General features: G+C 40.2%; 3 protein-coding genes and 1 non-coding gene across 8 annotated transcripts; all 4 read right to left on the reverse strand.

The window, feature by feature from the left end:
- Nucleotides 1-3,184: 3,184 nt before the first annotated feature.
- EPB41L2 (erythrocyte membrane protein band 4.1 like 2) lies at nt 3,185-241,962 on the reverse strand. Of its 5 annotated transcripts, XM_062186755.1 has the most exons (22): nt 241,870-241,962; nt 128,951-129,435; nt 119,719-119,931; nt 88,208-88,312; nt 75,080-75,122; nt 70,219-70,294; nt 66,466-66,684; nt 63,472-63,559; nt 59,209-59,361; nt 58,250-58,347; nt 54,551-54,723; nt 50,576-50,748; nt 46,034-46,096; nt 43,999-44,145; nt 42,588-42,689; nt 37,103-37,156; nt 36,338-36,898; nt 34,255-34,377; nt 31,999-32,097; nt 29,857-29,937; nt 25,781-25,889; nt 3,186-4,431 (listed from the first exon to the last, which is right to left on the reverse strand). In XM_062186755.1, exons 2-21 carry the CDS (start codon nt 129,419-129,421, stop codon nt 25,782-25,784), a joined length of 3,150 nt encoding a protein of 1,049 aa, XP_062042739.1. In that variant the 5' UTR covers nt 129,422-129,435; nt 241,870-241,962; the 3' UTR covers nt 3,186-4,431; nt 25,781. The 5 variants fall into 5 exon arrangements, with proteins under 5 accessions (XP_062042741.1, XP_062042739.1, XP_062042740.1 ...); XM_062186757.1 differs by lacking the exon at nt 25,781-25,889 and having other exon boundaries at nt 3,185-4,431; XM_062186756.1 differs by lacking the exon at nt 37,103-37,156.
- Nucleotides 46,103-50,566, reverse strand: LOC133756188 (band 4.1-like protein 3). Its single transcript, XM_062186760.1, has one exon. The coding sequence runs from the start codon at nt 48,890-48,892 to the stop codon at nt 48,305-48,307; it is 588 nt and encodes a 195-aa protein (XP_062042744.1). The 5' UTR covers nt 48,893-50,566; the 3' UTR covers nt 46,103-48,304.
- Nucleotides 78,269-87,709, reverse strand: LOC133756369 (NADH dehydrogenase [ubiquinone] 1 alpha subcomplex subunit 11-like). The gene is made up of 3 exons (XM_062187080.1): nt 87,605-87,709; nt 82,473-82,482; nt 78,269-78,857 (listed from the first exon to the last, which is right to left on the reverse strand). The coding sequence occupies exons 1-3, from the start codon at nt 87,707-87,709 to the stop codon at nt 78,310-78,312; spliced, it is 663 nt and encodes a 220-aa protein (XP_062043064.1). The 3' UTR covers nt 78,269-78,309.
- LOC133757194 (U2 spliceosomal RNA) lies at nt 81,247-81,441 on the reverse strand. Its single transcript, XR_009865574.1, has one exon. It is a non-coding gene; the product is annotated as a U2 spliceosomal RNA (small nuclear RNA).
- Nucleotides 241,963-288,358: the final 46,396 nt, after the last annotated feature.

Raw genomic sequence — 288,358 nt, forward strand, 5'->3', positions numbered from 1 at the left:
CTTCCTCCAGAAGCAGGCACTTTGGAAGCCAGGTTCTTGGCTCTGAGGGATGTCAGCCCACCATCTCAGCTACTGTCCTGAACAGAAGAGCTCTAAACGTGTTTTCCATAATAAGCACAACCAAGGGGTTTAAAACAAGACCCGTTTCTATCTTTGCAAATGAGAGCAAGGAATCTGCAATGAAATTATGGCTCGATTCATGAATGTCTCTCATATGTAGAGAACATGTGTTCCCATGGAACAAGTCCCAGGGATTTCTTATCATCTGTTTGAAGGCAATGTAACAAGTTTGCCAAATCCTTTACAGAGGACTTGGAGTAAAGCACAGCCAAGCAGCTGCCTTTGCTCTGTGCTCACAGGTCCAGCTGAGACCTCATTCTGGCCCGGCTGCTTTGGTCCTCACTGCTACTGCCAAAACAAGCTGTCTCCACCTGACCGGGCTGGCAGTCTCCTCGCGTCATCCTACATCTGGTTCAATCCTGTGATCCACACACAAGCCTTTCACCATGAGCCACAAATGCTGTCCCAACCCCAGTCTCACCCCAATACTTCCTACTCTTATTTCTACTGTTCTAGTATCTGAAACTATTCCCCAAGAGGAACAGTCTCTCTCCAACTTGAGACCCTCCATGAAATACTTCAATGGGTGTCTCAATTCTGTCAGGTTGCCATATCGTTCAATGGAAACTTACCAAGGAAAACATTTTTTTGACAAAGCTAACTTAAAGATTTATTTTTTTACAAGCTTTATTTTTTTAAAGATTTATTTATTTGAAAGTCAGAGTTACACAGAGAGAAGGAGAGGCAGAAAGAGAGAGAGGGGTCTTCTATCCACTAGTTCACTCCCCAACAGACCTCAACAGCCGGAGCTGCATCTGAAGCCAGGAGCTTCTTACAGGTCTCCCACGAGGGTGCAGGGGCCCAAGGACTTGGGCCATCTTTCCGCTGCTTTTCCAGGCCATAGCAGAGAGCTGGATCGGAAGTGGAACAGCCGGGACTAGAACTGGGACCCACATGGGATGCTGGCATTGCAGGTGGTGGCTTTACCCACTGCACCACAGCGCTGGCCCGTAACCTAAAGCTTTTACTGTCATCTTTGCACCTGTCTTGTTGACCATGCTGCAAATTTGGAAGCTTGGCGCTGGGGAACTGCAACTCCAGGATGGTGCCACACCCTGACCCTATGCAACTGATGACAAAACTAGGCAAGGAACAACCCACATTCTGTTCTCTGAAATATTATTTGAAATCCCTTAAAAAAAAAATTATAGTTAATCTGGCCAGGTAACAGCTTCCAGAATTCTCTAGCAGCAATTGGAAAATCAACTGCAAACACTCCTAAGGCACAAAGAACAGCTCTTCCTTGAAAACTTACATTGATTGGCAAAACTCAATCTTGGAAGTCAGAGTTCATGTTTCTGACAACCCTCAGAATCCATAAAGCCCAACACATTTTGGAAACCAATTGTCAAATTTCTGATTTATAAAAATAATTTTCAAAGCCTGCTCATGAGATTCTTGCTTTCTAACTTTATAACTGATAGTTAATCAGAAGAGATCTTTGAGTTTATCAGGATTTAGGCAAAGGTATATATTTTAGCACAGGAGTGACAAACATGTACTTAAAATTTTTAATCTATAATTACCATCATACAGATTAGGAATTAAAAAATATTCTTCCACTTTAATTTCTCAAATTCATCTTTCGAAATCTGGCTATTGATTTACTTCTCCATTTATTGTATCATTTGAAGTTGTTTTTTTTTTTTTTTTTTTTTTTTTTTAAAGACTTGTTTATTTGAAAGGCAGAATTACAGAGAGGCAGAGGCAGAGAGAAGTCTTCCATCCACTGGTTCACTCTCCAAATGGCTGCAACGGCTGGAGATGCACAAATCAAAGCCAGGAGCCAGAAGCCTCCTCCAGGTCTCCCACAGGGGCACAGGGGACCGGACACAGGGGCCCATGCACTTGAGCCATCCTCCACTGCCTTCCCAGCCCACAGCAGAGAGCTGGATTGCTAGTGGAGCAGCTGGGCCTCCAAAGGCTCCCATATGGGAATGCCAGCACTGCAGGTGGTGGCTTGACCTGCTATGCCACAATGGTGGCCCCTATTTGAAGTTTTGACAGCCCAGTTTACCAGGTGAGTTGATAAAATCCTGAAACTATTTTGTAACTTCAAAATATGGCCTTCTTGTTGCGATTTCACATGGGACTAATTATCACCACTGTTCTGAGCAGTTCTTGGGGTACTGAGTTCCCACAGAGGCCCTTGATGTCTCCAGGACCTGTCCTGAGCCCTAACCAAACGCTGCATTTGCTGCTCCAAGGGAGCTGTGAAGACAAACTTTCTATCACTGCCATAGCATTTGAAGTATGGAAGGATATGGTTCTCAAACACCCTCAGGGGATCCACCCACGATTCTTGTCGTACACCGAAGCTTTCTGAAGAGTCATCTATCCACAGAAGGACACTTGGCTCCATAACATTTCTCTGGCTTTGCTTGCCGAGACAGGCTTCTCCAGGAAGTTGTTGTTTTTGTTCTAAGTTTAAAAGAAAGTGAGAAAGGCCTTTCACAAGCTGAGAGGTAATTTAGTTGGAGTAGATCTCAAAGACAACAGTGTAGCCAATTGTATTTTAATGCACTCACTTTATATGACTAGAGAAATTCTACAGAACATTTTTAAATGAATAAACTCTGTGGGCCATTTGATGTACAGCACTGAAAAGAAAATGAAGCAAGTTGTGTGCCTCAGAGAAAGCTGCAACAGTGAGCCACCTCAGTTAAGTGCACAGCCCCAGAAGAGTCTGCCCTGCCTGTTACATGAAGGGACGGCAGGCGGGAAGTGAACTAGGACTCGAAGCAGAGGAGTGGGATCCCAGGTGGCTTGGCTAAGACATTTCCAGAAAACAAAGCAAAAAGTACACAAAGAAATCTAGCACAAATATCCTTGGAGAATGTGTAAATGCTGGGGTGGGTTATTTAACTAGGCAGAAGAAATCTGGTCACTAAACCTTAGATCTACCAACTTGCAACACTGCTTTTACCATTTCAAATCAGTGATGCTGGCAGCTCCACTGGATTATAGAGCTGAAACAGATTTTCAAACTGCAGCATTCCAAACAACAGTAGGGCTTCTGATGGAAAATAACACTTGAGTTTATTTTTTAACTTTTATAAAAAGAGAAGCAACAAGTTTGGAGAATAAACAAACTTTATTTTATAACAGTATTACAGAAAGCAAAATATCATTTAATACAACTTGAAGCTGCTATAAATCTAATCTGGCTTTGTAACTATACATAGAGTCAAAAGCAAAGGAGAAAATGTTCAATGCAGTTAATAAGTCCCTATCAGGTCTCTGGTGTCAGCTTTAAATGGTATAGCTTTCTTGTCACCAACAAAAAACCACCACAGCTCCCCCTACCCTCTCCCAGCGTCCTCATCCTCAAACCGGTGTGAATCATCAAACTATCTGAAAGAGATATACCTGCTCAGTAACAAAGGTCAGTTTTACATGTACACAAACAGGTTTAATACAAAGCAAGTGTCCTACCCAATGGGAAGTGTTGAAATATGGATACGTTAGGAAAGAAAGCACTAAGGTTTTAAGCTGCCTGAATTTTTTAGTAGAAGGGAGGAAACAGCTTTGTCTTGCTCCTCCCTCCTGCTCTGGAATGCTGTCGAAGAGCAAGTGTCTGAGAAGCACTGGCACTGTGGCGGGATAGGGTCTCTAAACACAGTGCATGGTCAGCGAACTTCTTTATAATTCTCCAGTCTGGAGATTCTCCGACTCTCCACTAAAAGTAAAAAATCACCGGACTGGAAAGTCAAAAGGGTTCAATACAAAAAACATCCCCAGTGAAATTCTCAAGCATTAGAAAATTTTCAAGATGTAAGAAACGTTTTTAATCTGTATTAATATTTTCTTATACAGTATATTTACTGCAATCTGAAAACTGTAAATATTTACTGTAAGAATTCAATGGAAAAAAACCTGGAAGAAGGAAAACCGCTATCTAAATTAGTCACAGAGTTTCCTTTCCGCACAACAGCACCTGTTCAAGTGAACAGCACCCTACCAGCTTGGGCTGGCTTTGTTCACTGTCATTTGATCAAATGAGTCATAAAAAGCAGGTAGTTGCACACAAAGTAAACAGGAAACAAAACAAAAAAAATGCTTCAATTAAAAAAAAAGAACCAAGAATATTTAGAAGTGGTTATAAAACAAAATAATATATTAAAATGCATGGGAACAGTGTGGACCAGAGCTGTTAAGGTAAAGTTTGGTGTTGGCATTTTAATTCTTCAGGCTTCTGGTCATTGTTACCAGTTGTAGCACAAATTTGCTGGAGTAGTGGTGTGGCATTAAGACTGAATGGTCAAAATTCTTCAGGTTCACAAAGATGAATGTTGTTTAAAAAATGACTTCCTAGGAGAGAAAAAGAGACAAAGCTTAAATATTCCAAAAACAGAGACCTGGAAAAGCTTTTAAATAACATTCATCACATTTCCAATCATGTAATCAACAGCTATCTGCTTAGTTTCATGGTAAATAATGTTGGCTAGAAGTCAAGCATGAGAGGATATTCTAAACTCAAAGCCTTAAAATCTCTATAGAGGATGGACAAGTACAATGGAAATAACAGGCAAGTGAGAGTATATGGCAAAAGAATTAACAACACAGAAATGATTCATATTATACACTAAAAAATTCTCCCTTATGTGAGGTTTTAATTTCAGTCCACTGCTGTTAACTATGGCCCAAATGTTGTTAAGTGGGAAATTCTAGAAATCAACAATTCTTAAATTTTAAATTATGGGCTCTTCTGAGATGCGAGATAAAATCTTGTGCAGTCCCACCCAGCCCAGCCCCATCTCATTGGTGAGTCATGCCTCTGCCCAGCATACCCACATATGCCACCTACCAGTTAATCATTCAGCAGCCAAGTCAGTTATAGAGGCGACAGTCATAACATCATGTTGCTCACGTTCAAGTAGCCACTATTTTACTTAATAATGGCCCCAAAGCACAGGAGTAGTGATGCTGGTGCTTGAGTATGCCAGAGCAGCTATCAAAGGAAAAACTCCACTGGAGTTCAGTACTAGCCATGGTTTCAGGCACCCACCGGGGTAATGGAATATATCCCCCAATAACATAAAGGAAAACTGCTGTGAATCTAAAACAGAAATCAACAGAGATTACAAAGCTGCACATAAGGAGCAGGGAAGCCAAAGTCCACTATGACTTCACTGAAAAGAACCCAGGATCCTTCAGATGGTGAGAACAGAATAAAGAGGCATAAAAGTGAAAAAGCACATGGCATTATAATAGTAAAATGGAAGTCAAGCTGTTTGTGGAAAGGAGGACGGAGAAATACATAGGAATAGGACAGTGAAAAATTGGGTATTGTTAAAATTAAGTATTGGGATAGTAGGTAATGAACGATAAGGTAAGAAATTGTAGGTCTATTCTTTAACACTAGCCTAAGAAAGAACTTCATCTAATAGATTTTAGAAAAAGTCAGCTGAAAGAGCATGGAGATGGCCAGGTCAGGCAGGGTAACAGTGCAGGAAGGAGGTCAGGATGGTTCCTCCTTGGTTTTAAGGAAGAGTTTGGCATGGTCTGATTTATGCTTTAAAGACACCACTACGGCTTCCCTGTGATGAGCAGGCGGAAGGCAGATGGTGGTACATGCAGAACACCAGGTGGAGGGCCACTGGAGGAGGAAGATGACAAATGTCAAGTATTATTGTGAGACGGCATGGACCCAAACACGAGTGGTGGCTAAAGAAATCAGGTGAAAAAGATGAATTTTGAGAGGCACAACTGAAGAAGAATCAGAGTGTAGTAACTGAGGAGGAGGTATCAGAGAGGACTGTAAGGTTTGGAGTCTGGCACCTCAAAAAGGGACAGAGGATGACTGTCTTAGAACCTGGGTGAGGCCTTAGGATGAAGGATGTGAACTGGGGAGCTGGCAGCCAAGGGACAGTGAAAACAAAAGATGGAACTAAGTCTCACCTGAGTGTAGGGAAAATGAAAGACACAGCCTTGAAGAAGCCCACAATCAAATGTAGGCAGACAGGAAACAGGACTGAGAAAAGATGATGATGATGATGCACTGTCTCACGAAGAGAAAAGAGTTGTTTCATTTTCTATTTCAGCTCGGTTGGAAGGTTTGGCAAATGGTAGGTAATTACAGGGGGCAGCGGAGAATGGTAATTAATTTACTTTTCAAGAGATACTGGTCCCAAAGTCAATTAGGATGTACACTTCTAGTTAGATAAAATTAAGTCTTGTGTTAATGGAAAAAACTCCTCACCATTTAGATTTCTCACAGATAATATTGTAGCCTCTTGATTATTAAGGACAGATTGATTAATCAACTACATGGTTTTCCACTCTGTTGTCTGCCTTAGGCTATTTCATTATTCATTAGCACTTCTGCTTGATTCTAGGCAAGAAAAAAAAATCAATGGAAAAAACAGTTTTTGTTTTTCTTTAGGGTAGTAATTACAAAAAGACATGTGGGTCAGTGAATGGAAAGGAATAAAACTATCAATCAAATTGGATTTGTGAGTAATACAAGGCCTTCAATCATAAAAGCTACTCTAGCTATTCTTGTTCTGTGAAAGCTGATATCTCTATGTGCTTTGCTTAGTGAATACACATTTATTGTTGTTGTTGTTGAACAACAACAGATGCTATTTTGCCTAGTTTATGTTCTAGAAAACAAACCCTTGATGTGACCAGTGTCTCAAAACCTACAAAAAGAAGGTTTGGAATTCTACTCTCCAATTTTTTCTAGGCTTCAGGTCACCATTTCTTTGACTTGATTTTCAACAAAAATAAAAATTATAATAAATCATAAATTTTTAAAGCAAAGCTAAAATTTAAATTGCTTCAGTTGTACAGGAAATTGGGTATATATATACATATATATATATAAATTGAAGGTAATAGATCTTGAGCTCAAAAATCTTCAACATTTACTGAATATGTAGAAAAAGACAGATACACCCATATGAACTCAAATACTATTTCCATTAATTCACAAACAGTAGAAAGTACATTAAACTATCTTTCTGACAGCAAATACAAATGATATTGATGTGTTCTCATGTTTCTAAGCAGTTTTCAGAAAGAAAATTAAATTTATTGCAATTTCAATGCTCAATGCATTTTTTTTTTCATTCTTTAAAAAGCAATAATCAAGGGTAACTCTGAGGTCAGAACTTGCTGTATGAAGTGTTTAATTTACACATCTACATATCTTTTTTGACTGCTTTGGTACAGAAATGTGCTCCTAAATACTAAACACACATTTAGCTTTTCAGCTGAGAAGAAGAGAAAATAACGATGGGATCACTAATGCCTTAGGTACATGGCATCAGCACTTTAAAAGGTCCAGTCATTTAGCCCGAAAAAAACTTACAGACTGGACTAAAAAATTGTGACATATCTCAACCAAATGGCAAACTAGGCACTAGCTCTTCACGTAACAGGTATAAAGTTTTTAAGAATTCTTTATTTTCTTACACTTTAAAAAAAAAGTTTGAATTTTACTCATTCACAAAATTTGGACATCTTTACTTTGTCTTTATATACCAATAGCCAGTAACGATTATTTTCACCTTTATAATATCATAAGGTTCACCTTGAGTTTGGGTAAGATTATATAGCTAACTAAGTATATGGATTACACTTTACGTATTAGAATTGTGGTCAGGTACACAGAAACACCCAAATCAGTGCTTCATTTCCATGTTTCAGTTTCCTGGCCCTAGACCATTCAATGTTAGTAAACACTGCTAACTACTTCAGCCACACTGCCTAGCCCATGTCCCCATCTTTGGGCTGACATGAGAACAGGTCAATGTAGCTAAATTTCATCTAATGAACCTCTAGTTCTGTGTCCAAATTCTTCCAGGAGACATGTCAGTTGCATTCCGTGCTTTAAGCCGCCATCACAACAGATTCAGAGAGTCTTACTCAGCTTTCCCAGGGCGCCTACTGAACAGTAAGGAAAACAATGAAGTCCTACGATCTCATTTGAAAAGCATAATTTCGGTTTCCAGAGACAAGGGGCTCACATATGAGAGTGAGCGTTCAACTCCAGTAACTGATTGTGTAAGCTCACTTTAAAAAGCATTTTGACATCAACCATTAGAAACGCTGTCTTTAAGTGGTCTCAATAAAAACATGAAAATAATACAGGAAAACCAAGTAAATAACAAAGAAAAGTTCTTCAGATTAAATATGATAGAGCAGTAATCAAATATTTTTATAAAAAGGGGATTTGTTCATTTATTTATTTGAAAGGCAGAGTGACAGAGAGTGGTTCACTCCCCAAATGGCTGCCGCAGCCACAGCTGGGCCAGGCTGAAGCCAGGAGCCTAGAATACCATCCAGGACTCCCACGTGGGCACAAGCACTTTGGGGTATTCTGCTTCTTTTCTAGGCACATTAAGCAAGGAGCTGGTTCAGAAATGGAGCAGCCAGACTTGAACTGGCACTTCTAATATGAGATGACAGAGTTGTAAATGGTAGACCTGCCGAGCCACAAAACCAGCCCCTAATTAGATATTTGAAATTAGATATACTGAAAACAGTAATAAAACATTTAGAGGAGATATTGCAATTATTTGCAATTATCTAAAGAAAAATGAGGTCCCAGCACTTGGATGTAAATTTCAATCTTAAATATGTTATGGATTTGAATTGTTTCTAATGCCAACTTTCATTTTATTCTTCTTTGGGTCTCAATTTGCACGTTTGATTTCAAAATTTTAAGCAGAATTTTCCATCAATTCTAAGAATCCTGGAGCAAAAACCTGTAAGTATGTTAAATTCCATCAGGTTAGTCCAGGAAACAGTCAACTGCTAAACTGTTTGTACTGGCACTATAATATAGATGAAGCATGGGCTCCACACATGGGGTTGCCGAGACTCTTTTGTGGGTACAGAGTTAAAGTATTTGCATAAGCTCACTTAGATCTGCCCTGGAAGACTGTTCACATTCTCACCACGGGGCAACAACAATGCTGAGGAAACCAAGAGGCGGCTTAGCATAGGTCAAAACAGTAGCAAACTGTACTGGAAATCACTTGCAGGAGGGAGAAAGGGAGGGGGAGAGAAAGAGAACGCTAGCTGTCATCCACTGGGTTTCACTCCCCAAAAGTCCACAAAGGGTGTGCCTAGGCCGGGCCAAAGCTGCAGAGAGGGAATGCAATCCAATCTCCTAGGTGAGTGGGAAGGACCCAACTACTTGATCCATCAGCACTACTTCCCAGGGTGTGCATTAGGAGGAAGCCGGATCGGGAGTAGAGCAGAGCAGAGCGTGGCTATCAAACCCGGGCACTCGTATGTCTTAAGCACGAGGCTAAACAGCTGTTCCCAATCACTGCACTCCTGACCAGCATGCTCTCAGGGCAACAGGAAGAAAGTCATCTTCGCCAAGAATGTCCTTGACGACAGAGAATTTTCTGACATCTCAACCCTTGAGTGCATGTCCTTTTAATAAGCTGTGGGGTGAAACAAAGCATGCATGCAACACCTCCACTGCATGGAGACCCACAACAGAGCCTACAGGAAAAGCATTCGTATGAATGTCTGAATTGAAGAAGCTGCTGTTTTCCTAAAAACACCTGTTTTACTTGAGAGGATTATTGACAAACTGTTATTCAATTTGGGTATCTGGCAGACATTTTCTTAAAATCAAAAGCCTGTCACACTTCAAGGAAAACAACTGACAGGACTTGTTGGCAGTAATAAAATTCAGGCGCTCAGGTAGAAGTGAGAGCCTTGAGAAACAACGTTTATGCCATGAGCAGCTTGAGAGCGTCCCGATATTAAAGGCTCTTCTGATGAGATCAGTGGCCACCGCTGACCCTTTTAATGTCTCAATCACTTTGCCTTTTCCAGGATGTCATATAGTTGGAACCACACAGTATTACACAGCCTGTTCAGACATGCCTCTTTCACTAAGAGATTATTTTTAACTTGAATATTTAAGATTTCTCTATTTTGACTTATAATGTGGCCAATTTAAATAGATAGAATTCATAGAAACAAAAGCTATTTGGGTTCTTCAATAGTTTATAGGCATGTGGAAGTAGTCCTGATGTCAATAAGCTTCAGAAATCCTTATAGGGAATCTGCTCGTTCTACCCTGTTTGTACTGCTGTCTTCTCTCGCAAATCTACATTCACACACGCTGAATAGAGAAGGGAAAATTAAATCTAGTGTGTTTTCCTTCTCAGTCCAGTGAAGTTTAGCAGCACCCATTCTGCAAATACATCATCAAAATGTTTCTGCTTCTCCTGGGTTTCTGGAAAACATTAGCACTAGTAGGAGCCCGTCTGCCCACCTGGCTGACCTGTGGTGCCTTGTGAGGCCAGGTCTCATGTTTAGGCTTTTCAGGACTGGGCTAGCCTGAGCCCTGGGTTCTCAGAATGAATGCTGTCTGTTATGCTCATTGGCATATATGGAAACACAATTTCACCTCAAGGACAAAAGTTCAGCTAAAAGTTTGTTTGAATCACAATTAAAGCATGGTGGGGCCAGCGCTGTGGCATAATGGGTTAAGCCACTGCCTGCAGTGTCAGCATCCCATATGGGCGCCGGTTCAAGACCCGGCTGCTCCACTTCCGATCCAGCTCTTTGCTATGGCCTGGGAAAGCAGTACAAGATGGCCCAGGTCCTTGGGCCCGTACACCCACATGGGAGACCCGGAAGAAGCTCCTGGCTCCTGGCTTCAGATAGGCACAGCTCCCGCTGTTGCGGCCAGTTGGGGAGTGAACCAGCAGATGGAAGCTCGCTCTCTCGTGCTCTTTCTCTCTCTCTCTCTCTCTGCCTCTCCTTCTCTCTGTGTGTAACTCTTTAAAATAAACAAACGAATCTTTAAAAAAAAAAAATTAAAAACGGTTGCTCTCAGAAGAGTCAGTTTTGGGAATGCTTTCCCAAAATATTTTTGTTGGTGTTGTTCTGTTTGTGTTTAAAGACATGCCTACCTTTTACACAGCTGCATCTGTCTCCCCTTGGAGATTTCCAGAAACAGTATCTCCTACTCTGTTCTCTCTAGCTCTCTGAGTCAGTTATACTCCTTTGCTTTTGAGGAGTGAGCTGTCAGCGATCTCATCAGCCCAATCACATGGATTTTCTTTAAAGCTAAGTTTTATATTATAAATTTACACTAGACATTCAAGTCACTCAAACAACTAGTATTGCCATGCTTTTTCAAAATGTTCTCTCAAATGAAACATCATCAGTTATACCTCAAGAGCACAAGTTACAGTTAAAGGATGAGGCAACTTAGAATTTCTCAGTTATTCACTCAAATTTAAATTCATCACTTTACTTTCTCTACTTCTATATTTTCTGGCATGTAAGAAAGGCACCAACAATACTTCATTTTTTTCCAACATAATTATTTTATAAAATATAGTTCTTCTTCACTTAGCTTTATATCAAGGTTGCAACTTCAAAGGCTTTTGTAAAAATAAATTTTTCTAAAGTGAATTGTATTTCACATACACCAATAGGAGTTTATTATTTGAGAGATCCCCATGATGAATCCTCCGCAAAGCAGTGTGCAGCAGACTGGGACTGACTGAGGGGTGCTCTGGCTCTGTCACTCACCACTGTGGGCAAAGAGCTGAATCTTTTCAGGCATGAACGTCACAGATGATTCTGGGAACTAACTGGGAACAAATGGCAAACCTCTGAATGCAAAGCCCAGCACAGAATAGGCACCCCATAAATATTTGTTATTATTTTAATAGATTTTCAGATATGATATTTCAGTCCTGAGTTTTGCTTTCAAATTAAACTTAATTCCACTCTCAAAGATAGGGGTGTCCGGTTCAGTATCCCTATTAATAATTACCTGTAGCAGTGTAACCAAGAACTTTATCTAATGCAGCACCTCATTGGTCAATCCTACACATAACTGATAAACTGGCATTGCTGAAAATGCTACTCCCATATTCAGATATCCTGTGGGATGCAGTGTGAAGTCTAACGTGGACTGACATGGAACTTAAGACCCTTTGTAATTTGCCTTCAACGCATGTTTCCAGCTTTGCTGGGAAATGGACAGTGGGCCAGCGTAGATCTGTTCTTCCTGAGAGCCAATCTACTGTTTTTCTTATCCCTTTCTGCCCAATCTCCTGTATCCAAATCCTCGCCAGTGCTCCACACAGGAGAGCTCTCCTGTTACCTTCTTGGGGGAAGATTTTCCTGGTTTGCCAATAAGAATTTCTCATTTCAATGTTCACAGCCTTTTATCTAGCCTTCTCTTCAAACACTTTTTTACTCTATATGTTGTCTGCATGCATTTTCCTATGCCTCTCTCATATAGAACTCTCATAGTCCCTTAAACTTGGTAGGCCCACAAGGTATACAAGCGGTCTTCAAAAAGTTCATGGAACATGCATATTATGAAAAAAATAATTAACAGATTTCAAAAATGTTTGCACCAAAATAAACAACTTTTAATGCTACTTTTCCCAAGAACTTTCTGAAGTGCTCTCATGTTCATGAATCCATGACTGAAAGTAACAGGTACTAACTTGCAATGTAAGGCTGAAGAACAGTGGCTTTTGGATGGAAACAAACAAAAAACTTGCCTTTCCATCTCTATGAACAGAGCCCTAATCCCCATTTTCACCATTACTTTCATCTGTTGATCTTGCTTAAGTGCTAAAAGGTTGAGTTCATTTTTCTGTTCTCTTTGTTTGACTAACTGTATCTATGATATCCAGGAGGTCTCATTTCTTTCAAAAACTAGTTTTCCCAAATTTCTAAAGCTACAACCAAGATTTCTGTAACTGGTTAGATTTTTGCCCTAAAGCTAGTAAGGTTTTCTGGTTCACTCTGCTAGGTCAAATCTTGTGGGAATTCAATATAAAAGCATTCTACAGAAGTGTCAAAACTTCTTTTAAACAACCAATGGACTACAGCAAGGTTAAACTCAGTACATTTTATTCCAGCTAAGCTTTTGTCAATCTTAAGTTCATAAACTAGGTAGGTAGTGATATGAAAACATTTTTTCTGTAACATCTGAGCTTAAAAAGAAACTTGGTATTAAACCTTTATCTTTTAGGAGAAGAAACATCTTTGAATCATGGTTGAGCAGAACTTGAGTTTATGCTTTGCTTTTTTCTTAATAGAAAGGTTAGTAGGCAGCAAAAGAATTAATCTCTAGACACATCTTTTCCACTTACCAACTTTTCCTCTTAAAGTTCAAGAAGGATAATATCTTATTTATTTATTTATTTTAATTTGACAGGTAGAGTCATAGACGGTGAGAGAGAGAGAGAGAGAAAGAGACAGAGAGAAAGGTCTTCCTTCTGTTGGTTCACCCCCCAAATGGCTGCTATGGGCGGCGCACCGCGCTGATTCGAAGCCAGGAGCCAGGTGCTTCCTCCTGGTCTTCCATGCGGGTGCAGGGCCCAAGGACCTGGGCCTCCACTGCCCTCCCGGGCCACAGCAGAGGACCAACCAAGTGAGCCATGGCACCGGCCCCAGGAAGGATAATATCTTAAACAAAACCCTACTCCCCTGCCTAACACACACACACTCTCATAAACATACATACATAATCTTAAATTTATACTGCACCACATTAATTTTCTTTCCCAGAGAAAAACAATGTGGAACCAGGAATGTGAGCCATTTAAGTATTTCAAATTTTTTATAAGTCACAACTTAAAACATAAAAACAAACATGTATATTTAATTTTAATATCATTTACTTAACCCATTATGTTCCAAGTTATTATTTTAATAAGAAATGAATGAAAAAATTAGAGCATTTATTTTTTTCTTAGATCTTTGAAATCCAGTATGTATTTTATACTTCAATACATCCCAACTTTGACTATCCATATGTCAAATGCTTAAGAGCCTCATATGGGTATTGGCTACCACACTGGACAGAATGGGCCTATATGGTCTGTTGCTCTAATGTTAAACACAACTATTTTGATTATGAGAGGGTGAAGAGGCCCTTGGCATTTACTCTCTAAGAGGACAGGAGGATCTTAAGGACAACCTGCACTCCACTACCCCCAGCACACATACAAACACATATACCACTACAGCAACATTCCCTCCTGATGCCATCCACAACGTTCACAAGTCTCAGAAATCACCACTGGGAGGTCTAACAGAAAAGTTCTCGAGAGAAATGAATCTATAGTTAACTCTGCATATGAGGGGTATTTTATGATTCCAGCATGAAAGTGATCTTTGGGAAGTTAATTTAATCTCTGGGAACCTACTTCCTCATAAAAAGGTTGGGGAGGGGAGACAAAGATGCTCTACATATAGTTTAGCATTAAATATTTTCAAAATTGCCACACTCTTAAACACGTCCTCGAATAAGGTAACAAAGTCATACCATTCCCACCAAGCCCCTCAGAGGCCAGGTGGGCGTGGGCAACATACACAAGCAAAGAGACTGGGCACCAAGGGCCTCAGTGTGAGGACAAGAGGCAAGAGGCCCCAGTGCACTGTGGGGATGAAGAGAGCTCTTCTCTAGGCTAAGGGTGGCTCCCACTTAGCTTTAGCACTGGGCCCTTGAGGGAAAACATGCTCAATGCTGTCAGAACGTCTGATTTTCCTGAAATTGTTGGAGAGCTTCCAATTTTAAGCACTTATAGTTCATTCAAATATTAAAATATACTGTTTGAGAAGAAAAGGAAAAAAAAATTCTGGACATGGACTGCATGTCTCCAATTTGTCAGTTTTGTCTGGCTCCCTGCCTGCTTTGTGGTGCCATTTTTAATAGTAAAAGATTGGGGGAGGAGGGTAGAAATGCAGCATTTGTGACTAAGTGGTTAAGAATGGTAATAAATCCATAAGACAAAAAAGTTAATAAAAACCCGAATAGAAAAATGGTTTAAGGACAGAAACTGGTAGTTGAAAGGAATCTAAGTCAGAATGTATATCCCAACCTTGCTAGCTACACAAAATACAACGTAAAAAACTATCTTCAAACTTTGAAGAAAAGGGGAGAGGGTAGATCAAATGCTCTTTCCTAATTGTACTGGCAAAGATGTTCTAAAATGTCTTACAACAGTTAGTAACCACAGAATGTGGGGACACAGACGTGCTCATACATTGCTGGTACCAGGATAAATATGCAGAATTTTGAAGGAGAGCCATTTGGCAACATGTCAAAAACTCTGGGTAGCATATCAACTGTAATTTTTAAGACTAACACACAAAAATGTACACAGGGCCGGCGTTGTGGCTCACTTGGCTAATCCTCCGCTTGCGGTGCCGGCACCCCGGGTTCTAGTCCCAGTTGCTCCTCTTCCAGTCCAGCTCTCTGCTGTGGCCCGGGAAGGCGGTGGAGGATAGCCCAAGTGCTTGGGCCCTGCACCCGCATAGGAGACCAGGAGGAAGCACCTGGCTCCTGACTTCGGATCGGCGCAGGCGCCAGCTGTAGTGGCCATTTGGGGGGTGAACCAACAAAAAGGAAGACCTTTCTCTCTGTCTGTCTCTCTAACTCTGCCTGTCCAAAAAAAAAAAAAAAAAAATGTACACAGAAGTATAATCTTGGCAGCTATGTGTGTGACTGTGAAAACTGGGAAATATTTAATTAGGGGTCATTTATGTAAACCACCAGGCAGCCACTCAATGGCTTCTGAAAAATCATGAAGTAATGACAAGATGATATTTACAATGTACTTTCAGATGGACAGAAAAAAAAAAAAAAAACAGGATATGCAACAGAATCCCCAAACCAGCCTTTGTAAACAGATGTGTGTGAGTGTATACACGTAAGCACTGGGAAAGGAGGTGTGTGAGTATATACACACACAAGCACTGAGAGGGGAGGCATATAAGCGTGTATGCACACATATGCACTGAGACAGGAGGAGGAGGTTTCAGTGAATACACACACACACTGGGAGGGAAGACATGTGAGTGTATACACACACATATGCACTGGGAGAGGCAGTTCGAATGTATATACACACACGCACTGGGAGAGAAGACATGTGAGTGTACACGCATATGTACTAGGAGAGGAGGCGTGTGAGCATGTACACACATATGCATTGAAATAGGCAATTATTTACTTCTGGGAACAGAGGACTTACAGGTCACTTAATTTTCTTTTTTTTAAACAAGATTTTATTTATTTATTTATTTATTTGAGAGGTAGCATTACAGACAGTGAGAGGGAGAGACACAGAGAAAGGTCTTCCTTCCATTGGTTTACTCCCCAAATGGCCACAACGGCTGGAGCTTCACTGATCCAAAGCTAGGAGCCTGGAGCCAGGAGCTTCTTCCAGGTCTTCCCACATGGGTGCAGAAGCCCAAGGACTTGGGCCATCTTCTCCTGCTTTCCCAGGCCACAGCAGAGAGCTGGATTGGAAGAGAAGCAGCCAAGACTAGAACCGGCGCCCATATAGGATGCAGGTGCCATGGGCGGAGGATTAACCTAGTGTGCCACGGTGCCGGCCTCCAGGTCACTTAATTTTCTAGTCTTCCCCTTTTTAAAAATTCTACCCTCCTGGAAGCAAGTGTTTGCTACAGCAGTTAAGATGCCACTTGGGATGCTTGCATCCCATTTCAGAGTGCCTGATTCAAATCCTGGCCCTGCTCTGGTTCCAGCTTCCTGCTAATATGCCCCGAGAGAAAGCAGCAATGATGGCTCAAATGGTTGGGCCCCGTTACTCCCATGGGAGGCCTCGATTGAGTTCCTGGACCCCAGGCACCTGAGGAGTGGACCAGGGCATGGGAGCTGTGTCTGTATTTCTCTCCTCCCAAACAAAAACAATTTTTTTAAAGTTAGAACCTCTCTTTTATGACTCCCTCCCAATACTGTTTCATTTGCACTCTAGTACCCGTATGCCAGAGAAAACCCAGGGGATGAATCACTAACTGTGCTAATGAATGCACAGCAGCAGCAGCAGCAGCAGCATCCAGTACCTCTTTAGTGGAGTAGTTCAAATATATTGAAGCTGACTCACTGATAACACCTGTCAGATTCATAAAAGTTAAATTAGAACAATCATAGCATTTCAGAATTCAAACTGGCTGTGCCTAAAGCTCACTAAACCCCAACTGACTTTTTATTCCTATGTAGAAATCATCTTCATTTCAGGTATGATTAACCTGTGTTGAAAACTAAGCTGTAATAAGGTGTTCATCTTAGGCTTGTGACTAATACAACTAGGCAAATGCAATACTTTTGGTATGCCTGAAGAATTGCCTCCTGCCCTGAAAACAGTTTTCTGGATATCAATAGGATTTGCTTCTGTTCAAAGGACAGAGTGATGCCTGACAGCATCACATGTTAATGGGTAGCTCATGATTAGCTTGCGCTCAGTTCAGCCCATGTCAAGCCAGCTAGATAATGCTAATTCCCTGCTTGGCATATGAGTTCAATGGTTTGAAACCTCAGATATCACCCTGACTCTGAAACACTGGCCTGAACATGTTATTATCTTGTTTAGAAACTAATGTTTGTGTCCACACAATAGTACCAAAAGCAACGCTACAAATTTATTGTTGTGGATTGGGGCTGGGACTCAGGATATACCCAAGAGCTTCAAGGGAATGGCAACAGGTTTTTAGTAATTGCAGCACTAGCAATTAGAATTTTAAAAAGAACCCCATCAGGCCAGAATTGTGGCAAAGCAGGTAAAAGGTACCGCCTGCAATGCCAGAATGACATACGGGTGTTGGTTTGATTGCTAGCTGTTCCACTTCTGATCCAGCTCCCTGCTAATGGTCTGGAAAAGCAGCAGAAGATGGCCCAACTGCTTGGGCCCTGTTTCCCTTGTGGGAGACCTGGAAGAAGCGCTAGCTCCTGGCTTTGGCCTGATCTGGCTCCGGCTGGTATAGCCATCTGGAGAGTGAACCAGCAGATGGAATCTCTCTCTTGTCTCTCCCTGTGTCTGTAATTCTAATTTTCAAAAAACTAAATAAATCTTTAAAAAAAAAGACTCCTTATATGTATGGATTTTAAAGTGTTGGCACCAAAATCAACTTTTAATTCCATTTCCGTGAATTTTCTGAAGTGCCATTGCATAGCATTCAGTAGTATCCAGCTTCAGACATCAGCCAGGAGTCCTTGAACAGCCCCCCTGTTCCAAGACAGGGGAGGGGACAGGGGAGGGACCACTATAGCATAGCACAGGACTCTATTACAGGTGCCACCATCAACTCCTTTGTCCAAGACAGATGAAGCCCAAGCGAAACATGTGATTGTCCTATGCTACCTTCCTACCTATGCTACCTAGTCTACCTTCTCAAGGCACTAACTTCCTCATGCCAACCATCACTAAGTTACAAAACTTTACCTGCTGACCATCTCTCATAAACAGCCAAGGGGTACCCCACGGCTTTCAGGAATAGCTCAGTGTCTTTTGCTTGGCTTAGAAGACTTTAGGATCCAGTCTCTGTCCTCTCCCCACCTTCATTCCTCTCCATCCCTCTCCTTCAGAACCCTGCAATTCAGCTATACCCAATTTTGCACTGTACCTACAGCGTCAGGTTCAAGACTCCCAGTCCTTCCTAAAATGGCCCCCACCACTCCTTACTTCATAGTTAAGCTCTACTCACCATGAAGCTTAAGTGAAAAGCCATCTCTGATGCCCCTTCCCGACTTTTAGATCTCTCCTTTTTATTCTCACATTACAAACTAGAAACTCCCTCCTCTGCTACCACTGATTTATTGCATTTGATATTTTTAAAATAAAACAATAAATTACACCCTACTATTTGTACACATACAATACTATTTGTATAAAGAACACTAAAATGAGTGACTAGATGAGGAGTTGCTCCTCCTCATTTCATCCTTAGGCTGCTCACTGCTCCCATTTTTACTACACTAGGAGTCCGTGAGGCTCACTGAAGTATGGGTCTGAGAGCTTGTGGTGCCCTGGGCTTCCTCTCCCATGCCTCATTCTTTCTGAGACCACATGGACCACAACACCATGCCTGGATCCCTTCTCCCTCCTGACACCATCCAGTGTGACAAGATCAGTAATACTTTGCATCCATTTGAGGACCTATAAATGTGCATTTGGGATTAATTGGCAGGAGGGAATAGTCCTTGGAAAGACATAATGAAGTTACAAAGAGATAGTGAAGTGCTGCCCTGACGTGTTAGCAGAGTTTGCCTTTAGCTCCTCTCTGCCTCGCAGCTGGCCAGCACCGCTGGAAAAGGCAGACTTGGGAAGTTCCTTTGCTACAGGCTGTTCTTTGACTATCTGTCTGCTTACTCCCTCCTCCCCACTCGCCAAGGGTTGATCAAAAGCTCAGAGCTACTCCCCAGAGCAAGGTTGGGTCAGGGGAGCAGCTTTATGTGCCTGAGAAAGGGAGATGGGGCAGACACATTGCAAAGAGCTCTTTTCCAGGATTCAGACATTGTCCTAGTCCTGCTGGCTACCTCGGCCCACCTGCTGCCTCTGTGGGATCCTGACAGGGCAGCCAGAGGGAGCTGAGAGAGCGGAAACACACTCCTCCCTGCTCTAACAGTCACCGGCAAAGGCTATCTTTCAAGGGCAAGCTGCAACCAGTAGGGGGTGGAGATGCTGAAGTGACTGAGACCTGGAGGTGACTCCTATTCATTCTTCAGCTTTTAAACTCCAGCCTCATTTCTCAAGTAATAGGTAACACTTAAGGTCCCTATTTTCTTTGTTCTTGCACAGCAGTCTATTTCTTTGGGAGCACTGATCACATTTGCAATTGCTTGTTAATATTCCTACCACTCTTCCTGGCACGTCCTCTCTGAGGAACCAGGCTAATTTGTTTTATCAACTTCTGAATCCACAATGCCAAGCCCTACCCTAGCACATCCAGAGAGAGCTCATTGGAATATATTTGAATGGTTAAAGGAATGTTTACAAATTTGTCTAAATTGCTCACCTTACATGTAAGTTAACACTTTAAACTCCTAAATCCCTTTAAAAGGCTGCTTATAGTTTCCGACATGCATAAACCTCAAAAGTTTTGTGTATGTGAACAGACATTATAAAAATGAACATAAGATTCCAGGAATTACATAAAAACCTATCGGTGCAGGAGTTTAGCCTAGTGGTTAAAATGCAGGTTAGCGTGCCCCTTAATGGAGTACCTGGGCTTGACACCTAGCTCCGGCTCCTGACTCCATTCTCCTGCCATCCAGATCCTGGCAGGCAAGAGGTATACCTCGGGTAATTGGGTTCCTGCCACCCACACAGGGGGCCTGGATTACATTACAGGCTAAAATCTTAGGACCAGTCCAATCCTGGACAATGTGGGCATTAGAGAAGTGAACCAGTGGATGGGAGCTTTCTGCTCCCACTCTACTTCTTAGAAAAACAGGGGCTGGCATTGTGGCATAGCAGGTAAAGCTGCCACCTACAATGCCAGCAGCCTAAATGGGCACTGGTTCGTGTCTGGCTGCTTCACTTCCAATCCAGCTCCCTGCTAACAGCCTGGGAAAAGCAGCAGAAAATGGCCGAAGAGCTTGGGCCCCTGCCACCCACATGGGAGGCCTTGAAGAAGCCACACCTGGCTCCGGCCAACTGGGGAGTGAACCAGTGGATGGAAGATGCCTGTGTGTCTCTTCCTCTCTAACTCTGACTTTCAATAAATAAATAATTTTTTATTTTAACTTTTATTTAATGAATATAAATTTCCAAAGTACAGCTTATGGATTACAATGGCTCCCCCCCCCCCCATAACTTCCCTCCCACCCGCAAACCTCCCCTCTCCCACTCCTTCTCCCCTTCCTTTCACATCAAAATTCATTTTCAATTATCTTTATATACATAAGATCAATTTAGTATATATTAAGTAAAACTTTTAACAGCTTGCACCCACACAGAAACACAAAGTGTAAAATACTATTTGAGTACTAGTAACAGCATTAAATCACAATGTACAGCACATTAAGGACAAAGATCCTACATGAGAAGTAAGTGCACAGTGACTCCTGTTGTTGACTTAACAATTGACACTCTTGTTTATGGCATCAGTAATCACCCTAGGCCCTTGTAATGAGTTGCCAAGGCTATGGAGGCCTTTTGAGTTTGCCGACTCTGATCATATTTAGACAAGGCCATAGTCAAAGTGGAAGTTCTCTCTTCCCTTCAGAGAAAGGTACCTCTTTCTTTGATGACCTGTTTTTTCCACTGGGATCTCGCAGAGATCTTTCATTTAGGTCATTTTTATTTTTTTTTGCCAGAGTGTCTTGGCTTTCCATGCCTGAAATACTCTCTTCAGCCAGATCCCAATACCTTAAGGGCTGATTCTGAGGCCAGAGTGCTGTTTAGGATATCTGCCATTCTATGAGTCTGCTGTGTATCCCGCTTCCCATGTTGGATCATTCTCTCCCTTTTTTATTCTATCAGTTAATATTTCAATCCCATCAAGGTGGCATGTACCAATGCCATCTCACTAGTCCAAGTGATCAATTTCTGTTCACAATTGATCATAATGATAGGACTAAGAGTCAAAGGGATCACATAAACAAGACTAGTGTCTGCAAATATTAACTGACAGAATAAAAATTTTTAAAACACAACAACAACAAAAAAAGAACTTACGAAAATGCCACAAGTGAAGATGGTACTGGTAATGCTGAGTGGTCAGTAATTTTTATCTCATATTCCTGATTAAGAAGTCACTGATTTATAAAGTGTGGAGGGAAAAAAACCTGGTATCATCAGCTTGAATGTGTATAAAACTCAATCTTCTCATTCATTATTTCACTACAATCTTACAATAAGGATATAATTATGAGTTAAGAAAGGTACACTGCACTATCCTACTGCCTGGTGTCATCTAGTTTGATTATCAGGAAAAATTAAAACACACCACTCTGGAGCCAGTGCTGGGGCACAGCAGGTTAAAGCCCCAGCATCCCATATGGGTGCCAGTTCAAGTCCCAGCTACTCCTCTTCCGATCCAGCTCTCTGTTAAGGCCTGGGAAAGCAGCAGAAGATGGCCCAAGTCTTTGGGGCCCTGCACCAGCATGGAAGACCCAGAAGAAGCTCCTGGCTTCAGGTCAGCTCAGCTCTGGTCACTGCAGTCATTTGGGGAGTGAACCAATGGAATGGAAGACCTCTCTCTCTGGTTCTACCTCTCTCTGTAACTTCTTCAAAAAGAAAAAAACTTAAGTAAAAAACAAAACAAAACACATCACTCCATCTTCTAAAGCCTACATAAGAACATTTTTAGCCTTCCATATATCAAACCATCAAGGAATACATCTCAAAAACTAAAAAGATCACCCTGACACATAACACAGCACATTTATTCAGGCAACAGGATATTTTGTTCTTGATAAAATTTTAAATCATTTTTGCTTGCAGGCCCATTATACAATCTTGAAAGCAGTATCTAAAGCATAAACAATAAAGTGACCAGATACAAGATCAGTATGGATGGTCAGTTGTATCTATTCTAGTAACAGCTAAAAAAGATTAGTACCTCATTTGGTAAAAAATTATATAATTTTTTGAAAGATGTTAAGGAAGACATGCAGAAATGAGATATGCTCATTGAAAGCAAGATTTAATATCAAAGATGTTATTTTTCTCATATTAAATTACAGAGTAGATGCAATTCCCATTAAAACACCATAGGGTTTAATCTTAGAACCCAGTAATCTGACTTTGAAATTTACCTAGAACCAGAAATTCCAAAAATGAAGAAAAAGAACACAACTGGTAGATGAGTAGGTGGGAAGAACTAGGAGGATAAGAGAACCCAAGTATCAGGACTCATCATAAAGCTGTAGTAATTAAAAGTGTACGGCACTGGAGCTTGGATAGACACTGGGATCAATGTAAATAGAATGCCAGAAATACAACCACACATAGTAGAAACTTGATATATGACATTGTAGGTTACTTGATATATGTGCTCTTCAATAAACAGTACTGAAATATTGGCTACTTACAGAACAAACACAGATCACATGGGAAAGTGGAATAAAAAGATACTTTATTTTGGTTCAGAAAAGTTTTGCAACTAATACAGTTTTTCCATAACACATATTTTTCTGAACTTTTTAAATAGCCCTCAAATGTATAGATTTCAAATTTTTTGTACCAAAATAAACTTATATTTTAATTTCAATTTTAATAAACTTTGGAAGTACATATCTGAAAAGCAATGTTAAAATTCCTACATGGAAAATATCTTTTAAACCTCAGAAAAAGCCAAAATCATAAAGAAAAAGCTTGGTCAGTTCAATCACATGAACTACATTCAACTCTATCAGGGAGGAAGACATAAAACTGACAAATGATTAGTATCTAGAATCTATCAACAATTAATAAGAATGAAAGAACAAGAGAAAGAGAAAGCAAGTAAGAGAGGTGAATAAGCATTTCACAGAAATGTTTGAACTTTTCTGGCCATTTGTATTTTTATAGAAGGGGAAAATAAGAATGGCCAATAAAGGCAGAACTGCTTGGGTATTTTTTGAGATATGTTTTTGCCAAACTGTCTTCCAGCAAATATTATCAATTTATACAGTAGTAAATAAGTATACTTTCGGCACATGCTCACTCGGACTCACCCTAATGGTAGAGTTAGAAACGTGCCGGGGATTCCAATTCAATCCCCTCAAGGTGGCATGTACCAATGCCATCTCACTAGTCCAAGTGATCAGTTTCACTTCATAATTGATCATAATGATAGGATTAAGTGTCAAAGGGATCACATAAACCAGACTAGTGTCTGTTAATACTAACTGAGAGAATTAAAAAGGAGAGAACAATCCAACATGGGAAGTGGGATACACAGCAGACTCATAGAATGGCAGATGTCCTAAACAGCACTCTGGCCTCAGAATCAGCCCTTAAGGCATTCAGATCTGGCTAAAAAGCTCATGAGAGGCTGGCGCCGCGGCTTAACAGGCTAATCCTCTGCCTTGCAGCGCTGGCACACCGGGTTCTAGTCCCGGTTGGGGCACCGGATTCTATCCCGGTTGCCCCTCTTCCAGGCCAGCTCTCTGCTATGGCCCGGGAAGGCCGTGGAGGATGGCCTAAGTGCTTGGGCCCTGCACCCGCATGGGAGACCAGGAGAAGCACCTGGCTCCTGGCTTCGGATCAGCGAGATGCGCTGGCCGCAGTGGCCATTGGAGGGTGAACCAACAGCAAAAAGGAAGACCTTCTTCTCTGTCTCTCTCTCTCACTATCCACTCTGCCTGTCCAAAAAAAAAACCATTTAAAAAAAAAAAAAGAAAAAAAAAAAAGCTCATGAGAGTTTTTCAGGCATGGAAAGCCAAGACACTCTGGCAAAAAAAAAAAAAAAAAAAAAAAAAAAAAAAAAAAAAAAAAAAAAAAAAAAACAAAAACCCTAAATGAAAGATCTCTGTGAGATCCCAGCAGAAAGAACAGGCCATCAAAGAAAGAGGTACCTTTCTCTGAAGGGAGGAGAGAATTTCCACTTTGACTATGGCCTTGTCTAAATAAGATCAGAGTTGGTGAGCTCAAGAGGCTTCCACAGCCTTGGCAGCTCATGACAAGAGCCTCTGGTGATTACTGACGCCATAAACAAGAGTGTCAATTGGTAAATCAACAACAGGAGTCACTGTACACTTACTCCCCATGTAGGATCTCTGTCCTTGATGTGTTATACTATGTGAATTAATGGTATAACTAGTATTCAAACAGTACTTTATATTCTGTGTTTCTGTGTGGATGCAAACTGTTGAAATCTTTACTTAGTATATACTAAATTGATCTTCTGTATATAAAGATCAAATGAATCTTGATGAAGAATGGGATGGTTGAGGGTGGGAGGGTGGTTATGGGGGAAAAAGTCTCTATAATCCAAAAATTGTACTTTGGAAATTTATATTTATTAAATAAAAGTTAAAAAAATAAGTATACTTTCCTCCCACAACCTGCCCAACACTGTTCAAAAACATAAAATTTGCCAAATCTGTAGATGAAAACTTGTTCAGTGGATTTTTAATTTGTACTGATTTAAGCAATTGTGAAACTAAACATTTTTTATTTATTGCTAACTTAAGTTCCATGTGGTTTTCTTAATCCTCTGTCCATGTTTGTTTCTACTACAGAGTTTAAATTTTCTTAATCACACATTAGATTTCTTAATATAAATCTGAATATTAATTCTTTCTTTACCAAGCATATAAAACTATCATTTACCCTTTAGTTTTGTTTTTATTGATTTGATTAAACTTTTCTAGTCTCACATAGTCAACACAGTCTTTTTTCTTTAGAGGTCATTCTCTGACATAAAAACTCAATGTCTACATTCAAAGGATTTCACTCGTATTCCTACTATATTTTATTCAAAAAAAATTCATCTAAATGAGAGCAATAGCATGTTCCTCAGTCACTATAAACATTGAAGCATACCAATGTACTTAATAAGGAGTAAACCAACAGACAAATGTCCATTGTTAGTAGCCCCTCAATAAATCACAGTGAATGATACTACATACCTGCCAGCCCATAGTTTATGATATACAATATGACATACCATAATAATTTGAACCCAAGTAGATAGATTTGCTGATAGTAACAGTCTGAAAAAACAGATGTAAAAAGGATCTTCAAAAAGTTCATGGAAATGTGTATTAGGAGAAAACTATGCACGGATTTCAATTTTTATTGCACCCAAAAAAAAAAAAAAATCCTTGTCTTTTAATTCCATTGTTCTAAGAATATTTTCATGGACACTCACATGGTAGGATGAGACTGGATACAAAATTAGGTGATAGGGAAAAAGATACAAATTATGTTTCACATTCCTCCACAGATGACACAGGCTCTCTTACCTTAATCCTCCCCTTCATCCGCCAGCTCTGTCTCTTTGTGCACAACCACTCTTGTGACTGCCATGTCAGGGTGCTGCTCTCTGGCTTCCCTGATGGCCTGAGCCAGCGCCTGCCAGGGCAGGAAAGAACAGCCGTGAGCTGAGGAGCAGGCCTCACTCAGGACAGACACACATGCCCACCTGTCAGCTGGGCCTCAGTCTTATGCCAGTATGGTCTTACGTCTTTATGTGAGGAAGCAAGAAGATCTGAAATGGGTTCAGTGTTCATTTTAGAAAACGCTTTTCATTTTTCCAAGTTTCTCATTTCTCCAGTTCACTTTCAAATAATGACACCCACTTCCAGAAACTCCAAGGGATGGGACCAGGCCTTGCTCATCTCGCTCTCTTTGGCTCTCAGTAACTGCTAAAACCAGAATGGCTGTTGAACTGAAATGTTGCAGAAAAAAGATCTATGAACCTCTAAGGCCCTGGAACATTAGGACACTCATAAAAATTTTGGTTTTTGTCCACAGTTCTTGGCTCCTAACTCTTTTCCCTAAGATGGGTCAGAGACGCCCCACTCTTTCCCATCTTTTTCTAACTCACCTTGCCTTTCAGATCCTCATTTCCTTCTCATACTGGAGGGGCACTGGAAGAAGAAATGCTGCACAAAGAGGCCAACAAAACATCTACATGGACAGGACTGGCTGAGTTTACCTACCCAGCCCACCGGCAATAATGCATAGGTAATGAAATAACTGAATCCTTGGGGCAGGGTTCCGGGACCTTCCAGACAGATGAACACATGGAGATGCCTAGAGAGGGTGTGGATGCGCTGAGTCCCTTCTCCCATACCTCACCCTGCAGCTTCATGATTAGCTCACCTGCATGTTTGTAATCTTATCTAACAAACTAGCAAAGTGTTTCCCTGAGTTCTGTGAGCCACTCAAGCAAAGTAAACACACCTGCACAGGGATGGTCAGAAGCTTAGGTAAAGTACCTGGAGTGGAGGAGGGGCTGAGCCCCCAACCTGTGGGATCTAGGCTAACTCCCAATAGATGGTGTCAGAACGGGGGTGGGTTACAGCACGCCTGCTGATGTCTGTGACAAACTGACTGCCTGTTTGGTGTGTGTGACAGAACCCCACATACATTTGTTACCAGAAGTGATCTGTGCTGTGAGTGGATACTTGGAGAAACTGAGTCCGAGTTGTTTTTTAGTTCCAGACACAGAACTCAAAGAGTAGCAACGGTAATATGGCAGACTCATCTTTAGATCATAAAGTGCAGGTCCCTCCAGCTGAAACACCTGAAGGGCCAGCAGTTACTGGGGCTTTCTCAAGGCCATGCAGCCAGAGCACACAGGGCAGGAGGCAGACCCAGGGGCTAACTTGAGTGGGTCTTGGTCTCTCCCATGCACCAAGTGGGGAGAAGGCAGAGTTGCTCTGTGTTTCATCCAAAAGTAAACCGTAAGGAAGTGTTGTGACAAACAGAAAACATCCTATTTTTCAGAGGGGAAATATGCTTTTCTTAACTGTTCATTTTACTTAAGATGTTTTGGGGAAAAAAGCAATAAATAATAAATAAATAAACAAAACACCACAGCACAACACTCAAAGTCTAGGAAAGAATTCTAAAACAAAAAAGAAACTCTACTAGAATAGGGAACACCATTATCTCATACAGAAACTATGCATTTGAAACTTAGGAGTGCAATTTTTCTTCGGCTCTATCTCCTAAGGAGCCAACCAAACTTTTCCTTGCATTCTATTGTCTGTCAGCTGTGAGGTTACTGAACAGAACCTTGAGCCTCAGTGACAATAAGCAAATCTAACAAAAAATTAGGGAAAATTAAAACTTCCAGAATCATCTTCAAACATCTGAAATTGTCATAATCCCTTTCATCTCATAAGATCAACACATGAATAAGTACTGTATCATGTTAATTTAATATGGCAAAAATAAGGATTGTGAGAAAATACATTTTACACACAAACTGAAAAAATTGTTTTATTAGAAAGAAATAACATTTTGAACAGCATCTGCAGTGTAATTTATCCATTCCTGCAATGGAGCTTGAGAGTCATGGCCAGCACGGAGTTATTCTGCAAAGAAGGTGTCTATAAACCAAGCCTCTTTGATTTGCCAGCACCAAAGAGCCTGTTTTCTATCTTGCCCTGATGAAGGTGTCTTATCAGCAATATTCCTTTTAATGCAAGCAAGGCAGTGAAAAAGGTGTCAATGATTTTAAGGTAGCTACATGATCAATATCAGTTTTTGACAAGGAAGTGATTTCCTCATTTAATTTCAAATAGCTCCAACATCTCCCTATAGGATTTAAGAACAGAGAGAACCCATCATGAGCTCCTGGTGACAAGCACACCAAAACATATTCAAAAAAGTTCGTGCTATCTCATAATTAAACACATAACAGTGAAATCTTACTAACTTCATCCGCATATCTGACAAAGGTTTTGCAAAACGCTGAGGCAAGACAGCACACAAAAGAGATGTGCATCTTCACAGGAATAGCTAAGGCTGCAGCAGCATTACAATTTCTTTTTTTAAGAATTAGGAATACGTGTATCTTGGTACTTACATCTGGGGTTGTGTTTTTAATATCTGCCCTTTAGAAGCAGTACTGCCAAGAGTTGAGTTTTCAGTTACAACAGGCCAAAAGGCAAAACAATACACATGAAACCTGAGAGCACTCCTGCTGAAAAAGGGACATTTTAAAGCCTGAAAGGGCCTAGGTTCAGCGGGGAGAGAGCAGAAAGTCACAGCTGGTAGCACACTGTGATTTGTGCTTTCCACCGTGCCAAAAACTGTGGCCCCTGCCTAGTGTGGTGTAGAAATTCAACAAAGCTTGTTGAGCAAGAGTCCCAGAGAGAAAGAATAGGAACTAGGTTTGCTCTAACTTCAGGCCAGGTGAATCCATGGTTGTCCCAGGGCAAAGCTGTAGAATAAATTCTTTCTGTGAGAAGCCAGAGGTGTGGTTTCCACACAGGTAATTCATTTTTCAAGGTAAGCAACAAGTAGTCATCCACCAGGACAGTCAAAATTCAGTCTAGGCAGTTCTTGCATCTCTAATTTCTTCCAATGAATTAAAAAATGCATTAACAAATATGTAAGTAAAATCATACTTATAAAAGTAAAAAAAAGGGGGGGGGAGTGATTCTCTTTTTAAGCATGAAGAAAATTTGCTTCCCTCTGGTCACACAGAGGGAGCCTTTCTCAAGCAAGACATTTTGTTCTACAAAATTCTCTTTACTGAGCTCAGTATTGTGTTCAAAGCTGTGTAACTATCATTTGCTCCTACTGCCCAGCTGAGATGGCCAATTGAACATTTCTTTTCTTTCTTTCATGTTGTTGTAAGAAGGAAACAGTCTCCTTTAAAGCTGAGTTAAAATCACTAAGAAAAAAGAATTCTCATCATTACTGGGGACTGCAGTCTAAAATTAAGGCTGCTCTCCAAGTCCCCAATGGTTCCATTTACCACCTGCTTAAAGCTTGCCTTCTACCAAACCTAACATCAGATGGAAGCATGATTTTTTTAAAACACTGCAGAAAACCAATATAAATCTTCCCTTTGTAAGAGACCTTAGTTTACCCACTTACCTTCACATCCCTAAAGATAGTAATAGGGAAAATCACCTAGTAGTATAGCTCAACTTTCTAATGCTATAAAAAAAATACTTGAAAAGTTCTTAAAAGGAGGCATAAATCAAACTTATTGTTTTTGGTTTTCGGAAGCCAGAGTCATTAGCTTGCCCTTTATTTTAAAATATTTGAAGACTTGTCTTTAAAGCAGGCCCATGTGAATATCCAATGGTTGCCAGACACTTTCCAGATGATTTGACTCAAAAGTACAGGCAAAGCCAGTGGAAATAAACAGCAGTCTGTTTGACACTGATTCCGAGTTAGGAAAGCTGAAAGCACTGCACCCAGGCCGTGAGTACCTTTACACTGTGATTAGGAGCTGGACTGCATCCAGGAGGTTCTGAGGAAGGGTTTGCCCAGGAATATGACATGACAATGATGGTGGGAAACTCAGAAAACAAGCACCATCATTTTCCCAACTAGAACCCAGGATCTTTACCTGGTCATGATCAATATCTGCATCTCCTGTGATCACGATGCGTTTCTCAATTCTGGTTTCTGATATTCCACCTTTTACAGTCTAAAGGTCATAAAAGAAGAAAAAAAAAAAAGCATCAATCACTAAAACATGTTTCCGTAGTCAGAGAAAACACAGCTGGAGCTCACCTAGGTCTTCTGATCATCATAAGATCATGCCACCAAGTAGTGGAAGACTGATGACACATAAACTGTGCTTTCCTTTTAAACTCAGCAGAGAATCCTATAGTTAAATATAGAGTTGTAGCATTCGCAGGTATTCTTCAACTGAAAGTGTCTCTAAAACTAACGTATCAACATTCAGGTGACATTAAGATTGGAAAAATGTCATTTAGTGCAAGTGGTCCCATAGGACATTGTTACAATTTCCTGAATTTCTTCATTCTCAGCCACACATGGAAAAAGAGAATAGAAAGAAACAGTCATGTTGTATTTGTAGAATTATAAGGGATTCTAACAATTTGGGTTTAGAATTTAGGTTTAGGAAATTGAGTTTGGTACAGTTGAACCTGCTAGATCCTGGTCATATAATTTCATTTGGTGATTTTGCTCATTTGATCTGGTGCAACAATTTTTTCAAAAGGACTTGGATTTGGTTTAATATATGGAAGACAGATGAGATTTTTCATTAAACATTTGAGTTGGTTACAGCTTTAGCATGTAGTTGTGCATGTAGACATGGAGGTTGGCAGCTAAAGGTTGTGTGAACAGAGCCCCTGCACAAAGCACCTCACAGCATTATCTGCTGGTCCAAGCTGAGCAAGCCGGAGGACCTCATCTAACTGTGACCTTCTAAAGAGACAATGAGTAAAGCAAGTGGTCCCGAGAAAGCACACATCCAACTTTTACAAACTTTTACAACTCTGAGAAATGTACATAGTACTTCACAAGTGATAACATTTTACTCTTAGAAACAAGGCTTATGGGGACTTCCTTGAGGTGTAATGGATTAACCCACCCCCTGCAATGCTGGCATCTTATAAAGGCACAAGTTCAAGTCTGGCTGCTCCACTTCCAATTCAGCTCCCTGCTAATGCACCTGGGAAAGCAGCAGAGGTTGGCCCAAGTGCTTGGACCCCTGAACCCATGTGGGAGACCCAGAAGCAGCTCCTGGCTTTGGCCATGGCTGTTGTGGTCATTTGGGGAGTGACCCAGCAGATGGAAGATCTCTCTCTTTCTCCCCATCTCCCTGTAATTTTGCCTTTCAAACAAGTAAACCTTTATTTTAAAAAAAGACATATTGTAGCTTTAATGATTGGACATACTTCAAATGAGCACCAACAGCACATGCAGCATTCATGGGGCATTTTTAAAAATTTACAATGTATTTTGATTTTTGGAAATTATTTTTGAAACATGGAATAGGGATGTATACATTTAAGGTATTGCAAGGATACATTTAAGGCCTTTAAGCACTAATCAGACATGAAAAGTCAAAGCAAAAGGAAATATTGGAAAATACAGTTAGCATTAGAAATTTGATGATGCTAGCACACACTAGAATCACTTGGAAGCCACTTAAACCACTGCTGGGGTTTCCACAGGTCTTGAGTGAAGACACAGCATTTACCCTTCTAATAAGTCCCTAAGTGAGGCTACTGCTGCTGAGCCAGGGACCACAACAGTTACATGGTGTTAAACATGTAGAGAATCTGGGAAAATTATTCAAATCAAGATAACAATAGCTAAAATAAATGAGGGAACTGTTGCATTATTTGAACAATCTGCTGAAAAGTCTGAATGATACTCTTCATCCAGGGGAGCTGCTTTTACAGAAGAAGCAGTATCAATTTCTAAATTTTCCAAAATTTGGTTTTTACAAATTATACATTTTATAATTTCATTATCTGTGGCCTGGTAGCTGCCTTCAATAGGGCTATCCATAACATATTTACCCCCTTGTACTCAACAAAATCTCAATTTGGTTTGAATACATTTGTCAGTAGAGATGGTTTTCTTGGATACTTTGGATCAGGGTATTTTTATTCCACTGGTACTGTCTGTGTGTTGCTTGGAAATATGAACAGGAACAAAGACAAAAGTCAGAAAAGATCCCCTTTGCCATGCACCACCTCCTCCCTAGCATTCCCGGGGACTGCTTTACCTTGGTAATGTGTGTGGTCGTCGTCGTCGACACGGACTCAGACGTGATGGTCTGTGCAGTCAGTAACGTGCCCGAATCACCACCAGCCCCGCCGTCAATCTTTGGACAGTTGAAGGGAAAACACAAGGTAACGCTTAACTTCCGCAGTGTTGTCAGAAGACCCCACCCCACTCAACATGCATCTTTAAAAATCTACGTGGTTGGCAGACGATGCTATCTGCCTACCCTCTGCGTGTTTGCAGTGGTAATTTACTGTCCAGGAGAGTGGCTGGCATTTGTAACAGAGCAGAGGCCAAAGGCTAAATGCACATGGAGAAGCAAAGTCTGTGGGAAGAGAAAAAAGAGGAACAATGGAGGTGGAAAATGGGATTGAAGGCTGACCGGGAGTCAGGAGAGAACTTGTCTGAAGGACAGCTGCAGAGGCTAGAAAAGAGAAAACCAGAAAACCAGGCAGAGGAGTTTCCACAGTAACTAGGAGTGCCGAGTTTGTGGTTGTTCAGGCATAGGTGGGTAAAAATAGATAAACATTTTCTCAGATTACTAAGCAACAGAACTTGACTAGGATAAACCAAACTGGCATGATTTATTTGCTTATGTCCAGTAATTTTTTAAAAAAATAACAGTGTTTCTATAAGAGTTTGTGTGCTGTAAGCATATATATGTATGTAAATATTTCAATATTATATGTACATATGTTCTCACTACATATCATAAATAAATCCCACACATGTATTAAAATAGATTTAACTTGTTTGCTCTGCCAGTGGAAGAGGCAGAAGGTTCTAGAGTTTTGAAGGGCAAATAATGAAGTAAAATAATAGTCTAACCATTTATGTTAAGATCACTGAACATCGGGCCGGCGCCGCGGCTCACTAGGCTAATCCTCCGCCTTGCGGCGCCAGCACACCGGGTTCTAGTCCCGGTCGGGGCACCGATCCTGTCCCGGTTGCCCCTCTTCCAGGCCAGCTCTCTGCTGTGGCTAGGGAGTGCAGTGGAGGATGGCCCAAATCCTTGGGCCCTGCATCCCATGGGAGACCAGGAGAAGCACCTGGCTCCTGCCATCGGAACAGCGCGGTGCGCCGGCCGCAGCGCGCTACCGCGGCGGCCATTGGAGGGTGAACCAACGGCAAAAGGAAGACCTTTCTCTCTGTCTCTCTCTCTCTCACTGTCCACTCTACCTGTCAAAAAAAAAAAAAAAAAAGAAGATCACTGAACATATCTGCCTTCTGTTTCCGGATGCTGACACAATGAAATAACTGCAAGGTCCAGAGCCATTCTAACTGTAAGAGCAAATCTCTCTCAAACTTGGGTCAGGTACTTGTACTACTTTATGAAAGCACATTCCACAAAAGAGACACACTGCCCCACTGCCCCCACACCATTCGTAAGAAACCTGTTTGTGCTCATGAGGGAATCTATACACACACATAGATAGCATGCCTAAAGTAACATCAAGAAACAGGTCACACATTGCATGCATTAAATCTTTTAAAAAGTACTTTGAGAGGGCAATCTTCTATCATAGTACAACCCCACCCACTCCCCTACCCCACCCCGCAAGGCTGCATGTGAAGACAGGATTTGTTCTGCACACTTGTCAACAGGTCCATTTTGGAACGATGAATACTTCTTTTTGTTCATCTTAAGGTTACTCATTTTAACACTTATTTCCAATCATTATAGAACCATGAATGAAGACCTAAAGTCAGACACATAAATCTGATAATTATTTATGCACATAGTATCACAGTTTACATACAGATGACACATGTGTCTTCAGAAAACAATCCCATGTGAAGGAGAAGCACAGATGTATGTGCTCATCTAGTGTGTTACCTGCAAGGAAGTGTGAGTGACTGAGTCTGTTTTCATGGATTTAGAGGGGGAGAAACTATGGACTACTAACCCACAAATTCTATCAGATCCAATAAACTTTGCATGATGATCTGTTTTGCAAGTGAACATAAACATTCTTGGAAACATCAACCAGAATGTCTTCAATATTATGAATAAGATGGATACTCTCTGCCCTAAATAATCATATGGATGGTCCCACTGTAATTACAGGGTCAGCAATTTGACCATATTTCTGTTTTAACCTAAGAGAGCAACATCACAAGCTATATTGTTGTTGAGACATAGGAGATATAAAAAGCTATGTCAGAATCAGAAACGAGTAGAAGACAGAATGTAAACAGAAGCAGACATACTGAGCTAAAAAGGAATTCAAATAGTCCAAGTCTTGAGCTTTTATACCTGTGGAGCCTCATATGTGATGGTTTTGGTCTCAGTTTGGACAATAGGGACTTCCTTGGTGGAGATTTCTGTCCTTTGTGAGGCATCAGAAATTGTTACCATCTCTGTTTTTACCACTGGTGGCTGAGGTGGAAAAGGAAGGGAAAAATAAATTCTAGAGGTAATAAAGTAAAAGCACATAAAGGAACCTTCAAAAATAAGTGTAAGAAACATATTCAACCACACACTCAAGCACAAAAAAATAAAAGCAAATAACCAAAAACAAATATATGGAAGAAAAAATTTTCCTTCAAATACATCATATATATACACATGCATATGCATAATATATGTGTACACAGACATATACATATGTCTGTATATATGTGTGTATATATGAAAAGTAAGCTAACGTAATGGCTCCATAGATTATTTTACTCTTCAAGTTATGATGGTGTCCAAGCTACTTAAATGTCCATCCAAGTGTACAATGAGATTTTATATAAATGTATGTGTGTAGTTTAGCTTTGGGCATGTAATGATAAAACTGAAAAGAAAATAGAATGAGCTATGTGAAATAATCTCTTTTGATTGCAGCTTAAAGAGCCCCACGGTTTGTGTGAAGGCTCACCGCCTTTCATCGGCATGCCAGGTGGGTAGGCTAAGATTTGCTCTTCTCCCCAGAACGTCTTTTCTGCATTATTGACAACAAATACCCCATTTTCAGAAGGACATTTTCAAGTATGATTATTTTTGGTTATACTTGTCTAAAACTTAGTGTTTCTTTGGCATTTCCTAAGTTAATCTACAATTACTCCATCAATTTAGCATTAATACTCTGAACAATTTGAAACATTAAGGGAGAGGTTTGACGGCCTGTTAACATTGTAGTCTGCTGAGGATGTCTGTTTAACGCAACACCAGACTATATAACTACCAAAATATGACAGTACTTGTTTTGAGAGAAAATTCCCAACAGGTATAATTATTTAAAGAGGAACAATCTTTTATTAACTGCAGAAAATGCTAGTTCAAAGTGTTCAAAGATTCCTAGAACATCCTCTCTAAAGCAAAACAAGAAGTTTAAAAGAAACATTGTAAAAATCCACTTAAATATTTTAAGGCAAGGTCACTTCAAGATTTTCTACCCCTTTAAAGAAAGCAAGTATGGATAAATCTCTTTATTAAGGCCATTAAGTTTGGAATCAAGAACCATTCCTGTGGAAGTAAACCCTTATTTAGCCTAACCCACTTCCAGGAAGATACATACTGCATCTAGTGGCCAAGACTTCACCTAAAAGGAACATGTGAAGTTCTCTATCTCGGAGAGAAAAGGAGAAAATTCACATCCAATGTAGGTAATCACAAAACATACAATCAACTTGCAAATAATCCAGAATGGACGTTAGGACACAATGAGAAGAGAAGGGTATCCTCCTATTAAATAAACAGTTTAGCCTCTGGCTGCCTAGAAGGAAAAGAGAAGTCTCTTAACCAAACCATACATTCCCTAGATTCTAAAAACAGAAGTCATGGTGGCATTCCAGAAATAATGTTCTCATCACTGCTGGATGCTGCATTTAGAGATCCACAGTAATCAAAGGCTGCTGTTATTTCGAAAAATCTTAAGTTGAAGAGTGAAGAGAAGGAGCCAAAAAGTCAACTCCAATCATGACAACAAGAGCACAGACATTGATACTGACCGTTCTTTCAACATTACATACACACTTTTCTAATAACCCCCCCCCCCAAAAAAAGGCATTTAGTGAGAGGAAGCAGTGCAACAAAAGACAAAACAATTGGAAGCATCCAGAACATGCAAAGAAAAATTTAAGTGTGAAAAAGGGAGGAAAAAATGATGCAGTGGTTGTAGGAAAGTTTACCCTACACGTGATCCAGTTGCAGTAAAGAGGCTAGAAATGGTGGACTGAGCTGGTAGAAAATATACAAAGCAGAGCCTTCCCCCTTCCTCCCAGGAGAGGGAAAAATCAGATTCGTGCTGAAACAGCTGAAGAACTGGGAGGATAGGTGAAGAAGAAAGGCAGGTGTTCCCCACCTGAGAAAGAGCTCTATAGATTAGCTCCCACTTGGGACTCTCATTTACCTCTGAACAACAAATAATTTGTGGCAAAACATCAATGTCAACATGGGACACCTCTCCGTTAACTCTATGTTGCTCTTCCTCTGTTTCTTCTCTCATGTCTTGCTTAAGAGCGCCTTCGTTGACACTCTTCTCTCCAGAGAGCTCCTGGGCAACTACATTTTCCTGGGCCACTGTTTCTACTGTGGTTACACTGGCACCTGCTTGTCTGTCTGGGCTGGCTTCTGGCACTGCTTCCTCCCTCTCTACTACCTTGGCTGCTCCACCGGGTTCTTCCTCCATCTCTTCTTCATATTCCTCCTGTTCTTCCCTGATGGTGCCCTCGGTCACACGGTGGTGGGGCCGGTATTCTCCCACATCTTCCTCCTCACTCTCGCTGCTGCTGCTCTCAGAAGACAGGGAGGTGGAGTCTTTTTGTGCCACAGGCTCCACCTTACGAATCTCCCCAGGACCACTCCCAGGTGATAGCTCTTTACCATTCATTTCTTCTGTGATTACTCTTTGGTCTTTCCCAACCTCTGCCCGCTGCTTCTCCTCCACTACATTCAGAGTCTCATGTGAACTCTGCACAAAAAAAAAAAATGGATGAGGGAAAACAAAAAATATATGAATAAACAAAAACAACGGAAATCCAAATTAACTGATGGCAGAGTCACGTCATGGAGAAAAACACAGATGGTTATGATGGCTGACTGAAAGGGAAGAGGGGCAAACGTGAGGGGAATGAGAACATTAGGCAATGGTGTTAACATGGAAAAAGGGGAGAACCTTAACAGCATCCCTGGCTCCAGTGCAAGGCCCTTCTGACTCAGGAGCACGTGTCTGCGGAACAAAAAGCAACCGAGGACATAAAATCAATAAAGTTTTACCTCAACAACCACTGGAAAAAAAAAAAAAACTGACACTGCAAAGATAGAACAGCAAGAATCAACATCTACAAACATCTCTGCTCAAGGTCACACAAAGGACACTTGGGACAAATGCCAAAAGCTTATAAAAACACAAAAGCAACCAGCGTCCTCCAAAGAAATAAAACGTTTTTAATATAGTTATACTTGAAAGCTCTACTTAAGTACTTTAAAAAAGTTTTTTTAAAAATTGAATCATACTAAGGCTTACTGATTGTTTTCAAGAGCAAATTTTAAAACTTTTAAAACCTGTTTGACCATTTTGGTTTTAATCAAACTATAAAGGCTAGCCTAGAATGCTAATTTGTAAATGAATAAAGCATTAAGGAGATGGCACTTTTATTTATTGCTGATTCTGTTTTTTTAAAAGTTTTAATTGGAAAAACTATAGTTAGCCTCAGATAGCTAGTAACATGAAAACATTCATTTCAGAAATGGTTATTAACATCTCAGTTTGTACTGTACATCAGCAAAGGGATATTACACATTAGGGTGTGGAAGGTAATGATGGCTCCAAGTGCTTTTCCTCTTAGAATTTGGCTCCTCCTCTGGCATCTTTGAAATCTGAGATGAACCAAGCTCATTACTTGAGATGCTCATATCTATCCCCTACTTCTTCAGAATAAATTTATTCTAGTTGAGTTACATAGCACCTAAATGCTCAATACCTGATGCATGCATGTATAATCCATGTATGTGTTAATAATTAAATTATTATGCTATGATGTTATGAATTAGTTTACAAACTTCCTTCTAGAGGCGTTTGCTTTGAAAGTTTTACATTGATAAAATACAGCCAACTTTTTGGTATTCAAGGGGCACTACTCTGACCTAACTTTAAAATAGTTCAGCCAGCAACAGCAACCCTATTCATTCAAGAAGGTATCTATCTTCACACTGAATGGAGAAGGGTGCTGTGCCTCTGAACCACCTGGCCACTAAATGTTGTGAAGTTGTCTAGACACTAACTGGACTGGAGCAGTTACCTAGAAGGGACAGCAGGATTTTGAATTCATCTGCCCCAGTGACATGGACAACCATGAGCTAAAGGCTATAAAATGAAAACTCCACAGCTCCTAACAACGTACATTCAAAGACACTCTTTGGTCTCACCTGCTACTCTTAAGTGCCTGGTAAGGGTATGTTTTAGGTTGCTCAAAATTATTTCCACATAAATTATGTTAGCAACCAAAAAAGAAGAGTCATCCTTCCAGATACTAAATTAAGTCTATTTTGACAAACAGGTAGCATTTAACTATATCTATAAACTTCTTTATAAACATGCCCATTGATCAGAATCATTCTAAGACATACATTTCTAAGATTACAGGTCAATGAATTCTTACTTAACTTCTAATGGCCAGGTGGGTTCTGCCCAAGTTCAGGGAATCCCCTTAGAGTTCAAGACAATTACTTCACCTTAAATCTTTCCATATGAACAGAATTATTAAAATAACAAGCCATCAGAAGATGCCTGAAATTTGGGTTTTGAAAGCTTTGAACTCTGCAAAGCATATTTAGCATACAGAGCACATTCTGTTTCTGCTTGGTTGAAGGTTTCCTTCTGCTTAACAGCTCAGGCCCTGGGCCTTAAGGGTTTAAATGATTCTCTGAATTTAGGCAGTTTTTTTTTCTTCATCAAAAGAAGCAGGAGAAACATCCAATTTGTATCTTTGCCCTCAAATCCAAATTCAGTCATTGTTTCTTGAATGCTTCTCCCAGGAAGAGTTAATTTCACCAGTGAAAGCACTGGAGGGCAGGGAATCTGAATATCCAGAAATTAAAATCATTCTATGTGGCTTTTAGTAACAGGGGAAACAAAGTAAAATGCACCTCAGGCAAGTGTGAGAAGGGCGAGGAAGAAAGCAGCTCAGAAGGTGCATTAGAGTTCACAATAGCGCCCTCTGCTGTCCAAGTGGTGGCTGAAGTGAAGGTGGCTTTCATGCTATCAGAAAAGCCCTTTTCACTAAATAAAATTGATGTTATCTCCTCTTCTAGGCTCTAGAGAGGTCAGAAAAGGAAGAGCAAAGAATTAACATTAAGAACAGACAGTGGTGACCTATTGAAATGCAGTGAAGGTTATCCAAGAAAGAATACAGAACAGCACAAAATGGAAGAAAGCTGAGAATTCTCCCATTCTGCAGCCAGCTTACAGTGAGGTTTGCCTGAACACCAGCGTTTCCAACATGCTTTAGCATCTTTGACAGCTGTAACCTATAGGAACCAACTAGAACTCCCTGGCTTGTCCCTGAAGCTTTATTTATTTATTCTTCAGGAAGCTTCTTGGCCACTGCAGAGAATAGCTGTTTGTTCCTGTGTTACGGCTTGGGTTTCTGTGATCCACCTCTCCTGCCTCCAATATCTTCCCATAAGCACTCTGGGACTTCGATTTTTCAGTCTGAGGCCCACATAATATTTATTTTTTGCTTAAGGCCTTCCTTAACTACTCTAGCTCCTACAATCTTGTCCCTTTTTCACACTACTTTCTACAACAAACATTTAGACAGAAATCTACAGCAGTTCCTTCAGACATGCTAAATATGCCATAGATTAACAAACTATTCTCCCTTTTTGGTGCAAAAATAGGTAAACAAAAAAATATTCAAAACAGAACTTAGTGAGCAATGTAAAAAATCATGTATCTCTGAGAAGCTGGTAAGGCAAATTTAACTTTCACATTTCTGGCCTTTAAACACTGGTCTCTCACTTGCCTGACAGGACTCTATGGCAGCTTGGTTCTGTTCTCAGAAACTTGGAACGGCAAGAATAAAAAGGCCCCATGAAGCTTCCCCTCATGTCAGAAGTGTGCAATAATTTCAAATAAAGCCCACTCTTCAGAGAGCTTAATGAAAAATAAATACAAGATAGTGAGTGGTGCGATACCTCTTCAGATAGGGAGCTAAGAAGGGTGAGTAGCAGGGACAATGAGGAGGGCAAGGTAGTAAGTATTTGCAATATTAAAGAGGGAAAAAAAAACCCTCCTGGGCCAATTCAGCTTAATTGCACTCCCAAAAGTTAATACCAACCCTAGGGTAGGGTGGATGGAAAGGGAGTCATTCCTGGGAAGAGATCATTGGGAAGTTTATACAAATGCTTTAATAAAATGCCTGCAACACCACCTTAAAACTACAGTCTATGTCATCTCCACCAGACTCATCAGAGAATATTTGATTGAAGTGTAAGTACTCATAATTCTCATAATACACAAGAGGATACACAACTGTGTTATTTACCCATTAAAAGCTAAGTGACTTGGTTTCCAATTTTCTGTTCTGTTCTCAAAAGCACTCACATTAAACTGAAGATATTTTGAAAGATCAATGTATTAACTCTTTGGACAAGAAACTATTGCTGATTTTTAAAAATCGATAAAAAACTTATTATGGGAATTTGGAAAATTCAAGTTATATACTTATACATTAATGATTAAAATTCTATGATAACAAGAAATCCTGCAAAATCAGCAGGAAAGTGAAGATACAACAAAGACAGAAAATGAAAAGGTATACTGTTAAAAGTCAAAACACTCCAATATATTCAACTGCTCACACACCTTCAACCATGCAATTTGAAGGGAAAAAATGATACAGTATAGGTGGGTCAATGAATATTTGCTGGGTGAATGGATGAATGAACAACTATATAGTTAGAACAATCCATATGTATAGATTTCCCGCATGTGCTGGAGAGAAAAACAGAAAAAGCAGTAACTCTTTGAGATTGAAATTTCACATCACTTCACTTCAACATAACCTCTACAACAAAGTGTTCTATATTGTACTTTCACATTCCTAAAACATGAGACACAGAAAACAGTAATTCTAAACATCTTAACCCAAATTCTAAAGCATTCTACAGCAAAAAAAGTCCAAGGACGTTACTAAATTTTATCGAATGCTGCTTATTCAACTTCTTCTGGTGGACAGATTTTCAAAAACAAGAGTACTTTAAAGTATGTGACACTGAAGTCTTCACTATACACCTAGAGTCAAACTGGCTTTGGGTTTCAGGATCACCTTTACTGTGCACCAATGTGCCACCTGGTTTACCCTTATGACATGATCTTTTTCATTTGCAGTGTTCTCGAAATACTTGATCTCAATTAGATGTAAAATTTCTTTAAGGAATTTCCATTAATTTTGCCTCCTCTTCCACCACACTGTGTGTTTTGATGAATAATTTCTGCTGATTAATAAAATCTACTTTGTGGAAGGAAAACACTTTTTCCTTATTACTGATCTCTGCTCTTGTTCACACTCCCTATAATCTATTCCTCATCCAGTACCAGAGGGATTTCTGTCTCACACATAGGGGATTATTTCACCACTCACCTTAAAACTCTCCATTGGCTTTCCCATCACTCCCACAATGCAATTCCAAACTGTTAATATGGTCAATAGGACCACAACGTAAGTCTTCAATTTTTCCTTCTTCCAAGTTCCTCTTTGCTCACTAAGCTTCTGTCATTTGGTTTTTCAGTTCCTTAAGCTTCTTGCCTTGGGGCTATTGTATTTGCTCTCCTCACATAAGGAAAAATCTTCATGTGTCTACTTCCTTGCCATCATTAGGGTCTCATCCCAAACATCAGCACCTCCTAACCACAATGGTAAAGCAGTCTCTCCCTCCCCTTCTAACCCAACACTGTACCTCCTAACACTTAGTACCCGAGATTCTCTTCCCATTCTGTAATCCAACTTTTACATATCTGCAGTCTACCTCCTCCACCAGAGTAAACTCTTCAGTCCTGTAAATAATGGGCTGACCAGCTAGCTAAGCAAAGTCAGTAGAAGCAAAAGAATGAAATGTAAAAGCAACGGAAAGCTAACTTCCTTGATAAGGTTAGGTATCTCATATACATAGGAGCACAGAGAGAGAGATCAGAGGAGCTGCTATGGTGCATCAGAATCTATTTCATGATTAAAATATCTTAAAAATTAACAATCAGAAGGTTTCCATAATGCAATTAGTAAACTGGTAACTAAAAGCGCATATATTTTAAAATTCCACAGTGTGCTTCAGTGTTGTGCAGTGCATTTTCATGTGAAATCAGTTTCCCAACTGTCAAGCCACATGTCAAATTAGGGATCACTTAGCACCTACACTGGTTGTCATTTTTGCATTTTCAAATTTTTAATTTTCAAATAAAGTGCTCTGTAATACAGTGTTTCTCATTCAATGACCCTATGCTTCTATACATGGGGCTTTAACTTTTTAAATGTTAAAAAAAAATTGTTTAAAAAATTTGGGTTGACATATTTAAAAATAAGGGACATCTTATGGCTGTAAACAGAAATAAAAGGAAATGGGAAAAAGCAAGAATAGATCCAAGGATGCAAGGTGAACACCTTGTCTGCCTCCTGAGTTTTTTCTTCAACTGTCCGCGTTGCCGACATCTGGTACATCCCCTTCATGGACAAAATATCCTTGAAAAGATGGTCTCCTTTTCTCTATTGTTTTAAACAGACATAATCAACAAATAAGACACATACATTACACCTACAGCAACACAAACATAAAACAACTGTGTGGGTCAGTGGAACAAACTAGATGAAGCAGACACAAAGGAGGGCCAGATCCTTAGCACATCAGACAGGCTTTCTCCAAAACACAACATGCTGGAGTAGGTTGCAGAAGCTGACATTACCATCGGAAATTTGAAAACAAAAACTTTTTCCTCTGACCCTTCCAATGTTTTGTTTTAAACATTACTATTTTCAAAAATTCTGTTTTTCAGTTCAACAATTATGGTGACTCATCTGTTCTCAAAGAGCTCTATTTTCCCTTCAATGTTATAAACTTAGAAATGTGAAACAACTAACAGGTTTGCTTTTTAAGGAAAAGTAAATAAAAATAGCAATAGACTATCTAAAACAAATTCTACCATTTGGCAATATTCAAGCTACACAAGACACTGAAAAGAGGAACGATGAAATTGTAGGGTAACATGTTCATACAATTTTTTAAATTCTAGATGGAACACAATATGATCACTGTCTCCTTAAGTATGAAAAATGAGCCCATTGAAGTTCTTGGTCAACAACAGAAGGGGCTTGGGAGTACTGGAGAAGAACAAATATTAACGGGAACAAATGGAGAAGTATTCTGAGAATACATTTTAAAAGCAATACTTCTACTAGTGGTGGGAAGAAGTAATCCATGTGAGGAGAAAGAGAACAAGTACAGAGAGCTGTTATGGTTGAAATGCTCCGAATAAAACATTACTCTACATTCCACTGCTGGAAGCTTCAGTATTTTCTTGCATTATATATAACATTTTGCAAGTTTTCAACAGGGTTCATTAGTCATAACAGCCAAGTTTTAACTCATTATCCTCACGGTCATTATCTGAAACCATTCTAAATGTCAACTGCATCCCTTTAATTATTTTTTATTTATTAAGTAAACTTTCTTATTTCAGAAATCAGTAACTAAAAAGCTTATTAAATATAATGTTAGTTTCTGAGTTGTCCTGTGTTAACAATTCATTACTATTAATTTACCAGAGTAACATAGAGGAATTGCTCTGAAATTATTTAAAAAATATTCTGAAACTCATACAATTGACCTAGGAACTAGGCCAATAAGTATTACATTGTTAATAAATATTTAGTATTTTAAAAATTATTAGCAATTACACAAAAACATTACATGGGAATATTTTGTAACTTCCCAAGAATCAATACAGGATACTAACAACCTGAGTTTTATTGAACAGCTGGAGTAAGACATACAGCCAACAAACAGCTAGTAACATACCCCTTGTGTCTGTAGGGACAGAGGTGTGATACGTCGTTTTTCCCATTCATTAGGGCGCGGCTCGGGTGTGGATTCCATAAAATTGCGCTTGAGTTCACTAATGCTAGCCTGATGTTTCAGTATGTCCTCCTGGGCCTTATCCAGGTCCTAGCAATGTGTAACGTAAGGGAGGGACAAAATCCAAAAGGAAAAAAAAAAAAAAAAAAACCCAGTAGGACAAAAATAAAAAATAAGACAAAGCAAACTTATGATTAAAAAAAAAACATAGTAAAGCAAGAAAAATGCCAAGTCTCAAAAGCCATTATTATCACCTATAGGAAGCATTAGTGAGTTCTAATGAAATTTGAAAATAAAGTCAATATGTATTTTTTAACATATATTAAAGGGTTCTAATTTCTTCTTGTTTAGAACTTTTAAAGCAATAATTATTTACATTATTAGAAGGCAGCTGTGGAACTGTTTCAAGAAGCTAATAATCCTTCTTTCTAATACTTGGATTTGAAATGCAGCCTATGATTTTGTTCCAGCAAATTTACCTCATTAGCATTACTATTAAAATTGCATTCTGTGAGCACAGCAGATCAAATATAAAATAAAGAAAGGTGGACCAGAAGCAGACTGGGCCTGAAGGGAAAGCCAGTCCAGGACCATCCAAACCAAGAAAGGAAAAAAATCAAAGGTTAACTTTTTTTCAGGAAATTCTAATGGTGACTTTTAATCCTTAAGGAGTAAAAATAACTGCTTCCAGGGGCTGTGTCCATTTGGCCTCTCTATAGGATAAAGGAACCACATACTGGTCTCACGTACTTGCCAGGCACAAAGGTGGGGCCCAGCCACGCTATGTACCAAATGAGCTCTACAGAGACAAAGATACAAGACAATTGCCAGGAAGCGTTTCTTTGGAGTAGGCCCTGATAAAATGTATTTATAGGATTTTTTTATAGTGGTTGTCATAAATAGTAATGTGTGGGAGTGAAAGGTAATTAGTTGCCAGGATGTGATTTTAACTGGATTTTAAAATATTTTCTTAACATTTCAAACATCAGAGGGCCACCTGTAGATTTAGCTTTCATCCCACTCCCAAAGGAACAGGTCATGCATCCAATAAAATTAGATATTCCATATTCATGCACAAGCATAGTAGCTCATCTATGAGCTTCTATAGCCATCTGCAAAAACTCAAAAATCTAAACATCTTTGCATGGCATGGAAAATGACTGTGGCTTGAGATCAGGCACGTTTCTTGCATTTGTTCAAAGCAATGTTATTTATTAAACTTTACTGCATTTTAGTAAGTTAAGCAAAAATACATTTCCAACAGTTATCAAAGCTGCCAAAAGCAACCAAACAGATTAGTCAGATTACTGAGAGCGGCATTTCTCCACTGAATACATCGCCACCCGCTACCCTACAATAAGGAAAATAATGTTCTCGCGTGACACGGGGAACACATTTTTACATTCCTAATTAGGTGACCAGGCTTTCTTTCCTTTTCTCTTTTCTTTTTCTCTCTTTCGCTTGTTCTAATCAAAACAATTCCATTAATTAGCAAACTCTCCAACAGAATACTTTTAAGTGGACCACATTCCTAATCCCATGGATTTGAGGAGGGGAAAAAAAAAAAAGCAGGCATAGACGCTAAGTCAAATTGTTTCGTGCCAGATCAGCAACTATCTGTTCTGGTTAATGTATATTAATGGTGGGATCGTGTTGCTGCTGACTCTATGCCCTAGAGATAACCCAGGAGGAGACAAGAGGCTTACTGAACAACTTTAAGATCAACAGTTAAAAACGGTATTCATTTGACAAACAGTTTTTTTCCCAGTTGTCACTTTGAGAACTTCAGATATAGTCCTACCTAAGCCACTTGGAAAGAACAAAATAGGACAGGTAACATGCACTCCCGAGGACAATCTCCCCCATGCACCTCATGCACCGTGCTTGAAGAAAACTGCCAGCCAGCCTGTGCGTGACCTCCCGTCCACAGCAGCCTGGCAGCCATCAGGACAGAGATGTGTTCTTAGATTATACAAACCTCCAACATTAAATTGCTATGTCTGACATAAATATTATCCCCTTCTACTCTCAGGGAATTTTTCTGCGAAATTAAATCACACACAAGGGGGAAAAGGCAAATAAACATAAGTGTATCAATCAGCAGGCATCAGAAACGACCCAGAGTTTGACATTAAAATAAGAGGAATAAAAAATCTTAAGGCTAAAAGCTACAGCAAATGAAAGTCACAAATAAACTCTGAAAGAGCATTCCCCTCTCCCACCCCAACAATAACAAGGGCAGGCAGCAGCCACACTATTTAACTTCAGGGAAAAAACAGCCACCTCATCCAGGTGTACTTCCTCTTCTTCCATCTTCACCTGAGAAGTCACACAGCAAACAGCCAGAAAGAAGGGGAGCGTTAGTGGAAACTCTATTACCAGTGCAAAGAAGCTGTATTTGAACTTAACGGTGAACTAGCATTACCAACCTTTCTTGTCTGGCCCTCAGCAGATGCAGAGTATTAAGCCACTTGATCTTTCTTCACCTATAGTGTTGTACGAATGATGGAAATGACCCTTGGCAAAGGTGGAATGGAAGATGGAAGCTTCACTCTTTCTCAGTCCCTAGACTATGCTCTCTGCTTTTGAAATTATTTTTTGTTAGGAAAGAAAATATGAGAGTGCAAAAATGGCATAATTCAATCTGTTCTACTTCCAAGGTACGATTGTGCAAAAAAGTCCTGAGCTTCACATTGGGAACAACAGTTAGTTGATAAATGTGGATCTCTTTCCTAGAGAGATGAGGATTGGTTTATTTAGCTACTTTCATACTGAAATGATGGGTATTTAAAAAGCAATCTTTTAAATACAGGCACTTTTCTTTATAAAATTCTTTAAATAAGAATACTTTTTCATAGCTGGACATTTCTCAGTATCTATAGTGGCCCAAAAAGAATGACTTTAGGAGTTAAAACTAACATAAACACTGGTTGAACTTTGACACCAGGAAAAGAATGGCAAGAAGGAAAAATATTGATTTTGATATCAAAGGAATATAGTTTAATGTTCACAGGGGTATTTCCTATCCTACATTCTTTTCTTTCTTTGCTGGGATGATAGTATCAAATCTGAAAGTTCAAAATGCTCACCTTTAAAATAAACAATCAAAAAATCATTCCTGGTATTTCTGACCAGTAAAGAGGGAACTCCTCCAAATATTTTATTAGAAGTAAAAAATGAGACAGTCACTTAAAATCTGTTAAGAACCATCTTCCAACTCCTTGGTCAACACTTAACTCTTTAAAATGTTGATCTTTGGTATTCTTCAGGTAAACTGAGAATTGTGCTGTCTCCTATTGTATACTCTTGGATTATCTTCACATTGTTCTTTAGGTTTGGTCTAAATTTTGCAATTTACTCTGTATATTCACAGTACCCACAGAATATGAGATACGGTATCACCCGAACACTCAGCAAAATAACTAAAAACATACTGCACTTGTCAACACTGACTTAGCAGTGCAGGGGTACTATAACTGAAATCAAGCTCTTTCTTATGAAATCCTCAAACCAGACACCTAATTTAGAGGACTGAGAGACCCAAACTTAGTGTTACATAGACTAAATTTTCAAAAGGCCATGTTTCACTTTCTACACACATTTGTTAAAAATAAGGATGTTGGCTCTTTCACATAATTACATGACTTCAGTTTGGGGAAAAAAAATACACCAGCTAAAATACATTTAGCCCCCAAATGGTATAATTACAGGGAGACAAGGAGTTTCTGAGATTAAACTTACAAATGTCAGGAGTAAAGGTCACAGATACATTCTCATAAATGCAAGAACAAGCTTGGAATTTTGAACGAGTAATAATTCTAAGCAGGTCTATTACATGTCCATTACAGTCAAGTCCACTGCACACTAAGTTCTGTATCAAAACAAAAAGTCTCATCCTAAAGGAAGAGCACTGACATTTTTCTGAAAAAAGGAGAGACCCAATATGGACTGTTACAGACAACACAGGATCTCCTGTCTCCTGCTTCTTTTGTTAAGAATCTAATATGTCCTAGATATTAATGAAATAGTCCTGTAATTTTCCACTCAGCTTAGAATGTGTGGACTTGTTCAAAGTATATCACTGGAGAAGTGCCTACATTTAGTTCTCATGCACTAAGATGTTTGATAGCATACAGATAATGCCATTTTGAGGGGAGGCAGTGGTGAGATTTATGCACACGTTTACACTCTGTATTCGGAAGGGGATAAGATGAAGAAGTACAGGCTTGTTGACTCCACAAAGTGGAGCTTAGGAAAAAGTGCCAGTAACTGCTTCCTCTTCCTCTGTTTTATCATTCACATCACAGTCCCAAGAAACATTAAAGGTGTTTGCTTTAGCCTCCAGATAGCAGAGGGCTAGAGCCAGAGGAAGAGAAAAGGTGAGAGAAAAAGGAACTGACTGAGAAGCTGAGAGAAGTAGCCCAAAGATGAGGATGAGGGAAGGAATGAACGACGGGGAGGTGATTGGGATGTAGTGCTGAACATCAGGGGGCAGGAAGGAGACCCAGACCTTGGGGAGGCTGGGGAAAGCGAGATACCCATCTTCGTCAAGAAGGGAAGGGAAGCCAGAGGGAAAACATTTGTAGAAACTGAACGAGAAGTAACCAAACTCCGAATCACTGCGGTCAGCCATTTTAAGAGCCTTCTCCGGAAGGGCAGCAGGACAGTCAGGCTGAGGAGGGGCAACAGCAGGATCTAACACGGAATCCAGAGTGGCAGCTTGAGGCGCTCCCTGCTCTGATGTTTCACCTGTGGGAAGGAGTGCTAAGCTGTCTACTCTGATCTGGTCGGCCTCCCCAAAGGGGTCTTCCTCTGAAATGTCTGAGAGCAAATCCATTTCAGGGACTGGCAACAGGTTTGGGGAAAAGGATGAGGCATAACGGATGAGTGGTGATGGTGGGCAAATGGAAACAGTCTGTTTTCAAGAGCAAACCCATGGTTGAATATGAAATTACACAACAGATATAGTCAAAGGAAAAACGAATGCAAGAAGAAAGAAGAGAAAAGAAATGGGTAGTTAGTGAAGATTTTACTCAGAAGTAGGGATCATACTAACACATTATAGTTAGAAAATGACTTAAATAATCCATTTTAAACTGGACTACTTTTAGTACATCAGATTCATAGGCACCAACTGATTTAATCATTGTTTTCAAACTGGTTGCAAATAAATCCTCTAAAAGCCAAATAGCAGTATTTACTCTTAAACCTGGTTGCTGACATATATTCAAAGCATTAGTTTAAAAAAAAAAAAAAAAAGCTAGTATATCCACTTGTCTGCTGAAGAAGAGCAGGATTTCCTGTAGAATTTAAAAGTCAAGACCATTTTTTCATTTTTAAAATAAATAACTAGTGTGTCAAATTAACTAAGCAACAAAGAACAGAGACTTTCTGAAATGCTGAGCTCCTCTGTTTCAGATGTAAATAGTCACTCTCCTGGGTGTCTCATTAAGCAAATTAAAAAAAATGATTCTGACAACCTCTCAGCAGTTGAAGGATACCTCGTTGGACACAATTTCTGTTCCGTTTTACTAATTTCCAACCACATAATTTTTCAATATGACAGTCACAAAGCCTTTAACAATGGGATGCAAATGACTGAACGTCACTGCTATACAAGGCAGACACCTGTCCTTGAGGCATCAGACAAGGCCCACGTGCTCCCTGAGAGGCTGGCAGCCCTGACAGTCACTTCAGCTAGCAGGTTCTTTACACATGCAAAGCTAAAAGTCAGAAAACATTCTAATCAAGGGAATGATTTGTTTTTGTGTGCCTGCTTTCAAACATCATATATTTAAAAAAAAAAAAATGTTGCTTTTTGCACACAGAATAGAGAAGATCTGAAGATTGCAAAGGCTCTTCACATCAAAAAAAATCAAAGCAACTTTACTGCCCAAGGTAATAAAAGACAACAGTGACAAATTTAAGAACACAATATAGGTTACTTCTCCATTCACCATGGTGTGCACACAAAACAAAGCCAAAATCAAAATCAACACACCGTCAGCTCACACACTACTCACAAACCAATTGCCCTATGAAGAATTTCTTCCCACTTATAGACTACTAATGAAAACTAAATATTTTAATAAAAATCACCTTTGTTCATGTCAAAAATTTCACATCAACATAATTAAACAAGACACAGGCTACACTATAAACTTTACTTGTGAAAAATGTGTAAGTTTCAAATCACCCATAGCTTTCATAATTTGGAGATTTAATTAGTTAGATATGATGATTATGCAGATAGTCCAAAAGGCTAATACATTACTTACTTGCATTAATATAAATTAAGTTGAAATATTTTGCTTTGAATAACAATCAAGAAAAAAAAAAGGTTAGAGACCACAGTCCAAACTAGGAAGAGCCTACATGCATTTGAAAATTGGGAAATAATATCAACAGAGAAGGTGCAATGTCTAGCTTTAAATATCTGATTTCTGAAACAGAAAATACAACAGAGAGCCCCTAGACTAAGGAGAACTTTAAGATCACAGACCGTCTTAATTTACCATACCTTTCCTTCAATGAGTGGCAAATGGGGGGCTTTATTTGGGCTTCTGACTTCCTTCCTGCCGTCTCCATCTTGCACCATGGCAGTGCTGACAACTCCAGGGCCATAGGGTGAAACCTCCCCAGCAGGGCCAGGAAACTCCTTCATAAGACTTTGGTCCACAACACCAATTGGGGCTAGCCAAGAAAGAGAATTGCAAATTACAGGCCGAGTGAATGGGAAAACTTTACAGGAATTTTACCTCCTAAACAGATCATCAGGCAGCATATGAACAATGAACAGAAAACAGAACTTGCTTGAGTTTTGAAATTACCAACATACAAAATAAACTCATTTTTAAAACTTTCACTGAGCCCTAGAAGTACTCTGAATTTTAACCAACTGAATGAATTTCACCAGGACCTGGAATCACAGATTCTTGAAGGATATACGCTGCTCATGGAATTGGCCAGTAGGAGGAGCTCGATGACCAGCTTAAATGCCAGAATCAGGGCAAAATGTCAGAACTACAAAGTACGTTAGATTTTAATTCTCTAGGGTCTCTTTGATCTCACTTGGATTTGTTTCTGAATCTAACTAATGGAACAAATAATTATCTAATTATGAAAGTGATTTGTTTCAATGAGTTAAGAATTCCTCCATAAAGGAACCTTGATTGAAACACCATGAGACAAGATAATAAAGGTAGGCTCTAGGGATTTAATTTTTATGTTTGTTTAAATTTTTTTCATTTTTCTAACCCCTACCCTGCTGCATGCCTCCAGCTAACCTACGGTAAATCTGAAACACAGACATCCCTCCATCGGTCCCCGAGTGAATCTAGTTGCTGTGCACTCCTTTCTTCTCTCCTACAAATGGGGAATGCAAGGTACCCTCAAACTTCAACAAGGCAAAATGAATAGCAGCTGGCAAACCTTTTCCATCTGAAGTGACTACCCAAACAAAAGAACTAACTACCGGAAGATCACTTCACCATATACAGAGTGCTTTACTGACACTGCATGGTTTGCTCTGGGTTCCACATCCCTGGAGGAAGCCTAGTAAACACAAGAGCCTTTGGGCTGAAAGTGCACCGAGGGTAGGAATTGTGTGTGGTCTACCACACAGAACCTGGAAGGCATCAAGTAATTTTAATCCATGGATCACAAAGTACTCCTCACCCACTCTGTCCAAAACTTGCTTCTTTTCTAGTCTTGCCTTCTTCACACACATTACTCATACTTGTACCAAAATGCTCGAGCCAAGTCTTCCAGGACTCTTTCTTGACCCTCTCAATAGCAAATCCAGAGAAATCCTTCTATATATTTGTAAATGTGGCCAATTCTTTCCATCTCTGTTACTAATATCTCACCAGGAGCTGACACCAAATCATATTTAAACATTAAAATGAACTCACATCTTATATTAAATATAATTTTTAAACTTTTGATAAAATTATACTAATTATCCCTCAGAAGGGGTAAAACTATGCTAAGTATATGACTTATGATTGATGATTTATAAGCATACATTATACATACTGAGGAACTGTTGTAAAATGAAAAAATGTGACTAAGAAATGGTTTCAGATTATGATACTGAAATTTAAATATGTATCAAATTTAGAGGTATAAAACTACTGACTTTGCACACTTGTAAACATTTAGTAATTCCAGTTTGCAGTTTTCTTTTCATATTTTGGAACTAATAAATTTTTACAGGTCTCAAAACCCTTTGTGGAACCCTACAGGCTCAGGCACTGTATCTGCAACACCAAATGGTTAACTGACCTACTAGAACCCGAGATCAGATGACCACCATCTTTACCTGGACTATACCTACCAGTCAGCCTGCTTCTTTCTCAAGCTCCCCAACCATTCTCTTATACAACAGGATTTTTTACAAGATAATACCAGGCTCTGACGTGCACACACACCGACACATATACATACTCACCCTTCATTAGTTTCCTATAGCACTCAGGACAGAAAACCACATTCTTTACTATGGTCTGTGAGCCTGCAGGACCCCAGACTATTCTCCCATCACTTACAAATTCTCTCCCATCTTCTATCCTTCATCTCTGCCGTTTCTCCTACCTGGAATGCTTTATTATCTCTTGCTCTTTTCATGGCTTCCTCCTTCCAGTCTTAATGACAGATACTCCTTTCCCTGAGGATCCTAGCTAAGTGATCTCCCTGCTTCTTAGTACTTCCACTCTTGGAAGATCATTGGCTTCCCCATCCCAAATGCATCCTGATTATTAGTTCTCTCAAAAGACCAATCTGCTTCCCTTTTAGGTCAATGTTCTAATCCTGAAGAAGTCATACTGCTGCTCTAAAACAACTGCTTTAAGATTGATTTTTATTTTGATATTTGGTTGTTGGATATCCCACTGACTTTTACTTTCTAAGAAATTACTAGAGAATTTATTTTAATTTGCCAAACTCTAAAGAAAAAATTATTTATTTTATCTAAATGATTCTAGCCTCGCTTAAAAAGCAAACAGGAAAAATAAAATACAAAACATGGCAAAAACAACAAAGAAAAGTGTATTGATGGAGAGTGGAGAAAATAAAGCTCAGATCCAGGTTACCAAGTAGCCTTGCTTTGGAAAAAAAGACCAGCCTTGCTTTGGAAAAAAAAGAACTAAGTCCTAACCAAAGAGTTCTCTGCCTGTCTGGTCATGTATTGGCATGAAAAGCCTCCTATTTTTCACAATAACACAATAATCCTTTTGATGACTTGCCCATCTGATGAATTACAGTGTCCAAAACACAAAGGGAAAAATAATGGATTATTGTGCCATGTTTGCTGCTTTTACTTGTAAAAATCATTGTTTTCAGAAAGATACGGACTCCCACCACCCTCTGTACTAACTGCCTATACAAGATGGTGGATTTCCTTGAGCATGGTTTATATACTTCAAAGAAAATACACTGGTTTATAGCTCTTTAAATCTCTAAAATTTGCAATATAAGAGTTATAGAGCCTCATATTTTAAAACAAAGTCTGAAAACAATGTTCCAGGAAAAGAAAAGACTTTTCTCAGGGCACTAAACAACGATTTTATTTATTCAGTACTTATATAAATTCTCTGGGGAAATTAGGTGAGGCTTATGAAATATTTATATAGGTTGGCACAATATTTTAGATATCCTTGGGAAAGTGTCCAGTTGTTAATCAGCTATATAGTCCATCAATAATTCTCTGAGGCAGGTTCATCGTCTCCTATGCATACCTTCATCACCTTCATAAAGTTATATGGAAGAGTCTCTATAATCAAGATAGAATAACTATAAATAACACCAAAACCCTACCAACAAATCCTGGAAATTATATTTTGGGGGCCAGTATTGTAGCATAGCGGGTAAAGCTGCTGTCTGGGATGCCAGACCCCATAGAGACACTGGTTTGACTCCCAGCTGCTCCACTTCCAATCCAGCTCCCTAATGGCCTGGGAAAAGCAGAGGAACATGGCTCAAGTGTTTGGGCCCCTGCAACCCATGTAGGAGTCCCGGATGAAGCTCCTGGCTTCCACCTTTCTCAGCACTGGCCATCGCGGCCATCTGGGGATGGAAATATCCTCTCCCTCTCTATCTCTCCCCCACACCCCATCTATCTATACCTCTGATTTTCAAATATGTAAATAAATCTTTAAAGAAAAACTAATTTTATAATTAACAGGTTGAAGAAATTAAGCCATATACATTAAAATCAAGTCAAACCTGTACACCTGTTTGTCCAACATCTCATGAGAAAGAACTATTAATGAACATTTTTGAGCACTGAAATACAAAGAAAACATGCTCAGAATGACAGTTTCAAAACACAAGATTATTTCCCATAAGTAACAGTTCTTTATTTTCCTAGAGAAAAAAAAAAAAAAAAGATGGCAATCCCTCTAGCTTCAGTTTAGTGACCTTATTAACTAGACCATCTTTTTCTTCTGGATTAGAGGGAGATGAAAGGAATCCACACGATCATAAGCATATTTACCTCCATCTAGACTCCTGGAGACCCGTTTACTGGAGGTGCGCTCAAAGTGTGGAGCTGGCCTGTCTATGAGGGTGCTTGCCTGGCGGGTCTGTGCTTGGGTGCGGCCGCTGTAGCGGAATTTGGACCCCAAAGTCAGGAACTTGGCCTTTGGTGGCTGCTCTGGAGACACAAGCCTACAGGGGAAAAACCAAGAACAAAATTAGACTTGATAGACTTTCTTCTAAAAATGTTAGAACTATGTGTTTTTCAATCTCTTAAGTATGACTAATCAACAGCAATGCTAAAATGTTCTAATTTTAAAAAGATTATTATTTATAAACCCTCCTACGTACATAGCTTTATGATGGTGATGAATAAATCCAAATTCATGTATTTGTGAATGTTTTGTTAAACCTGAGGAAAAAGCAGCTGTTCTCAGTGTGTATCAAGGGTTATTTATTTGTGTTAGCCTAAATCATTTCTATAAACACATATGTTGGAATTCTTGCTCTTAGCTATAAGTGCCAAGTAGCAAGCCATTGCCATTAGTAATTCTTAATATTTATGCCTGTTTCTCCTGGGAAAAAAACATCTAACTTGAGAATCTGTTCCATCAAATGAATCTTTCCCAAGAAGAACACAACACACAGTGGATCTGCAAATGACTCACAGCCTTGCTTGCCAGCACAATTCTACTGCGTCAGCCCTGGGTTCATAATGAATGAAGTCAAACTTGCTTGTTGTCAAATATTTCCAGACTTAAACTAAAGCATGTTTTTTAGCAAATGAGCCAATCCTTTTTGGAATACAATGGAAACTGTCTCACTTTCACTGTTTGATCACGAGCTGACAAAATGTCTTAAAAAGAAAAAAGATAACCTTGGAGCTCTTGAAGAACTTATAAATAAGGAAACTTTAGTTAATGATTCAAGAATATCGAGGACTCCATGTTTCCTATCATTTCCTAAAGAAGAGTGATTTCCTAATGAATCTCTATCATTTTAGCTATTTCTACACATTCTGTACAATTTTTTTTTAAAAGTAACTCTTCTTTGTGTTCAATCAACAGCGAAAAGATCCAAGTTGAGGTAAAGCTAGACATGGTAAAAACCAGAGGCAATCCTCCATGATTCCCGACAGTGACTGCTCAGAGAAACAGCATGCTGGAATTCAACTGATAAAAGATGGGCTTTCTTGACGTTCACCTAAGTGAGCAGAGGTGCTTCTTGAAAACTTCCATTTTCTGCCAACAGATTTCCAAAGGAAACACAGATGATGATTCTGAGAAACACAATCTGACGGTGGACAGTGCCTGAAATTATACTTTGGAAAGAGCTTTGTATTCTTAAATGAGAGTGTTGGAAGAATAGAACTTAGACCCGAAGAGCACCCTTGGCCTGCTATGAATCGTCTTTTTCTCTAACAGTTGAGGAATGAGGCACGGAGGTTAAAAACCCCAGCAGACTGATTATGAGGAACAGGCAGGAGGAATGTGGTCATTCACGGTGCAACGCTTCTTGGTAAGTTGAATACGGCAAAATTTCTCTAGCTAGAAATCCAGACAAATATGATCTTAAGCATGCTCTGTAGAAAAGCAGTGATCTATAGAAAGGATTGGCGGCAAGCTCATCAGTGCAGCAACTGACTGAGAAACACTCATTCTGTTTAAAAGCTGATTAGCCAGGGCCGGCGCCATGGCTCACTTGGTTACTCCTCCGCCTGTGGTGCCGGGTTCTAATCCCGGTTGCTCCTCTTCCAGTCCAGCTCTCTGCTGTGGCCTGGGGAGGGCAGTGGAAATGGCCCAAGTGCTTGGGCCCCTGTACCTGCATGGGAGACCAGGAAGAAGCTCCTGACTTCTGGCTTCGGACTGGCACAGCGCCGGCTGTTGCAGCCATTTGGGGAGTGAACTAATGGGAGGAAGACCTTTCTCTCTGTCTCTCTCACTGTCTATAACTCTACCTGTCAAAAAAAATTTTATTTTTATTGCGTTTTCCATGAAGTTTTTGAAGCACACTCATCTAAGGGCGAGGGCAGCAGAGGTGAGGAATGTGGAACTCAGAATCAGAGAGGTGAGTCCGTACCTCCGCTCAGGTACGTGGCTCACTGTGCTTCTGAACAGGCACCACTTCTGATTATCTTCCATCTTGGGAGTGAGGTGCAGATGAGCTACTGTGTAACAAAGCAATTGACTCTGTGTCTGACAACAATAAATGCTCAATGAATGTGAGCACCTGTCATTTCTAAAACGATTATTGCTTTTATCATCACTATTCAGCAGACAGACCTGCTGCTTATCCAGCCTAGTCCTGCATCGTAAATGTAACACCCTAGCTGGCTCGTGTTGTCTTTAGGAGAGATTTGTTATGGCTACCAAGAGGAATTATAAACTTTTCAAGGATTTATATGATCAGTGAAACTGAGTCAGATGGATTCACGTATACTTTATGAGTTACATTTCTCCTTTAAAGTGAGTATATTAATCTTGAAAATAGTCAATTTAACGTCACAAAGAAGTCATTTGTACCAGTTGATCAGTCACTTTAAAAACAGCACACTGGGACCAGCACTGTGGCGTAAAGCCTCCGCCTGCAGTGCCGGCATCCCATATGGGTGCCAGTTGGAGTCCCAGCTGCTCCACTTCCAATCCAGCTCTCTGCTATGGCCTGGGAAAACAGTACAAGATGGCCAAAGTGTTTGGGCCCCTGTACCCACATGGGAGACCTGGAAGAAGCTTCTGGTTCCTGGCTTCAGATCAGTGCAGCTTCAGCTGTTGCGGCCATCTTGGAGTGAACCAGCAGATGGAAGACCTTTCTTTCTCTCTTTCTCTCTCTCTCTCTCTCTACCTCTCTCTGTAACTCTGTCTTTCAAATAAGTAAAATGAATCTTAAAAAATAAAAGCACACTGAAAAAGCAAGAAACTGAGAATAATGATGACAGTGATGAAGATAAATATTATTAGCTACTTGAAATCACTCTAAGTTTGTTTCACATGTATTATGTCATTTAATTTCTGAAACAATCCTATAAGGTAAATACAATTATTATTAGCATTACATATGCATGATGAAAAGGGAAACACAGAAGAGCTGAGTAACTGACCATAATCACACAGCTGTATATGGTGTAATGCCATTGGACTCCAGGTCCAGAGGAAAAATCTTAGATGAAGGGTCTGGATACACAGCTATATAAACTAAAGATAGGCTAGCATTTAACCCCACAGGTACAAAAGTGGTAAGGGCAGGATGCAGGGCTCAGCCAGGCCCAGCCAATTGGAAAGGCTGATATTCAAAGAGGAGAGGGATCTGAAGGGGTTAAGAAGACTTCTGACAAAGCAACCAAAGGGACAAACCACAAGGTGTGGGCTGTGTAGGAAAGAAGTTAAGCCAGGAGGGATATGACCAGTGCAGTGACACATCAGGTGCATTGCAGTGGGAAGAATGGCAGCAGGGACTGGGCAGTGCGGGCTTGGGGTGGGAAAAAAGGTGGTTACAGTCAGAGAGTAGAGTCCGAACACCTGCAGACAGACGAGATCTGAGTGATGACAGGGCATGCCTTGGGCCTTAGCAAAGGACACAGGAAGGGAATGCAGGCAAAGAGGAGGCAGCATGGAGGAGAGCAGAGAACCCTGGGCTTGACGCCTGAGCAGCCTGTTACATCTGCCACCTCCTAACCAGGACAGGCTCCCAGCAACACCACCAGGTGGTTTTCTGAAATTACCTGTAGAAAGTATGATGCTCCACGCACACTTTCCATAGCCTTTTCGCTGCCCGATGATTCGGCAGTTTGAATCCAATGGTGCTCTCAAACTGTTCCAGCTGGAATAAACCCATAAAATAGATCAGTGTATTTCCAAAGGTGCTGATGAGGAGCTACGGAAAAACAGGGACTCACAGGTTCCTATATAAAGGAAGTAATTCTTCTAAATAAAGGTAAATATAAATATAAGTGATCATATAAAATGAATTTTTCTAGAACTGCAACATTAGTTTCAATGTAAAGCAAGTATCAACCACTCAAATAAATCAACTATTTGTCAATGTCCACTAAACTCATTTGATTTCCTTGGTATTGACCTTCACAAGCTAACTGATTCAACAACAGAAAATGAGCCATCTTGTATGCCAGGAACATGTTACTTCTATTCTGAGGAAGACATGGTTAGCTGCTTTTTAGAAACAGGAATGTGAATATGCAGGTTTATTATCAAGAACTGTCGAGTTTTGGGGCCAGCAACATGGTGCAGCAGGGTAAGCTACAACCAACATCCTATACGAGTTACGCCAGCATCCTATACGAGTACCAGTTCAAGTCCCAGCTCTTCCACTTCCAATCCAGCCTCCTCCGATGTATCTGAGAAGGCAGTAGAAGACAGCCCAAGTACTTGGGACCCTGCCACTACTAGAATGTAGTTCTAGGCTCCTGGCTTCTGCCTGGCCCAGTCTCGACTGTTGCAGCCAGTTGGAGAGTGAACCAGTAGATGGAAAACCAATTTCTCACTATACCTTTCAAATAAGTAAATCTTAAAAAATCATTTAAAAACTTTGATTTTTTTCACCATGAAAAAAAAAAAAGTTCAATCTCTTAAAATTGTAGTAGAAAAAAACTAATTTAGCAGGTGGCTGAAAAGAACACTGACAACTGATTAGTTATGCTAAGGGCCACATGACATTGCTTACCTCTGCTGGCCTAACTTTAATGTAGAAGTTACTGCGCTTATAGGAAATTTTCAAGATTTTCGGCCAAGCAAAACGATTGATTCTCAGTCTGTCTTTGTAAATGAGAAGTCCGTTAGCACACACGCCCAGCTTGATGTCCACGCCTTCCGAGTCCTGCCAAGCATAACCATGTGACCACAGTTGGAGGTATGAAAATTGTACAGATCAGTAGGCTAAACAGCTGTCTCAAACCAGGACAAGCAGAAATGCCAATTTAACAGGTTCGTGTTTAAATTTTAGTGATAATACACACATTAATGGAAATAGTAGGACAAACACATATCTTAAATATTTACAGATCAGATCTGATTTGCCAAAGAGCTAAGGAAACCAGATTATAGGACATTATAGGACATCTTTAAATTGTGTAATCCATGTGTTCTCACACTGTACTGTAAGAGCTAACAGCAAAGAAAGGACACAGAGTTAGATATCCTGAAGATATGAGGAATAAAATGTCCTCCTGGAGGCCATCCCAGCCCTTAGGGACAATCTGCCAGCCCTATAAAGGGCATTCAGCCATTTTCCTTTAGGCAAATTTATCTCAGATGCATTACCTTAGCTAACAGCTGTTAAAATAATGCCTAGATTTTGCAATACACCAGTGACTTGCATGGAAATTTCTCCTCTTGGCTGACAGTGTTGAAAACTCTGAATTCTTTCAAGTAACTTTTTAGTAACTTAGAATGTTGTCATCCAGTTCCCATTAGGCATTCCTTTGGCTGGCACATTTCAAACCACTCAGGGGAGTTAATAATAGTTTTCTTTCCCCAGAGCTTTAATTTGGAATAATTGACAACCTAATCACAAAATTGAAAGAATTTTTAAAACCAAATAAATTTTATGGAGTTATTAAAAAAAAAAAACAAAAAACTGTCTTCTGGCATTTCAAGCAGTGCCAAAGATCTAAGATGGACAACATTAAAAAATCTACAAATTCTAGTTTATCATTAAGGGTAGATCTCATTCAAGTTTGTAAAATTGAAGAATACTATTCAGAAATTTTTCACATCTTCAGAAATCATTCATAACACGTAGTAAATTCTCACCAAAAGGGCTGGCACAAACATGACATTTAGTGTAAGTTCCAACTCAACAAAATCATACCACTATAATTTAACACTACTTATATCAGTTTAAAAAAAAAAAGTGCAGTACTAGATAACAGATGTCAATTGCTTTCTCTGCAGTGATAACGGAATAATTCAAATATACAAACAAATTACATTGGACCAACTTGCGCAGCTTAAAAAAAATCTAATCCTTAGGGTGCCTGACTCACCCGTCTCTTGGCAGCCACAATTCTCTCGAGGAACAGAGTAAAAAGCTAGTGTGAAGCATACACAGGTGCCCCAAGCAACTTGGCACCCGACACAAATGGTGTGTCTGCCAAAGACATCACTGCCCACAGCCATACAGAGCCAGGTGGAAGAGTAGCTGAGACGGCAGGCACTTCCTTATAACAGAAGAGGCCATCTTCATTTCAAACGCTGAGCAGAGCTATCTCTAGTCTGGTACCATCTTTGGATGGGTCAATCTGACTTAAAAATAAACACCACCCGGAGTCAAGTAATACATAACTACTTTATAATTATCCAAATTTGTATGAACAGAAATTATAGAAAAAGAAAGGGGATAAACAAAGATTGTTCTGTTTTTTAATTATGCCACTCAGCAACAAAGTCAGAAATATGACAAAGACAGACTCTCCATGAAGTTCTCTCCTAGATCTGGCAATCACTGTCTGCCCCTCCCCCTCTAGTCCCGGAAAGGCCACTTTCACCAACCTGGGCAAGGTACTGGCCTTGTGCTTTCCCTGCACCTTCATTAAAACTCTGACTTCGCACGCTTCAACATGTCCTAACTCTAGTGTGCCATTAAGAACTCTTCTCATTAAAAAAATAAGGAAAAAAAAAAAAAAAGAAAAAACACCTAATCTCAAGGCAATGAAAATAAAGGCACAAAACTTTAACAACATGAAAAGTCCTTTTATTCTGCTACAGATATTTTTAAATGAGTCACACATATATTGCTTGCCAAATATTCTCTAATAAGTTTATCAAATGTTAAATGGAATGAAAAAGTAAATGCTACCCTGCATTTTTTAAGTGCTCTGCCCCTAACTAAACAGAAAGAATTGACATTGTTATACTTAAAAAAGAACTTGAAACTTTCCATTTTTCTAAGATACCCTATTAAAAATCAAGAATGCTAAAACCATACACTATTGCCACCTGAGAATGGGTTTCTTATGGTCAAAGTAGGAAGAAGTAAGGTTTATAACAGTGAAAGCGACCGTGTTAGAAAAAGTTACAGGCTTGGGAAGTCTTTAGGAGCCCAAACCTTTCTTGCCTCCCACCCTCATGTCTCTTTCTTGGCTAACTCAGCCTCCTCTTCCCTCCCATATAGAAAATGAGATGAAAACCATGTAAAGTATTAGGAAAATCTTAGTTGTATTAGAAGATATCAAGCAGACGGGACTGCTTAGTAAGACGTGACTATAGGATGAAACTTTATTTTCTGCACTGTTTTATGGAGTTGTAAATGTAAAAAATCAAATTTTAAATGAGTTGATACAAGTGACAGGACTTCCAAAAATTAAGGGCACAGAGCATGTGGTGATTAAACATCATGGTACCAGAGGCTGTTTACTGAGATTAGAAAATGTATATAAAAGCAAGTCGAGGCCTGCACCGTGGCTCACTTGGCTAATCCTCCACCTGCGGCACCAGCACACCAGGTTCTAGTCCCGGTTGGGGCGCCAGTTCTGTCCTGGTTGCTCCTCTTCCAGTCCAGCTCTCTGCTGTGGCCCAGGAGGGCAGTGGAGGATGGCCCAGGTCCTTGGGCCCTGCACCCGCATGGGAGACCAGGAGGAAGCACCTGGCTCCTGGCTTCGGATCTACACAGCGCTGGCCGTAGCGGTCACTTGGGGGGTGAACCAATAGAAAAAGGAAGACCTTTCTCTCTGTCTCTCTCTCACTGTCTAACTCTGCCTGTCAAAAAAAATAAATAATAATAATAATAATAATAAAGCAAGTTGAAACAAATCTAACAAAAAATGATATTCATAGTAAGATCTCATCTTAAAAAGGTGTGAGAATTCAACTGCTCAGAGGTTTTAAGAAAAAAAATACTAAAATATTAGCAGTGCTTATTTCTGTATAGAGTGTTAAATGATTTTTATTTTATTCTGTTTGCCTTTAGTTTCTAAGATGAACATGTATTACTTTCATGTTTAAGATATGAAGGAAACCACTGAGGGGAAAAGTACACTTTGAAAATATGGAGTACAGTTAATAACACAAAGGCAAAAACAAAAAAATCAATCTGAAGTCCAGGAGGGAAAATATCTCCGAGTGGAGGCCTTTCTTAGTGATTGCTCAAATCATATAATCTGGGATTCCTATGCTACACCTAAGGATTGGCAGGGTCTATTAAAAGGAGGTTCCCTCCAGATATTGAATTGACTCCAGACACACTTTGCCAAAGCCAACCGGTCTTTTACCTTTCCTCTCATTCGCCTCCATTGTCTGCACTAAGTGATTATCTGAACAGAATCATGACATAGCAGATGTTTGTTACTGTCATCCTCCCAAGCCAACTCACCCTCTCCGACCACAGATCTTCATTACTCCACTCTTGTACTACCTCTCAAATTCAACTGCAGGTGCTTCAGCACCTGGAGTCTGGGGCAGCCTACCAAGTCTTTCACAAAAGCACAAGATCGACCTATCAGGAAAAGCCCTACTAAGACTCCTCTCCCTCACAACCCAGAAGTTTTCTGAAAGGTGGTCATATCTGTGTCAAAGTGGCCTTTTTATCCTCGCTAAGATCTGTTCTCTTCTCTCAGGACACAGGTAAACGAAAGAGCTGCGACACAAGGCAGCACGTGGCCTAGCCAAAGTCGGGATACAGAATAAACCAGGATGGGGATGAAAAACACTGACGACATGAATTTTTCAATAAATACCCATGAAATGATACTAATTTAAAAGGCTAAAAAGAAAGCAACAGGTGGAGAATAAATGATCCCTTCCACAACCATAAACCCCATAATTAGTCAAAAAAAAAAAAAAAAAAAAAAAAAAGCGACAGAGACCCTCAGGTAAAGATGAATAGCCTTTCCCCACCAAGTTCTAGAACTGGGCTGTTCTGAAACCAAAGCCCTCTCAAAACATCAGTCAACAGAACAGAATGGTGCCATTTCCTGTTAACTTACAGTACCTTGGCATGATGTAGGTCCACACCATACATGGAAAGCCTCTTTGCATTTTCTAAGAACTGAGAATCAGCTTGTGCTGGAGACAAGCCCCTGAAAATCAAAACAAACAGCATTTTTTTTTTTGCATTTTTTTTTAACTTTTATTTAATGAATATAAATTTCCAGTGTACAGCTTATGGATTACAATGGCTTCCCCCTCCCATAACTTCCCTCCCACCCGCAACCCTCCCCTCTCCCGCTCCCTCTCCCCTTCCATTCACATCAAGATTCATTTTCAATTCTCTTTATATACAGAAGATCAATTTAGTATAAAGATTTCAACAGTTTGCACCCACATAGAAACACAAAGTGAAACATACTGTTGGAGTACTAGTTATAGCATTAAATCACAATGTACAGCACATTAAGGACAGAGATCCCACATGAGGAGCAACTGCACAGTGGCTCCTGTTGTTGACCCAACAAATTGACACTCTAGTTTATGGTGCCAGTAACCACCCTAGGCTGTCGTCATGAGTTGCCAAGGCTATGGAAGCCTTCCAAGTTTTCCGACTCTGATCATATTTAGACAAGGTCATAAAAGACAGAGTGAGGATAGCAACCAATGATCCTAAGAGTGGCATTTACCAGGTTTGAACAATTATACAGCATTAAGTGGGGAAGAGGACCATCAGTACACACAGGTTGGGAGTAGAGCCATTGGTGGTAGAGGTTATGATTACAAAGGAATGAGGCCCAAGTACGCTAGACAGGGTCTAGAACAAAGGACAGAGTCATTATTAGAGGAGCTAAGAAAGGTGCTGTCTAAGCTACAAGTAAGTTTTCTGATTGAGAGGCAAATAGAACCTGATAGAAGGGGCTTGATAATAATCTGTTGGGCTTTAGGCCTTGTAAGTGAAGAGGCCCAGACCTATCTATCTCTTCACATGGGGTATATCCTAAGGGAGGTGTGAAACAGACAGCATTATTTTATTAGTAGATGGAAAGGAGATGTAGTCAAGATGGAGAAAGGGTGTGTGAGCTTGGAGAGTCTGAGGTAGTCCAAGTAACTCAGCTAAGTTTGCAGGAAAGTAGGAAACAGGTAAGAAACTCAACTCTCAATCTCTAGCATTTTTCTCTTAAAACTGTCTAATCTAAACTGCTATTTCACAAGGAGATATACCATTACCCCCACACTTTTTATCTTAAAATGTTTTCTAATTATTTCCACTGGAGAAAAAAAGCTCTGAGGACAATGGGAACAACGTAACTAAGTATAAAAAAGATTGATTTCACCTTTCTGAGAAAACGCATTCTTACTTCTTAATTTTACTTTGCTACGATTAACCATAACTAAAATCCAAATTACTTGTACTTGATCTTACACCTTTTCACTCTTCTGTCCATACTAAAATTATTTTGATTTCCTATTTGTGTCTCCAAATATACAAATTTTAAGCTCTGAGAGAGTAGGACCATGTCCCATTCATCATATACCCATAGCATTTCAGCACCACACATTCCAGCAATTATACAATAAGTGGTAAGTAGGATTTAAATAAAGTTAATAAAATATTTACATTCAAATGCCTTCATTTATAGTTTTTAAAGAAAAGTCTATGAATGTTATCTATTTAAAACCTTTTAATCTAGGGGCTGGCACTAGGACATAATGGGTAAAACTGCCACCTGTATCACTGGCATTTCACTTGGGCACCAGTTCAAGTTCCAGCTGCTCCACTTCTGACCCAGGCCCCTATTGGTATGCCTGGGAAAGGAGCTTCATCCAGGTCTCTCATGTGGGTAGCAGGGGCCTGAGCACTTGAGCCATCTTCCACTGCTTTCCCAGACTCTCAACAGGAAGATGGATTGGAAGTGGAGCAGCTGGAACTCGAGCCGACACCCATATAGGATGCCAGGTCACAAGCAGAGGCTTAACCTGCTATACCACAACACTGGCCCCACTAGTCAATATTTTATAAAATTATAATACTACAGATATAAGATATAATTTTACATCAAGAGTTATAAAAGTCTGAATAAAAAATCCATATTCAGACAGGTATCACAGTTCACAAGGTGTAACACGGTATTAAATCCCTCAGAGAAACCAAAGGACCAACTTCTGTGGTTTCACTAAACCTTCTGTGCAGCTCAGCTATCACTCCTACATCCATCACCATACATGTCTTTTTAAAAATTTATTTATTTATCTGGCATGCAGACTGACAGAAAGAGACAGGGAGAGAGAAAGAGAATCTTCCATCTGCTAGTACTCTCTCCAAATGGCCACAACAGGCATGGCTGATCCAGGCCAAAGCCAGGAGCTCCATCTGGGTCTCCAATGAGGGTGGAAGGGGCCCAAGCACTTGCACCATCATCTACTGCTTTACTAGGGGCATGAGCAGGAAGCTAGATCAGAGTAAAGCACCTGGGACTAAAATGGGCACTCTGATATGGGATGTCAGCATTGTCCCTGCTGCAATGCTGGGAACTACCACCCAGATTTCTAACTCAAATCCTGATGCTTCATTATCTCCCAGGCCTTCTTATCAAATATATTAATGTAAACAATTAAAAAGGAGACAAAATAAGTAAAATGCCAAACAAATATGTGGGTATGTTTGTTCCATGCATACATGTATCTGTGTGTGTTTAACAGGTAAGGGATGGGACTAGAGGCAGTGAGATGTCGTCACAGTGCAAAGGACACTCTTCCAATAAATTAGATAGTCCCATGAGCACAGCTCCTCATATTATAAGCCATAAAAACAACGAAAAGCTATCCCAAAGCATGCAGATAGTTTTGACAGTCATGAGCATAGCTCCTCACATCACTGTCATAAAGATAAGGCTATCAGTGCTAGGTGAAGCTCCAGAAGTGAACATCTGAATAATCCCATAACCTGTCCTCAAATATCTAGCAAGTATTCCAAGAGGTGATATTGAAATTTACTACAGCCATCCTCTCCTCTCCTCTCCCCACACCCCCCCCCCCCGAGCAAATCAACACAGACCTGTGGGTTTTATGCAGCTCAGCCACCTTCTCTTCCAGCTCCTTAGTCTGTGTGGGTGCAAACTGGAAGTCACTAAGGTCAATATTGCCATGCTCTTCAGGGTCATGGTCCCCAAGTTCAGCCTGCAGTGTGTAAGATCCCAGGAGGGCATGAGTCACAAAAGAACAGGGCAGGCGGCCAGAGGCAATGTCCTGCCGAAGCTGAAGGCACAAGAAGTATCTGTGAGGAGCAGAGGGAGAAAAGGGTTGGAGGAGAACAATTAGTTACGTTTGAAGGGCTTCTGGTCCTTAAATTTTAGTATTCTTTTGAAAACAAATATACAAGGGAGATACTTCATATCCATAGCAAAAACCATCTCCTCTGATAGGATGTCTCACCAGATACTTGGACTCCTAAACTTGTGGCCTATTTAAGGACAGGAAGTCCAGAAGACTGCTTCCTAGAATGGAAATCCTGAACTCTTCTTCTGGCAATAGTTGAACCATGATTAATATTACAACAAAGACTTTTGTGACTAAAGTAAAAAAAAAAAAAAAAAAGTTCAACCATTTAAACTGTCTCCTTAGACTTAAAACTGTAATAAAAATTAGCACACCCCTCAATAGCTGTAAAAATGAAATTTTAAAAATAATTGCAGTCTTAGTCATGTGCAAGAAAAGCTAATGTCACCCACTTTTTATCAGCTCTATACTCTTTACGCTAATTTCTTCTCTTCCTGAAAAACCTTTAATAATAATCATTAAGTAAATCTCCACTTTGAAGCTTTTGCCCCTCCTACACCTACCCCATCTGAAAAGGTAACTTGCTTGGTTTTTAGGAAAGACATGGACTTTGCAGCCTGGAAGACATGATGCTATGTGACTTCCAGCAATAAGATTTATTAATATAAAACCAATGTCCTCCCTGTAGGATGGGACTTTACCTCCCTGATACTACAAATAAAATATCTGACATTATATCTGGCAATCAATAACTGGCAATGATTATAATTACTAGCCATGGCAATGACAGTTATTCTCAATGTTCCATGTGGCTTACTACAAACTGAAAAAGAATTTTTGTTTTCAACTAAATAGCATGCAGAAACATGTGCTTTATATTCTCTGGGAAAGTTTTCTTTTCAGCCTCACTATCAATTCCTTTTGGTGACATTTTAAACATTTCCACTCTTAAATTTCATCACAGACCCCTCTGAAGTAAATGGCTGTGCCCTCATTCTTGAAGATCTCTCAGAGATCGCGATTCCCACGGGCAACTGGTCACCTTCCTGTGGATATTTTTGCCCAGACTGAGTTTTAGGGCCCAATTCTCTTCCTGCTCTCCCTACTCCCAACACGTTTCAAATGGAAGTGCTGGCCTCTGGTCCAGGCTTCCTTGTTGATTGAGTCAGATGACACATCCCATCACACCATGGCAGGGTAGTCCATCACCTGAATCTATCACGGGCAGGGTAGGGACTCTGCTTATCATTATCATCATCATCATCATCATCATCATATCATCATCATCATCTCACAGTGGGAAAAGTACTTTCCATAAGGCAAGTACACAATGATTTTCTGAGAGAATAAAAGTCTTCTATTACTACAGTCTGGGTATTTTTATGCATTGCAAGAATTCTTTTTAAGGAGAATTATATTTCCTTTACCCCCTCTGTGCCAGGAGAACCTAAGTGTAACTGCATTCACTTTAAGAATTACTTATTTATTTGAAAGGTAGAACGACATAGAGAAGTAAGAGAGGCAGGGGAAGAGTGAGGGAGAGACAGAGAGCGAGAATTCTTCCAACTGCTGGTTCACTCTCCAAATGGCTACAAGAGTTGAGAGTAAGTGAGGCAAAAGCCAGGAGCCAGGAGCTGCATCCAGGTCTCCCACAGGGTTGGTAAAGGGCCAAGCACCCCTTTCTTCCCAAGCACAACAGCAGGGAGTGAAATCAGAAGCAGAGAGCTGGGGTCCAGCTGGCACTACTATGGAATGTCCGTGTTGCAAGCAGGGCCTTAATGTGCTGTGCCACAACACCATCGTTGGCACTTACTTTAGAAAACTAAAATTTAAAGTATAATTCCAGGTTATCTTCAATTCCTAGTTTTCCATAGTTTATAGCACTTTTAGAAACTAACCACAAAGATTCCATCTTACTGCTTCTTCAAATATTATTGTCTCTACCTTTCAGATTGGTTCTTTCCTCAGTTTTCAAAGACTAAGTCTAAGCCCCCAGTACTCCAGATAAAAACTGGCAAGAGCTTCCTAAATTTACCAATGCCATCTTCTTTGCAAAGCACAAGAAAGCATTTTTCAACACTATTCTGAATAATGCTCTTGCCCTCCTCAAAGCCTACCTTGCCTTCTAAATGTTCACTTCAGTTATGGGAACGATATCCATCACAGCATTCAGGCTACCAGACCATAAATACAGGCAAGTGACTGGTCCCAGGCTGCAGCACTGACGCCTTCAGCTAGATCAGTAGACTTTATAGTTCCTTTCACCACCATGAGGGGGACTGTTTCAAGCCCTATTTCTATGAAAAAGCAAAGCACTTACCAATGCTATATAGTGCAATCATCAAAGGATTATCATCCCCCAAACAAATTACTGTAAGGAATGTACCTACAGAGAGGGCACTGGGTCACAATTATTGACATGGTGCAAATTCACTCTTGCAGTGACATGCTCCATCCCACACCCAAACCCTGTCAGGTTTAATGCTCTAGGCAGCTCACTGAGTGGCTACAAAAGCTAGAATTGATTATTTATTAGCTGACGCTAATTCACTCAGAGCTTAATCAGTACATCAGAAGTAATTAATTAATACCTTAGTGCATTTCTATTCAGCAAGCAATAGTAAAGGAAGAAAAGTTTAAAAGGATTGCCATGTATCATTATGCACTTTTTAAAGCATCTGCACAACTTGATGTCCAACAACAAAACTGGCCTAGCAGAAAGCATCAAAAGCACAGGAATCAGAGAGACAGAGCCTTTTGCTAAGATCCACCAGTTATCTCCAAGTACCTACACTGCAGTTGTCCTGGGCCATGTACGTAACCTTTCAAAATATGTATAAAATCACACTTTATACTTAATCTTACCAAAGCAAGAAATCCTATAAATGGTATTCAGTCAATGAGGCCTAAGATATCAAGGTGATGTTAAGTCATAATATCCTTGGTTACCATTCAAATACTCAACCACTCTCAGAACCAAGTGCTCTCTTACTCCTAAACTGAATCCTTTATTTGCAATTTAATCATCTATTTCTATAGCCTACATAATTTCAGAGGAGATGTAAATAAAACAGGTATTGACTCTCCATAAGAAAGTCTACCAAGTTAGTTGAGAGGACAAAAAATGATCACTTCAATTAACTTAAATTTCATTTATTTACCATTACATCATCTTTGCAATATGAAACTGTGTATACACAGGCCCACATGAGCTATACAATTAAACCCAATCTTCATATTGAATCTTCATATTAAACGCCAGTGATTTTTTAAAGCAAACAAAGTTTTCAGCAATATATATTTTTATAATATTCCATCCCTCAAGTATAAATGGATACAATAAAAGCAAATAAAATTTTTGAAACTGGCAACATTTCAAGCTATTTGGGAGTAATCATTTCTAAGAAAACTTCTAAAACTTAATTCATACAATATTATTTTGGTTTTCAATACTGAAATTACCACTCTGTTCTCTATTGGGCAGAAACGAGAGCTAAGTAAAGGTTCATCTTAAAATGTAACGATAAAGTACCTGGTGATATCTTCTGTCAGTTGAGATGGATCAGGAGGATAAAACTTCACATTAAAAGTGAACAGCCAAGGAAGAGCTGAAATTATTAAATATCAAAGTTATTCACCCACACAGATGACTACTTATTTTGATACAGTACAGAGTAATCTAACTAAAAAGTCAGTTTGCAGAATTTTGTTTCTTAATTACTATCAGTATCACAAAGGGAAAACTAAATGACAAATAAAATACACACCCATTTCACAAATAACCCACCACCAAAGAATTCACTGTTTTTACAAACATTTATTACTACTTCAACAAATGCTTTGTGTGGTGATTCATTATGCAAAAACTTTAATATAATCTCCTTACAATAGTTCTGAGATAGGACTTCTCAGGTTTCAGAGAGGAGATGTAAGTATACTCGTACATAGCATATACTTCACTGTACTGTGCCATCAAGAATGAAAACATCAAAAACTGTGTCATAAATGACTTTTGAAAAAGTTAAAACATTGCTATCTATTTGTTACCATTTCACTAATGTTTTGCTGTATCCTGTTCTGGATGGTTTAGAACAAGAAATAATACCTGTTGGAAGACAACAGGTATTATTTTCTTAAAGAGGCTCAAATAATTACACTAGCCTGAATTTATATTTCTTCTCAAAGGGTATAGTATTTTTTAAATAAAAACAAAAATATGTGTGTGTATGTGTGTGTGTTTCTAAGTTATTCTATTTTATTCTATATATATTTGAAGGCCTCACAAGAGCTTTAACTTATGGACTTGACAAAGTTTCTTGAATCCTATTCTCTTATTCAGTGCATCACTTTGTCTTTTTCTCAAATATTTACTAAATGGCTATAGCAAACACATGCATTTTAGCTGGATTTTGGCTCATACATCACTATTCCACTAACAAAGTTAATCCTGCTGAACTCAAGAAACAGATGTCAGTTATGTTCTACCTATTTAAAACATACTAGAAGAATATAAGATTTTCCTGAATATCAAGAGATATTATGATGTTTCTTAGCCTATGGTACCACATTGGCTGTGTCAAATATCCATGCAATGTGTATACATTTACACTTCTCTGAGGTGACTGCTAATCCACAATCAAGCAAAGTCATCATGGGATTATTATTTCTTAAAAGCTTATTTGTTTTCTCAGCATTAACACTAGCATATGCTTGCCTAGATATGAGTATAGGCACACATTTCTATGAGAACATCTATATTTTAGGATATATAACCAAATCTAAAAGTTGTTGAAATGCACCAATAATGCTATCTTTTAACTGATGAAACATATATATTTGTGGTATAAAGTATGTTTTGAAATATAAATATATTGTAGAATAGCTAAGTCAAGCTAATTAATATATGCATTACCTCCCAAAGTTACCATTTTGGGGGCATGGAAACACTTAAGACCTACTAAGTAATTTCCAAATTAAACTTTTGATTATATAGTTATCCTAATTGTACCTAGACATATACAAACAGTACAGCTGGCTATGGATTGTTTATGCATATTTATGACATGTAAGCCTTAGCTTTACAATTTTATTTGTGTGCGTTCCAGAAAACAGATTTGGCCCTTGCCTTCAGTAACTCAAAAAAGATTAACATGTACTTTTGCTAATTGTCTATTAACTAAAAAGTAACAATAAAATCTCAGCAGAGACTGGGCTGGAATAGAACACACAGTTCTTTCCTCCATTTTAAAACAAGCAAAAAGAAAGAGGAAAGAGGTAAAACATCACTTCCTAAGCCCACTTTTGCGTTAGGAGACAGTACAGGAGGCCATTTAAAACTGGACCCAATAGTTTTAAAAAGTCTAATCCTGTTGCTGATTTAACAATTTGACACTCCTGTTCATGGCGTCAGTAATCTCCCTAGGCTCTAGTCATGAGTTGCCAGGGCTATGGAAGCCTTTAGAGTTCGCTGACTTTGATCTTATTCCGATAGGGTCATAGTCAAAGTGGAGGTTCGGAGAAGGGTACCTCCTTCTTTGATGGCCCCGTTCTTTCCACTGGGATCTCACTCACAGAGATCATTCATTTAGGTCTTTTTTTTTTTTTTTCCATGATATCTTGGCTTTCCATGCCTGCTATACTCTCATGGGCTCTTCAGCCAGATCTGAATGCCTTGAGGGCTGATTCTGAGGCCAGAGTGTTGTTTAGGACATCTGCCATCCTATGAGTCTGCTGTGTATCCCACTTCCCATGTTGGATCTTTCTCTCCCTTTTTGATTCTATCAGTTAGTATTAGCAGATACTTGTCTTGTTTGTGTGATCTCTTTGAGTCTTAGACCTATCAGAGCTATCAATTGTGAGCACTGTGTACTTACACCCCATGTGGGATCTGTCCCTAATGTGTCGTCTAAAGCCAAGTGATGCTATGACTGGTACTGAAACGGTATTTTTATACTTTGCGTTTCTGTGTGGGCGCAGACTGATGAGGTCTTTGCTAATTATATGCTGAAGTGATCTTCTGTATATAAAGAGAATTGGAAATGAAAAAAAAAAAAAAACAACCTGGTGTTAAAATGGAAATGGCATAGAAAATTAATTAATTTGAAAAAAAAAATTCTGTAGGATCTCTGTCTTTAATGTGCTGTACATTGCTATTTAATGCTATAATTAGTAATCCAATGGTAGTTTTTTCACTTGATGTTGCTATATGGGCAAAAAGTTGAAATCTTTACCTAATATATACTAAACTGATCTTCTGTATACAAAGAGAATTGAAAATGAATCTTTACATGAATGGAAGGGGAAAGGGAGCGGGAAAGGGGAGGGTAGTGGGCGGGAGGGAAGTTATGGGAGGGGGGAAGCCATTGTAACCCATAAACTATACTTTGGAAATTTATATTCATTAAATAAAAGTTTAATTAAAAAAAAAAAAAGTCTAATCCTATTTGTCACTGGTATTCCTCTTGCCAAACCATGAGGGCAAGTGTCCTGAAATAATTCTTTAAAAACTTCACAAATAATCAGAACATAAGAATGTGATCCATAATCAGCAATTCTTGCCTTTCATGTTATCCTAACACATTTTTTTAAAGTTTTCTTCCAAAAGCTTTGAAACTTTTTAAAATGTTTTATCTCCAAAAGGAGGTTTCTGAAAGTAAATATCCATGACTCTGAAATGAGTGGAACACACATAAACAGTAGCCAAAACAAAACCATAGGAAACAACTCAACAGAACATCAATCACTTTTCAGAAGTTGTCCTTTTCTAGATTTGGGTCACTTGGCAGGACTGATTGTAGAGGAAGTCTAAGAACCAAGCATCCTTACACCTTTGTGAAGTCATGCCCTTTGCAGAGTGTAACAACTGCAGAAGGGACAAAAGGAGGATTCCAAAGCTTTCTCGTGCAGTTTCTTCCACAGTATCAACATATATAACTCTGTCTACTTAGTCCTTTTCTTTTCCCCTTTTTGACCATGAAGCAAATGTAAATGAATGAAACGCCAAGATAATATATGCAAAAGAAGAAAAGGCAGGGAGAAAACGAGAGGTGGAAAGTCAGGAACAATACTCAAAAGACAGAGTGACCAACCATGCCAGACTGCCTGCGACTGTCCCATTTCCTGAAAAACCCCTCAGGTCCTGAGAAAATCTGAAAGGGTGGTCACCTTGATCAAGGACATTTTTAAAAGGAAAAAAATACATGCCTGGAATTAAAAAGAGTAGAAAAAGAAAGAAAGGATAGGAAGATGACCAAAAAGATTAGTAATTCAAGACAGAAAAAAAAAGAAAAATAAAAAGAAAATAATGTGGAGAACCTAAAATGGGAGACAGAAAGCAGATAGAAGAAGCACAGCTTTGTTCCAGTGTTTTAACATTAAGAATAACAAGTAGGGAAATGAAATCAATAGTATAGGGAATTCTGCGGGTTGTTTCTCAAGGAAATGGCTTCTCCCTGGACAATTCAGTCTAGATGAACGGTTAGGAATTTACCAGTCTTCAAATTCTGCTCTCCAGTCTAAAACTTCCAGCTGTTCATGTCTCCCTACTTCTTCCTCCTCGGTCACTGACAGACCCTAAAGTAAATGAAGTATCAGATCCTATACTTGAGATTTCTCTGGGGTAATAATGTTTCCTGGCACAGATATGTCAGAGCCAGCCACAGACAAGGCAACCTGCAGAGGCAGAATTTAGGAAGGGAAATGAAGGTGCTTAGAGTGGGACACTAGACACCATTTTGGAATTCTACAGCAAGAACAAACTGGCAAATGGGAAGAACAAGACAAGCTGGACTAACTACAACGCTAGGCTCCAAGAACATGTACAACAACCAGAGACTGGGCAGCGAAGGCAGTGACCTGGGAGAAGTGAAAACACGGTTCTGTCGGCTCTGCAGCCTCAGAAGCCAGCTCTAGTACATCTGTAACAGTCAGCTGTATACCTTTGGGGACTGAGAGCTGCTTAGCAAGGAGACAAACTGCACACTTTAAAATGAAATGGACAAAGCAATAGTATTGGGCCTACCAAAAGTAAAATTTATATTAAAAAAATGAAACTTGTTTTAAAAAAGCAGATTTTCATTCTTTCCCAGAAGAAAAGCTCAGATGTCACGTAACAGTGGCAGACAGTGTAAGGGAATATTTAGGAATGAGTCTAAAAGAATCTCCTGAAAGGTAGGAGTCTCTAAGCCACACAGAAAATAAACAGCTGTGATTCCACAAATATATTATCGCCATTACTAACTTCTCAGGCAGTATAAATAAAACTAGAACTGACCATTCCTTCATATCATGTTAGCTATTCTGGTCTATAGTCCTATAAATTTCAGTAAAGACAGTAAGACATAGATGTAAACATTAACTTAAAATTTTTAAAGTATGATTATTTAAATACTCACTTCGCAGTTGTCTCTTTATTTCTTTTGCAGGATCTAGCCAGTTCTGCATGGGGAGGGAAAAAGTTTAATTTCCATAAGAAATACTTTAAAGCTCAAAATGGAACACAGTTTCAATTCACTTTTTTTTTAAGTGTAAACATATTTTAATATAGTCCTGTTCAAAGCAGCTTTCACCTATTAGCATTCTATCTGGCTACAATTGATTTGCTTTTGAGTGTATATGTTGTATATGTGTGTATGTGTATGTGTTAAAAACAAAATACGCAAATACTTTTAAAGTGGGTCCTGAGGATTGCATTCTCTTGGGTCTGCAAACAGTATGAAACACAATGTACCTACACACAGTGTTTATAGAATTGCCAGCAAACAGCCTCTAAGGACACTGAATTGACAGTTCTTTCATGACTGGTCCAGTCCATACTCAAGAAGAATTAAATTGTGAATAGGAAACTATTGGCTAAAAATCTATTCACCCCAATTGAACACAATTATCTTAAATTCTAAAGCCAACTCTTCCTTTTCCCTTAGCCTCCGTTTTTTTTGGTAACTGTATGATGCTAAGGAGGAGTACTGTCACATCAGATAATATTTTCCTTCTTGAACTTAATATAGTACCTTCTTTCTTTTTAACCTAATTCCAAGCTCAAAATCACAATCATAAGGAACTCCTTTTCACTCCCCCACCATTTCAACCCATTGAGAAAACCAACATAAAAACATGCTGGAAAACCACTGTAACACTTTTAAACAAACAAATTTAGACCACTAGATAAGAAACCATCTATGGGCATTGAATATTTGTCTTTCAAGGCTATAAGCAAAAGAGCCACACAAAAAAATTTAATATTTTTGTTTGCATTTTTATACTTCTCCCATTCTATATTCATCATTACTAAAGTTTACCTTTATCTTCACTAACAAGTAGTTTTTGAGATAAATAAGTCAACCCAATGACTTTACAATAAATAAGTTTTATTCACTCTATTCGGTATTCTAAATAGTACATTAAACATCTGTGCTGAAATAAAATTTCATTCAGATATATAAATAGCAAACAAAATGTTTACTGTCACACAGAAAATAACCATCACCTACTGTCTTAACAATATATTGACATGGTACAACAGAACACGATCTTACACTATTAAAAAGTACTAACAACATGATGCTTTGAAAGCAGAGTTGCATGGACTCCTTCAGATTTTGCCACGCTGTTCATGGCCCGCACTCAAGGCAGCAAGGATCTAAGGTGCGCATGGTTCTGTTCTAACACTGGTTATATTCAGACCACTCAATAAAGAGCTGCCAGAGCCTGCTCTAGTTTCACATTACTGGTGTCCCAGCTGCATAAGCCACTGATGTGAAAGGCCAGTGGGACCCTGTAATGGTACCTCCAGTGCTATGTTAGGGAACAGCTCTAATTCTCCCCTCAGAAAAGAGCTTGGCATTCAGCCTCCATGCCCTGCAGCTGCTGTCCCACACAACAGCTGGCTCACAAATGGCCAGCTATGAGTGCACAAGAATGAGAAAAACAGATCATTCAGTTTCTAGCCCAGACTGGACAAGCTGGAGAAGAGGTGAAGAAGGGTCAAATGGGTGGCATTTCCACCCAAGGAAGTTAACTACCACAGCAAGAGAAACTGAATCAAAGACAACTGGTGTCAAACTGAAAAGAAAACAAAAATAAACCCCCTGACCATGAACGAGGAGAAAGAAAAGAATAGCAGGAAAACTGCTGGTGTCAAAGGCAGGTTTCCTAAATCCCCAGTTTCAGTGACAACTGATAAAGCTGCCTGCTACAGAAGAACCGTAAACAACCCAGCTGTTCCAGAAGATGGTAGAAGCAGCCTCATCTGTGCTCCCTGCCATCTGGTGCCTTCCACTCTCACCTAGAGCACCAACTCCTATTACCAGAGAGTTGCTGCAGAGCAGGAGAAGGGTCAAGAAAGCTCTCCAGATCCAGAAATAGGCGTGACAAGTCTGCCAGGCAAATTCAGATTCAGTTTCATTCTTGGGCCACTTTCTACCACCTTGTCAGCCAGAACACTGAAGGCTAACGTGGCTTCTTTTCTTATATCAGACCCTCATGAGAAAGACTAAGTAGGCAGAATTTACCCAATGCGATCAAGCAGCAGCCACAGAGGTGACTCCTTCCAACTGCCAACATGACTTTGTGCTCTGAACTACACTACTTCCATGTGTGCAAGCTCCATTCCTGCCAAGAAGTGTGGTGGTCTTCCCCTTTTCTAGGACTACAACTTTGCAAGAGCTGTATAGACCACATTTTCCACATCATCCAGGATACTTGGAAGTTTGGGGCCATTGGTAATCCCCTAATTAGTGCCTGTTACCAAAAAGAGCTACACTCGCTTACTTCTTCTCTATGCTGTGGTCATCTTAAAACATCACAAGTTATATGATTTTTATTAGATTTTTGTTTTCTTTGAATAAAACATTCATTTGAATAGTTATCTCTAATGAAAACTTAAGATCACATAAACTCAGATAATATCCACCTTTTCTACAAAGCTGCCCTACTATAGTGAATTGTTCTTGGAAACAGAGACAAGACACAAATAAGAAAATGTTCTCATGAAAATAATGAGAAGTGGGGCCAGCACTGTGGTGTAATAAGTTAAGCCTCTATCTGTAGCGCCAGCATCCCACATGGGCACTGGTTCATGTCCCATCTGCCCCTCTTTGGATTCCGCTCTCTGCATATGGCCTGAGAAGGCAGTAGAGGATGGCCCAAGTGCTTCGCCCCTGTAACCATGTGGGAGACCTGGAAGAAGCTCCTGGCTTCAGATCAGCCCAGCTCCGGCTGTTCCAATGATTTGGGGAGTGAACCAGCAAATTGGAAGACCTCTCTTTATACCTCTTTCTATCTGTAACTCTGCCTCTCAAATAAATAAACAGATCTTTAAGAGAGAGAGAGAGAGAGAGAGGTAAAGATGTGGCTGCTACAGTCACATGTACAGACTTTGGGATCATAAACACATGGAGTTAACATTGTCTTTCTATCAACTCTCTGGATTTGGGCAGGTTTGGGAACATTCTTTGGCTCCTTTAACCCTTCATTTCCTCAAATGCAAGGAGGAATCACAATATCTAGGGTAGTTCTTTTCAACCAGTAGTTTATTCAAATGCTTCCTGAAGAGTAAATATTTTAGGCACTTTTTTTTTCTCACGTACACGCAGGTTTATTTCTAGAAGCGCCGCAGGCGGAGGGTTCACACCCTGGGTCTTGTGAACAGCTCCCGGCCCTCCAGCTGGCCCATCTTGACCAAGGCGGCCATGGTGCCCAGGTACACGCAGCCAGCGGCGCCAACCCCATAGCTGTGAGTGCGTGCTCCCAGGGTCAGGCCTCCCGCACAGCCTCCGACTAAGTAGTCCAGGGGGTCGTCGGGCTTCTCACGGACCTGGGCGCTGACGCAGGAGGCGAAGCTGAACACGGCTCCGATGGCCACTGCAGTGAACGTGTGCTGTCCGGCCCTCGCCACTCCCTCGAGGATGGAGCCTGGGGGCTTGAGCGGGAGGCTATAGGCGGAGGTCAGGCCCGCAGCGCCGCCGATGGTGCTGGCGTAGGCCTTGCGGTGGCAGTCGGTGCCATCGGGGATGTCCGTGTACTGACTCAGGAGCCTCCGCGCCAAAGCCCCGCGCACCGCCGGCCCCGCACAGCGGACTCCGAGGGCTCCACGCACGACCGAGGACAGCAGCCGCTGGCTCTCGCGAGACTTCCTGGGCGGCGCACACAGCCCTCTGGGAGCTATTCTAGGCACTTTATGATAGTATCTTTAACATCTTTTTTGTAGCTAAATAATTTTATCACCTTTAGATATTTCTTCACATAACAATGTTCTCAAAGGTGATGTGCCAAATAAAGAATTTGATGTACCCTAAGAAAGATAAGTCAGGTATCAGGTTCACAAAATGTAGTTGTTACCCATGGGTCAGATCAAATAAAAATCACACCCCTTTTCCTTAGAGAAAACTGGCAGATAATGGCTGCCTTTTTTATAAAGCTGTCCTAGTAGAGTGAAGATTCTTCCTGGAAATGGAGACAAGACACAAGTGACAAGATTCCTTCTCACTAAGACACTGAGCAGGATGGCAGGCCTAAGTGTTCTGCTGTGCATGTAAAGTACATCTAGCTAAGTGTTTCTAAGTTTTGTCTGACGAGGAGGATCTACCTGGCATACGTGTTAACAGAGATGCATCCATGGCCCAGATGGCACTTTCTCAAACACTCTCCAGGGAAGGGGCCTAAGAACATCAATGTTAGGGTCCTTTCCAGTCAATTCTTAATGAGGCAAACAGGGTTTTTCTCAGTGTTTCCCAAACTTCAAAGTATAAGCAACAAAGCAAAAGCAAAACTCAGCTGAAACCCATGTTAGATCTCAATTTTTAAAAAGTTTAAAGATTTATTTATTTATTTATTTGAAATTCAGAGTTACAGAGAAAGAGGGAGATCAGAGAGACTGATCTTCTGTCTACTGGTTTACTCTCAGATGGCCGTAAAGGCCAGGGCTGGGCCAGGCTGAAGCCAGGAGCTTCATTCGGGTCTCCCATGTGGGTTCAAGGGCCCAAGTGTTTGGGCCACCTTCCACTGCTTTCCCAGGTTCATTAGTGGGGAGCTGGAACAGAAGTGAAGCAGCTGGGACTCAAACTGGCATCCATATGGCATGCTGGTGTCGCAGACAGCAGCTTAACTGGCTGTGCCACAATGCCAGCCCCAGATTTCAATAAAATTTATCTTGGCTTATTAAAGAAATTAAAATGTATTTCTTGAGCAACTTAAGACAGGGATATTCACTGATTCAATCTGCTATATTTTTTTCACATCTTTCTCTGTGTACACCTCTCCACATCCAAAGCATCAACTCAGTACATATTTATCTTCTAAATGAGTATCAGGTAAATAAGAAATTAATAAGCTCATAACAGGCTTCCAAAAGAAGTTAACTAAAATGAAGTTGTGGTCCTAGAGTGTCAGAGGGCAATAAATTCAAATCAGGGGGAAAAAATGTTCCATTTTTTATTTTCACTGAACTTCTAACTGAAATTTAGCCTTATTTATTGGCTTTCTCTATAGCCCCACTTAAAATGCTGTGCTGAGAAGCAGCCTACAGAATTCACCACTGCCATGACAAGTTTCTACGGTGGAGGCAGAGCTTTTGGGCAATGCTTAGGACATGGTCTTCAAGGTGGAGCCCCATGATGGAAGACTGGTAGCTTTATAGGGACATGAACCTGCCCTGCCCTGTGATCTCTCCCTCTCACATGCACTCCTGCTGTGATCCCATCCACCAGGATAGCAGGCAGCAAAGGGGGTCCTCACCAGGGCTGGAGCCATGTTTGGACTTCCCAGCCTCTAGAACCATAAACCAAATAAAACTCTTTTCTTTATAGCTTATCCCACATGTGCTATCATGCTATTAGCAACAGAAAACAGATTCATACAAGTACAGAATCCATGGCACCTCTGCCAAAAACAAACAGAAACAAAAAACAGATTTAAAAAAATTTCTTCCATTAGGTTACAGAAACATATTAGCTAAGCTGCACACTTATGTATTATTATACTGATGTACTTGATGCCTATTCTACTCTGTACTGTATCTCTGAGAGTGAAATAGTATTGGCTAATCTAACATCTCCCTACAATATTTTCAGAGTAGTAAAGATGATTCAAATTATCCTTGAACAACAGAAACATCTACAAAAAAACATTAAAGCTTCATTATGAATCATGCTGCTGTGGGAAAGGAAACAACTATGGAGAATATATGGTTCAAACGTCCATGCAGAATACTCAAGGTCCACTCTTGCCTGAGTGGCTATGAATACTTGAACACTCCTGGGACCATGAATCACATGGAGGACTTCCTACTCACTTGGCGTTCATGACATTTCAAACTCCTATGATCCTCGTTGCTATAATTCTCCCCAAAAGAACATTTTACAATGCAGATGGGGCTTCTCACATTTTATGGAGGTGGGGGCGGGGAAGGGGGACCTTTTTTTCTGCCAAAGGCCATTTGGTTATTTGTAACATCATCTGCAGGCCACACAAAATTACCAACTTAAAAATTACCCTGCTAAAGACTTACTGAATTTTGAGCCGTGCCTGTTGTCTTGGCAGGGCCACACCAAATGACTCTCCCAGCCTTATATGGCCCATGGGCCAGAAGTTCCTCACCCCCGCTTCACAAGTATACATGAAAGGGAATATATGAATCACCAGAGGATCTCAACAAAACGCAGATTCTAACTCAGCAGGTCTGGGACAAGGGCCTGGAAGTTTTCATTTCTGGTAAGAACAGATACTACACTCAATCCTAGCCAAAAGGCTGAGAGACAATATAATTTTTCACTTCTAACAAGCTTCTAGATGATGCCAACACAGCTGTTCCTTGGACTACTACCCTTTGACATTATGGGCCTAGATTTCTTTTTGCATATAAATTCCTGTCTCTTCTGACAGCCAAATGCAGAAAGATATTTTTCGGGGCTGGTGCTGTGCCGCAGCAGGTAAAGCTGCTGCCTACAGTGCCAGCATCCCATATGGGCACCAGTTTGAGGCTCAGCTGCTCCAATTCTTTTTTTTTTTTTTAACAGGCAGAGTGGACAGTGAGAGAGAGAGATAGAGAGAAAGGTCTTCCTTTTGCCGTTGGTTCACCCTCCAATGGCCGCCGCGGCTGGCGCGCTGCGGCCAGCGCACCGCGCTGATCCGATGGCAGGAGCCAGGTGCTTCTCCTGGTCTCCCATGGGGTGCAGGACCCAAGGACTTGGGCCACCCTCCACTGCACTCCCTGGCCACAGCAGAGAGCTGGCCTGGAAGAGGGGCAACCGGGACAGAATCCAGTGCTCCGACCGGGACTAGAACCCGGTGTGCCGGCGCCGTCAGCTGCTCCAATTCTGATCCAGCTCTCTGCTATGGCCTGAGAAAACAGTGGAAGATGGCCCAAGTCCTTTGGCACCTGCACCCACGTGGGAGACCCAGAGGAAGCTCCTGGCTCCCGATCAGCCCAGCTCAGGCTCTGGTGGCCATTTGGGCAGTGAACCATTGGATGGAAAATATCTCTCCTCTCTCCTTTCTCTCTCTCTCTCTCTCTCTCTCTGCCTCTGCCTCTCTGTAACTCTGCCTTTCAAATAAATAAATAAATCTTAAAAAAAAAAAAAAAGATATTTTTCAAGTTCCTTAACTGACTTGGGTAGACAACAAGCCCTTACTAAGTAAGCATTCCACTTGTTGACAGCTTCCAGCAGAAGGCCTAGCAAGGTAGCTTCCACATTCCCATATTCTGTGTTTCTTTGAACTCTTCCCCCATCTCACTAAGAAGCTATATCAAAGAATGCCAGACCCACTGGTTTTTTATTGCACTTTGCTAACCTGCTTTCACCTAACAGAGATAAGTAACCACAGTCAGCAAATCAGTTACATCCTAACAGTCTGAGCATGCAGGAGCAAACAGCAGGGCCCTGAAGACCCCAGACCTGGATGACAACTCCAAATCCCTCTTCTGATAGAGCCTCTCCTTCACCAAATTTTGGTCTGGCTCCTCTAAATCCTCATCTCATCAGGTCTCAGCTTTTGGACTGCTGTGTCCAACTATGCACTGTCCAATTCTGGTATGAACCGTGATCAGGAAGTTGCTTTAGTCTGAATCTCCTAGTCTTAGTATCTTACCCCTCTTGGTATTTGATAGGTTCCTCAGTACTCCTGCCATCCCTCACCCTCATCTGCCTTCAGCAAGAATTCCATGAAGGGGGTTTGGCCAAGCCCCATTAAGAACGCTAGGGTATTTCCTCTTTGAAATTTCCCACGGGCTAATGCACTTCCCCTTCCCTGACTATAAAATTCCACTTTTCCTAGTATTGTATAGAGTTGAGCCCAATCCCTCTAAACTTTCTGAAAACCTCACTGCAGCGTCTGTAGACCTATCACAACATTCCTAAATAAAATCTGCCAATTTTTTAAAAAAGCTTTATTTATTTATTTATCTATCTATTTATTTATTTGAAAGGCAGAGTGACTGAGAGAGACAGGGACAGATTTTCCATATGCTGATTCACTCCCCAAATAGTCACACTGGCTGTGGCTGAAGCAGGAACTCCACCAGGGTCTCCCACATGGGTGGCAGGCTCTCAAGTACTTGAGCCATGATCTGCTACTTCCCAGGCACATTAGCCATTTTAACAAGTGTTAGAATAGGTTTCTAGGAGCTGGCACTGTGGCCCAGCAGGCTAAGCCACAGTTTGTGAGGCCAAATCCCTTAATGAGCACTGGAGTCCAGTTATTCTGCTTCTGACCCAGCTCCCTGCTAATGTGCCTGAGAAAGCAGAACATGGCCCAAGTGCTTGGGCTCCTGGCACCCAACTGAGAGCCCAGGATGGAGTTCTAGGATCCTGGCATTGGCCTGGTACAGCCCTGGCTTCCATTGCCATTTGGGATGTAAACCAGTGGATATAAGATATCTCTCTCTCCAATTCTTTCAAATAAATAAAACAAATCTATTTTTAAAAGTAAAAGAATATTTTTTCTTTAACAGTTCCTTTTCCAAAAACAAAGAAAAACAAACCAAAACATACACATATATCACACACACACACCCCTCTCACCTCCAATTCCCCTTTAGGCTGGATCCTAAGATCTAAAGTTAAAAATTTTTTCAAATGCCTAGCCATGCTTTCCTCGCTCACTTTTGTGATCTCCAACTTTTGTGATCTCAAGTGAAAGAAATTAACACATTCAACTTCACCCTGTATTAACTAATGTTAAAAGTATAAAAGTAGTTTTGTCTAAATCTACATTCTCCCATAGGAATTCATACCACTGAAGCAGATCCCTTTAATTACATTTGCCTAAATTAGGTCTAACAGAAACTCTAATGTTGGTGTTAGTAGAAAAGTTACAGGTTTTCTATACCACAGTGAAACCTTCACTATGCATGTGGGAGGACATGGGATTATAAAGTTTAACAGGGTTGAATACAGAATTTTATTGAAGAATGTATCACGCATATAAACTGTTTAATATTTGAGGTTTTTAGTTCTAGTTTCAAGGACACAGTCTGGCTATGAAACAAGCATTTTAACAGATTTCCATAAAGTTACAAATACAAGCACCTCTTTGACATTATAATGCCTGGGCCAAATGCCAAACTCTATTAACAGCAAAAATTTCAAGACAGTATTTTTCCCTTTAAAGAAAGTCCAAAACCCTTAATGATGGTTCCATGTAGACACAGATATAAGAACTGTATGGACTTGGAACTATGTATATAACAGAATAACATGTTGCTTGAATCTGCATATTTTAACATTTTCCAGATTAAATTTCACATAAGCATTCTCAACAGACACTAAAAAGGTCTAACAATGATAGACATTCAAACTCAGAATGAACTAAATTGCTTCCAATTCAATGTCTGACCATGGGATACAGTACTATGCTAAAATGAAAAGAAAGCTTAGATTGCCTCTTCATGGAAAATATCCACACAAATACTTGTGGCTTTGCCTTACTTTCACTATACAAGAGGCTAAAATAAGTCTCTGAAATTTCCATAAATACAGATAATATTCAGCATGAAAAACAAAAATGCTTGTATCTCTGCATCACACTGTTGAAATTGCATGGGTTTCAAACAAAGCAAGACTGGTTGAGTTAGTATACTAGCAATTTTCTGGGGGAAAAAAGCAAGTCACCATACAAATCTGTGTCAGAAATACATTATTTTGCCTAGTGATTTTGCAGACTAGATTTTGTCTCTGTAGGAATAAAAATTACACAACACAAACATTACAAAAGCAGATTACATACGAACAATTAAATATATTACTAACTATACCCAAACACTCATTTCCTAAAAAATGAATGTCTCAGAAAAGACATACTACTATTCTCCCAAAATTTTTGAGTTAAATATAACCTAGGTTCAAAATACGCATCTAGTTTTATAGACATTTTCATTGTACATTTCATAAGTGAAACTACAAAGTGAGATAAGGAATTATGAATCTTATTCAGGATTAAAACCTTTTTGGCAATGAGGAAGCCACAGTAAACCCACCCAAACCTATCCTTATCTTATTCTCTGCCTTGACTTTGGCCAACCCCTTTCAGGTAAAACTTTGGGTCTTGACATCACATAGATCTCCAGCTCAGTAGATTACATCATGCCACTCTTAAATGCTATCACAGAGTAATGAGGAGAGAGATTTCCACAAATAAGGTTCATTCTTAAACTTGTGGATGACACAAGAAAGGAAAAATCAACTCCCCTTGAATTGGGAATGGTAAGGGTAGTAGTAAAAGGCAGTGCAAAAAAAATCTCAAGAGTAGGAAATTTAAGTTGGATCTGAAGGAATGGTAGACATTCAGATAGAGAAGAAATGGGAAGGATATTCTCAAATGTAAGGAACAGTATGTGCAAACGGACATAATGTGGATTAGCAAGACTCATTTCTAGAGAAAAATTTATATGTATTCAATATGGACTGTGGGCCCGGTGCTGTGGTACAGTGGGTTAACACCCTGGCCTGCAGTGCCCACATCCCATATGGGCACCAGCTTGAGGCTCAGCTGCTCCAATTCTGATCCAGCTCTCTGCTATGGCCTGGGAAAGCAGTAGAAGATGGCCCAAGTCCTTTGGCCCCTGCACTCACATGGGAGACCCAGAAGAAGCTCCCGGCTCCTGGCTTCAGATGGGCACAGCACTGGCCATTGCAGCCAATTAGGGAGTAAACCATCAGATGGAAGACCACTCACTCACTCTGTGTGTGTGTGTGTGTGTGTAACTCTTTCAAATAAATAAATAAATCTTAAAAAGAAAAAAAAAGAAGTTTACCAAGAAACAAAGCTAAAGTAGACTGAGGTCTTGTGACCAAGAGCTTTGCAGACCACAATATGGGGAGTAAGACTATACATTTTAAGAGTTTTAAGTCAAGGAGCAACAAAATCAAATAATCATAGGAATCTGGAACTGGGCAGTTAGTCCAGGTAGAAGGCTGATGAAAGTCAAAACAAGAGACAGACACCTAAAGCAAAGCAAGATCTGTGGATAAAGAACAGGTGAGATATGTAAGCAGCAGCAAAGAGAACTTGCTGACTTATTAGCAGTAGAAAGAGCCAGACAGTGGGAAGGAATCTAGAACCCTTCGTCAGAAGACAGATGGAGTTGAACAGGAAGATGACCAGTTTGCTTTTAGACAATTGAGTGTAAGACAGTTACATATATGAGTCTGAGATTCAGGTGAAGATATGAACCAGACACATATACCGGGAATTATCAAAATAAAAAATAAGGACTTCGACTATTTAAATACCACTCTTTTCGTACACAAAACTGGTATTCCAGAAATGCCAGATTTCTCATTGCAGAATAGCCTATTCCTACTAACAGAGGATGTTATTCTTCAGCATAATGAACTTTCTCCTGTTTTATGGAGATTAAATGCTCTTAGGGGTCTACCAATATGCAAGCTCAAACACAAGTAAATAATGACAGTCAGATTCTCACTTCTCTTTTTCAGCATTGAGGTCCATCACAAGAGCACGTGGCTGGAAGGCTTATCATATAATTAATTGTCTTTAAAAAGCACCCAGTTTATTTAGTCAAATGTGTTAGTACTTATGAGAAGAGCATTCTAAACAGAGTTCTAATGAGAACACTCACATACTATTCAGCAGACAGGTATGCAATTTAACTGTCTTTAGTTAAAATGTGGAATTAAAACCACAAATTACTTATCAAGGCTTTGAAATTAAGCAAGTTGAGAAAATTTAATTTATGTATAATTATCACTTTCAGTATCCTATATTTCATTGCTGAGACATGTAAACAGAAACAATGGTGGTGTGTAGGCAAATTAAAAAATTCACACTTACATTCCTCTACTAACAATTTTGTTCGATTCACTGTGACTTGAATGTTAGACATTGGAAAGGAATCCCTTCACTGTGGCCCAGTGCTCTGGGGGTCCTCAGAATGGGCACAGTGAATCAATCAACAGTCACAACAAAAGAGACTAAAACGGCTTCATCAGTAGGATCCAAACTTTCATTCTTCATACCTATACGCATATCTTCTCCTCCCAAGGGATTCCCCAGACTCAGAAAGTAGAAACAGAGAAAAAGCCCTTCTCTTACCAGGAAGGAAGGCTACCCATTAATTCTTGTTTTGCCAGAACAGTTTAATATTTCTCTTTACTTATGAAATGAAGAAGCCCTGCAATATGCTGGAATTAGCATTAAGTATCAGATGATTCTGATGCTCTTGCTTAGTGTTTGGGAACTTTCTACAGAAACTATCTCAACCCACACCTGATGTCAGGCAGAGCTCCCCAGGCACACTGGCTGGCCAAATCTATCCCCCTGATTCAGTGAGTCCCTACCTCCTTTGTTGTCCCCAACAGCCCAGCACCATGCTAAAGAGTCACCTTACACAGCCTCTATGGTCTGTTCAGCAAAGCCAGCACTTCTTCCTGAACTCCACAGGTCCACATAGGAACTCTTCTTACCCCTGATATTCCTTTTAACGTGGCTTCTTCCCTTACTTTTCCAGAAGGCTCAATACCTGGCATGCAGGCGACCTCACGGAATAGGCTGACTTCACCAGCTGCCATACTTAGTACCAAAAGCTATCAGTATGATGTGACCTACATGACACTATGTTTTAAAGGTCTGTGTTGTCATTATGCCACAGTACCAATTTTTCCCATATTGAAAATCTTTTACTCCAATGTATGTATTTTTAAAGTGCTTCTTTTCCCCCACAAATTCATTATACAAATTGGCTCCACTATGAATTCAAGAACTAAAAATTAAACATAATTTTAAAATCAGTTCTCTTAGTCTCAAACAACCAACACAGGATAAAACAGTCTATTCTATCAGCTCATGTTATATGCAGAAAGCACACACCCACACATGCACACAAATTGTCAAAATGTGACAGGTGGCTGTCTCTGCAAAAGACAATTTTTCAGTATTTACCTATGTCTATCAATGAATAAGTCATAATAAACACACAGGCTAGCTTAAAGATAAATGTTCATACTGAAATAAACTGGTTAAGAAAAAATACACTATTTTCCAAAAAAAGTAAACTTGAAATTACTTACTTTCTGCTCAGGATTTTCCTGAAACAAAAGTCCAAAGTAGTCCTTCTCCAAGAGATTAAGATGTTCACATACTTTGTCAAATAACACTTGTCCCTTCACACGTTTCTGGAGAGAAAGAAATGGTATCTTTATCTTTCGAGTTTATGATTCCACAAGTATTTAAAAAAAGAGCATTGTATCAGATACCTGTTTTTCTATAAATTAACATGAAGTTTTCTAACCTTCTAACAGTATGTAAGAGTGATGGGGAACTTCTTCCATTTCAGCCTTCTCGCTCTATATAAATACAAAGCATAAAGCCTAATATGAAGCAGGATCAATGGCCTTTATTTACTGCTATTCTAAGCTAAACATAGACTATAAAAAAACAGAACATTAGGTTCAGTGCTCATTTACTTATTTTAAAACAGTATAAAATTATGTTCAAACTGTTTTCCTCAATTGTTCACGATGGCTCATGATATATCTACAAGGTACACTCTCCAGGAAAAACATTTGGCCCTAACATTATTTAGCATCCTAACATAATTTATCCCATCATCATTTAGGTTTGACTTTTTAATTTTTGTTTCATGGTATCTGTAAAAGAGGATTTTTTAAAAACCATTCATTTATCTGAAAGGTAGAGTGACAGAGAGGGCATGCAAGAGAGATGGTCAGGGGAATCCCCTATTCACTCCAAATGCTCAACACAGCAGGGGGTAGGCCAGGCCAAGCCAGGAGCCAGGAGCTACATTCTGGTCTCTCATTGTGGGTGACAGAGACCCAAGTATTTTGGCCACCTGCTTCCTCCCCAAGTGCATTAGCAAGAAGAAAAGTAGCCAAGATTCCAGGCACTCCAATACAGGAAGTAAGAGACCTAGACAGTGGTTTAACCTGCTGAAGCACAATACCTTGCCCCTGAAATATTTTTTCAATACCAGCTATACTGTATTGACAGTTTTCTAGAGAAATAAATGGTGATTATCCTTTAGGATTTTTAAGATACAAAATAATAAAACTATAACAATAAATCAACTGCCTCTAAGCATTGAATATATCTTTGTCTTGAATAACCTTTTTTATTTTAATTTAAGAAGGTGCTGTCAACAGAGACATTAAAGCCCTTAATTGTCACAGAAGAAAAGCTCATTGTCTAAGGCAAAACATAATCAAAGTGGTGACTCATGCCCAATTAAGATGCATACTCCTGGAACAGTCCAACTGTGAGGTCAGGCCAAACACGCCCCCCCATTGCCCAACATACATTGGTAGAAGCCACCACTGGGCTGACAGCGGAAAAAACAAACCCCAGACTTTCTGATCCTCTGAATGAATACTCTCTCTAGCATACTGGTATACTTCTTGGTTTATCCAGTTCCTCACAGACATATCCAGTATTTCTATTATTAAACCTTTTAAAACATTTAATAACATTTCTGGAAAAAAGTTACAATAAATAGTAAAAGGAAGGAGAAAGCCACACAGATTTCATTATTTCAACATAGCAAGCAGAGTGCCGCAAGTATCACTACAGAATGGCATTCAGTCTGTAATGTCCAGTTTAATTCCTAAGTCCATTTAAGACAGATATGTGCCTGTTTGTCTATATAGTTAAAGTATATAATTACAAGGGTACTTCAAAAAAGACTGTGGAAAACAGAGTTCAAAGATCAGTTTATTCTGGTGATTAAAAAAAAAAAAACCAGAAATCCACGCATAAGCATTGTGTTCAAAAAGTTTGCGGAAAACTACATATTATGAAAAACTGAGTATGCATAATTTTCAAATTTTCTTTGTACCAAAATAAATTTATTTTTAATTACATTTTGCCAAAAACTTTTTGATGTGCCCCTATAGCACAGACAATAAGAGCATTGAGCTGTGTGTGTCAAACACAAAAGTTCTAAATATATTTCCATTACTTACAAGCTATTTGGCCTACAGCAAGACAATCAACTTCTGTGCGGGTAAGTCTGAATATTTGTGAGATGGGAGTAACAGAATCTACCACATGAGGTATAAGGAGTACAAAACAAGTAATAAATAAAAATTGGCTATGATGGTGTATGAAATCAGGGTAAATCAAACATCTTAAGAGAACTGATGTCTATCAATACATATCTCAGTTCAAAAAGAGAAAAAGCATTCCAACATTTGCTTAGAATCAATTATTAGTAATAAATCATACTTTCTCACTGGTTTTTATTTCAAAAATGGATTCATGCTCTCATGGACAAAATTTCTCCAAATGATTAACAGGAAATCATCCATGGAGCTCAACACCGTAATTTGCTAGTATGTAGAGCCTTTATTCTGGAAACCAGTATGGGGGCTGGAGTAAGACCCAATTACTCTATCATTCAAATTGTGTAAGCCCTTGTTATTACTAGACAAGTGTGACAATGGGAAAACAACTTAGTCTCCTTATCTGTAAAAATAAGTGTAACAGCTACTTGAATCTCTCACTGTGAGATTCAAACTAACCTGAAGATAGGATATGTCAAAATGCCAAAGTGCTTCTATCAATCATTGCAGAATTCTGTCCCTAGGTGTTCTTTCTCTAGCCTATGTCTAATAAACAACAAAAATTAAAAAGAGGCCGGCGCCATGGCTCAACAGGCTAATCCTCCGCCTTGCGGCGCCGGCACACCGGGTTCGAGTCCCGGTTGGGGCACCGATCCTGTCCCGGTTGCCCCTCTTCCAGGCCAGCTCTCTGCTGTGGCCCGGGAGTGCAGTGGAGGATGGCCCAAGTGTTTGGGCTCTGCACCCCATGGGAGACCAGGATAAGCACCTGGCTCCTGCCATCGGAACAGCGCGGTGCGAGAGGGTGAACCAACGGCAAAAGGAAGACCTTTCTCTCTGTCTCTCTCTCTCACTGTCCACTCTGCCTGTCAAAAAAAAAAAAAAAAAATTAAAAAGAATTAAATAGGAAAACTAACATAATTCAGATGGATAGGATAGGACACAAATGGAGAGAAAAATCAGCAAATTGGAAGATAGATTCGAAAATGCCACCCAGAATGCAGCATGAAAGACAAGAGAAAATATGAAAGCACTTCACAGACACAAAGAACAGAAAGAAGACCACATATACCTCAGAGTCCTAGAGATGGAGACAACAGAATAAGGGAAAAATGTTAGAAGACAGAATGGCTGACAAATGCTACAAGTCTTCAAATTAAGGAAATCTGATGGAACCCTAGAAAGATAAATAAAATCCATCAGTCCATATCATTTATTTCACAAATTTATTTATACTCACTTGCATTCAGAAGGTTTTGACATGCATTATTTAAATATAGTATAATAAGGGCTGGTGTTGTGGACTGGCAGGTTAAGTGCAATATAAGCATCCCTGTTCCACCTCTGATCCAGCTCCCTGCTAATGCACCTGGGAAAGCAGCAGGAGATGGTCCAAGTCCTTGGGCCCCTGCACCCATGTGGGAGAACTTAAAGAAGCTCCTGGCTCCTGGCTGCAGATCGGCCCAGCTCCAGCCATTGTGGTCATTTGGGGAGTGAATGATCAGATAGAAACTTGCTCTCTTTCTCACTCTCCATCACTCTCTCTCCCTCTCTGGCTTTCTGTCTCTCTCTGTAACTCTGGCTTTAAAATAAATAAATCTTTAAAATAATAATAATAATAATACAAAGGCAACAAGGAAAGAAACATGAGCTAAGGAATAAATAGAAAGAAGAAAATTGTAAGAGAAAATCCAGAGAGGTTACTTCCAAGAAATCAAAAGCTGATGTTTTTTAGAAGTTAACCCAAAAAACCAACCAACCAAACAAACAAGATAACTAGTTTATATTTCTTCTTGTCTTAAAAAGAATAAAGAAATTTGCAAAAATTAAGAGTGAGAATGGGAGAGGGAGAAGGAGGAAAGGCTGTAGCGTGGGAGGGTAGGGGGTGAAGTATTACTATGTTCTTAAACCTGTATATACAAAATACATGAAACTTGTCTAACTTAAATGAAGTTTTAAAAGAATGTAAGAGATTATCAGAGATACATATTAAATGCCATATATTAATGTCCCAAGTTATAGAATAGTACAGTACTGATCTGTAATCAAACGTGTGTGTGTGTTCTGACATCAACACCATTTAGTCATGCAAAATTTCTTTCTTTGGCTTCAAACTGTTTCACAACACATGCCACAAGCAATAATTCTCACTCAGGAGACTGGAACCAATGCACAACTCATAATGGTAGCACATAAAAATGCACAGGGCCGTGCAGGTCAAAATCGTTCCTTTTCAACCCTCCCAGATTCTCAACATGGAAGAAAAGTGCTGTAAGTTCTCTACATGTCCTGGTTTGACCATCAGCCCTACCCTCTTAACAGATGTATAACCATAGGCAAGTTATTAAATTATTCTAAGCCTCAGTTTCTTCTCTTTAAAATAAAAATACCCACCTTATAAAGGTGATGAGAGAATTAAATAAGGTTTATGTAGAGTGTTTAATAAAATGTTTCACATAATACACTGATTCATTAAAGGACAGCTGAAATTACAGGACCTTTTTGAGTTTCTCTAAATATCATTAAAAAGGTTTCACAGTTATTTAATCTAGCTTCTTTATTTCACAAATGAGAAAACTAAGGTTGCAGAATGTTCACCTGATCTAATTTATAGGTTGATTTTCTGAATTTCTTTTAAAAAATTACACCCTTGTTTGTGATAGCCATAAGCATTAATCGTTTATACTTCTACTCCAGAAGGCAATTTTCTCCTACTGTTATTGTTTGGAACCTTTTTAATAAACAGCTTCAATCCTGTTACATGAAAAATTACAAAAACATGTTTGCTAATCAAGAAAATACACAGATATTTTGCTTCACAATCTATACCTAAAATCTCAGTACACAATGCTGGTTCATTAGTTATCATGACAGAGGGTACTGCCCCTGATAAACAGAACTGCCTACATCCCATATTGAAATGCCTGATTTGAGCCACAGCTACTCTGTTTCTGATTACATTTTCCAAACAATGTGCACCCTAAAAAAGCAGCAGGTGATGACTCAAGTTCTTGGGTTCCTGCCACCCACATGGGGACCTGGATGGAGATCCTGGCTCCTGGCTTCAGCATGGCCTAGGACTGACTGTTCAAGTATTTGGGGAGTAAACCAGTGCATGTAAGTTCTTTCTCTCTCCCTCTCTCTCCCTTCCTCCCTCCCTTTTTGTTGCTCTCCCTTTCAAATAAAATTTTTTTAAATGGAACTTTAAAAAATTCATTTTACATGTATGGCACTTACTCTTACGGTCTTCTCCCTTTGATATAGACTGAGTTCTTTAGGAAAAACTGTCTTAGCAGCTCCTACAACAGCACAGCATGGAGCTGAAAGATATTTGTTGGATGCAATAGCTCACTGCCATAATGCCAGCCAAAAACTTGAGAGTTGAGTCTAGAATTCAGGCCTGCTGACTCTCAGTCTTTCACAATCTCCTGGATGTACCTCACGGACTACCAATCCATACCAACACACACTGCCAACTAGAATCTTGGGGAAGTCCAGCCACAGGTCTACATTTTCTCAACTCCACATTGTATTCCACAGTGCACTTCAACTCTTCTTTGATAAATCAGAACACTTCCAAATATCCTTTGGGTATTAGAAGAATGACACAGCAGCAGAGAAGCCACAGTCTATCCCCTTCTCTTAGGAACAGGCCATCCTCGCTTTACAGAGGGGACAGTCCCTTCAGTGACACCAGATTGATTGTTATTTTTTCCTGTTAGCTGAGGTATGCTTTTGCTTTGTACAAACTGTGTCAATCTGTATTCTGATAATAATGCAGCATCAAGTTCAATGAACAATAAAAACTAAACAGCTCTTAATAAAACTTGTCATGTACACTTCATAAAAAAATTCTTATTTTCTGTATTAAATGCCAACAAGCTTGGGGGCCGGCACCATGGCTCACTTGGTTAATCCTCCGCCTGCGGCGCCAGCATCCCATAAGGGCGCAGGGTTCTAGTCCCAGTTGCTCCTCTTCCAGTCCAGCTCTCTGCTGTGGCCCAGGAGGGCAGTGGAGGATGGCCCAAGTGCTTGGGCCCTGCACCCGCATGGGAGACCGGGAGAGAGCACCTGGCTCCTGGCTTCGGATCAGCGCAGCGCCAGCTGTGGCGGCCATTTGGGGGGTGAACCAACGGAAGGAAGACCTCTCTCTCTCTCTCTCTCTCTCTCCAACTCTGTCAAATAAATAAATTTTTTAAAAATGCCAACAAGCTCAGCAATCTAATTTTCCTGTCTGTTTCTCCATAACCCTAACCCTACTGACACCACTGACCAACAATATAAAATCAACTGGCTACAAAGCAAAGAATTCTTTGATCTCCTTTTCAGGCATCAATTATATATTTAAAAAAAAAAAAAAAGACTGTATAACAACATTAAGGTCATCAAAAGGAGACAGACAAAACCAGATGACTGAGACTAGTTTAAAATAAATGATCCAAGGACTTGAAGATCAGCTTTTAGCAATTTTCTCTTAAAAAACAAACCAAAAAAAAAAAAAAAAAGACAAAGAAATCCACAGCACATATCCACTCGAGGAAAGGCAGGCTGGAATCTGAGACAGTGAGCAAAGTCCCCAGTGCCTGCGCTGTTATTTGTGGCATTCACTGCTGAGGCCAAAACATGACATTTCTGGAGGCCTTTCAACTTGGGAGGAATTTGTGCAACTGCTTACCAACGCAGATTGCAGTCACCGCCACACACCACTGGCGTTTTTAGAAAACACCATCACTGTCTCTGTGTAGGTCCCTCCACACTGCAGTTATTGTGTGCCGAGAAGCTGGTGATGGGAAGTGCACAATGCAATCCATACATTACAGTCCCAGAGCTATGCATTTTACACTAGTTCTAAATTACACCATGCAAATATAAAAGGCCAAGGAAAGAAAGGTATGCCCAGAGCAAATATAACAACCAGTACATTGTTATAGGGGTGGGATAGGGAAATCAAATAAAACCATACAGAAGAGGAAAGAGTATCTCAAATAGTCTAACACCCAAATTCATCAGATAATCCTTTTTCTACCAATCTGGGGGAGCTGTCAACTCACTCTATCCCAAAGCTGACTCAAACCTCAGGAAAAAAGGAATCCTCCCCCTTGATTTTGTGGCATGTTTTAAAAATAACTCCAGAACTTAATAAATCATTTATAAGAAAGGAAAATTTTTAAGTTTCCCTGATCATTATAAAAATTAAGTTTGAAAAGCTTTAAACACAATTAAAAGATAGGTAGATATGTTTGCTATACTATACAAAACACATACAAATGGGTTCCAAAAATTTTATGGAAAAATACAATTACAAGAAAATGCAGGGGCAATCATTTGGATTAGTGCTTAAATACACTTAGTTGGGATACCCATATCCCATACTGGCAGGCCTGGGTTCAAGTCCTAGCTCCACTAATGGTTCCAGCTTCTTGCTGATGTGACCCTAGAAAGTAACAAGTGATGGCTCAAGTGGTGGAGGCCATTTCTTGTTATCAATATGGAAGACTCCAATAAACTTCTGGACTCCTGGCTTTGGCCTGATCCAATGTCAGCTCTTGCAGGCATTTTGACAGTAAACCAGCACATTCTAGGAGATCTCTTTGTCTACTGCTCTGCCTCTCTGACAAATTAATATTTTTTAAAGATTTTATTTATTTATTTGAGAGAGAGAGTTAGAGATAGTGAGCAGGAGAGACAGAGAGAAAGGTATTCAATCTGCTGGTTCACTCCCCAAATGGCTGTAAAGGCCAGAGCTGCGCCAATCCAAAGCCACAAGCCAGGAGCTTCTTCCCAGCCTCCCACGCCAGTGCAGAAGCCCAAGCATCTAGGCCATCTTTCACTGCTTTCCCAGGCCATAGCAGATAGCTGGATCAGAAAAAGAGCAGCCGGGACTAGAACCAGTGCCCATATGGGATGCTGGAGGCTAAGGCGGAAGATTAACCTACTGAGCCACAGCACTGGCCCCAAATTAATTAATATTTTAAAAGACAATTCACACTTCCATGAACTTTCTGAAAACCCTTCATATATAGAGAGATGTAAAAACACATATTATGGGTGTATATGTATACGAATGACATACGTACAATACATGCATCTTTTTCTGAATAGTTGAAAAGTTTTTCCAATCTATTTTGATTAATCAGGAAAATTTATATATATGAGTATACATCAAAAGTTCCTGAAAAATGGAATTAAAAGATAAGCTTGCTTTGGTGCAGAAAAAAAGGTTTGAAATACATGCACAGAAGGGATCTCTGAAAAGTTCATAGAAAATTCTCACTATGAAAAATTATGCTCTGGGGGCTGCCGTTGTGGCACAACAAGTTACACTACCACCTGCAATGCTGGCATCCCATATTTGAGTGCCAGTTTGAATCAGAGAACTCCCCTTCCAATCCAGCTCCCTGCTAATGCACCGAGGGAAGCAGAAGATGATGGCCCAAGTACTTGGGCCTCCATCCCCCAAGTGGGAGACACAGATGGAGTGCCTGGCTCCTGGCTTTTGGCTGGACCAGTCACAGCTATCCAGCCTTTGCAAGCATTTGGGGGAGTGAACCAGTTAATCCCTTCATCTCTTCCCCCACCCTTTGTCACCCTTCCCTTCAAATCAATAAATCTTCAAAAAAGAATAAGGCTTTGATTTCAATGTTTTTTTGCAAGGAAATAAATGTTATATTTCAATTCCATTTTTCCATGAACTTTCTGAAGTGCCTTCATATGTACACATGTTTACAGACAGTCATCACATTTAGGTAAACATGTGGGGTTTTACAAATCACTCCTTACCAGAAAGAAAGCAAATTTTCTTGTAAGTATGGTTTTTCAGAGACTAAGCTATAAAAAAGAAGGAAGGGAGAAGAAAAAGAAATCTCTCACAGATCATTAAAGATCCCTATTTCATTTCCATTCCTCAGAATTCCAGGAATTCTGACAAAATACTGGGGAAATTGGGCAGTGTTACTGATACAACACGAATCACTATTCAGTACAGTTTTAGGTGCTACAAAAACAGCCGCGCGTTAGAACAGACTTCAACGATGCCCTCTAGAACTTGTACCCAACAGTAATTTTAAAAAATTAAACAGGCTCATCTTTAATAGCCTTACATCCATACATTAGCTCCTCAAGGAAAGAGGTATTCCCCTTTCTTCTGCTTTGCAAATTAAGACCCCGTTTAATGAGCGCCATGCTTCCAATCCCATCCAAGTCTAAATGCAATATTCAGATTGAATATTTTTCCACCTCAGTTTGCTGGACTTTGAGATATTTCAGAATTCTTATTAGGGCACACAATTCATCTCATAAGCAACTAGGTAAGGTTAAATAAAATAGAAAAATGTATTTCATCTTTATGCTCTGTGGAAAATGGTACCATGCCATGCCCCACCACCAAAAAAATACCACTGAAATGCTGCTGCTCACATTACTAACAATTAAAAACGCATTAAACACACTGTTGATCACAAGCTGAAGTCTGACATGGCCCTCTTTTTCTTTCTTACACCAAAAATATAAATGCTAATTTTTAAAGGATAAAACATGAACCTTTTAATTTTTCATATGTAACTATGCCCTATATTTCTAAGGCATAGTTAGGTTTTTATTTCCTGCAACACAGAAGTTTTCAAAATGCAAGGATCAGCTCCGGAGACCAGAGGGCACCCATCTGGAGGTCTTTCTATCTCCACAAAGCCAGACACGTAGGCAGGAGGTGCCTCCAGGAAACAATTCTCACTCCTCTCATCTATATGCTGGCTCCATGACAAACCCAAAACCAAGCTCCAAAATGAAACTGCAAAAAAGCTCAGAAGCCACAGAGCACTGGATCTTGATGCTTGTTAAGGAAACCATATTTGCTGATTTTTACACAAGAAATTATTTTTTTGCTTAAACAAAATAATTAGGAATAGTAAACACTGCTGTTAGTTCTAACACATGGCAGTTGCTCAGCATTCATAAACAGTCATGGAGACACCCCTAAGGTGTCTTCCTTTAGTAATAAAAGTTTAATGGAGTCACATTCTAGTGTATGAGGAAGAACCATCCAAAGCTTCATTTGCTCTAAGTGAATACCTGCTTAATAGCCTACAATTTCTCAAGTGAGAATCCAGCTGAACTTCTACTTCCAGGGTTCATTTCAGTGGTGAAGTAAATTAAATAAATTCATCTTTGACATTTAATTTTTTGGGAACCAAATAGTTATGGCAATGTCTTCTTTTCTCTCACTCCCCCAACAAGAAGTACTTGGATAACAAGGATTGATTTATTCAAAATTTCAAGATAAAGTGTATTATTTTTCAATTTTATGGGATTTTTACTTATTTGTAAAAGTACTAAATAAACTTTAATTTTTCAACACAGGCAACTTTTAAAATGACAAAGTCATTATAAACATTTAAGTGGTATATGTTTACAGTAGGGAATTCCCAAATCACAAAGTTATTGATAAAATATGAGAACAATATTGTGAATTTATCTAAAGCATAGGATTTCAGTTTTTTCATCAAAAATTCAAAACAAAACAAAAAAAGCCTGGTGAAATCTTGAGAAAAATAAAATCAAGGTCCTAAAATATGATGATAATAATTACAGTTACTATTTATCAAGCTTTTACTGTATGCTAGGCATTGATCAAACATCATAACTAGGCAATTTCAGCTGCCAATTAGAATCACAAAACAGCTGACAACTGAGTGAACCCAACGTCACTTAATAAGACCCCCTACTGCCTTAATCTAGGGTATCTACTCCACTCACTCCCTATTAGGAGGCAAAAACTTCCCACCAGTCATATTAATATTTCAACAAGACACTGATGGGCTCACCCTTGACCTGGGGAGCAGATGCTCTGCCTTGGGAGAGACTATGTTCCAGCCTCTCAAAGCAGTACTAAGCTCTAAGAGCACACACATTCCAATTCAGCATCCAATCCACTGAACAAGAAGCTTCAAAGCTGAGATCTGGACCTCTGATTTTTTAAAGTTTATTAGACTATTTCTTAGACCAGTTCTAAGTTCATAGCAAAATTAAGCACAAAGGAGAGATTTCCTTTATGGCCCCTGCCACAACACACGCATAGCCTTCCCCACTATGAACATCCCCCAATAGAGTTGTTACAGTGAATGAGCCTACGCTGACATATGATCATACAATATCCATGTATATATTTCAGTTTAGTTTTGATGTTGTACATTCTATGAGTTAGAATAAATATACAGTGAAATTGATCCACTATTACAGAATCAGAGAACAGCTTTACAACCTAAAAATCCTCTGTGCACCTGCATTTTTACAAAGCTTAACCAAGGACTCTGACCATTAGATAAGGCAGATACCGAGGTCAGCAAACAGAATCCCTGTTCCAGAGTTACACTACCAGCCTTCAGACTCCAAGTCTATCTGCTTTTAGTTTTCAACCTGGCTAGGTGATATTCAATGTACTTTTCACTTCTTTCAAAGACTTAGATACAAGAGCCAGGATAATGGGATAAAATATCAATTGTTCAACTTTTCATTTAAACTCATCTGCCAATCCTCAGCGACAACTGTATGTGAGAGAAATGAAGAAAACAAAAATCATCAGAGAGAAAAACACAACATTTCTAGATCTTACCACAACATAGACCAGACCAGACCTGATCTACATCTGTAGAATTATGTATAAATCTTAGCACAAACTAGACCCAAGGTAACTATTCCTACACCTCTATGGCCATTTTATCAAAGCAGAAGTCAAGCTGCAATGTAAAATCACCTCGACCACTTAAACATTTACTTTATTATGGCTGTAAATCCGAGGGGGACAGGATCTGACAGATAACTGATGAGTTACTTAGCAACAGCTACTTTTTGTTCTAGAATTCAAGGACAAGCAACTTCTGCTCAATATGAGAAGAAAAAAAAAAAACATTTCATTTTGCCATAATTCAGGTTTTAAACATGATCTATCTGATGCATCAGTGTTTCCATTCACTTTGACATTCTTTTCATTCCTGGTAGATGACAAAGTCACATAAAAAACAAGAGTAAATGATGACAAGGTCTTTGTTCACTATTGGCAGGTGAATCTTTAAGGGCTTATTGTCTTAAAACATACATACCCACAAATTCACATGAGGATACTCCAAAAGTATTTTGTGGAAAAACAGAATGAAAAATGTTTATTTTAGTGCAAGAAATGTGAAATCCATACACGGTTTTTTCATGCTGCACATTTTCCACCAACTTTTTGGAGACCACCACTCCTTCATACACTGTAGTATAAGGGGAAACCTGTGAGGTGTCAGAGGGAAACATCAGGATGGAGCAGCTTTTGTATGAACATGGCTCTGAGGTATGCTCCCAAAAAGACTACCTTATCAGTGGAGTGTCCACCTGACCCAAAGGTGCCAAAAATCCAGCCCTTTGTTCACTGCCCAAATGCCTTAACCTTTTTACTTCTCTTCTAGTGAAATTCTACCATTTATGACTCTGTAGAACAGGCATCTTTTTTTAAAGGGCAAACATCTCTTACAAGGCAGAATAGGCATCATTCACACATTAAAGTTATTCACTCAAACTGCCAATCCTCTCATTACTTTGTTTATCTGTAGATTTGAAAAACCAGGAATTCCGGTTCGAGAGGGAGAAGAAGTATGCAGGAAGCACATTTTTTGTTTGAAAATACTACAAGGGGCTTATTAGATATCATCACGGATCTGGGAACAAGTCTAAGGGGGAAATGCATCAAGAAACAGGAATATAAAGGAGTTTGAAATCCAACCACCAACATAGGAATGCATCCTTTCCCCTTTGCTTCACAGGCTCCAGCTTGTGAAGCTCAGAGCTTGGTCCAGAAATGTCTAATGTCTGACAAACAAAGCCACAAACTATAAACAAAAAATAATGAGGCCAACCAAGTGGTTGAAAACCCTTTGCAGTCAATCCTCAGTGTTTGTGTTCCACATCCATGGATTCCACCAACCTCATTTAGAAAATACTTGGGAGGGGCCAGCATTGCGGCATAGCAGATTAAGCAGTAGTCTGCAACACTGGCATCCTGGCTGCTACACTTCTGATTCAGCTCCCTGCAGACTGAATCAGTCTGGGAGGGCAGAAGATGGCCCAAGTGTCTGGGTCCCTGTATGCACGTGGAAGCTACTGGCTTTGGCCTGCGCAGCCCTGGCCATTGTAGCCACTTAGCAGATGAAAGATCGATCGCACTCTCTCGCTGTAATTCTGCCTCTCTGTAATTCTGCCCGTTAAATAAATCAATCAATCTTGGGGGGAAAAAGGAAAATACCTGAAAAAAAAGGTCTTTACTGAAACTAAACACTCTTTTCCTTGTCATTATTCTCAACAAAATAGTACAGGAACAGTTAACATACCATTACATTGTATTAGGTATTTAAGTAACGCAGAAGTGATTTAAAGCATATAGGAGGATGGGCATAGGTTATATGTAAAAAATACACCTTTTACATAAGGAGCTTGAGCAAATAGATTTTTAATTTTTTTTTTTTTTTTGACAGACAGAGTGGACAGTGAGAGAGAGAGACAGAGAGAAAGGTCTTCCTTTTTGCCGTTGGTTCACCCTCCAATGGCCGCCGCGGTTGGCGCACCGCGCTGATCCGATGGCAGGAGCCAGGTGCTTCTCCTGGTCTCCCATGGGGTGCAGGGCCCAAGCACTTGGGCCATCCTCCACTGCACTCCCTGGCCACAGCAGAGAGTTGGCCTGGAAGAGGGGCAACCGGGACAGGATTGGTGCCCCGACCGGGACTAGAACCCGGTGTGCCGGCGCCGCAAGGCGGAGGATTAGCCTAGTGAGCCGCGGCGCCGGCCAGCAAATAGATTTTAATACCTGTAGGGAATCCCAGAATCAATCCCTCTCAAATACCAAGGCATAACTGTATTAGCAACAAACAAAACAACATATTTGAAGTAGAACAGCATTTCTATCCTTTCATTTCCTATTACCCACCTGTACTCTGCCCAACTAAGCACATCTGCCCCATAAAATAGATTATCGAGACACTTGCAAGAAATAATGAAGGAAATGAGAACTTGAGAAAAGCATATGCAAAAAAAGAAAAAAAAAGAAAATTGTCAAAACCATGGCTACTAAGCTACCACAACCAATTAAAAGGCTTTACAAGGTATCAAGAAAGCATCCTGGTAACTGATATGTGCTAGAATCAGGGAGATTATTCACCTTACTTTAACCTAGTGATAAAACATGCTTACTCAAATTTTCCTAAGTAAAGTAAGAAGTGGGCTTCCAATTCAAGATGGTAGATGGAACAAACACATTCAGCTCTGCTCCCAGTAGAAGCTATTCTAAAATGATGCTAAGTGTGCCTGTTTCTGAGTGTGCACATGCACACTGCATAGCTGTATTCTTCCCTTAACACAAGAGAAAGAGAATGGAATGAGCATCAGTAAATATATGGAAAGCACACCGAAAACAGGTAAGAGGTAGAGTCAGTACATTTATATTTTATGCTCTCTTTGCAACCTCCACACCTCTCCTGTGTGATGGAAGCCTACTTCTCCATATGCCTTAGCAGACTGAATAACTTAATTTATCTGAACCCTAACCATACACTGTTTTTGCAAGATGGAAGGATTCCTAGTTAAATCCAACCCAAGAAAAGCCTGGGTCAAAAAGTGGCCTGGTCATTTGTCACCCTTGACACATATGAATATATGAAAACCTCTTCTTGTAATCCCAAATTTCTTCTAGGACTTTACTATTCAACTACTTTAAATTGAAAATGCCATAGGCCAGGTATTGCTGGGTTTTCCTAAATACAGCACTCGTCCAAGTCCAGGAGCTCCTTTCTTCTCAATCAACACTTACTCACCAACTCCAGCCTAGAATACCTTAGCACGTCTGCCCATTCATAAGCCATAAATAATACTTTGTCAATGTTATTCATGTGTGTATGTGTGTGTGTGTCTGTTTTATATGTAAAGCTCATCTCTGAAAGTATAATTCTTAAACAGCTAAGAAGCAAAATGATATCTCATGACCAGTACAGGTAGGAACCAAATCAGTATGTGGGGATAAAAATTATTTTTGAAAACGTAAGATATATTTAAATCAATACCATTTTGAAGTCAAATTTATGAAGTATTCTGAAAACATGACTTTCTTAGTTCCATTTTTCTTTAAAATTATATGCTATCACTAGGGAGATCAGCAAACCAGTCATTAAAACAATTTTTAAGAAATTAAAAACCAAATTCTTTTTGCCCCATTTTTTTTCTATTATCTACTTTGAACAGCAAGAGTTGGTGCTGGTAAAGAAGCATAAAACTCTTAAAAGAGGAGCAACTGGGGCTGGTGACACGGTGCAGGTTAATCCTCCGCCTGCAGCACCAGCATCCTATATAGGTGCCAGCTCTAGTCTCAGCTGCTCCTCTTCCAATCCAGCTCTCTGCTGTGGCCCAGGAAGGCAGTGGAGGATGGCCTAAGTTGTTGGCCCCCTGCACCCGCATGGGAGACCCAGAGGAAGTTCCTGGCTCCTGGCTTTGGATCAGCGCAGCTCCAGCTGTTGTGGCCATCTGGGGAGTGAACCAACGGAAGGAAGACCTTTGTCTCTGTCTCTCCCTCTCACTATCTGTAACCCTACCTCTCAAATAAATAAATAAAATGTTAAAAAAAAAAAAAGAGGTTGGTGAGCCCAACTGCAGAGGGCAGGGGCAAACAACTCTGCTCATGGCTGCCTGCCTCCTAAAAAAAAAAATTAAAAAGAGGAGTGACTATAACTATTAGATAACAAGGAGTATGGTTTCAAACTCGTAGCCAAAAAAGTATATCAAGAGGCTGGCACTGTGACGTAGTAGGCTAAGCCTCTGTCTGCGGTGTAGTAATCTCATGGGTGCCAGCTCATGTCCCAGCTGCTCCTGTTCTGATCAGCTCTCTGCTTATGGCCTGGGAAAGCAGTGGAAGAGGGCCCAAGTGCTTGGGCCTCTGCAGCTATGTAGGAGATCAAGAAGCTCCTAGCTCCTAGTCTCAGCTCCAGCCATTGTAGCCATTTGGGGAGTGAACTAGAGGATGGGAGACTTTTCTTTCTCTCCCTCCCTCCCTCCCTCCCTCCTTCCCTCCTTCCCTCCCTCCTTCCCTTCCCCCCCCCTCTCTCTCCCCCTCTCCCTCTATGTCTGTAGCTTTTTCCTTTCAAATAAACAAATATTTTAAAAATATATCAAAAATTTTAAAGTATTTTAAAAGTTACTAAACACCATTTACATTTAAACTTATTTCATGAACTCACTGTATCAAAAAGATAACTGTTCCACCATGTTTATAGCAGCACTGTTTATAACAGCCAAAACACACGGAAGCAACCATTGTGTTCATCATTATATGAATGGATAATGAAAATATGGTATGTAGGGCCGGTGCCATGGCTCACTTGGTTAATCCTCCGCCTGCGGCGCCGGCATCCCATATGGGTGCCGGGTTCTAGTCCCGGTTGCTCCTCTTCCAGTCCATCTCTCTGCTGTGGCCCAGGAAGGCAATGGAGGATGGCCCAAGTGCTTGGGCCCCTGCACCCACATGGGAGACTGGGAGGAAGCACCTGGCTCCTGGCTTCGGATCAGCGCAGCATGCTGGCCATGGCAGCCATCTGGGGAGTAACCAACGGAAGGAAGACCTTTCTCTGTGTGTCTCTCTCTCTCACTGTCTAACTCTATCAAATAAAAAAAAAAAAAAAAAGAAAATATGGTATGTATATACACACACACAGAGGACTATTACTCAGTTATAAAAAAATTATATCATTTACAGCAAAATGACTAGAACTAGAGAACACTATGTTGAGTGAAACAAGCCAGACAAATATCACACACTCTCCCTTATATGTGGGAGCTAAAATAAACAACAACAAAAATGCCCATATGTATCAGTTTTGCTATAAATAAAATGTTTTGTCAAACAAACTGATAAAAATTATATACTACTATATCTTTAATGAAATTATGGCCATTTAAAAATTTACATGAGTGTAGCTGAACATCTTTTCATTTCATGACTGTCTATACCCCTCACCTATTTTCCTGCCAGATTATGATCTTTTTACTTTTTATTTGCTGGACTCTGCATTTAGTAGAGCCATTAAGCCTTTGAATATACAATAAACTAAAATTGTTATCTCAAAAAATATTAAGCTGCAAACAATTCATTTCAAAACCTTAAGCAGCAAAGTTCTGGAGGTTAGCACATTCTCTATAAACTATTTGTCTAGAATGAATTTTGACATTTGATTCAGACAGGCTTTCTGTGATACACAATAGCTGATTAATGCATTCCAATTTCATTCACTTTGAATTGCTTCTGACACACATACAGAATGAGCTTTCAATGAACGAAACATATAAATCACAACACCACTCAGGTTGGCTTTTCTCTCCTTGTGAATAACTAGACTGATGCACAAAATCAGGCTCAACTTAATTAATCAAGCACATAGCTATGAGATGCAGTTTGGTTAATATACAGAATGAAGATTTTGTCTTGAGATAGCTCTTAAGAATTTAAGAGCCCTCCCAACACCAACCCCCCCCTCAAAAAAAAGCTTAAACATAATACTCCTAATCAATTTTTCTAACATAATTTAGAGCTGGCATTAAACTCTGGTACAGAGCATAATTAAACAAATATTAAAGCAGGAATCTGACAGATCGTTTATCAGTGCTTTAATCATTTAGCCGCCCTGCATGAAGAAACTCTTTTCCTGATTGACCTAGTGCTTTTTATAGACTCTAGTTTATGACATTATACCATTCAATCCTTACAAGCTCCAAGGGTTAGCATATTCCGTGACAGTGCTGTAAATTCTAATGATAAATCCTGTCAATGTTGTACTGGACTATAGTGTGTGCATCCTAGAGAAGGTCTGGACATGAAAGAATGGCCCCAGCTCCAACCTTTGTGAGATAAACACCACTCGCCAGCAGCAGCAGGTCTCTCAAATCCCTTTCCCCCCATCGTGCCCAGAGGATGGGACGAAATGGTGGCTGGGGGAGAGGCTTTAGAAGAGGTAGAACCAGGGAGGAAAGGAACTGGCAACACCTCCTCAGAGGTAGCAAATAAAATGTCAGTAACATCATCTCCCGATTGTTTGGAAGAAGTAAAGAACTTTAAAGGGGGGAAAAAAAGAGAACTGAAATAAAACAGTAGTGACTACAAAGTGATGCTGAACAGAGCAGATATAACCAACGATATTTTATGTTTGTTGGATGAGAGGTAGTAACATTATACCTTTTCATTTTATGAACCTGATGAATATTTTAAAATTGTTAGTGCCTACATAGAAGATGAGAAAACCATGTCTAAACAGATCTTAAAGTACAAATTTTATTCTGAAAATGACCTTTCCCATCACTTCTAACCCTTCTCAACCTGGAAATAATTTTCATTCCAAAATAGAAAAATAACTCAAAGATCTGGTTCCTGTTCTGCTACCATTCTCTGGTTAGAATAAAAATGTTTTAAGTGAAACTGCCAAGGAGTTGGCATGCCTGGCAATATGTATGAGAAGAGCCACTAAGAAACGAATATTATCTTCAAAATTAAGTCCAGACAGTTACAAGTTTACGTCAAGGTTAACGCTTTCAAAATATCCTGAAGGAACAAAAAAAGACAACTTCCAGATTCTGAAACCAAAAGCAGAGAAGACAGAGAGCAGAAAGTATGTGGCATAAGTCCTTGACTCTTTAGTTTGCTCAAGAGGAGATATCAATAAAGAAAAGAGGCAAAGGTACTAATTATATTCTTCTCTTCCAGTCTAGCCTGCACCCAGTCAGCAAGCGATCCAGCCTGAGAGAAGTTCTAGTTTAAGTGAAAAGAACTCTGAGCTGCTCGATTCTGCATTTATTCCCCTTTAGGCTGTGGACTCCTAAGGGGCCAATTCATATTGTATCATATCATTTCTGGGTTGCTCTCATGCCTACATTGTAAAAATGTAATAAATTGGCCAACACCATGGCTCACTAGACTAACCCTCCGTCTGCGGCGCCAGCACCCTGGGTTCTAGTTCGGTCCAGGCGCCGGATTCTGTCCTGGTTGCCCCTCTTCCAGTCCAACTCTCTCCTGTGGCCCGGGAAGGCTATGGAGGATGGCCCAAGTGCTTGGGCCCTGCACCTGCATGGGAGAACAGGAGGAAGCACCTGACTCCTGGCTTCGGATCGGTGCGTGTGCCGGCCATAGTGGCCGATTTAGGGGTGAACCAATGGAAGGAAGACCTCTGTCTCTCTCTCATTGTCTAACTCTGGCTGTCAAAAAAGAATGTAATAAGTTGTCATCATCTATTTACACTTTCAAAGTATTTCTATAAGAAGCTGGCCTGCTGGGGGCCAGCACTGTGGCATAGCGGGTAAAAACACCACTTGCAATGCCAGCATGAGCGCCGGTTTGAGTCCCAGCTGCTCCACTTCTGATCCAGCTCTCTGCTGTGGCCTGGGAAAGCAGTGGAGGACGGCCCAAGTGCTTGGGCCCCTGCACCCACATGGGAGACCCAGAAGAAGCTCCTGGCTCCTGGCTTCGGATCAGCTCAGCTCTGGCCACTGCAACCATTTGAGGAGTGAACCAGCAGATGGAAGACCTCTCTCTTTCTGGCTCTACATCTCTTTGTACTCTGTTTTTCAAATAAGTAATAAAATAAATCTTAAAAAAAAAAAAAGAAGAAGAAGAAGCTGGCTTGCTGTTTCTAAGTATCTAAAAAGTAGGACAAGGTGGTCAGAAGTAGTAATCATGAAGGTGGATGGATTATATACACACACACACACACACCAAAATCTTTTCTAATTCGAAAGAATACAGAGACAATGTAGGAATACAACTAAACAAAGGCTATTATTTTTCTAAGAGAAGAAGGGTTAACATTTTATAAATATACAAGTACGGAGAATAAATTGGAATAAATTGAAAATTGTTTTCTAAGAGAAGTACTTTAGGGAATGTCCTTCATTAATGCTCTGTGGAGAGGGAGTTCTTTTTCCTAAAGGAACTAAAAAGAATCCAGGTAAAGAAATAATACAAACATGCGAAAAATCAAACAATATTACAGGAGCTCAGCAGTTGTTCAACACAACACAAAGAGACTTTTTTCACAAAGCAGTGCATGATTCGATTATCAAACTAGCGGCACAAGTAAGTTCACAAGAAGGAAAAAACATGGAGAGCTGGATGTGAGTTGGACATTAAAAACCAGGGAGGACTCAGTGGATGCAAAAAGCAAAACGTGGAGATGGTATCTTCAGAAACCTCATGGAAGGATGGTGACTCACATGTGCCCGATGACAAAGCCAGTTTGGCAAGGGAAGGCTCAGAAACTCCAGTGATAACAGAGATCAAAAGACAGCCTTAGTTCACACCTAACAGTTCTGAGAGCTTGTCGAAGGAGTGACTTGATTAAAAGGCCACACTCTTGGGGCTGTCCGCCCTCCGCGTTCTTCAAGCTGGTCCAAAATATTCTCTAACTCGCATGGCAGCCTTTTCCCATATAGTTAATAAAAATTAAGTCACTGGATAGAATTACCACTTAATTCTTTTTCTCAGCTAAACAGATAGATGGACTAACAGTTGGACAGAGACATTCCATCTGGATCTATGTAACTGGAATTTTAAATGGCATATAATTTATGACAGTTGAATTACCCAAAGTTCCTAAATCATATATAAATCTATCATTTTACGTGATTTTATGGTGTGTCACAATTTCCAAAGCCTTTACAAGTATGTAGACGGTTAATATTTAACTAGTAAACCTACTAAAGGCCAGTACTCTAGCTCTGAAAGATCTTGGAGGATGAGAGTAGAGAGAAACAAACACATTCCAAAGCAACAGTATCAAATTGGATTTCTTAGGCCAGAACTTAACACAGGAAGGCAAGAAAACCTTGACACATTCCGCTTTCTGATAAATACTTTTATTATCATAACACTGATGAAGAGAGTCTACATTCTGATAGCTTTATTCATAACTAAGAAAAAAAAATGGCACTGACATTCCTGTGTGGGCAGAAACAATACTCTCAATTCTCAGACAAAATCAACACGTGGGAACGACTTGCAGATGCCAGAGGAAAATGTGAGCATTTTTAACTCAGAATGCACATTCACTAATGCTTCCAAAGTCCTACAGAACTTTCACACGTATTTTCAGACTTTAAAATATATACACAGACTTATCAGCTGTAGTAAAACCCGCTCAATCCTAGAGATAGAGGAAGCAAATATTTTCATTCTTACTTTGCAATCTGAGACTAGAAGAAAAAAGAGGAAGTGACTTCCCCTAGACATACAAAGAGTCAAAAGAAAAGTAAACACAGATCTCGTGACTTTATACCCATGGCTCCAGCTAAACTTCACTGCACTTTTCCTTAGAGGAAAGCGCCCACTGTTTTAATAAGCCAAGTGTGCAAGTGACTTTAGCAGCAATACCGATAGAGTCCTAGAGCCAAACCTCTGCAGTAAACATGAGGCTCCAGAAGACTTCCTAAAAGTCTGCATATTTAAACTCGAGGCAAAGAAGCCTGTTACAAACCATTCAAATATCTCAATGAGGTAAAAACTCACATGTCAAAAAGCAAAAATACAAGTTTCTTCATCAAAACATCATAATGCTCACAGTTTTCTTGAAAGCTATTTGAGATCTCAGTTTATTAACAGATGAAAAATAGGCATAAAATGTAAATTATAATTTTTATTGCAAAAACAAAAAAACACTTAGCACAAAGATTTGGAACAGACTAGACCTGGGGTCAAAATTAAAGCATGACTTAGCAATAAACCTATTGTTATGTAGGTAAAGAACAACACTAAAGTCAAGTCATTTTTATATTTTTATCTTAACTACAGTCATTCAATTATTGCAGCTATATTGCTCTTTACCATGCTGCAGAATCTAAATAGCATTCTTGACCTTGTCAGATTTTGTACACAATGACTCTACAGTGTTTGGCTTATGATTCCCCATCTCCTTTTTTCTCTAGGAATTCCCTAGAACCACACCCTATTCTGTAAGACCCCTGTAAACTAGCCCACTCCATCTCTTCACAGTATCCTGCACAGGCTATGCTTCTAGTGGCATCTCTCTACTGCTGCAGGTGCCCAAAGTGAAGATTAGATCCTCTTCAGTGGACATGCTATATAATATAAATGCCTTACTGAAAATTATTCCCATGTACATATACAATGTAAAGAAATAGTAACTATAGTTATCTTCAAAGCTATGACAATCTTTATTGACAATAAAGAGATGGAAATCAATGAAAGTATTTATTTCCCACACTGTATTTGCCTTGAGTGCTCACAAATTCACTAATAGCTACAGATTCCCACAGCATACTTCCTCAGACTTCAGACACCAATTTCCGGTATAGAGTTTCAGCAAGACAGATACGCAGCATCAGCATATCACCCAAACTAAGGTCAGAGCTGGAACCAGGAATCACAAGGACACTCAATCATGTGACGACTGTCCTCTAAGCTCCACAAGGAGGTCCCAAATGAATATTAACTCAGCAACCGAAGACTCAAAACAGGGAGAAAAAATAGATAAAAGGGAAAAACAGGGAATTTAGCTTAGAACTTCTACAGTGTTGTAACAGTTATTATGATATCAATGAATTATGATGACATAATTCATAATTAGATACAAGGTTACCATTTAGAATTCAAGTGAACTGTTGGTACATAAGATCTGTGAAGGAACAGCATCACTGCAGTGTACTTCACTTTGCTTATACTCAACACAAATGCTTTAAACTTATTTACATGAAATACTTAATAGTTCATTCACATAACAGCACAGCAGATAATCATCTATTAAAGGAAAAGGTTCTCTGTAAATTAATGCAGTCATAAAAATAAAGACTCCCATGCTTCCCCAACTAATTTAATTCCTGGTAAATTAAAAGACTAAGCTGCTGCTTTCAACTTCGGATACTATCTCAACTTTGCTTCAGGCAACATATAAGTTGATTCCCTAACAGAAGAAACATGAAAGAGGGAGCAGCTACACAGATAGGAAATTGCTTTACTTTATATTGCAAAGTAATATCTGATATCAATAAAGGCATGCTAAACAAGATAGGGAAAGTGATGGATAGGCATAGTGATTAATATGAGATGTCACTGAGTCAAGTCTTAAGTCTACAAAATATTTAATGATTTCTAAACAGCAGAAACAGGAGAAAAGGAAATTTAAGTAAACAAACAAACAAAAACACAGATAATCCAAAAACAGATGGCAGAATAGTCACACAGCTCAGTAATTATTTGAAATAATGGCCTAAATTCACCAGCTAAAAGAATTCTCCAATGTAATTAAAAAACAACAACAACAAATATCAAAGACTTAGAGTACAATGCATAAAAGCAAAGAAAATGACAAAAGATAGTCCAGACAAATCCTAAGAAAATAGAGCTAGTATCATAAACAGATAAACAAAATGTTGTTACTATATAATCACAAAAATTAAAAAATCCATAAAAGAATATGTAATTTTTCATTTGCAACAAAATGGAGGAATCTGGAAAACATCATGCTGAGTGAATTACGCAAGTTCCAAAGGGACAAATATCATATGTTCTCCCTGATCAGTGACAACTAACCGATCACCAAAAAGGAAACCTGAAGTGAAAGGGACACTATGAGAAACAGTGACTTGAACAGCCCTTCTCCCAACTGTTGATGTACAATTTAATACTTTATCCCTTTCAGTATTTTTTTTTTTGTTCTACTTAATACTATTGGTTGAACTCTGTAATTAACACACAATTATTCTTAGGTGTTTAATGTTAACTGAAAAGTGATCTCTGTTAAATATAATAAGAGTGAGAATAAGAGAAGGAGGAGATGTACAATTTGGGACATGCTCAATTGGACTTGCCCCAAATGGTGGAGTTAGAAACGTGCCAGGGGATTCCAATATAATCTCATCAAGGTGGCACGTACCAATGCCATCTCACTAGTCCAAGTGATCTATTTCAGGTCACAATAGATCATAATGATAGGTCTAAGAGTCAAAGGGATCACACAAACAAGACTAGTGTCTGAAAATATTAACTGATAGAATTAAAAAGGGAGAGAACGATCCATCATGGGAATCGGGATACACAGAAGACTCATAGAATGGCAGATGTCCTAAACAGCACTCTGGCCTCAGAATCAGCCTTTAAGGCATTTGGATCTGGCTGAAGAGCCCATGAGAGTATTGTAGGCATGGAAAGCCAAGACACTCTGGAAAAGAAAAAAAAAAAGAGGACCTAAATGAAAGATCTCTGCGAGTGAGATCCCAGTAGAAAGAACGGGCCATCAAAGAAGGAGATACCTTTCTCTGAAGGGAAGAGAGAACTTCCACTTTGACTATGACCTTGTCTAAATAAGATCGAAGTTGGCAAACTCAAAAGGGTTCCATAGCCTTGGTAATTCATGACTAGAGCCTAGGGAGATTACTGACGCCTTAAACAAGAGTGTCAAATTGTTAAGTCAACAACAGGAGTCACTGTGCACTTACTCCTCATGTAGGATCACTGTCCTTAATGTGTTGTTCAATGTGAATTAATGCTATAACTAGTACTCAAACAGTATTTTACACTTTATGTTCTGTGTGGTGCAAACTGTTGAAATCTTTACTTAATATATACTAAATTGATCTTCTGTATATAAAGAGAATTGAAAATGAATCGATGTGAATGGAAGCGGAGAGGGAGCAGGAGATGGGAGGGTTGCGGGTGGCAGGGAAGCCATTGTAATCCATAAGCTGTACTTTTTTTTTTTTTTTTTTTTTTTTTGGACAGGCAGAGTGGACAGTGAGAGAGAGACAGGGAGAAAGGTCTTCCTTTTACTGTTGGTTCACCCTCCAATGGCTGCTGTGGCCGGTGCACTACACTAATCTGAAGCCAGGAGCCAGGCAGAGGATTAGCCTATTGAGCCGCGGCGCCAGCCCACAAACTGTACTTTGGAAATTTATATTTACTAAATAAAAGTTTAAAAAAAAAAATACGTAATTTTGTACAAATAAAAATTTTATAATCTAGTACCAAATTTTTATAGCATAAATTTATGGGAATACAAAGAGAAACTATACTTAGTACAGAAATTTTAATGTAAGTCTTATTAACTGACAATTAACAGTTAAACAATTAATAAAGACATAGAACATGACCCATATTGATCCACAGGATATGGAAACCTTTATCAACAATGACAGCATACAATGCTTTTCCAAACTCAAAAGAACTACTACAAAATTTGATTATGTGTATGCTTCAAAACAAATTTTAAAAACAATAAAATTTTTCTGTTTAGACCATATTCTGTCCGTCACTTAATAAAAAAGTGAAAATACAAAAAATCAAAATCCTTTCTCCCATGTAAACAATTCATACACTCAAATGCAAATGCACACACTTTGAAAAATTTAAATCAAGGTCCAGAGCTGAGGCATAGAAGATAAAGCTACCACCTGCAGTGCTGACATCCCATATGGGCACCAGTTCAAGTACGTGCTGCTCCACTTCCGATCCAGCTGTCACGGCCTGGAAAAGCAGTAGAAGACGGCCCAAGTGTTTGGGTCCCTGCACCCACGTGGGAGATGCAAAAGAAGCTCCTGATTCCTGGCTTCAGATTGGCCCAGCTCTGGGCACTGAGGCCATTTGGGGAATGAATCAGTGGACAGAAGACCTCCCTCTCTCTCTCTCTGCCTCTGTAACTCCACCTTTCAAATAAAAAATCTTATAAAAAAAATTTTAAATCATACCTTAAAAAAATCCAGCAGTCAAAACCCATAATAAGATGAGAAAATATTAAGAAATGAAAGCACTTAATTTCAAACTGTGGTATCAACAAAAGGTACTTGATGAGAGAATTAGAACCATGAAAGCAATTTTGTATCACAAGGCCCCCAAACTCATGTGGACAATGAAACCCCAAAGTCATAAGTTAATGGCAAGCACATTGATGGTTTAGGAGGTAGGCCTAGTAAGACCACCCTAGGCCATCGGGCGATGTGCTCTCAGAAGGCAATTCTCAAAGAGTAGGTTATAAAAGCCCAAGCTGGGCCAGTGTTCTCTGTTTCCCAGCTTGCCATGTGTCCTTCTTTCATACCCTTCCTGTCACTTGTTATGTCCATGTGTGTTGCCATCTTGGAAATCTTCCAGGACACCATCACAGGGTCCTCCTGATCTTGGATTTGAACCTCAAAAACTGAGCCATGATAAACATATTTCCTTCACAAAATTAGCCTGCCTCAGGCATTCTGTTATAGTGAATAAAAACTGACTAAAATACCCAGCATCACCAGAGTATCATACCACACAACTCTCACTCAGGAAAAAGTCAAAATTCAAAGTCTGAAGGACAATTTCTACTGAATGTATATGCTCTTCCTTTACTTGTGTAACTGGAAGTTTCTGATCTATATCCTTCTTTCTTTCTTAAGAACTTCTGTTAACATTCCTTGCAAGGCAGGTCTGCTGGTGACAAATTCCTTCAATTTTTGTTTTTCCGAGAATGCCTGTATTTTTCTTTCCTTCATTTAGAATAATAATTTCAATGCATACAGACTTTTAGGCTGGTGTCTTTCAACATTCTGAATATTTCATTCTGCTCTTTTCTTGCTTGGATAATTTTGGAAAAAAGTCAGACTTAATTCCACTGGGCAAGGTGGGGTTTTCTCCTGTGGTTTCTTTCAACATCTTTTCTTTATCTCAGCTTCCTGGATCTATGGCTTGGGCTTGGTGTTGGTCACCAATTTTTGACAATTCTCAGCCATTATCACTTAAAATATTTCTTCAGTTTCTTTTACTCTGATTCTTCTAGTAGTCTAAAAGTGAATATTCACACCTTTTAGAATTGCTCTAATACTCATGGATATGAAAGGGAGGGACAGGCATGATTAATTTTCTTGTTTTTCTTCTCTTTTCATCTTGGGAAGTTTTTCATACATAGGACTTGGGCTATTTCTTTTTCTGTGCTCAGTAACAACTTAATTCTCTTTTCCTTAAAGTGTCACAGTAGACTTCCTGAAGTCCACAGGGGAGGTGGAACCTTGCCGGCCATGCGAGAAACAGTGATAGGGACATCCAGTGGGGCCTGGGGAGGCTGAGGACAGAGCCCACTGAATGCATTTTTTTCAAAGTATTAAGCTCAAGAAATTGGAAAAAGAACCTAGTAATCCCACAGAAAACAATACAAAAGGGAACAAAATGATACAAAGTAGAAAAGACACAATACAAACAATGACAAAACAAAGTTTCTTCTTGAAAAAAAAATTCAAATAGCAGATATATGGCAAGAATAATCAAGAAAAAAGGAAAGGCAAATAATAGTAGAAATGGGAAGGAATCAAAATGAAGACACTGATAAACTTATGCCAATAACCTGTCAAATTATATGAAATGGACATTTTCCACCAAAAACATGAATTACTTAAACTGACTCAAGAAAAATCAGAAACAGATCAATAAATAATGATTACAAACAACTGTGCTCCACACCTAGTCTTTCCCTCAAAAGGCCACCAAGCCAAGATGGTATTAAAGACAAATTCTACCAGATCTCCAATCTGGAAAATGGTAAACTTTTTAGGGACAACATATAATCCAAATTACAAAATCTGCTTAATGCCTTGACAAAAGAAAATTAAAGGCAATATACACAAGAATTCTAAATAAAAGTAATGTAAATGAACACAGAATCATCATGACCAAGTAGTATTTACATTAGGAATTCAGATAGCTTAACATTAGAAAAAAAAAAATAACAAAAACAACAGGAAAATAAGTGATCTCAGTTGATGCAGAAAATACAACAGGCAAAATTCACCACCATTCATAAGACTTAGAAACTAGGAAAGCAATATCCTTAATCTGAGAAACAATATCTAACTTTCAGCAACCTAAACAAAATTAATAAAATGATGCCCAGCCTCATCTTTGGTAAACTGTACTACTGTTTTCGTGTTTTCATCACCCTTTTCCTGCCAGAGGATCATACTTTTCCATTTGTTATCTGTCTTCGCGACACAAATTGCTTGCCCAATACAATGTAAAGTTGAAGTGATTTATATCACTTCGAAGCAGAAGATTCAAGGACTAGAGTTTGTTTCTCCCATGCCCCCGCCCCTATTATGAGACCAGCATGTTGAACTACAAGATCACCCTTCAATCTCAGTCCAAAAATGACGACAGCAATGCAACACAGCCACTCAAGCCAGCAAGCACAGGTAACAAGAAATATTGGGGGGGGGGGGGGGGGGGGAGGGTTGGAACAGTTCTGTGATGTAGCAGGTTAAAGCTTTGGCCTGCAGCGCCAGCATCCCATATAGGTGCCAGTTTGAGTCCTGGCTGCTCCACTTCTGATCCAGCTCCCTGCTAATGTGCCTGGGAAAGCAGTGGACGATGGCCCAAGTGCTTGGGCCCCTACACCCACATGGGAGACCCAGAAGAAGCTCCTGGCTCCTGGCTTCGGATCAGCTCAGCTCTGGCCTTTGCAGCCATTTGGGGAGTGAACCAGCGGATGGAAGACCTCCCTTTCTACTTCTCTCTGTAACTGTCTTCCAAACAAAAATGAATGAATAAATAAATCTTAGGGAAAAAAAAGAAATAACAGTTGTTATAAATCAAGGCAATTTGGAAGTTGGTTGGTACTCCCCATGACCTAGTGGAAGTTGATTGACAGAGATCAAATAAATGCAAATGAAAATCACACACTATGTGACATACACAAAATCAGTCAGCACTTGTGAGACTGGAGACAAGGTGGCAAAATCTAACCAGAATATAAACTGGTATGGTCATTTGGGCAGTATCTGGGAAACATGATGAAGTAAATTTGCAACCTATCATCTTAGCAATTCCACTACTAGGCATCTACCTTAAAGAAACTTCAGGGGTGCACAATGTGGTGTAGCGGATTAAACCACCACCTATTGCACCAGTTCAAGGTCCAGCTACTCCAATTCCAATCCAGATCCCTGCTGATGTGCCTGGGAAAGCAGCAAAGGATGGCCCAAGTCCCTGGGCCCCAGAACCCCCATGGAAGATACAGATGAAGCTCCTGGCTCCTGGCTTTGGACTGTCCCATCCCTGGCCTTTGAGCCATTTGGGGATGGAAGATCTTTCTGTCTCTGTCTCACCCTCTCTCTTTGTAACGTTGCCTTTCAAATAAATAAAACTAAATCTTAAAAAAAAAAAACCTTCAACAAGGAAACATGTACTATAATGTTCACTATAGAGCTACTTATTTTACATAATGGAACTGTACAGAACAGATAAACTGATTTAGTAAAAGAAACACAACAGTTAAATGAAGAAGAAAAAAGAGCAAGAAGGAGAGGGCCGGTGCCGTGGCTCACTTGGCTAATCCTCCACCTATGGTGCCGGTATCCCATATGGGCACTGGTTTCTAGACCCGGCTGCCCTTCTTTCAGTCCAGTCTCTGCTGTGGCCTGGGGGGGTAGTAGAGGATGGCCCAAGTGCTTGGGCACCTGCACCCGCATGGTAGACCAGGAAGAGGCACCGGCTCCTGGCTTTGGATCGGCACAGCACCAGCCATGGTGGCCATTTGGGGAGTGAACCAATGGAAGGAAGACCTATCTCTCTCTCTTTCTCACTGTCTATAACACTACTTGTCAAATAAATTTAAAAAAAAAAAAGAAAGAGCAAGAAGGTAAAAATAGTAAAGAGAAAATGAGATAGGAATGGCAAAATGGTAATATCTGATTAAAGATTTTTAAAAACTGTCCCTTCAAATATTTCTATATTTTTATACTTTTGAAATATTTCAAGGCTCTTACAAAAAGGGAACAAATATAGATTTAAACCAGAAAGTACACTGAGCAATCTAGTGGTTTCATAATACAAAATACTCAAGGGAAGAAAGAGGCATTCTATATCACGTAGGTCATCCTGTGTGTATTCATTCTATAGATGAAGAAACTGAGGCCCAGAGAGGTTGAGTAAGTGACTCAAAGTCACAGAATGAGCAACCATCAAGTTTGTTTTCAAAAATCTGAACTCCCTAAGCTTCTAGAATCAACAGGAAAGACAAGAGACATCTGGTCAAATACAGTGCAATTGAGACAAATTCAGAAAACAAATTCTATTATTTTCCAAAATGACTCCTACTCCTGCCCTTGAAGCACACAGTCTCTCTCTCCCTTTCTCTAAACCCCATACTCTCCCTCCCTAAGAACAGAAAGGGAATCTTGAAAAAGAATGGGCAAAGAGGAAAAGAAAGGTATGAAGACCGCTATGGTCTAAACGTCCCTCTCCAAAATTCATGTTGAAACCTAATCCCTATCATGGTGCTATTAAGCAATGTGGTCCTTAGGAGGTGATTAAAGATTAGTGCCCTTATAAAAGTGGTGCCTGGGAGCAGCCCTATCCATTCTACTATGTGAGAACTGCGCTTTCACTCCTATCATGGTAGCATGAAGCTGCCATCTTGGAAATCAACAGTGGTTCCTCAGTAGACCCAGAATCTGCTGGCACCATGATCCTGAAGTTCCCTATCTACAGAACTGTGAGCGATAAATTTCCAGTGTTTATAAATTACACCGTCTATGGTATTTTGTTATAGCACCAATTCTATTTTGCCACTGATTTCCTTGAAACAATAGAAGTATCAGAACAATTATAACTGAAATGAGTAAAATAAACTACTGGATCATATTTTAAATGACCAAAACAGGTCCCACATGTGGGATACAACATGAGCTCTAGAGCCAAACTCTGGAGGCTGGAGTCCTGGCTTCACCACTAAGTAGCTGTGAAGCCTTATGCAAGTTATTGCCTTGCATTCCTCACTGTAACACTGGGAATACCAACATTATAATCTGTACCACAGAAAAGATTCTAGTAGCATTAAATGAGATGATCCATTCAAAACAGTTCATTAAAGATTAGTTGTTAATTTATGGCATGTAAATAGATTGACATATAATTAGAAGGTACTGTAAAATTTAAAAGATTCACCCCCCAAATGGCAGCTACGGCCAGCGGAATGTGCCGATCTGAAGCCAAGAGCCAGGTGCTTCCTCCTGGTCTCCCATGCAGGTACAGGGGCCCAAGGACTTGGGCCATCCTCCACTGCCTTCCTAGGCCACAGCAGAGAGCTGGACTGGAAGAGGAGCAACTGGGACTAGAACCCGGCACCCATATGGGATTCAGGCAGTGCAGGCAGAGGATTAACCAAGTGAGCCACGGCACCAGCCCCCAATAAATAAATAAAAGGGGCGGGAGAGGGTTGTGGGTGGGAGGGAAGTTATGGGAGGGGGAAGCCATTGTAATCCCTAAGCTGTACACTGGAAATTTATATTCATTAAATAAAAGTTAAAAAAAGGAAAAGAAATAAAAATAGACATAATGGACATCTTTTAATGCAAAATTGCAACCAAATGAATAACAGTAACTTTTCAAAGCACAGAAAGATAACTGTTATGCCATACCACAAAGGAAAAGTTATTCTTTACTTTCATTCCACACACTAAAAAGCTCCCCGTTCAGTTCCCTGACTCACCTCCAGGTCACAGCTGTACTCAGTACCATCTAGGAGGGTCACTTTACACTGGACAGTTTTGGTCTTCTTTATGGCTTTTTGAGAGGTCTTTTCTGACTTTAACTCATTGGTCTGCACTTCCTTTGTTTCCCTCTTTGCTGCTTCTTCAGATTTGTCTTCTTGTATTTCCTTTAACTTCTCCTCTTCTCTCTCCTTACTTATTTCTTCTGCAGGCTGTTGAGGGAAAAAAAAAATAGGTGCACAATAAAGTTAACAAATTTCCAGAAGACAGCTTATTGAAATAAAAACCTTTAATAGAAATTGTGATTGTGGTGGACATCTGGTCTAGCACTACTTGAGATGCCAGCTAGGATGCCCACATCACACATCAGAATGACTGACGACCTGACAGTTCCAAGATGGCAGTAGGTAGGGAGCATACTGCTCTAGCCCAAGAGAAGATAGTTTTTAAAAAAAGTAGAAATAGTGTATTCTCAGGGAAGAGTTAGGGAGAAAACAGCAGAGGAAACTCTACCAAAATTAGAGGGAGGTCGTGGGCACACATGGCTCAGGACTAAATCAGCCTAGAGCCTAGGCACCAGCACTGGAAAGTGAGGTGAGACCAGACAGGAGCAGCACAAGCTACTGGCGAAAAAGTGTCAGGAAGAACCTAGAGGGAACCTGGCTTGAGCCCTGTGGGGGAAAGTATACCAGCCAAATTACAGGAGGAAAAAAAAAAAAAAAAAAAAGATGTGACAGACACATTTCTCTCTCTCCCCAATCACTTTACAATGGTGTCCTATAACAAGCCGATAGAGAGAGTACCATTTTGGACATACATAACAGTTGAGCCAGCTCATGTCTGTGCCTGGCAATTAGCCGAGTGGAGACTCCTGACTCTAGTGGAGAGAACTAACAGAGCACAAGGAGCTTGTGACTGTGTGAAGCTTCTGTATCGGGATTGTGAAAAAACTGAAGCTACGTGGGAGGACTCACGGTGTGGCTGGGACTTTGAGCAGTCTCAGTGGGAGACTCCGCAAGCTCAGGAATTCCTGGTTACTGGGTGAGAGATACTGGTGAGGAATCTGAACTTACACTGACGACTACACAGATCCTTTGTGTGGTCCTTGGGACAGAGCAGACAAATATTACACCCACTGGAGCCAGCGCTCAGGCATTGGTCTCCATTGAGGAGAGGAGCTCAGCTGAGCATAATAAACCACCCTTCTAATTTAGAAAAAGAGAGAAGAAGAAGAAGTTTACCATGCCAAACCTGGGTGTGTCACCTCAGACACGTCCTTAACCCTGGAGAACTGAACAGAGCTCTCTGGCCACACCCACTACAAACCTCTAGAGATTCACTGAAAGCAGACATTCCACTTAACATGACACTCCCAAAAGAATACAACACTTCAATACTAGATTATGAAGATGATGATATAGAAGAAATGCAAGAAATGGAACTTAAAAAATTGATCATAAGATTGTAATCAAATGCAGACGTATTTGATTACATAGAAGTAATCAAATGCAAATGCATGAGCTACTGAAATCTATGCAGGACATGAAAGAACATCTCTCTCATGAAATTGAAAACTTGAGGAATCAAAATGAAATGAAGAATTCAATAGAACAAATAAAAACTGCAGTGGAGAGCCTTAAAAACAAAATCAGTGAATCAGAAGAAAGAATATCATATTTAGAAGACAAAGGACAGGAAAGTATACAGTCAAATCAAATATAAGAAGTGAAAATTAGGAAACTAAAAAACACTGTTGGGAATCTACAGGATACTATTAAAAAAAAAAAAAAAAATACGGGTTGTACGAGTTCCTGAAGGCATGGAGAGAGAGAGAGGATTAGAAGGCCTTTTTAGTGAAATAATAGCAGAAAACTTCCCTGGTTTGGAGAAAGAAAGGACATCCAAGTATAGGAAGCACACAAAACTCCAAATAGACATGTCCAGCAAAGATCCTCACCACGACACATCACAAGTCACCACAGTGAAACATAAAGAGAAGATCCTAAAATGTACATGAGAGAAACACCAGATTACTTTCAGAGGATCTCCAATTAGACTCAGAGGACTTTTCATCAGAAACCCTACAGGCTAGGAGAGAATGGTGAGATATAGTTCAATTCTTTCTTTTTTTTTTTTTTTTTTTTTTTTTTGACAGGCAGAGTGGACAGTGAGAGAGAGACAGAGAGAAAGGTCTTCCTTTTTGCAGTTGGTTCACCCCCCAATGGCCGCTGTGGCCAGTGCGCTGCGGCCAGCACACCGCACTGATCCGAAGCCAGGAGCCAGGTGCTTCTCCTGGTCTCCCATGCGGGTGCAGGGCCCAAGCACTTGGGCCATCCTCCACTGCACTCCCGGGCCACAGCAGAGAGCTGGACTGGAAGAGGGGCAACCGGGACAGAATCTGGCGCCCCAACCAGGACTAGAACCCGGGGTGCCGGCGCCACAGGCGGAGCATTAGTCTACTGAGCCGTGGCACCGGCCTACAGTCCAATTCTTAAGAGAAAAATACGTCATCCCATCATATTATACCCTGCAAAGCTGCCATTTGTGAACAAAGCTGAAATAAAGACCTTAGACCTTCCATAACAAACAGAAATTGAAAGAATTTGTCACCACCTGTCCAGCCCTACAAAAGATACTTAAGGATGTGCTGCACACAGAAACACAGAAACATGGTCATCAATATGAAAGAAGGTAAAGGAAGAAAATATCTCAGTTAAAGATCAAAGGAAGTTCAAAGTATGAATTAGGACTATTTTTGGAAAAATGGCAGGGCAAACTCATTACTTATTAATAATCACCTTGATTGCAAATGGTCTCAACTCCCAGTTAAAAGACACAGACTGGCTGAATGGATTAAAAAGCAAAACCCATCTATTTGCTGCCTACAAGAAACACATCTCACCAACAAAGATGGATGCAGACTAAAAGTGAAATGATGGAAAAAGATAATCCATGCCAACAGAAACCAAAATAGAGCTGGTGTAGCCATCTTAATAACAGACAAAATAGACATTAACACAAAAACTGTTAAAAGTAACAAAGAAGGGCACTATATAATGATTAAGAAATCAACAGGAAGATGTAAACTATTATAAACGTATATGCACCTAATTACAGGGCACCTGACTATTTAAAAAAAAAAAAAAGTTAAGGGATTTAAAGGGAGACTTAATAAAATAGCATTGGGAGACTTCAATAATCCACGTTCAGCAATGGACAGATCTACCAGAAAGAAAATCAACAAGGAAACTACAGAGTTAATCAACTCTATAGACCAAATGGACCTAACAGATAACTACAGAGCCTTTCACCCTACAGCCACAGAATATGCATTTTTCTCACCAGTGCATGGAACTTTCTCTAGGACTGACCATATGCTAGGCCATAAAGCAAGTCTCAGCAAATTCGAAAAAATCAAAATCATACCATGCATCTTCTCAGACCACAATGGAATAAAGCTGGAAATCCGCAACTCAGGAATCTCTAGAGCATATGCGAATACATGGAGACTGAACAACATGCTCCTGAATGAACAGTGCGTCATAGAATAAATAAAAAGAGAAATAAGAAAATTCTAGAAACAAATGAAGATGAAAACATAGCATATCAAAACTTATGGGATACAGCAAAAGCACTGATAAGAGGAAAGTTTATAGTAATAGGTGCCTACATCAAGAAATTAGAAAAGAACCAAATAAATGAGCAATCAATGCATTTCAAGGATCTAGAAAACAACAGCAAACCAAACCCAAAACTAGTAGGAAAAAAGAAATAATTAAAATAAGAGAATAAACAAAATATCATCAAAAAATAATACAAAAGATCAGCCAAACGAGGAGCTGGTTTTTTGAAAAAATAAACAAAACTGACACATCGGCCGGCGCCGTGGCTTAACAGGCTAATCCTCCACCTTGCGGCGCTGGCACACCGGGTTCTAGTCCGGATTCTATCCCAGTTGCCCCTCTTCCAGGCCAGCTCTCTGCTATGGCCCGGGAAGGCAGTAGAGGATGGCCCAAGTCCTTGGGCCCTGCACCCACATGGGAGACCAGGATAAGCACCTGGCTCCTGGCTTCGGATCAGCAAGATGCGCCGGCCGCAGTGGCCATTGGAGGGTGAACCAACGGCAAAAAGGAAGACCTTTCTCTCTATCTCGCTCTCTCACTATCCACTCTGCCTGTCAAAAAAAAAAAAAAAAAAATTTAAAAAAAAAAAACTGACACATCATTGGCCCAACTAACCCAAAAAAGAAGACCCAAATCAATAAAATTTGAGATGAAAAAGGAAATGTAACAGACACCACAGAAATAAAAAGATTCTTCAGAAATTACCGCAAAGAGCTATATGCCAACACACTCAGAAACCTAGAAGAAATGGATAGATTCCTGGACACATACAATCTACTGAAATCGAGCCATGAAGACATAGAAAACCAACAGACCCATAACTAAGACAGAAATTAAGTCAGTAATGAAGGCCCTCCCAACAACAACAAAAGAAGCCCAAGATGGATGGCTTCACTGCTGAATTCTACCACACATTTAATGAAGAACTAACTCCAATTCTTCTCAAATTATTCAAAAGAATTGAAAGAGTGGGAATCCTCCCAAATTCTTTCTACAAAGTCAGCATCATGTTAATTCCTAAGTCAGAAAAGGATGCAACAGAGAAAGAGAATTACAGACCAATTTCTCTGATGAACACAGAAGCAAAAATCCTCAACAAAATTCTAGCCAATAGAATCTAATGCATCAGAAAGGTCATCCACACATAACAACTGAGATTTATCCATGTGATGAAAGGTTCAAGATTCGCAAATCAATGTGATACATCACATTAACAAACTGCTAAACAAAAACCATATGATTATCTCAATAGATGCAGAGAAAGCATTTGAAAAATACATCACTCTTTCATGATGAAAACTCTAAGCAAATTGTGTATAGAAGGAACATTAATCAACACAATCAAGGCAATTTATGACAAACCCATGGCCAGCATCATACTGAATGGGAGAAAGTTGGAAGCATTCCCACTGAGATCTGGAATCAAACAGGGATGGCCACTCTCATCACTGCTATTCAATATAGTACTGGAAGTTTTAGCCAGAGCCATTAGGCAAGAAAAAGAAATCAAAGGGATACAAACTGGAAAGCAGGAAGTCAAACTATTCCTATTTTAGGTGACATGATTCTTTATATAGGGGATCCAAAGAACTCCACTAAGAGACTACTGGAACTCATAGAAGAGTTTGGTAAAGTAGCAGGATATAAAATCAATACACAAAAGTCAACAGCCTGCATATACATAGACAATGTCACGGCTGACAAAGAACTTCTAAAAACAATCTCATTCACAATAGCTACAAAAAAAAATCAAATAAAACTTAACCAAGGACGTCAAAGATCTCTACGATGAGAATTATAAAACTTTAAAGAAAGAAATAGAAGATAGAAAAAGTGGAAAAATCGTCCATGTTCATGGATTGGAAGAATCTATATCATCAAATTTTTCATTCTTCCAAAAGCAATTTACAGATTCAATGCAATACCAATCAAGATACCGAAGACATTCTTCTCACATCTGGAAAAAATGATGCTGAAATTTGTATGGAGGCACAAGAGACCTCAAATAGCTAAAGCAAACTTATACAACAAAAACAAAGCCAAAAGCATCATAATACCAGATTTCAAGATATATTACAGGGCAATTATAATCAAAACAGCCTGGTACTGGTACAAAAACAGGTTGATAGGAAATGGAACAAAATTCAAACACCAGAAATCAATCCAAACATCTACAACCAACTTATATTTGATCAAGGAGCTAAAACCAATCCCTGGAGCAAGAACAATCTCTTCAACAAATGGTACTGGAAAAACTGGATTTCCACATGAAGAAGTACTAAGCAAGACCCCTATCTTACACCTTTTAAAAAAACCCATTCAATATGGATTAAACATTTAAATCTACAACCCACACCAACAAATTATTAGAACATCGAGAAACCCTGCAAGATACTGGCACAGGCAAAGACTTCTTGGAAAAGTCCCCAAAGACACAGATAGTCAAAGCCAAAATTAACACCTGGGATTACATCAAATTGAGAAGTTTCTGTATAGCAAAAGAATCAGTCAGGAAAGTGAAGAGGCAACTGACAAAATGGGAGAAATAATCTGCAAACTATGCAACTGATAAAGGATTAATAACCAGAATCTACAAAGCAATCAAGAAACTCCACAACAACAAAACAAACAACCCACTTAAGAGATGGGCCAAGCACCTCAATAGACATTTTTCAAAAGAGGAAATCCAAATGGCCAACAGACATATGAAAAAATGTTCAGGATCACTAGCCATCAGGGAAATGCAAATCAAAACCACAAGGAGGTTTCACCTCACCTGTTAGAATGGCTTTCATATAGAAATCAATGAATTGCAGCAAATGGTGGTGAGGATGGGGTAAAAGGTACCCTAATCCACCATTGGTGGGAATGCAAACTGGTAAAGCCACTATGGAAAACAGTCTGGAGATACCTCAGAAATCTGATTATAGTCCTACTATACATCCCAGCCATTCAATCCTTGGAATTTACCCAAAGGAAATGAAATCAGCAAATAAAAGAGTTATCTGCACCTCCATGTTTATTGCCTGTCAATGGAAGACTGAATAAATTATGGGAGATGTACTCTATGGAATACTAGACAGCAGTTAATAAAAATGAAATCCAGTCATTTGCAACAAAATGCAGGAATCTGGAAAACATTATACTTAGTGCAACAGGCCAGTCCTAAAGGGACAAATATCATATGTTCTCCCTGATCTGTGACAACCGAGCAACTAAAAGGAAACCTGTAGAAGTGAAATGGACTCTCTGAGAAGCAATGATTTGATCAGCCCTTGTCCTGATTGTCAAGGAACAGCTTATTATCTTGTTCTTTTTACTATTTTCTTTTTCTACTTAATACCATTGTTTGAACTCTTTACTTAACACAGAATTATTCTTAGGTGTTTAAATATAATTGAAAATTGATCCCTATAGAAAATGAGTGGGAATAAGAGAGAGAAGATATGTACAGTTTGGCACATGTTCCCAAGGACTTACCCCTAACGGTAAAGCTGAAACTTGCCATGGACTCCAAATCCCATTAAGTTGGTGGTACTAATGCCATCTTACTAAAGTGATCATTTTAAGTGTATAACTGATCATATAGATAGGAATAAGTGTCAAAAGAATCACATAAATAAGACCAAGTGTCTGCTAATAACAATAGATAGAATTAAAAAGGAGAGAATGATCCATGAGAAGCAGGCCACACACAGACTCATAGAATGACAAATATCCTAAACAGCACTCTGGCCTCAGAATCAGCCCTTAAGGCATTCAGATCTGGCTAAAAACCCATGAGAGCATTTCAGGCAAGGAAAGCCAAGACACTGTGGCAAAAAATAGCCTACATGAAAGATCTTTGTGAGTGGGATCCCAGTGGAAAGAAGGGGCCATCAAAGAAGGAGCTACCTTTCTCTGAAGGGAAGAGAGAACTTCCACTTTGCTTATTGCCATGTCTAAATACTGGCATGACTGATGGAGTTTGTGGACTCAAAAGGATTCCATAGCTTTGGCAGCTCAGGACAAGAGCCTCAGGTGATCACTGACATCATAAATAAGAGTGTCAATTGTTAAATCAACAACAGGAGTCACTGTGCACTTGCTCCCCATGTAGGACCTCTGTCCTTAATGAGCTGTACTATGAGAATTAACAGTAAAATTTGTCTTTAAACAGTACTTTATACTTGGGGGGGGGGTGCAAACTGTTGAAATCTTGACTTAGTACAGAGTTGATCTTCTGTATATAAAGTTAATTAAAAATGAATCTTGGCCGGCGCCGTGGCTTAACAGGCTAATCCTCCACCTTGCGGCGCCGGCACACTGGATTCTAGTCCCAGTTGGGGCACCAGATTCTATCCCGGTTGCCCCTCTTCCAGGCCAGCTCTCTGCTAAGGCCCAGGAAGGCAGTGGAGGATGGCCCAGGTCTTTGGGCCCTGCACCCGCATGGGAGACCAGGAGAAGCACCTGGCTCCTGGCTTCGGATCAGCGTGATGAGCCGGCCGCAGCGGCCATTGGAGGGTGAACCAACAGCAAAAAGGAAGACCTTTCTCTGTCTCTCTCTCTCACTGTCCACTCTGCCTGTCAAAAAAAAAAAAAAAAAAGGAAAGAAAAGAAAGTAAAAAAGCAATACAAAGGATCAACAAATAAAAATTTAATTGAAAAAAAAATGAATTTTAATGAAGAATGGGATGGGAGAGTGTGTAGGAGGTAGGATAGGAGTGGGGGTGGGAGAACAGGTATGGGGGGAAGAACTGTTATATTCTGAAAGCTGTACATATGAAATTTATATTTATTAAATAAAAGCTTTCAAAAAACAAGAAAGCATGCCTGACTCCTGATTCAATGCACTGTGCTCCTAATGCAGACCCTAAGCGGCAGCAGTGATGACTTAAGTGGATGGGTTCCTGAGGATCGGGCCCCTAGCCATTGCCTGCATTTGAAGAATGGGTCCGTATACAGGATTAGTGCACTGGGCCATTCGTTCACTCTTTTCTCTCTCTGTTCTTCCTGCTTCTCATTAAAAAAAGATTTGTCATTATTATAACCATAATATATAAGAGATTTGGGGATTCTGCTAGAAAGGATATTTGCCTTCACCCTCCTTCCAGAACCAACTTTCTCATTTTTTCCCAAGTTGATTTTTTTGAATGAGAAGAAACTACAACCCAGCAATAAAACTTAAATAGCAATTCAGGTAATAAAATTTGTAATTACATTCTTTACCCCGGCAAAACCTGGGCTTCATTTGGTAACCAAAATGCACACACACAAATCTCTTTCTTACTACTACCCATTGAATAAATAAATAAAATCCAAGATGCATAAAGGGGCATCTTGTTTAAAAGGAGAGGTGGCAGGAGTCTGAGAGCAAGTACTTAACAGAACAAGATAAGAACTTTTTAAATAATTTGCATATATAGATTGGTCTGCTTTATTTTATTTTGGAGCTATTTTTAAAAAGAATAAAAAGATTGACGTAGATCAATACCAGACCAAATATTCCAAAGACACTCTCAAATTAGTATTGCAATTCAAGAAACCTGGAAATGATCCAAAACCAATCCTTTTTGTTACACGGTTACACTCTCAAGTCTTCATTTCGGACACCCACTCCCAAAGGTACCTGAATCTCAGCGCCGCTCACTGAAGGCTTTTCCTCCTTGACTTCAACTTTTGCCTCCTGTTGCTTCCTCTGAGCCGCTTCTTCTGCATCAGCCTTGGCCTGTCTCTCTTCTTCGAGAAGGGAATCTTCCTTGTCTAAGATCTGTTCTTCCACCACAGCTTGGGTTGGCTCTTTTTTGTCCCCTCCATCTTTGGCCGCTACTAAGGTATAAGACTTTTGCTTCTTAAGCCATGGGGGGATGAATCGAGAAATACCCCTGCTCTCAGACGGGTCCTTCTCTCTCTTCTGGCGGCGTAGACTACTTTGGCTTTCAGCTGCGGGAGATGGCTGGGAACCCTTCTCCTCCTCCGTGTTAGAGGACTGATTCTGCTGATTTTCTGCTATTTCTTTAGGTTTCTCCTTGGTTGCCTCTGCTCCTAACTGGTCTGCATCCTTCTTCACTTCTGACGCAGCGCCTACTTCAGTAGTCATGATCACAACTTATGCTGCAAACAAAACAAAAATCACAAATGTTATTTCACAAACTCTCTCAATTTTGGTTGGTGGCAAGGGTCAGGGTAAGGAAAGGTGAGGAGGGGGATGGCAGAGAGATGACTGGGAGAAGGCACACATAGAGAGTTGATAAGCACAAAAGAAAATGGAGAGGCTGCCACTCTGACTTTCAGAATTTTCCATCAGAATCATAGAATCCAAAGAGCATCACAATAGAGTAACTCTGGTTGGGCAGAGCTAGAGCTTAAAATTACCAAGAACTCCAAAATAGATAGATAAATAAAAAAATAAAAGCTACTTTTGTCTGTTTTCAAGTAGTTATAAACAATAATTGACCCCAAAATAAATCCCATTTTAAAAAAAAATATTACTTTTCCCTGTACTCGGTATCCTTTATTCTGTAACAGGAAAATATTACCAACAATGTTAGAAAGAACTGAGACACACTTCACAGCAATTTCACACATTTAAAAACCACATCTACAAAGATGTTACTTTTTATTCCAATATCAAATCCTGTAATTTACAATCATTATTCCTATGCAAAAGTTATTTTCTGGGAAAGATACTCAAAGTATAATCAAAACTCTAAACCTCCATCTTACATAATCACAAACATTTTTCATTTGTTTATTTTACTTACTTGAGAAGCATAAAGAGAAAAGAGAGAGAGAGAGAGAGAGAGAGAGAAAACTTCCATCCACTAATTCACTCCCCAAATGCCCACAATGGCCTTGTGTTGGTGTGGCCAAATTTGGGAACCAAGGACTCAGTCCATGTGTCCCATATGAGCCAACTACTTGAGCAGGCACTACTGCCTCCCAGGGTACACATTAGTAGGAAGCTGAAATAGGGGGAATAGCCAGGACTCAAACCCAAGCACTCAGATTTGTTACATGAGTGTTCCAAGCAACATCTTAACCACCATGCCAAAAGTGTACTACAAATACATTTTTATTTGCAGATATGAATATTTTAGAAATATTTAAAGATTCTAAAACAAATGAAGACACTATGCGGTGGGAAAATGCATCTAATAAATGATCTTATCACAACTAAGGTAAAAAATTTAAATTAAATATGAAAACACCGGTTTTCAATTTTATACAAGCAAAGAGGGTGTTCTAAAGTACAGCAGCACACTGACAGAAGACAACAGGTAGAGCCTCTGAAAGGCCAGTAGACGACAGTCATGCTTCTCATCTTTTGCTAATAACAAAAGTGTTCCAAGTCCTGTCACCCTGGCCAATGGATAACGCTACAGCTGTCTTACAAAAGTGGTACAAACATAAATAGGTTAAGAGAAACACTGAAGTACGCTTGGGTTAAAGTTTTTTGAGATATAATTCACCTTTTAGTAGTCTCTATTTCCCCTTCACCTCAGCAACCAAATCTATTTTCAGTTTGCATGGATTTACCTACTCTGGATATTCCAAATAAATGGATTCATACAGCATATGACACTATCACTTAACAAAATGTTTTCACAGGTCATCCATATTGTAGCATATGTCAACACTATACTCGTACTTGTTTCATAAAATATGATTTACATCTTCTGAAAATCATGTATCTAACAAGGGTCTCATACTTGATATATATAAAAATAATTCTTATAAGCTCAGCAACAGTACGACATTAAACCCAGTTTCAAGATGGGTAAAGGTTGCAAGCATACATTTCTCCCAAGAAGATATACATGTTCAATAAACATATGACAAGATGGTCAGCATCATCAGTCATTAGACAAATCAAAAATCACTACAGGATTCCACATCCGCCAGAGTGGCTACAATAAAAAAAATTTTAAAACCAGACAGCAACACATACTGATTAGGATGTGGAAATTTTGGAATTTTCAACATCCCTGATGAGAATGTATAATGGTGTAGCCACTTTGAAAAACAGTTTGGTAGTTTCTCAAAAAATTAAACACAGAATTATCATATGATCTAGCAATTCTACCAATAGGCATATACCCAAGGAAAATAAAAAAAATAATAATTTGATTACACAAAAAGTTGTACATGTTTCAAATAGCATTATTGACAACAACCACAAAAAAACTGGACACAATACAAATGCCTACCAAGTGATGAATAAAACGTGATGTCTGTAAAACAGAATATTATTCTGTCATAAAAAGGAGTGAAGTACTGACAGATGCTACCACATGGACAAGCCTTGCAAACATAATGGCAAGTAAAAACACAAAAGTTACATGATTCCATTAACATGAAATTTCAAGAATAGGCAAACTCATTCAAACTGTAAATAGAATATTGCTTTCCAGAGTGATGGGAAAAAGGAGAATGGAGAAAGACTACCAATAAATACAGGAGGTTTATTTATTTTTTTTAGAGTTATGAAAACATTATAGTGATAGATGAACAACCCTATGAATAAATTTAAAACCAAAACAATAATTTAGAAGAATGAATTTTATGACGAGTGAATTTCTCTCAATAATTAAAAATGTTGGCCGGCGCCGCGGTTCACTTGGTTAATCATCCGCCTGCGGCGCCGGCACCCCGAGTTCTAGTCCCGGTTGGGGCGCTGGATTCTGTCCTGGTTGCTCCTCTTCCAGTCCAGCTCTCTGCTGTGGCCCGGGAAGGCAATGGAGGATGGCCCAGGTCCTTGGGCCCTGCACCCGCATGGGAGACCAGGAGAAGCACCTGGCTCCTGGCTTTGGATCAGCACAGTGTGCCGGCCGTAGCGGCCATTTGGGGGATGAACCAACAGAAGGAAGACCTTTCTCTCTGTCTCTCTAACTCTGCCTGTCAAAAAAAAAAAAAAAAAGCTATTCACATCTAATATATAAACACAAAAATAGTTTGTATTTAATGGCCACTACAATAGTGTAAGTACTGGGCAATAGATAAAGACTATTTAAGGAGAAGAGGGAGTAGGGAATAACAGTTTTAAAAAGAAAAAAAAGAGCATGTTACTTAAAAAGCACAGAACTGATACTTAATCCACATTAGTAAATGAAGGTTTTCTATAGAAACTGAAGTCTTAATTCCTACTAAAAGATTGAGTACTGGTTATTTAGGCAAAGTAGTCTGAATGGGAGCTTCAAATTAAGCATCTCTAATCCAAAAATCCAAAATCCAAAAGGCTCCAAAATCCAAAACTTTTGAATACCAATATTGCCGTAAGTGGAAAACTCCACATCTGATTTCATGTGACAGGTCACAGTCAAACTACAAGCACTCAAAAATTACTCTAAAACTGGCATCAGGCTATGTATACAAGATATATATGAAACATAAATGGATGTTTTATTTAGTCTTGGGTCTCATCTCTAAGATATCTCACTAGGTATATGCAAATGTTCCAAAATCTGAAAAAAATTCAAACTCATGAAACATTTGTAGTCCCAAGCATTTCAAGTAAGGGCTGCTCAACATGTATGTGTCAGTAATAAGAATGTGTGTGGGAACCTGGGAACATCCCTCACCCAGAAAACCATTGGCACTGTTCAATAACACACTGTACAAGTGAAATGGGGGCTTGAGAGCAGAGATTGGAGGGAAGAAGCATGATTAATTGGCAGTCATAGAGGAAAAGAAAACAGAAGCTTGAATATAAAAGATTTTGCATGTCTTACTTAAGAGGGGTCTAAAGAGGTTACATCAAAGGCAATCAGAAGCCACACAAGTACTTTCAGTAGGAGAGTAATTTACTGGGATTTCTATTTCAGATAGCTCAGTCTGGCTGTAAAAGCATAGAATGAGAGAAAACCCTAAAAAAAACACACATTCAGGACTTTGTTGCAATAATCCAGACATGAGAAGATGATGGTCTCTACAATGGCAGAAGCAGTGGGGTAAAGAATAAAAAATGAAACTAATGGTAACGAGGTAGACTGGACGTGACTTGGTGTCTAACTTGAATAAGTCACAGAGAAGAAAAAGTCAAAGAAAAGTCCCAGGTCATGGGAAACAGGGCGATGGTACAAACAACTATGAGAATAAAGAACAACAGGAAGGGCTGGTGCTACGGCCCAGCGGGTTAAAGCCCTGGCCTGAAGCGCCGGCATCCCATACAGGCACCAGTTCTCATCCCAGCTGCTCCTCCTCCCATCCAGCTCTCTGCTATGGCCTGGGATGGCAGTAAAAGATGGCCCAAGTCCTTGGGCCCCTGCACTCATGTGGGAGACCGGAAGAAGCTCCTGGCTCCTGGCTTCAGATCGGCACAGCTCCGACCATTGTGGCCCTCTGGGGAGTGAACCATTGGATGCAAGACCTCTCTCTCTGTCTCTACCTCTCTCTGTACCTCTTGCAAATAAATAAATCTTAAAAAAAAAAAATGGGAAAGTGGATCTGGCTGAGATATTAAAATATTTTTCATTCATTGTAATTGGGAAGTCTGTAGAAATGTCTAGTTGGCCTCTAGACACACAGGTTTTGAACAAAGACTGGAGATGCACTGGGGACACAAATTGGGAGCTGTCATAATATGGGTAGATAGCTAAAAACATAGGTGATGCTGACATCAGCTACAGAAAACTGAGCTTTGAGGATTCTGAAAAGAACCTTTATTGTCATCAACATGTAAAGATCAGGCAGAGGAAAAGGTCTGAGGGTCAGTGGAAATATATAATAGGACAGGGAGATCAGGGGACAGCAATGTCCGTGAGAGTAATGCTACAAAAGAGGGACTAGATTAGCTATCACACATACATGCCCATATTATTTCTCATTTTTAGGTGCTTAAGATTCAAAATCATGTCTTCCAGCAGGCCTCAGGCTACTTATACTGACTCTGTGCATATTGCACAGAAAACCATTTTTCCTTCTTTAAAGTAGCATTTTCTAAGTACCATTTAAATAGAGAATATTATTTATATTAATAATGAAATGACTGTAGGTAAGTTCTAGAACATACTCTCCCGATTATATTTTTCAAGAGTCAACCAAGTGTTCTGGTAAAATTAAAACAAAAATGTCCCACACCTGTCTAAGCTAACCAAAATAAATTGGCAGCTCTTTGATTACTTTGGCTATGAGAAAAAATCTGGGAATCAATCAACCAAAGCTGATTTTTGGCCAAAATATTTTAGGAGCAAGGAAATATAACGTGAAAGTTTCCACTACTATGTTAAAAATATTAGCAGGTGTTTACATTTTAATCATAAGAGCTATCAACCACTGCTTACTGTGTCACATACCAAGCACTAATTTTTTATTTTCAAATATGTATTTTCAAATTTCAAATATGTATTTTCAAAGGGTATCGTGCCTATTTTGCAATCAGTGGAAGACAAGTAACTTGTCCAAGGCCACTAAAATGAGGGCCACACAGCTGCAAATACCTCTCCTCAAATTTACTTCAAAATCCAACCATCTCTATCATTCATTGACCTGATCAACCACAGAGCCACTGGCCTATTCCTCAAAGATTTAAGTTTATAAAAATGACCATAGAATGATATAAAAATACTCTGTAACTTATCATAATTAGTCCTATCCCCTCAAATAAAAATTTAGATGGATTATCACAAAGAAGATCATTTTTGAAAGGTATTAATTGGCCATGTAATCACAACTGCCCTTATGGACAAGTGCTAAAAGAGAGAAAGAGCACTGATAACCAGACAGGTAAACCTTTCAAAGTAATCCTCACCAATCACCACTGGATTCGCAACCCTTGTTAAGTTTTAGAAACCTCACAGCTGATCAGTATTGACCAAATGGAAGTTACCAGACAGAAAACAATGGAAACGGCTAATTGGATTGAGAATATTCCAACAATAAGGGTGGTTGTAATTATATGTAAACAAGTATGCTCTTAAAACTTTTTAAGAGCTTAACAGAATTCAAAACCAAGCACTCTTTATTGATAAAATGATTTCTTGAACAAATCACCACCATCAAGATAACATACCTACAGACTTCCATTCACTGTAATCGTGCATCCCTTGAAGTTTTAGACACGGATAAGCCTTTAAACTCCAGTGCTCATGAAAGTGGAAATGCTGACCATGGAATGCAAGCATTCTGACTAAAATGAAAGCTCATGAGGGCTGGGATCTTTCTTTTATTAATTATATTAATTATAATATTCCAAGCATCTAGACTGGCATATTAAGAAATACCCAATAACTATGTACTCAAAGAGTACTGCTAAAATACCTACTCAGATATCCTCATTTTATTTTATCAACAAAGAAACTGAGGCTTAGAAAAACTGGGAGCTCTGCCTGAGATAAAAAAGTGTGCAAAGCTAAAAGCAGAAATAAGGTTTCTCAATCTCTAGCAATGCTCAATGCATTAATCTTTAGTTATAATTACTTACAATCCATCATTGGTATACTTACATAACATAGTAAGTAAAGACCTTTCTACTTACCATCAACCAAAAAGAACACTGCTGTGAACAGGCAGCCCATTAGACAAGCATGTGCTTTAACACAATTACTATGTTGGCATGCTCCATCTGGGTTGATAAAAATGTTCGTTATTGTAACAGCTCCATGAGAAAAGGCATGCGTCATTTAACATGCAACCAAGCAGAAAACCATCATCAACAGAGGATCAGCAGTGGTTAGGTAAGGACCTGTATTACATAAAACTGTTGGTTTTTTTCTTACATCTAAAAAGGACATAAATTCCAAGGTACTGTCTATGCAGCTGTAAAATACCTACCAAACAGCATTGTGGTACTTAAAACAGCCTTTAACCAGAAGGATTACTAAAGCAAGCAAAACAAACAGAAAACATACTCATACAACTCCCAGCAAAAAAGTTCATGTTAATTCTTGGTCCTGATGTTTCCTTAAAACCTTGAGGGAACCTTGACTTCTCTACAGGCCATTCTGTTAACAAAAACCTCTGCACAGTGAACAATGTGCAGGCTTCTACCAGCTGAGTGGCTCCCATCCTCTATCGAGATTGTCAGAAGTAAGAGGTCTTTGATTTTTACCAACACGGCTCAATCTGTCATTTAAGGGTCCAAGACTTACAAAATGAGAAAGGACACAATTCTAAAGAAAAATGGTACTAAGGGGATGGAGGCTTCACTCAAACCTTGAAAGAGACAAAAACTGTTCAACAAATAACATTAGCCATGAACTTAAAAAAGGATTGACAATAAGAGGACAGTTCTAATTCAGCCATTTTCTAGACCTGAGGAAAGTAGTTTTCGTCTGCTATTGTCATGATGGGTAGATGACACGTAGAGTGTCTTGCTATTATCCACAATTACTTGCTTATTTTCCTCTCCCCAGATAGACTAAAGCCTAAGGCAAGGACTTTTAATAGCTCACTATCTCCCATTAAAGCATCAAACGTAAGAAAAACAAATACAGCAACACAAATACAGGAAAAACTGAGCCGCTACCTAATTCCACTTGGGAACTACTGACGTGAAGCCCCTCAAATGTATTCACCACTTAAAAGGAGAGGAGAAGAGAACAGTAGGAGGAGGAAGAAGGGGAAAAACAAGAAAAAGTACTTGGAGAGAGAGAAATAAAAACAGGTGGAGCAGACTTCAAGTAAATCCTTTCCCTTGCAGGCTTATTTTTCTTAACTGTCAGAAGTTCTAGAAAATACTATACCTCCTATTCTTTTAAGTACAAATACATTCCAAGAGAACTATTTGTCCATTTCTATTATCAACATGGTGAGGATAAACAAGAGTTATTTTTTAAATAATCCAAGGCTGTTCATCCTAGTTACCTTTATGACACACTGTAACACTGTACTTTCATTTTTTAAAAGATAAAGGACCTATAAGAGAGACAGAACTATTTCTATAGGATTAAAGTAGCATCTGGTTTAAATTAAATCCATACAAACAAAAGATATGAACTGCAATCTTTGCTAGTTCATGTCTGGGCAGGCTCGGGTTACACTCAGAATGCTTTCTCCACCTTTCTCCTTTATAACAGAACCCAAATTCTGTTCACAGCACCCCTCCCTTTTCCTTCACAAGTACTCTGGCTGGCTCCAGGATAGGCTACAGGGTAAGTTCTATTGGTCTAGAACAATCACAGCAGGCTCCCTTCTCCAGCCAAGAAGACGTACAGAAAGTGCTGGTGAACTTCTGCAGAAGGGTGAATCCAAGAAGATTCATCCTCTGAATCCCTGCCTCAAAATACTGTATATGTAATTTCTGGAAATGCTGCTGCCATCTTGATTCCACTGAGGGGAGAAAGCCTGAGAACACACTAGCTAGCTCCCCAGAGAGAGCATTGGAAAGAGGATCGGAGAAGAGGCCCACCGCCTGACCATGTCACCCGCGGCCAGATCATATATCAGAGCGTCTATTCATGTGAGATAACAGACCTCCTAAGGGTAGGCATTATGGCACAGTGAGTTAAGACATGGCCTCCAACATTGGCATCCCATTTTGGAGTGCTGGTTCTAGTCACAGCTGCTCCACTTCTAATTCAGCACCCTGCTAAGGCACCTGGGAAAGCAGCAATGATAGCCCAACTACTTGAACTCCGGCCACCACATGGGAGATCCAGATAGAGTTCTGGGTTCCTAACTGTGGCCTGAATCAGCCCCAGGCCTTGTGGCCATTTGGGAAGTAAACCAGAGGACGGAAAACCTCTCACACAAGGCTGGTACTGTGGCACTGTGGGCTAAGCCTCTGCCTGTGGCAGCAGCATCCCATATAGGTGCCAGTTCAAGTCTCGTCTGCTCCACTTCCAATCCAGTTCTCTGCTAGGGCCTGGGAAAGCAGAAGATGACCCAAGTGCTTGGGCCCCTGCACCTATGTGAGGAGACTCCGAAGATGCTCCTGGCTTTGGATCAGCTCAGCTTTAGCCATTGTGGCCATTTGGAGAGTGAACCAGAGGATGGAAGAATTAATTCTTTTTCTTTTCTTTCTCTCTCTCTCTCTCTCTCTCTCTTTCCCTCTCTCTGCAGCTCTGCCTCTCAAATACATAAATAAATATTTTTAAAAAGATGCTCTCTCTCACTCTCTCTGTTGCTCTTTTCAAATAAACAAATAAATCTTAAAAAAAAAAAAAAAAAAAAAGATTATTGGCCGGCGCCGTGCCTCAACAGGCTAATCCTCCGCTAGCGGCGCCGGCACACCGGGTTCTAGTCCCAGTCAGGGCGCCGGATTCTGTCCCGGTTGCCCCTCTTCCAGTCCAGCTCTCTGCTGTGGCCAGGGAGTGCAGTGGAGGATGGCCCAAGTACTTGGGCCCTGCACCCCATGGGAGACCAGGAGAAGCACCTGGCTCCTGCCATCGGATCAGCGCGGTGCGCCGGCCGCAGCGCGCCTACCGCGGCGGCCATTGGAGGGTGAACCAACAGCAAAAGGAAGACCTTTCTCTCTGTCTCTCTCTCTCTCACTGTCCACTCTGCCTGTCAAAAAAAATAAAAATAAAAATAAAAAAAGATTATGACTTTCTATGGTTGAAAGTATTGTATCAAAGTTTTATACTTCTTGCAGCCCAAATCATGTCAATATCTGTATATACTGTGAAGAGTACTAGAAAATAAACCTTAAAAACCAAGAGCCAGAGAGAACCATCTCAGGTAACTGTCACTCCCCAGAGGGCTTTGAGGCCTCATACCTAAGATCCATGGACTTCAAAAATCACTTCCAGATGCTCAAGTTTTTAAGACTTAATATCTGAGTCTATATTAGTAAGATAAATCATTAATTCTTTTTTCCAACAACTATAAAGGGTGAAACACTCAAAAAGGCCGGCGCCATGGCTCAACAGGCTAATCCTCTGCCTAGCGGCGCCGGCACACCAGGTTCTAGTCCCGGTCGGGGCGCTGGATTCTGTCCTGGTTGCCCCTCTTCAGGCCAGCTCTCTGCTGTGGCCAGGGAGTGCAGTGGAGAATGGCCCAAGTCCTTGGGCTCTGCACCCCATGGGAGACCAGGATAAGCAACTGGCTCCTGCCTTCGGAACAGCGCGGTGCGCCGGCCGCAGCGCACCAGCCGCGGCAGCCATTGGAGGGTGAACCAACGGCAAAAGGAAGACCTTTCTCTCTGTCTCTCTTTTCTTACTGTCCACTCTGCCTGTCAAAAAGTTAAAAAAAAAAAAAAAACACTCAAAAAAAATCTCAGAATTCAACAACATATAAGATTAACCTTCTTCATATATTGGAGAGGGAAATATTAAAATTAGAACATAATTTTCAATAATATCCAATAAAAATCAAGATAACTGCTAACAATCTTATTTGTTGACAAGTCCGTTCTGTATTCATTAAGGATGAGGTTAAGAGACATGTGCCAGGTAACAAAGGCCAAAATATTTTTTCCCTGAACTGAGAACTAGACAATCAGAGGCCATGCATATAATTATTAAAGAACCAAAAACGGATATCATTTTCTCATGATCATAATGCACACAAACCTTATAAGTGTGGACAATCCAACAACATGCACTATAGAGGAAACAGAAACATCAATTAAGAAATATGGTCAGAAATACTGTTGGGGACTAGCGCTGTGGCATAGAGGGTAAAGTCGCCGCCTGCAGTGCCAGAATCCCATATGGGAACCAGTTCAAATCCTGGATGCTTTCTATGAGAAGTGACCTAACGTTTGGATAAAACAGTACAGGGGTTTGGAGATCAAGACTGGGAATCTAATAGAAGATTAGAACTCTAGCTCTGTCTCTTATGAGCCATATAACAATGGAGAAGTTCTTAAGCAGTACTGAGTTTAAGTTTCCTCTTAAGTGAAAAAGCAATGATACATACTCACTGGGTGGCTCAGAGGACTAAATTAGAGGCTATACACAAAGTGCCTGGCATATAATAAATTAATAATAGGGACCGGCATTGTGGCACAGAGGATTACATATGGGTGCTGGTTCAAGACTCAGCTGCTTCACTTCCTCTTTTTTTAAAATTTTATTTAAGCTATACAAGTTTATATATACAGATTTAGGAACATAGTGACACTTCTCTCCTTACCCTGCCTCCCGCCCACATTTCAACCCATCCTCCTCCTCCCTCTCACATTCCCACTCTTAATTTTTACCAAGATCTCTTTTCAGTTTACTTAATGATCATACAGTTAACCTTACACTAAGTAAAAGATTTCAACAAATAATATGAAGAAAAAAAAAAAAAAACTGGCTGCTCCAATTCTGATCCAGCTCCCTGCTAATGCTCCTGGGAAAGCAGCAAAAGATGAACCAAGTGCTTGGGCCCCTACACCCACATGGGAGCTCCTGGCTCCTGGCTTAGGCCTGGTGCAGCCCCAGCTGTTGCAGCCCTCCCCCTGTTCTTCTCCCTTTCTCTTTCTCTGTAACTCTGGCTTTCAAATAAATAAAAAATAAATATTTAAATTAAAAGGGGGGATGAAAAGACACTGTCATAAAATGACAGATTGAGTAAAAAAAAGGGACTATGTTATTTGTTCACTTAAAAATAGCAGAAATAGTAGGAATAACAATAATCACAACAGAAACAATTACTATATTAGCTATTTGTTGAACACTACTCTAGAATCTTTCAACAAAACAATTCCTTTAATATTCATAATACTTTGAGGTGAGAAATAAAATTTATTGTATATTATAGATGAAATAGATTAAAATGGGGGTTAAAATAGCTTGCACAAAGCCACACAGGCAATAAATAGGACAGCAAGGATTTGAGTGCAAGCTGTTTAGATTCAGAGACTTTATACAGTATAGCAATCAATACCAAAATGACTTCACTATTTTATAGCCAGCACCTACCACAATGCCCATCAGTTGTTTGTTGAAAAGTGAAAACTAGCATTTAGAGCTTCCCAATCACTAGCAACATGCTTGAATTGAGCTCTCTCATACCTCTCTCATACCTTTCCCAAATGTCAGTATATGGGTTAGGTAAGTATCTTACCCACTTCTCTCAGAACAAATGTTGGCCCAGTACTTTCTAGTATATTTACCAGACACCAGTATTACACATGGAAGAATTCTGCTCTCAGTCTAGTGGGAGACAGAGGTGGCAAGACTAACATTAATATGTAGTTAACTTGTCATTGATTCATGAATTTTATTCATTTAAACTCAGAAATTACTACTAATTTGAAACATAGCCACAATTTTATTAAAACTTCAACTGTCAACTCTTTAGGAAATGACATGATCCTTCAGACTTAAGCACTCATGGAATACAAATCAGCATCAAATTTAAAGAGTATTTATTCCCAGCTGTATCTGTTCTCTAGCTGAATTCAAGCAACTAGAATAAAAAGCCAAACAAAACAATAGTGCTTATAAATTGTCTCAACTTCAAAAATCTAAAGCAAATTTCATTTTTAAACCGTTTGGTCTGATTTAAAACAACCCATCAGAGGAAAAAGTCGCTAGAGGATGAGTTTAAAGTGAACAGAAAAATACAAATCACATATAAACAGATGGAAAGATGCTCTTGTAAAAGAAATGACACTGAAATTCAGAATGGAGGAATTCAGATGAATCATGTAGTCAATGAGCAAGACTATAGGGCCAGGGGCATTCATACACCATTGCTGGTATAACGCCAGCTGGTACAGATCCAAAGGAAGTCAATTTGCCAACAGTTAGCAAAATTCAAAATGTGTATATTAGTAAGCCCACCTGCGGTACATCTGCACATAGGTAAAATAGGTAAATAGGTAGTTATGTACAAGGTAATTCACAGCAACACAGTAACAGCAAAGGATTAATGTCTATCAATAAGTAACATTATACGACATCCACACTCCAGAATATTAGAGAGAAATCAAGAAAAGTAGGAGAAAGATTTACATTCCAATTACAGAAATAACTCCAAGGTACACTATTAAATACAAAAAGCAGGAGTCAAAGAGTATATTTGCTATCTTATTCAAAAGAAAAGATTTATTTATTTACATAAAAAGCTGAGTTATGGGGCAGGAGGGGAGAGACGGACAGAAAGAGATCTTCCATCCGCTGGTTCATTCCCCAAACAGCCACAACGGCTGGGGCTGGGCCAACCAGGAGCCAGGAGCTTCATTTGGGTCTCCCACATAGATGAAGGGGCCCAAGCACTGGGGCTGCCTTTTGCTGTTTTCCCACATGCATTAGTGGAAGCTGGATCTAACAGGAGCAGCCAGGACTTACATGGGATGCCAGAGGCATAGGTGGCAGCTTAACCCCCTGAGTCACAACGCCATCCCAATATTTGCTATCTTACAGTTGCAATTGCAGTGGATAGGAGGCACCGAGATGCGGCTACGCACACAGGTCTGCCCTTACTCCAGCAAGTTGGGAAGGATACAGAAGAGTAAAATAAGGGTGAGAACAGGGAGTGGTGAATGGCACTGGGCAAACGAAGTGCAGACCAGGGGACAAAGCTTTCATTGAGCAGTTTTCATAAAGTGATGTTTATAAGTGCCTGATAAAGATAGCAATATTTACGCATTAAGTGAACTCAGAACAGTTGGCTGCTTCCTTGGAGACAATCCAAGTACCACAAGTGACAACCACTAGCAATGATGCCACTGTGCCTGATCATCTAACTGTAACCACACAGTTTAAGTTCAGAAACCCTCCAGTCTATTTCAGCTCAGCAGTTGGATTAAGCTACCCTAAAATAAAACAGATATTCTGTAAAATGAAGCTTAAAACCATCTCCAGATTTTCAAAGAAACCGATTTCTGATAGCCTCCAACTCAGCACTCCTACGGGGTGCAGACTCAATACCTAAGCTTTTACAGCAACATCAATTCTAAAGAAGTCTATCAGTTATTCTTCTAGGGAAAAAAAGAGTTCCTGAGAAAATCATTTTGTTTTTTATCCTTTTTTTCCTTAGTGTGGAGATGAAACAAGAAGGTACCTTTTGCTAACAATAACACTGGCGTGTACTGCAGACAAGCCAAAAAGATTATTCCTATTTTCTGATAGAAGAGTAGAAATAGAATTTTCTGAAAACTGAGGAAATTTTTAAAAAGAGCAGGTAAAACAGAATGGGAAGATTCTTGTTAGATCGCTAAGCTGGTCACACACAAACATGGCCAATCTCTCTCAGCAGCTTCCTTCTCATTTATGAGGAAAGTCAGGGACATAACTGACCTGACAGGCAGAAGGATGTCATCATGTTTCCTGTCCACACCTCTTCCCTGCCCCACATCTGCTACTATGATCACACAAAGAGGGCAAAAGTTTTTTTTCACATTAATAACTACATGCTCCTAATACAATGCTATGCATCTGGTAGCCTTTTGATAAACACCTTTTGTGATGTTCCTAGTATTTGGGGAACATTTTTCTGAACCACCATGATGCAACGCTCTATAGAAAAGAAAAATGCACTAATGAGCAATCTCTTCCAGTGACATCATAACCAGGCTCAAAGAAAATAGTGCCAACACCAACAATCTCCCATAATCATAACAGATAGTTGGGAACTCATCCGACAATTACCTTATGCATAAGATCCCTATCCAGACCACCATGAAACTCATGCCTACTTGGTATCAAGTGGCAATCTATAGCCTAGTATATTCTCTGTGTGAAACAATTTTTTTATTTTCATTTTAAACAAGTTTATTTAAACAAAAAGAAATTTGACTTGAAGGGAAAACTATCCAGGATTCTTTTTTTTTTTTTTTTTAAGTAATTTTAGGAGTAAATATCCCTACTTAAAGACAGATTGCCTTACAAGTGAAAAAATTTCTAATTTTTGTAACTACAAAATCACAGCAGTAGTTCAAGAGGCTCTTCAAATAAGCTAACGACAAATCCACCAAGGTTAACTGCACAGGATAAATGCACAGGCTGCAGACGCTGCATTTTAATAGGTCATAAGACAAAAGCTTGTCAAAGTCAATCAAGTCCTCATACTATGACAAGTCCACCAAGCTGGAGCCTCCACTGATCTCATACTTCCAAATCCTCTTCTCCATAAGCTCTGGAACAGTAAAGTTGACAGGCATAAATATCTAAACCTTGTCCAGAAAGAAAAAATTCACTATTACAATTTCACTTGTTACTTCTTCTGCAACTTTCAATATTAAAAACAATATCAAAAAGAGTTGTACCAAAGCATACTATACGTTCTAAAAACTATAAAGACTACATTTAATGGCTTTTCTAGTTTAGGTAAACATACTCAAGTGTTGACACCAGCCCACAAGTCAGTAAATCAGCAAACGCTGTGGTACAGCATTAAAATTATAAGGCTGGCATGAAAAGAGCAGCCTTCCCCAGGCGGGAAAAGCTGTAAGGACAATGGAATTATAGACATTGCACTTGGAATGCTATAAAATCTTTTTTTTTTTTTTTTTGACAGAGTTAGACAGAGACAGAGAGAAAGGTCTAAATTCCGTTGGTTCACCCCCAAATGGTCACTACGGCCAGCGCTGCGCTGATCCAAAGCCAGGAGCCAGGTGCTTCCTCCTGGTCTCCCATGCGGGTGCAGGGCCCAAGCACTTGGGCCATCCTCCACTGCCTTCCCAGGCCACAGCAGAGAGCTGGACTGGAAAAGGAGCAACCAGGACAGAATCCAGTGCCCCAACTGGGACTAGAACCTGGGGTGCCGACACCACAGGCGGAGGATTAGCCAAGTGAGCCGCAGCGCGGCCTAAAATCTTTTTTAAAAAAGTAACTCTACTCTGAGCATTAGCTGAGTTCAAAACTATTAAGACCTTCAAGTGGCTACTTTAGGCGTTGGCTGCTAGGACAAGTTTTTATTTCAGTTAAATGTATCCTTGGAGGTAAAACTCCCCCAAGTTCAACATTTACAAGAGTAATTTCATAAGGGATACTGCCAGCGAAAATGACAGACATTCAAACCTTCACAGTATACCAAAAACAAAACAAAACCTTATTATTAACAATATGAGCATCAATAAGAGTAGATTGTATAGGAAGCCTACAAGCCAGATTTGGGGGGAGGGCGGTGACTAGCTGTCCAGAACATCAGTGTCATCTCAACAGTTATCATTTATTCAGCCCCCACACGCAAATTGCAATAATCTGAAGAGACACTTCTTTGCTGGGACAAAAAAGGGAAAAATTAAACTTTCTAAGTAACATGCAACGTCCCCCCCACACACACACAAAAATGTATTTCCCTGGTGTAACAGCATTCGCCACAGTATCAACAGTGAAGCAGGAATCGCAGTCATCGTCTACTGATTACAGCAGTACAGCTTTTCCTTGTGTTAGAGAGCAGTATTGAACCAAAGTTCTTTTTTGAAGAAAGATGATTAGATTAGCAAAGAAAAAATATGAAGGCTTTTTCTAGTCAGGGTGTCAGAATCTGGACAACAGGATAAATTTTCACATTTCTTCAATATGACAGAGTAAATGTCCAGTAAAAACATTCTTATGCTTGTTCTTATTTGATCAATATTTACTTAGGATATACCAACATCAAAACAATATACAGCCCTTGATAACCAGACTACAAATTAATTGCAAAAAACTGTGAATTCAAAATTCTGATAGCTATAATACAACTTTGTTTAATTAAATAAGGCAAAATCAAAACATTTTGTAAATTAACTAAATTGAAATTTGTCATATTTTAATGTGCCTTTTAAAAAAACTGAATACTATTCACTTTAAATAGCCTTCACTGTGCTTTAGGAAATAATTAACTTTCATATAATGTATCCTACCACTAAAAACATCAATTGAGAAACAGCAGGACAAGTATATAAAATAAACTAACTAGCTTCATTATTCTCATAGGACAAACCTGAAAAAACTATTATACTATTTGTTCAAGATAACCTGACAAAATTCAACACTTGCTTAGAAAAATGCAAACAATTGATCTAAAACAAAACACTACCCACTAAAAAATATTTTTCCTATAGGGCTTGGTTCAAACATAACAGAACACAGTCCCTTTCCAAACAGTGTACATACCCAGATTCCATCTACTCTGTACATCAGTATCCTCCAAATGTTCAGTCCCCTGGATATTCTGTTAAAACTCTACACCAAACTTCTTTCACAAGCAGAAAAAAAAAAAAAAAACATGTGATCACAACACCCAACTACTATAGAAAGGTCCTAAAAATCCCCCCGGGCAGATACGTACGGAGCTCCTAAGCACATCAAGCCAGTTGTCTGCTATTCCTGACATAGGACGACTGTGGAAAGCTGATGGAAATCCAGCGTCCAAAAGCTTAATGAGCAAAAGCGGCCCCACCCAAGCCGGACCCTGCTGGAGAAGGGCATGCTCAGTAGAAAAGCCCAGCTTGGTTCCAAGTCCCTTCATTCCTCAGCTAGAAAATTCACATGGCTCACAGAAAAAGTCAGCTTCCTGCTGCCTTTGCTACCCACTAACTGAACAAGTCTTCTACGTAAATGACGGCTTTTAATGACACAAGTATAATTCTATAATTTCAATTTTTATTAGACTCCTCTTACTAATCTTTTTTCTTATTTAGTTTTTGTGGTTATGGATTTTGCTTTGCTTTGGATCTTAAAAACTCAACACTGTTTTTATTTTTAATCCATTCTACAAATATACACCAAAAGTATATATACAGAATGCAGTCTAATCATCTTTATAAACTACTGTAAACTAACAGATACATTTTCAGACACAGAAAAACTGGAAATATATAGCCTAGTGTTCAATATAAAAATGAAATACCTATTTTGATTCATTTGTACAAGACTGTCTAGTCTTTCACATTGTTTATAAAAATCTATCATGTGTAGGTATCATGATTTAGCTAAAAAATTGATAAATCTTTGTTTTATATTGTCAATCCTAAATTGGGAAATGACTAAAAATAAGCTAATCCTACATCCATCTGATCTGTCATATAAATTCAAAAACATAAAGAAGCAAATTAAATGTACAGTCACTAAAGGAAAATCTGTCAATTCTAAGATTCAGGTCAGTGCAATTTGAGAAATAACTAATCTTCCTTAAGGTTGCAGATCAACCCTCTATTCAATGTCCACAATTTAAATTCTGGGGTTCTTCTCACAATGTACATAAAAGATACTCACGCCAGCGCCGAGGCTCAATAGGCTAATCCTCTGCCTGCCGCACTGGCACACAGGGTTCTAGTCCGGGTCGGGGAGCCGGATTCTGTCCCGGTTGCCCCTCTTCCAGTCCAGCTCTCTGCTATAGCCGGGAGTGCTGGAGGATGACCAGGTCTTTGGGCCCTGCACCTACATGGGAGACCAGGAGAGGCACCTGGCTCCTGGCTTCGGATCAGCGCGATGCGTCGGCCGTGTTGGCCAGTGGAGGGTGAACCAATGGAAAAGGAAGACCTTTCTCTCTGTCTCTCTCTCACTGTCCACTCTGCCACTCAAAAAAATAAATTAATTAAAAATTAAAAATTAAAAAAAAGATACTCACAGGGGAAATTCAGTATTGAGATACATCTAGGTGTGCATTTTTCAAATTCACTCTGCTACCAAACTGCTCTCCTATCAATCAGTCCCTAAGTCAGTGAGTGATTATTTGTTCACATCCACCTAAGCTTAAAAAGAAAAGAGGAGTCTTTTTCAACCACAAAGAAAACATCTCAGATATTTAAGTAAGGGATCACTGGCATCATCGGGTTGCAAAAGGAGAAGGGATGTTTTACTGAAAGACTTGGTGAAAGTATTTTTGAACAGCAAATCTGAAGAGATTAATCTTTACAAAAATAAACACAAAACTTTATCATCCCTTACTAAGATTAGTTCTCTCCCAACCTTTTAAATTGCAAATCTGTTAATTTACATACTTAGAAAAAATAGTGGCCCAAATCTTTTTCTGAATGCATTCCTCCATGCAATTCACAATTCTGAGAGCTACTGAACTATAGTACAGGATCCAGTGAACTTGACTCTGGCAGATCTCCATGCTCCATCTCAACTCCCTCTTATTACCCTGTTGTCTCCTGCCTGCTTCTTACTCTCCTACTTGCTAGGGACTGAATTCATATATCAAATCTAATTCATAGTACGGTAGAATCTAAAGATGGAAGTTTTGGGAAATAAAGTCTAGATGAAGTCACAGAGTGAGACTCTCATGATGGAATTAATGCATTGGCAAGAGAAAACACAAGAGAACTTTGAGAATGGGCTCTTTCTAATGTCTTCTATAGGAAGAAGGAGGCCACCTACAAGCCACAAAGAACCCAAAACCAACCATGCTGACATCCCCAACTTAGACTTTGAACCTCCAGAACCATGAGAAGATAAATTTCTGTTATTTAAGCCACCCAATCTGTTGTATTTTGTTATGGCAGCCTGAACTTTCTTAACTTTGGAACCCAATACTACTGTTCAGTTCCTCTGCTGGCTTTAAAACAAAAGATCTTACTCACTCACCACTGTCATTAATATAGTTCATAAAAAGGTTACACTAGTAGAACCCAGTAGGGGCCAGCATTGTGGTGCTACAGCTTAAGCCATTGCCTGTGAGCTGGCATTCCTTATGAGTGCCAGTTGGAGTCTCTACTGTTTGGCTTCCAACACAGCTCCCTGCTAATGGACCTGGGAAGGCAGTGGAAGATGGTCTAAGTATTTGGGGCCCTACCACCCACATGGGAGACCCAGATGGAATTCCCAACTCCTGGCTTTAGCCTGGCCCAGTGAAAGACTTCACAGCCATTTGGGAGAGTAAATCAGATCTCTTTCTCACTCTGTGTGTGTGTCTCTCTCTGTCACTCTGCCTTTAAAATATAACAAACATTTGAAAAAAGAAAAGAAGCCAGAGTAATAAAATGAGTTCCCAAACTCATTTACTCAGTACATGTTAGAGCCAGAACTTGGACAACTTTATCTGCCTTGAAGACACGGACTTTTCCCACCAAAGTTGCATTATCTCTATTTTAACATCCTTGTCTTTCCAGATAAATAACTCAATATAGAGAGGTGTAATACCTTATTTAAGATTACCCAAATGTATTACTGTCAAAGAAGTACACAAACCAAGTCCAGCATCATTTAAATTATTCATTTTCAGTAAGACTTTAAATATACTCAAGTGTAAAAAATATGCAGGCTGAAATACCCACAAGTGCCCTAATTTAAAAAAATTGTTCATATGAATCTATTACATCTGTCTTAGGGAGATAAAAGTCATGTTTTGGCTTAAGGTGGGGAATACTTCTCCTGTATTTGTATATATTAGTTTATGTATAAATGAAGTTTTATTTTAAGCTAAAGTATCATAATTTCTAGACCTTTAAAAATTATCCTACTTCCTACTTTATGGGGATAAAGAATGAATTTGAATAAGATGTACAGAAACAAATAATTTGGTGGGTCATTCATATCTCCAAAACTGTACAAGATACTAACTCTGATCAGAAAATAAAAATGAATAAGATGGAGATTCTTTCAGTCTTTCCATCTCAATTTCAGTCTCTGAGAAGCGATCATCACCTGCCATACCAGGAAAAACAGCAGATAACACAATTTCCTGCATAACTAAAATAAGATTAAAAAGTACTCAGGGGAAAAACTTTTTTTTTTATTCTACAGATAATCCAATCTTCCCATCTACCAATCCTCATGCAAGGCTATACTTTATGAACAAACATGAAGAAAAGTTTTATGGCTCTACAACATGGATGGACTTCATCTATATAATTTTGTAACAGTCTACAATTCAAAAAACACTTTTTATTCTTGCTTTTGCTCCAAGGCTATAGTTCCGTTTGACCACACGCTATCACAGAAATGTCTCTCAGACTCTAAATCCACAATAATTTGCACAACAGCACGCAAGTCATCTGCAAAGTTTCTGTCCTACGAGATATCTTAGCAATGTGAGGCTCGGATGTTAAATTGCTCTAAACACAATTATGCTTTTTCAAATGTAGTATTAGCAACTACTATAGATTTAAGGGACTCTTGGGAAACAAATACGTGTATGACCCCAGATGTTTACAGTGTGCATGGAAAGGAAGAGGTACAGGTGCAAAGGAAGGAAAAAGGAAACAAGAATTAAAGGGTTATGGGTGGGACTCTAATCAGAAAGTTTCTGTTTTGAAAGCATCTTAAAAGTATTAGGGCAAAGCTCTTTCCAAATCCTTTTGTTTTTCTCCCCTTTTAAATTAAAGTCAAAAGCATCATTTTAAAAATTATACAATCAGACCAGTATAGTAATCCAAAAGTTACTTTAAGATTTTATTTTGGGGCAGCTTTGTGGGGCAGCAAGATAAGCCACCATCTGTGATGCCAGCATCTCTAGGAGCTCTGTTAGAGTCCTGGATGCTTCACTTCAGATCTTACTCCCTGCTAAATGCACCTGGGGAAATAGTGGAAGATGGTCCAAGTACTTCGCCCCTGCCACCCACAAGGAAGAATGGATAGCATTGGCCTGGCACAGCCCTGTCAGTGGCAGCCATTTACAGGGTGAACCAGTGGACAGAAGATTTCTCTCTCTCTCAGAAATTATCTTTTTCCAATTTGAAAAATAAATAAATAAATAAATAAATAAATGTGTGTGTGTATGTGTGTGTGTTTGTGTATCCCAAACAGCTTAGTGGACACAGCAAACTAAATCTATAAAATGAAGCTATCCTACCTATGTAATGGGATTGTTGTGAAGATCAAAGATGAACCACCACCACCAAAGCTAAAGAGACAAATGCTGGCAGACGCCATTGTGGTATAGCAGGTTAAGCCACCACCTGCAATGCCAGCATCCCATATGGGTGGAGTTTGAGTCCCATCTGCTCACTTCTGATCCAGCTTCCTGCTAATGGCCTGGGAAAAGCAATGGAAGATGGCACAAGTGCTTGGGCCCTTACACCCACATGGGAGACCCAGAAGAAGCTCCTGGCTCCAGCCTGGCCCTGGCCTGGCCCAACCGATGAGACCACGAGATTACCAGCAGATGAAAGACCTCTCCCTTTGTCTCTCTCCCTCTCCCTCTCTCTGTAACTGTTTCAGATAAATAAAACATTAAAAAAAAAAAAAAAGTCAAATGCTGAATAACTACCGGTTACTACACAACAGAGAATTTCAGCAGCCTGAGAATTCATCCAGGCTTTTTTCCTTAAAAATGCTTGAAACATATCATTTCATTTAACTTTATTTTTAAAAATCAAGCATTGGGGCCGGGCTGTGGCTCACTTGGTTAATCCTCCACCTGCGGCACCGGCATCTCATATGGGCGCCAGGTTCTAGTCCCAGTTGCCCCTCTTCCAGTCCAGCTCTCTGCTGTGGCTCAGGAGGGCAGTGGAGGATGGCCCAAGTGGTTGGGTCCTGCACCCACATGGGAGACCAGGAGGAAGCACCTGGCTCCTGGCTTCGGATCAGCACAGCGCCGGCCGTAGCAGCCATTTGGAGTGTGAACCAACGGGAGGGAAGACCTTTCTCTCTGTCTCTGTCAATAACTCTACCTGCCAAATAAATTTTAAAAAATCAAGCATTAACATACAGTATTCTACCAATTTATTTATTTTTTCCAAAAATTTGTACAAGGAAAACTGTTTCCACATGCCAGTCCACCCTCCTTAATTTCCTTTCAATTCTCCCCTTTCTTTTAAAATAGCCACCACTGTTCCAAGAGCCCCTACAAAAACCACTTAAATATCAAACAATTCAACACAAGATGTATATCCAAAAAGTGGCTTAAAAAATGAATATTGCTTCTGTTAGGAGATAGTAAGGAAATATGATGGGATATGTAATAAGCAGTACATAGCCCCATATTCTGGGCACCCCAAGGTGGGTACCACCACCCAGGGTCCTCACCTTACTTTATCTGCATCACTGTCCTCCTTCTGCCTGATACACGTAACCTGCAATGGCTTGGGTGCTTTTTTGAAAACCACTGTACTTCAAGCCCTTCATAATTTTAGTAGCTCTCCCTAATTTTATGCTGTAGATCTTTTCATATTTTTCTGTAAATTCACTTACAAAACTTGACTCTCCAAACCTGAATTATATAAGAAAACCCTAACCACAGTGCTAATACGTTCTCAAGCCACAGCCCAACCCACTCAAAACAATAAACAAAAACTATCCAACATCAAGGCAGCATACTCACCATTACCTCTGCCTATGCAAGCTTAATGCCATTCTTCAGCGTTTGGCTAAGAGTCATTCATCCCATGAGGACCTGCTCTTTGCTGATAACTGCTAAGGGCACATACCTGGGTAAAATGTAGCTCCAGCAGTGTGAGAGAAGAGTATTTAAATAAATAACTATACTACAAAGAGAAGAAGAGCTATAACATAGGCATAAACAATTTAACAGTACCTGACTTGATGAGGGAATAATGCCTCCCAAGGTGACATCTGAGCTGACCTTAAAGGATAAGGAGGGGCTGGCACGGTGTCATAGCCAGTAAAGCCTCCACCTGCAGTGCCAGCATCCCATAAGGGTGAAGGTTTGAGTCCTGGCTGCTCCACTTCCAATCCAGCTCTCTGAAATGGCCTGGGAAAGTTGAAGATGCCCCAAGTCCTTGGTCCCTGCACCCATGTGGGAGACCTGGAGGAAGCTCCTGGCTCCTGGCTTCAGATCAGCACAGCTCCGGCCGTTGTGGCCAATTGGGGAGTGAACCAGTGGATGGAAGACCTCTCTCTCTCTCTCTCTCTGCCTCTCCTTCTCTTTGTAATTCTGACTTTCAAATAAATAAAATAATTTTTTTAAAGGATAAAGAGGAGCTTATTGGGCAGAGTATAAATGGGTATAAGGACCTCAGAGTGAGAACAATAGTCAAGGGTACAGAATCACAGAAGATAAATGTGCTGTAGAGAATAGTGAGTATATCATCTACCTGGAACACACAGTGGGGAGTGGCAGAGAGAGGACAAGAGAGGTTAAAATCAAACCAAATAATGCATAATCACTATGCTAAAACTCAGAAGCTTTTACTCTATCCTTAGCTTTGCATTTCTGGAGGATAACTTTGGCAGCCATGTGAGAACAAATGATACAATGAAAGGAGTGGTCAGGATTGTGCTCAGGTGACCCTAGAAACTAAGGCAGAGGCAACAAAGTTGCAAACCTAGAGACTAAGGCAGAGGCAACAAAGATGCAAATGAAAAGATGAAGTCCATAAGCATTTAGTGGGTAAAATGGACAGAACTTGATAATAAACTGGATTGTGAGAATAATGTAAAACAAAGCTCCCAGGTTCCTGGCAGTCAGAGGTCACAGAGCAGTGTCATTAACCTAGAGAAAAACTTCCCCCAAAAAAGTAGCAAACAGAGACAAAGGAAATGAAAGCTTTCACATTGCAGGTGTTCAGACTAAAGTGTGTAGGTGACATCCAGGTGGATATCAGAAGGCCAGCAGGAGATGTTTCTCCATATGACAGAGGCTGCGTTTCCATACTAAGATTTGGAACTACTTGGTCAATCCATATTATATGAGGCACATGTACCCCCCCCCCAAGCAAAACAGAATAAGGAAAATGTTCATTATACATTCCCAGCCAGAGAGAGAAAGGAACCTATCAACGAGGCAGGGAAGAATCAGCACACAAGAGAGACGGTAAACCCAGAAAGTATTAGCAAGAAAGAGCCAAGCTGGGAAGAGAGGCCAAGGGCAATGGCAGATTATTTGAGGTACTCATAAGAGTTAAACAGTGTCATAAGACTGCTGTCACTTCACAGAGCAAGTTTGGTGGCAAGTGGAAGAAAAAAGCCAAGTAGCTAAAGAAAAAGTAATGAAGAGAGGAAGGTATGAGATAATAAGTACAAATTAATCTCTGAAGTCTAGCAATGAAGAAAAGCCTAAAGAACAGGCAAGTAGTAACTACCAAACATGTAGGGTTGAGAAAGATGTTCAGGTATAGGGGATATTTATTTGGGTTGTTTTGTTTGACACAGGCTTTTTATGAGACACACAAAGATGGGAGAAGATCAAGACACAAAAGACCAAGAAACAAAAATGGATGAAATGTAGTTTAGAAGACATGAGGATAAAGAATCAAAAACTACACAGAGGAGTTGAACTTGGGATAGCAGGAGGGACATCTCTACCCCAGAAAACGTGGAAATGGCAACGGGGAACATACATGGGCTGCATGAGCCTAGGTTTTAAAGAAACACAGGAGAAGATCTGACATTCTGTTCTCCATCTTAAATAACTGATAACTTAAGAGTATTTATAGGAGAGGAAAAAATTGAGGAGAAAATGGGAACTTTTGGTGAAAATATGGCCAGTTTCCTAGAATGTATTCAATGATAATCTTCCTAGAGTTTACATTGTAAACACATGGCTCAAGACAGCTTAAACTGAACAATTTTCAACATGAGAAGTCATTGGTGTTTTAAATCTTTCCAACTTTGTTTAGAATTCCCTGTGTAACCTTCGATCTATTACCTTGATTTGTAAACCAGCATATGAGTTCTTCAAAAAAAAGTTCATGAAAAATATATATTCTGAAAACAAATGCTTTGTACCAAAACAATCTTTTAATTCTATTTTCCACAAACTTTTTGAAGTATCCTCGTATTAAACCACTCAGAAAAATATAGCCAAATGAGTGCCAATCTTCTCAACAGTACAGAGGCAGTAAAGAAGTTAAAAAACAACACTGAAATGGCAAGGTTTGGTAGGGTGGTAGGGGGGAGAGTTACTGTTTTCATCATACTGTGTGCCAAGGGCTTAACAAAATTTATTTCATGAGATACAATAATTACAACTGTAATGCCTATTCTAGAACTATGAAGCCTGTGTCTCAATAAAATGCCAGTTGAAAAGACAAGATAATGAAGACCACCATCACCACCAGAACCCCATAAGAACATGTGAAAGGTTATAAAACAAAACTCCTTTTTATAGAGTTGAATCCTTTCCAGGGTGGGCCTTTAAGACATTCTGACAGTGCACACAAATACTATCTCTGGAACAAAACCAAAAAGCCACAGCTGCAAGACATCTTCCACTGAAGTTGTAACTGACTCAATAGCAGTTCTTCCTTTGAGCATGTCTGTAAAAGCCAGAAGCAGAGTTATTTTCCCCTACAAACTGTTTAGTGGAATGCTCTCTTCTGATCCAAATTGTAGTTTTATTAAAAAAGCTAAAATAGCATGGCCCTTTTAGTTTGTAAATAAAATTTGAAAAAAGCACCTATAAATCGTTTTCATTTAAGAAAATGGTTGCTTCACATGGTTTTCTCATTAACAAAAATCCCCAACTGAACCAAAATTAAACTGAAATACATGGTGATAAACATTTTAAAATTACAATCGATCACCACAGCAAACAAGAAATTTGTATTTTCCATGGCAGAATTTTTTTTTGCCCAAAACCTCTAGGGAGCAACATTGATGCAAAAATTTTAAATAATTCGTATTTCTATTCAAAGCTATTGATTTATTTTTAATTTTATTTTATTTACGCTCCTGAGAATATTTATGAGAATTAAAGATTAAAAATCAAAGACATTAAATTAGAAATAACCCCAAAAATAAAAACACAATTCAGGTAACCAAATCAATGCTTTATTTTATGATACTCTTGTCACTTCAGTTTTGACTACATTTCTATAGCAACACCAACAAATGTTCTTACACAAATACTTCTATTTCTGCAGCCAAGACAAAAACTTGTAACTACTTCTGTAGTTTATTTCTGTTTTGCTTCCAACAAAAAAATTAGCCTTCCTAAACTTCAAAACTTAAAACTTCAGTACATAACAGTTGTAGTTAACCACAAATGGCAGATATTCTCAAATCTTCAAAAGAGAAGTTAATAACAGAAAAGGCATAATTCTATTACTTCTATGACAACAATATAGTCTGAATTAAAACAAAAAAAGGACAGAAATAAAATAATTACCAACAAATGACTCACTTGGGGATTAGCTAAATTCTAGAGAAACAGAAAATTGAACACTTTGTGCCAAATGTAAAATGAAGAACTCAATATTCCAAAGCTAAGAGATAAGCAAATTTTTCTCTCTGCTTCAAAACATACTTTCAAAATTGCTTTTTGTTGATGCCATTGCTTTGAAGTAAACAAAATATTTCTAATAGGAATAGATGTGCCTATTCTATGAACAAGTTCTTCTGAGTGTTTTACAAATATCCTTATTTATAGTTCAAAAATATCTCTGCATAAGTATTATCAAGTTCATTATACACTCAAATAAAATGAGGCTCATAAAAGTTTAATAACTTCTATTAACACATATGGAATTCAAAATCGTATAGTGGTTAATCATTAGTCTTGGAGTTAGACAAACCTGAATTTGGAATCTGGCACAATCCTCAAAAAAATATGTATGAGGTAAACACAAGATTTGAATCCAATTCTATTTTGTTACATATGCTATGGAAATTATAATGGGATACTTAAATAACTTCCCAGTTATAACTCACTTTACTCCAGAAACCACCCTTGACATAAATTCTCACCTACCCACATCTCACATTTGCACATGGACTAAATTTACTAAATACACTAGGACTTTATTTTACTCTCAACTTGGTCCCAAAGTTTCTGAAGAACAGCCTAAAGGAAAGTGGAAAGACAAGTAAAAAATGTGGATCTTTCTAGTTTTCAAACAATGGACACTTATCTGGCATTTAATGGTAATGGTAACTTTTTTTCCCCCAAAAATCTGAGAATTATCTGGGGACACCAAAGACAACTAACTGAAAAGCCATCCTTATAAACATGTGAGTTAACTGTAAATGCATTATAAAAAAACAAGTCTGATGCCTACAGGGAACCACACCACACACATACTAGCTTTTACAGAACAGTTTCGATTTCAAATATTCTATTCCACTGTCTTCAAGAAAACTTACACATTCCAGATCACACACATTTTTTAAAATTGATATAACAATCACGAGATTCAGAAGTTTGGGACCAAGTGATCACTAAAAGCTAAAAGGAGAAGAAACACACAGAAATTTGAAAGAAAGGTTGGAATAATACTGGTAGGGAAGAGGGACTGGAACATTTAAGAGAACAGGGAACAGTCCTAGAGCAGAAAGATAAACAACATAATTTTGGAGGGGTGGGGAGGACACAACGCTAGTGATGAGAAGTGGAAAGCAGGGCAGCAACTTGACCACTCCCACTGGATCAGAGCAACATACAAGATGAATCTGAGGCAATACTAAGACAGGACACTTGCAAAGATTGAGGGTTTTGAAAGACTTGGATAAGGGCATTGAGCTAAAGAACACGGAGGGTGGAGATGATAACAGTTTTACTAAGATAGCATACAAGTCACCCATTGTAGGTGCACTATTACAACGCTCTTAAGAGTCACAGTTGTGTAACCATTACAACAAACAATATTCTTTTTTAAAAAAATTTTATTTATGTGAGAAGTAAAATTACAGAAAGAGGGAGAGAGAGAGAGAAAGACAGACCTTCCATCCATTGGTTCGCTCCCCAAATGGCCGCAATGGACAGAGCTGTGCTGATTCTAAGCCAGGAGCCAAGAGCTTCTTCCAGGTTTCCCATGCAGGTAAGGGGCCTAAGCACTTGAGCCATCTTCTACTATTTTCCAGGCCACAGCAGAGAGCTGGATCAGAAGAGAAGCAGCCAGGACTAGAACCCGGCACACATATGGGATGCAGGCACCATGGGTGGAAGCTTAGCCCACTATGCCACAGTGCCAGCCCCTCAACAAACAATATTCTATCAGATTCATCACCCCCAAAAAGAAATCTCAAACACATATATTTTATAATATCTGATGCCAAATCCACACAAAGATAACACAAGAGAAATCTATAAGCCTATAGCCCCTATAAAAATACAAGTAGAGATCCTCAAAATATTGGCAAACCAAATCCAGCAGGATATTAAAAAAAATACCAAGCAGTATTTATTCAAGGAATACAAGGGCAGTTCATCAAAGGAAAACTGACCATATAATAAGTCACAACACAAATGAAAGAGGGAAAAAAAATAAACAGATCTTCTCAACAGACACAGAAAAAGCTTTTTACAAAATCCATAGTCCCTTCATGATTTAAAACAACAACAACAACAACACCTCAATCAGCTAGGAACAGAACAGAACTCCCTCAACTTGATAAAGGGCATCTACAACAAAACCTACCTCTAACATTGTAATTAATGTCAAAGATGGAAAGCTATCTTCCTAACATCAGGAACAAGATCTCCTTATCACTTGTATTCAATTCTGTAATGAAAGTTCAAGTCAGGGCAATTAGGCAAAAAAAAAAGAAATAAAAAGCATTAATTTTTTAAAAAGCATCTAATAGGAAAAGACGAAGTAAACTCTATTTGCAGATGACAATCTTATCCAGGTATACTTCAAAGAGCTCATGGGAAAATGGAATTAAAAGATATATTTTAGTGCAAAAATCTGAAATCCATGTATAGCTTGCTTATAGTATCATTTTCATGAACTTTGAGGACCCCTCATATGTATGGATTTCAAAAAATTTTACACCAAAATAAACATCTTTAAATTCTACTTTACACAAACTTTGAAGTCCCCAAAGAAAACCCCAAAGAATCCAGAGGGGATTAGTAATAAACTAACTCAACAAGACTGCATGATACAGGATCAATAGAAAATGAATTTGGGGGGTTCAGCACTATGGTGAAGCAGGTTAAGCTGCCACCTGCAGTGCCCACATCCCACACAGGCACCTGTTCAAGTCTTACCTGCTCCACTTCTGATCCAGCTCCCTGATAATCAGCCTGGGAAAACAGAAGACGGTCCAAGTTCTTGGGGCTCTGCACCCACGTGGGTGATCCGGATGAAGCTCCTAGTTCCTGGCTTTGGCCTGCCTGGCCCTGGACAAAGCAGCCATTTGGGGGAGTGAACCAGCAGATGGGAGACTTCTCTCTCTCTGCCTCTGCTGCTGCCTCTGCCTCTCCCTCTCTGTAACTCTGCCTTTCAAATAAATAAATAAATCTTTAAAAATATTTTTTCCATAAAGCATCTGTTTCTTTAGAAAAGGAGTGACTAAAAAAAAGAAAATGAAAAATAAATTGCACATTTCTATATACTGAATAATCAAAAACAAGGAACAACTCACTTAGCTTAGTAAAGTATAAAACACATAAGAATTAATTTAACCAAGGAAATGTAAGATTTGGATACTGAAAACTAGAAAATATTGTTGAAAAAAATCAAAGAAGATCCAAATAGATGAAGATATTCCATTCATGGACTCAGACTTAATATAGACAGGTAAGGTGGCAATATTTCCCACATAGACCTACAGATTCAATGTACTCCCTACAAAATTCCAACTGTCTTTTATAAAAAAAATGGATTAATCTTAAAATCCAGAAGCAAAAGAGACCTCAATGATCCAAACTAATCCTGAAACAGAAGAACAAAGTACAAGGATTGATTCGCACATCTCAGTTTTAACATTTAAACAGCTGCAGTAATCAAAACATCATGGCACTAGCATAATAGACCAATGGAATAGAGAGTCCAAAAATAAACCATGCATATATGGCCAATTGATTTCAACAGAGGTGATAAAGCTATTCAATGGGGGAAAGGCTGTCCTTTCACTAACTGGACACCCACAAGCAAAATAATGATATTGAAGCCATGACCTCACACAGTACACATAAATTAACTCAAAATGAACTGAAAACCCAAAGGTAAGGACAAAAATTATAGAACTCGTAGGAGAGAATATAGGTGCAAGTCTTCATAACTTTGAAGAAGGCAGCACATTCTTAAATATGACACTAAAAACACTAGCAATAAAAGTAAAAATAGATGCAAAATTAACACCTCAGTCAAAGGATACTACTAGGAAAATGAAAAGACAATCCACATAATGGGAAAAAATGTTTACTTAAACCACATATCTGATAAGGGTTTAATACCTGGAATACATAAACCACTCGTGACTCAACAAAATGACAACTCGCTTAAAAGTGGGCAAAAAATTTAAACAGATGTTCCTCTACATCACTCTGCCTTTGAAGTACATAAATAAAGAAACAGTGATGATGGTACACATTCTGAATATAATATAAATCACTTAATTATATACTCTGAAATAAATAAAATAGTAAATGTTATCTTATGTGAATCTTGTTTAATTTTAAAAAAGAATGTCCAATTTAGAAATCCTTCATAAATGGAATCATATCATATGTAGCCTTTTGTGTCTAGTTTCTTTCACTCAGCATGTTTTCAAAGCCATCCACGATGTAATATGTATATTTCATTAGTATACACCAATAAGATTATATTTTGTGGCTATATCACTTACTTATCTCTTTATCAGTTGCTGGACATTTGGGTTGTGCCTACTTTCTGGCTATGATGAATCATACTACTATTAAAATTAATGTACAACTCCTGACTTTTTTTTTTTAAGTCAGCAACAGGAGTCACTGTGTACTTACATCTCATGTGGGATCTGTCCTTAATGTGTTGTCTAATGTGCAGTGATGCTATAACTAGTACTGAAACAGTATTTTTACACTTTGTGTTTCTGTGTGGGTGCAAACTGATGAAATCTTTACTAATTATATACAGAATCGATCTTCTGTATATAAAGATAATTGGAAATAAAAAAAAAACCTGGTGTTAAATTGGAAATGGCATAGAAAATTAATTTTAAAAAAAAATATTATGTAGGATCTCTGTCTTTAATGTGCTGTACACTGTTATTATTATTATTTTTTTTTTTGACAGGCAGAGTGGACAGTGAGAGAGAGACAGAGAGAAAGGTCTTCCTTTATGCCTTGGTTCACCCTCCAATGGCCGCCGCGGTAGGCGCGCTGCGGCCGGCACACCGCGCTGATCCGATGGCAGGAGCCAGGTGTTTCTCCTGGTCTCCCATGGGGTGCAGGGCCCAAGGACTTGGGCCATCGTCCACTGCACTCCCTGGCCACAGCAGAGAGCTGGCCTGGAAGAGGGGCAACTGGGACAGAACCGGCGCCCTGACCGGGACTAGAACCCGGTGTGCCAGCGCCAAAAGGCAGAGGATTAGCCTAGTGAGCCGCGGCGCCGGCCTGTTATTTAATGCTATAACTAGTACTCCAACAGTATTTTTTCACTTTGTGTTGCTATGTGAGGGCAAACTGCTGAAATCTTTACTTAATATATACTAAAGTGATCTTCTGTATATAAAGAGAATTGAAAATGAATCTTGATGTGAATGGAAGGGGAGAGGGAGTGGGAAAGGGGAGGGTTGCGGGTGGGGGGGAAGTTATGGGAGGGGGGAAGCCATTGTAATCCATAAGCTGTACTTTGGAAATTTATATTCATTAAATAAAAGTTTAATAAATGACTTTAAAAAATTAATGTACAACTCCTTATGAAGACATATGTTTGCCTCTGTTGGGTACACACCCATGAGTAGAACTGTGGATCAAATGGTATAAGTTAAGACTTTTGAGGAAATGCCAGACTGTTTTAGAACATGGCTGTACTCTTTTATATTTCCACAAGCAGTGTACATGGGATCTGACCCCTGAACATTTGAGTGTGGTCAAGCAGGATGATCACTAAATGTTGCTGTAGGTGATACACTAGGGGAGTCTGAATTGGGAAGACCCAGGCAATGCCCAAGTGGAAAGTTACATAAATAGGCTCTGGCAGAAGTAGCACTACTAGTAACAAATCAGAAGTTGGGATTAAATGAAGTTCACACAAATAATTCATAGGATTTGGTATCTAAACAGCAAATAAGTAACTTTAAATACTGCCAAGGTTTCAAGCCCAGAAGACTGGAGAGACTACGAGATAAGGCTAGGTAGGCATACTGAGTGTAAAGTGATGACGCGACATCTAAATTCTTGGAATAAGATGACAGAAATCCAGATCAGAGGTGTTATTTTAGGAGTCACCCTACAAGTAAAAAAGAATGACCCTAATTCTAACACTTGCTACTATTAATAATCTACTTTATTTACAAACAAGTGGCTATTCCTGAAAGTTTTAGTAATATAATGATAGAAACAGTGCTTCTTAAAGTCAGGCTTTCCTTAGGGAAAAGGAAGGGATTAGGACACCCAAAGAAACTAGAACTACATAAAGTCTGTGTAATGATAGAATTCAAAGTGCTATAAAAATGAAATATAAGAGATACAAACTACTTTCTCAAGAAAGTAGTCAGTCACTTACATTTGTCAAATGAGAACTATGTGGCAGTGACTGTGCAGGATAAGCCAACAAAAGAACACTGGCTCCAAACCAGCTCAAAAGGGCAAAAAGTGCTAAGAATGAAGGACAGACACCCAGTATAAGAAGATTCTTTAAGCACCCATTCATTCACCAAATAATTACGGAGAGTCCAGTAGGTACCAGACAATTATGAATATGGATGAGAAAAAGTGCCTTTGGTAGACATATTGCATACTTTTCAAACCCCTTTTCCCTCCTCTGGGTTTTTTTTTTCCCCCAAGACACCATAGTAAATATCTAAATGACTTGCCAATTCTTTGCTACTGTTAGGACTTCTGTTTCTTTGGCTACCAATGTCTAAACTGATGAGACAGTGCATTTTGAGCTGGTTACAGTATTTCAATAGGGGAGGTGTCAGTAGAATGAAGTAGTATAAGTTTAAGAAAGATACAACTAGTACAACAACCAAAAGACACATAGCTAAAGATATATGGAAGTTAAGGGAGAGAAAGAGAGAGTAATTAATTGGACCTCCAAGTCAAAAGTCATTCACTGAAATAGTTAAAGGAGGAGTAAGGGGTTAGAAACAAGTTAATGAGTTCCACTTAGACTGGATAACAATAAAGAGGTATAACCCATAAGCCAAAAATGGAGATAAAATGGAATCAGAGAAAGCTATTCAATTAATCTAGAGGAAGACAAAGAAAAAAAGTTTTGAGAAACTGTAAACAAACAGCAAGATTGTGTCTAATCACATGAATAATTAGGTTAAAAGTAAACAGTTTACAAGCAATAATAAAAAGGGAGAGATCATCAGACTGAATGTGAAAAAGACCAAATGCTATCCTATACACAAGAAACCCACATTAAAGGTAAACACTGAGAACAAAAGAGGTGATAGGAAGAAGCAAATTGTAATGTATACAGTGAACTACCAGTGGCAAAGAAGAGGTGGTTTGTTGACAGCATAAATTGAAGTGTTTTAGGGTGGGTGTTTGGCATGTGGCTAGGATGCTACTTGGGACGCTCGAATCCCACAACTGGAGTGTCTGGCTTTGAATCCTGGCTCTGCTCCTGATTCAAGCTTCTTGTTAATGTGCACCAAGGGAGGCAGCAGGTGATGGCTGGAGTTCTTAAGCCCCTGCCACCCACATAGCAGATCTGGATCATAATACCAGTTTCTGACTTAGGCGTAACCCCAGGTGCTGCAGGCACTTGCATAGTGAACCAGCAGATGGGTGTCTTTGTCTGCTTCTGTGTGTCTCTCAAATATATAAAAACATTTTTTAAATAAATTCAGATCAACTGGGCTGGCATCCTGGTACAGCAGGCTAAAATACTGTTTGTGACATATAGGGTGCTGGTTCAAGTCCTGACTACTCTGCTTCTGATCCAGCTTCCTGCTAATGACCTGGGAAGGCAGCAGATGATGGCTGATATACTTAAGTCTCTATCACCCACACAGGAGACCAGGATGGAATTCCCAGTCTCCTGCCTTCGGCCTTGCCCAGCCCTAGCTATTGCACAAATTTGAGAAGTAACACAGCAGATGGAAGGCATTTCTCTCAGAAACTAAGCCTTTCAAATAAATAAATAAAACTTTAAAACAAAATTTAGGGCTTTAAAAGAAACAAGATACTGTGTTTCTTGTAAGAGTGAAAAAAAAAAAAACTATAGAATCTAGACAAAACTCATAACAATATAAATTAGTGTACTCTGTATACTAAGGGCATACAATTAAATGCCCTAAGAGTGCTTACATTCTAATTAATTATACAAGTAAATTTTAGCTACTAGACACCACAATCTTGGTTCAAGCCCATGACTTAGAAATAGCAGAATCATTCTGAATCTAAACAGTTGATTTTGTGACTGGAGTACTTCTTTTTCTAGTCTTATTTCTACTTCTCCCATCTACCAGGTTAGTAACACATACCTGCACAGCTGTGTCCTCTCGCACATTCATTAAAAAAAAAAATGCAATGGCAGTCATCTGGAGGCCAGGGTGCCTTAAGAAATCAGTGTGTTGACCAAGTAAACATTTACAAGAGTTTTACAGTTTACAGAGTCTTTACTCATTCCCAATTACATTCTAATTTAAAACATTGGAGCTAATTAATGTCAAGTTCATGCTTCATGCAATAGGAAGCTCTTATTATTGGACATCTATATTTCGTTTGCCTTCATAAATCTAACACTATAGTGCTTTTGTTCTTTGATTTACCAAAATACCTATATTCCTTAAAATAGCAACCTCCAGTATTACTTGAACTTCACTAGATATGTATTCTTTGTACCAATCTTTAAGGTTTTAAATTATGCCCAATAACATTCAATCAGCATTGTGAGGCCATCTGCTACTATAGAAGATGGAAATGATATGAAGATGCCCATATGTCTAACATGGTATCTCTGCTTCATTCCTCTTCAAAGGCACTTAGTTTTCATGACAGAAAAGCATAGGAAATTGTCAACATTTCATTTTTGAGAAGACTATGAAAAGTTCATATCCATGGTTATAATTTGTTTCTCTTGGATCTAAACATACACCCACCCATTGGCTTTAGAAAAGTGCTTGGACAGAAATATTAGGAGAGTGATACTTCCTGGAAGTCTCAACTGGAGGGAAAAAAAAAAAAAAAAAAAAGGAAAAAAAAAGGTATCCTTTCCAGGAAGGGACAGCCAATAAGAAATAATACAAAAGGTCTCTTATAAAAATTTTTTCTTATAAAAAAGATACATTCGTTTCTTTCAACAAACATTTCTGGGGCTGGTGTGGTTAAGCCACCACCAGCAACACTAGCAAACCATACAAGCACTGGTAGAAGTCCTGGCTGCTCCACTTTCAAATCCAGCTCCCTGCTAATGCACCTGGGAATGCAGTGGAGGATGGCCCAAGTGTTTGGGTCCCTGCACCCACATGGAAGACCCAAAAGAAAACCCCTTGCTCCTGGTTTCAGCCTGGCTCAGTACAGGCTGTTGCAGCCATTTGAGGAATGAACAAGTGGATGGGAGATATTCTCCCTCCCTCCCTCCCTCCCTCTCTTCCTCCCTTCCCCCCATAACTCTGCCTTTCAAATAAAATAAATTTTTTTTTTTTTTGACAGGCAGAGTGGATAGTGAGAGAGAGAGAGACAGAGAGAGAGAAAGGTCTTCCTTTTTGCCGTTGGTTCACCCTCCAATGGCCGCTGCAGACGGCGCATCATGCCGATCCGAAGCCAGGAGCCAGGTGCTTCTCCTGGTCTCCCATGCGGGTGTAGGGCCCAAGGACTTGGGCCATCCTCCACTGCCTTCCCGGGCCATAGCAGAGAGCTGGCCTGGAAGAGGGGCAACTGGGATAGAATCCGGCACCCCAACCGGGACTAGAACCCGGTGTGCCGGCGCCGCAATGTGGAGGATTAGCCTGTTAAGCCACGGCACCGGCCCTCAAATAAAATAAATCTTTAAAAAATATATATATATATATATATATATATGTTTCTTAAGCAACTATGAAGAGTGATTTACAAAAGATTCACACTGTTTGATACAGATTCCATTAAATACTATACAAAATGTTCCAATAAGAAAAATTATATATCCACAGTTTTGCAGGACAGGCCCTAGCATGCCTCTTTTACCATTTACTTGCTATTAGGATTGGCTGCCTCTCCACATGAGTAATCAGATTCTCAAGTACAAAGACTTCAATCTTCTATTCACATCCTCCACAGCCTAACACAAAACCTGGCATGTAGCAGGGACATTTGATGAACGACTCAATAATTGCATCTAGAGGTCCACATTATGGCATAGCAGGTTAAGCTGCTACCTACAACACCAGCATCCCATATAGGTGTCAGTTTGAGTGCCAGCTGCTAGAATTCCAATCCAGCTCCCTGCTAATGCACTTGGGAAAGCAGTGAGAAGATGGTGCAAGTACTTGGGCCCCTGCACCCGAATGAAGCTCCTAGCACAGCCTTGGTCATTGTGGTTTGTGGTTATCTGGGGAATGAATCAACAGATGGAAGATCTGTGTGCATGTGTGTGTGTGTGTGCCTATAACTCTTTCAAATTAGTAAACAAAGTAAATCTTTACCAAAAAATTGTAATTGCATTTAATTCCTCTGGGAGTATACAGCTACAAACCAAATCCCAGGCCACATATACACACACACACACACAAAAAGACCCACTTCACATTATCCTTCCTTATCTTTTCTAGGCTTCGTTTTTCATTTCTTTGTATGTACCAAAGCACATCAAAAAGTTCACAGAAAGTGGAACTGAAAGATAAGTATGGAAAGTATTAAGAAAAAATAAGTATGGATGTCAAACATGGGTGTCAAATTATTTTAAACCAAAATAAACTTAACTTTTATTTAAATCCATTTTCCATGAGCTTTCTCATGGACTATTAGGACAAAATATTTGATCCTAGCTACTTTTCTCATAAATACCCTTAAAAAGGGAAATTCACACTACCATGTTTTACCTAGAGAGAACACAAGATCTATACTAGAGTCAGAAATGTCATATAGCAGGGCCAAAATTGTGGCACAGTTGGTAAAGCCGCAGCCTGCTATGCCGGCATCCCATATGGACGCTAGTTAGAAACCCAGCTGTTCCACTTCGAATCCAGCTCTCTGCTAACGTGCCTGGGAAAGCAGTGGAAGATGGGCCCAAGTGTTTGGGCTCCTGCACCCACGTGGGAGACCTGGATAAAGCTCATTGCTCCTGGCTTCCAGGGTCTCGGCAAGGCCACTGTTGCCACTTGATGAGTGAACCAGTGGGTGGAAATTTCAATCTCTCTCTCTCTGCATTCCCTCTCTGTAACTCTGCCTTTCAAATAAACCAATCTTTTTTAAAAATGTTACACAGCAGCTTTAAATGAAATCTGAAATGAGGCTTCCTCAGACCAGAGAAATTATGCTATTTTCTGAAAAATTTTACATATTTCTAAAATACAGATATTAGTGTTTACACTAATATTAGTGTAACAGTAACTTTTTTTTTATTTGAGAGAGAGAGAGAATGATTGAGGCCAGTGCTATGGCGTAGCAGGTAAAAACACTGCCTTCAGTGCTGGCAGCCCATATGGGCCCCAGCTTAAGTTCCGGCTGCTCCACTTTTGATCCAGCTCTCTGCTATGGCTTGGGAAAGCAGCATAAGATGGCCCAAGTCCTTGGGTCCCTGCGCCCACATGGGAGACCCAAAAGAAGCTCCTAGCTTCAGATCTGCTCAGCTCTGGCCATTGCAGCCATTTGGGGAGTGAACCAGTGGATGGTGTTCGTTCTCTTGTTCTCTCTCTCCCTCCCTCCCTTCTCCCTCCCTCTCCCTATCTCCGTCATTCCCCCCCTTCTCTCCCTCTCTTTCCCTCCTTCCCTCCCACCCTCCCTCCCTCTCTCTCCCTCTCTCCCTGCCACTCTGTAACTGACTTTCAAATGAATAGATAAATCTTTTAAAAAAAGTAAAATCCAAACAGTGTACTTCCATCCACTTCCCCAAATGCCTACAACAGCCAGTGCTGGTCCAGAAACAAAGCCAGGAGCCAGAAACTCAATCCAGGTCTTCCATGTGGATAGCAGGATCCAATTCCTTAAGCCATCACCACAGCCTACCAGGGTCTGCATGGCAGGAAGCTGGACTCAGGGAAGTCAGAGCCAGCAATCAAACCCAAGTACTCAGATGTGGGGTGCAAGCATCCTTACCACTAGCCAAAATGCCTGCTCAACAATAACTTTTAAAATGTTTCCAGTGGCTCTTGCAGAGGGTAAAGATCAAACTCCTCAGCATACTCTCTGGGATTCAGCACAGGCTGGCTCCAATCCAGCTTTGTAGTATGTCTGCTGCTTCTATTTCCCACTCCTCACACCCTCTGAACTCCAGCATTACTAGCCTCCTCAACACCAAATAAATGTTCATGCTTCCTTGTCTTTGTTAATGCTGACTTGTATCTGTCTAGACAGTCTACTTCCTGTGTCTACACTTGAAAAAAAAAATCCAACCCAAGTTACTATCATATAGGCAGCATACGACCACACCTAAAAAGAAATCTGTTACTGATTTTTAAGCAACAGAATGCCCAGAATGAAACTTGAAGGGGAAGGATCCCAATAAAGGCATTTTGGGGTTTATGGTAGAGGCACAAATCATGAGGATATAAAAGAAGTCTGATAGGCAGGAAACCAACCTAGCAGGGAATCTCCAGCAAAACTCACTGGCAGAGTAAAAGCAGGATGCCAAGACTGTGAAAAAGTCGGGTTAGGATGGAATAAAAGAAATAGAGCTCTGTTTCCCAGAAAGCACTAAGAAAAAAACAAGAAGCATGAAGGAAATTCTCCCAGTGAACAGAACCAGGAGAAAGATCAGAATCACATTTCAAGGACAAATGGAGCCTCCGAGCAATCACTGCTTTCATTTACCTAGTCATCCATCCCATAAATCACACAGCTGATGACCTATAGAATATGATACAGCTATGCCACACGTTAGCAGAGAATACATCCTCAGGGAAACCAACAATGGGACTCATAACTGATACATGGGCTGCTTGGCAACAGAACCAGAGGAATGAACAGCACCTGCAGACTGTGTTCTATGAAAGGACACTGCCTTCAAAACCAACCGGGCAAGGGGACTTTGTGTGGTCTGCCCTAGGTGAGAGAAGGACTGTCTGCAATTTCATCTATGGAAAACTCATCTATGACAAACAAGGACATACCTATGACTACATGGACTGAAAAATACACATCTATATCATGAAGAAATAGATAGGAAAGTGTGTACACACACACAAGTATACCAGATCAAAAGGACAAAATGTAGCACTCTTAACAATCAACTTAGCTGCCTATCTATATTTCCATTACAAATCAACAGTTATCATTAGATAAGGAAATTTGGCTTTTTTCCTCTCCTATTATCTATTCATCAAAAGTAAATAGTATTCCCACTGGGCATCTGGATAATATATGAGGGCCTGAGACACTTTTATTCTTCTGTGAGGGTCTAGTCCGTGTCCACCAGTCCCCTTGACAGGCTTCCTCTCATTTAGACCCCTGGCTATGTAAGAACATCTATCTAAAGAAGGAGTTGGTTTCTGCCATGAAGTTTATTGTGACAAGATCCTGTCCTGTACCAATTGTATATTTATCTTTAAAGGGAACAAATGAAATGGCATGTCACAGGACTTGGAGTCATTATATAAAACAAGCCCAGCTGATGCTTGGAGATATATATATATAAACACTGTGACCCCTGCGAACCTCTACCCCAGATGACAACAGAATCAGCTCTTGTTGGGAATCAGAGACTCAACTCTCCAAGACTAGTTAGTTATGGCTTATGTGATCAGATATGTAATTGTTTCAAAGGCTTCTTAACATTACAATATTGATTTATTAGTTTCCATGATTCTGGAAATTATCTAAAATGATTGTCAGCCTACCTCGTCTGACAAAACTTATGGGCAATGAATTTACACACTGTATAGCAATTCTGACTTTTCAAATGACTCCTTCTAATGAATGGATGCCCTGAGGATGTAACATTCCTAAAGTTAAGTTCTACAACCTTAAATGTACATAAAAGCATTCCCTTATTTAGCCAAATAACCAAAGATGATGCTGGGGGCAGATGTGTAGACTGCTATTGGGAAGCCCACATCCCACATCACAGCACTCGGGTTCGATTCCCAGCTCTGGTTCCTGACTAGCTTCTTGCCAATGCAGACCTGGGAGGCAGCAGTGATGGCTCAAGGGACTGGATGCTGCCACTCATGTGGAAGGCCCAGATGTGTTCCCACCCTTGGCCCCTGATAAGCACTGCTCCCTTAGCCATTGCAGGCATTTGGACAGTGAACAGATGGGAGCTTTCTCTGGCTCATGCTCTCTCTCTGTCTCCTCTCTATCCCTCTGTCTCTTTGCTTCTGCTTTTTAAATAAATTAACAACATGTTTAAAAGGATAAACATGGGTACATACACAAATTCGGAATTGGTAAGATTACAAAATCGTAATTGATAAGTGTTTATTCCTCATATGTAGACACCAGTAAATTTTTGCTTCTTTTGTGTTTTTCTATGTTACTGAGTTTTCTGTGATAAACAGATATTGTTATTATAATTAAGAAACAAATGTAAGTCCGTTTAAAAGTAGGATTTTCCCTTTAGTTCTATATTCTGGCTTAGCAATCTTAAAGGCAGTATAAAACAGGATGACTCAGTCCCAGCAAAGTTATAATAAACTGGCACTGTGCCATGTGGTATAGATTTACCTACAACAGAGGTACATTCATAGTATTCTTCCTCGCTGGACTCTTAGAAGCAAGCACATGCTTTCAGCCACTGTCACATCAGAGGACTTTTTTTTTAAGCTAGATTTTAACTGGATTTAAAAGAATGAAAGGAATTTCCTGGATTTTATCAGGGCAATTTCCCCAAAAGATTTTTGCCCCCTGCTTCTGCTTCTTCTTAATGAAAGGATTAAAGCCCCTTAGCAAATCAGAACATATATACTGGCCACTTAAAATGCTATTAGGAACATGTAAATTAAGAGGTCTTTTAAAAGCAATGCCCATCAGCAAAAGGCTCAGAGTTCCTGCTCAGAAGTAGTTGTTTGAACAGTTTCCTGTGAAGTCAGTCACAGTTTCCTACCAAGGTCCATCTGAGGTCACATCTGAGTGCAGGAGGGATCTACTTTCAGACCACACAGGGCTATGGAGAGATCAGGGAAGCAAATCAAGAAAGAGTCTGTCTTTGTTTGGTCATATGACAAGTATTACTGTCAAGTTTGCTCTGTAACTTCATGAAAATACCAAGCACAACACATGCACAATGTAGCACAAAACAAGAAGGACAGGGATACATTTTTCCCAACTGTAAAACGGCATCTGCAGAATGTCTCCGAAGAGCGACAAAGGCACTTTTTAGCCCCAACAAAGAGAACAATGTTTCCACTAGGACACTGCAGGACTACTGCATTTAGGGAGAAAGGCAGTAAAAATTAACACAAAACAGAACCATACATGTGTGTGACAGGACACTAGCTTCACTCTACGGCACATGAAAGAAAAAGAATGCTTAATGTCTCAAAAATCGGGTAGTTTAAATATTAAAATTTGTAGAGAAAAATTACAACTAAAAATTTCCAAAAACTAAATTGGTTATCTCGACCAAACTAGTTTAGATTCATAAATACTGTGTGACTATAATTCCTGCTAATAAGATTGCTCATAAACAAGTTATACTACATTATGCTAAGCAAGCAACATGTATCTTTTCATTTAATTCCTCATGAACATTCTGTGAGAAATGTACTATTAATGCCTCCATCTTACAGGTAAAGAAACTGAGGCTCAGAGACATAAAAGAACTCAGCACAGGCAAATCTGAGTCCTAATCCCAACCTCTTCACCTAAAACTATGGAACTTTGATTTCCTTTCCAAGATACTCTGTGAATTTCAAGACTATCAGCATCAAATAATGTTCACATGGATTAAAGACAAAATTTTTAAAAATGAGACAGGAACTTTCCTAAAAGAAAATACAAAAATGGAAGTAGGAGCATAATGAATTAGGGGTAGATGAGAAATCAGGATATACCTTTTATTAAACTAAGTATATACTGAACTAAGTAACATTTTCAAACCAATATTAAGAGGCACAGCATACGAAATGCCTTAGGGAAAGCAAGGAAAAGGGATGCTAACAGCAGGATCACATACAAAATAAACAAAATATTAAATGGAGGTAAACTATAATCAGGACTTTAAGATGACCAATTATTCCTCACTTTTATCTAAAATTTTTGAGGTTAATTATCTTCAGTGGATAGCACCCTTAAAAACAAATTGATGACTTTTGTATTGGGAAGAAAAAAAAAAAAAGCTGCATAGTTCTAAACAAACTCTAAGTAGAAAAAAAAAAAAAACAATAAATAAGCCACCAACAGGTAAATTTTACTTCCTATGACTATTCACATATCTCACGTCAGCCCCACTCTGGATCCACCCAGAACGCTGCACCCCAACTCATCTTCCTCAGCTCCAGCTCAGATCACATCATTCCACTGTTCGGAAAACCCCGGCAATGCCACTGGTTGTAGAAAGAAATTCTAAGTACTTCCACCTGAAATGAAGAGCCTTCCAGGCTCTGACTTAATCTTTCTTTCTAGCTGCTCTGCTCAGCTCTAACTGGGGCCCATTTTTCCAAACAGTTTCCTCTTGGTACTTTCTTTTCCCATGGTGCCTCACATTGCTGAGCTTCTAATATCCTATAGGGTAAAAACAGTAAAAAACAGAATAGTGTCTTTAAAAAAAAAATTCAGGCATTACTATAACCTATCATCCCTGCATAATAGTTATCAGACCAGGATAGGGAGAACCTTCCTTTCACTGGTTAAGTTGGCATTGAAATCACAGTAAAAATGAAGACAAGGAATGGCTGGAAAAGTGAAATGCACCTATCCAGGAAAGCAGCAACTATGGCTAACACAACTGAGCCAGGAGACAAGAAACCCACCATTATTTTATTCTTCCAGAACTCCTCAAACGTAATTTGTCATGGTTACACATAAAGTTTAGGTTATCTCTATGTAAAACAGCTTGTCTTCCAGGAAACCTGGCCAACCCAACCTTCAAAACACCAAATCTGTACCACATTTCAAACACTTCTACAGCTGCTTTCTCACTGGCCTGCATCTTCTGTTTACGTGTGCAGCATAAAAGTACCCCAGGAGATCATTCTCTCATAAAAGAATGGCACTAAATAACTAATACCACTACTCTTCATGCATCAAAAGTGAACAGCCCAAGAAAAACAACCAACTCACATTTATTAGGTAACGCTGTCACTGGGCAATCACAGATGTTCTCAGAACTCACACCTGCAGCCCAGGTCTGGGATCACTGCCAGCACCTTGCTCACTGGCACCGCACAATCCAAGGACACCTGGATTAGGATAAACCCCTTAAGTAGCAGTGCTGACACAATTCAGTCCTAGTGCTTAAGTTAGAGGTGGCCTAGCCCCATTCAGGAAATAATGTGATACTAGAACCTAAAGCTAAGCATGAATATCTTTAGGAAGTAGCAGTACTTTTCCAATCATAATATTAATTATCAAATTGTTTTATCCTTTCTGCAGAATGAAACAAACAAAAATATTTCCAAATGAACTTAATAGTACACAGATACATATCACCTAAATATAATGAATAATAAAGATTACTCAAAAGAAACGAGATCACACTCTAGCAACACAAGCAGCTTTCTATACAAGTAGTTCACAACTATAAACTTTTCTTTTGTAAGGGACAAGCACAAATATGTATGCAGACACACACATCAAGCAAGTCTGCTAGGTCCACGAAGGGTGTGGCTGCTTTTCTGTGCAGCTCATGGGCTTGGTCACAATCTTTGTCCTAACAACTCCACAACAGAACAAGCTGGAGAATGAGAAGGCCTCCAATGTCTTCTCTGAGGTGAGCTTCTAAGAGACAGAGAGAGTGTAAAGCAGTCAATCAAAAAAGGAGATCTTGGCCGGCGCCAGGGCACAAGCAGCCCGGGTCCTAGTCCCGGTTGGGGCACTGGATTCTGTCCCGGTTGCTCCTTTTCCAGTCCAGCTCTCTGCTGTGGTCCGGGAAGGCAGTGGAGGATGGCCCAAGTGCTTGGGCCCTGCACCCACATGGGAGACCAGGAGGAAGCACCTGGCTCCTAGCTTCAGATCGGCGCACCGGCCATAGCGGCCATTTCGGGGGTGAACCAATGGAAGAAAGAACTTTCTCTCTCTCTCTCTTGCACACTGTCTAACTCTGTCAAAAAAAAAAAAAAAAAAAGAGAGAGAGAGATCTTTCGTATTCCACAAAATAAATGTTTTGGTACAACCCTAGAAACCAAGTACAGCATTATAGTAAGATCGAGTGCTGACAGAATTTTTTAAAAAATAATTCTTTGTAATTCTGTTTCTTCCTACTTTATCTTGCCACTCGGGCCAGTTTCCGTCATATTTCTCCAACACTTAAGTTGTCATCAGTAGTGGAGTTTCCCCACCCACTCAAATGATTAGAAAACTCTCTGGAAAAGAACCAAAAGTATAATCAACTTGGCCAAATGACATGCAGAGTTAGACTCCACCCTAATTATTTGGCTATTTATCCTGCTATTTCTCAATCCTCTCTTCCTGTCCTTTCCTCCCTACAAATAGATCACAATAATGAAATCATTTCTTCCTTTTCTATTCCTTACTCCTCAGATATTCAACATTAAATTTCTCTATTCTTCCCACATTGGCTTTAATTCTCTCAAAATAAAGAAAATCAAGAAATGCATTAAATTTATAGGGGCTGGCGCTGTGGCGCAGTGGGTTAATGCCCTGGCCTGAAGCGCCAGCATCCCATATGGACACCAGTTCTAGTCCCGGCTGCTCCTCTTCCAATCCAGCTCTCTGCTATGGCCTGGGATAGCAGTGGAAGATGGCCCAAGCCCTTGGGCCCCAGCACCCGCATGGGAAACCCGGAGGAAGCTCCTGGTCCTGGCTTTGGATCAGCATAGCTCTAGCCGTTGCAGCCAACTGGGGAGTGAACCAATGGACGGAAGACCTCTCTCTCTGCCTCTCCTCTCTCTGCGTAACTCTTTCAAATAAATAAATCTTTTAAAAAAGAGAATAAAGAATGTAATATTCTAAAGATTTTTTTGTAGAGGGATTTTTCCAAGAAAAAAAACAAAAATGATTCTCCATCACTTATTTTCTTTCAAGCATCAAGATTTATTTATTTGAAAAGCAGAGTGTCAGAGGAGACAGAAAGAAAGAGTTGTACCAGCCACTGGTTCACTCCCAAATCGTCCCAACAGCCAGGATTGGGCCAGGCTTAAGCCAGGAGCCTAGAATTCCATCTAGGTCTCCAGTGATAGTGGAAGGAACACACACACACTTGGGTCATCTTCCACTGCTTTCCCGGGCACGTTAGTAGGAAGCTGGGTTGGAAGCGGATCACCCAGGACCCAAACCTGAGCTCCAATATGGGATGCAAGCATTGCAGGCAGCAGCTCAAACCATGGTGACACATGGTGACACACGACACATGGCCTTTCTGTCACCTATCTTTCAGACATTCCCCCCAATCTCATCAAAGGCACCTCAGTTATCACAAGCAGTTTCTTCTGGGCAGCCTAAGGTCAGAAACGAAGGTGAGTCTGAGACCCACCGTATTGACTATCTCAAAAAGGTATCCAGCGACCTGGCTGACTAAATGAAAAATATGCAAATTATGCCGCAGTTGCTTATCCTGCAGAGATATCCCTTAGAGCGGCAGTGCTAGCACAACTCTCATCTCAGACAGAAGAAACCATATTTCCGACATTACCGAAGAGGCACTAAGGAGATTTTTAACAAGTCACAGAAAGATCAGAGAACCTACAAAGTACCCTGCAAGTACTATGGAGTTGAAGGAAAGGGGGGAGAGGGAGGAACAGCGACAACCTTGTCCTGGAGGAGCAGATGACCTCTACTGCTAACACAGACAACCCCGCAGAAACTGACATGAACAAATCAGTCTGATTTCAAGACAACAGTAGATTAAATCCAAACAAAAAATGCATGGGAGCCAGTGCTGCGGTGGCAAAGCGGCACTCTGGTGTCATAATGGGTAAAGCTACCGCCTGCAATGCAGCATCCCATATGGTGCTGGTTCAAGTTCCGGCTGCTCCACTTCCAATCTAGCTCCTTGTTAATGTGCCTGGGAAAGCAGAGGAAGATGGCTCATGTCCCTGGGCCCCTGCACCTGCATGGGAGACACAGAAGAAGCTCCTGGCTCCTGGCTTCGGATTGGCCCAGCTCCGGATGTTGTGGCCATTTAGGGAGTGAACCAGCAGAAAAATATTTTTCTCTGGTTCTGCCTCTTCTGTAACTCTGCCTTCCAAATAAATAAAGAAAGAAAAGAAAATGTGTGAGCAATTGCCAAAGGAATTATACAGCTAACAATTCCTATAGGAATTCAGCAAAATAAAGCGAATATATTCCAGTGTAAAAGAAATTTGGTTATATCTGATGGTAATTACTTTGCCAAAATCACTTTTTTTTTTTTTTTTTTTTTTTTTTTTTTTTTTTTGGACAGGCAGAGTTAGCGAGAGAGAGAAGGTTTTCCTTCCATTGGTTCACCCCCCAAATGGCCGCTATGGCCAGCGCGCTGCTCTGATCCGAAGCCAGTAGCCATGTGCCTCTTCCTGGTCTCCCATGCGGGTACAGGGCCCAAGCACTTGGGCCATCCTCCACTGCCTTCCTGGGCCACAGCAGAGAGCTGGACTGGAAGAGGAGCAACCAGGACAAAATCTGGCGCCCCAACCGGGACTAGAACCCGGGGTGCCGGCGCCACAGGCAGAGGATTAGCCTAGTGAGCCGTGCCATCAGCCGCCAAAATCACTTTTAAAAGCTTTGAGGCAATTACTGCTTTAAAGACAGAAGACAAAAACTTCAAATATGCTTGTGCTAAATGTAGAACATATCTTTAACCTCTACGCTTTCCAGGTTCATATCAAATGGCTATTTTAGCGTTCTAAAATAGCAACAATCCAAATATACCATAATGCTTTTCAGACATCTACCAATTATGCAGACCAAATTAATTTAACTGAACAGCTGTGTTTAGGTATTCTCAATTTTTCACTTTTTTCATACTCAAAGTTGTAATTAGATGGATTTAACCCTCTGGAGCAGAAATCTTTTTTGTTTAATAGAAAACTTTTATTTAATAAATATAAATTTCAAAAGTACAATTTTTGAATGATAGCGGTTCTTCCCCCCCATAACCACCCTCCCACCTGCAAACCACCCCATCTCCTACTCCCTCTCCCATCCCAGTCTTCATTAAGATTCATTTTTAATTATGGAGCAGAAATCTTAACTGACTCTAGAAGAAGATAACATCTCACAAATTCTCCCCAGTAAATAATGAAGGAGAATGCTATGATAAGTGTACTTAAATAAGTGAAGTCAGTTCTATTTCCAGCTCTGGAAGTAACAGAAATTTTGAGCAAGTCATTTAACTGGTATGCCAGCTCCGCAGGTGGAGGGTTAACCTACTGGGCCATGGTGCCGGCCCCTGTAATGTTTCTTTATATGCATACATTGTATAATATCCAATCAGGGTGAATATATTTGTTCTTTCAAATATTTAACATTTCTTTATAGTGAAAACACCCAAAATCCTATCTTCTAGTTGCTTTTAACAGAGGAATGTACAGAGAGTATACTATCTGCAGTCTCCTCACTGTACAATAGAACCCCAGATGGCCGGCACCGTGGCTCACTAGGCTAATCTTCCGCCTGCGGTGCCAGCACCCTGAGTTCTAGTCCCGGTTGGGGCGCCAAATTCTGTCCCGGTTGCTCCTCTTCCAGTCCAGCTCTCTGCTGTGGCCAGGGAGGGCAATGAAGTATGGCCCAAGTGCTTGAGGCCTGTACCCGCATGGGAGACCAGGCAGAGGCACCTGGCTCCTGGCTTCGGATCGGCACGGCGCCGGCCGTAGCAGCCATTTGCGGGGTAAGCCAACGGAAAGAAGACCTTTCTCTCTGTCTCTCTCTCACTGTCTAACTCTGCCTGTCCAAAGAAAAAAAAAAAAAATAGAACCCCAGAATGTCAAACTCCTACCTAGCTGTAACCTAGCACCCGCCTAGCAACCTCTCCTTAGCCCTCACTCCCATTTTGAATCAGTGCTCTTCACCCTCTACAAAATATGCTGAAAATCAGTTTTTTTGTTTTTTAAGAAACACATTAAGCCCAGTCTTCAACTGGGTGGAAAAGAGGGGTTGGGGCGGGGGAAGCGGGAAAGTCCTCAACTTTGTTTTTCTACTGCTACATTTCTCATCTACTCTGAAAGCCTCTCCCTCGCCCCCACCCCTCCTCACAAAAATCTCTTGGGAGTAACTGAACGCAAGTAACCTAAAACTGGAATTTCTGGGACTGTGGTTTCCAAAAAGCATTGTATTGTCATTTCCCTACCTCTGCACACACACCCAGAGTCAGATTTCATACTCATTTTCACAGCAAAGTCTACAGTAGTATTTAAGCACCTCTCCTTTCTATTTCCTTTAAAATCATGGGCTGACTGGGTTGGAAAAAGAGGAAAATGCTTTGGCACCTATGTAGGTGATGTCATTCCCAGCCATGGCTCTGAACTGTCCCTGGAATGCAACTTGCAGCCCAGATCTCTGAGCCCACCCAATGCTGTTTAACATAAAAACACAGTCCCTTCCCCGCAGTAGGAAACCTCATAGTAATACTTGACTGTGTTCTGCTTAGAAAGCCCTGTAATTGCAACTTTTCAGCTTTAAACTATAGAAACAGCACCAAATACTGTCAGGATCATTCTGGAAAGACCAGATCTTTATTTACTATTAGGCAGATCTGACAAGAACTAATTCCACACACCTAGCTCTAGGCAGTCTCTGACACATGATAGCTTATATTCCAAAAGCCTGGTTTGGGGTCGCTGGCTTAAAAAAAGAATGGACATACTCCCCAGCATCAGACACAGTGTGGACTTTGCTGTGGGGGAAGGGAAGTAGTGGGCCCAGTGCAGGTGAGAGGAGAATGACAAAAGTGAAGTGAGCTTCAATGTTCAATCTTTAAAATGAGGCTAAGAAAATCATATACTTGGTTGTGCATACAGATAAAATAATCCAAGTAGAATGACAATTTCTGGTTTAAAATTAAACAATAAATGTTAGCTACTGTTATCTTTCTCCTGCAGAAATAGTCCTTAAAGGGAGTATTGAACATGCTAAGCCTACTGAAGGAGATTTGATCACCTGCACATGAACATACTTGAAAAGCTACCCGCAATGTTTAACACCTCTTCTGAGGAAAAGACACAAGATGGGGGCTCTGCACCCCATGGGAGACCGGGAGAAGCACCTGGCTCCTGCCATCGGAACAGCGCGGTGCGCCGGCCGCAGCGCGCTACCGCGGCGGCCATTGGAGGGTGAACCAACGGCAAAGGAAGACCTTTCTCTCTGTCTCTCTCTCTCTCACTGTCCACTCTGCCTGTCAAAAAAAAAAAAAAAACACACACATTTGCTCTCCAGTGGAACGAGTGCCACCCACCAATTGTCCTACGCAGTGCAAGGAAGACTCTTCTACCCCCTCCAGACCTCCAGCAAGAGGCTCACCCAGAGATGGACTACCTGACAAGGGCTTGGGTAGGAATGGAGAGCCTGAGGATGAAGGAAAGGTTACAAACTCAAGCCTTCTCCCAAATCACACAACCACCCACTCCAAAATTCACTAGTCACTTTTCCAAAAGTCCTTTTTTTTTTTTTAAGATTTTTTATTTATTTATTTGACAGAGTTACAGACAGTGAGAGAGAGAAAGAGAGAGAAAGGTCTTCCTTCTGTTGGTTCACCCCTCAAGTGGCCGGCACTGCACCAATCTGAAGCCAGGAGCCAGGCGCTTCCTTGTAGTCTCCCATGTGGGTGCAGGGCCCAAGCACTTGGGCCATCTTCCACTGCCCTCCCAGGCCACAGCAGAGAGCTGGACTGGAAAAGGAGCAACCGGGACAGAATCCGGCGCCCCAACCGGGACTAGAAACTGGGGTGCCGGCGCCACAAGCAGAGGATTAGCCAAGTGAGCCATGGTGCTGGACCCCAAAAGTCCTTTTTTTAAGAGCAAAAGAAAGTAGCTTCCTCCTTCCCACTTCCAATGCCTGTTCACTATGGTCCAGCAGAAAGGGAAACTAGACTTTTCTACTTGCCAAGTTTGGTCCAGAAGGCAACATAAGGCTTTGCAACTTTTGATCAAGATTTTACAATTCATAAAATGCAAAGATGGAAAACGAGAGACCAAATAAGTTTGTCTACTTTCAAAATCACACTCTGATGGCAATGCCAATTTTTCAAATAGTGAAGACAACATAGAGGAGGCTACATATATCTCACAACTACCAAGACCGTACATTTATAGGGCCTTCATTATCTTTACGATCCTCTAAAACATAGTGAATTTTCAGTATTCTGTTGCTGATTATGTGTTTTGTGGGCAAACCTTAACTAAGTCTCAGAAAACTCTTCCTATGACCCAAAGCAGAGTGAAGGACTCTCCCCTCACTGCCCAACTTTTATAGACGTACAAATCTTAGAAATGCCTCCCCACCCCCCAAGCCTGGCATTTTTCCAATCTACTTCCCTCAATTTGACGGGAAAGCTGGACAGACCCAGAGCTGAGCCAGAAACTCGGGAGGTATCTGAGCCATATTTTTCTCCACCACCCCACAGTATTTAAAGTCTGTAATGGGTTGGAGGAATGGGGGGGGCCTGTATTCCAAACCTCCACATGTATTGTGCATTACAAATCTAGGTGACTTTTACTTATTACCCATGTTCTCCTTTCTATAAGACACTGAACAGAAAATTACACATTTCTGTGGGTTCCTACTTTAAAAATCAAATCTCCAAGGAGTCCACTTTCCTCACTATCTCAGTTACCCATTCTCAGGATCAGAACCCAAGCACTGGCTTTCAAATATTCCCTACTGTAACCCAGAGTAAAATATGTGCACTCAACCCAGTTCATAAACAAGTGAACACCCCAGTTTGAAGGTAAACAAACATCAAGCCTAGAGCCTAAACTTGGGCAGTTTGTGTTAAACCCGCAGGCCACCTTCTCCCCATCACACATTGCCTCAGCCAGAATAAGGGACACCTGTTTCTTCCCCTCCCCTTTCTTTTTCCCCTTTCTTCAATTCATGAGTCTGACTCTCACATTTATTTTATTTCATTTTTTAAATGCCTGTCATAACTCTAAAAATGATTTCTTGAAAAACCTGCTCTAAACCTGTGCCCCTCCCACCGTCTCACTTTCATGCATATCAACTTCTGAGTATCTCCAATATTTCTAGCTCAATCCCTCTCAAACCCCAGCTCCAGCAATTCTTTGATCTCGAGAAGCTCATTGCCTCCACCACCTTCCCACTGACCCAGTCTTCATTCCCCTCCTAAAGCAGCTTGGATTCCATGGGCCACCAATGCACCTTAACTCCTTCACCCCTGCCGCTCCAGCACACTCACCTGCTGCTTTATGGTTATAACTAACTGTGGCCTTCAGACTTGCACCCAAGAGGCCAAATGAAAGTAACCATTTAAATTTGTGGCCACAAACAAGCAGACCTTTAGTGATCCTCATAAATCCTACCCAAGCTCCTAGACATCAATTTCATATGAGAACATAAAGCAAAAAAAAAAAAAATCTTAAGTTCAAAAAAAAGTTGACACTAGAAACTGGATGTCATTTTTTTTTTTTGACAGGCAGAGTTAGTGAGAGAAAGAGACAGAGAGAGACTTAGACAGTGAGAGAGAGAGAGACAGAGAGAAAAATCTTCCTTCCATTGGTTCACCCCCCAAATGGCCGCTACAGCCAGCGCGCTGCGCCAATCTGAAGCCAGGAGCACGGTGCTTCCTCCTGGTCCCCCATGCAGATGCAGGGCCCAAGCACTTGGGCCATCCTCCACTGCACTCCCTGGCCACAGCAGAGAGCTGGACTGGAAAAGGAGCAACCAGGACAGAATCCAGCGCCCCAACCGGGATTAGAACCCGGGGTGCTGGCGCCACAGGCGGAGGATTAGCCAAGTGAGCCACAGCACCGGCCATGTCATATGTTCTTAACTACAATCCAATTATAGCAATCTTCCAGTAGTAAAACTTAAAATTCTGTTTAACAAATCGTATGTAACCAAGAAACAAATAAATAAATACTGACCATTTAGAGAGAAAAAAAATCTGCCCCAGTGCAAGGCTGAGTTCCAACTGACATATAACCATTAAATAAAAGAAAAAGTGTATTTACTCCCAAAGAATGTTTTCTTGCTTTCTATTCTCCATGAAAATGTTTGGGAATATTTATCTTCTCCTAATTCTCTTACCAAAGCAGTCCATGTGGAACTATGTACTGCCTCTAATCACTGTCAGGCATAACAGTGTATTGTCCAAAAGTAATCTGTTCAACCATGCAAACACCTGTGCAATCAGGCGTGTTCAGTTCGCAAGGGACAAGTCTGATGAGTAGCATGGCCACAAGAGGCAAGTGCCAGTGCCCTACTAGTGGGTTTTTACTGAAAGAAACAACTTTTTCCATAATTACCTCTAATTCAATCAGTGTCTGGCAAATGTGTTCATGAAATTAAACAGAAAAACTAAACACACATTATAATGTTATTTAATTTTTCCCAAATGACTAATGGTGACATTAATGCACCTAAGGGAATAAACCAGAAAGTAAAATGGAGCTATGTCTCTTGAAATCCAGAAGCCAGTACAAGCGAAAGCTAAGGTAGGTCCAAAGAGACAAACAGAAGCCCAGCCCAGAATTCAAAGTGTGTTGCCATTGGGCAATCACTGCAGAACTTCAAAGGCCCTGTCTATCACCTAGAAATCCAGCAGTTTCTAAGAGAGATTAGAGGTGTGGGGTGATTTAAATTCATAGAGAAATCTAGCCAGCAAACAGGGAGATCATACTTGAGAACATGCTATGGCTGTGAACCCTTCACAGCAACAAGATACTTCAGACTGCAAGAGCTCAGATGAAAAACATGAACATGGGGCCAAGGCTGTGGCATAGTAGGCTAAACCTCCACCTGCAGCGCAGGCATCCCATATAGTTTGTGTCCAGCTGCTCCTCTTCTGATCCAGCTCTCTGCTTATTGCCTGAGAAAGCAGTGGAAGGTGGCCCAAGTGCTTGGGCCCCTGAACCCATGTGGGAGACCCAGAAAAAGCTCCTGGATCCTGGCTTTGGATCAGCCCAGCTCTAACCATTACAACCATTTGAGGAGTGAACCAGTGGATGGGAGATCTCTGTCTCTCTCTCTCCCTGTCTATAACTCTGCCTCTCAAATAAATAAATGTGTTTTGTTTTGTTTTGGTTTCAAAAAAGGAAGGAAGGAAGGAAAAAAAAAAAAAAAACATGAACAAACATGAACACATCTCGGGCCAGCAGGACCACATATTTGCCTGGCAAACCACCTTCAGGCAACCTCCAGCATCAAAACAGGACATGCAGAGCCAGTGCTGTGGTGCAGTAGGTTAAAGCCCTGGCCTGAAGCACCAGCATCCCATATGGGCGCTGGTTCTAATCCCGGCTGCTCCACTTCCGATCCAGCTCTCTGCTGCGGCCTGGGATAGCAGTAGAAGATGGCCCAAGTCCTTGGGCCCCTGCACCTGCATGGGAAGCCCAGAAGAAGCTCCTGGGTTCAAATCGGTGCAGTTCTGGCCGTTGCAGCCAGTTGGGGAGTTAGCCATCAGATGGAAGACCTCTCTCGCTCTCTCTCTGCCTCTCCTCTCTGTGTAACTCTGACTTTCAAGTAAATAAATAAATCTTTAAAAAAAAAAAAAAAAAAAAAACAGGACATGCACAGCACAAACCACACTACCATGGTCATACTAACAGTACAATCCCTACCTTCACTTATTTAGGCCACTTCCCCATACTCTAACTTTCAATTGTCCTACCAATCATTTTCAGTTTTTAAAACTGCTAAGATGTTTGCTTCTCCTCTTCCAACATTCATTCATTCACTCACCAATTAAGGATAAGCTACCATGTATGCAGCACTGTCCTAGGACATTATAGCTTAGAGTAAGGGACACAGGGAGTAAGCCAATGATTACAATTTATTATGAGGGATACCTACACAAAGCAAAATGCAAAAAAGTCATACAAAAGTAAAGAATGGAATAGGGTAAAACCGAGTTATTCCTGAAGGATGAAGGAAAAAAGGGACTCCCAAGTGCCTGCAAAAAGCATTAAGTATGAAATATTCTACAAGTTGCTCCTTTTAATTTTCTGCATTTAATCAACATCACAAAGGTTAGGCTCAAGCACTCAAAAGGTAATAAAACACAAAAACCACTTAATTTTCCTAAAAGGGTAGAGAAGTACTGGATTGAAAGTTTCTTCCTTTTAAGATTTTCTAAATATTCCATTTATCCACATTTCAGTTTTCAGTTTACAGAGTTAACACTTAACTCTACATGTAAGTGGGAAGCAATGTTTATTAATCACAACTGCACCCCCTGGTACTAAATATAATTCTTAGAGGCATCCAAGTCAAAACTGCAAGAGATGAAATTTACTTTTGGTAGATACATTCTTCAGCTTTTCTCTTCATGCCAAAGGAGTTCATATAACACTCTTAGTAAGCAGTAAGTTGATTGTGGCTAACATAAAAGCATATAGTAGTTTAAGACGTGACACTAACTCCCAGGCAGAGGATGAAGATAGGATGCAGGTGAAAGAATCCTGCAAAAAAACTTGTGTTATTTAGCTTAGTGGTGGGTGAGCAAACAGATGGCTATCTTCTTCCTCTATCTCTAGAAGAGACAGTAAAAACTTGCTCAGGTACCATGGAATTATCTTATTCTGGGGGAAAAAAAGTCTCATAGTCAAGAATTTATAACAAATGAAATTTGGCTTGGGCCTTTTGTTAGCTTGATCAGGGTTTCTCAATCTCCACACTATTGACATTTTGTTAAAGAGGAGCTATCCTGTTCATTGGAGGATGTACACCACCATCACTGACTGATAATTTTCTTAGCAGCCAGTAGCCCACCCTCCAAGTCATGGCAATCCAAACTGTCTCCTAAAATTACCAAGTGTCTCCAAGACAGCAAATATAACCAAGCCACTTCCACCCAGGCTGGGAACAACTGTGATAGATTATGAACATCAGACATTCATTAAATATCCATTTGAAGAAAAATAACTGATGTTGATGAATAGGACAAACTAGTAAGAAACATGTTAGGCCTTAGGAGCTAGTATCTGCATTTTAATGAAAAGCTAACAGATATTCTGAAAAGAGAAAAATCAAAATTAAAGCCATGAAAGAAAAGCAACTGTGACTGCACGTACATGTGGTAACTGCTAATTCGGACCACAGAATTATATTAAATGATGAAGTACACAAATGCTTAGGTATGGTCGCAGTGCCACCTGAGCTTAGAGAAAACATAAAAACGAAAACAAACCAATCTATCGTTATCACCCAAGAATCCATTCTACAAACTTGATCGTCAATAGATTTTTATTCAACAAAACAAATATTTGGAATAGTGCATATTTTCAAATAATTAGGAACATGAAGGACTACAAAACCAGACTCCAGTCATTTTCACACTGCACAACACTTACCTTCTCTAAGCCATTTCCTTAACCAGAGAAGTAAATGATTTAAACTGTGTGTGATGTCCAAATAAACAGCATGGTACCTGGCATACTTCTAGCACTAATAAATAGCAATCACCAGTAGTTATATGTATATATTTTATAAACACACTTCTAAAACAAAATGGAAGACACTTCTAATACACATTGCCCAAGTAAACCAAGGAGATGATGTAATCAGTTAAATGAACAGGAGAAAAAAAAAAAAAAAACTGTCCCTACAAAATACATGCTTTAGATGCTAAGACTTACCTTCTAAGGCAGAAGAAAAATAGATCGCCAGCCAAGCACATGGCATTATAAAAGCAAAATACAGGTTCTACCTTTATGCTGAGTATCACATTACTTCCCACTTTTGCAAACTCCAATGTTTCCCCACAATTTTATCCAAATCAACCAAAACATCACCACAAGCAGCTGAGATTAAAAATTCACTTTATAAAAGAAATTTCATATAAAGCCTAATAATCAAGTAGGAAAAAAGGACATTCCTCTCACACACACCAGGACCACTCTGGAGTTGCTGTTTTTGTCTCACAGAAGTTGTTTTCTAGCCACAAGCTACTACAAATTGTTCAGACCTTTTGGCAGCAACACAGGAAACTGCCGTTTTCACCCGTTCTCCCACAAAAATGTAGTCAATTTCTAGGCAAGCCCATCTCTCAAGGCTACTCACTTCATAGAGCCAAATGCACACAATTTTTCACTTACGAATAGAAAGGGGCCTCAAATAGTTTGCATTTTTTGTGAAGAAAACTGGAAGCAAGTCACCAAAGACATATGGGCAAAGTTCTTGATTAAATCAGCTCATAAAGTGTGCTGCGCCAACATTGGAAATTTATAGGGCCTTTGGAATCACAGCTGTTTCTGTTTTATCCAAATTGTCAAGGATGCACTAGGCAACACGTGAAGCCGTTTCTTGATGGTTAATTGTCCTTGGCTGCTCACGATTCTCAACTTGCCATGTTTCAAACAAGTCGTTAAAATAAATGTGATCTTTAACAAAATAATAACAACAACAACAAGCACCACCACCTCAGGCGGACAACTACCCATATTTTCCACCTGAATACATGGTTTTCCTACAGTCTTAGGCATCATATAAAGACATTTGGGCAAGTCACAAAGATAAAGCTGAAGCTCCTCGCTCAGCTTTTTACTCAGCTACACAGAATCAACCCAATTTTTTTTTCCTTCCCTTATTTAAGGAGAAATGAAGGCAGGAGGTGGTAAATTACTCAACAGCTGTAACATATTTGATTTCTAAAAATAACACCAACATAGCATTTTAAATACAAAATTAAAGAGGATCCTTTAAAAGCTAGGAATTCCTTTTTATTCTTTTTGACTTAAAATTGTACAGGCTGATCATTTATTTTAAAAAGAAAGAAAGAAAAAAGCCCAAATGGCAAAAAGACATCTGCGGTCACTCACGCTGAAGCTGGATACTGCCCTGGCCTGGGAGACTCAAATGCCAAAATCCAATCTGTTAACCAATCTCACAATTCACAGATTTTTAAAGTCGGCCCAGCATTTTCCAGGGAACAGTTACTGTCTCCAAAACTGACTTGCAACTTCAGACAAGTTCCAATAATGATGCAAAGGCAATCCCTCCAAAAGGGTACAATGTCAGCAACTGTCCAAAAGCCACACACACAAAACTGATAAGCAAAGGAACCGCAATTCAATCACACAAGACCCGCTACGCTTCCACTGAATGGAAGATAATCAAAAGACAATTTTTCCGTCAGAATCCAATATAAACACCAATTTAATATGTTCAAGCTCAGAACTCCTTTTCAAAGACACACATTGAATTATTCAGCAAAATAAGTCCTACATAATTTATGAAGAAGAAATCTGGAAAGAAACCAAGAAATTCAAATTAGAGATCAAAGGAAAATGCTTATGTGGCCAGTTAAGTGAGGAGACCTGTCTTTCTTTTATTTACACAATAAAAGGCACCCCTCGTTACTTTAGGTAATTTTTCCAATTTAAATAAGCTGCACAATGGAACAAGCTGTAACTGTAGATCTGTGTTCATTCATTGCTTGCCTTTACAAAAGTACGAGTGCACTAGAATTTCACCTCCATGAACACAGAATCTCAAACATCTTACACGTTATTGTTTACCAGATCATCAGTATCCTCAAAGTACATCTATATTTGTTCATCATAAACATCATAAACAGGGGCCGGCGCCATGGCTCACTTAGTTAATCCTCCACCTGTGGCACCGGCATCCCATATGAGCGCCAGATTCTAGTCCCAGTTGCTCCTCTTCCAGTCCAGCTCTCTGCTGTGGCCTGGGAGGGCAGAGGAGGATGGCCCGAATGCTTGGGCCCCTGCACCCGCATGGGAGACTGGGAAAAATCACATTGCTCCTGGCTTCGGATTGGCCAGCGCCAATCAACAACAATTGTTGTTTATGAGAAAGTGTAGAAAGAGGAGGAAGTAAGATTATCTGTGTTAGAGATACACTCTGGTGGGTTAGAAGCAGTTTTTATGCATTCAGCATAAAATAGCAAGTAAGATAATTCCCGAAAAACAAAAGCACACATTTCTCCTGTTAACATCTTCACTTTCAATAAGTAAACAACAACAGAGGAACAATTGCCCCAAGGTTATCCAGAGGTCTGGCAGAAGAAGACAAAGCACTCAAGTTCACTGTTCAAACACATGGGTTTCCTGGCCTGTGTTAGAAAACTTCAGCCTGGGAAAGATTTACTTCAGATTTGAACTAAATGGGCAGCTAAGGAATCACTTTACTGTTGTAACATTTTAAAAGTTCTCACACTAGAAAATTCATCTTAAAATATTTTGAGCTAAATAGCAAAGGAGATGAAAACAGAATTGGTCACTGACTTCTTTGAGTTGCATCTTCTCTACCCTGCATTCAATTAATATTTACTGTGCTATTGCATTAAAAAGCACCCCAGCTAACATTTAAGAATAATAGAGTGAGCAAGAGAGAGAGAACGATACATTTAGTACAGAAGAGGTAATGTTTGCATCTGTATTTAGACACAGTACATTGAAGGCGTTTTGTTTGGTCCTGTGTTTGTGTTTAAATATTTCTGTGTGGTTTATTTTACATACAGTAAGAGCACCAGAGGTCTTTCATGTATCTAAATGAAAAACTCTGGGCATTTGGCTTTAATAAAGCCAGCACTCTCTTGAAGATGGGTTCCAGCTACGAACTGTCTACATTTGTGTGCGGGAAAAGGTGAAAAGGGCAGTTTTCTGTGTTGCTGCCAAGGGCTGAACAATTGACAGTGGCTGGAGAACAACTTTTCTGAGAAGAAAACTAACTTCCAAACTGGCCTGGTCTAGCAGTGCAGAATAACTTAATTTTCCTCCATTCACTTATTTTCTGTATATCTTTTCCAGTAAGATCCTGCCCTGCCATCTTAGAATCATGTTTCAAACCACCTTGCAAGAGAAAAATACATTTGAAAATAATGCTTTACAGCTTAACTGAAAACCAATTTCAGTTCACATCTAACTTTTGACCATTAAATTATTTTTACTGTTTTTCATCCACAGTTATTACAATATTAATTTTGCTTAAGTGTTACCTTCTAGGAAGGAAGCTCTTCGTGAATTCCGACTGTAAGTATTTAAGTACTTAACAAGGAACAACACACTCCACCAAACTATTCACTGTGGAGAATACAAAAATGATCAAGAAAAACTCACAGCCCTGAAGACACAAATCTAGTAACGGAGAGAAACAGGAAGGGCAGGCAGAATTCTAAAATTGCAGGGAGCAGAGAATCTTTTATCATAAATTCACTGAAGGATTCTTGTGAGTACTAAGGATTAAGAACCTTATTAAGAACCACTATTTTCACCCAAAAAAAAATTACTGACAATAAATCAACAGCCATTATTACATAAAAAGATTCACCATAGACCTCTTAAATTAGAAAACCACTATACTTACATTTAAAATACTATGTATCCTAAAAACTTATTCACACATAACTTTTCCAAATAAATCTGTTGCATAAATGAACTATACCTAGACATGAAATTGTCCTGAGAAAAATGCATAAAATAATTACAAAATGAACCAAACTAGAAACCAGAAATGCAAAGTTCAAGTCCAACAACTACATCTTAATTTGAATTAGCATAAAAAAGCCTGCCTACTCTATTATCTCAGAAAGTAATTAAATGAAAATCTGCAAGAATATGTTTTGGAAAATGCTTTAAAAATTTAACAGCATTATACAAGTAGACTAGGAACAGCCCCATGGTTTAATATCCCAAGTAAATAAGACTTTCTCAGGAATAAAATAGGCACTGAATGAACACTGGTTGGACTTTAAAAATTGATTTTTAGGCTCCTAGAAAATTCACTGTGCACAGAAAAATATCTGCCAGGGTATACACATCTCTCAGTGGCTGCAATATTTTGCATAATTCCAATATTGTTTTCATATTTTATAAAAATGCCATATTCAGTCTCTTGTTAGGTTCACGATTAAGTTTTCCAATACTCCTGTCTGTAGCTTTCAATGTAGTACATTCTTTTTAATTCCTATGTAGTACTCCATTTATTTTTCCTCACTGAAGGATACATTGTTTCCAATGCCATGCATTATAAATGTTTCAATGACCACTTCTTCCCTGTCTTCATGAATAGGCACAGGAATTTCAAGAGTACAAACCTAGTGGATTTGTTAGCTATTGTGGTATAGTCAGGTTTATTTGATATTGCTAAACTGTTCTCCAAGATAGTTGTGCCAATTAATTATGTTCACCAACAGTGAATGATTAATTTCTACAAGTTCCTCAACACTTGGTATTTTTATACACTTACATTGTGATATTGCAATGGTCATGAAAACATTTCTGTTTTAACTTGCAATTTCCTAACTACAAGTGACATTCATAAGCTTACTAGACATTTGGCTTCCAGTTCTATGAACTAATTACAATTATCCTTGATTTTTCTATTAAGTAGTCTTTTTATTTTCTTACTGACTTTAAGAGTTGTTCTTAGGGGTCAGTGTTGTGACATAACAGACTAAGCTGCCATCTGCAATGCCAGCATCTCATATTGGCACCAGTTTGTGTCTAGGCTACTCCCCTTCTAATCCAGCTCCTTGCTAATGCCCTGGAAATAGCCGCAGAAGGTGGCCCAAGTGTTTGGACCCCTGCCACCCATATAAGAGACCCAGATGAAGCTCCCCTGGCTCCTGGCTTTGGCCTGGCCCAGACCTAGCCATTGCAGCCATTTGGGGAGTAAACCAATGGATGGAAGATCTATCTATCACTTTCTCCCTCTCTCTCTCTCTCTCTCTGTAATCTGCCCTTCAAATAAATAAAATACCTTAAAAAAAAAAGTTGTTCATATAATCCACATTTTTAATCATTGTAGGATATAAGCTATTTTCTGAAAGCCAAACTGTAATAGCTAGAATAGACTCAAGTCATTTTCTCAAAGGCCTATACACACAGGCGTAGGAAAGCCATAGCTGACTCATCCAATCAAAGATGACATCTAGGAACTAGCCTCCTTTTACCCACCTGCTCTGCCATCTTTACCATCAGCTTCACCTTCTTTGCATGATAACTACTATGGCTTAGACACTATACTCCCATGGAGCATGGGTCCAGGTGCAGAAAAACCAGACCCCAGATTCTGAAAGTAAAACTTTCCCAGAGATTCTTACTTATCACAGGTCACAACTGATGACCTGTGACAGGCAACAGATATTATTTTTAAGTAGGCACAAATTTATGCTTGTGTTAGTAAAGAAAAGGGTACAGGCCCAGTATTCAGCTAGCAATGTCTTTCAAATATACATTTCTGGGGTTGCTGTTGTGGCACACTGGGTTAAGCCACTACCTGCAATGCCAGCATCCCAAACTGGAGTGTCAGTTTGAGTTCTAGCTGCTCTGCTTCTGATCAAGTTCAAGGCCAATGCACGTAGGAAAGCAGCTGAGATGGTCCAAGTTGTTGGACCCCTACTACCTACATAGGAAAACCAGATGGAATTCTGGCCCCAGCCGTTGTAGCCATTTGGGGATTGAGTATATGGAAGATCTCTCAGGGTGGTTGTAAGTCTCTCTCTCTCTCTGCCTTTCAAATAAATAAAATTAATCTTTCAAAAATGCATTACACAAACATATTTCGCCAATTTGAGCTTGTGTTTTCACTGTGGTATATTTTCTTGTAAGTAACATGCTGTCCTTGTTACTTTTCCTCTTTGTTTAATTTGAGAGGAAGAAAGAAACCCCATTTGCTACTTCACTTCCCAAATGTCCACAAAAGCCAGTGTTGGTCTGAGGCCAAAACCAGGGTGTAGAAACTCAATCCAGTCTCCCTCAATGGTGGCAGGAACCCAAGTATTTAAGCCATCACTGTTGCCTCCCAGCATCTTTACTAGTAGGAAGCTGGGGTTAGGAGCTAGAGCCAAATCCAGACACTCAGACATGGGATATGGATGTCTTAACCCACTAATCTAAACGTATGACCCTGAAAGTGTTTTTAATAAAATAAAATTTCTCAATCTTTTGGTCTTTCCTGCTTATATTTTCTTCTAAAAATTTGGAAGATTGGCTTTCTTTGAGTTTATCATACAACTATAAAAGCATCTACAGATGGTCACCAGTTTACAGTGGTTCAACTTGAGATTTTTTTTTTCTAACTTTATGATAGTGTGAAAGCAATATGTAATCAGTAGAAACTGTATTTTGAATTTCGAATTTGGATCTCTTCCCAGGCTACCAATATGTGGTACAATCCACTCTCAATGCTGGACAGCAGAAGCAACCTGGCTCCCAGTAAGCCATGAGACAACAAGAATGAACAATGGATATTCTACAGTGTACTGTGTTGCCAGTATTTTGGGGGTTCAAGTATCTAATACTTGCAGATAAATGAGAGCTTTCATCCCTTATTATGAAATGGGCTCTTAGATGAGTTTTGCCCAACTGCAGGCTACCATGCATGTTAGGTAGGCTAATCTGTGATATTCAATGTTACGGTATACAAATATTACAGGCATTTTCAACTTGCCTACTACACTACAACGCTGGCTTCTGCTTCCTAATCTTTAAAAAAACAAATGACCTTTAATGGTCATCCATTTTTCTTCAAATAATGTTTAAAAAAAGACTGGTTAAATTTCTAGGACACTCAGTCCTTTAAGGGTGAACTAAATGGCTAGTATCAGCCCTTACAATGTATATTGAACTTGATGAAACTTGTGTTGAGAAATAGTTTATATTTTAAAATGTTTATCTTTTCATTCCATTCTTTCATGACCTTTTTGAAGTCCCCTCATAAATTCCCCATGACCTGGCGTGATTTCCTCTATGTATTGCTCATCATCTCCAAGAAGCTCCTACAACTGGAGTCACTCCCAGTTGAATGAAATGACAACAAAAGACCAGGGGATTGATTTTCCATGCTAAATAAGCATTGCATGTTTGGTGGGAGATGCCAATCAATAATTTAGGCACAGTCTTTAGATGAGGTCAAACAGCCCATCGCACATGATTAATGAATCATGCATGAATCCCCAACACTCCAGCACTGACTGAGCTGACCAAGCTCTTGAAAGAATGTTTTTTTTAAAGATTTTTAAAATTTATTTGAAAGAGAGTTAGCAAGGAAGAAGGAGAGAAAGTGAGAGAGAAATATCTTCCATCCACTGGTTCACTCCCCCAAATTGCCACAATAGCCAAGGCTGGGTTATGTCAAAGCCAGGAGCCAGAAGCCTCTTCCAAGTCTCCTACATGGGAGAAGGGGCTCAAGCACTTGGGCCATCCTCTGTTGCTTTCTCAGGCACATTAGCTGAGAGCAGGATCAGAAGCAGAACAACCAAGTCTCAAGCAGTACCCATATGGGATACAGGCACTGCAGTACCCAGATGGGATACAGTTAAGTGACAGCTTAGCTGCTATGCCACAATTCTAGGACCACACCTGCTATTCTTACTCCCATTTTAAGTATGATGAAACTAGCACAGCCAGTAAATGACAAATCCAAGCATTCTAGCTCCAGTAGAGCTAATGATACTTACTACTCCATATGTAACACATACATACTACATGCTTTAGATGATCTCCTTTATAGATAATTACCAATTAGATCTATATTCAAATCTTCATAAAATTGCTCCTCAAAGGGAACAATCTCTCAACTGCTTTATTTTGAATAACAGATTAGTAACATGCTTGAATTTAAATCCCAGATAAACCACTCAGCTGCTATGCAGGGGATTTAATCTTGCTTCAGTTTTGTCACCTGTGAGAGGAAAATAGTTGCTAGCATTTATCTCATAGGTTTGGGGGTAAATGAACCAAAGGATTCTAGTTAGAAGTGCCTAGAAGTGCACTGTGGTGCAGTGGGTTAAAGCCCTGGCCTGAAGTGCTGGCATCCCATATGGTTCAAGTCCCAGCTGTTATACTTCTGATCCGGCTCTCTGCTATGGCCTGGGAAAGCAGTAGAAGATGTCCTAAGTCCTTGGGCCCTGCACTCGCGTGCGTGACCTGGAAGAAGCTCCTGGCTCCTGGATTCGGATCAGAGCAGCTCCAGCCAATGGGGATGATTGGAGAATGAACCAGCGGATGGAAGACCTCTCTCTCTCTCTGCCTCTCCTTCTCTGAATGTAACTGACTTTCAAATAAATAAATAAATCTCTTGATGTGAATGGAATGGGAGAAGAAGCGGGAGATGGGAGGGTTGCGGGTGGGAGGGAAGTTACAGGGAGGGAAAAGCCACTGTAATCCAAAAGCTGTACTTTGGAAATTTATATTTATTAAATAAAAGTTAAAAAAAAAACCACAAATAAATAAATCTTAAAAAAAATCAAGTGCCTAGTAAGCAATTTGTGCTAGCTGCCATTATAAAAACAGTGAAACCACCATAATCATCAATTGTTCCTAAAAATATTTTCTTCTGAATTATAAATAATGTCAAATAAATAAACAAGCCTTTTAAGAATATTTTTAAATGAAATTCTGTTAACACTAATCATTTGAAGATACCACAGATGTTACATAATCAAACATGTTTCTGGGTAAAATTCTTATGACATCATCATACCAGATTCAACTCTACAAAAACAATTTCCATAGGGTAGAATTTTTGTGTTTTATAAACCACCTTCTTCCCATCACCTACAATACTGCCTAGCACCAATACATATTTCTGGAATAAATGAGTTTAAAAGTACTGAATCTAAAATAATTTAAAAGGAAATGAAAGGGTGGGCATTTGAAAGGCTCTACTTAAGACACCTCTTGGGACATGTGCATTGCATCTCAGAATGCCTGGGTTCAAGAACCAGCTCCAGCTCCTGAGTCCAGCTCCTGCTACTAGGAACCCTACAAGGCACCAAGTGATGGCTCAAGTACTTGAGTACCTGCCACCCATGTGGGTGATCTGGATGGAATTCCCAGCCCCTGCCTTCAGCCTGGTCTGGACTGGGCTATTGCAGGTATTTGAGGAGTGAACCAGAGAAAATGAGATTCTCATCTCCTCTCTCTCTCTCTCTCTCTCTCTCTCTCTCTCATTCTCTCCCTCTCCTCCCCCTCCTCTCTCTCTCTGCATTTCAAATAAAATTAGATTAAAAAAAAAATGTAAAGGGCCAGCATTGTGGCACATCAGGTTAAACCACAATGACAGTCACTTAAGAAATATTTGAAGGGGTCGGCATTGTGGTGCAGTGGGTTAAGCCACCATCTGCAGTGCCAACATTCTATACAGGCGCCTGTTAGAGCCCTGGCTACACCAATTCCAATCCAGCTCCCTGCTACTATGCCTGGGAAAACAGTGGAGGATGGCCCAATACTTAGGCTCCTAAACTCATGTGGGAGGCCCAAATGAACCAAATGAAGCTCCTAACTCCTGGCTTCAGTCTGGCCCAGCCCCAGACAATGTGGCCGTGTGAATGGAAGTTTTCCTTCTCTCTCTAACTCTGCCTCTCAAAAAAATGAAATAAATCTATAAAGAAAACAAACACTTGAGTATGTAAAGAGCCTTATTATATATAAGAGGTCTTTTTAAAAGTCTATGGAAAATACATATAATAAAAGCATTATATATAGATTTATAAATTCTCTGCACCAAATTTCATTTTTCCAGAAACTTTTTTAAGATTTATTTTATCTATTTGAAAGTCAGTTACAGAGATAGAAGTAGAGACATACACAGAGAGAGAGAGATCTTCCATCCACTGGTTCACTCCCCCAGATAGCCTCAATGGCCTGGGATGGGCCAGGTCAAAGCCAGGAGCTTTTTCCAAGTCTCCCACATGGATGGCTGGGGCCTAAACACTTGGCCAATCTTCAGCTGTTCTCTTAGGCCATTAGCAGGGAGCTGGATCAGAAGTATAGCAGCCAGGACAAGAACAGGCACCTATATGGATGCTGGCAGTGCAGACGGTGGCTGAACCTGCTGTGCCACAATGCTGGCCACTCCACAACTTTTTAAAGTCTGATCCTATTTCTTTTCCACTGTTGTCATCTTCCCTACAAAATTAGTTCCATCTAATCTCTAATAAATCAAAGACTTCAATGGATACAAATACACTTCCCTTTCCTGAAAAGAAATCTATATTGACAGAAGTATTTAACTTTCTTTTCATAGCAAAGAAAAACCCTTTTTGAAAACAAACATCATTGAAAACTGTCACTCTGTAAGTGGCAGTCAGCCATTACCACTTCACTCACTCAGGATGTATTTATTGAATACTCCCTATGACTCAGGCATTGGGGTAAACTCTGAGAAAATAGGAGGGAAGGAAGACAAAGCACCTCAGTCACTGTGAGGTGGGCATGTAATTAATAACCCAGCGACAGGTCTACAGCAGAGGCAGATCACAGAGAAGCAGCAGCCAAACGCTGTAGGGACAAGGCCAAGCAGAGAAGAATTCTCTAGGATGAATACCTTTTTAACTTACCTGTAATGGTCAGTAGAAGCTTAACAGGTGAGAAAAAAAGGAAAACAGGCAGAGAGGGTAACAGATACAAAAGCCCAAAAAGGGGCAGGTGTTGTGGCATAGCAGGTTAAGCCTTCTGCTTGGGATGCTCACATCCTTTATCAGAATGTGGGAATGGAGTCCTGGCTCTGCTTCCAACTCAGCTTCCTGCAAATTCACACCCTAGGAGACAGCAGATGATAGCTCCAGTGCTTGGGTCCCTGCCATTCACATGGGAGACCTCATGAAATTTGAGACTTCTGGCTTCTGCCTGGCCCTGATCCAGCCTCAGCTGTTGCAGGAATTTAGGGAGTAAATCAGCAGATAGATATCCCTCTCTCTCCCTCTCCCCCAACCCTGTCTCTCTCTTATGTTGTTCTGCCTTTCAAATAAATAATAAATTTTTCTGAAAAGCCTAGATAAGCTATGACACGACACAGCATGTTCAAGAGGAAAATGAGTAATTTGCTGTCACTAAAGTATGGGGCTTATGTTTGACATTGCTGGGAAATGAGGGTGCAGAGCTGCCAGGAAGGAGGGTGCCACATTATAAAGGATCTTAGATCCAAGGCCAAGGAAGAGGCTATGGCACTACTAAACCTCCCAGTCTTGCGGTTCCTATAATGAGGTATTTCTGTCATAGAATGGCATGTGATAGAGGGTGAATAAGGAGGACCAGAAGCCAAACCACTCACATCAACCACGAGAGCACTGGCACACAACAATTTCCTTATCCGTTAACAATCAAGTTCTAGACTGACAGCTCTTTGAGGAAGTGATATTTAAGGTGATACCTCAGGATAAGAAAAGACCAACCCATATGATTTCCAGTTCCTGTCCTCCACTTCTACCCCCAACTGCTGTTTGACATTAAATAACCTCCTCTTTAATATACTTCTATTTAGATACAAAGCCATCCTTAACTTAATTACTTTTATTCTCCTAAGAATAGTCCTCTTTGCCTATCTTCTTCATTCTGTATAGATATCATTCCAAAACCCTCTGCAGCCCATTTCCTTCTCCACTGGAGGCCTCACTCAACTCTGCATGTTTCCAATGTTTTTTAAAGTCATATGCTTAGCCGGCGCCGCGGCTCACTAGGCTAATCCTCTGCCTTGCGGCGCCAGCACACCGGGTTCTAGTCCCAGTCGGGGCACCGGATTCTGTCCCGGTTGCCCCTCTTCCAGGCCAGCTCTCTGCTGTGGCCAGGGAGTGCAGTGGAGGATGGCCCAAGTGCTTGGGTCCTGCACCCCATGGGAGACCAGGAGAAGCACCTGGCTCCTGCCATCGGATCAGCGCGGTGCGCCGGCCGCAGCGCGCCAACCACGGCGGCCATTGGAGGGTGAACCAACGGCAAAAGGAAGACCTTTGTCTCTCTCTCTCTCACTGTCCACTCTGCCTGTCAAAAAAAAAAAAAAAGTCATATGCTTTTTATATTGCTTTCCTATAAATTATCTAATTGAGAGGCCATGCACCATAGTTGACAAGAGTGTGAGCTCAGCAGCTAGATGGTTACAAGTCCAAGTCCATCCATGGTTCCTGTGTGATCTTAGGTTCCTCTCTAAGACTGGTTCCCCTCTTTGATCCAATTCCTAACTTGTTTTGAAGATTAAATGAGATACTACATACAGAATTTAGCATAAAACCACAATGATGTTAGCTATTTTATTAGTAATCATAAAAAAAAAATCCTAAGGAACTTAAGTCATGAATTATTACCTTATAGATCTGTTGTAAAGATGCTCAGAAAAAATAATAAACATGTTTAAGATTAGACAGCCAGGGGCCGGCGCTGTGGCGTAGTGGGTAAAGTCGCCACCTGCAGTGCCAGCATCCCATATGTATCCTGGCTGCTCCACTTCGATCCAGCTCTCTGCTATGGCCTGGGAAAACAGTAGAAGATGGCCCAAGTCCTTGGGCCCCTGCACCTGTGTGGGAGACCCAGAAGAAGCTCCTGGCTCCTGGCTCCGATCAGTGCAGCTCTGGCCGTTGTGGCCAATTGGGAAGTGAATCAATGGATAGAAGACCTCTCTCTGCCTCTCCTCCTTTCTCTGTGTAACTCTTTCAAATAAATAAATAAATCTTAAAAAAAAAAAAAAAAGATTAGGCAGCCATTACTTCTTAAAAAAAAAAAAAAAGATTTATTTATTTACTTGAAAGGCAGAGTTACAGGGAGGCAGAGAGAGAGAGAGGTCTTCCATTGGCTGGTTCAGCAGGAATTAGGCCAATCCAAAGCCAGGAGCCAGGAGCTTCTTCCAGGTCTCTACGCGGTATTCCCAAGGATGTGGGCCATCTTCTGTTGCTTTCCCAGGCCATAGCAAGGAGCTGGATCAGAAGTGGAATGGCCGAGCACTCATATGAGATGCTGGCACTGCAGGTGGCGGCTTTACCCACTATGCCACAGCACCAGCCCCAGAGAGCCATTACTTCTAACCGGAATTGACCAAATGTACATTTCCAGCTTTGATCAATTAGCAAAGTCACACCGCCAAGCCAGTGGCTTATGTTCATCTTCACTTAGATGATCTACTGGGGCTCTTTCAAAAGCCAATTCTCCTCCAAAACAGAATCTCCTCTTGGGATTTTGCTCCAGAGTTGCCTCTGACTCCACCGTCTCTCATTCAGGGTTGACATCACTAGAGTCTGTCATCTCTTCTTTGCCAAGGTTGGTACATTCCTTTTTCTTTATTTCTATAGCAAGCTTCTACTCCAAGCCCTCTCCAGGATAGTAATAGTATAAAAACCACAAGGCAAGGGGCGGGCACTGTGGTGCAGCAGGCTAAAAGGCAGCCTGCAAGGCCACCGCCACAGCCGGCATCCCATAAGGGCACTAGTAGGAGTTCTGGCTGCTTGGTTTCTCATCCAGCTCCCTGCTAATGAGCCTGGGGAATGCAGTGGAAGGCAGCTCAAGTACTTGGGCCTCAGCCACTCACGTGGAAACCCAGAGTTCTGGGATCCTGTCTCAGCCTGGAACAACCCCGGCTGTCGCAGTCATTTGGGGAGTGAACTCTCTCATTTTCTCTTTCTTTAACTCTGCCATTCAAATAAATAAGTAAATCTTTAAAATGCACACACACAGAGGGAACTTAGAACCAGAAGCTGAACTCCTGATCTGGCTTCCTGGTTTACTCCCTCAGTCTTTTTCAAATGTATGCAGTACATAGAAACAAAAGGAAATCTAAATACAAGCTCATCCTTTGAGCATACAGGAAAATCATCACAAAGCAGACCAAAGCAAAGCTATGCAAAATTACCAAAAAGAACTAGATGACCCCAGGTAACTAAGACAAGGCATTATGACTGAAATATCCAAATTACTTTAATAAAGTTTATGAATCCTACAAGTGACAAACAATGAGGAGATAGCAAAAAGAAACTTTGGAGAATATATTATAAGACTGATCCACAGGGCTGGCGCCATGGCTCACTTAGTTAATCTTCCACCTACGATGCCAGCATCCCATATGAGTGCCAGGTTCTAGTCCTGGTTGCTCCTCTTCCAGTCCAGCTCTCTTAACTGTGGCCCAGGAAGGCAGTGGAGGATGGCCCCAAGTGCTTTGGCCCCTGCACCCACATGGGAGACCAGAAGGAAGTATGTGGCTCCTGGCTTTGGATCAGCACAGCACCAGCCATAATGGCCATTTGAGGGGTGCACAAATGGAAGGAAGACCTTTCTTTCTGTCTCTCTCTCTCTCTCTCACTGTCTAACTCTACAACTCTACCTGTCCAAAAAAAAAAAAAAAAAAAAAGACTGACCCACACACTTAGTCCTTTCTAGCAAGAACAGCCTCCTGGTGACAAGACGAGGACAAGAACAGGATTCCCTTTACTGAAATTATATGAATGAGGTAAAGCACCAAGTGGCCAGTGTTGTGCCGTAGTGGGTAAAGCCACCACCTACGATCCCAGCATCCCATATATGCACCAGCTGCACTTCTGATCCAAAAGCAGTGGAAAATAATGTTTGGGTCCCTGCCACCCATGTGGGAGACATGGATGATGTTCCTGGCTTCTGGCTTCAGCCTGGCTCAGCTGCGGCCACTGCGGCCATATGAGGAGTGAACCAGCAGATGGAAGACCACTCTTTCTTCCTGTCTCCCCCTCTTTCTCTGTAACTCTTTCAAATAAAAATAAATCTTAAAAAAAAAAAAAAAAAGATAAAGCACCAGCCCAGGAACAAACAGAAGATACAAAAAATAAAAACTGTTACTCATAAGTCCTCTCATCATATATCCAATCTTCCAGTTTTGATTCTACCCCCACAACTCACCATCCAACAAAGTGCCATGTGGCCAACAAACAGAATGTGCACTAGACAGGATGATGTGTACATTTACTTCCTTTGCTAGTTACACTTCTCACTATATGCTAATAAATTAGCATTCTAATTTAGTCATTTCCGTATCCTCTACAGGTTTATTATTTATCTGTAGGAGTTCACTTTTTAGGTTTTTGGTTTTTCTAGTTTGGTGGAAGAACAGGAAGGACTGGCTCAGCTTTCCTAAGGCGGATAAACAAGAAACAAAAAAGACCGAATTTGTATCTCCAAGGCAAAGGCTTAAACTCTGGGATAAAAAAATTGAAAAAGGTCAATGTCATGCCATGAGGGTAGCCTTTGTGCTTCAATAAACCCGCCTCTCCCCATGTACATCACCAAGGCAAACCTCTTGCACAAACCATTCTGGATACCAATGCAAATCCTAATTTTGTCTAAATTCTACTTTCACCTTGCTAAAACTTTGCAGAACGGACCCTTCACACTGCTCCCAGTCTTAGCAAACCTGCCCGCATTTACCCCCTTTTTGTTCCATTCTTTTTCCAGTCTATTCATCAATTCTTCCCAAACTTCTACCCTTTTTGGAAATCCTTTAGATAACTCAATAATGCACATCACTATTCTTAAAGTTACTCTATCACTCTTTTACCTCTTTAGCTCATTTCTCTAACTTATAGAATACGTAGGGGAACAATTAAGCAAATACATTGGGAAAACATGTATTTTCCTAAGGAATGAAAATTAAGGGCAGGCTTTGTAGCACAAGGGGTTAAACCGCTACTTCGGATGCCCAAATATCAGAATGCATGAGATCAAGTCCAATCTCTTCTTCTGATTCAGCTTCCTGCTAATGTGTACCCTGGAAGGCAACAGATAATGCCTTGGTGCTTGGATCACTGCCATCCACTTAACAGACCTGGATGGAGTTTCTGGCTCCTGGCCTTTGCCTGCCCAATCCAAGCTGTTGTGGACATCTGGAGAATGAACTAACAGAAGGATCTCTCTCTCATTCTTTCCAACTCTCTCTTTCTCTTTTCTTCATTCTCTGTCACTCTATCTTTCTAATAATTATAAACTTTTAAAAAAGAAAATTAGATGATAATAAAAAGTTAGATTCCATATCTATATCAGGGTTGAGTTTGTAGTGGTATTTTTACACAATCCAAAACCAGTAGGTGTAACTGATTTGTTTATATATGAAATACAGTTAAGTCCTAACAGCAAAGCTTACAATTCAGATTCACATCTAAATGTGTATCACCTCATACAAGTATGTATTTTAATATAGCAAATGCTGATAATAAGGCAAATAAGCTTCCTTTCCAAAGAGCTAGGCCCCAATATAGCTGTTACAACTCCCCCTGGAACACAACAGACTGGGTCTCAATGGGCTGTTGCCTAGGAAGTCAAACAATTACCCATTACCTCATGAACAGCAAACTCAAATGTGTGCAAAAAAGATACAAAGTCAAAGCTGAACCTAGCCAATGATTATAAGTGGCTCCAAAAGCCAATTGTCACAGGCATACAACTGACATCAAAAAAAAGTTTTTATGGACAAGACATTAGCAAAAATAAAATTCTTACATGGTTTTAAGTTCTTGTTCCGATGTTTATTGGATAATACTTAAGTATAGTATATTATTTATCTTTTTAAAATAAAATGCAGGATAATCTATGGGAACCTTTAATCCCCACTCAATTTTTATACCTTATTGTGATCAACATGTCATTTCAGGAAGACATTCAATACAATTGTGGCAATTTTTCATTATAAAAGTTTACAAATACTGTGTGTGTAATTTCCTAGGCAAATAAGCTAAAACCAACAATGTTTTCAGATTGATTTCAAATTGGAAAAAAAAAAAAAATAATAAGCCAGAGGTGGGGGAATCAGCTATTCATTCCACAAAAATGTACTAAGTCCCTAAGACAAGAATTAGATACTTAAAGTGAATAGCAGGTTGGTTTTCTCTAAAAATCAAGATTATATAAAACACTTATTCATGTTTTCAAGAGTCTCACAGTTTTCCAAACTTAGTCCAACTTTTCTAGGATAACCAAATGTAAATCACTTATTCAAAACATCCAGAATTTAAATATTTCTAAAGAAAGCAAAGTGAACATTTTTCATCCTAACTTCTGTCCTAAGCACCTAAGCAAAATACAAATATCCAATATATAAATAGCCATATTATTTGATGGCTCCCAAGATAACTGCAAATATCTGACAAAACAACTAGTACTGGTAAACAAAAAGCCAGTATTCCAAAATGTTTTCAAATAAGACACCTGAATTTAAAAGTTAGCAGTTATAAAGATGTGCCCATCATTACTGCTATGAACAAAGAGATGTCAAATCCACCAATTAACATTACTAATCACTCTAAGGCAGGGGTGAGGAACATTTTTTCTGCCAAGGGCCATTTGGATTTTTATAATATTATTTGCAAGACAGACAAAATTATCTACTTAAAAATTAGCCAGCTATTGATACAGAATTTTGGGCCCTGCCTGTGTTGCTTTGACAGGGCCAGACCAAATGATTCTGCAGGCCTTATATACCACATGCAGGTGGACATTCCCCATCTCCGCTCAAGCAACATCAAAATTACTGACATGGTCTAAGAATAAATACTTATTTTAAAACGCTATCTCCAGATGAGGAAAGGAATCATTAGGCTCCTTAGAAGAGTATATCCCTAATAACTCTTTTGTGACAGTTTTCTGTGTATACAACTTACTTTTCCCTTTTGAGACTACCTAGCCACATGCTATTTGTCACTAACGAGTTGGGTCATCCCTCAGTGTGCGAATTTTATTCTCCAGGAAATAAAGCAATGCAGTAAAAATACTCCAATGTCAGATACTCACAACACGCTAGACCATATAAAACACTGACTCTTACTGGATTATATTTTTAAGAGGAAAAATGTTCATTATAAATGAGTTATTAAATCATTAAATCTGATTCAGTACTTTGAACACTAAAATACTACTTTGTCTTAGCACACATCCCTCACCAAATAGCCCTCAACCAACAGAAGTTCTTCTGTCACCACAATCAGAAAAAAGTTGTGTAGTCTCTCTATGATACAACAAATTATCTAAATATATACTATATTACACCAATTCCACAAAAATTCTTCAGGATACATTACCTACTGCAAATAAACACTTATGTAAATACATATTTTTTCATTATTGATCTCCAACCATTCTCACATAATTTGATAACATAGATATTGTAAATAATTATTTAAAGCAATGTTTCCCAGCCCTAACTAATCTGAGCTTGCCATCTCCATTCCCCGCAAAGCTGTAAAAGTCTTGCTGCATTTCTGAATGGCCAGATTACTAAGGGTACACCATACTGACTGTTCAACTCAGTGGACATGGCTGCAAAGAATTCTGCAAGGCTACTGCAACAGAGAACTGGGTGATCAGTTGCTTTTAGCTCCCGGCTTCTAGTCAGGATAACTCCTCAGAGGTAATAATGGAAACCAAATACTAAAGGGAATAGGTCTTACATGTGTCATAATTGCAGCAGTATTTTCCGCCCTAGCATCTCTCTCTCCTTTGCAAAATTCTGGCAACTAAATGCAAGACTTGGTCTCCTTGTAACTTCCTCCTCTGGTGGGCAACACTTGGGAAAAGCACCAAGGAAATGCTAAGGCTTTCTCTTTTTTGCTTAGGACTATTAACAGGTTAATATTTACTTTGCAAAAACCTGGAAAATCATCCTCCCCCCTCCATTTTCACTAAATTCCACTAGTCAAATTCTAAAGAATCACCTGGGTAAATAGTACATTAATCATTGTCCTTTCAAAATCTAAATTTACACTGTACAATTCCATTCTTTGGAAATATTCTTTTAAGCACACAGAAAGGATTACAACTATCACAGTTCTGTTTTTAAATTGCCAAGTTAATTCCAGAAATTAAAAGTTCATTTCCCCCCATGGAATACAGAGTATGAGTCACATGGCAAAGAATGACTTAAATTTTATACATTTACTTTGGAAACTTAAAAGATGCCTGTCAAATTACAAAGTAATTGCCTAAACATTCCAGTGACATTTAACTGCTACCAAACTGCTGGAAAGTTGATCTTTAATAGACCACAGCTGTTGGTGCCACAATGCCTAAAAGCTGAACCAAGATTTGATTGTTCCAAGCCCTTTCTCCAACAATGACATCCTCAGGGGAGGACTTTTGTTTCCTCCAAGCAGCACCCCCAGATGAGGATAACAAGAGGACTGTGGTCATCCACAAATACATGTACAGTCACAGTCACACTCAAACTAAAAACGAGTCAGAACCACTGCTTGCAGTTCTACCACGAGGTTCCAGGCTGCGTTAACCTATCTCCTATTAGCTGCTCCCTGCTAGGACTGTGCTGTACACTTAAGGCACCCCTGTGTGAAGCCAGAAACCCAACCAAGTGACCTGCTCAAGAAGAAAGCCAGCAAAAGGGAAAGGCTGTGTGACTCAGGGCCTGGCCCTTCCTTAACCGCTGGGCAGGACAGTCTCTCACTGTCCCACTGGGCTCAGGGGCCCTCCTTGCTGCCAAATCTCCCGCTCTCACTACTGGCTCCTGGACCCTTAATTGTAAAGTATGTAAAAGCGACTACTTGGCTCCATAACTTGCCAGAATTATACCAATAGGCTTTTACTGAAAGTATTTTTAGATTGACTAAATGGCTAGGAATTGACTGATACTGTTTTAGCTTCTTCAGAGACCAAAAGGTTAATGACAATTCATTTTTAAGTAAGCTTTCCTTTGGATAGTAGTAAGATAAAAGGAAAATACCAGCCTTCCCTGCATAATTTACATCCTGAAATAGTATCCCTAAAATGCACTGCATTTCTAAATAAGTCATTTCCTAAGCACTTACCTCAGTATTAAACAATTTTCTGAATCTGAATCATTTATATAATGACTCCAACAGGCTCATCTAGTAAAAGTGCACTTGTAGTCAACATAATTACATGTATATAGCAACAGCTGCTAACAAATTACCCCCTCCACACAGAGCTACCAAAGGCTCTAGCTTACTAAAAAGTTTATAGAGAATACCAAAAAATATTAAAATGTACCACGGTGCTAAAGATCTAGTGTAGGCACATCCCCAAAAAAGCAAAATGATTGAATTGTTGGTTTAAATGCTCAACTTAAAAGCAGATTTACTTAAATATCCATTCAGACTAATGAATAAAACAGTAAGCAAACAGGTTAAGAATGAAAAAGATATAAAGAGTATTCTTTTCTGCTATGCCACCATGCCAGCCCAGTAAAGTTTTTTTTGTTTTTTGTTTTTTGACATGCAGAGTTAGAGAAAAAGGTCTTCCTTCCGTTGGTTCACCCCCCAAATGGCCACTATGGCCAGTGCGCTGCAGGCGGTGCGCTGGGCCAATCCAAAGCCAGGAGCCAGGTGCTTCCTCCTGGTCTCCTATGAGGGTATAGGGCCAAGCACTTGGGCCATCCTCCACTGCCTTCCCGGGCCACAGCAGAGAGCTGGACTGGAAGAGGAGCAACCGGGACAGAACCAGCGCCCCAACCGGGACTAGAACCCGGGGTGCCGGCGCCACAGGTGGAGAATTAGCCTAGTGAGCCGGGGCGCTGGCCTACAGATTATTCTTAAAAGTGCCTAGCAGATTGGACAAAATGTACAATAATAATAATAATAAAGTGAACAAGATGAAAAAGAAAAATCATGTAAAAGCTGACCAGGTGCTTAAATAGCTTCAAGATAATCAAGTATACAGTTAGCAAATTCTATTAATAGGTCTGTGCCAACAAGGAGGTTGGAAAAATACATGCCGAGCTCTAAGAATCAGAATGCTTTACTTAACTGAAAATTTTACTAACAATTAATTAAATTCAACTCTTGGCCAATGTTATACTTCAAAATTTCATGATTTCCTCACTTAAATTTTGTAACATGAACTGCCACAAGAAAGTAAAGAATTTATATACACACTAGCTGAAAATTCAGTAGATTTGTAAACATTTACAATCAAAAGAAATAAAATAATCCAACCTATGAGACAGTAATTATATTTAATCTAAAATTACTTTCAACCATGAAGCTCTGATAATACATTTTCTATCTTAACCTTTTTCCAATTCTGAAGTTAGCACCTAATCATGGACACAGAAAAGAACTAGGAAAAAAATGGTCATTTTAATAGTGACATTGATAGAAAATTCATCTTCTTTAAATGCCATGAAATGGTTCCTCGAAGACAGTGTGGCTACATACCACAAAGGACACTTACTCAAAGGGAACATGGTATGAAAGGGAAGGAAAACAAGGAATCTGTTTAAACTACATAACAAATCTCAAAATGGCTTTCAGTACTAAGATGTCCCTAAAAACACATTTGAAGAAAAAAACCACTCAAAGAAAGGCCTATCAGATAAATCCATGAACCAAGTATCCACACCAGTTATATTCCTATACATTATCGTATCAAGAACCACAAAAAGAGGACAGCACCAGGAAGTCTTGCTAAAGAAGTACTGGTATAATGGTTTAGAAAGCTGTGTAATCATTTGAGGGTTCCATCCTCCCTTCCTTTTCCTTCATCCGTAAAATACAGCAGTATTCATCTCCTATCAGTTCCTGAGACTATAAGGGGAATAAATGAAATATCTGTGGTTCCTTTGAAGACAAGTGCTACATAAACTTTCATTTTTTCTCATGACAAAAAATGGCTTGTACAGAAAGTCACAGTATCTCAATGGGCCAAAGGAAAAAATAACAAATAGCACTATTCAGTTTATAAAGCACTTTCAGAGTCATACTTCAACCTCAAGAAACCAAAGTGGGGCGGGGCGACCACCATCCCAGGATATTATAGGTTAAGCTTACGCTAGGTTAATTTGTCCAAAAAGCATGGACTCGGGTCTTGACTTTGAATCTCAAATTTTGTTTACCATATTACTTAATCTCTCAAGTTACAGAATAATTTGTATTTATAACAAAATGTATTTTAAAAAGGCATCAGTTCTACCAAAATAATAATTGTAAGATAATAATTTGGCCAGCGCCGTGGCTCAACAGGCTAATCCTCTGCCTTGCGGCGCTGGCACACCGGGTTCTAGTCCCGGTTGGGGCGCTGGATTCTGTCCTGGTTGCCCCTCTTCCAGGCCAGCTCTCTGCTGTGGCCAGGGAGTGCAGTGGAGGATGGCCCAAGTGCTTGGGCCCTGCACCCCATGGGAGACCAGGATAAACACCTGGCTCCTGCCTTCGGATCAGGGCGGTGCGCCGGCCACAGCGCACAAGCCGCGGCAGCCATTGGAGAATGAACCAACAGCAAAGGAAGACCTTTCTCTCTGTCTCTCTCTCACTGTCCACTCTGCCTTCAAAAAAAAAAAAAAAATTTTTACATGCAGCAAATGCAGGTAAGTATAACAGTACCTCCTTATTTAATACTTATTAAGAATCAAGGGCTAATAACAACCAAAAAAATTTATAAACAGGAAAGAGCCTTGCATAAACACTTCTCCAAACAAGATATACAAATGGCCAATAAACACATGAAAAGATGTTGAACATCATAAAGTTATCAGGAAAATGTAAATCAAAACTACATAAAGAGGCCCGCACTGGCTATGCTTCCACCTGCACGCCCACATCCCATATACCAGTTTGTGTCTAGGCTGCTCCTCTTTTGAAGCAGCTCTCTGCTATGGACTGGGAAAGCAGTAGAAAATGGCCCAAGTCCTTGGGCCCCTGAACCACATGGGAGACCAGGAAGGAACTCCTGGCTCCTGGTTTCAGATCCACCCAGCTCCATCCATTTCAGCCATTTGGGGGGTAAACCAGCAGATGGAAAACTTTTCTCTCTGCCTCTCCCTGTCTGTAACTCTGCCTCTCACATAAATAAATAAAAATCTTTACCAAAAAAAAAAAAAATACAATAAGATATTACTCACAAACATTAAGGAAAGGAAGGGCAAAAGAATGGATGGATGGATGGACAAATGGACAGAAGGAAGGAAGCAAGAAATAAGAGGGAGGGAGCAAAGGAAACAGGAAGAGGGAAAGGAGGAAAAAGTAAATCAGTACAGGCAATGATATAGAAGAATTGGAACCCTGGGGAACTGCTGGTGAGAAATATAAAATGGCAGAGCCATGCTAGAAAATGGTCTTAGTAATTCTTACATTTGTCCTCAAATATTTATGAGGGCAAACGTAAGAATTATCATATGGCCCAGCAATTATACTCCTAGAAATATATCCAAAATAAGTGAAAGCAGGAACTCTTTTTCAAAAAAATATATATTTGAGAGGCAGAGTTACAGACAGAGAGAGGGGAAGACAGAGAGAAACATCTTCCATCCGCTGGTTCACTCCCCAAATAGCCGCAATGGCCAAAGCTAGGCCAATCTGAAGCCAGGAGCAGGAGCTTCTTCTTGGTTTCTCATATGGTGGCAGGGACCCAAGCACTTGGGCCATCTTCTACTGCTTTCCCAGGCCATCGTAGAGAGATGGATCAGAAGAGGCACAGCACAGAGAGCTAGATCAGAAGTGGCGCAGCTGGGACATGAGCTAACACCCATTTAGGATGCTGGCACTGCTGGCAGAGGCTTAGCCAACTATGCCACAGTGCCAGCCCCAAAAGCAGGAATTCAAACAGATACTTGCACACCAGTGTTCATAGCAGCATTAGTCAGAACAGCCAAAAGGTAGAAACAACACAAATGTCCATCAATTAATGACGGAGTAAACAAAACACAGCATGATGAAAAAATTCCAGAAGTGGTGGTAATGGCTGCACAACACTGTGAATATACTTAATGTTATAGAATTGTGCACAAATGGGTGTAGAAGATTTTATGTATATTTTTATATACAGCATTCCCTCACCTGTGGGAAATACATTCCAAGACTCCCAAAAATGCCAGAAACTGTGAATAGTATGTATCAAACCCTATAAAAACAATTTTGTCCTATGCAGACATACCTATAAAGTTTAATTTATAAATTATGAATGATTAGCAATAAAACAGAACAATTCTAAGAAAATCAACAATAAAAGTTAAGTTAATATGATCTCCCTCCCTCTCTCAAGGCATCTTACTGTATTCACCCTTCTTATAATGATGCTGTGAGATTATATAATGCCTATGCGATAGAATGAATGTCACAGGTATTGTGATGTAGTGTGCAGCTACTACATAAGGGTTACTTGAACAAAAGCACTGTGATGCTATGACAACCAAGACAAATACTAAACTTAAGGACTCTTTTATTTCTGCACTTTTCTATTTAATTTTCAGACCACAGGTAAATGAACCATAGAAAGAGAAACTATGGCTAAGGTGGAATTAGTTTTAATATATCTTTTTGTTTATTTATGTATATAGTAGTTTTAATATATATCTTTATGTATATTTTACCACAATAAAAACAAAACTCAGACTAAATCTTCCAGTGTAGTCAGGGACAATTACTTGAGGACACAAACACAAAAAAATACTTAGTGACTATGAAAACATCCCCCTAATGCATGTGCTGAACCACAGTCAAGCTCAGCATGCTGGTTTCTGAATACATTGCATGGGGTAACGCTGATGCGAATGGATAATGCAGACCTGTGTTCCCAACACAGGTTTGAGAGACGTGTTAATCATGGTTTCACAAACACCAGAATCTGTTACCTTTTTTTTTTTTTTTTGTATCTGACACCAGTAAACATATTAGAGGGGAGAATAATATAATCATTTAAAAGTTAGAAATTAAGAAGAGTAAGCTCTAAGTTATTTTTTCAAGATCAGGCAACTGGTTAATAAATAACACAAGAACACATTCAAGTCTCAGATCTTCTAGAATAGTGCTCCTCCTACACTCAGTGTAGCTGGAACATGTCACTTACCCTGAGTCTCAAATGATGGAGCACAGTCACTTTAAAAAGGTCACTCAGTGTCCTCAAAACTGTACTCGAAAGACCACCCTCCGTCTCTTAAGCTACTGGCTTCATTCCCACACTTCTGATCACTGAAGAATTAATCTGGCACAATATTCTGAGAGGGTTATTTCAAAAGAACCAGGACTATAAAGCCAAATCCTAGAAAAATGGAAAATCAATATGCTTAAACAGCTTAGGGGTGTCATTATCCCACGAGGCAGAAGGGAGAAAAATTCTTCACACCTAACTGCCAGACTACAAAAGGACAATCATTCACAGAACCCACATCCGTAACAAAATGTACTTGCACAGCTTAAGCACTCTTAACAGTTTGGAAGCTCGCAGTAAAGAAGGCAAAGCTCAAGATCCCAGCTGGGAAAAGCACCCAAGATCTCTTTCAGTTAAAAAGATAAATCTTACATGAGAAGGCATTTATTAACATTCTTGTTGAGAGATAGTTTCAAGGCCACTTAAATGAGGAAACATGAAATACAATAACAAACAAAACTAGCAATGTCAACGTACAAATGAGATGCTACCTCAAACTCTCACAGGGAAAAAAATGAACCTGCAAGATTTCAAAATATTTCGCACCAAAATAAACTTACCTTTTAATTTCAGTTTCCATGAACTTTCTGAAATTCCCTCATACATCTTTACTACAACCACAGAAAGTCATGCAACCCTGTTTTCTACATCATTCCACAGAAATGTCAATCAGTCCTATGTCTTTGTCCCCGTCCTAGACCTAGTGCCTAAATTCAGTCCTGTACTTGACACTTCATATTTCACTTTCTGCTTCCTTCCCTGCCAGACATCAATGCCTTGACCTTCAAAATCTGGTCCAAAGTTATGATCCAATTGAAATCAATAAGTATTTAAATCCGAGCTTTTCTGTGATTACAAAGATATCAGTGACCTGTCATCAAGAACCTTATAATTCCACAGGAAACACAATGTTTACCCGTTAAAAGTTACGACACAAGCTGGAAGAGCCTGGCTCTGGGATCAGGGCAACCTGTGTTAAACCTTTAACGTCAATGGAGCCACACTATGATACCACAAGTTAAGTTACATTTCCAACACCAGTATCCCATTTTGGCGTGCTGGTTCGAGTCTCAGATGCTCCACTTCTGATCCAGCATCCTGCTAATGCAACTGGATGGCAGCAGATGACAGCCCAAGCAGTTGGGCCCTTGGCATCCATCTGGGAGCGCAGGATGGATTTCCTGGCTCCTGACTTTGGCCTGACCCAGATCAAAGCTGTTGCAGCCATTTGAGGAGTCAACCAACAAATGGAAGATAGGCTCGCTCTCATTTTCTCTCTCTCTCTGCCTTTCAAGTAAATAAATTTTTAAAAAAAGAAAACTAGCCTTCATAAAGACTTTACCTCTCTGTATTTCAGTTTCCTTATTTCTATAATGAAAGTAAAAATGTCTACCCTGCTGTGTGATTATGAAGTAAAACGAAGTAAGTGCTGTGGCCTGAATATCTGTCTCCTTGAACTCAGGAGTTCACTACCAAAAGTCATACATTAATTATACTAAGAGAATGAAGACATAATCCAATTATGGTGTGTAGAGGTGGAGATTTTGAGAAGTGATTAAATGGAGTTAGGTTGTTCAGGTGAGATCCCCATGATTGGATCCTGGTGAATTATAAGAGATACCTAGACAAATTCTCATTCTCTTGTCATCTGATGCTCTCTGCCCACCTCAGGAATCTGACAGCAAGAATGCCACTGCCAGAAGCCAAACAAATGGGGCTCATCTGATCTTGGACTGTGACCCTCCAAAACTGAACCAAAATAAACTTAATTCCTTAGAAAGTTTGCCCACCTCAGGTATTTTGTTATAGTAATGAAAAGTACACTAATAGGCAGATAATAAGAAATTATTTGGAGTATTTGCCCTAGCAATTAAGATGCCAGTTAGGATGTCTAGGTCCCATATTGGTATATATGAGTTCAACCCCTGGTACTGGCTCCTACTTTCAGCTTCCTATTAATTCAGGAAGTGCTAACTCACTGCCTTGGAGGCAGTGGTGAAGGTTTAAGCAACTGATTCCTGACACCCACATGGGAGACCTGGAATGGGTTGCTGGCTCCTGGCTTTCACCCCCTTGACCAGTGCGAGCATTTGGGAAGTAAACCGATGGATGGGAGCCATATCCTATTTTTGGTCTCTCTCTTCCATATGTGTCTCTGTATCTCAAATAAATAATTTTTTAATTAAAAAAGAAAAAGCAATTTGTTTATTATCCCAATGCTGAGCACAAAGTAAGCACTCAAAGGCTAACAATATCACTGTTAAATTATTATTACAAGAGAAAAGTCCAAATGTTGCCCTGATACAATATATGCACCAAAGTTTGGCGAGCAGAATAGATCCTTTAAGTGAGCTGATTAGAGAAGATTTGAAAGAAACAGAAAACACAGGTACATCTTAAAAGAAAAGGATTATGTGAAAAGTAAACAAAAAGACATTAGTTTTAACTTGAGTCTGAAGCTAACTAGCTTTGTGACCTGGGTGGTTGGCTGTGGAGAATCATTTAAAATTTCAAGCTCTCAATTTTTTCATTCATATGTTAAAAGGCTGAGTTAAGGAACTGCTCTAATCTTCTAGAGCTGAAATTCTGTAATTTGGTGTAGGAACCATCTAGGCAAAGAGAAAAGAGCAACTGTTCATATAACGCTTTAGAGCTCAGAAAAGCAGAGAGTTGTACAAAAGACAGGGAAGAATCCTCTGCTAGAGTAGAGGACCCAGTGGAAAGAAGAAAGGGTACAGGACCTGCTAGTTTGACTTCCACCACAGGTGGAAGGAAGGGAGCTGTAAGACGCTGCTGCACAGGAGAGCAGCGTAATACTTGTATAACAAGAATATCTCGAAGAGGAAGAGAAGGACTTGATAAAATAATAACATAGAGGACAGGACAAACTGGGAAACAGATGGAGGGGGCAACAACTAAGAGACAAAATAGACAGGATTCAATGACTCTGGGTTCATGGCATAGAGAATGGCAGCCCTAACGATCAACAAGTCTTTAGATAAATTAGAAGCATTAACTTGGTAAAGCTCCCTAAAATTGTCAGGTCTCAATTTCTTCATAAAATAAAACTTCTATCTCTTTCACCTCCACAATTCTATGATTCTAAAATTTTGACAGAGTTTGTGGGTTGAGAGTCAGGCTTTTTTATTTTTGATATCCACAATTAATTCTAATGTACAACCATGGTGGACAACCATGACCTAAAAAAAGGGGAAAAAAGACCAGTTATGGGTTAATTAATAGTACATCTCTACACAAGCCAGAAGTGATAGGACAGATTCTAGGGCACAACTGGATCAAGTTTATTATCCTACAACTGAAAAGGTCAGCCTCTCAACTGAGAGGGTAAGAAAGAAGTAAGGACAAGATTAGTCAGTGTTGGTTAGGAAAGCAGACTTTCTCAGCTGATCATCCACATCTTCTCCACTCAATAAACCGCTCAAGTTCAAATGTAAGTCAATTCACACTATGGTCACAGAGCAGAAATTTGTGTACAATCAAAATATGATCAAAAACAGTTAACATATTTGCTTATTCCAGAAAAAATTTAATAGTGTGAATATTAAAACTTCTGTTTTGGAGACAGTGCTGTAGCATAGCAGATAAAGCCAGCACCTGCAATGCCAGTGATGTCAGTTCAAGTCTCAGCTCCTCCACTTCCAGTCCAGCTCGCACTTGGGAAAGCAGCAGCAGATGGCCAAGTACTTGGGCCACTAACCCTACGTGAGAGACCTGGATGAAGCTCCTGGCTTCTGGTTTAAACCTGGCCCAACTCCAGCTGTTGCAGCCACTTGGGGAGTGAACCAGTGCTCTCTCTGTCTCTCCCTCTCTCTCTGTAACTCTGCCTTTCAAGTAAATAAGTAAACCTTCAAAAAATGCATTTCTAAGGCTGGCACTATGGCATACCAGGTAAACCTGCCACCTGCAGTGCTGACATCCCATATGGGTGCCAGTTCAAGTCCCAGCTGTTCCACTTCCAATCCAGCTCTCTGCTATGGCCTGAGCAGGCAGTGGAAGATGGCTCAAGTCTTTGGGCCCCTGCACTTGTGTGGAAGACCTAGAAGCTCCCAGCTTCTGGCTTCAGATCAGCTCAGCTCCAGCCATTGCGGCCATTTGGGGAGTGAACCAGAGAATGGAAAACTTCTCTCGCTCTCTTTCTCTGCCTTTCAAATAAATTAATAAATATTTAAATATATATATATACTTCCTGTGTAAAAAGCAAACAAGATAAAACTTACAAATTAAACACACAAAAATACATAGCTAAATAACATGAGGACAGGTATTCAGCCTAGCAGTTAAGATGGCCATGTCCCTGTCAGAGTGCTTGGGTTTGGTTCCCAGCTCCAGCTCTGAATTCCAGATTCCTGCCAATGTGCACCTTAGAAACAGCAGGTAATGGCTCAAGTAACTGGGTCTCTATCATCCACGTAAGAGATCTGTATTGAGTTTATAGCCCCCAGCTCCCAGCTTCAGGCCTGTCCAGTCCTGGCTATTGTATACATTTAGGAAGCAAACTACCAGAGAGAAGGAGTTTGCCTCTTTCCTTTCTCTCGCTCTCGCTCTCACTCTCTCTCACTCACTCTCTCCTGTGTTCTGTCTCACTCTCTGCCACAGCCTACATCTGTGCATGTGAAGGGTACATCTGTATTTGAATATTTTCTTAATTATTAATTTACCTAATCTTGATTTTTAAAAATTTTTTGAAAAGTAGAGGTAGACATAGAGACAGAGACAGAGATAGCTAGAGATCTTCCATCCACTGATTCACTTGCCAAATGCCCACAACAGCCAGGTCCAGACCAGGCCACAGTTAGGAAAGCCAGGAGCCCATAACTCAAACAGGTCTCCCACGTGGTGGCAGGAACCCAAGACCTGAGCCATCTCCTGCTGCCTCCCAGGGTGTTCATTAGCCAGAAATGGAAGAAGTGGACTCAAACGCAGGCACCACAATATGGGGTACACACATCCCTTGCAATGTCTTGATCACTATGCCAAACACCCACTGCTTGTTTTTACTTAAGCATTTTATCAAATGTATTCTCTGTAACATGTCTCAAATCCTTTGCACAGTGATGCAGAAAATAGCTACCTCTCTAAATACTTACACTGTATTGTTCATATATGAAACACCGAGTCTAGAGGGTCTTGCATGGTACAGTCCAGTACAGAATTAAGTTATACTAATTCACAATTCTTTAATATTACAAAACAGAAAGAAATGATGAACAAGTTATTATAGTGGTTGTTACCACCTGGAAAATTCACAGAGTAACTTTATTTACTAGATACGGCAGTTAAAGCAACAGATTTTAAATACTTTTTTCAAGTGCTGATTCTTTAAAAACAATAATTACAAAAATAATATTGTAGTTATTTTACAAACCAATCATGCCTAACACTGAAATGGAATACTTTTAAACTTAACTCATTGGTAAATAAATACAGCATTCCATAACTTTTTTCTATTCTTGGAAAAAAAATGGTTTCTCAAGGCACAACATTTTGTTTTTATTAGTATGGTATGCAGCTGTATTATTTGTACACTGCCCAGCACTTACTAAGTGTTCAAAGTGCTTAAAAACTAGCCTTTCATACTTAACCAAAAAATCATGATAGTGACTATTGTAGGCACCATACTTAGCCACATTCATTCTGTAAAAGAAGACCTACAAAACTGAAAAGAACTATTGCTTACGGGATGACTGCTATCCATTTGAGGCTCTACATTAAGACAAAGAAAAAAAGCAAATTTTAAAAACCAGCGTGTTTTTTTTTTTTTTAAATGTCAATGACTTCCCAAAGGTTTGGAAACACAACTGGTATAATGTTCATTATAGAACAACTCTCCACAAATCCAGTTCATACGCGTGAACTTTTGGTGAAACCTCATCTGTTTACTCCAACCAGAGGAAATAAAGCTGTCTGCAGGAAACAAGGCAGTAGCTTACTGACCCAAGGTTGCAAGACTGACCCTCTCCATGCAGAACATTTAGCTACGTTATGCTGGAATAAAAGGCAAAGGTTACTATGCAAACTGCTTTTTATTTCCTCTGAGAATGGACGTTATAGCTGTGAAGTATGTTAGAACCCCTGCCTTTCCAAATCTACGGTCCTTTAATCCATGGCCCATCAATCCAACTATCAGAATGGAAAAAAGTAATGAATATGTGATTTAAGACAAAACCTGACAACATGCAAACTCCTGAAACATTTTGTCGTAATGATAAGTAAATAATAAACAATTTTATAAGCGTTAAAAGATCACAAATCATAAAATGAGACGAGGCCTTAATCATCATCTAATTTCATATGATTTTTCATAGAGTTACAAATAAGGGCCTTAAGTATAAAAGTTTTACTCTGATCTACAGCATTTTTCTATAATTTAAATGTTTTTTGTGCTATGGCTAATGGATATTTGATTTATTCTCAAAAAAAAAAAAAAATTCGTATTACCAAATGGACAGAAAAGCCAGTTTGAAGGAGCTGTCAAAGTGGAAACTATTTGAACATTAAAAAGAAGGGCTGGGGCTGGCAAGAGTAAGTTAAACCACTGCTTGTGACCATGCATAGTGCTATGCCAGTTCAAATCCTGGATACATGACTTCCAATCCAGTTTCCTGCTACTCCACCTATGAAGGTAGCGAATGATGGCTTAAACACCTAGACCTAGACCTCTGCTACCCATGTGGGAGACTAGGATGGAGTTCCTGGTTCCTGGCCCAAACACGGATTTTGTGGCCATTTTAGGAGTGAACCAGTAGATGGAAAATATCTCTTCCTCTCTCCTCCTTCTCTTCTCTCTCTTTTCTCTGTCACTGTCCCTCCACCTTTCAGATAAATAATCTTTAAAAAATAAATATAATCCATTGAAATATGCTGAATATGTAAAAATTCTAAAGTCAATGATACTAAAAAAAAAAAAAAGAGAAATATGCCAAAAAAAAAAAACTTGACATACCTTTCATACACAACTTACACTGGACAAACTAAGTATTTATCCTACATTCAAATAAAAAAAACTGTACTTCATGGTAATCAAATAGCCCACATTAATAAGAGAAAGCTATTTTCTACAGAAAATTGCAAGCTAATAAAACTGAAGGAATAGGCTGGCGCCATGGCTTAACAAGCTAATCCTCCGCCTTGCGGCGCCAGCACACCGGGTTCTAGTCCCGGTTGGGGCGCCGGATTCTATCCCAGTTGCCCCTCTTCCAGGCCAGCTCTCTGCTATGGCCCGGGAGGGCAGTGGAGGATGGCCCAAGTGCTTGGGCCCTGCACCCGCATGGGAGACCAGGAGAAGCACCCGGCTCCTGGCTTCGGATCAGCGCGATGAGCCAGCCGCAGCGGCCATTGGAGGGTGAACCAACGGTGTAAGGGAAGACCTTTCTCTCTGTCTCTCTCACTATCCACTCTGTCAAAAAAAAAAAAAAAAAAACTGAAGGAATAAAAACTTAAAATTGTCTCATTTAGGATACAGTCTGCCAGTACTACAAAAGTTCTGCAGATTGGTGCACAACAATATTACTGAACTATACACTTACAAATGGGTAAGATCATAATTTTTTATGTGTATTTTACTACAGTTTATTTAGAAATCTCATTTTATAACAATTTTTCTACTCTCAATGAGATAAAGTTACTTAGGTAAAATCACCAAAGATACTAACATTAGGTGAAACACTGATAAAGAACTACCTTGTCAGTTTCATTCCTCCTACATCATATGTTAGTATGAAAGGGAAATTCTAAGTTTACAATGGGAAGACCTGCCATCACTTTAATCAACCCTAGCTTTACTAACAAGATAACTGTATTATATGTTTCTTGATATGCTGCAATATGAAATATACAAGCTGGTTATTAAATACTATTGCCAAGAATATTTATTTAGAATCTAATCAAACCTTTAGATCTAAATTTTCTTTACAGAAAACACAGAGAATAGAATAATGAATTAAATACTAATACCACTATGGTATTAAACTAGGCAAAGCAATCCAGAAAAAAGTTCTAGAAAATATTAGGCTACATCTTACATTTCTCTAACAGCTCATTGTCATAAAACAGGAATAAAAAGGGGAGGAGGGGAGCAGTATTTTAGATTATAAGAGATGTAAGTGACATAAGCCTAACTAAATGCAATTTGTGCTATTTGGCAGGATCCCACTTTGATAAACACACTATAAAAGCTGTCATAGGGATGACGAGAGATTTTAATACAGCATGGATTAGATAATATTATACAACTTTTGCCAACTGATTATTTTGTGTTCTAGCTAGATGGGAAAGTGTCCATTTTTTAAATACATGTCACCAAATAATTAAGGGTGAAATGATATGTTCCATAATTTAAATTACTTCAGAAAAAATATAAGGGAAAAAGTTAATGTAATGAAATCATGTATGCAGGCAACAATCATCAGTGACTGTTAAAAATCACTAAGTAAAAATTTGACAGGAGATAAATCAATCTGCATGAAATACCTGAGCCCATTAATTAATCTTCATCCCCAAAAAAGAGCTAATCACACAATATTTCTTGATGAGAAGCAAACGGAGATAACCACTGACAATTATCAAGGATTCTAGCCCTCTCTGCCATCCCTCTCCCCCAGATCACCACCAAATCTTTTGACAAAGCATCAGATCCACCTATTTATTTGTAATAAATTCAGAAGACAGAAATATAAGCCACTACCAATAAGCAGAGACACAATTAACAAAATCCAGAGTGTGGGAAATCTATAGGACAAACTATAGTTTCTTCAACAAATAAATTGAAAGAGGAAAAAAAGTATAAATAAACCACATGTTAAGATCTTCAAGAGACGTATCAACCAAATGTAATATAGATTTTATTTAGATCTCAACTTGAGAAAAACTCTAAATATTTATGAAATGAGAGAAATATAAAAACTCATTGAACATGTAATGATATTAAGGAACCATAAAGTTTCTTAAATATGTTGACAATACTGTGGTTTTGATTTTTTTTTTTCAAAAAGTGCTTATCCATTACACATATATAAAAGTAAGAATGAAGTAAAAAAATGGGATTTGCTTTAAAAGCAATCCAGCATGGAATAGGGTGGGAGGATATGGGTTTGGAGGATACTCAGATGAAACAAAATTGGCTATATGTTGGAAATGAGCTAGAAGATGGATACATGAGGATTTATTAACATACTGTATGTTTGCACATGCTCTGATTACAAAAAGTATTTTTTACAGAAATATAATAAAGCTTGGAAAAAACTCTAATCACAAATTTGTCATAGAATTTTCTTCATCTAACACCTAGCAAAATGAACATTAATGAAAGTAAAAGAAAATAAGAACTAGAAGATTTACAAGTATTGACAAAAGACAGAAATAAATTATGTAAGACCTATGTCACAATCCTGATAACTAATGAAAATCAAAGAGTGCAGTAACAGTAGCATAACCAATCCCTATCTCTTGGAAAGTATACCAAAGACAAAGGAAAAAAAAAAACTAGATGGTAGGGATATAGATGTTCACTATACTCTCTCTATTTCTACATTTGAGATTTTCCATTTAAAAAAAGATTACAGGGGCCAGCACTGTGGTGCAGTGGGTTAACGCCCTGGCCTGAAGCACCGGCATCCTACATGGGCACCGGTTCGAGACCCGGCTACTCCACTTCCTGTCCAGCTCTCTGCTATGGCCTGGGAAAGCAGCAGAAGATGGCCCAAGTGCTTGGGCCCCTGCACCCGCGTGGAAGACCCAGAAGAAGGTCCTAGCTCCTGGCTTTGTATCAGCACAGTTCCGGCCGTTGTGGCCATCTGGGGAGTGAACAATCGGATGGAAGATCTCTCTCTCTCTCTGCCTCTGCCTCTCCTCTCTCTGTGTAACTCTGACTTTCAAATAAATAAATTTTTTAAAAAAGATTACAAATATCCTTTAAAGGTTTATTGCAGAGTACACTTGATCTCCTATGCACAGTGATTGCTTTCTGACTAGCCATCTTCCTACTCTAATCCTCCTACTTCCAACTGCCAAGGAAGAGAAGTGGGGGAAAGTAGTAACTAGGAATTCTGGCTTACTGGGTGAGAAATTTAAGCAGCAAAACTGAACTGTTTCCATTATTTTTCTAGAAAAATCAAGACTGATTTAACTGTGAAAGGTCTTACTTTAACTGGAAACCTTTTTTATGGTCCCTAGAAATTACTAAGGCAGCTGCCTTCCCCTTTTCTGTTTTAGAAATGAAGGTGGACTAGAAACTTCTGTGTAATTTGTATCTGGATAGAGTTTTTACAGAGATTACCTTCCTTAATTTCGAAGCAACTCCATCTGTTTTCATGGGGAATTTGGTTTAGGCTGATTTCAGAAAATGAAGAACTAAGAAATCCAAACATCCTTACAATTAGCTTTGATACTCCTTGAATTATTTTAAGAAATAAAAAGACAACTGAAGTACCCTTCTTAAAGGGCAAAAAAAACTAGAGGCAGGTGTTTAGCCTAGCAGTTAAGACACCACTTGGGATAACTTCCCATACCAGAGTGCCTGGGGTCAAGTCCTAGCTCACTTTCTGATTCCAGCTTCCTGCTAACCCACACCCTGTGGGGAAGCAGGTGATGTTCCCTGCCACCCACATGGGAGACCTGGAATGGGTTCCCTGTTCTCAGTTTCAACCTGGCCCAGCCCCAGATCCTGTGGGCATCTGGGGAGTAAACCAGGACAGAATCCTATCTGTGTGTCCCTCTCTCTCTCTGCCTCTCAAAAAACAATACAAAACAAACAAAAAAAAATGTAAAAAGAATAAATGTTTTAAAAAATTGACAGATCATTGTTGTGCTGTGTCAGGTTAAGCTGCTGCCCAAGAAGCCAGCATCCCAAATGGGCACTGATTCAAGTCCCAGCGGCTCCACTTCTGATCCTGCTCCCTGCTAATCCATCTGGGAAAGCAGCGGAAGATGGCCCAAGTGGTTGGCCTCCTGCCACCCATGTGGAAGACCCTGATGAAGTTCTAGGCTCCAGGCTCCTCAGCTGCTGTGGCTTTTTTGGAGAGTAAACCAGTGGATTTGTTTTTTAAAGATTTATTTTTATTTGTTTGAAAGGCAGAGTTATAGTGAGGCAGAGAGAGGTCTTCCATCTGCTGGTTCACTACCCAGATGGCCACAATGGCCAGAACTGCACCGATCCAAAGCCAGGAGCCAAGAGCTTCCTCTGCCACACAGGTGCAGGGGCCCAAGCACTTGGGCCATCCTCTATGGCTTTCCCAGGCCATAGCAGAGAGATAGATTGGAAGTGGGAGCATCCAGGACTCGAACCGGTGCACACATGGGATGCCAGCACTGAAGACAGCAGCTTTACCTGCTAAACCACAGCACCAGCCCCAACCAGTGGATTTAAGATCTCTCTCTTTCTCAATCTCTGTAACTGCCTTTCAAGTAAAATAAATAAATCTTTTTTTAAATAAATTGAACAAAAGTTGATAAAATGCCTACACATGTTTTTTACCAATTTATAGAATGAAAAGAACAGATTAACTACACTACAGAGATGAAATCAGCAAAATAAAAATTGTGAGAATAATAAAGGACAATTACCCAATTTCTTAAGAAACAAATAAGTTACAAAGAAATATGAAGTAACAAAGGGAGCAAACCGATAACGAGATATGAAAAAGCTATCCTGATTTACCCTTTATATTTCTACCAGATGTTGGTAACAGAATATTTCTTTAGCTTAACTATGAAAATACCCAGTTGTTGATCACTCAATAAATATTCCTCTATATAGAAAAAAAGAACTATGAAAGAAAACAAAGACAATTGGAAATCTGGACACAGTAAATATATGATGATATTACAAACCTGTTAATATTTTGGATGCAATAACGGGATTGTGATGTTCTAAAGTCTTATCTTTCAGACACGCACACTGAAACGTATGCAGGTAGAATAATGAAATACCTGGGATCTGCTTCAAAGTAATACAAGACACCTCAGAAAGTTCATGGTTGGGGTGGGCAATTGGCCACGCAAGCAGCAATAAAGATGTCCCCTGGGACTCCCTCACCTGCCATCTCTTAGTGACTGCATTCAAGTCCTGGTTCTACTGATTCCAGCTCCTTGCTAATACAGATGCCAGGAGAAACAGTGATGCCTCAAGTAGCTGGGGCACTGCCACCCACATTGGAGACCTGAATTAGGTTCCCAGCCTCAGCCACTGCAGCCATTTAGAAAAGTGAACTAGCAAAGATGAGTATCCTGTTTCTTTCTCTCTCTCTCTCTCTCTCTCTCTCTGTGCCTCTCAAATACATTTTTAAAAGTTGAAAATAGCTAGAAAACACAGTGACACACTGTTGAATTAAGAAAGAGGACAGGGGCCAGCACTGTGGTGTAGTGGGTAAAGCTGCCTGCAATGCTGGCATCCCATATGCACGTAGGCGCAAGTCCGGCTGCTCCACTTCCTATCCAGATCCCTGCTAATGTGCTTGGGAAAGCAGATGACCCAAGTGCTTGGGCTCTTGCACCCACATGGAGATCGGAAAGAAGCTCCTAGCTCCTGACTTTGGCCTGGCTTGGCTCAGGCCATTGTGGCCATTTGGGGAGTGAACCAACAGATGGAAGATCGATTCATTCATTCATTCATTCTCTCTCCCTCCCTCCCTCCCACCCTCTGTCTCTTTCTCTCTGCCCTCTAACTCTGCCTTTAAAATAAATAGATCTTCAAAACAGAAAAGAAAGTGGGACAGTGGCAAATAAAATTCAGAATTAATATTAGTCATCATTAAGTAACTTCAATTATCTTAAAATGTCAGCAAGTCATAATGAGAACCACAACATCTTAGATGTGAAAAACACTCAGTGGTCACAAAGTCCCTTCTCCCACAGTCCCTTCTTGAGTCCTTCAAACCTTGGTCAAGCACTCCCTTTCAAGACAGCTCCACTCCATTTGCCACTTGCTCTGTTATAAAAGCTCCTCCCATGCCAAATAGAAAACTTTCCTTGACAAAATCTCTTAGTTTTCTACAGAGAGAATTTTTCAAAAACATATCACAGTCCATTGATGAGTTGTACACCCACATTAGCCAACAGTTGACTGGAAATTATTATTAAGTAGAAAAGAAAGCAGAGCACGCTGCACACAGGACTAAGAACTAATTTGTGAAACTTCTTTGAGTCACATACAACACATATATACTCTTACAGGCACATTTATTCATTTTGAATAAAGGGTCAATGCGTAAAATCTGTTTCTTACAACAGAGTTTTGGGAAAAAACGAGAAAGCCAGTGCTCCATAAGTTGCCCAGCCCAACTCATTACTCCATCAGGTATTTCCACAACTTGTTCCTTCTGTGCTAGTTTCTTTCACCTCAACTTCTCAATCACCTTTTATGGACATGGTTTCAGTTTCTAAAAGTTCCTATTCATTTTTATTGGGCCAATATATACTTAGTACACATTATGTACCCCTTAAAATATGGTATCTACATTATCTAGAGCAATGAAAAATTATAGATTACAGCCTACACTCTACCAAATATTTCAAATATTCACTTAAAAACTTTCTTTGAGATGGTAGAAATTTCTCTAAGTCATATAAGGATCCAGAGCTCTGGAGAGAGATTTGAGTAAACAGATTATGACAGTAGGTAAAGTCTTGGGTGAAACAAAATTAGAGCTAAGAATCAAAGGCAGACAGAACCCAAGAAACAAGAGAATCTGAAGGGATAGTCAGAGGAAAAGATGTCAGCAAAGAACAGAAAGAAAATGTTTGTCAGGAGAGAAACGCAAAGACAATGTGATTGATCCAAAATGTTAAAAACTATACAGGGAAAATAATATCCAATAGATTTGACCTCTAGGCCACCCATTACTTGGAAAAGAACAAGTTCAGTAGAATGTGTGTTATACTGAGGAATAAAAGATATCACTACTTTTTAATAATAGTTACACCGCAAAGAAGGCACAGACTGTTTCAGAAGTCATGTTATCAGAATCTCAACTCAGACTGAAGTCTTTTCAAGGAACTTGTATTCAGGTGGACTTTTTATTTCCAAAAAATTGATTTCAGCTAATTTTTCAGTGAACAAGTCAATCTGTATACAGCTTCTGTAAAATCTATAAATCTGAGAAGCAGCACTTGTTTGTCATCATAAAAATTCACGGGCAAAAATATGCTGGATAGGAGACCAAAGTTAACATTTCAGGAACAAACACCAACCATAGGCCTGCCTCCACCAAAGTCATTTGTCCAAAGTTGCTAGAAAGAGTAAAAACTATCAAATGCCTGCAAAAATCCTGTCTGTTTTTTCTGTTAGGAAGAGCACTTTAAATCACTTTCTCCACAAATGAATAGGCCACAGACATCATATATGAATTGGGACTTATTTCAGGATATCTGAGCCACTTAAGAGAAGGCAGACACAAGAAACAACATCACTCTCCCAATGTCACACCCAGCGATTAATGGACTGGGACTAGGGCTTGACATTTGAACATTTTCTTTCTACCCTCTGTTCCTTACAGGGAAAAAAAAGGAGGAAATGATTTGTTAAAATTCCAATTACTACAGACTCAAACTCCCACAAAACTCTATACTACAGATACTTCAAGGTACTCAACTGGAGACACAATCTGACCATTCCACAGTACTTTGGGCTACTGGTTTCAACAATTCCTTTGTAATTCAAAGGAAATCCAGATGGAGTCAACATTTCATATTTTTAAAAAGGTAGAGGAGGTCATGGGCCTTTGATACAGCAGTTACCACACTTGGGATGTCCACAGGCCATAACATTTGGGACAACCACAGGCCATATCAAAGTGCATGAGTTTCAGTGCCAACCCAGCTTCCTATTCCAGTTTCCTGGTGACGCCCATCTTGGAAGGCAGCAGGTGACGGTTCAAGTATATGGGTTCCTGCCTTCCATATGAGAGCCCAGGATTGAGCTTCAGGCTCCTGGCTTCAGCCTAGCCCAGCCCTGACTGTTATAGCAATTTCAGAAGTGACCCAGAAGATAGAAGATCTCTCTCTCACTCTCTCAAATGAATAAAATAAATTTTAAATATTTTAAAAACTGGAGAACAAAAACATATTAGCAGTTACCGCCTTACTTATTCTATAAGTTTCTTCCATTTCCCCTTTTCCCCTTCCTAATTAAAGCTTATAAAGGAGCACAAATAGAATCTCATTAACTGCTTTCAAGTTTCTGAATGAAAACTACCCACCATAATCAAATTATACCCTAATACCACAGTGTAGCTTTGGCTCTGGTTCAAGACACTTACCTCTGGGGATGGCGACTAGAAACAGGAAGGATGTTTGAAGTTTACAGACTCTTAGGGATAATACAGGACAGTGGTCATGACTACAGGCTCTGGAGCCAGACCATCTAGGTTCAAACTGGTGCTCTGCCATTAATTAGCTGCATGACCTTAAACAAGTTACTTAAGTGCCTCAGTTTCCTTTTTAGGATACCTAGGACGATAGTACAATAGTACCTACCACACACAGTGTTACAATTAAATAAATAAATGTATATAAAACTGCTTATACAACAATGTCTGGAAAATATTAGGTATTCAAGAAATGATATGAAGGTGACTTTTTGTTTTTATAATTAGTATCTTATAATTCAATGTATTCATATAATTCAATATATTCATATGTCTTTACAAAGAAACACTGATTAAAATATTCAATTATACTTTAATTGAAAATACAAATTACAATATAAAATAAGCTATCTCCTACATTAAAATTTTGCCTGTTAGGAAAAGCACTTCAAATAGTGATTGTCAGCTATAGCAATAATACCAACAATTTACATAATAAGTTTCTAAACTAGTGGATGATCAATGTTTAAGGCACATACCTTCCACTCTACACTGTCAGACACAATCACACATGGCAAATTCCTTTGATGTTAATAACTGTACAGTTTTATTAAAATTCAGTCGGCTAAAAAAATATTTCACTTGGTTGAGTTCCAGCATATTGCCACTAAACTATACAAGGGAGAGAGAAGGAGGGAGGAAAAATAAAAATCTGAAAACATTAAAATCTAGTACAAACACAGGCAGAAGTCATAGGAAAAAACTTATACAACATCAACAAAACCTTGAAAATATCCTGGAGTTTGAAGATTAATTCAGATTTGGCTTAGAAATTGTTAGGGTTTTTTATAATTATAGTAATTTTGTGGGAGGTTGTTAATTTCTTTTTAACATTGGCTACAGCATTCCCTGTGGGCACAACGCTGCATTTCAGAGAAACTGCTTTCAGTGATCAAAACAATATTCAGGTATCTATTCCAAAAATGTGACAAACAAATACAAATGAACAACTTTCTGTATTCTACAAACCCAGTAATGAACATAAACTTTATTCTGGAGACCAACAGTACACAGCAAAAGGGTAGGGGAGAGGGAATCTAGGGAATCTCACTCACAAACAAAATGACATGTCTGAAATTTACTTCAAAATGTGTGCAGGGAGCTGGGGAGAGATAGAGACAAGAAGAAAAAGATGAACCAAGTCTGGCCCATACTGCCAGTAACTGCTGAAGTTAGGCAAGGGTACACAGGATTCCTTATGCTACTCTTCCCTCTACTTACAGAAATATTTTAAATTTTCCATAATAAAAAGTTCAACAGACACATTTCTATAATCACAAATGGTATTCTTCTTTCCAAAAAACTACTCCAATAAGTAACCAGACACAGTAAAAATACGGCTTAAAAATTTAAAAAAAAAAAAAAATCCTTAAAGAGCCAAGCTATCCTTCCATGCTGTTGTAAGTGCAGCATAGAGCAAGTTATACAAACATCACATATCTATAGAATGTTCTAGAATACTCCCTCAAGTCTTTCATTTTAAGCTGTAGCATTGAGGATGAAGATGAACTGTGTCAATTAGGTGGGGGCCACATCTGTACTACATATGCAACCCACATCTACAGCTCTTCACAGCAGAGCTGCAAAAGTTAAGAATATCTTCAACGTACCTTTATTTTCCTGTTTTCAGTGGGGGTAGTGAGGCAAGGATGAATGTGTTCACATTCCCATATGTGCATAATTTAAAACAGACAATCTTAGCATTAAGGAAATTAAGACACAGGCTTTACTGATGTTGATTTTAATGGCCAAGATCCAAAAACAGTTCTTTTTCAAGCTCATAGATAAACTCTTGATTTGTCAGTGGACAGACTGAACTCATTACTTGACACTCTAACCTTTCCCACACACAGTTTCTATTCACTTTATTAAAGAGAAAAGTTTCCTTTTTCTCCTTAAAGAAGCGGATTCAAGAAAATTTTTCAAGGGATATGTTCAATTAAGAGCTTTTCTGCTCTTAAGTGAAGCAATTAAACATGGAGTATGAGAAAAAGTAAAAGATTATCATAATAAAAATGGGCTCTAAAAACAAAGGTTGAATATAAGCCATTGTCTAGCACACAACCACTGCCACATTTGCTTTTCAAATATTTGTGAAGGCATTTGGCATCATTTTCCAATAATCCCAAAGGGCTTCTACTTCCTTGTTTTTTTTTTCAACAGTATTTCAAAAAGTTGACACATTTATTGAACTATTTTTGGTAAATCAGCTCTGTCTACCTTCAGGGCTCAAGACACAAATATATAAGAGCTACAGGACATCCTTTTAGCAAACAAAACTTGGCAGGATTCCTGAGTTCTCCAAGAAAGCTTCAACTGGCAACTAGGTGAACAGTCCAACACCACAGTGTAGACGGAACAACTCTGGACACAGGAGATCCTGGCTATGCCTGAAGCTCTATTACCCAACTGCTGAATGATCTGGGTACTTGTAATCTCTTCTTTACCTGTAAGATCCATGGTACAAAATTGTTTTATCTACAAAAACGTTGATAATTTATTTAGAAAACAATAGAAACACAAATTAACAAATAAAAACAGTATTTTAAAAAATTCACATAAAGAAAGGAAACACTTAGATGCCTATGCCACACTCAGCACATACAGTTTCATGTTGTTCTTTATTAAGAGAAAATACATGTAAAAGTACCATAAGCAAAGAAATCAAATTTTGGGGGCCGGCACTGTGGCATAGTGGGTAAAGCCGCCGCCTGCAATGCCGGCATCCCATATGGGTGCTGGTTCTAGTCTCGGCTGCTCCTCTTCCGATCCATCTCTCTATTGTGGCCTGGGAAAGCAGTAGAAGATGGCCCAAGTCCTTGGGCCCCTGCACTCACATGAGAGACCAGGAAGAAGCTCCTGGCTCCTGGCTTCGGATAGGCTCAGTTCCAGCTGTTGCAGCCAGTTGGGGAGTGAACCAGTGGATGGAAGACCTCTCTCCCTGCCTCTTCTCTAACTCTAACATTCAAATAAATAAATAAATCTTTTAAAAAAAAAATCAAATTTTGAACCTACACACTTTTCAAAGTTTAGTTATTCATATAATTATTTTATAATTTTTGCCAAATCCACAGCCACTGAGGATTACTTACTTAATAATTACTTTTAGGGGCTGGCGCCAGGGCTCACTTGGTTAATCCTCCACCTGCGGCGCCGGCATCCCATATGGGCACCGGGTTCTAGTCCCAGTTGCTCCTCTTCCAGTCCAGCTCTCTGCTGTGGCCCAGGAGGGCATTGGAGGATGGCCCAAGTGCTTGGGCCCTGCACCCACATGGGAGACTGGGAAGAAGCACATTGCTCCTGGCTTTGGATCGGCGCAGCGCCAGCCGTGGTGGCCATTTGGGAGGCGAACCAATGGAAGGAAGACCTTTCTCTCTCTTTCTCTCTCTCTCTCTCTCTCTGTCTAACTCTATCTGTCAAATAAAGAAAGGAAGAAAAGAAAAAAATTACTTTTAAATTTGCTTTAAGAATACATATTTTAGTTTTTGCTAAGTAACATCAATGAAATAAAGTTTTCAGATACCTGTATGGTCTTCTGATGCACAAAGAAATATTTACTTAAGGATTAAAAGAGAAAGATTCATTTAAGGATCATGTCAAATCACTTCCCATAGCATCACTCTTTGGAGAAACACTGCCTATTTATTTATTGCCTCCCACACCTTCTACATTAATGAACAGAGTATTTGAATTTATGAATTTCAAAAACTCACCAAGCAACTTAACACTGATTACATGCACTCATGGCCACGAGATTTTCCTGGAGCTTCATCAGACCTCACAGTCATTACTAACCCACTAGCTTTTTATGTGGAACCTCCCCTTCTTTTTCACCTTCTCCAAGACGTATACACAAAAATCACAAAAATCTGTAACATATGTACCTTCACATTATTGCAAATTTCACACCTTATTTACACTGTACTTATAATGTAAAAGTTTTCATCCTAAAATTATCCTAACAGAACCCACATGAATTAAAAAATTACCCTAATACCCAAAATATACTCAGACTATTTAAATTTATGGCAGCAATCATGTGTCAGTCTAAAGGCAGACAAAACCAAAATATTCCATAAGCTCTAATATAAAATTGCCATTTCTGACATATATTCACCAAATTTAATTGTGAATTTGTAATTCTTGTTAAATTACATATTTATCAGCTTATACTGAACTAATCATTGGAATATCTCAGGAAAATATAATAAAGTTACATAACTCTTCCTAGGAAGCCCCTTCTTGTTCAATAACATATCAGTCCAGTCACCTACTTTCAGCCATCCTAGATGTCAATCCCCTCACCATGCCATTCTGCTCTGTTTACACATAACTAATCAACCCAGAAACTGACACAGGGAAAAAAACTGAAATTGCATTATGGCTGCAGTCCTTTACCCAATGTGAGCACCACAATAATCTTGTGAATTTCATTTTTAATCAATTTAAAACCCTAAATCCAGTGGATTGAGCATGAGTTCATTTTTTTGCTCTCTCTAAAACCACACTTAAATGACAGTAAGGAAATAAAAAAGCATAAATTCTCAAAAAAAAAAAAAAAAAAAAACCAGGAGGGGGCAGGCCAGCAGATGAGATATGCCAACAGAATTTTAGAAGATGGAAAGCAGATGTACAAAATAACTGACTTAGCAGACCCGAGGAAGCTGAAACCTGAGTTCCTGCTCTGGTGGAGGCCTACAAGAAAGAAGCTGATCGTTGAAGAAGCCCTGAAAATCTTCCTGAGAACCTTAGGAATTGTAGGTTCCAATACTTCTGAGGACTGAGGTAAGAAACAGAGCTTACAGAGCCTTTAAAGCTTCCAAAGATGCCTTCCCATTTCAGAGGGAAAACAGTCACTAACTTCGAATTCTATACACAGCCAAACCGTAAAAGACATCAAACTGAAAGGTAGAAGTGGACATTTTAAGACTGGAAAAAATATCCTCAGAATACAACTGCACAGCAGATCTAGAAATACATGCAGTGCAGGAAGATAAAGAGCCCAAGGAGGATGTCTCCAAGGAAAAAAAGAAGTAGAACTCAAAAGATAACCTCATGTTTGACCTTTTTGGCAGGAAGTTTATAGTTCCAACACAGTCTAGAGCTGAATCAAGGATGGGTACATAGAAAACCAAGCAAATGAGGGGGGGGAAATAAGGTAATTAACTTCAGAATAAAACAGAGTTGATAAGGAAGAACATGAAATCAAAGTACTTCTAGTGACTCAGCTTTGAATATATAGGCTGGAGATAATGTGAAGAGGGGATTCTAGATTTGCCTAAAGGAAAAGGGACTTAGTAAAGAAGGCAGACTCCAAACAAAGTAGAAAGACAAGAGGTATCATTATTTAAAATGCAAAAATTAAGAAGCAGAACTGGGCAATGTCAGCAAGATGGCAGCTTTTTCAAAGACTGCTCCTCCACACCTGGATATATGAATCTGAACAACTACCCGCCCAAAAATTCGTAAGAATTAGGGGAAATGTCAGTGAAATCAAATTTTTGACCTCTAGTATGTCACCTTCTCTCCCAGAAAATGTATAAACTTTTAACAACTAATAAAACAAAAATATTTGTCATTTTGCTTAAAATGAGAAACAAGAAAATGTTATTTAAATACAAAACATACCATAAAATAAGCCCAGAAGTATTGAAAGGCATTGCCTGTGGAGAAGAAATCTATCATGAAGATAGCTACATTGGTCTACTGCTTTTCCTTATAATCCCTGAGGTATTATCTAACTTTCTAATTTCTAAATCATATACAAGCACTCTGGGGAATGTCATTTGCACTGTAAATGAAATAGGGAAAAAAATGGAAAACCACATGAAAGACAAAAATTGGTGGGCAGGCACATTTTATTCTTGATGTGTTTCATACCCTGGTATTTTTCTAATGTAGAAAAATCAGACTGGAAACATTACATGAAAAACAAGATGAAGGGTACTCTATATCCAGCATGAATCAAGAATCACACAACTAAAAGTAGTACCCACATCTGCTCCATAATCACAATTTTACAGAAGAAACTAGCAGGCAGAAAACCAGTCAAGAAAGCAAGCCTGTCTTTCATAAAAAAAAATTAGATACTGCGCATGCCAACAAATTCCAAAAAACTTCAGGGCAGGCATTTGGCCCGGCACTATCCTCACCACTTGGGACACCCACATCCCATATACGAGTAACTAGCTCAACTCTCGGCTAGTCCATTTCCAATCCAGCTTCCCACTAATGTGTACTCTGGGAGGCAGCAGGTGATGGCTCAAATACTTGGGTCCCTGCCACCCGCCACGGGAGACACAATGTTGTTCTAGGCTCCTGGCTTCAGCCTGGCCCAGCCCTAATTGTTGCAGTTATTCAGGGAATGAACCAACAGAAGATTTTTCTTTCTAGTTCTATTCATTCTCATTCTCTCTCTCTCTCTCCTGTCTCCCTCTTCTCTCTCCTCTCTCTCTCTCTCTCTCCATTTCAAGATGAGAAGAAATAAATTTTCTGATAGTGCCCACGGCAGGTGTTGTGGCATGGCGGGTTAAGCCATGGTTTGCAAAACACACATACCACATCAGAAAGCCAGCTAAAGTTCCAGGTGCTCCACTTCCAACCAAGCTCCCCACTAATGTTAACTGGGAAAGCGGAGATGATGGTCCAAGTTATCTGGACCCCTGACACCCACGTGGTAAATCCAGATAGAACCTGAGGGCCCTGGCTTTGGCCTGCCTAGCCCCAGCTGTTGTGAGTGAACCAGTAGATGGAGGATCTCTCTCACTCTCGTTGAGTCTCTCCCTCTCTCTGTCACTATACCTTTCAAATGAATAAATCTTTAAAATAATAATAATATTAACAAGCAGTTCGCTACGTAAATTTTTTTAAAAAAATAACACTTCGGGGGCCAGCCCCATGGTGCAGTAGGTTAATCCTCTGCCTGTGGCGCTGGCATCCAATATGGGCACCGGTTCGAGTCCTGGCTGTTCCACTTCAAATCTGGCTCTCTGTTATGGCCTGGGAAAGCACAGAAGATGGCCCACGTCCTTGGGCCCCTGCACCCACATGGGAGACCTGAAGAAGCTCTTGGCTCCTGGCTTTGGATCGGCCCAGCTCTGACCATTGCTTACTTACAAATCGTGAAAGGTATATCAAGGGGCCGGCACTGTGGCATAGTGGGTAAAGTCGCTGCCTGCAGTGCCAACATCCCACATGAGCACTGGTTCGAGCCCCAACTACTGCACTTCCACTCCAGATCTCTGCTATGGCCTGGGAAAGCAGTAGAAGAAGGCCCAAGTCCTTGGGTTCCTACACCCACATGGGAGACCTGGAAGAAGCTCCTGGTTCCTGGCATCAGATCAGTGCAGCTCCAGCCAATACAGTCGTTTGGGGAGTGAATCAGCAGATGGAAGACCTCTCTCTCTCCCTCTGCTTCTCTCTCTGTGTAACTCTTTCAAATAAATAAATAAATCTTTAAAAGAGAGAGAGACAGAGAGAAAACCAAAAAAGTATAAAGTATGACTCTTAACTAGATCTTAAACCAAACTTTTTCAAAAACTTGTACTTGTGACCAGAGATTTTGATATGCTAGTTGAGTATGTGACGCGATGCTATTAAGGAATTTTTACTGTCATGATGTCATTTCCACTATGTGTTCAAAATAGTTCTTACCTTCTAGGGACACATGATAAAAGATTAAATGAGGCCCGCACCGCGGCTCACTAGGCTAATCCTCCGCCTTGCGGCGCCGGCACACCGGGTTCTAGTCCCGGTCAGGGCGCCGGTTCTGTCCCGGCTGCCCCTCTTCCAGGCCAGCTCTCTGCTGTGGCCAGGGAGTGCAGTGGACGATGGCCCAAGTCCTTGGGCCCTGCACCCCATGGGAGACCAGGAGAAACACCTGGCTCCTGCCATCGGATCAGCGCGGTGCGCCGGCCGCAGCGCGCCTACCGCGGCGGCCATTGGAGGGTGAACCAACGGCATAAAGGAAGACCTTTCTCTCTGTCTCTCTCTCACTGTCCACTCTGCCTGTCAAAAAAAAAAAAAAAAATTTAAAAAAAAAGGATTAAATGATAAAGTTTTTAAGTATTTTTTTAAAGGCGAAGGAACATATACATAGGGTGTAACATTAAACTTCAGAGAACCAAAGCAACCAACCTAAAAGCTCTTAAGTCATGAAGTCTAGTATGAAATCGGAAACACCACACCTGCCACATGTCACTGAGGGCCATCTCATGTTGGGCACTGATTAATGAGCTCCACAAACTATGACTCTTCAGGAATCCAAAGGTCATTCTTCATAAAGGGAAAGATGGGAATTCATTGCTGGCCCTGCAGGTAGAAAAGCCCCACTGCCAGCAACACCCATTTTCAGGGCATGCAGCTCTATGCTTTCTTGCATCTTCCAACCAAAACTTAATAAAACAGGTGCAAACTCAATCAGCCAAAATAGTCAGCTATCTAATCCAAGGGGTTGAAATAGTCCAGAAGTAAAACAAAGGGAAACGGGGACAGAACTGAAACAAACTGGGGGAGGATGACCCCTACAAAAATAGGACAAGAACTACAAAGCTCTACTTGGGTGTCCTTGCAGTAGAGGAGTGTGAGCCAAGTATTGCCACAATCTTCCAATTTTTCTAGCCAAAATAAAGATATTTATGTACAAATCTTCTGATTTCCTAATGTTGGCAACCAATTTAAACTCTAAACATCTACATTGGGAGAAAACATGTCTGCAAGTTATTTCACACACAAAAAGAGGTGCTGGATCTATAAAGGTCATACACGCAGAGGTGTAAACATTATCAATACAAATTTCATTATTAGGCTTTTTCCCATCAAGTTTAGTGTATTTATAGACAAAGGAAGTTATAACATAGCATAGCCCCAAAAACTTTATACACTCAGAATCAGTTATCTCTAACAACATTAAAAAAAAAAAATACATTCTTCTTGTGTATTAAAACTAGATCCCAAAGACTTTGCCACATATATGTATATCACCAGGACAGAGTTTGGTAGGTCAGGGTTTAATGAAAATTCAGAAATGATAGATACTGTACTGAAAATTGTTAAAAGTGGTTTTAACTTGTGATCGCCATAGGAAATAAATTTCATATCAAAGGCTGCACTTCTATACAAATAATTATTCCTGACTACTGCAAAAAAATTTGCTAACCACATGATTCACAAGCAACCCACTAGGTCTTTTCTTAACCTAACAATTTTCACAGATGCCAGGCACTATGTGAAGCATTTTATAAGCATTAGCTCATTTAATCCTCATATAACTCTATGAGATAGGTATGATTTTTTAATCCCATACTAAATAAACAGACTTTCAGAAATAATTTGCCTAAAGTCACATTGCTCTAAATGGTAGTCTAATCAGCACAAGATACTAAAATTTGTTATTCATCCCTTCCAAATAATATATTCATGAAAGACATTTGTGAGGAATAAAAGCGCATTCATTAAATTAACAGGTAAGAATGTAAGTGACCAAGACTGCATCAGAATTCAGTGTAGCCTTGACAATTAGGTAAAAGGAATCAAATAAAAGAATCAACTGAATGGAAATAAGTACAAACTGGTGAGGGGTGGGAAGCAGGAATTAATGATGAAAGTGAAATAAAGTAATATAAAAAAAAGGAACCCCTTCTAAGTCTTAGATCTCCTAATCCTAAAAATAAGAACTGAATTAGATCAGATCTCCATCTTCTCTGTTCCCCAAACCCCTTTTAAAAACTGCTCCCAGCCAGTGCGCAGAGCGAGTTGAGCAGCCACCTGCAGTGCCAGCTCCCCATAAGAGCCCTGGTTCAAGGCTGCTCCACTTGGGATCCAGCTTCCTGCTAATGTGCCTGGGAAAACAATGGAAGATGGCCTAAGTACTTGGGTCTCTGCCACCCATGAGGGAGATGTAGGTCGAGTTCCAGGCTCCTTGGCCCAGCCTTGGCCACTGCAGCCATTTGGGGAACAAACCAGTAGATGAAAGATCGATCTCTCTCTCTCTCTCTCTCTCTCTGTCTTCCTCTAACTCTGCCTTTCAAATAAATAAATCTTTTAAAAAAAAAAAGCTCCCAAAATATGTCTCTCAATCACTGACTCACTCAATAAATACATGCACACACAGACCTTCTGACTTACATTCTTTTTTAAAAAAAAAAAATTTATTTATTTGAAAGGCAGAGTTACAGAGAGGCAGAGGTAGAAGCAGAGGCACAGAGAGAAGAAAGAGATTCTCCATCCACTGGTTCACTCCCAAGATGGCCACACAATGGCCGGAGCTGGGCCAAACCAAAGCCAGGTGTCAGGAGTTTCTTCCAGTCTCCTACATGGGTGCAGGGGCCCAAGTTCTTAGACCATCTTCCACTGCTTTCCCAGGCCAGAGCAGAGACCTGGATGCAAAGTGGAGCAGCTGGGTCTCAAACCTTCACCCACATGGGATGCAGCACTGCAGGCAGTGGCTTTATACACACTAGGACACAGCACTGGCCCCTGAATTACATTCTTAGGCACCTTAAGAACCTGAAACTCATTTGGAGAGTGAACCAGCAGATGGAAGCCCTAGCCCTCTCTCTGCCTCTCTTAAAAAGAGAGAGAGAGAGAGAGAGAGAGAGAGAGAGAGAACGAACCTGAAGTTCATTCCCCGGGGCCTGTTCCCCACTAACCCCACTCCAGGTCAAGAGTCTGAACTAGCTATCTCCAAGCTCCCTTCTAGCCTTCAAGGTAAATTACTCGAAGGTGAAAACCAACTAGCCTCTTTGGACAAAAAGGAAAAGAACCAAAGAAGACTGACAAAGTAAAAATTACACTTTATTTTGATGTCTTCAACCTGCTGGGATGTGTACACATATTAGAATAAAGGGACTAACTGCTGTTAGAATGGTGGTTAGGTGCAGCTCTGAAGCTCATCAGGAAGGCTAGACACCTGAATTCAGGGCTTAGAAAAGATGATTTAGAGTTGCTAGTCAGACTTACATGACAAGTTTTTAAATGTTTATTCGTTTATTTGTATTTGTTTGTAAGGTGAAGCAAGACAGAGAGAGAGATCTTTCATTCACTGGTTCATGCCCCAAAGGGCCACAATGGCAGGAGTTGGACCAAGCCCATGCTAGGAGCCAGCAAATCCATCTTGATCTCCCATGTAGGTAGCAGGAGCCCAAGTACTTGGACCATCATCCACTGCCTTCCCAGGCACATTATTTGGGAGCTGGATCAGAAGCAGAGGAGCCAAGACTTGAACTAGCACTCCAATATAGGATACTGGTGTTGCAAATAGCAGCTTAACCCATTGTACCATAACATCAGCCCCAATAAAATAAATCTTTAAATAAACACACACACAGAGAGAGAGATATCTGTGAAGAAAAAAATATGCCTTTATTTTTAAAATAACTGAGAACTTGAAATTAGCTCAATTTCAATTTATGGAAAAAAGAAAACAAAAGCACCAAGAATGCACTCATAGGCCACGCGACATGCATGCCAATAATAAGGGGTAAAAAGACATCACTTAGAAAATTCAGGGGCCAATGGGTTAAGTTACCAGCTGTGACACTAGCATCCCATATGGGCACCCATTTGAGTCTTAAGTTTGTCATTTCCAATCCAGCTCCCTGCTCATGTGATAGGAAAGCAATGGAAGACAGTCCAAGTACTTGGGCCCTGCACCCATGTAAGAGATCTAGATGAAGCTCCTGGCTCCTGGTTTCAGCCAGGCCCTGCCCTGGCCATTGCAGTCATTTGGGGAGTGAACCAGGGGAATGAAGATCTCGTTCTCTGTCTCTCCTTTTCTCCTTGTAACTCTTCCATTCAAATAAATACATAAATCTTCTAAAACAAATGAGAAAATTCAGGAAACTCCTGAAATTCTCAGTAAAATAAACAGTGTTCAAACACCTAGGAAGTAACTTATAGATCATCTACCCTTCTAGACAAGGAAAACACTCATCTAAGAAACCTACAAAGAGGAAACAGCATTCAGTAAATTAAAAAAAGGCAAATTCTCTATATGAAAAATGACATGATACTTCTAAATGAAATATAACAAGTTTCTACAAAGTCCGTTTCAGAAAATCTTCACTAAAAGCACCTCCAGTGTATTTATATAAAGTTTCAATTAATTAGCTCATCACATATGCATTAAATACAAGCAATGTGTAGGTGCTTCACGTAACAAATATATAGTAATCCCTGTCTCATAAGAAAAACACACATGTTATAAACAAGGAGCCAAAAACCAGTTCTAACCATTAATCATTTCTAGATGATATTAGAGATGATTTCTTTCTTTCCTTTTTGGATTACCTGTAACTTCTAAACAACTATATCAGTAATAGCTAACTTGGAGGCCATTTCCCTATAGTCAATGATACCAGGCACTGACTCCATTTTGGAGTTTAGTCTGGAGCACTACCCAGGCAAAGGAATGATAAAAATCTTATGAACATCAAGTTGCTGGCTTCTGCCAAACATGGCATTCCCAAAGGATGCTCTGTCTAGAATCTGTGGGGGAATCATACACAACTCTTCTATTTACTCAGACCTTCCAAAGAGGCTGGAAATATTTGTGTCTTGAGGGGAGGGGGAAAGGGCTGAGAGTAAATTTGCTGACTCCTAATGGTTCAGCTCTGAGATTCCAAGATTCTATAAAAGAGCAGTAAATTAGGGTTTGGCTAGTATTTGCGGAGTACTGAAGCCAGCATAAACATTTACTTGAGGCTTTTAAATCTGTAAGGGTACCCAGTGGTTAGGTACAGTAATTTTGAATCTCAAAAAATCAAACATGGCCACTAGAAATGTTTCTAAAAAAAGGTGGGGTGGAGGAGATAGGCACATTTCCTTTGTTTTCCCCAAGTAAACAATACAGATTTTAGAAATGTAAAATGTGATTCTAAGTGATATTGATCCCTACAAACTGTTTTATTGCCTTATAAAAATAGTAGCAATTCATACTTTCAAAAAAGTTCACATGCAGCTCTTCAACCGACTACTTCAGTTCAAAAAAGAAAGAAAAGGGCCCATTCTTTCCCATGGAAACAGAAACAAAGTCCAAGCTTCAAAAATATTTAGCATTCTGCTATATAAAATATAAACTCCACATTTCTAAATAAAATGGCAAAGATACAAACTTTGTAGGTCTCTAACCACAGCAATATGAGAGTGGTGATTCAAAGAAGAACCTGATGTTAAACCTAACTATACAATATTACTAATTACAGAGAAATTTTACCAATAAATATTTTGGTTGAGGACTGCTTTGTCATCTTTGCAAGTATTTTTAGTTGAAAGTAAGTGGTTTGGTAGTATATGTGGACATGGCTTTGATTTTTAAATGTATTTTTATATTCTGGTCACTGGTTAGGTTTTCTAAACTCAGTTCTTTAGAACTGGTAATCTGGAAAGGGTAAACCACAAACCTGTTACGTTAAGAAGCAAAAGACCTAACAAGCCCACCAACTCAGATCAGCAGCAAGCTAACCCGGAAACCTCCAGGGCTCACAAACCAAACCATGCTCCAGATAGTCCCTAACTCCTGAAGAACATCTGCATATAAGCGAATTACCAAGACCATCTCTTGAAATGTAACAGAAGCCATTGGGATGTACTTGTTTTATTTGTATAGCTGTTTTCTTGGTGGGCCTCCCTTCAGATTCCTACCCTCCCCCCATCCAAATCTCCAAATTTACTTCCTTCTCCTTGGACTTCAACTTAAATCTCGCATTTTAAATATATATATACACCCAGTTACTACAAAATAGTCCATAGCAGTGAACGTTTTTCATACAAATTAGCCAAGATTTTACTGAAATTCTAGCTTTTTAAATTATTTTTTAAAAACATCTTTTTAAACAATCCCTATCCAATTTAGATCAGGAGTTTGAGGGCTGGTAGCTCAATTCACTCCCATATTTTCTTTCGAAGGTTTTTGCTGAGTGCTCTGTTTCAACTAGAGGTAAAAGATTAAAGAACTGTTATGACTAGCTCTTTCTTAAAGAGGGATGTTTTAAAAGGAAAGAAACTGTCTCTTCTTGTTACTGTAAATGAGCAGCCTCTTGTTCTCAGCAGTCCGTCTGCACACAAGACCACTACTGACTTCAGTGGGAATTCTGCCCAAAAAGTGAGGAAGACAGGATAGGATTAAATGCGTGCTAAATCCACAGCATTGTTTCAAGCCACTACCACTTCTCCAGGAACCTCGAAGAGTAGATATCTGAGGTTTGATGGTGGTTCTCAAACCTGAATTTCAGAAATGATCACTTGAGCTCTGACAGGTGACATAGCAGAGCTCTTTAAAAGTTGTGTCAAACTCGCAGCCTGATGGATGTACTCAGCTGGCCCTTATCATAATTTAAGATTGCATTGCAATGCAGCCCCATTAGAGGCTGCAACAGCAATCCACTGATTTCGCGCAGCACAGGGAAACTGAATGAGATTAAGCACCCCTCGATCACCAACCAGTAAAACCTGTCCAAAGCCTGATCCTTCCAAATCCCAATCCCAACCGCCAAGAAACTGACTCAGTTTCCCCCAATTATGAGGAATCTCACAGGACACCAAACTAAAACGGTAATTCTCGATACTGTATTATAAATAGGCAGGGAATCTAGAAATAATGGATTCCGACGAAAGAGCAAAGGGGGTTATAAGGAGGAGACTGAAGAAAATAAACGAATGAAGAAACACCTGTGACAGCCTTTTATTATTAGTTCAAGTGAGAGTAATGAGAAGACGCTCAACACACACGTGCCATTTCAGATGCAAGAAGTTCCAAACACTGAGCATGGACGTGACTTGGACAAGAGAAAATCCACGGCTGCACGAGGCCCCCCATCCCTGCCACCCAACCGCGGCTCTTAAAAGCCGGGGCAGCCACTGTGGTGTGTTCGGGGAAATTCACAGAAGGGCGTCCTGAGTCAGGAGACCCCTCCCAGAAATCAGAGCCGAGGCCGGGGCTGTAGAAACCTCACCGAGAAAACCTGACCTCCCGGGAGGTCGGCGGGCAGGGCAAGTTTCGTGACTGATGACCGCGCCACAGTCGCGCAGCGTCCCCGCCAGGGTCCGGGGTCCCCGGGCGCCGAAGCCGAACCCGCGCGCTGCCTCAGATCCGCCGGCCCTCAAAGTGCTGCCCACCCCAGCCAGGGCCCCCGGCGCGGAAGCTGAGGAGCCAGCCAGGCGCGGTGGGACCGCCTGGGTTTCGGGACCCGGCACCAAACGTGGCTCCCGGGCGTCGGCGGGGGGCGCGGGCGCGAGCGGCCGCCGGGCCCGATCCGCGCCGCGCGTGGGGCCGGCGTGCCGTCCTCGCCCGGCTCCCCGCAGCCCTCCCGCGCGCGGCCACAGCCATCCTCCTGAAGGGCGACGCCGCGGCCGGGTCCCCACAGCCCGCGCCGCCGACGGAGCCGGATTCCCTTCCGTACGCGTGACCCTGAGCCCACGGCACAGCCGCCGGGACGGCGCGGTCCTTCCCACGGGCTGGCCCCCCAGGGCTCCGCGGGGAAGCGGGGGGTCGCAGCGGATCGGGGAAGCGGGGTTCCGGCCTGGAGCAACAGCCCGGACCCCGAGGCGGGAATCCGTTCGGGCAGTGTAGACAGGAGAAGAGAAGCCCCAAAGCCGGCCTCCCTCCCTGCTCCCGGTGGGACCGTCCCGCCGCCGCTTCCTGCCGGGGATCAGCTTCCCAGCTGCAGCCGGAGGAGAAATCCGCGCCGCCCTGCAGCTCCGCGGAGACCCGCGGCGCGGCCAGGCCCCCGCGCCCCGGGACCTCCATTCCGCAGCCCCGCACGCCTCCTTACCGCGACGCCGCACCTCACGAGCCGTCCCGCTCCGCTCCCAGCCGCCGGCCAGCCCCGCCTGCCTCCTCCCTCCGCTAGGTTTCAAATTGAAATTCCCTGGCTGAGGCCGTCAGCGGACTCCGCGCGCAGGCCCCGCCCCCTCGCGGCGGAAGCCCCTCCCGCGCCCCCGCCGGACGCGCCCCCGGCGCGGAAACCCCCGCGGGGCCGGCCACGCCCCCGCGCCAGGCCACGCCCCCGCGCCTGCAGGGAGCCCTGCACGCAGGATTCTCCGCACGCGGCCGCCGGGTACCAGCGGCCCGCAGAAATGCGCCGCATAATAACTACTAGGGTCTGCTTGCGGGGCCTCCTGCCCGACGGATCCCGGCCTGCGGTGCGCTCTCAACTTCTCAGTTAAGTCTCTGACCTTCATTGGGTAGCTGTTCCTGGGGACAGCGTGGAAGGAAAACGGGGTCCCTCTCAGTGCAGAGTGGGAGCAATGCTGTCCCCGAAACAGCATTGGAAAGCAGCCATCTGTTCTTCCCGCGGGAGGAACGGAAGGGATTGGGCAAAGCCCAGGGCGTTGGGGCCTTTAGGCTCACGCTCTGTGGACCTGGATGATGGACCACGATGAGGCCAAAGAAGCTAATAGGAGAAACCTAGGTTAGGGCCAAACTGTGGAAAGCCACAACACACGCGCGCGCGCACACACGCACACACACACGCGATAGCTTCCTGTTCTGTATAATTGGACTGCTGTCTCAAATTCTACTTGTCACATCCTTTTCGATGGTTTACCACGCGTCACACTGGTGTGCAGCAGGGCGCCTGGCTCACTGCCCACAGCACCCTAGGACTTCTTGTGCTTCGCCTCCTCCCGTGCGTACTGAGGTCTTCAGTGATTCCACCTCCCCAAAGACTCCCTTTCTTTCCTGAACATGACATTTTGTGAAATTAACAGTCAAACACAGCCTGGGGAAGAATACCTTCCGTGCGTATCGTGCTTTTCAGTTCACAAAGCACACTGACATTCTATCACTTACTGCTCACCATAACCCAGTGCAAAGGGCAGGGCGGATGTCTGTCCATTGCATCAAAGAGAAAAGAGTTGAGAAGACTGAGTATTGGCTAACTTCTGGTAAATATTAAAAAAATAATATCAGCTACCATTCATTGTGTGCTTTGCATACTGGGCATAATTTTGCATTCCTGCATGTGTTAATGTACTTGATAACAATTCTGTAGGTTAAGTACACAGGTTAAATTTAATAAACTACATGAATACAGAGCAGAAACTTGATGAAAAACGCCTGGGAATTTCATGAAGTAATGGTATCATAAACCCTTAGAAAGATTCACAATGAAACAAACCAAATTCCTGATTTATACTGACTGAGAAATGGCATTTATCATTTTATATTTTAGTTTGTATTAAAAAGTCATAAAGGTGTGGGCATTTGGCACAGCACTTAAGACCTGCTTGGGACTCCCACATCCCTAGCAGAGTACCTGGATTTGATTCCTCCCTCTGCTTCCAATTCCAGCTTCCTGCTAATGCGCACCCTGGGCAGCAGCAGCCATGGTTCCCTGCCACACACACGGAAGACCTGGAGTATGTTCCCAGACTCCTAGCTTCAGCTTTACCAAGCCCTAGCTGTTGCGGGTGTTTGGAGAGTGGCCAACGAACCTCTCTCTCTCTCTCTTTCTGTGTGTGTGTGTGTGTGTCTGCCTTTCAAACTCAAAAAGAAAAAAGGTAAAAAAAAGGTTATTTATCAAATGCCTAAATGTTACTGTTTGGAAGATTAATTAGCTTCTGTGTTGTGGGCACAGCTTTACATGACCCCAAATTTTCAATGGGATGTAACAGATTCAGGAAAAGCTGCCAGGAACTGAAGGTTGAAAACTCAAATTCCAGAAGCTATAAGGAAGTGAAGACAGCAGATGGAACATGATACTATAGAGATGTTAGCAAACAATAGATGATAGCCCAGGCAAGCAGGAAAGTCTAACACGGAAAGAGGGATTTGGACAGAAAGGACAAAGTCCTCAGCAGGTGCTTCCCAAAGAGGCCAGCAGGCTGAACATTGGCAGGACTACCAGGATGCCACTCATGGGCAGAACATTAATTCCCAAGAGATAAGAAGAAGATTAGATCTTCTCACTAGATACACTGTAGCCACAGGCAAGGGAATGACTCAGAGACAGGACAGGAATCCAGATGCTAGGCCTGAGAGTCACCACATCCAAATTTAGCTTCACAGCCTCAATCCTGAACATCATCTACAAGCATAGTCAGCCTGGCAGTTTGGACTAGAAATTGACCCGGGACCTCCTAAGCACTCTTGCTTACCAACTTACCTCTCTAAGCATGGCATTTGAGAAAGCTCCCACTGTGAGCATCTCATTCATTTATCTCTGTGCCTGCTGGGTGCCAAGCCCAAACAGGTGGAAGCATGAGAGTGGCTCTGGGTTGAGAATCCGCCCCTACTTTATGTGGTCCACAGGTAAGAAGATCCTACTCTGTCTGATTAAGGCATTCTCAGCCTTCACTATGAACACATGCAGTTGCAGCTCCACTGCCACAACCGACAGACATCACACAAATGCCAGAATGAATCACTCTGTCACCTGGCTAGTCTTTGACAGAGTTTCAGTTCTGCTACAAAAACCCCAAAAGCTCGTAACTTAATCACCTTTTAAAAAAAAAATTTGAGAAACCGAAAGAGAGAAATAATCAGGCAGAAAGATCACTTCTGTCCACTGGTTCACTCTCCAAATGCTTGCAACAGCCAGGACTGCCAGCTCAATCCAGGTCTCCCGTTTGGGTGACAGGAGCCCACCTGAGCCATCATCGGCTGCCTCCCAGAGTCTGCATTAGCAGAGAGCCAGAATCAGAGGGCCAGAGCTGCAGATTGAACCCATGTATTCTGGTGTGGGACCTAGGCACCTTACCTGGTATCTTAACCGATAAACTAAACGTCCACTCTAAAACAACTACTTTACTTCTCATGATTCTTTGAGACTGGAATTCAAACAAGGCTCAACAGATGGTTCCTCTGTACTCTGTGTAGGGTTGGCTGGGAGGTTCAGTTGTGGATTAAGGATCAGACAGCTTCAGGCACAGTGTCTGGTAGTTAGTGCTACTTGTCAGCTGGGCACTCAGTTTTTCCTCACAACGGGACTCTCTTCCTCCAGGCTATGTGTCCATATCTCTTCCTCCTACTTCCTCTTCATCCTCCTCTTCCCCTTCTTCCTCCTCCTCCTCCTTCTTCTTCTTCTCTCTCTCTCTTCTCTCTCTCTCTCTCTCTCTGATCTGTTATAGTAACCATGGCATCTGGCTTCCAAGAGGAAAAAAACAAAAGCTGCAAGGCCTAGGCCCAGAAGCCACATGCAACACTTTTGTTCCATTTTGTTGGTCAGACAAAATAAGAGAGTCAGCCCTAATTCATAGAAAAAGGATGATCATAAACTTCACCTTTTTTTCTTAAGACTGATTTATTTGCAAGGCAGGTGTTGGGGGCGGGGGAGGGAGGGGTGGAGGGAGAGGGAGAGATCTTCAGTGGTTCACTCCCCAAATGGTTGCAGCAACCAGGCCTGAATTAGGCTGAAGCCAGGAGCCAGGAACTCCACCTGGGTTTCCAACCTGTGTGGCAGGTACCCAAGTACTTGAGCCATCATCATCTGCTACCTTCCAGGATGCATTAACAGGGAGTCAGTTTGGAAGTGAGGTAGCCAGGACATGAACTGGTGCTCTGATATGGAATGTGGGTGTTCTATGTGGCACCTTAACAGATTGCATCACAATGCTTATCCCAACTTCACTTCTTGATAGGAGTGGAATGTGTGGATAGTGATGGGAATAATGGCTGGCAGTCATCCTTGTTATATAAGTCCACCACTGAAAGTCCTTTTTTCCTAGTATGCTGTCACAGTCTGTCCTCAACCAACACTTCTCCTTTCCATGTGCAGTGACATTTTCCAAAATATGTATCACAAGTCCCCTCTTCCATTTAGGTTATAGCAGTAATGGCAATCTCTTTTCACAAAGGCACTCCTAACTATGGCTAATACAGACATAAGCATCTCAAGTCTGATATTCCTTCAATTGTAGTTGAACTTTTGCCACACACACACACACACACACCAGCTTCATCTGACTCAATGACAGAGGAAGAAGCATGGATGTGCTAATTCACCTAAGCTAAAACAGTGTGCACAGTGGCTCCCTGTGGGATCACATGGCTGATTGCTCCCCAGAATGGAAAACAGAAATTGAATCTTCCAGTATGAATTCCAGCAAGTGTTACATTTGTAAAGGATGCAACCAAGGTGCATTATTTCAGTTTAACACTCTGAGTGTCATTATATACTAGGCCTCGTGCCATGCTCCAGACATCACCCCTGCTGTTGTAGAGTTCACAGTCTAGTAGATAATAAATCTAGTAAAGGGAGGCAGATTCTGGTTCCTATTTCTGACTCCAAGTTGTCTTTATCATCTAACAGTCTCTGCCATCTTAGACTGCATATATGTGAAATATGAAAGCAAAATCATTTCAATGTTGATATACAGATCTCACTGAGTTCCATTTTATGCCAGTTAAATTTGGGCAGCAGTGCAGACATTTCACACAGTGGTTGAGAAGGTGTTTGGGATGCCCACATCCCAAATCAGGGTGCCTGGGCTCACATCTTGCCTCTGCGCTGATCTGTCTTCCTGCTTATGTACATTTTGGGTGGCAGCAGTTCTTGGGTTCCTGCTACCCATGTCAGAGACCCAGATGGAGTTTCTGGCATTTGAGGAATGAACCAGTGAATGAAAGATCTCCCTCTCTCTGTCTCTGTCCTTTCTCCCTCTCACCCCATATCTCTGCCTTTTAAATAAAAGAATAAGAAAATTGAAATAAATAAATAAATTTAGGCAGTTACCCAGAGCAAGTTTAGAAAAGTTTTTAATTTACTCTCTCAGTGATAAGTGAAGGCATATAGAAGAGTATGAGGGTGTGCCTAATCTTTACTGGGGAAGGGCTTAGAGAGGTCAAAGGATCAGATTCCAGGCATATTCACATACTGAAAGTGTCTAAGGCAAAGAGGATTCTGGGGAAAGAGATTTATGGACATCGATACCCTTTTCAAGGAATAATATGGAAAATGATTAAAACATGTTTTAATAGAAGTGGATCGGCATGTAGTCCTTGCCTGCAGTAGGCCTGGAGTCAGCTAACCTACAATTGCTAAGCTCTTTTCCAAAAAGTGCCTAGTCAGGTAAAGGAGAAAATCTGCATTCCTAGTGCCTGTTTTAGTAGATGTGGGGTTTGGAGAGACAAACTGACCTTGAAGTAGCATCACTAGACTTTTCTGGACAGAGAGAACTACCCCCATAACTTCCTTCTCTTAAGATGTATTTATTTATTCATTTGAAAAGCAGCATCAGAGAGAGAGAAAGGGTGAGACGACTATTTCATCCATTTATTCATTCCTTAAATGCCTGGGCCAGGCTAAAAGCAAGAGCCAGGAATTCTATCCTGTTCTCCGACATAGGTAGCAGGGGCCCAAGTGTTTGGGTCATCTTCTGCTGCCTTCCCAGGCACAATAGCAGGAAGCTGGATTGGAAGTAGAGCAGCCCAGACTCAAGTCTGTGCTCCAGTATGACTTAACCTGCTGCACCACAACACTAGCTCCACAAAGACAACTTCTGATGTGACACAATAGTAAAAACCAATTCTGTGGGTCTGCTGTGAGGAACCCTGCCTGTGAGCATAATGTGTAGGTGGCATCAGCAAGTGGTGGTAAAATGTACAAAACAGCCTCAGGAATAGCAGCAGGAGAGAATGTTGAATAAAAACACTAAGAGAAACATTCTGAGCAATTCTCTAGATTATCTGAGGTTTGCTTAAAATCGTTGAATAGCCTGGACCTGGCTGGATAGTTTGTGAAGTAACTCCTGGAAATAGTGGAGACACTGGGTTTGGAACTGGAATGTTGCAAATTCTAAGCAAAAAATTCCTCCATTTGGAAAATAGACCTAATTTTACTTATTTATTTTATTTGAAAGGCAGAGATACATAGAGAGACAGCCAAATAGAGAAACTTTCCATCTACTGGTTCACTCTCCAAATGCTGATAACAGCCAGGCCGGGGCCAACCTGAAGCCAGGAGCTGTAAACTCAATTTGGACCTCCAATGCAGGTGGCAGAGACCCAAGTACTTGAGTCATCAGTTGCTGCCTTCCAAGGTGTGCATTAACAGGAAGCTGGAATCAGGTGCAGAACTGGGACTCAAACCCAGGCACTTCAGTATGGTACGTGGGTGTCCCAAGCAGCAACTTAACAGATTATGCCAAATGCTCACACCATTAAATAGTACGTCACAGGAGACGGTCCTCAGTTTATTCAAAGTGGATGTACAATGGAAGATTAGTATTAGCAAAGAATCCTCTTTTGGTTTGGTTTTGTGTGATTCCTCAAGGCACATAAATGTGTTCTACTTTTTGGAAAACATTAAGAAGGATAGACAGGTCTAAGCTTGTTATGCTATGACTTTCTCTGACTCCATCATTTCTGTAGGAAAATCTGTCTGGAAAGTGCAATCACTTTCAAAACATACCCAGAAAATGACAAAAGGCCACCTGAATATAGTCTTTTTGAAGGCCTGGACTTTGTTGTGTCTACCATTGTAATTTAGTTCCTAGCTCAGCTGCTCATGTAAGCTTTTACGGTAAACATTTGCTGAAAAAATAAAATAGAGAACCTCACTGAAAATGTGTGAAGTAAATCCTATTTCTTACAATTTGACAGATCTGGTATTCACCTAAAAACAATGGCTATAATTTTTTTTTTTTAATTTGATTTATTTGAAAGGCAGAGTTACAGAGAGGCAGAGGCAGAGAGAAAGGTTTTCCATCCACTGATTCACTCCCCAAATGGCTGCAACAGCTATTTGGTGCGCCAATCTGAAGCCAGGAGCCAGGATCTTTTTTTGGGCCTCCCACATGGAGACAGGGACACCAGGACTTGGACCATCTTCTACTGCTTTCCCAGGCCATAGCAGAGAGCTGGATTGGAAGTGGAGCAGCTGGGACACGAACTGTCGCCCATATGAGATGCTGGTACTGCAGGCAGTGGCTTTACCCGCTTTGCCACACCACGGGCTCTGGATGTAATATTTTTAACCAGTATTTTTTTTAAATATGTGACTGAGTCTGGTAGAAAATGTAAAATAATTATTAGAGGCCAGAATCTATGAGAAAGAGCAAATCCCAAAAGATAAGATTCAAAATCAGCCCTTAAGGCATTCAGATCTGGCTAAAAAGCCCTTGAGAGCATTTCAGGCATGGAAAGCCAAGACACTCTGGCAAAAAATGACCTACATGAGCCGGCGCCGTGGCTTAACAGGCTAATCCTCCGCCTTGCGGCGCCGGCACACCGGGTTCTAGTCCCGATTGGGGCACCGATCCTGTCCCGGTTGCCCCTCTTCCAGGCCAGCTCTCTGCTGTGGCCAGGGAGTGCAGTGGAGGATGGCCCAAGTGCTTGGGCCCTGCACCCCATGGGAGACCAGGAGAAGCACCTGGCTCCTGCCATCGGAACAGCGCGGTGCGCCGGCCGCAGCGCGCCTACCGCAGCGGCCATTGGAGGGTGAACCAACGGCAAAGGAAGACCTTTCTCTCTGTCTCTTTCTCTCACTATCCACTCTGCCTGTCCAAAAAAAAAAAAATGACCTACATGAAAGATCTTTGTGAGTGGGATCCCAGTGGGAAAGAAGGGGCTATCAAAGAAGGAGGTAACTTTCTCTGAAGGGAGGAGAGAACTTCTACTTTGATTATGGCCTTGTGTAAATAATGTCAGAGTTTGTGGACTCAAGAGACTTCCATAGCCTTGGCAGCTCATGACAAGCGCCTCAGGGGATAACTGAAGTCATACATAAGAGTGTCAGTTGTTAAATCAATAACAACAGGAGTCACTGTGCACTTGCTCCCCATGTAGGACCTCTGTCCTCAATGAGTTGTACTATGAGAATTAATGGTAAAACTAGTCTTCAAACAGTACTTTATACTTTGTCTGTCTGTGTGGGTGCAAACTGTTGAAATCTTTACTTAATATGGAGTTGATCTTCTATATATAAAGAATTAAAAATGAATCTTAATGAAGAATGGGATGGGAGAGGGAGTGGGGGTGGGAGGGCGGGTATGGAGGGAAGAACCACTATAATCCAAGAGTTGTACCTATTAAATTTATATTTATTAAATAAAAGCTTTCTATAAAAAAAAAGATAAGCAACTGTTAAAGCTGGCACCGCCCTCTGCACACATTGATAAAGTTAGCCCTGCACAAGAGCATCAGTCAAATGAAAAGAGAAGCAACATTTAACCAACACTCAGGAATCAGAGGCTTGAATCAACCCAGAGAAGTACCTTTTTGAAATTCACAAGAATTTCAAGTGAGAACTACAGGGACTGTGTTTAAATCATTCAGTGTTATTAGACCCGGGGGAACTAAGGCCTAGTCTTAAATAGCCTAGAACATACATAGAACAGGAAACAGATTCTTTGAAAGACAGATTACTTTTGGCATAATTACTGGACCAATATATAGCTACTTGAAGGTCGAGGTTTTTTAGGTAGGCTCACAATAAAGATTAGACATCTGTGTATTTAGTCCTTTTTGATTTTTGTATATGAGGCTACTTCAAGATTTTCATGGAAATGGAATTAAAAGTAAAGGTTATTTTGGTGCAAAAATATTTTTTTAAAAAGGATTTGTTAAATTTATTTTAAAAGTTACAGTGAGAGGGAGAGACAGAGAGAGGCTGGTTCACTCCTCAGATGGCCACAATGGCCAGCACTGGGCCAGGCTGAAGCCAGGATCCAGGAGCTTTATCCAGGTCATCCACATGGGTGGCAGAGGCCCAAACACTCGGGCCATTTACATTGCCTTTCCCACGCCCTTAGCAGGGAGCTGGATCTAAAGCAGAGCAGCCAGAACAAGACCAGTACCCATATAGGATGCCAACGACACTGCAGGCGATGGAGTAACCGTTACATCACAAAGCCAGCTCCTCAACAGACTTTTTGAAGTGCACTTATATTTAGAAATTTGTGTTTTCTAAACCTTCTTATTTTTATGTTTTTAAATTTTATTAACTGGGTGTTGACTTTAGATTTATTTTTTATAGTTGCCTATTTTAAATGTCCAATCTACCAGAATTACAGTGAAGAAAAAAGATAGGGAAAGATTTTGTCAAAAACCCAAGTAAGGCCAAAGAAATAGAAAGCTGGTTTTGCTTAGAGATAATAAAGAGAGCATCAGTAAAATTTCAGGAGATCCAGAAAAAGTATAATGCTGACTGGTTGGCACAGTTGCAAGATAGAACTTTTAGGCCAAAGAAAGAAAACTGAGGATGCCAGAAATCTCAATTTCTTTCAGACAAAAATCTCTCAATCCTCAAGCAAAAATGTGATTCATTTTGCAACTTATTATTTTTAATTGGATGACATTTAGAAGGAAATAATATTTAACTTTATAAATATGATTAAATTGATAATCTATAACTTTTCTTAATAATATTTTGTAATTTTCCAGGTAGAGGCCTTTTATAACTTTAATTAGACTTATTTCTAGTAGTTGATTTTGTTTGATGTTATAAATGACCATTTTATAAATTTCACTTTCTAATTATTTACTATTATTAAATGGAAATGCAATTTATTTTAGTATGTGTGTTTGTATCCAATGATGTTGCTAAATCTATTCTAAATTCTAACATCTTTTCTGTAGGATTGTTTTGAATTTTCAATGTACAAGGTAGTAGGTTGAAAATCTGTCCACGTGTTCTTTGATATACCTCTGTTTGGTAAAACCTAGTTTCCCTTCACAGAGCGAGAGCTGCATTTTGTGGCAAAAATGACAGAGAGTGACTTGCAAGGCGAAGCTGTAAACTATGCTGTGGTTTCTACCTTGCTCTCTCTTAGGTGATTTGTGTAGGATGCCCAGTGTCCTATCATGAAGACTCTTGAGCAGCCCTGTGCAGAGGTCCTTGTGCCAATGTCTGCTTAAGTGACCTTGAAGTGGATCTCTCAGCCCAGTTAAACACTGGGTTAATTGCAACTCTCACTGATGGCATGAAGACCTTCGATAAAAGTAAACCAGCTAAACCACTCTGAAATTCCTTACTCATAGAACCTGTGAGACAACAAATATTTGTTGCCTTACATTGCTGAGTTTTGGGATAATTTGTAATACAACAATAGATAAAGTATATTATATTGTATTGTATTTGCACACAATAGTTCAATTTTTCTCATTTTTTCTTTCATTTTTCTTGGCTTGGCTACACAAGCTGGCCAAAGTAGAACAAAAGTGATGAAATCTCATTTCCTGGTTTAAGATCTCATTTATTTATCATTAAGTTTGATTCTTCTGAGGGCTTTTTCCTCTCATACATATCCTTTTTTTTTTTTTAACTAGTCACAGTTCTTTTAATTTTTTAAAATTTATTCTTATTTGTGTGAAAGAGAGAAAAAGAGAGAGACACAGACAAATAGGCAGAAATACAAATCTTCCATCCTTGGTTTACTCCCCAAATGCCCACAACTGTTAGGACTGGACCAGGCCAAAGTCAAGAGCCCAGAACTCCATCAAGGTCTGTCACGTGGGTGGCAGGAACCCAAGTGCTTGAAACATCTCCTACTTCCTCCCAGAGTGTACATTGGCAGGAAGTTAGATCAGAATTGGAGCCCAGACTCAAACTCAGGCACTCCAGTTCCCAGTTTCTTTTGCTTGTCCCAGCTTGCAATTATGGGCATTTGAGGAGTGAACTAGCAGATGGTTCTATCTAAGTGTCTGTCTCTCTCTGCCTCTGAAATAAACAATAAATGGATACAATTTTTTATTTTCTCTTTATAAAAATGTTTGCTAGGTCATAGTTTTCAACAAAGTTTTAAATTTCCTCTGAATTTTCAAATTAGTCATACATTATTCACAATATTTGTATTGTTTTTCTTTTGATATCAAAAAGATCTATAATATTATCCTTTTATTCATTCTTGATATAGGTCATTGTGTTTTCCTCTTTTTCCTTCATCAGTCTTAATAGGGAATTATCTATTTTATTAGTCACTTTAAAGAATACTCTTTGGCTTCATTGATTTTTTTTCTCAGTCATACAAAGGTATTCTACCTAACTAGTATCTGCGCTTATTTTTATTGTTTTTTATTTGTTTTTATTTTTCTAAAATCTTGATAAAACTATTTAGATAATTGGTTTTCAATACTTCTTTTCTATTATATCCATTTAATGATCATAAAACTTTCTAAATATTCTGTTCACTTTAATATTATATTTTTGTTTTCATTGATTTAAAAGCACACCTTTTTGTTCAAAATCTAGGTGTAAAATTTTATGGTTTGTTTGAAAACATTTTAAAGCCAGGGAAATGTGATATTTTTAGGCTAGATAAATAGACCACTTAAGCACAATCAAGCGTCCAAACCAGACCATACATACATGGTCACTTGATTTATGAGAAAGAGTACTCAGAGGAATGAAGAAAGAATATTTTTGCCAAATAAGTGGTATTGAATCCATTGGTTATCCATAGAGGAAAATAAGTGAATCTTGACTCACACTTCCTTCCATATGCAAAAACCAGCTGTAACTGGATTGTAGACTAAGTGTAAGTGATAAAACAAAAAAGCTTCTCTCTAGAAGATAATATAAAAGACTGGCTTCATGATCTTGGAATAGACAACACTTCTCTTAGAATTACATACACACCCACAACCAAAAACACAGAAACAAAGGAAGATTGATCAGTTGTGTGAATATTTGTTTATCAGAAGACACCATTAAGAGAGTGAAAGGGAAAGCTGCAGTATGGAACTAGGTATTTGGAATTCATATATATTACAAAGTGTCCTCATCTGTAATATATAAAGAATGTCTATAAATCAATAAAAGTATTCTGAAACATCCAATGGAAAATGTGCCAAAGACATGGAAGCTTCATAAAAACAGAATACACAAATCAGGATAAACAATGGAAAAAGTACTCATCACTAGAAAACAGGAGAATGTGGGCCAACACCGTGGTGCAGCGCCAACCATGGCAGCCATTTGGGGAGTGAACCAACGGGAGGAAGACCTTTCTCTTTGTCTCTCTCTCTCTCGCTGTCTATAACTCTACCTGACAAATAAAAAAAAAAAAAAGAAAAGAAAAGAAAGAAAAGAAAACAGGGGAAGGCAAATTAAAATCACAGTATTATAGTATTATATAGCCACCAGAACAGCTAGAAGTAAAGAGAAAGATAATACCAGATGTTAAGGATGGTGAGAGTAACAAACTGGTAAAACTAATTTGGAAATCAGTTCAGCAGACTCTGCTAAAGGAAGACATATGTCTATCGGATGGTCAACAATTCTACTGCAAGGGATATGTTCTAAAGAAATGTCTATGTAAAATACGCCAAAAAATGTATGCAAATATGTATAACAGCACTTTTAGACAGAGTTATAGACAGTGAGAGAGAGAGACAGAGAGAAAGGTCTTCCTTCCATTGGTTCACTCCCCAAATCGCTGCACCGATCTGAAGCCTGGAGCCAGGTGCTTTTTCCTGGTCTCCCACGTGGGTGCAGGGCCCAAGCACTTGGGCCATCCTCCACTGCCCTCCCCAGCCACAGCAGAGAGCTGGACTGGAAGAGGAGCAATTAGGACTAGAACCCAGCACCCATATGGGATCCTAGTACCACAGGCAGAGGACTAGCCAAGTGAGCCACGGCACCGGCCCCAATATAATCAGTCTTAATACAGCAGTGAAAATGAGTGAATTATTGTTATAAACATGGGTGGATCTCAAAAACATAATGCTGAGTAAAAAGAACCAGAATATATATAGCGCGATTCTATCTATATAAAGTTCCAAATAAGGTGGTAACAGCCACCAGGGATGATTGTTAATCTTGCTGGTGGAGAAATGCCTTGGGAAGGGTTCTAGGGCGCTGACAATGATGTGCTGGGTGGTGGTTACCCAAGTGTGTTAACTGTGAAAAAATTTGTGGAGTGGTACATTTATGATTTGTGAAGCTTTCTGTATGAATACTGTACTTCAATAAGCAAGTTTAAGAAGCAGGCATGATTCTAGCAGTTAACGCCCACATCCCACATTGGAGTCCCAGGGTTCAATTCCAGGCTCTGGCTACTGACTCTGGTTTCCTGCCAGTGAAGGCCGTGGGAGACAGCAGTGATGGCTTAAGTACTTGATTCCTGTCACTCTTGTGGAGGCCTGGATTGTGTTCCATTTCAGGTTTCAGTCCTGCCCAGCCCCAGCCATTGTAGGCATTTGGGGAGTGAACCAGCAGATGGGCGTGTTCTTTGTCTCTCACTCTGTCTCTTTGCCTCTTAAAAAATCATAAATAATAAAAAAAAAACTTCAAAGTTTAATTTAAAAAACAAATACTAAGAAAAAAATGTTATCTATATGTTCGCTATGTAGTGGTATCTCTGTGCTTTTATGCAAGGTCTTCATACCAGAAAGAATTAAACAAATCCTCACTCTGTATAAATTTTAAATTGTGTTAAAAATAGTAAAAGCAGTTATTTCTATTTTTTAATTGGCATATAATATTTGTACATATTTATAGGGTACAGGATGGTAATTCAATCCACTATTAAATGTGCAGTGACCAAATCAGTGTAATTAGCCTTTTTATCTCCTCAAATATTTATTTTTTAATAATATATATTTATTTTCATCTAGTTTGAAAGGCAGACGGACAGAGAGAGAGAGACATCTTCCATCTACCAGTTCACTCCCTAAATGCCTGCAACAACCAGGGCTGGGCCGGACCAAAGCCAGGTGACTGGAATTCTATTTGGATCTCCCATATGTTTGCCAGGGGCCCAAACACTTGAGCCCTCATCCACTGTCTCCAAGGATGCATTAGCAGGAAGCTGAGTTGGAAGTACAGTAACCAGGACTAGAAGAACCAGGCACTCACATACGGGATGCAGGCATCTCAAGCGTAGCTTAACCCACCGCACCACAAAACCTACCTTTGTTTGTTTCTTTCTTTCTTTATTTATTTGAATGGCAGAGTTACAGAGAGAGGGAGAGACAGAGAGAAACATCTTCCATCCACAAGTTCACTCCCCAAATGGCCTCAACAGCTGGGGTTGGGCCAGACCGAAGCTTCCTAGGAGCCAGCAGTTTCATCTGGGTCTCCCACATGATGGGCAGGGGCCCAAACATCTGGGCCATCTTCCACTGACTTCCTAGGCCATTAACAGGGAGTTATATTGGAAGTGGAGCAGCTGGGACATGAACCGGCACCTGTATGGGATGTGACACTGCAGGCATCAGCTTAACCGGCTGTGCTTGATGCCAGTCTCATCATTTCTGAAAATGTTTTTAAAAGAAGGAAGTTTGGGGCCAGCGCCATGGCTCACTTGGTTAATCCTCCGCCTTGCAGTGCTGGCATCCCATATGGGTGCCGGGTTCTAGTCCCGGTTGTTCCTCTTCCAGTCCAGCTCTCTGCTGTGGCCCAAGTGTTTGGGCCCTGCACCCGCGTGGGAGACCAGGAAAAAGCCCCTGGCTCCAGGCTTCGGAACGGCGCATCTCGCCGGCTGTGGCGGCCATTTGGGGGGTGAACCAGCAGAAGGGAGACCTTTCTCTCTGTCTCTCTCTCTCTCGGTCTAATTCTGCCTGTCAAAAAAAAAAGAAAGTTTGGTTGTCAAAGTCAAATATAATAGACTGGGCGTTATGGTGCTTCACTCTAAGCTGATACTTATGATGCTAGCATCCCATATCAAATGCCTGGGTCAAACTCCAGCTCTGCATCAGGTTCCAACTTCCTCCTAGTGTGTATCCTGGGAGGCAGCAGGTGGTGGTTCAAGTGGTTCGGTCCCTGCCACCTGTGTGGAAGATCTGGATGGAGTTCCTGCTTCCTGGCTTTTGCCTGGCCCAGCCCTGCATGTATTTGGAGAGTGAACCAGCAAATGGAAGATCTTTGTATGTATACATATTTCAGTTTTTCAAATAATTAATAAATCTTTTTAAAAAAATTAAATATAGTAGATACTGTTAAGTTTCTTACACGAATGTGTATACTTAATACCTGTCGATGGCTGTTTTGCTTTGTAATCAGAAAAATCAGTTACTGACTTTAAAATAAATATGTGATGGAAATGAACAGCTATCTATATGGCCTTCATTCCCAACATATGCGTTCTTTGTTTTTGAACAGTATAACATTGTGAATTGGATATAATTGCTCTTGTGCATAGCAGAGGAATTAGGACATAGCATAATAATGTTTGTGTACATATGCACAAATGAAGAAATATAGCCTTAATCATATATAGATTTTTACATAAGTATTTTTAAAAATTCACACACATGGAGTGGGTGTTTGGCACATCAATTAAGATACTGCTTGGGACACCCAAATCCAGTATCAGTGAGGCTCAAGTGCTGGCTTTGCTTTCAATCCAGCTTCTGGCAAGTGTACACCTGGGAATGCAGCAGATGCTGACTTAATTAAGTACCTGGGTCCTTTCCACCCTTGTGGGAGACATGGATTGAGTTTTTAGCTCCTGGGTTTGGCTTGGCCCTATCTGTCACAGCATTTGGAGTAAATCAGTAGAAAATGAAAGATCTCTGTCTCTCTCCCTCTCTCTCTCTCTCTCTCTCCTGTGTGTGTGTGTGTGTGTGTCTTTCTGTTTCTTTGCCTTTCAAATAAATTGAAAAATAAAAAACTAAAATACTCAAAACTTACAGGGGCAGTGTTTGGTGCAGCACTTGAATCACCTGCATCCCGTATTGGAGTGCCTGATTTGCGTTCCAGCCCTTCCAGTTTTGATCCAGCTTCTTGCTAATGCACATCCTGGGAGGCAGCAGTTGGTGGTCACGTACCTGAGTTCCTGCCGCCCATATAGGAAACTCAGATTGAGATCCAGTGCTCCTGGCTTCCATCTGGCCCAGATCTGACTTTTGCAGGCCTTGAGGAGTAAACCAGATGGAAGATCTGTTTCTGTCTCCTTCTCTGTCTCTCTCTGCTTTTCAAATAAAATGAAAATAAATAAATAAAAATTCTTAAAAACTTCACAAAATATGTGATTCATGGCCTGTGAGAGAACTTATCTAAACAACAGAAGGCTTGTCCTACCTTATCTGCATTGCTATCTGTTAAAAAAAGAAGAGGTTGAGAAAAGTAAACATGTTTTTTTTTTTTTTTTCCTAGTTTGGTTACATGGTCCCTTTATTGGATCACAGAACAATTTTATTACTAAAGAGAATTCCCAGAAGAAAGGATGAAAAATAAGACCCAGGAAGCAATGCAATGAAAGCAATTGAAAACCACTTCTAAACAAGCATTTAATCAATTGTTTGGGGTATAATGGGGTTCATTGTAAGCAGGTAGAATTTTCTACTGCAATAAATTTAAAATGTAGGCTTCGTTTCTTTAAGCTTTACTTTTTTTAAATTAAAGATTTATTTATTTATTTGAAAAGCAGAATTGGAGAAAAAGAGAGAGAGAGAGAGAGAAAGAGAGAGAGAGAGAGAGATTCCATCCTCTGGTTCACTCCACAAATGCCTGTGAGAGCAGGAGCTGTGCTGAGCCAAAGCCAGGAGCCAGGAGCTTCTTCCAGGTCTCCTACGTGGGTATAGGGGCCCAAGAACTTGGATCATCTTCTGCTGCTTTCTCAGGCCATAGCAGAGAGCTGGATCAGAAGTGGAGCAGCCAGGACACAAACCAGCGCTCATGCAGGATGCCGGCATGGCAGATGGCGGCTTAAGCCACTACACCATAGTTAGGACTGGTAAGCTGTACTTTCAAAGTCAGTTTACTGTAGGACAGTTGAAGTCTTAGTTCTCAACAGTTCTCCCTAACTATCATGTAAGTCATGTAACAGAAGTCTGAGTTTTCATACTCAAACCAGTTCAAATGGAAAGGGAGGTGGTGATTAACAAGAAACACGCACACTGTATAAGAGAGTTGAACCCTACATGTTTGCTAATAGTGGGACTTCGCCCCACATTCAAGTGGCACAGCCACCTACATATGACGCCCTGCACCACAGTGTTACTAACCTGAAATTCAAAGCTGTTATTCCCTGCAGCTTAAGACCTTGTCTATTTTTAAAACAGAGAAAACAAACTTTTACAAATCACTCTCCGACCTTCACTGAGTAGACCTTTTATTTTGCTTTGCTTTAATCAATCCATATTTCTACTCTTCAGACTCCCTGAATTTGTAATGTAACTATTGTTGGTGTCTCATTTGTATTTCTCCAACCTTTTTTCAGCTGGTTTCATGTTTCTCTTCACCTTTCACTAACTCTGAAATTTTAGCAAAAGGAAACGTTACTGTCTGAGCCTCCAACCTTCAAATCTATCCTTTTTGTCTCCTGTGGCACACAAATTGTCATTTGCTTTGACATTATCTGAAGTCTAAGTAAATTGCTTAATTCTGTTGCCAGTGGTCTGTGAATTGACAATGAAGGTACTGCACTTGACCCTTTGTGCTAAAATATTCTTTGATGTCAATAAGGCTTTTCAGCATATGAAGTTTACTCACCAATTCGTAAACATTTAAAGAAAGAGATATGAACGTGGGAAGTAATTTTGTCATTATTTTGTTTTCATTTCCTTCATAATCTTACAAAAACTCTATAATCCTGTATTTATTATGAGACTAAAACCATGTAAACTACTTTGAAGTTATGACTTCAAAAAGTCTTCAACATCACGAGGTCCGAGAGGAGAGAGACTTACTTTATCGTAAGCCTCTTTTTAAAAGCAAAGAACTTGCATTATTTTAAAAGTTTCTAAACAAAATCATTGAACATCTGGAAGCTATTAAGGCACTGAGGAAGCTATGCCACAGTTTCGTTAGACAGGCACTTTATTATAAATTCCTCAATAAAGTAAGTCTGTGAACAACATTATCGTTTTCCTCAGATTTCTCCTTTTAATTAGGTATAATGTGATGGAAATATAAAGTTACTCTTTAGAAGAACAATGACTTAGTGCTTACCTGGGTAAATAAGGTGGATAATTTAGTTCTGATGTATATAAATGCTGATTTTAATAGTAATATAAGATACTATTTATATGCATTTTTGTTTACATTAACCATACTAAAATATTATGGACTTAGAAGTCAGACAGAGTTAGCTTTAAACTCCAGCTCCACCACTTAGTAGTTGCAGGTCTTAGACAAGACTTAGCACTTCAGAGCCATGGCCTCCTCTGTATGGAGTAGGGATACCTATTCAACACAAGACCATTAAGTCAGGTGCAGGTTGAATATCCCTTACCTGAAATGCTTGGGGCCAGAAGTGCTTTGGATCTGGGGGGACTTTGGAATATTTGCATATGCACAATGAGGTATCTTGGTGATGAGCCCCAAATGTAAACACAAAACTCATTTGTTTTATATATACCTTATATACATGGACTGAACAGTAATTGTATATAGTATCTGTAGTGCACTTGTGTTTTGACTGTGACTCATCACAAGAGGTCAGCTATGGAATTTTCCACTTGTTACATCATATCAGTGCTCAAAAACTTTTGAGTTTTGGAGCAGTTCATATTTTCAGATTCAAGACGCTCAGCCTGTAGTACCTGGAAGTGTCTAGGATAGTGCCAACGTCTCAGTATGCTTCCTTCCTCCTTCTCCTTCTCTTTGATTTTGCTTCCTTCTCTTTCAGCGTTGGTGTCAATATATGACACTGGCATTTCATTTTAGGATCCAGGGGATGTTGCATACAATTTTTGTAAACTTCCCATATACTTCATATTTTTCCATTGTTATCAACAGAAACACCAGAAATCCTCACAAGGATTATATGTTTATTTCAGGAACAAGAGGGTAAGGGGAAAGCTGTGAAAGTGTAGGAAGAATATATTTATCTATTGAGCCTCACCCTGAGTCATACAACATATTAGATTTATAGTATTTGGACATTTTTATCCTCATACTACTCAGGTATGCCCTTCTCATTCTTTTTGTTCAAAAATGTCACTTGCTTTTATAGATAGATGTGCCTGAGTTATAAATAATTTTGTAGTTTTTGTGGGAAAATGCAAGTCAAGATTTAAACCACCAACTTACAAACAGATGAAGAAGGCCAGGGCAGATCTGGGTAGGGGGCTGTTTAAAACAAAAATTGAAAGGGAGGCATCTAAGGCATATAAATAGATCAAGGGCAGTGTTGCCTGAGAAACTGTTCACCGATTCCCTGAATTGTGGAAAAGAGATGAAAACAATAGCTGAGAATCAGAACGAGGCTTGAGGCCAGGACGCACAAAAACACAAGGCAAACTGGATCAGCTTAGCCTGAGCTGTAAAGGGAGGGTGCATTGAATAGAGGTTGAAAACATATCAAAGAACAGGGTGTGGGGTGGAAGAAGCCAGGTGACTGGTAATTGAAATTCTACAAACACAGGGGAGCTTCCTCAGCCTGGGGACAGCTCCTCAAAGACCATCAGTTAGGTAGGACAAATTGGGCTAGAAGGAGGATATCTTCCTCCGTACAATGAGTTCCTAGGCAGCTTTTTTCTTTAAGGAATTGTTCTTGCTCTTGGGAGCCATGGCTATCAGTCATTCACAATTTAGTGTATTATACGTTATTTCCATAATAATGATAGATAATATGAAAGACGAAATTTCATAACTCAGTGTTTGTAGCTCTCTTTCTTCTCAAATATACCTTGAAAATGATCCCTGCTGCTTTGATTTTTTGAGATAGATAAGAAAGCTAAATGAAAATACCACTATTTTGTTTTTAAAATTTATTTCTATTTGAAAGGCAGAGAGATAGTGAGAGCAAGAGAGAGAACAAGCCAGAGAGAGTGAGCTTACATCCTATGGTTTGCTCCCCAAATGCCCACAACAGCTGAGGTTGGGCCAGGTTGAAGCCAGGAGCCAGGAACCTGATGTAGGTCTGTCATGAGTAGCAGATGAAACCAAATGATTCACATATGTATTCAAGAGGCAGAAAGACAGAGACACACAGACAGAGAGGCAGAGCGCTCTCACCCACCAGTTCATTCCTCAAGTGTCTGCAACAGAGCCAGGAGCTGGGACCCAGTCCAGGTCCCTCATGTAGGTGACGGGAATCCAACGACTTGCGCCACCATCTGCTGCCTCCCAAGGTCTGTAATGGCAGTTAGCTGGAGTCAGGAGCTGAAGGCAGGCATTCGATACACAAACTTAGCTAGGATGCAGGTGTCTCACCTGACATCTTCACCAGCATGTCAAACATCCGCTCATTCTATTTTATTTGTTTATTTTTTAAGTGTGCCCCTAGAATATGGTTCTATAAGAGCAGAGAAATCCTTACCTATTTTATATCTAGACTGTAAAAAGATACATAGCATATAGCAGTCACTCAACAAATAAATAAATAAGTACAGGAGCAGGCATCTGGCACAACTGTTTAAATGGGATGCTGGCCTCTCATATTGGAGTGCCTGATTTGAGTCATGGCTCCTCTTCACCCACTCCAGCTTCCTCTAATGTACATCCTGGGAAGCACCAGATGATAGTTCAGTAGGTGGGTTCCTTCCACACACACACACACACAGTCCAGTGCAACTGATAGGCAAGGTCATAATTTGGGGAAAAGGAGACCCCTGATATGGATCAATCAAACTTCAAGGATTGGGATATTCCTTTCTGGACAGACAGTTTCGATTACAAAATCTTCTCCACTATTAGGCAAGGTGCTTTTACGTAGGAGAGAGATGTGGAAGGGACGTTTCATTCCAGGAGAGCAGCAGGACTCCAGATATTCTGTAGAAGTCTTTATAAACCTCAACATTTTAGACAGTTTCTGTCTGTTTTTGTCTTCATCGACTCTAAAATTTTAATATAGCATAGACTCTCATTTGTGGGGAGAGTTTGAAAGAGATCTTGGAGGAGAGCTTCCCAGTGTCCTGGGAGTAAGCAAGGTAAGCACTGTTGACATCCACTCCAAGGCCTTCTCCTGCAGATCTGCACTGCACAGCTGTTTGTCAAGACAGCATTGAAATGATGAACTTACTCTTTCTCTTGTTACATTCCTTATAATTTCTGAAAATATGTTGCCATGGAAAAAGACTTCATGGGAAAGAAAAGGTGATAAGTACAGAGAGAGATGGCAGTACAAGAAAGATTAATCAGGTTAATTGCAAACAAAGAAAGACTGGCATTATCCAGACTTGAAACAAGTAACATTTTGCATAAATTGATAGGCAAGAAAAAGGGAACTGGTGACAGTTAATCTACAGGAAGTTCTTATGACCTAAAATTATCTTATAACATGTTCTTACTTTCACTAAAAACACCAATGATGTGATTTTCTTCAGTCTGAACAGATTCTTTTTTTATGCTGTTCTTTATGGCAGACTATAGTCTGAGTCAGACATTTCAAGAACATAATAGTTTCCTTCCTTCATAGCACCTGCTCCAACATAATGCTAATCACCGGTTGGTCATCTTCAAAGCAGATGGAGGGCTGCACACCCTCTACTGTTTGAACTAAAAATCCAGAGTTATAATAATACCAGATTAAGTTGATGAGATCATCACTGCTTTTATTTTCAAACACTAATTTTTATTTCAAAACATTCAGAAAAATAAATTCCAAACAGAGAAAACACTACTTCTTTCCTTTAAAAGTCTTATATGTGCTTACTGGCATTCAATTATTTAAAAAATATCCTACAAACATACCACTTTAGAGTGACTTCAAGCTGTTCATAGATTCTAAAACCTTTGGTTAAATGAGCTTTCTCTTTCACTGTTGCCAACTGACCTTTTTACTACGATAGCCTTCACAACCACAGAACTGCTTAAATCTTCATTCAGAAGTGTCACAACTATAAAGAGAAGACTTTGTTTTATTGTGGCAAAGTATACATAATATAAAGTATACCACTCCATTTAGTAGTATTATGCACATTCACAATGTGTGTAACCATCATTGGCATCCACTTTCAGAAGCTTTTCCAAACAGAAATTCCCCATTCCCACATGTGTACACCTTTATCCGCCCTTTACCCATCAGTTCCTCATAATTTCTTTCTTTACAAAAAAAATTTATCAAAGTACTTGAAAGGTAGAGTGACAGAGAAAGAGGGGGAAATAGAAAAAAAGAAAGAGAGTGAAAGAGAAATCTTCAATCATCTTACTCACTCCCCAAATGGCTGTAACAGTTGGGCTTGGTCCAGGTTGAAACCAGGAGCCAGGAAGTCCATCTGGGTCTGCCATGTCAGGAATAGGGAGCCAAGCACTTCAACCACCTTCCACTGTTCTCCCGGGCACATTAGCAGTGAACTGGATCAGAAGAGGAGCAGCTTGTACTAAAACTAGCACTCCAATACAGGAGTCCTGATCAGCAGCTTAATCCACTGTACCACAACTCCAGTCCCACCTTCTGGTAATTTCTAGAATTTTTAATTCTAGATACTTAAATAAGCAGAAACACAAACCATTTGTCCTTTGTGTCTGGCTTATTACTCTTAACATAGTGTTTTTGTTTTTGTTTTTTTTAAAAATATTTATTTTATTTATTTGAAAGAATTAAGGAGAGAGGTAGAACCAGAGAGAGAGAGAGAGAGAGAGAGAGAGGTCTTCCACCCGCTCATTCACTCCCCAAATGGCAACAATGACCAGAGCTGTGCCGAACTGAAGCCAGGAGCCAAGAGCTTCTTCTGGGTCTCCCAGGTGGGTGCAGGGGCCCAAGGCTTGGGCCATCTTCTACTGCTTTTCCAGGCTGTAGCAGAGAGTTGGATCAGAAGTGGAGCAGCTGGGACTTGAATGGGTGCCCATATGGGATGCCTATGCCGCAGGCCAGGGCTTTAATCTGCTGTGCCACAGCACCAGCCCCCTTAACCTAGTGTTTTAAGATTCACCCATGTTGTAGCAATATCAGAATTTCCTGCTTTTTAAGGCTGAATTCATTTTCTTTATCCATTCTTCCATTGATGGATTTTTTTTTCTGCCTATTGGTTATTGAAAAATGTTGCTGAGAAGATTGGTATACAATTTTCTTTTAAAGATTTATTTATTTATTTGAAAGGCAGAGAGAGGCAGAGAGAGATATTCCATCCACTGGTTCACTCCCTAAATGGCCACAACGACTAAAGCTAGGCTGAACTGAAGCCAGGAGCCCAGGAGTTTCTTCCGGATCTCCCATGTGAGTGCAGGGGCCCAAGGACTTGGGCCATCTTTTGCTGCTTTACCAGGTTCATTGGCTGGGAGCTGGATCAGAAGTGGAGCAGTTGCTCATATAGATGCTGACACCTCAGGCAATGGCTCTACCCATTATGAAACAGTGCCAGCTCCTGGTGTACAATTAAAAAAAAATTATTTGAAAGGCAGAGAGAGAGCAAGCGAGATCCCATGTTGGTCATGGGCTGAATGTTTATGCTCCCCACATGGTGAAGCCCTAACCCTTAATGATGGTATTTGGGGGTGGAGCCTTAGAGAGGTAATTAGAAATAGATGGAACGGGGCCAGCGCTGTGGTGCAGAGGGTTAAAGCCCTGACCTGAAGTGCCAGCATCCCATATGGGCGCTGGTTCTCATCCCAGATGCTCCTCTTCTGATCCAGCTCTCTACTATGGCCTGGGAAAGCAGTGGGAGATGACCCAAGTCCTTGGGCCCTTGCACTCACGTGGGAGACCAGGAAGAAGCTTCAGGCTTCAGATCTGCGCAGCTACGGCTGTTGCAGCCATCTGGGGAGTGAACCATCAGATGGAAGACCTCTCTCTCTGTCTCTACCTCTCTCTGTGTAACTCTGTCTTTCAGATAAATAAAAAATAAATCTTTTTTTTTTTTTTCTAAAGAAATAGTTGGAATTATAGTGGCTGGGCCCTGGTTTGATGAGGTTACTTTCCTTATAAGAAGTGATAACAGAGAGCTTGTTCTCTCTCTCTCTGTGCACACACTGAGGCAAGGCCAGGTGATGGCATGGTGAGAAGGCATCTGTCTACAATCTAGGAAGAAAGACCTTTCCAGGAACCAATCAACCCCCTCAGACTTTGACCTGAGATGTCCAGCCTGTATTATGATGCGAATTTATACTTTTGTTGTGTGAGCCACCTATACAGTGGTGTTTTATTAGAGCAGCCTGAGTGGACACTCTAGGTACCTGTGACACAATAAGAAACACATATTTGGTCTTTGTCCTCAGTTCCTGACACAGCTTCCAAAGCTCTTAGAATTTCTTGAGTTTCAGAAAGATTACTCTTTTTTATGTATTTATCTTATTTGAAAGTCAGAGATACAGAGGGAGGGAAAAGAGACAGAGAGAGAGAGAGAGATCAATTTTCAATCTGCTAGTTCATTCCCCAGATGGCTGCAATGACCAGGGCTTGGTCAGGCCAAAGCCAGGAGCCAGGAGCCTCTTCTGCATCTCCCATGTGGGTTTCAGGAGCCCAGGCACTTGGACCATCTTCTGTTGCTTTTCCCAGGCCATCAGCAGAGAGCTGGATTGAAAGTGAAGCTGCCAGGACACAAACTGGCACCCATACGGAATGCTGGGGTTGGAAGCGATGTCTTTACCCACTATGCCACAACACTGGCCCCAGAAAGATGACTCCTGATGGGTCCCTGGATAGCTTCCAGATGGGGACTGGTTGCCATAGGAGCAAACCATGTGATTAGAAGGTTAGAAATTTCATCCCTTCTCTTGGACCTCAAGGGGGAGGGAAGGGCTGGAGGTTGAGTTTAATCACAGCCAACGATGTGATCAATGCTGTCTATGTCTTGAAACCTCCACAAAGACCCATAAACTACAGGATTCAGAGTTTCTGGACTGGAGAATATTGTGCCAGGAGACTGGCATACCCCAGCTCCACAGATGCAGATGATCCCATGCTCAAGACCCTTCCAGACCTTTCTGTGTCTCTTCAAATGGCCTTTCATTTGTATGTTTTATATAATGCTACAAAAAGAAACAAAGGAATTTTCTGAGTTCTCTGAGGCACCTTAGCAAATTATAAAACCCGGAGAGTATCCGTAGGCAATGCTGATTAAAAACCATTTGGTCGGATGTACAGATGCAACCTTATACTTGCGACTAGCATCTGAAGTAAGGACAATCTTGTGGCACTGAGCCCTTTAATCTGTCGAGTCTGATACTATATCCAGATATAGGATAGGGATTGAAATTGTACTGTATGGCAACTAGCTGGTGTCCAGAGAGTTGGGGGACTGATATGGACAAACTCACACATTTGGTGTCAAAAGTGTTATGAACAAAAAACAGCTCTGTATTCTACTCTCCTTCAAAGCAGAGCCTAGGAAAACCAGTAAAGGAGAGAAAGTGGAAATAAAGGATGTTATCCTGTAAAGACCTTGCAAGGAGCTACAGAAATGTCCAACAATGGAGAGAACAGGAAAACGTTTAATCCACTGGCTCCTGTCCTAAGTAGTTAAGGGCTGTTTCATGGGGGTGTCAATATCTTTATACTTCCAATGTGCACCTGCTTCAGTTCTAAGGAGATCCCTACAGTCATTCTACCCTGTGCTATCAGAGAAACCCAGGATAAAAAAAAGAGAGGAAGGGGCCGGAGCTGTGGCGCAGTGGATTAACGCCCTGGCCTGAAGCCCTGGCATCCCATATGGGTGCACCCATGTGGGAGACCTCGAAGAAGCTCCTGGCTTCGGATCAATGTAGCTCCGGCCGTTGTAGCCAATTGGGGAGTGAACCATTGGATGGAAGACCTCTCTCTCTCTCTCTCTCTCTACTTCTCTCTGTGTAACTCTGATTTGCAAATAAATAAATAAATCTTTTTTTAAAAAATGAGAGGAAAACAGTACAACTGGGACAAGGTGCTCTTAGATGGAAAGTGCATGAAGCTGTTTGCTAGAGTAAAATATGGGCAAAGGATGTGAGGGAAGCCACAAGATGTCTTCAGTACTGAGAATTTTTGGAGACTCTGTTCAGACTTGTGAGTTCCAACCCCCACTCCTAGCACCAGTTACAACCTTCACTCTATGATCTTCCCTCTATTCTCAACCTTGAGTTTGATTTTATTAAGACAGCTGATAGGTTTTCTCACAATACCCCATTTACCTCTTGTCTGGCATGCTGTACCCAACTGACACATAGTTTTGGAAATACAAGGTCAGGAATTTAAAAAACAAAATGCCAAAATAGTAGCCAAGTCCAGAGAGGTATATGGGAAGCAGATCAACTTTCAGGCAACACAAGGGTAAGAACTGTGAAAAATTTGAAGTCCTTATTTATCATCTTTTAGCATGAAACCATTTGGAGTCCTTTTCTACCAAAGGCTAAAATTACTCAACTGAGAAAATGTAAGTCTGTTCATTCTAGAAATGAAATCCACTGAACACTTCAGTATCTGATTCTCTTGATCGGAATGTTTTGAAAGTATTTAGCGTTTAGTTTTATATTGACTTTGATATTTTATTATGTCACCTGCATGACCCTTCGTGTTCATCTACCATTGTATTTTCTTTCATAGATAATAGCCCCATAGGTTAGGAATGAGCAAATTATGGTCCACTGACTGCTTTTGTAAAGCTTGCAAGATAAGAATAGTTTTTATATTTAACTGTCTTCTATAAAATCCAAAGACTAATATTTTGTGACACATGAAAATGATATGAATTTGAATCAATAAATAAAGTTTTATCTGCAAACTGTGGCACTCATTCCTTTATGCATTACTATAGTTGCTTTTACCCTAAAGAGGAGAATTAAGTAGTTACAACAAAGACCATATGATCTTAGAAAGCCTAAAGTATTCGCAATCTGGCCCTTTCCAGAAAATCTTTGTTGACTCCTGTTCTAGATAATAAAAGAATGGTTGGTTGGTTTCCTTTGTGTATTATCTATCCTAAGGTGCCCAGGAGCTTTAAACTGCCTTTCAATGAGGATAATGAGTCACATGTGTCACTAGCATAGATTTTGACTGAGCTACTCAAAATCTATTTCATGGAACATAGTTTTAGTAAAGTTGTCCTTCACAAATCTAGGACACAGTATCTGTTTAATAAATGTTTATCAGATCAACTGGTGAATGAATAACTGTTGAGTCTGGTAGTGTGGGATCCCAGCAAAAGCCAAAGAAAAGTATGCTTGTTCCTGCTTCATATTTGTGTAGAGTTGATGACACATACTTCAAGAGGCACATCTGATTCCAAGATTGCAAACTCCTTTGCAGTGAGTTTATAGGAGGTTAAAGTGTGTGTGTGTATGTGTTGGGGTGGGATGGAAGACACTCTCTTATTAGAGAAAGTATCTTAATAGAATAATTGAACTAGAAGGGAAACATTTCATACAGCTGTTGACTAATCGGGACTACATTTGAATCATTCCCAAAAGATAGGCTTGCTCTTTAATAATGATAATAATCTAGAGACACTTTACAACTTCCTGCGGTTAGATGTTTCAGACTATCACAACCAAACTCTTAAAAAGTTCTTCCTGTTCTTCAGCTTAATTCTTCATGCAGTGATCCAGGCCTGCTTTTAATGGTGATTCATTCAATAACATAGAGATTTTGTTATTTTAAATTATTAATTTTTTTGAGAGGCAGAGAGAGACAAAGAGAGCTCCCATTGATTGGTTTATTTCTCAAATAACCACAATGGTTGGAGCTGGGCCAGGCTGAAGCTGGGAGCGGAGAACTCAATCCAGGTCTTGCACGGGGTTGGCAGGAATATAGATACCGAAGCCATCACCTGCTGCCTCCCAGAGTCTGCGTTATCAGGAACATGGAATAGGGAGCAAAACTGGGACCTGAACCCAGGACCTCTGATCTGAGATGTGGGCATCTTAATAGATAAGCCATGCCCTCCCTGCAGTCAATTAACTTCATATAGTGCTTTTGCCTGAGAGTTTGATAGCTGAGTCTCCTTCTCCTAGTTGTCTACCCTCAACTTGGCAACAGTATTTGCCATATTTTTGTGTGCTTCAAAGTTATTATTACACATTGGGGGTTTCAGCAGGAAATTAGAGTAAACTCTAATTAAGAGTCTTAACTGTGCTGAAATTTCCACTGGAGCTTTTTTAGAACAACCAAAACAATTTTTTTAAATGTGCTTCATTAGGAGTAATGATTTATTATGTCAATCAAATATTACCAATTACTTTGCCCACTGGTATAAGCAATACCCATAGCTTTTCCCCAATACTCCCAATATGGGAATTAATAGATTGTGATAGTAAGAATATTGGACTTTGTCTTGGTCTGTTTGGGCTGTCACTACAAACTACCAGAAACTCAAACAGTTCAAAACTAGTATATAACTGGATATGGTATATAACAGGGTACTATAAATAATAGAAATTTATTTCTCAGTTTTGGAGGCAAGAGAGAACAAGAGGTCTAGGAAGTTTTAGTAGTGTTTTGTGACGGCCATTTTGACCATAGATGGAACTCCCCAAAGATCTCACCTTTTTTTTTTTTTTTGAAGATTTATTTATTTACTTGAAAGTCAGAGTTACACAGAGAAGGAGAGGCAGAGAGAGAGAGAGAGTGAGAGAGAGAGAGAGAGAGAGAGAGAGAGAGGTCTTCTATCCACTGGTTCATTACCCAGATGGCTGCAATGTCTGGAGCTGTGCCATTCGGAAGCTAGGAGCCAGGAGCTTCTTTCGGGTCTTCCCATGTGGGTGCAGGGGCCCAAGCACTTGGGCCATCTTCCACTGCTTTCCCAGGCCATAGCAGAGAGTTGGATCGAAAGTGGAGCAACTGGGACTTGAACTGGCATCCATATGGGATGCCAGCACTGCAGGCAGTGGCTTTACCCGCTATGCCACAGTGCCGGCCCCGATCCCACCTCTTACTATGATCACATTGGGAATGAAGTTTGCACACATGAATTTGGGTGGGGAAGAAGACATAAATATTCAGACCATCGTGGACTTGTAGTTTATGATTGTGAAACTGATATGCTGCCTACTGTGCTAAGGAGGCAGGTCATGGACTTATAGTTTAAACATCAAGGTTTGAGTTCTGGCTTACGGTTGTGAGGCTAAGTGGTGAACATTTGTTCCTGTTGGTCCTTTTCTCAGTGAAAGTAAGATTTACGGACTCTGAGCCTCAGTTTCCTTATTGATGAAATGTAGGAAGAAAAGAATTTCTGAATTGATACAGTTATCAAATGATAGATTTCTGAAAACACACTAAACCCATGAGACATTTTATAAATGCAAATGATGATGAGGAAATGAGATTTCAAAGATATAAGAAAGAAAATGGCAATACAAATTAGGAAGTCAGAGAATCAACATTTGTCTGTATCCTCTCCCAACAACCACCAGTTAAGAAAGAAGGGATGTTTACTCTTCACTTGCTTGATAAACACAGAACTCTGGGTCTATACTATAGGCCAGCCTCTCTTCATTCAGGTCAACGTGGCTCTGCAGCAGCAACCCCAGTGAATTCCAAATGAGGATCCTGACTGTGCTGAAATTCACAGAGGAGCTTTCTTAGAACAAAGAAGGACTTAAAAAAATGTGCTTCATTAGAAGTAATGATTTATTATGCCAATCAAATGTTACAAATTCCTTTGCCCGGTGGAATAAGGAATATACAATTTTCCTAAACAGGCTTATTTGATCAAAGGTCAAGAGAACAGCACAGATTTGACCGTTTTATACTAGACCGTAAAGACTTAAGGGAAAAGTCCACTCAAGCAGGTGTTATTTCAAATTTCTGAAAAAAAAAAATTAGTTTTCACCATTACAAATACATTTCAGTGCTTATTTTTCAGAGAGGGCCTTGGCTCTGCTTTCAGAGTACATTTAAGATTTTGTTTTATTTCTATTTACCTTTACTTTGAGGGCAATATTTTGGCTGGTCTCTGTCCCGGCTCCTCAGTCTGCTGTTGGAGTGTGAAAGCAGGCACAAACAATATGTAAATGAGTTGGCATGGCTGTGTTCCAATAAACCTTTATTTACAGGACAAATGGCCAGCCTGCAGGCTCTAGTTTTCTTCCTCCCGCTATCTACTCACAAGTACAGACCTCCAGGATCCCCTCACTTTCCATAGAAGTATAAAGCACTGTAAGCAATACGTGGCAGTCCTGTCACAGATGCCAAATTACCATCTCTCCTTTTTTTTTTTTTTTTTTTTTTTTAGGATTTATTTATTTATTTGAAGGCCAAGTTACAGAGAGGCAGAGGCAGAGAGAGAGAGGAAGAGAGAAGTCTTCCATCTGCTGGTTCAATCCCCAGATGGCTGCAACAGTCAGAGCTGCACCAGTCTGAAGCCAGAAGCCAGGAGCCAGGAGCCAGGAGCCAGGAGCTTCTTTTGGGTCTCCCACATGGGTGCAGGGGCCCAAGGACTTGGGCCATCTTCCATTGTTTTCCCAGGCCATACCAGAGAGCTGGATTGGAAGTGGAGCAGCCAGGACTTAAACTGGAGCCCATATGTGATGCTGGCACTGCAGGTGGTGGCTTTACCTGCTATGCCAGAGCTCTAGCCCCCAATCTCTCTATCTTGATGTAGCCTTAGGAACATTGAAAGTTTTGTTGTCCCACAGGACTTCACACTGACCGACTACATTAGAGACAGAATGACCAGACCAAGTGAGAGGAATTCAGAAACACTCTTTATGTTTCTTAAGACATATGCTAGAGGGTAGAGAATCATCTCCTGACCAACTTCAGGGTCTTGTCAACCTGATAATTAGATGCCCATAGTTCAAGGAGTGTCAAGATGTTAGCCTGGGAGAAAGGTTATATTTTTGCAACTTGCATCCCTTACCATCAAGAAAAACCCTTATGTTATATACAGTCTCCAACTACTATCTGAGGAATGAGTATATATTACTTATTGGCACTCAGCACCACTTCCACTCCCTTTGGTACTCTCGCTTCAAGTCAGAGATTGAATGAATGAGAGCCGCATTTTCCATAGTCCTTTGCCAGATGGGTTTCAACTATAGTTTAGCTTCTGCCTATGAATTGTCTTTGTGCTTGAATTAACACTACTCTTTCTGCAGCCATGGTGGTGTATGTGTGAACTGAAGAAGCTGTGATGTTTTGTAGCAACTTCTCTATTCCCCTGCATCTTCCAGGCCAGGGCTTCAGGCCAACTGCGATGATTGACTTCAGTCTCTTGCATTTTCCTGACTTCTGCACAAAAGCAGGAAATTTCAGATTTTTGGATTTCAGTGAGTATGAAACTTAATGGCTGCTCCCCTGACTTTCACTCCTTAAACTCTTTCATTCAAGGCTTCGGGCTTCAGCCTGGCCCAGCCCCAGCTGTTTCAGCATTTGGAGAGTGGAACAGTAGATGGGAGATCTCTTTTTCTCTAATCGTTTCTCAATCTCTCTCTCCCCGTCTCTCTGCCTTTAAAATAAAAATAAATACAAATGTAAGAAAGCTATAAATACCAAATTCACTACAAATTAAATGCCTTAATCTTTACATATTTAAATTTATTTCCATGTCTTTGGCTGAAACTTGATGGCAAAAAGACAAGATCTAATCTAGCTTTTGCATTTTCTACAGTATTCAATATATATTTTTGGAGGAAGTGCTGGAGGATTAAGACTAGATTGTGTTGGAATACCTTGTTCTGATCATTTTGTCATGAAACCATTCATGGCATCATCACATTTCTGCTAATGGCACAGAACATTATTGTTTGTGTCTAAATCTTGAGCAAAGTAGTCTTCCTAAAGGATTAGCGCAGAGTATTATCACTCACTGCCATCTGGCTGTCTGTTATCAAGATATAAACAGCATACCAGTTGAGATAAACAGTCCTCATTGTCTTAATATTGTACACAATTTGATCCTATTTTCTGGGTTACTAGGACATCATCTTTCCATAAATAATTTCAAAACACAGATAATAGTAAGAGGCTGTAAAATAATTAGAAAGTGAAGTGTTTTGAATATTATTATCTTATTTTTAAGCTAACCGCTCAATGAGTTTTAATTTACCTACCATAGCATTCATGCTCTCACAGTGTGTGAGTCAAGGCTGGCAGTTAGCCCATCAGTTAAGACACTGGTTAAGATCTCTGTGTCTCATATTGGAATACCTGGGTTCATGCCCAGCTCCAGCTCCTGACTTTAGCTTTCTGCTAATGCAGCAATTGATGGCTCAGATAATTGGGTTCCTCCCTGTGGGAGACCCAGGTTGAGTTCCTAGCAGTTCCTGGCTTTGGCCTGGCTTTAGCCAGGCCCAGTCACAGCTGTTGCGGGAATTTGCGAGTGAACTAGCAGATAGGAGCTCTCTTTCAGTATCTACCTTTCAAATAAATAAATATTTAAAAAGTAAATAAAGCTTACAATCAATGGTTTTTATTCTGCCTATAGTGTTGTGCAGTTATTACTACAATCTAATTTTAGAATATTTTCATTATTCCAAAAAGAAATCCTATAACCTTTAGCAGTCACATCCCTCCCTCAGGCCTAGGAGACTGCTTGCTTACTTTCTGTCTGTGTGGATTTGCCTATTTTACACATTTCTAATTTCTCCACATACTCATCAGTATTTGTTATTGTCTCTCTGTTTTAAAAAAAAGTACTTATTGAGGCTGGTGCTGTGGCATACTGGGTAAAGCTGCTGCCTACAGTGCCAGCATCCATGTGGGTGCCAGTTCAAGTCCCGGCTGCTCCACTTCTGATCCAGCTCTCTACTATGGCCTGGGAAAGCAGTCGAAGATGACCCAAATCCTTGGGCACCTGTACCCACGTGGGAAACCTGGAAGAAGCTCCTGGCTCCTGGCCTCGGATTGGCACAGTTCCAGCTGGTGTGGCCAAATGGGGAATGAACCAGTGGATGGAAGACCAATCTCTCTCTCTGCCTCTCCTTCTCTCTGTGTGTAACTCTGACTTTCAAATGAATAAATGTCTTTTTGCCCCTCTTCCAGGCCAGCTCTCTGCTGTGGCCAGGGAGTGCAGTGAAGGATGGCCCAAGCACTTGGGCCCTGCACCCGCATGGGAGACCAGGAGAAGCACCTGGCTCCTGGCTTCGGATCAGCGCAGCGCGCCGGCTGCGGCTGCCATTGGAGGGTGAACCAACGGCAAAAGGAAGACCTTTCTGTCTCTGTCTCTCTCTCCTGTCTACTCTGCCTGTCAAAAAAACAAACAAACAAACAAAAAAAACTGTTTATTTGAAAGAGGGAGGGTTCAATTCTACTAGTTTATTCCCCAAATGCATGCAAAGGCTGGGGGCCAAAGCCAGGACTGGGAACTCAGATCCCAATTACTTGAGCCATTGTTGCTCACTGTTGGTCTGCATTAGCAATATGCTGGAATCAGGAACTGGAGTCCAGGATTGAACCCCAGTTCTCTGATATGGAATGGGGAGTGTCCCAACTAGTTTTTTAACCCTTTGGCTAAATATCCTTCTTTTTTTCTAACATAGGCATCCTAGTGCATAGGAAGTGGTAAACCTTTGTGGTTTCGATTTGCATTTCCCTAAATACCAGCAATGTTACTTTTTCACATGTTCATTGGTCACTTTGTCTTCTTTGGAGATATGTCTGTTCAAATCCTTTCATCTGTTTTTGATTGTATTATTGTCTTTTTAATGTTGGGTTATATGTTTAAAAATAAGAAAAAAGAGCCTGGAGTTGTGGCGCAGCTCATTAAGCTGCCACATCCAATATGGATCATGATTTGTGTCCTGGCTACTCTGCTTTAGATCCAGCTCCCTGCTAATGTGCCTTTGAGAGCAGCAGCGGAAGATGGCCCCAAGTCTTTGGGCCTCTATAGAGCTTTGGGAGATCTGGATATAGTTCCAGGCTCCTGGCTTTGGCCTGTCCCAGCCCTGGCCATTGTAGCCTTTTGGGAAGAGCATAAATAGCTCTCTGTCTCTGTCTCTTTCTCTGTAACTCTGTCTTTCAAATAAGTAAATATATCTTTAAAAAATAAGGAAGGAAAAGAAAAAAGATATATTCTGGATACAGGCCCCATTAGATATGTGAGCATTCCCAATTAAAGGTGAATTTCAGATAAACAATGAAGAATTTTTAATAAAAGTATGCCCCAAATGTTACATTTAGAATGATTTTTATCTATGTTTTATCTGGTAACACTACCAATGTGGTATAAAATATCAAGTAGGGAATTTAAGCTGTTCAAGGTAAATAGTGCCCCCTGGTGACATAGAAGCAAACACATGTCATTTTTGAGGAATGCACTTCAAACAGGCTTCAGTTTCCTCAGATTAAGGCCCAACACAAGCTCACAATCAAAAAGCACAAAATATGTAAGAAATAAGGTAACTGTAGCCATGAGTCAGGAGCTAGAAAGTATAATCAAATCCATGACTATTCCAGATATTAGGAATATCAAATATAGGATATAAAACATCATTAACATGTTTAAAGCAATAAGATTCATGAAAATATGAATAATGGATTAGAAAACAATGCAGGCAGGTTTGAAAAAGAAGGAGACAGGGGCCCTAGGATTGGAAAATGGAATGCTCAAAATCCAGGACTCCAAGGCTGAGTCAAGAGCATCTTAGACAAAGCCAAAGAAAGGATTAGTGAAATGGAGGAAATATTTGACGAATTTCTCAAAATGAACCCGAGAGAGACAAAGAGGTGAAAAATATAGGGAGGGTAAAAGTAATGGAAGACAAAGTCAGAATTCCTAACATTATTCAACTATAGTTCTTAAAGAAGGAAAATAAAAAAGGTTGTGGGAAATAGACAATAATAAGCTAGATAATGGTTGAGTGCCTTCCTGAATCGTTAGACGTTGATTTTCAGATTCAGGTTTACAAGAAAGATAAGGAAAACAAACCCATGTATAGATCCATGAAAGTAAAACCACAGTTCTCTAAAGACCAAGAGATGATCTTTAAAAAAAATAATCCACGAGGAGAGATTATTAGGTAATAATAACATATAGTTGAGGTTGGTAATCAAAGTTAAAACAATGTGAAGTGCTTGCATCTTCAACTTTAGATTTTACTTAGATGTGCCTGTTCATTATTTTGGGTAACCAGTTTTAGAAAAATCAACATAGAGAATATCACTTCAATATTAATAGAGAGAGAAAAAGTGGAGAGATGGTAGAGGACTCAATCAGTCTAAAATAAGGCAAGTGACTATGATAAATTAGCAAACAACGGAGCCCCAGACATTGTGGGGAGTGCACCGGAGAACAGGATGGGACAAAGCTGCTGATAAATTTCTTCTCCCATCAGGATTAGCTCAAGGTCTTAGGGCCAGATACTTTGATATTCAACTTTGGGAACTATGGAAGTGAAATCTCTGTAGAGAAAACAAACCAAAATCTGATAAAAAGTATAATTAATCAGAGGCTCTTGTCAGGAAATTGCTAGGAAGCCAATTTCAAGATATGTTTTTAAAAAATGAAAAATGAAATACCAAAAAAAAACTGGAAAAATTGTTTAAAATTACCTGAAAATTTTCCAGGCTTGTCATTTGCCTTTTAAAAAAAAAAAAACAAGAAAAAGATTTTATTTATTTATTTGACAGCTAGAATTACAGAGAGAGGCAGAGGCAGAGAGAGAGAGAGGGAGAGAGAGAGAGAGGTCTTCCATCCGCTGGTTCACTCCCTAAATGGTCTCAATGGCCAGAGCTTCACCAATCCGAAGCCAGGAGCCAGGAGCTTCCTCTGGGTCTCCCATGTGGGTACAGGGGCCCAAGGACTTGGGCCATCTTCCATTGCTTTCCCAGGCCATAGCAGAGAGCTGGGTTGGAAGTGAAGCAGCTGGGACACAAAGTGGTGCCCATAGGAATTTCAGCGCTGCAGGCGGAGGCTTAGTCTACTATGCCACAGCGCTGGCCCCTGCCCTTTTTAAACATAGATGATGCTTTGGTATGTAAGCATGAGTCAGTCAATTCATTATTTATTTCAGAAAAAAAAAATCAATGTCCTATATGCTAAGGAGAATACTAGGTTGCCTGAAGGTGCTCGCTGTACAATAAGAAGATTATCTTCAGTGGAAGCAAAAATATTTTAGCCACTCCAAAAGAAGTGAAAATAAAGAACGTGGAAGTTCAGAGCAGAGAAACATTTCCATTGGGTTGGAAAGATCAGATGAAAGGGGCATATGAGACAGACAGCAAAGGAATGACTAGATCTTTTTCTACAGTGAATGAAACCATTTTAGGTAAAGTGGATATCATACATACCAGAATATAGTTGTCTGAAATCTTCAACAAATTAGTAGTTTATTTGGTGGATTTCAAACATTGGGGAATAATAACACTCCCCCTCCCTCAAAAAGAGTATGTAGAGACAGATTGTAGAGACAGATTGTCATGGGCCTCAAACGTGTAACTGAAGAACTCACACTTAATTTGGTAAGAAATTGTAATTGTAAAGGAGATCTGCCTCAAAAGCTTTTCAGAGATACCAATCTGGCTTCCAAAGCCATGTTCTTACCCACTTCACATACTGCCTATGGTCAATGATGCCTTGCTATAAGACCCAGTGAGTTTTGGACAGATTTTTTTGACACTTGATAAATATTTGACCAATAGAAAAACGTCAGCATTATTGATAATTTAAGAAATACAACGGTAAACAATTTGGAAGTACCAAGCGATTAGTAAAACCAGTGTAGAGGATAGTGAGAGCTTTTGGGAAGCAGAAGCTTTTTACACTATTTATTTGCTAAGAAGAAATAGTATCCAGGCTTCTTACTTTTGATGTGTGCTTCAAGGAAACAACACACACAAAAAAGGGAAAAATCTGGTGATATTTATGTATATACTCTACTGGAAAACCAAATATGTCTAAAATGATCCAGCTTTAGGAACTAGTTAAACAGATGATGATACAGTAATAAACAAAACATTATAATATAATATACATTATGTTATATAAACATGATTATTAGGAATATAAGCAGATATTTGGAAATATTTAATAAAACGTAGCATAAGCAATATTACCTATTGTTTACATATACATAGAAGTTATGTCTATAAAATGTGCTTAGTATAAAGTAATAAAGATTGAAAGAGATCTGATCAGGTATCTTGGGTAGTTGATACTTTATGGTGAAGGAATTTTTTTCAGTTTTGTTGGTTATAATTATTTGGGCTTTCTTTCAAATATAACTAAATCGATAGACAATGAAAGATTGTCTTTGAATGAAACCACATAATATTTACACAAATGGGTCTTAGGTAATTGATATATTCAAATAGGCAACTCTAAGAAAATCCTATATTGTATAAGGGAGTGTAGTATCATGTTTCCTCAAAGTCTGATTCTATTTCTTTCAGAAATATTTTCCGTTTTCTATATCCTCTAATTCTTACACTATTCAACAAAATGTAATTATTAATTATGTGAATACTATAATTGGAATGTAAATAAGATTAGTCTTTTCCAGTGAAGTATTGTGCAATGCCTATTTTGAATATCAGTTGTATAACTAAAACAATGAGGAATACTTAGCCAACTAAGAATGAAATGATTAAATCAGAAAAGCTGTGAAATATGCTGACCTACTCATCAATATCTGATTAATATAATCTTTGTTAACATTTCCCTTAAAAATAATCATAACATGAATTTAAAATGGACAATGAGAAGCTTCAATAAAGAACTCATCCATATCTCCTTTCTGACATGTTAGGAGGACTATGAAACTAACAGATAACAACAGACAGACCAGATGACCCAGAAAGTGGGATTAGATACAGCTCTTTATACTTTCAGTACTCAGAACGTCTTACTAGAGAGCCACCACCACTATCACAAAGGTAGAGCAGAGGATGATCTGTGGCAAGTGTAGTGATGGTTTACATGATGTTATGTGATAGAAAAAAAGACCAAGAAACAGGTGCTAAGAACTCTTGTGGATAAGATAAAGTATCAAATGAGAAGCTAACCCCAAGTGCTAATCAAATTTAGCAAGCCTAATTAGAACTGCTGAGTCTAATCTGCAAATCTGGCACTTGCTCAACATGTGCCCAGAGGAGCACCAACTATTTCAGTGTATAAATAGAGATCATCTCAAAACCAGCGATATAAGACAACATCATCTTCTGAGCATACACCTCCTAATAAGAAAAGGATCTCTTCTGACTGAAGAAACAGAATCAGTGTTCTTGATGTAAATGTTCTAACAGTGATTATTTCCCAGAAAAGAAGATATGAAATATATGTGTAATAATTAAGGCAGTTGATAAAGGGTACAAGGGGAAAAAAAAAAAAAAAGATTCACAGGCAGGCATGTGGCACAGCAGTTAGACCAGTGCTTGGGATGCCTGCCTCCTATATCACATAGTGCCCAAGTTTAAGTCCTGGCCACTTTGCTTCTGATCCAGCTTTTTGCTGATGCATCCTGGGAGGCAGCAGTTGATGGCTTAAATACTTGGGTTCCTGCCACTCATGTGGGAGACCCAGATGGAGTATCTGGCTCCTGAGTTGGCCTGGCCTAATCCTGGTTGTGGGCAACTGGGGAGTGAGCCAGCACATAGAAAATCTCTGTTTGTCTCCCCCAACCTTGGTTCTGTCTGCCTTTCAATTAAAATGAAAATCATTTAAAAAAAAAACTTTTTAAAAAGGAAAACATTTACGATGGTTGAATTTGATTAATGGTTTTACTGAAGATATCTGAGAGTTGAGGGGAAGGCTCTATTACCCAGATCACCCTTTCTGCCCTCTGCTCACTCAACTTGTTGCTCTCTCCTTCTGCCCACTTCTCAATCTCTTGGTTCTGAGCTGCTCTAGGAATACCCAAATTCACCCCAATTCTTCTTCTTTTGTATTTATTTGAGATGCAGAGGGATAGAGAAAGATAGAGATAGAGATAGAGAGAGAGAGAGAGAGAGAGAGATCTCCCATTCACTGTTTTATTCCCCAGATGTCTACAATGATCTGAGCTAGATGAGACTGAAGCAGAGAGCTGAGAAATGAACTCAGGCCTTCTTCCTTGTGGGTGGCAGGAGTCCAATTGCTTGGACTATGACCTGTGCCTCCCAGGAATCCCCTTAACAGAAACCTGAAGTTAGAGGCTGGAATCCATAGGCCAGCCTCTATCCCCTTTCTAATGTCCTGGTGCCAGCCAACTCAATTTTTTCTTTCTCCACATTAACAGTGACTGAGGTTGCCCAGTGATCATCTTGGAATCTCTTAACTCTACCATTTTATCTTATTTGTAGGCTCATACCATTTTTCAAGTTTCTGTCCATCATACTTGGATAACTGCAACACCACAGTGAAATCACTGTACTTGTGGCTTCAATTATCTACTCTTTCCAAGAAATCCTGCACTGACCTGAGTCGTCCCTCACTGTGTCAAGTTCCAAAGTCAGAGGTCTTCAATAAATCCAAGTTTTAACAAAGTCCCAACTGCTTAGCCTGGCTTGTAAGACTTTCCGTAATCTGGTCCCAGCTGAAATTCCCAGCCTTATCTCCCAGTCTTCTGCCACCTGAACCAGTCAAACTAGTCGGCGCACTCTCTTTTGCATCTACGTGCACAGTCCTGCCTGTACGACTTTGCCTCTGCACCCCTGGAATGTGTTACCCCTGCTACTCCAGCTCTCTTAATCCACTCATTTTCAGATTTGGTCTGAAATATTACCTCTCCTTTCAAGCCTTTCTGACTCACGCAGCTCCTAGAAATCTTTACCCGTTGGACACATGATCTCATGACTTTCATCTGTATTGGAGTGATAGAAAGCTAATTCAATGTCCTCAAATGTGACTTACTTTATGATGGCAGAAGTAAATGTGCACATGTCTTGCTATCCTTGTGAGTTAGCAAAATAGAAGCAGAAGGCCTTCAATTCTCCATAATTTTCTATCTCATACAATACAAATAAATAAGTTCCAGGTTCATAGAGTAAGCAGTAAAGAAATAAAAAAAGTTATGTAAACAATCTGTGAAGGGAAAACTGTTCTAGAGCAAAGAAATGAAACCACTAAGGAAATAAAAGCACAAGACCATACACAAACTTGCAAATTCTGCATGCTTAAAACTACTGTACACAATGAACATATAAAGGGGCTTCAAAAAGGTTCAGTGACAAATGGAATTAAAGGATAAAGTGAGAGGCAGGCATTTAGCTGGTTAAGATGGCCATGCCTCATATATTATTAGTACCTGGGTTTAACTCCACCACCAGTTCTCAATCTTTCTTTCTTTCTTTCTTTCTTTCTTTCTTTCTTTCTTTCTTTCTTGATTTATTTGAGAGTTAGAGTTACCCAGAGAGGGGAGAGCTGGGGGTGGGGGAGGGGGGCCATCCATTTGATGGTTCACTTTCCAATTGCCTGCAATGGCTGGAGCCGAGCCGATCCGAAGCCAGGAGCCAGGAGCTTCTTCCAGGTCTCCCATGTGGGTGCAGGGGCCCAAGGACTTGGGCCATCTTCTACTGCTTTCCCAGGCCATAGCAGAGAGCTGGATCAGAATTGGAGCAGCAGGATCTCGAAATGGCTCCCAAATAGGATGCCGGTGCTTCAGGCCAGGGCATTAACCCATTGTACTACAGCGTCAGCCCTGCTACCTCCAGTTCTTAATTCTAGCTTCCTGAAAATGCAGACTTTGGGAGGTGGTGGTGATGACTCAAGTAATTGTGTTCCTGCTACCAAGTGGGAGACTTGAATTGTGATACCAGTTCCCATCTTTGGCCTGGTCCAGCACCAGCAGTTGCAAACATTTGGGGAAAGAGCTAGCAGACGGGAGTGCCCTCTCTGTTTCTCAAATAATTAAACACATAATGCAGAATTTCCACAAACCTTTTTTTTTAAGTTTATATATATATTTATTTATTTATTTGAAAGGCAGAGTGACAGAGTGTGAGAGACAGAGTGAGAGAGAGAGACAAATTCCCATCTGCTAGTTCATCAGCAAATGGCCACAATGCCAGGGAATAGTTCAGGCCAAAGCCAGGAAACAGAACTCCATATGTGTCTCCCACATGGGTGGTGGGGACCCAAGCACTTGGGCCCTCTTCCACTGCTTTCCCTGGCATATTCACAGGTAGCTGGATTGGAAGTCAAGCAGCCGAGACCAGACTGGCACTCACAGGTGTTGCCAGTGTCACAAAGTGGCAGCTGAACCCACTGTAGCACAATGCCAGCTCTCTTTCTCTTGCTCTCAGTCTCACTCTCAAATAAAATGAAAGTAAATACATAAATATGTATATAACTTTTTTCTTAAAAAAATAAAAAAAGGTCAATGGGAGATTGTGATATAATATGGCAACTCGAACCTGAATCCTTCCAATCCAGGGATCTTGACAGTATACGTTGTCCTCAAAGATGCATATTTTTTAAAAAGATTTATTTTCTTAGTTACAAGCAGATTTACAGAGAGGCAGAGGCAGAGACAGAGAGAGAGAGGAGAGAGAGAGAGAGAAAGAGAAAGAGAGAGAGAGAGAGAGAGAGAGAGGTGTCTTCCATCTGCTGGTTTGCTCCACAAATTGCTGAAATGCCCAGAGCTGAGCTGATCTGAAGCCAGGAACCATGAACTTCCCCTGGTTCTCTCAGGTGGGTGCAGGGGCCCAAGCACTTGGGCCATCTTCCATTGCTTTCCTAGGCCATAGCAGAGAGCTGGATCGGAAGTGGAGCAGCGGGGACTTGAACTGGCGGCCGTGTGTGATGCCAGCCCCAAGGTTGTGTATTGACAGGAAGGAACAGTTAGAATATAAGGAGGAGGAGGGATGTGTGAACTAGATTCTCAGGGGTCATGCTAAAGTGGCTTAACCTTAGGCTGAAGGCACTGGGCAATCTGGTTATTTCCAAAAGACAAATAAATACAACTGTCAGTCTTCATGGGGGAAGGAGGACCTGTTCTAGGACTCATCAATGACACTGAAAAGCTGAGGATGCTCAGGTCCCTTACACAAAATGGCATAGTGGGGCAGGTGTTTGGTGTAGCAGTTAAGATGCCGCTTGGGGGGCTGTCGCCGTGGCTCACTTGGTTAATCCTCCGCCTGCGGTGCCGGCATCGCATATGGGCACCGAGTTCTAGTCCTGGTTGCTTCTTCTCTTCCAAACCAGCCCTCTGCTGTGGCCTGGGAAGGTAGTGGAGGATGGCCCAAGTGTTTGAGCTCCTACACCTGCATGGGAGACCAGGAGGAAGCACCTGGCTCCTGGCTTTGGATCGGCGTAGCTCTGGCTGTAGTGACCATTTGGAGGGTGAATGAACGGAAGGAAGAAAGACCTTTCTCTCTCTCTCACTGTCTAACGCTATCTGTCAAAAAAAAAAAAGATGCTGCTTGGGATGCCTGCATCCCATATGGGACTGTTTAATTTGAGTCCTAGCTCTGCTTTTGAATCTAGCTTCTTGCTAATGTGTACCCTGAGAGATAGCTGATGGTGGCTCAAGTTTTTGGGTTCCTGCCATATATGTGGGAGACCTGAGTCACAGTCCTGGCTCCTGGTCTTGGCCTAGTCTGTTCCTGGTTGTTGCAGGCATTGGAGAGTGAGCCAGCAGATGGATAATCTATTCCCCTGTGTGTCTATCTTTGTCTTCGTCTTTCAAATAACAAAAAAAATAAAATAATTTAAAAACTCGCATATTTACTAATGAAGCACATGATTATAAATACTAAAAGAAATAAAATACTGGCCGGCGCCATGGCTTAACAGGCTAATCCTCCGCCTTGCGGCGCCGGCACACTGGGTTCTAGTCCTGGTTGGGGTGCTGGATTCTATCCCGGTTGCCTCTCTTCCAGGCCAGCTCTCTGCTGTGGCCCGGGAAGGCAGTGGAGGATGGCCCAAGTGCTTGGGCCCTGCACCCGCCTGGTAGACCAGAAGAAGCACCTGGCTCCTGGCTTCGGATCAGTGAGATGAGCCGGCTGTAGCGGCCATTGGAGGGTGAACCAACGGCAAAAAGGAAGACCTTTCTTTCTGTTTCTCTCTCTCACTATCCACTCTGCCTGTCAAAAAAAAAAAAAAAAAAAAAAGAAAGAAAATAAAATACCATAGTATTTGCATTTAACTTATTTACATCCTTCCATATACTTTAAATCATCTCTGGTTCACTTATAAGGAACTAATAAAATATAAAGTTGTTATAAGTATTGTTCAGGGGTTAATGATAAGAAAAAACTCTGTGCATAGTTAGCACACTTTTTTTTTCTGAATATTTTCAATCCACAGTTGGTTGAATCCGGGAGTGTGAACTCCAGACACTAGGGCCAATGATTCCTACAAATCCTACAAATTTATCTGTTTAATTGATTCTTTTTTTTTTTTAAATTTATTTTATTTATTTGAAAGAGAGAAGTAGACAGAGAGGTCTTCCATCTGTTGGCCCACTCCCCAGATGGCTGCAAAGGCCGGAACTGCTCCGATTTGAAGCCAGGAGCTTCTTCCGGATCACCCACGTGGGTGCAGGGGCCCAAGGACTTGGGCCATCCTCCTCTGCCACAGCCCCGGCCCCAATAGTTAATTGATTCTTTTTTTTTTTTTTTTTTTTTTTGGACAGGCAGAGTTAGTGAGAGAGAGAGAGAGAGAGAGAGAGACAGAGAGAAAGGTCTTCCTTTTTTACCCCCCAAGTGGCCGCTACGGCCAGCATGTTGTGGCCGGCGTGCTGCGCCGATCCGAAGCCAGGAGCTAGGTGCTTCCTCCTGGTCTGCCATGCAGGTGCAGGGCCCAAGCACTTGGGCCATCCTCCACTGCACTCCCGGGCCACAGCAGAGAGCTGGACTGGAAGAGGAGCAACCGGGACTAGAACCCGGCGCCCATATGGGATGCCGGCGCCACAGGCAGAGGATTAACCAAGTGAGCCACGGCAGCGGCCCTCTTTTTTTTTTTTTTTTTTTTTTTTTTTTTAAGATTTATTTATTTATTTGAAAGTCAGAGTTTCACAGAGAGAGAAGGAGAGGCAAAGAGAGAGAGTCTTCCTCTGATGGTTCACTCCCCAGATGGCTGCAACGTCTGGAGCTGTGCTGATCGGAAGCCAGGAGCCAGGTGCTTCTTCAAGGTCTCCCATTAGGGTGCAGGGGCCCAAGCACTTGGGTCATCTTCCACTGCTTTCCCAGGCCATAGCAGAGAACTGGATCAAAAGTGGAGCAGCCGGGATTCAAACTGGCACCCATATGGGATGCCGGCACTACATAGCGGGTAAAGCCCGCCAGAAGGTGCCAGGAGGAGGCACCTGGCTCCTGGCTTTGGATTGGTGCAGCACCAGCCTTAGCGGCCATTTGGAGAGTTAACCAACGGAAGGAAGACCTTTTCTGTCTCTCTCTCTCGCTGTCTATAACTCTGTCAAATAAAAAAAAAAAAAAAAAAGAAAGAAAGAAAGAAAGGTAGAGTTACAGAGAGAGAAAGAGACAGAGAGAGACAGAGAGAGAGAGAGAGATCTTCCAGTCGCGAGTTCACTCCCCCAGTAGCTGCAACCAAATAGGATGCCTGTGTCACAGGTGGTGGCTTAACCGGCTACACCACAATGCTGACTCCCATGTAGGGATTTTTAAGCCTCTATATTTGTTTGCTGGTTTCTCCAACCTCAACTCATTCTCAGTATTTAGCAGTAATTAAAATGTGGTTTGTTCACCACATCAGCAAACTGAAGTGGCCTACTGCTGCAGGAGACCATAGCTGTGTAGGAGATCAAACACAGAATAGTGAATGACATTCTCTAGACCCTTCCCACCCCATTCTATCCTTTTACTGCATTTTTCTATTCTCTACATTAGACTTTATTATGTCACTTGATGACAGATGCAGTGTTTTAAAGTCTTTGCATTCCCAAGTGAATACAAATTGCTCAATTGATAGTTGTTTAATTAATGAATTAAAGTTTTATAAGCAGCCAGATCTGTTTAGTAAGTACTCAGTACTCAGATTTGTCAAGAAAGGAAGCAGCACACAAATAAACATCCAAAAAAAAAAAATAAGAAAACCATATCATGGATAAAATCTTTTATTTTGACAGGTGGAGAGACACAGAGAGAACCCATCTGTTGATTTACTTCTCAAATGTCTGCAACAATTGGGGCTGGGTCAGGCTGCAGTCAGCAGCCCAGAACTCAGGTTAGGACTCCCAAGTGGGTGGCAGGAACCCAAGCACTTGAGCCATCTTCTACTGCCTCCCAGGGTATGCGGCATTAGCAGGAAGCTGGAATTAAGAGCAGAGCAAGTTGGAACTTGGGTACTCCAGTAGAATGTGGGCATCGAAAGTGGTATCTTATTTTTTTTTTTTAAAGGAAACAAAACTGATTTATTGCATTGGTTTCCAATAACTATAACAAGTTACAAAAAAAAAAAAAAAAACCCTTATTGGCATGAAGCAGCACCAATGTATTCTCATTAATTTCTGAAGATCAGAAGATCAACATGTGTACCAAAACGTATAAGCAAGCTTCATTCTTCTGAAGGGAATCCATCTCCTGGACACATTAGCTTCTCAAGGTTGCCCCAGTTACCTGGCTCTTGGTCCCATTCTTCTGTCTTTAAAGCCAGCAACATTGGGCCAAGCCTTTCTTAAACACTGCCAGTCTTCTGGTTCTCTCTCTCTTCTGTCTCTGTCTTCCACTTACAAGGACCTTTGTGAATATGTGGGGCCCACGCACATACTCCTGTGTCTCCCATCTCCAAGTCAGCTGGTTGGCATTTATTCCACCCACAATCTTAATTCTTCTTTTCCATGTAACTTCATATATTCCGAAAGTGGTATCTTAACCAGTAGGGCAAAGGCCCACCCTTTTCATGGGTAATCTGAATGTCCTTAAAGTAACTCCAGCCTGAGGCTAAGCAATAGCTGACAATAGCATTAACATCTGAATCTGGATAGCTAAATGAATGTCGTGCCAGAGTGACAGTCTCTGTGATATCCTTCCAACATACATCTGAGCTTCTTTGTTCCTTTTTTTTTTAAAAGATTTATTTTATTTATTTGAAAGGCAGAGTTACAGAGAAAGGGAGGGAGGGAGGAGAGAGGGAGAGGGAGAGAGAGGAAAAGAGAAAGAGAGGGAGGAAGGTAGAGAGAGGGAGAGAGAATCTTCCATCTGCTGGTTTGCTCCCCAAATGGCCTCAGCAGCCAGGGATAAGCCAGGCTACAGCCAGGAGCCAGGAGTTTCTTCTGGATCTCCCACATGGATGGCATGGGCTCAAGCACTTTGACCATCCTTTGCTGTCCCAGGAGCATTAGCAGGGTGCTGGATTGAAAGTGGAGCAGCCAGGACTTGAACTAGCACCCACAGGGGATGCCAGCCTTGCAGGTGGAGGCTTAGCCCATTACGCTACAATGCAGGCTCCACATCTGAGTTTCCAGTGTCTGGAATCACTAGTGAATCTTTCCAGGTTGTCCCCATCCCCAGCCATTGCCTCACTGAACTCCACTTGTACAGTCCCAGCTCCACCAGAGATAAGTTGCCAGTTGGCACACCTGGCCACTATGGATGCTCTGAGTCCTTACAGTGACCATCCCTCGCAATTGAGAACAGTTTCTCCCTATACATTACATTTGCTGTGCTAGGGGTAGGTCAGGGTTCAGGGTTGTGACAGAGGATTATATGTACTCTTAAGACAGCAAATACCTTTATACACACAGCCCTTTTCCTCCCTGGAGAAGGATGCATACTGCCAAGGTAACAGGACTGGAAGGATTTGGGTTCAAACTATTGCACGACTCCTGT

Source organism: Lepus europaeus, chromosome 3 (assembly GCF_033115175.1).
Source record: "Lepus europaeus isolate LE1 chromosome 3, mLepTim1.pri, whole genome shotgun sequence".
Taxonomy (NCBI): domain Eukaryota; kingdom Metazoa; phylum Chordata; class Mammalia; order Lagomorpha; family Leporidae; genus Lepus; species Lepus europaeus.

Bases quoted from the DNA above. Each gene is read 5' to 3' on its own strand.
- LOC133756188 (XM_062186760.1), bottom strand. From the start codon at position 48,892: ATGGATTTGCTCTCAGACATTTCAGAGGAAGACCCCTTTGGGGAGGCC.
- LOC133756369 (XM_062187080.1), bottom strand. From the start codon at position 87,709: ATGGCAGCTGGTGAAGTCAGCCTATTCCGTGAGGTCGCCTGCATGCCA.
- EPB41L2 (XM_062186755.1), bottom strand. From the start codon at position 129,421: ATGACTACTGAAGTAGGCGCTGCGTCAGAAGTGAAGAAGGATGCAGAC. The intron at 34,378-36,337 runs GTAAATGAGAGT...TTTCCACCTCAG, and splicing joins AAATTATTTGTTGTTCAGAG to CCACCAGTGGTAAAAACAGA. The intron at 29,938-31,998 runs GTAAAGCAGTCC...TATGACCTTTAG, and splicing joins CGACCACACACATTACCAAG to ACTGTAAAAGGTGGAATATC.